The sequence below is a fragment of the Ambystoma mexicanum genome, chromosome 6q (assembly GCF_040938575.1).
Source record: "Ambystoma mexicanum isolate Mex_15411 chromosome 6q, UKY_AmexF1_1, whole genome shotgun sequence".
Classification (NCBI taxonomy): Eukaryota; Metazoa; Chordata; class Amphibia; order Caudata; family Ambystomatidae; genus Ambystoma; species Ambystoma mexicanum.
Window position 1 is genome coordinate 1,575,931,257 of NC_090937.1, and position 288,358 is coordinate 1,576,219,614.

General features: G+C 46.4%; 1 long non-coding RNA gene across 1 annotated transcript; it reads right to left on the bottom strand.

The window, feature by feature from the left end:
• Positions 1–2,124: 2,124 nt before the first annotated feature.
• On the bottom strand, positions 2,125–218,437 carry LOC138515652 (uncharacterized). The gene is made up of 3 exons (XR_011282137.1): positions 218,387–218,437; positions 170,483–170,593; positions 2,125–2,454 (listed from the first exon to the last, which is right to left on the bottom strand). It is a non-coding gene; the product is annotated as an uncharacterized lncRNA (long non-coding RNA).
• Positions 218,438–288,358: the final 69,921 nt, after the last annotated feature.

Genomic DNA, 288,358 nt, shown 5'->3' on the forward strand with positions numbered 1-288,358 from the left:
ATGATGTGACACAGTACCCGCCAATGGTGCCTCCCTCCACCATACTCTACCAAACACTGCCTGATAAACACTGTCCCACCCGACATTCCATCTAGGCAGGGCTCATGTCCTAAAGAAAGAGGGGTGGTGGGTCGGATAGCTATATGCACAAGTGTTGTCACCGGAAGTGAACTCCTAAAGTGAAACATTAAAATTTAATTTAGTTTGTTTTTACAATTTAAGAAAGTACAGGGGTAATTACATTTGCCAAGAGAAATGTTTTTCCCCAAAACATTGCTTAGTATTAACGGTGTGCTGCACCTGTTATGCCTAAGAGTCTGTAATAAAACACGTCTCATATTGACATTCTGTTATGTAGGACATTTTACAACTCCGTGACAAGACTTCAGGTGGTGTTGTGGATAGGTGTCTAGACTCACAGCCATGGTTTGATACACCACTGTACATTATTTATTATTTTAATTCCATGAAAACATGCAGTGGAGATTGTGAAAAAAGTGGGGCATGCTGTCAACCAGCGGATCTCTCGACTTGTGCCCTGTTCTAGTTCTCAGGGAAAACCGTAGCTTGCCTTCATGCATGACATACACTTATCGTGCTTCATTCGATGTGGCTATGCTGGGAGCAGGTCCTAACCGCACAGCCACATAACCTTGTATTGTACTTGTCATTGTATAGCTCCATTGTAATTGGTTATTTATAACGCGCTTAGTACCCAGGGATTTCTAAGGGCGGACCGGCGTTCGAACCTGTGTTGCTCCGCGTCATCTTGCTTTCAAAATGAGCGCCTTGCCCTTGAGCTATCCTCCCAGATCTATTTTGCCATTATTATAGTTTCAATGCGCTGTTAGTGGAAACGCCAGTGGAGGACCGAAGTCCAGAATGTTGGAGGCCATGCAGTATAATTAGGATGAGTGTCTGCATTTAGCGAAAAAAGGCTTAGCTGGGCTGACCAGGCTCCGGTAGAGTAGCAATCCATGTGGATGGGTGCTGAGAGGAGTAGGGTGGTGTCAGTGCTAGCGACTCACTATGTGTTCAGCGTGGCCAAATCTGTTGTAGGTCTTCGCTGCATTCTGCTTTCCGAGGTGTTGAGGCATAGTCTTGTGTAAGTAGGTGGAGAGTTATGTCAACAGCACAACCACATTTTGTAATAGTCCTTGCTGTATAATGATGTGTGTGGATAGCAATGCCTGTGGCCACTTGAGTAGTGTATTATACTTACCTTGCATTGATGGCGCTTTGTTGTCCCATTTCTTCCAGACCAGTGCTGAGCTGGTTCTTGATTTCCCCACTGTCCGGTTGCACCAGGGACCACCCGCCTGGCCTGCTGGTTAGGGTAGTGGACATGGGGCCTCATTACGAGTTTGGTGGCAGCCATGGAGCTGCTAGCTCCATGGCTGCCACAAAACCGGGCTCCTTTACCGGATTCCTGCAATGAGGAATAACCGGGTTATTCCAACATTGGAGGACCCGGTCATTCCTGCTTGCAGGAACCATTCCCCATTCCCATTTCAGCCCCCATAGGGCTCAATGGGAATGGGGATGGAGGTAACAACGGGCACATTATGAGTGCCCCGTTGTTAACTCCTTCTTCACCTCGTGGGACCCGGAAAGCACGCCTGGTTTTACCAGGCGTGCGATCCGGGTCCCGCGATGAGAAGCTTGAAATCAGCCCTGTCGGAATGAAGGGGTCCGGTCCCGTACCGGCCCCCTTCATTCCGTCATTGCACGGGTCGTAATGAGGCCCATGGTGGCACGACTTCCCATGAATTCCCTGCAGTGCATCCCAATCTGTATGATTACGGTGGTGGTGGCAGTGGTCCTATCGCGGTACACAAAAGACGGTTATGTGGGGAAACAAGTATCGAATGGGCGGGGTTGCCCTCAATAAATAATCAAGTTTCGAAAATCCAAAAGGACGCTAGATCAGAAAATGTTCTGCCAAATGGCAACCACCCATCAGGTCATAGATTGCTTAGAGATGGGAAAAAATTCTCTCTCATTTGTGATGACTCAAGCGCCTTATGGCTGGCATGAATGGTGTGGGGGCATTGGGATTTTCATATGCTTCCTTTATTAACCCAAATGTCTCGAAATCCTTTTCATGTGAGTGGTTGTCACGGTTTAAAATGTTCACTAAAAAAGGGTGATCAGAGTAATCACAAAAATAGTTTGTTAAAAAAAAACAAAGTCACTTTGTCCGCACTCGAGGTGCTAGGAACCCATTGGATACTGGGCTGTGGTCTTTAGTATCAGAATATCCCCTCCTTGTTTTGGAGACATCATGCGATGTTGTGGAGGGGCCACAACAGGTCAGGTCGACCGGTTTTGATGGTTATATACAATTGAGAACCATCTTCTTCAGGACGTTGAATTTCTTCATATTATGGTGCAGTCACTCGCTGTCCTCGTTAGTAGGGCAGCGTGCACAGCCTGAGCAGGCTACACAGAATCCTGTATTAGGAAAAATAATGAAACAATGCAAAACAGGGCATGAGAAACCTCTAATTGCAGAGCTGCATTGCAAACTATTGCAGAACAATTGCAATCATGTCTACATAGCTATTTTGCATGGTACATGTGCTCATTAAATTAGGGAGCATGGCCACTTAGTATTGGCTCGGGTAAAAAACCACTAAAACCCTGTGCCCAACAACACCGGGGTGGCGGACGTGGTGGAGGAAGGGGTGATTCAGTGGGGGAGCGAAGGAAGGCTCCTCAGGATGGGGGATGCCATGTTTAGGGATGGATAACCAGAGGGAAAAATGAATGGATGGAAGTGCCAAGTGCATGTGCACGTGATGGAATTGGGCGGGGGTGTGATTGGCCGGTGGTCCAAAGGGCTCCTACCTGGTGTAGGGCAAAACGCGCGCTGCAGAAGCCGTGGAAAGACTTCTGAAACACGGAGAGATGCCACGGTGCTCGTACTGCAAAGAAAGGAGAGACGCTCGTTATGGAAAACCGCCTAGCAGGCAGTGTAGACTGGCTCTGCTGGTGCTGAAAGGGAATGTGGCTCTTACCGGGTGTACTAGTCAGAACGGCGTAGGCTGTGGAGTGATGCGTCAGATGCCTGCCAAACGCAAAGGAAGCGAAAAGCTAAATATGCTGCTTCCGTGTGTGACGCGTCAGAAGGGGGCGTGGCTGAATGCCCGGCGCGGACAAATGAGATCTCCAGGCTTGAGGGTGTGTGTCTGCACGCGTCACCACTGGCTGCATCAAATGGCGATCGGTTTTGCCACGGATGTGTGCAAGCGGTGGGGCTTCGGAAGGCGTATCTGGGCTCTGCTGGTGCTGGAAGGGAAAGTGGCTCTTAACAGGTGTACTAGTCAGAAAGATGGAGGCTGTGGAGTGATGCGTCGGGGGCCAGACGCGAAGGAAGCAAAAAACAAAAAGTGTTGCTTCCATGTGTTGCGTGTCAGAAGGGGGCGTGACTGGACACCCGGCACAAACCAATGGGATCTCGGGCTTGGGGGTGTGTGTGCACGCGTTACCGCTGACAGTATCCAATGGCAATCGGTGTTGCCACGGGTGTATGCAAGCGGCGGGGCCTCAACGGGCGTATCTGGGCAATGGACTGAGTCAATTGCACCAGTGTCAGGAGGTCGAGTGTAAGACAGCTGGCCTGCATGGTTGGTGCTAGCATTCAGAGCAGGGTTGCAGGGCGGGGGGTGCGGGAATGGAGGGGGGGAGGGGAGACTGGGGGGGACGGGGAAAGGGGGAACGGGGAGGAAAAGGGAACGAGAACGCACTGGCACAAGGATGTGGGGGAGGGGGTGTGTATCACCACCCCTTCTTGTGAGTCCACAACTGGGGAGATCCAGAGTGGCGAAGCATTTATCTGTGTGGTCGAAGACACCCGGGCGGGCACAAAAGGCAACATATCTAGCAAAAACAGATGTCAATATCTCAGGCAGTGCACCAACTGTTATATACTCCAGTTGGTATGCGCCAAGGCCTGAAAGTTCAATAGGAAAAGGATGCTCATAGCGCAGAAGAATATGGAGACACATAACATGTGTTGAGTTCTCAATTGACTGCACATTAATTTAACATCAAAGAGTACCACAGTTGGTGAAGTGTATGCAGCGCCAGGTGGTTTGGTGCTGCAACACTTCTGCCACTGCGTCAATTGAATGCACATCAAGTGAACATCAAGGAGTTCCTTAATTGGTGTACAAAATATATATATATATATATATATATATATATATATATATATATATATATATATATATATATATATATATATGCAGCCACAGGTGGTTTAGTGCTGCAACACTGCAAGCTCTTGCCACTGCATAGCTTCATTGAGGCCTCGATTGCATGTGTTCAGGCGGAAAATCCACTTCTGTTCTTGTGTGAACAACATGGCATGATGGTTGCCTCCCCTCTTAGGCCGATTCATCTTTTCTAGAATGGTCCATTTGAAGGATTCGGCTGTGTGGCCTTCTGCCAAGAAATGGGGGACCATTGGTGCTGTTTTTTTCTTGGTTCTGATGCATGATCTGTGTTCTATCATGCGCTTTTTTACTTCACGGGCCGTCATTCCGATGTACCTTAGATTGCATGGACACAAGTTCAAAAAGCCCTGAACAAGTACATTAAGCCCGTAAAAACAGCTACCTTAAACAAGTTCATAGAGCACTTTACAAAAGGTACTTCAAACAAGTTAATTAAGCCCTTAAGAAAAGGTACTTTAAACAAGTTCATAAAGCCCTTAAGAAAAGGTACTTTAAACATGTTCATAAAGCTCCTAGTAAAAGGTACCTTAAACAAGTTCAAAAAGCCCTAAAGAAAAGGTACTTTAAACAAGTTCACATAGCCCTTAATAGAAGGCACCTTACACAAGTTCAAAAAGCCCTAAAGAAAAGGTACTTTAAACAAGTTCACATAGCCCTTAATAGAAGGCACCTTACACAAGTTCAAAAAGCCCTAAAGAAAAGGTACTTTGAACAAGTACATAAAGCCCCTAACAAAATCTACCTCAAACAAGTTCATAAAGCACTTTACAAAAGGTACTTCAAACAAGTTAATTAAGCCCTTAACAAAAGGTACTTTAAACACGTTCATAAAGCCCCTAATAAAAGGTACCTTAAACAAGTTCCTAAAGCCCTTAAAATAAAAAGTTCCTTAAACCAGTTCATATATCAATGATCAAAAGGTACCTTAAACAAGTTCATGAAGCTCTAAACAAAAGTTAGGTTAAACAAGTTCATCAAGTCCTTAATAAAAGGTACCTTAAACAAGTTCATACATCCCTTATCAAAAGGTACCTTAAACAAGTTCATACATCCCTTATCAAAAGGTACCTTGAACCAGTTCATATTTCCCTTATCAAAAGGTACCTTAAAAAAGTGAATAAAGTCTTTAATAAAAGGTACTTTAACCAAGTTCATAATTCTCTTTAAAAAAAAGTACCTTAACCAAGTTCATAAAGCTCTTTCACTGTCAGTAACACTTAAGGAGATGTCCCTAACAAAAGGCATATTACAAAAGTCCATAACGCCTGTAACACAAGCTACCTTAAACAAGGTCTTAAAGCCCTTAATAAAAGGTACCTTAAACAAGTTCATAAAGCCCTTAACAAAAGGTACTTTAAATAAGTTCACAAACCCCTTAATAAAATTACTTTAAACAAGTTCATAAAGTCCTTAATAAAAGGTACCTTAAACAAGTTCCTAAAGCCCTTAAAATAAAAAGGTCCTTAAACCAGTTCACACATCAATAATCAAAAGGTACCTTAAAAAGATCATAAAGCCCTTAATAAAAGGTACGTTAACCACATTCATAAATCCCCCAACAAAAGGAACTTTAAACAAGTTAATAAAGCCCATAAAAAAAATTCCTTAACCAAGTTCATCAAGATCCTAACAAAAAGTACCTAAACAGGTTCATAAATCCTTTATCAAAAGGTACATTAAACCAGTTCATAAAGCCATTCCTGATGGGCACATCTGGTAATGTACAGTGAGAGATCACAAATAGAGTAGGGGCACTGCTTGGAAACATCCAGATGCCATGTCGCAGGGGCAAGGTGTGGAGCCTGACTTTATAAAGTCTGTGACATAAAAGTGCATTCATCGGAGCTCTGCCTTACAGGTCTGTGCGTGCATTCGTCACCAATGTTCCCTCAGAGCTAATGGCATGCGGCTTATTCTTGTGCACCGTCAGTGCACGCAGACACACAGCGGCCATCTTAGGTTCACAGAAATCAGCATTCACCGGCTCACTAGGCACCCCGTTGCTACATCTGCTGGCTCTGTTTCCAATTCAGGGTTGGAACCTGGTAAAATACAAACGCCCTCCACGTTTTCGTGGAAGAAAGGTTACGTAGTACTCTCTCTGTTTAGGTTCGTTTTGCCAGTCGTCCGAAATGGCAGACCCAGGGTGGGGAAAGGCCGGTACCCCACCCCGCCTGGTTCCACCCTAGTGACCAAGTTGTGCCCCCAGCCTCCACCTGGTGCCTTATTACCCCCACCATCCCACCCATTCCGGGCACCAAAAACTGCCTCAGCTACTGTGCCTAATCTCTGGAAAGGCCACCACAATTACCATCCCAATCCATAAAGGGCCATAATGGCAGGGAGTGGACCATGTCTAATCCCAGCCTGTTTTTCCAGATTGCTGTTGCTGCTAGGCTAGGACAGACAAATCGTTAACCATACATTGGTCATTTCATGTAAAGTCTGCGCAGGTGCAAAAAAAACTGGGCATTTTCCATTGGATGTTTTTTCTGCTTACACAATAGGCACTGCAGCAACACACATGGTGGTTCATTCAATATAAAATTGCAATTGTTACACGTAAAAAAGTGGATTTGCACGTGTTTGCATCTTGCATAAAACAAAATGAAACAAGGTTTGCGTACAGCTATAACGTGTTGCGGATGTTTTCACATGATGCATAATAAATAACAGAGCACACAGATCTTCCGCATTTCCCTTGTATATGAAATGAAGGCCAGAACACATACGTATTTCTCCATGACTGGCGAGATAGCTCAGCAGGTTCAGCTTTCGTTTGACACGTGGGATCTGCAGGCTACAGGTTTGAAGAGCGGCAAAGGCCAACTCAGATGTTGATCCTCCCGATGAGTGTTAACTCCCATTGGGTTATAATAATCATGCATAAGCACTGTACATGCATAATGCTCTGATGATAGCATTATATCAGTGGCACATTAGTATCAAAGATAGGACAATCTTTCAACAAAAATGATTTCTCTCCATTGTTATCAAGTGCACTACCACCTCTAAATCAATGTGCCCTCCTTCAGCCCACCTGCGCAATGTGAATTGGTGAAGGGCCTGTTCACTCCATTCACTAGCACTCAAGCAGCGATGTTTGTACTAAATACATTTACTTTATGTCTTCTGCCATTGCTAATTTAGTGAATCATGAATCAGTCACTCCTCAGTCTCCCTGTGCTAGCGGACAATAACCACCAAACATAAAAGGCGAAATGTGCATGTCTAAGAGACGAGGGCCGAGATCCTGACATCTTTTACGAATTAAAAAAAGGGAAATAAAGATTATGATTATGTAATATCTCATAAGAAACAAGAATTATTGGTAGCTATTACAAACACACAAAAAATATTGACGATCAACGGTCACTGAAGAAAATTGAGGATGAGACATAAGAACTGGTTTAGGCTACACAAGGGATCCATTACTTCAGTGCAACGGCAAACCATGTGTACAGCGCTTAGGAATTCAGATTTGCGTACACTTGGGCATATTTACCACGGAAATAATGATCTTAAATTGGGCAACTGTGAAATCAGCCCTATTTCTAATGAAATATGGAAATATGGAAAATATACATTCTGACCATGTATTATATCCACAAAGTGCCTGATCTGGAAAGTAATTACCAGGAGATCCAGGACACAGGGTCCTTCACTTTTCTGTGGAGGACATTGAGGATACTATATTGAGGCTGACAGTCTGCCAAATGTAGTATATAAGAAAAATCCAAAGATCTGGTCACAAATTCTGTTTGTCATCTTTAAGGAAATTGTGGAATCCGGATTGGTCCCTATGAGCTGAAAGTGTTGGATGCTAGTCCCAATCTACAAGAAGGGCTCGCTCGAATCTCCATCAAATTACCGACTATTAGCTATGATCAACTCAAGCACCAATATAGTTGCACAGTTGCTTTTAAGGCTCATAAATTAATGGTTGGAGAAGGATAATATTCTTAAATGTCAACAAACTAGTTTAAGGAAGGGTTGTAGTAGTTTATCCAACCGATGGACTTTCATTTATTTTATTCGAATTACTTTGGCATGAAACAGTAAATCAGTATATACATGTTTTATTGATTTTACCAAAGCTTTTGATACAGTTATTCGTCAGGTGCTATGGGGAAAAAATGAATGATTGGGGCCTTCATCCACCAATTTTGTACTTTTTCAAAGCTCCTCACTCAGATTCTGCGGCTCAAATTAGAATAAATCAGGAGGTCAACGATAGTGAGTCTTATCAGGTGAATCACAGGCTGAAACAAGTCTGCACTCTAGCCCCTACAGTTTTTAATATCTATATAGCCGATTTAGACAGAAAGCAGCAGTTTGGTATAGAAACTACAGAATGTCTAAACTTGCAGAGAAGTTGACGTTTAAGCATTATGCACTCTAAGGCTTTCCTATTGATCCCCCGTGTGTCTACATTAAGAATTTGAACGACGGCAAGGTCAGAGGTTTTATACAGTGTCGGAACATTTATGTAGATTATGTAAGACATGTATCTTCTTGATTGATATTTATGTAAAAGTTTATGCCAGATTATTTTTTGATTTGTGATTTATACATACAGATACATTTTGGGCTCTGATATACACGGTAGAAAATGTAGTTATGAATTTTACAATTTTTTATATTTAGCATAACATATCTATGATGTTGTCGATGTGATGATAATTTCTTTAATCAATTGTTTATACTTTGTATAAACGTGCACATTTTAATGTTATCTTAATGTGATTTTATTAATGTATGAAATTACTTTGTATCTTCTGTATTGATATTTCTGTGTTATAAGGTTATATTTAATCAATAAAACACAAAAGTATTTTTGTTTTTAAAATTGGCTTCTGAGTGCTAAGGGATTCGTTCACTTCTGACACAGTTGTCTTCTGAATGCTAAGTGATTTGTTCACTTCCGACACAGGGGCGTGTGTGTTCGTCCTGAGTTCCAATAAGAAATCATTAAGTTAACACCAAGAGCAGGTAATTTCTTCAATGAAACCATTATCTTTGCTGTGTTCTATAAGCTGCTGATCAAAGATTAAACCTGTGCTGACCAACACAGCCTATCCTCCCACCCTTTGAGATTCAGTAAAATGAGTACAGTGCAGTTGGATAACAAGAGTGGTGTATACTGTGGGGCAACTCCCAATGATCAGGCCAAGAAAATACAACCCGCTTGGGAAAAAGTCGTGGTGCACCCGCTTTTGTGAAAGACTAGAGTTTTATTTTGCACACTAAAGAAAAAGGTGACAGGGTATTATAATTCCACTGCCACTGAGCTCTCTGACGTCTTTCGCACAAGATTTTGGTTTAAAACAGGCAAATTGTAACTCATGATGTAATCGATATACAGTGTTAAACCCCCACTCTCATTGCTGCTGCCTATTTACATGCTAATGATTAGATATTGCCCATTCTCCAATTGGTTCCGCTGTCTGATCACTCATCTTCACCACACGTGAGTAACATCTGTGTTCATCATGGAAGGCTGCAAAGCAATTGGTTAACATCAACTCGCACCACCCTACCTTTTATCTTAACCATTCTGGGGATGCTAATGTCTTAAATCTTGGTTCATGTTTTGGCATCCAGAAACCTCGTTCTCAGGAATACAACCTTGGTGCTGGGCCGCAGCCCTTCACTTCTTTGGCAACACACATTCCAACCTAATTAGTTGAAAGACCTTCACTGATGTGGGGGCCTGTGTGTGCCCTTTGCTGTGCCTGGGAATTGGTATGCAATGTTGAGACGAGAAAAGAGGCAGCATTGTTCTGTGTTGTCTATGAAAACAGGCCTGCAATGATTCAGGCCCACTCGTAAATGCAATGTTAGTTTGTGCTATGATTGTAATTTGTCTAAGGATACTATAGTCTACATAATTGAATCGTGACATTGCTTAATAAACATTTTCACTTTTATGGTTTTCCTATTCTCACTTATTGTCCCTCCCATAAAACAGACCCCGCCCCATACACCGTCCCATATTCATTTCCATAATCTAATGTATTTTTCGCAATCTAAATCGTCTAGGAGGAGCGGTGGTCTGAACATGCATCCCAACATTCCACCCTTTAGTTAATCCTTCAGTAATTAACTTATCTTTTCTCTTTGTCGATCTGCTTCATCCTTGGGAACCCATTCGCTACATACATGAATAAGCTACCTCCATCTTGCGCATACTTTTCTGGAGTACATGTGAGATATTACAATCCCCATTACCCGCTGGATCCACCCAGTGATCAGTGTAGTTCTCAGGCTCTGGTGGGGGTGATATTAGTGTTTGTGGGCAGTGGAGAGGCTGTTCAACCCTGACCTTGCATGGTTTATTAAAACCCTCCGTTTGGGTCTGCCCCATTTGTGGCTGGAGAGCCACTCTTGCCCCAATAGTGACCATCATTTTTGCACTGCTCAGGTTACACTTGGCACAGCATCGAAGCATCAGCTGGCATGTGCCAAGCACCACCAACAAGAACACCACGATCGAAACTAGCAACTTCACCAGTTCCCCAAGCCAGGACGGTGCCCATGAGAACATGTGTTGAACTAATCTTCAGGCTGCACTCCTGCTTCACTTTCCATTAGACTTGTTTAAATGCATTATGATATGCAGATAATCCTATACATTGGGAGTTAAAGTCACCCCCCACAATAGTATCATAGTTGGAATAAAAGCTTGATCAAAGCAACAGTGTAAATCATTGAGGATCTCCAATAGTTTGTATTTCAAGGGATTACAGTACAAATTGATGACTAGAAGTACTTTTGTATCGTGTTTATTCAAGCACAAGAATACCGCTAAAACATGAATTGATGAGTACACCAAAGTTATATTGCATGCAACAGAATTGTTAACTGCAATTGCTAGGCCACCATAGGGCCTACCTTCCACACGTTTAGTGGCAGGAGAACAATATGAGTGATAATCAGAGATAACTAATAGATCCATTTTCATTGTTTCTTGAAGCATAAAAATTGATGGTAGTTTATCAAGAGTGGAGAGCCAAATCGGATTATTACTGAAACTGCACGTATTCCATGACAGCACAGTAAGTACCGTCTTCACGTTGGCTTATGATGTAGATAAGTTAGGTTTTGCCGCAAATATTGTTTTTAATAGCGGCTCTATCCATGCCATTTCACTATTAGTGCGAGCAATCGTCAGTAGTTGAGATATACAAAATTTTTCATTTATTGCACTATTTACCATGCCACCATTCGTTTTTTGCTCGGAAAGTTCAGATCTCTGATTATCAAGTAAAAACTCTCCTGCCAGCTTTTCATCATTGAAAGTAAATAATGAGAATCCCATTTCAAATAGCTCCTTTCTATAAGACCATATAAATTTCAATACATGTTCGGAGAACAATGTCATGCGGTAATTATTAGTTGGAGCCAGATTAATATGATCAATATCACTAGACGCTATAATTCTCAGCGGTGGAATTGCATAAAAAAGATCCAGGAGATATTTGTATTTGTATATTTGTATTTATTTATTTGTATTGTGCACCTTGCCCGGAGGCTTGCGGGCGCATGTTTAGTAGGCAGTTACAAGTTGCAGAGGAGAAGTTACAGGTTCCAGGAGAAGAGGTTAACAGTTACATAGGTAGTGATACAGTATAACATGAACGGTGAAAATGACAATGATACAGTATAACATAACGGGTGAAAATGACATAGATAATAACAACAAAGTAGCAGTACCCAAGGTTACAGTAGAAGGGTACGCGCTGTGAGCAGTTACAAATTTACAGGATGTCTTGTTCCCGTAACCAAAGTTTAGCTTTGGTTTTGAATACGTGGCAAAGCGGAATGTTCCTTAGTGCATTGGGGAGTGAGTTCCAGAGCTTGGCAGCAAGGACCGGAAAACTTGACCCTCCTGCCGAGCGTAATTTGAAGCTGGGGATGTCCAAAGTGTGCGCCTGGGCAGCTCTCAAGGGTCTGGTGGCTGTGTGATGCGAGAAACGTGATATTAAGTAGGCTGGAGCTGCATTGTTCTGTGCCTTGTGTGTGAGCACAAGTGATTTGAGTGATATGCGGTGCAAGATAGGTGACCACTGGATGTTGCGTCTGATAGTGGCTATATGATTCCGTCTAGGTATGTTGAATGCTGCCCTAATGGCGTTGTTTTGTGTGACCTGTAGTTTGTCCAGATTTCTTTGGCTCGTCCCAAGGTATAGGGCATTGCAATAGTCTATTTTGGATAAGATGAGGGTTCTCGCGAGGGTCAGACAATTGTCTGGAGTCAGGAATGGCCTGCAGGCTGTAATCAATTTGCAGGTGTAGGACGATACAGAGACAACTGCATTGGTTTGTCGTGTGAGGGACAGGGTAGAATCAAGGTAGATTCCTAGAGTTTTGGTGACATTGGCCACTTTGATGTCAATCCCGTCGATAGTGAAGGAATTGTAGTTGGCGTCAAGTTTCGCGAGTTTAGTTTGGGAGCCCAGGATGATTAACTCTGTTTTTTCGTCGTTAAGGCAGAGCCCATGATTGGCCATCCAGGCCTGGATGACGGAGTAGACCGTATTAAGTGATTTTGAATCGGTTACAAAATCACCAGTGATAGGGATGAGTATCTGGGTGTCATCCGCATAATTAGTGTAGGAGACACCCAGATAATCAAGGATATCAAAGAGTGGTTTAGTAAACACATTGTAAAGGGTGGGAGATACACAGGATCCTTGTGGGACTCCACAGGGGACGTGGGAGGGGTCAGCCGCTGCTAGTGGAGAGAAGACCCTCATGGTTCTGTTGGCAAGGAATGAACTGATCCAAGAAGTGGCTGCTTCCGAGAAGTGGGCGGCGATTTTGAGATGATGACAGAGAATTTGGTGGTCAACCAGGTCGAAGGCAGCTGAGAGATCAAGGAGGAGCAGGAGTGCCAATTTGCCCTTGTCTTTCAGGTCCTCGATTTGGGTTTTCAGGTCCAGTAAAGCTGTCTCAGTGCCATGCCTGGGACGGAAACCAGATTGTCTCAGCCCTAGTAGATTGTTGCGTTCGAGATACTCCTGGATTTGGAGATAGGCTGCGCGGTCAAGGATTTTAAGCAGGAAAGGCACAGTGGTGATGGGCCTGTAGTTTGAAGGGTTGCTGGGGTCAAGATTGGCTTTTTTAATTAATGGTATGACCCAGGCATCCTTAAGGTTGTCAGGTACGGTGCTTGATTCAAAGGAGGCATTTATGAAGGAGGTAATAAATGGGGCGAGCTTGGGTGCGGCTTCCTTAATGATGACAGCGGGGCATGCATCACCTTGGCAATTGGAAGGTTTTAGTTTAGATATAATGATTTCTACTTCCTTGATGGAGAGGGGAGAGAAGCTGAATGGTTTGAAGTTGTGATTGAGTGCTTGTATTTTATAATTCAGGGTGGTGCTCGTTGAACTTGAGAGGTCGTTTTTTTTTGCTTTGATTTTAGTTTGGAGAGTGGTGATTTTGTCTAGTAAAGCATTTTGGATGTTTGTACACCAATCAGTGTCAGGGGTACACTTATTGAGAGGAGCGATAGGGGACTTCAGTTCCTTAAGTATCTTAAACAGTTCCTTAGTGTTAGAGCGGGCTTGGGTGATTCTTTTGTTATAAGCTTCCTTTTTGGCAGCAAGGATGGCTTCTTTATAGGCCAGGGTGGCTAGCGTAAGATTATTTTTGTTGGCCAGGGAGGGGATACTTTTCCATGAGGCCTCTGCTTTTCTTTTTTCTTTGCGTAGGTCACGTAGTTGCGGAGTGAACCAAGAGTTCAAGTGGGTCCGTGGTTTTTGTTTACGCAGTTTGATAGGGGCGATAGTATTAAGGGCTTTTAGCATAACACGATTATAAGTGTCTACTAATGCTGTGGGGTCAGTGCAGGACTCTGAAGCTGCGTGCAATAATGGGAGGATGAGTGGTAAGAGTTTCTCAACAGTGATGTCTTTTTTATTCCGTGTGCGCGTGGGCGGTGCGAGGTTTTGTGTGTCCTCAGGAGGGCTAGTGTTAATAGAGAACGAAATAAGATGGTGGTCAGACCAAGCGCAGGGGGAAACAGTAATATCATTAAGGGCACAGTTCATGTCGGCAATCCAGTCAAGAGTACGACCTTTGATGTGGGTGGGCTCTGTGACATGTTGTGTGAAGCCGAAATCAGTCAGGACATTTGCAAGATCTGAGGCTTTGGTGTCATTCTTGTCCAAGTAACCCAGGTTGAAGTCACCCAGGATGATGATTTGGGAACTAGGCTTCGCACTGGATGCTAGAATAGAGGAGATATCTTCAACGAAGGTAGATGTGGGTCCAGGAGGCCTGTAAATTAGGTGAACAGTGGCTGTGTGATTGGGCGAGATAGATAGTTTGAGAGAAAGCGATTCAGCTGAGTGTAACTGAAGGCTGTCCGCAATTCTGATGTTAAGCGTATTCTTGAATATGACGGCTAAGCCGCCGCCCTTAGTTTGGTTGGTATCTCTGTCGCACCTGATTATGGTGTAGTTGTCAGGGATAGCGAGTGTCAGAGAGGGTCCAGAGGCTGCGTGCAGCCAAGTTTCCGTGACTGCAAGTAGGTCCAGGTTGTCTGATATCATCTATTGATTCATGCCCCACCTAAAATGTCCTGCTTTCCTTCCAACCCTAACATGTTAATGCATTTTTTACTATTAACATTAGCAATGCCAGACCGAACATCATCAACTTTGCCGTACGCAGCCTGTGAACTGCCTGTAGAAACGTTGGCAGAGTCATTTGCCCCAAACATAGGATCATCTAGATTCAAAATACTTTTCAAATTGGTTAAAGTTTCATTAGGTGGTCTATCAGCAGATTCTGATGACTTAGGCTGGTTACCCAATGGAAGATTTGCAAGAGGTGAACAAGTTGAGTTATGCTGGGCTATAGTTGCGCACCCTAAAGCTTGTATATTTAAAAGCTGTTTCATTATCTCAAGTGGTGGAATCCTAGCTTTTAAAGCATTAAGCATAGAATCATACACATTGGATACATCAGTATTCGTACTCTGCAATGATTGATTAGATATTTCGTGTACGACACAGACAGGACCATTCAATTCACCTTGGTTCTGAAAAGGAACATTTCCATTGGATGAATCATTGGGTAAAATAGTGAGCTTACCTCTCCCATTTAAAGTAATGGGTGCATTGGTAGTATTCGTAACTGAAACTGTATCAGGTTTTTTCAATAAAGATTCAGAATACAGTAACAGAACCATTTTAGGTGGTACAACAGAGGGCGATTTAGTTCCTTTACTTGGGTCTGTAGTTAGTGTAGGAGATAATGTAGATCTATTAGAGGTATGTTTCCTTCCAGCACTCTGAAAATAGTTTGGAATTATTTTTTGAACTTTCAATACTTCGCCTTCGTCTTCAATCACCTTGTCGGAGCCGATTTTTACATTGTGCATGGCTGAACAATTTGCATGATCTGAGTGCACTTCAGCCGTAACCATTTTTATGTGACAGCAATGATTTAACGGTAAATTAACTTCTTTTAACCTCGCCTCCTTCCCATGGTTAGCTCCAAGATGTGATTGACACACCACAGAAAGCTGTGCTACATCAATTACATCTTCCCCGCAACTATCTGAGATCACATAAGTTTATTTTTTTTGATTTTTTGATTTTTTCGTTGGCAGATCTTCGTTTTTTTCAGCGCGTTTCACGGAGCATTTTTGATTTTTGTGAAATCTTCTAAAAGAATAGCCTATATAGTCACTTTCACAGTCAACAGATCCTGCGTCCTGTTTTTGTTCGTACATAAGTTTGATTAAGACTGATGGATTGTCAGCAGGTAACTCCCTTTTTTCTGGCATGATATTGGGGGTTGGTGTCCCAAGTTTGTTCCTAAGTTCGACTAAGGAGAAATTGATGGTACCTAGCTCACATCGCAGCAAATCAAATTCTTTAGAAGGTTGATTTACAGGGCTCTGTGTGTTAGCAAAATAAGATTCTGTAGATTGAGTACTCTGTTCGGGTGAGATCGTAACTTTGGCCTCATGGGGAATCTTAACACCTATATTGAGCCCCTCTAGTGCACAAATAAATCCTTCCATCCTTGTGACTTTGGATGCGATATCACTCATGGTATGTTTTATATCCCTCAATTCCAAATGAGTGACATCGTGACCTTTGTCTAACAAATCCAGTATTCTTATTATCACTGGAAAAGTAAAAGATTCTTGGTCTTTAGGAGTAAGAGGCAAACTGGGTTCACTACCATTATTCTCTGAATAGGGGACACCAAGATCGGGACTTAATGGAAGTTCTGATTCAGAAACATTACCTATCACTGTGTTATTTGCAATTAGAATAGGCAGATGAGGACTAGACGATATGTAAACATCATTGCTGTATACATTATCTTGCAAGTCTCGATTTCTAGGTATGAGTGGAGTCAACAGGCCGATAGATAACCTAATGCGGGAATCCAGGCCAGCGAATGCTTTGATATCAAAATCACTATTAAGCGAGTTCATTTCATTTGCAGAACATGGAGACACGACAGTTGAAGCATTAGGTTCTACATTTGGGTCAGCTACATGACTTGTCTTGGCAAAATCAACACTACTTGAGGAGGGTACTGCGCTATTAATGGTCTGATCATTAAGACTAGTAGGCATCACCATACCAGAGCACTTTCCACTTCTCAGACCACTCGCCATCTTGTATAATGTTTAGATATATGTCAAGACAATCAAACACAGGTTAGACCTCTCAGTGATTAATTTTCAGTGCATTCACAAAAAAGCATATAGCTTACAATGACAGGTCCTACCTTAGATTGAATCAATGTTTTCAGCATGCAGGGACGTGCAAACCAAAAATAAGATTTAAATTGTATCCAAGTTCGCCCACCCGCCCAGCCGAACAGACAAACAGCCTGCTACACTTCCAGGCACTTACGGTGCGCATGCGGTGCGCATGTACTGGTATTTTCAAAGAAAGAAGTGCCAATCCCAAAGAGAAGGGGGCGGGGCTACCAGCAGCGCTGAGGATTGTGGCTGAAAAAAGAGGTAGGTAATGAATGGAACAGGAAAGTGACTGGCAGCACAAACACAAACTCCCAGTCACTACCTCCCATGAAAAGTACAAAATTCGAGGATCAAACAAAGCAATTTACTTCATGCAGTTCAGAGAATGCACGTTGCAAGTAGCAGGCACTTCCTCTTGCCGACGGCTCTCGCTGTAAAGACGCAGTAAAGTCAACAAAACCAAAGTCGAAAAGGGACCAGCAGCGGATCCAGCCAAACAGCCTGCTACACTTCCAGGCACTTTCCATTCCTGTATTCAACTTGTGCAAGACCCTTATGATATGCATCAAGGACCCGTTCTCTGTGTCATTTGGGGATGTTTATGTGCAACATGACAACCCGATCTTCTTGCACACGCCCCCTTCCATGCCTGTCAGGAGATCTAGAACGTATCTATTTTGAAGCGGCATCACTCGGATCACCCTCAGTTAACTTTTGATAGCATTAAGGCCTTATTCGCTGTCATTCGGCAACTGGATCATTTGGCATTCGCTGCAGCCTGGATTTCTAGGGTCACAGGGGAGGCAACAAATTCCTTTGTTTAGTGAACCGCCAATACTTATCTGGGTTTGCCTTAAGCAGTTTTGGCGATTCTTCGGACCAATAGTTCGATCTCTTTCTTCTCAACTTCATGACCGCCTGTTCTTTTTCACCTGGGGGCTGGATAGGTGGTAAAATTGACTGTAACATCTCTCGTTCGGATGCCAGTGACAAGTGTACTTCTGGCACCACCAGGATAGCTGAGTGCAGGGTTGCCAATGCACAGGTGCCTCACCAAAAGGATAAATGTCATGACCCGTAACCCTGGCCTTCACTGGCAAGTCAGCCTTCCAGTTAGGGCCAGGTCAAAGGCCTTAAAACCTCATCAAAGACTCTCTTGGAGTCAGTGCTGGCGAAATTTGGAGCCAGGCTCATAACCATCATGAAGCCCAACATTATAATAGGACTATTTGACCTGGACTACTTTACCTGAGACTATTTAAACCACACCCAAACAGCAGAACTAGTTTTGTGTTATTCTGCTGTGGGCAGCGTAATGTTCACCGTGTCCAGTTCTTGATGCCAACTTACCTGAAACCAAGGACCTGCAGAGTGAGAAAGAACACTACGAAACTTACCTGGAATAGTATCCTGTCTTCAATCCATCGCCGACTTCAGTTCCACTCACCTGAAGTAACTTGGTCGCTGTTCGCCCCCCACATCTATGCGCCCCTGCCACGAGGAGCAGGATGGAGAATCCACCTTTTACAATATTAAGGTGAGGAGAAGGCCCAAGGGGGAGGAACGAGTTGAGGCCAAGGGAGGTGGGAAACCATAAAGACAATCTGGTATTGAATCCAGCTCTCCTATATTGCAGACCCATCTTTAACCAGAGGCCTTACCAAGGGACCGGGAGAGGATTCGAGAGTGCAAATCCTCCAACCAGGGCTGGGTGGCATCCCTGTGGATACCAGGTGAGCGTAAAAATAAAAGGTGCAGGTATGCTTGATGACCGCATACCCTCTACAGATCCATCAATGCTGCTGTTCCTTTTGCAATGTCTGGAATGGGCAGTGTCTTATTGCACTTAGTGTTAGTGCCTACTGAAACAGTTCCATGCCCTCGAAAGCAAAACTGGTATTCATCACGCGCTTGCACTTGTACTGATGTTTCACATGCTTCAATCCATGTCACTTCTTATTGATGTTCTCCCATTTGTTCGATATAAACAATACTCCATTAATTTCAAAATAGGACTGGCTTGCATTGGAGACATTGTTGTCCTTTGCACATTTCTCTTCATCTATGTCTATTAGTTCAACTTATACTTTATGGCCCTGGAACAGACTTCAAACCTGACACAGCACTGAGTGCTCCAAACACTGAGCCTCTAAGGACAATATCTTCTGAGGTACTAACATTTTGGGTGCTCCCGAGGCATGGGGGATGAAGGAGCAAACATAACAACTCCCTTTCTACCTGTTTCCCCACTGAGTTCTGCAATACCTTTACTTTCACACCAAGGGCAGTAGAATATACCATAGTGTACGGGCCATTATAACTGTGCTGACTCCACCTTCTCACAAAATTCTTGATATTCACATTGCCATTTGGAAACAATTGTAATGGTGGCGAGCTCACAGATTCCGGTGCAGCGCTGTTATCAGTGTCTTCTGACCTCCGTAGAGCAATCTGTTGAGAAAGGTATTTAATACACTTGGTTAACTAAGTCAAATACAAATGCAATTCATCCCTCAGAGTAGACACAGCCCTGTGAGCATCTGACGAACCCTGCACAGGAGTTAGAGACGTGTGCATATGTTTTCCCTTCACAATCTCATGAGGGGAGAGGTGATGATCCTTACAGGGCTGAGTCCTTAAACTGAACAAAGCCAAGGGGAGACAATGCACCCAATTCCTTTTCAGTGGCGCACGCAGTGTTGTTTTGAGCAGACAGTACATCCTCTTCATAACCCTGTTGGCTCAGGGTGCTAAATAGAACACAACTTGTGTTTTATTCCTAAAAGATCTGCAATCTCCTTAAGCAGCTCATTGAAGAACTGGGTGCTGTCATCGCTTCCTCCCCATTGGTGAAATACTTCTCTCACCAAAGATCTGGGGGCTGATTTGGCATAAGGATGTGTACAAAGACCAGCCTCAATCCAATGGGAGAAAGGACAACAACTATCAAGTACTGAAGAGAGTTACATCTCTCTCCCATATCAGCATAATCTACATGTAAATCACCAAATGGGCCAATAGGGCATGGCTGTCCCATGGGGACAATAGGGCTGGGACCCGTGACCCAAAACCCCACTGGCATGGTCACATGCCAGGTAGGGTTAGGACTCAGGGTTCACTTGGGGCCCCAGGGGCCTTGAATTATCATTGTGTACTCTCCTGGAGTCAGTCCTGGCGCCTTTGGCGCCAGGCTCTTATTCAGATTGGAACATTTCCTTGAAGGGACTACTTTTTCTGTGAAGGCCTGCAGCCAACATGGAGGCACCCACACAGTCTAGTTCCTAAGAACCAGACTGTGTGGTGCAGTGTTTTAGGGTTTGGTAGCCCGGACTACTTTACCTGGACTACTTTACAGAGGGCTATATAAACCACACCCAAGCTAAAGAATTTGCTTCGCGTTATTCTGCAGCCAGCAGCGTGACGCTCATCCTGTTCAGAGACCAGCACCAGGCGATCCTTGATCAGCGGACCTGCAGAAGAGACAAAAGAACATCATTAGCAGTCTCTGCTTACCTGCAACTCTCCATCCATCGACTCCTGCTGCTCGCGGTCTTCCATCCAGTTGGCAGCATCATCAGGACACCACGCACGCACCAGAACGAAGCACCTAGAGGGAGAGAGAAAGAAGGACAACGTTAAACAGGTTACTGACGGCATTCACGGCAGTAATCACGAAATCCTCACCTGGCTGGGCATTTCTCGGCCGGTTCCGCTCCGGAAATCTTCATATGCCCAGAAAGACCATCGCGACCTGAAATGGAATAAAGAATACAGGTTAGCAGAAAAGACATTACCGCGCCGCACTTCGCGCTTAACCTACCATCCATCATACGCTCCTGCGTCCATCATCCTGGCAGGAGCCTGGTCCAAGCAGTGCACCCATCGAACCTCCATGCACCTAAGGGGGAATAAATAAAGAAAAGACATTAATAGCAAGAAAAGAAAGCAAGGACATTTTAAGACTGCTGTAACCAGACTTCCCTCCTTAAAGACACTTGAAGGGGTTAGCACCAGTGAAGTTAACTCGGTCGCTCCAACCCACAGAAAACTACGCGCCCCTACACAGAAAGTAGGACGGAGAGCACGCCAGACATCACAACAAGGTGAGGAGTGGGCCTCAGGTCGAGTCCAGGGGGGCTAGTGGGAGGAAACGAAATCTGTTCCTAAGTCCAGTCCTCCTGTGTTTTCAGGCCCGACCACCATAGAAGGCATCGTCCGGAACCGGGAAGGGTCCAGGGTGAATCCGGTAACCAGGGCATATGGGCGTCCCTGTGGATACCAGGTGAGCGTAACAATGGCAAAGTGCCTTTTAAAGTTTTCAAAGTGTGGCTGGCACACCACACAACCGGATGTAAACAAAGATAACAATTCCTGAATATTAGGCACATAGCAATCTTCCTGAATATCTGTTGCAATATGTTGGTTAGATATGTGGGTGGGGCTGTGGAGCTGGTCAAAGGCCACCAACGCCTGAGCTTGAGGCATCACAACCGTCCCGATACTCATTTTACTCCACAACCAGTCAGTTGAGGATTGTGCACACCTTCTCTTTTGCCACACTAACTTTTCATTTTGTGGGGCCTGGCCTTGTATCTCAATAATTTATGTAACAGGGAGGGCCATGTATGGCACCTGCAACTGGAGCTGCATGTTCACAAATTCTGGATGCTCAGGTATCTCTGGGACTGGCAAATAAGCGCCCTGTTTTGCTGAGGTGTCTGCCACTTCATTCTCGAGGGAGACAAAGTCTATGCCGCTTCTAAGTGTGTTGCACCTTACTATTGTGGCAAGCATAGGTTGTGTAAGATAAACTTCTCCTTCATCAAGGGTGTAGTCACGGGCCTTGGGAATGCCATCCTCTGGGCGTTGATAGGGGTGACAGAGTCATAGACCTCATCAGCGTCAGTAATGGGTTCAATCAAAAATGTAGCTCGATACACTGTCTTGCAACTGACAATATGAATAGGCGGGCTTGATTGTATTACTTCATATGCAGAAGCCCTTTCCATGGTCAAAGTGGATATGGCTCTCTCTACTATTGCAAAAACGGCATGTTCCAAATACATTATGGAGAAACCCATGACAATAGTCCCAGACTTCTCACTAGTGAAGTCAGCAGCAGCCAACGCTTGTTCACACGACAACTGTCATTGCACAACAGAATCTTACATGCCACTGTAATAGGCCAGAGCTTTATGCCCCATTATGCTGTGTTGTGTCAGTACAGCAGTCCTCATTTGACCATCAGAATGTGAAAAGAGATAACATTCTTGTGTGTAATTAGGGGTAGCCAATACTGGGGTGATAGAAATAACATCTTTAAGCTCCTGAAAGTTAGTGAACATCTCATCAGTCCAAATAATTGTATTTTGTGTACGCTGTGCTTCCTTGAAGGCCTGAAGCAATGGTTTGGTGTATAATGTGTAATCAGAAATCCATGCTCTACAATAATTACAAAGGCCCAGCAATGTCTGCATGTCCTTCACTGTCACTAGCTGGGGTGTGGCACGCACTTCTGCTGCTTTCTCGGGGGTTACTCTTTTGCCATTCATTAAAATCAACTGTCCCAAATACAACACTTCCTGCTGACAATATTGCAACTTTGTTCGATCCACCTTGTACCCTTTGTCAGCCAACAATTGTAACACCTCTATAGAGTCTTTCCTGCATCGGTACTTAGTGTTGCTACACACCAATAAGTCATTCACATATTGGATTATGGTACTGGGAACAGAAATATTACCTAAATCTTCATGTAGAGCCCTAATAAAAATACTATGGGACTCACAGTGCCCTTGAGGAAGCCTAGTATGTTGGAATCGCTCCTGATAAACATAAACACAGTGAGATACTGCATTTATTCTCCAAATAGCGCCGTTCTGTTTCTTCACCGCATAGGTAGCCGTGTTACATGGTGAATTATTAGGTACTATAATACACTGATGTAAAAGGGCCATAATGGTGTCATAAATCCCCCCATTCCTCCATTTGCCTTCGACAGGGGCTACTGTTATGCTCATGGCAACACAGCACCAGGTTTCAAAGTGATGTGTATCAGTGTGGCGCTTTTTAAGATTCCCACATCATGTGGATTGTTTATCCCCAATTTGTCAGGAACCTTGGCCAAATCTGCAGAGGTAAATGAGGGGGAAGTCCATACTAACAACATAGGATACACTACATATCTGTAATGGATCATGATTTCAAATGCAACACACACTTCCAATATTATTTCTCCCTCCTTTTCTCGGTTCTCAAACAACTCCTCATCTGAGACATTTTTCATTGGTTTCAGGGGGGCAATTTGTAGAACTGTGTGCCACTCTCTGTGGTTCGAATCAACTGCTAGCAAAACAATCCAATCTTCTACCACTAGAATTCTCTCTATATCCATTTCGATGTTACCTTCAACTATCTCTTGAGGCTGGGACAGGAACTCAGAAGCTTCTTGCCAATACTTATTTGCCACTTGTGGTACATCACTTAGTAGTATGGTGATACCTTATAGAAACAAGTCAGGGGCCATTGGTATTCCCCTTATACAAACTCAACACCTAAGGCATCCAAGTACAACATTACCTGCATGGCACACATACCACTAGTGGAACAAACCATGCCTCTTTCTGTGAAAGAAATTGTCATGTTGAGCTTACTCAAAATATCCTTTCCCAACAAGTTGATTGGAGTTGCAGTGGAATATAACCAGGGAGCCCACACCTCTCTGCCCTCTAATTTGGTAGGTCATTTCTTACAGATTGAACTGCCCCAGAGGGGCCCTGCATTTCCTTGACCTCGCCTGATAGAGGGAATCCTCCCTCACTTATGCATGATTTAGTCGCACCTGTATCTACCACAAAAATAAATTGTGTATTTGCCATTTCCAAGCCTACCAAGGGTTCCACTTCTGGGTCGGCAGTGACTGATAGAACTGACACGCTAAGGCTCTCTGTGGACAGTCCTAAGTTGGGTATGTGTGTGTCCTCGGGAAGACAAATGGGTTTCCTCCAACCATAGTGGTTCCCTGATAGTGAGTTACCATACCATTTGGGACAGTGTTGTTACTCGGGACATGGGGGCCCTGTTGATGTGCCTGATGTGCAGTGAATGATGGCACATTACTTGCTTTCGGGACAGATAACTGCAGAAAGGTTGGTGGGGGAGCGAGTGGGTCTACGGGCATTGGTAAACCATAAGAGGCCATGGGAGGCATCTGTCCGTATGACTGAGGATAGCAAAACAAAAGAGGTGACGGCTGGAAGGTTTAGAATGAATCTTAACCTCTGGCATTGCTCTGGGCAACCCTCCAGACCAACGTTCTTCGCCTGCCAAGCCATTACAAAAAGTGAAAGACCACATGCAAATCAGGTTTAGTCCCACCCCAAAAGGGGCAGTCCAGCTCGAGCTGCTAGGTCACCTCCCTTCTGCACGAGACCAAAAGCATCCCCAAACATTTTTCGGCCTTGTTGGGCCTCATCAGTGAGGAGTAGCTTGGGCCTCTAGGCGCAGCAGGCACGGGACCCACGTCTGGGCATACCCGTCCCACTAAGGGTGACAAAGCAAAAACAAAGAGGTGATGGCTGGAAGGTTTAGAATGACTCTTAACTTCTGGCATTGCTCTGGCCAACCCTCCAGACCATCGTTCTTCACCTGCCAAGCCATTACAAAAAGTGAAAGACCATATGCAAATCAGGCTTGGTGCCACCCCAAAAGGGGCAGTCCAGCCCAAACTGCTAGGTCACCTCCCTTCTGCACGAGACCACAAGCATCCCCAAATATGTTTTGGCCTTGTTGGGCCTCATCAGTGAGGAGTAGCTTAGGTCACTAGGCCCAGCAGGCACGGGACCGACGTCTGGGCATACCCGTCCCACTAAGGGTGACAAAGTAAAAACAAAGAGGTGATGGCTGGAAGGTTTGACACCCAACAAGGCCGAAACATGTCTGGGGATGCTGGTGGTCTCGTGCAGAAGGGATGTGACCTAGCAGTTCCGGCTGGACTACCCCTTTGGGGGTGCGGCCAAGCCTAATTTGCATATGTTGAAAAAAGTTGAGGAACCTTTTTTGGGGGACACCTGGTGGTGGACCTCAGCACCCTTGTTTGTGGTCAATAATAGCTCCTTTTCAGGGTTGCATGGGAGGATAACAACAGAGTCTTTGGCTCCTCCACTCCGTTTAAGTAAAAACTGGAAATGCAGTTACACTGACAGATTACCCATGCACCCACGTTTTGTAAAAAAAGAAGACATGTAACCTCTTTCTCAGTGTTTCAATACGTCTTTTTGATATGTGTTGTCAGTGCCCTCTGTGATTACATGTGTTTCGACGGACTCCCGTCTTTTTCAAATCAGGGCTGGGCGTGTTAAACGTGATATTACCCATTTTTTGCAAAACAAAATCATTTTTGTGATATGGTAACATTTCAATTACATAATAAGTGAAACGTTAATTAAATAACAATTTTGGAAAAAAGCCATATTAAAAAAGTTTCATAATTGTGTCAATAATTACAAGAACCCCAACAAGTTCCGGCAAAGCATGATGTAAAGGGATTGGCCATTGAGGGAGGGGTAAATGGTAGGAGTGTTCAAGGATAGTGAAAAGACATCAAAAATAAATTGTAAAAGAAAATAAAGAAAAAATAGAAAGACACATTACATTAGTATGTTTCTTTAGATTCAAAATCTGGTTCTTGCAAAATGTGGTATGCATGGCATTCTGACATATTTTGATTCTGCTTACCGAAATGGTGGTTGTTTGCATATATGTTCTATAGTCTTTGTTGTCAAGTTTCGGGTTAAATCTCAGCCTAATTAGAATGAAAACAGACAAGTATTTGTGCTTGGAACTGATATAAACAATCCATACCTATGCGTTATGCGAGTGTGTAATGCAACCTCCATAGGGGTATTGCTATACTCCTAATCCATAAATCCTGTTCGTGACAGTATTTGAAAATGTCAAATGTCTGAAGATACATAATTTGACTTTTAGCCTTGCGGGTTGTCATACTATTAAATGACACATTGTCTAGTTCGTGTCTAATACGAGCTTCTAATTTGCCTCATGGGCATGCGTGATTAAATGACCCCTCTGTTGTCAGGCTCATACTTTCTCTAAAGTTAAAATAGACACGAGTTTGGTGGAAAAACTCTATTTTGAACCGATGGTTTCGTTTCCTAACGGCTATTGATCCCACATTTGTCAGTGGAAGTTAAATACGTGCCGAGCACCACGTGTAGACGCGTGTGCCTGTCCTCCGAGAGTATCCTCGGGGGGCTCGCTAATCACGCTTACCTCTGTTCCTTGGTTCCGTGCAAAACTGTCCTCATGCACCGCAGATCTCGGTGAGACTACATTATGTTTGTTGTTCACGTATTCTAGCAATGTGAGTGCTGCCGTGTAGTCCTACTACATTTTCTATTTCAGCGGCCATGTTTTGGGCTCATTCTAGTGTTAAATAATGGAATTTACATTATTTTGTGACAACAAATCGTATGCTGTTCAAATTCTAACGTGATGAAAGTGGTTTGTAATTGACGTTGTTCCCATAAATTGATTTTTAATGGAATGGTTGATTCCGGGCTTCCATAGAACACTCATCTCTACATTCCATGTGTGCTCTGGTATTAACGCCGAGTTCGCTGTACGAAAAACCCTTCTAATTAAATGGTGAAACCTTTGCTTATAGTGTTTACATTCTCTGGTTTTAGTTCTGGTTGATTCCTTATTGTTGTTAATGCCAAAGTGTACTGAGGACAGTAAACAATCTTGCCATATTGGGGTAAAATATCCCTGAATACCATACATTCCCACCTTTTCAAGAAGATCGGTTTATCACTTGGTAAGCATACCAATCAACAATGATTGATATCATGCACTTCTATATCACTTGTTACAGAAATGAGGCCATTTAATTGTTTGAATTCAGGCCCCTCTCCACAGAACAAAATTTACAGATCAGTTTGGCTTCTTCTTGTCTCAGTCATAGTTCCTGGTCTCCCCCTCTTGGTCCTAGTGTCACCTTTTTGAGACCCACAAATCTCAGCAATCTCTTGTCGCTCCACTGGTGCTTCTTCTGCCAGCGCTGGGCTAATGGTAAATTAATAACTTGGTTGCCTATAGCTGATATATGTTCTCGTATTCTTGTCCTTAACTCACGAATAGTACTTCCTATGTAAATCTCTTCAGAGTAACAGATGATGGCATAGATAACATATTTTGGCTTGCAATTAATAGGATCCTCAATCGTGTGTTTGATCCCGTATTTGTCCTTGAAGGTCGATGTGTTGTCTGATGTATGGTTGCACATCGAAAATGTGGCACATTTTCAAAACCCTTTTTGTAACGCTGGTAACCATATTGTAGGGTTGACAGTTTTAATTTCTGGAAGATAAGAGGGACTCAGAATGTTCTTAATCGTCTTTGCACATTTATAGGTCATAGATGGACTGTCTTCAATGTATCTCTTCACATGTGGATCTAATTGTAATAAGTGCCAATTCTTCTTCAAGATTCTTCTCAAAATTGCATTGTCATCACAATAAGTGGTAATAAAGCAGATGTTCTCCCTTTCATTGGTCCCCACTTTATTTGAGCTTAGGGTGCTGTCTCTGTTCAATTTCTCTGCCTTCTCCTCCGCTTTAGCTATGGTTTTCTAGCCATATCCTCTCGCCTTGAACCTGCTGGTAAGTAGTTTACATTCATTTTCAAAATCCCCCTGTTCTGCGCAATTTCTGCGAGCTCTAACAAATTCCCCATTGGGTATGTTCCTGATTACTGGATTATGATGACAACTAGTGGCAAATAGAGTTGAGTTCGCCTCAGTGTCTTTTCTAAAGGTTTTTGTCTTGAGGGAGTTATGTGAAACATAAATGTTCAGATCTAGAAAATTGATCTAATTTTCACTTGAAATTCCAGTAAATTCAATTCCCATTGCGCTTTGATTAGCCCTCTTCCTGAAGTTTTCGAGTCCCTCGTCATCTCCTTTCTAAATCAACAGAACGTCGCCTATATAACGTGTCCATAACACTACATTTTGGTCAAACATTTCATCTGGGTAGATATGTTTGTCCTCATACATAGCCATTGTTATATTTGCGAGTGCTGGGGCATACTTAACCACCATTGCCACTCCTCTAGTTTGTTTATAGAAATCTCCATTAAAGATGATAACATTGTTTTGTAGGGTTAAAAATAACATTACTTTGAGCATGCTCACTGATAGAAAATTGGATGCAGTTTCCTTTGAAAAAATGTAATCAATTGTTTCAATAGAAGTGTCGTGTCTAATGGATGTGTACAAGGATTTAACATCCCAGGTCGACACTATGTAGTCCTTGTGCCAATCTACTGTGGCCAGTTTGTTGATCACTGAGGTTGTATCTCTCAAATAGGATTTTCTTGTAGTGACCATAGTTCTTAATATATTATCAATGTAATCTGCCATATTCATAGTGGCCCAAACTATTCCACTCAGAATTGGTCTCCCATCAGGAATCCCTTCATTTTCCTTGTGGATTTTTGGGAAAAAATATATGGTGGGCAGGATTGGTTGTTTCATGTCTAAAAACCTTCCCTCTTCGTCCGTGATGAGTCCTTGTCTGTGCCAGGTTGTAATGGCCTCTTTTAATTCTGATAATATTTCCAATTTCGGGTTGGATTTCAATTTGACATAGCACGAAGATGTGTTCAAATGGTTCATTGCCATCGTTACATAATCTTCTCGCTCCATAACATCTACCTTTCCACCTTCATCCGCTCCCTTAATAAACAAATTGTGGTCTTGTTTATGTTAAAAAGGGCCTTTCTTTCCATGTTAGTCTGGTTGTCATATGTGTATTTGGATCTCTTACTGTTGTTTGATCTGAAATCCATAAGGTCATTAAGGTCTTTGGTAACTGATTTGTAAAAAGTGTCCACTAAGTTATCTGGCATGAGCTGTGGTATGAACTTGGATTTAGATTTAATTTCCTTGGTTACAAGCCTGGTTTGACATATCTGAAGTTCATGCAAGGTTTCATGAATCGGTCGTTCCCTTGTCTCCTGTAATGACCTGAGAAGATGTATGTTGGTCAAATCCTCAATAGTGATGCTGCTCTTTTCAACTTCTGGTTCCCTCGTACGAAATGCTGAGATTTGTGTGGCAAAATATTTTTTTTTATTTGAGTTTTCTCACAAATTTAAATGCTTCTATATGCACCCCTGTATTCTGAAAATGTGTATAAGGTGCAAGGGTAAATCCTTTGTTCAACAGTGAGATTTCCTCTGGTTTCAATTGCTGATTGGATAGGTTCAGTACTAAGTCATTCATTTGTTCCTTTTCGCTGCCTCTATTGCTCCTGCTCTTGTGAGGCATCTGAAGTCTTCTGAAGCATCTAGGTTTCCTGTGTCACCCACTGTCCCACTTGCCCCTCCTCCTGTGGGTGGTGGTTGCTGGTTTGTCTGTTGTGGTAACAAAAAATGAACCTGTTTTTTGGTATACAATTCTGTTGCCTTTTTTTGTACCTCCTAATTTGATTTAGAAATCCTAGTCCCTCAGTTGTTTTGTCTGTTTGCTCTGTGTCTTTGTCTTGATCTCCTGCCGAGTCTGCATCCAAGCTGCCCAGTGATGTGTTTGGAGTACTTTCTTGTGAGACTGGTTTGTTAAGTTGTCTGTATTTATCCTGAAAAGTGTAAACCTTATCATCCTCATAATCTCTGTTGTCTCTAAAGAATGTCCTCAAATTCCTTAGTTTGATCTCATTCTGGTAGTCTTTGAGAATTTTGAACATTTTTTGATAATTTTTCTCTTTTGTTACTTCTAATGCTTTTGCCTCCTTAATTTCCTTCTTAATTACTTCTATTTGTTCTGTTATCCTTTTGTGCTCTCAAGGGAATGACCGATTCATGAAACCTTGCATGAACTTCAGATATGTCAAACAGGGCTAGTAACCAAGGAAATGAAATCTAAATCTAAGTTCACATCACAGCTCATGCCAGATAACTTAGTGGACACTTTTTACAAATCAGTTACCAAAGACCTTAATGACCTTATGGATGTCAGATCAAACAACAGTAAGAGATCCAAATAGACATATGACAACCTGACTAACATGGAAAGAAAGGCCCTTTTTAACCTAAAATAAGACCACAATTTGGTAATTAAGGGAGCGGATAAAGGTGGAAAGATAGTTGTTATGGAGCGAGGAGATTATGTAATGATGGCAATGAACCATTTGAATACACCTTCGTGCTATGTCAAATTGAAATCCAACCCAAAATTGGAAATATTATCCGAATTAAAGGAGGCCATTACAACCTGGCACAGACAAGGACTCATCACGGATGAAGAGAGAAGGTTTTTAGACATGAAACAACCAATCATGCCCGCCATATATTTTTTGCCGAAAATCCACAAGGAAAATGAAGGAATTCCAGAGGGGAGACCAATTCTGAGTGGAATAGGTTGGGCCACTATGAATATGGCAGATTACATTGATAATATATAAGACCTATGGTTACTACAAGCAAATCCGATTTGAGAGCTACAACCTTGGTGATCAACAAACTGGCCACAGCAGATTGGCACAAGGACTACATACTGTCGACCTGGGATGTTAAATCCTTGTACACGTCCATTAGACACGACACGGCTATAGAAACAATTGATTACATTTATTCAAACTAAACTGCATCCAATTTTCAATCAGTGAGCATGCTCAAAGAAATGTTATTATTAACCCTACAAAACAATGTTTTCATCTTTAATGGATATTTCTATAAACAAACTAGAGGGGTGGCAATGGGGGTTAAGTATGCCCCAGCACTCGCAAATCTAACAATGGACATGTATGAGAACAAACATATCTACCCAGATGAAATGTTTGACCAAAATGTAGTGTTATGGACAAGCTACATAGACGACATTCTGTTGATTTGGAAAGGGGATGAAGAGAGACTCGAAAACTTCAGGAAGAGGGCTAATCAATACGCAATGGGAATTGAATTTAATGGAATTTCAGGTGTAAATGAGATCAATTTTCTAGATCTGAACATTTATGTTTCACAGAACTCCTTCAAGACAAAAACCTTTAGAAAAGACACCGAGGCAAACTCAACTCTATTTGCCACTAGTTGTCATCTTAATCCAGTAATCAGGAGCATACCCAATGGGGAATTTGTTAGAGCTCGTAGAAATTGCAGAGAACAGGGGGATTTTGAAAATGAATGTCAACTACTTGCCAACAGGTACAAGGCGAGAGGGTATGGTCAGAATACCATAGCTAAAGCAGGGGAGAAAGCAAAGAAATTGAACAGAGACAACACCCTAAGCTCAAATAAAGTGGGACCAATGAAAGGGAGAAAATCAGCTTTATTACCACTTATTGTGATGCCAATCCAATTTTGAGAAGAATCTTGAAGAAGAATTGGCACTTATTACAATTAGATCCACATGTGAAGAGATACATTGAAGACAGTCAATCTATGATCAATAAACGTGCAAAGACGATTAAGAACATTCTGAGTCCCTCTTATCTTCCAGAAATGAAAACTGTCAACCCTACAACATGGTTACCAGCGTTACAAAAAGGGTTTTGAAAATGTGGCACATGTTCGATGTGCAAACATGCATCAGACAACATGCAACATTTGTCCTTCAAGGACAAATACGGGATCAAACACACGACTGAGGATCATATTAATTGCAAGACAAAATATGTTATCTATGCCATCATCTGTTACTGTGAAGAGATTTACATAGGAAGTACAAGGACAAGAGTTAAGGACAAGAATACGAGAACTTCTATCAGCTATAGGCAGCCAAGTTATTAATTTACCATTAGCCCAGCGCTGGCAGAAGAACCAACAGTGGAGCGACAAGAGACTGCTGAGATTTGTGGGTTTCAAAAAGGTGACACTAGGACCAAGAGGGGGAGACCAGTAACTGAGACTGAGACAAGAAGAAGCCAAACTGATCTGTAAATTTCCTTCTGTGGAAAGGGGCCTGAATTCAGACAATGAAATGGCCTAATTTCTGTAACAAGTGATATAGAAGTGTATGATATAAATAATTGTTGATTGATATGCTTACCAAATGATAAACCGATCTTCTTGAAAAGGTGGGAATGTATGGTTTTCAGGGATATTTTACCCCAATATGGCAAGATTGTTTACTGTCCTCAGTACACTTTGGCATTAACAATGATAAGGAATCAACCAGAACTACAACCAGAGAATGTAAACACTGTAAGCAAAGGTTTCACCATTTAATTAGAAGGGTTTTTCGTACATGGAACTCAGGGTTAATACTAGAGCACACACGGGATGTAGAGATGTGTAATCTATGGAAGCCCGGAATCAACCATTCCATTAAAAATCTATTCATGGGAACGACGTCAATTACAAACCACATTCATTACGTTAGAATTTGAACAGCATACAATTTGTTGTCACAAAATAACGTAACTTCCATTATTTAACACTAGAATGAGCCCAAAACATGGCCGCCAAAATAGAAAATGTAGTAGGACTACACGGCAGCACTCACATTGCTAGGATACGTGAACAACAACCATAATGCAGTCTCACCGAGACCCGCGGTGCATGAGGACAGTTTTGCACAAAACCAAGGAACAGAGGTAAGCGAGATTAGCGAGCCCCCCGACGATACACTCGGAGGACAGGCACACGTGTCTACACGTGGCGCTCGGCCCATATTTAACTTTCACTGATGAATGCAGGATCAATAGCCTTTAGGAAACGAAACCATTGGTTCAAAATAGAGTTTTTCCACCGAACCCGTGTGTATTTTAACTTTAGAGAAAGTATGAACCTGACAACAGAGGGGTCATTTAATCACGCATGCCCATGAGTTAAATTAGAAGCTTGTATTAGACACGAACTAGACAATGTGTCATTTAATAGTATGGCAACCCGCGAGGCTAAAAGTCAAATGATGTATCTTCAGACATTTGACATTTTCAAATACTGTCACAAATAGGATTTATGGATTGGGAGTATAGCAATACCCCTATGGAGGTTGCATAACACACTCACATAACGCATAGGCATGGATTGTTTTTATCAGTTCCAAGCACAAATACTTGTCAGTTTTCCTTCTAATTAGGCTGAGATTTAACCCGAGACTTGACAACAAAGACTATAGAACATATATGCAAACAACCACCATTTCAGTAAGCAGAATAAAAATATGTCAGAATACCATGCATACCGCATTTTGCAAGAACCAGATTTTGAATCTAAAGAAACATACTAATGTAATTTGTCTTTTCTGTTCTTTTCTTTATTTTCTTTTACAATTTATTTTTGATGTCTTTTCACTATCCTTAAACACTTCTACCCTTTACCCCTCCCTCAATGGCCAATCCCTTTACATCATGCTCTGCCGGAACTGATTGGGGTTCTTGTAATGATTGACACAATGATGAAACTTTTTTAATATGGCTGTTTTCCAAAATTGTTATTTAATTAACTTTTCACTTATTATGTAATTGAAATGTTACCATATCACAAATATGGTTTTTCTTTTGCAAAAAATGGGTAATATCACGTTTAACACAACCAGCCCTGATTTGAAAAAGACGGGTTTCCATCGAAACACGTGTAATCACAGAGGGAACTGACAACACATATTAAAAAACGTGTCGAAACACAGAGAAATAGGTTACATGTCTTCTTTTTTTGCAAAATGTGAGCGCATGGGTAATCTGTCAGTGTAACTGCATTTCCAGTTTTTACTTAAACGGAGTGGCGGAGCCAAAGACTCTGTTGTTACCCACACATTCAACCCTGAAAAGGAGCTATTATTGAGCACAAACAAGGGCGCTGAGGTCCACCACCAAGTGTCCCCCCAAAAAAGGTTCCTCAACTTTTTTCAACATATGCAAATCAGGCTTGGCCGCACCCCCAAAGGGGTAGTCCAGCCTGAACTGCTAGGTCACATCCCTTCTGCACTAGACCACCAGCATCCCCAGACATGTTTCAGCCTTGTTGGGCATCAAACCCTCCAGCCATCACCTCTTTGTTTTTGCTTTGTCACCCTTAGTGGGACAGGTATGCCCAGACGTGGGTCCCGTGCCTGCTGGGCTTAGAGACCCAAGCTACTCCTCACTGATGAGGCCCAACATGGCTGAAACATGTTTGTGGATGCTTGTGGTCTCGTGCAGAAAGGGGGTGACCTAGCAGTTCGGGCTCGACTGCCCCTTTTCGGGTGGGACCATGCCTGATTTGCATATGGTCTTTCACTTTTTGTAATGGCTTGGCTGGCGAAGAACAATGGTCTGGAGGGTTGCCCAGAGCAATGCCAGTGGTTAACATTCTTTCTAAACCTTCCGGCCATCACCTCTTTGTTTTTGCTTTGTCACCCTTAGTGGGACGGGTATGCCCAGACGTGGGTCCCGTGCCTGCTGGGCCTAGAGACCCAAGCTACTCCTCACTGATGAGGCCCAACAAGGCCGAAACATGTTTGGGGATGCTTGTGGTCTCGTGCAGAAGGGAGGTGACCTAGACGTTCGAGCTGGACTGCCCCTTTTGGGGTGGGACCAAGCCTGATTTGCATATGGTCTTTCACTTATTGTAATGGCTTGGCAGGTGAAGAACGATGGTCTGGAGTGTTGCCCAGAGCAATGCCAGAGGTTAAGATTCATTCTAAACCTTCCAGCCATCACCTCTTTGTTTGTGCTATGAATGAGGGTATGGACATGGACCTCCCTGTGAATGAGGATACATCTATTGTTGAGGGTATGCATACACCTGTCTACTCCTACATTCCTTTGAAAAATGACCCATGTGCTTGCATGTCCACACTGACCTGCTTCTCCTCCTCCCTCTCCTCCCCACGGTCTCATTCCCCCAAAATCCCCCTGCCCTCACCGGGCACCCGAAAATCCCCCTCTGCCCATTTGAAACACCCCTAGGAAATCCCCTTGGTACTGAGGTGTGTACCCATTCTCTCCTTCCCACCAGGGTGCTGCATGTACATCTGCCTGAATCGCTCTAAGTTCTCCCGAACCTTCCTTCTACACTGCTGCCGTGGCCCCCTCCAATGCAACTTTTGCTAACTTCTCTTGAACCAGTTTCACTTTCTCGGTTTGCGCTCGCTGCGCAGTTTCCTTTCTTTCTTTACAATGGTGGACTATAATAGATTGAATTTCAGTCCACCCCTTTGCCTCGATCCTCACTATCTTGTCAACTGCCTTCTGTACCTCTTTCGGGAGCCCTCTTTTAACCACGAAATAGAAAAAAAGGAAACGCTCAATCCCATGAAACCCCTGTCTCTGTCTGCCACATTGCATGTATATGTAATATGTATCAAGCCGGATCCTCATAGTCGCGCATGGTTTGTTGCATAATCGACTGCGGATCGGTTGTTTCTGGATATGCACATCGTAATGCCGCCCATACTTGGGGCCTGATATTATTGAAAGGTGCATCAGTGAGGAATTTGACCATCCGCATGGGGGGGTGTGCACCAGCCTGGCCTTTTAAAAACATGTTTAATGAAATTGAATGATGGCAGATAAACCTCTGTAAAATGAGTGGATCTGATCTGCACACATTTTCCTATGCTCACCACACGACATACACATAGACCTGTGTACTCTGGGTGAACACAGCCAACAGGTGCTGTCCCCTTTGTCAAATTGTGTTGAAAAATGATAGCCAAGAGTACATCAAGGCATCTCAGTAGGGAGAGGGCAAATCCTTCCTCCTGACATGGCCAGCCTAATTAACTAACAAAGGTTCCATGGATCCACCCTGCCCTGTTGTTAGCTCTGCTGGTGGCAGCTTCACGGGGCCTGGTACAGGACTAGAAAAGACAGGAAAACCAAGCAATCTTTGATATGCATCTGTGTCAACCTGAAACCAGCTCCTGCCTCTCAGTATCAAGGGCAGTGACCCATCATGGCTGGGACAGCTGTTTACAGTAGCCATCCCGCTGAGGGACCCCATTCTTGAGGTACGAGTATGTGGTTTGGCAGCGATCGAAAGTCTGGTCTGGCCACAGCTTCAAGGGAGACCTGTCGCTTTAATCAGGAACCACAGAGAGCTCAATTAAGCAGAGAGAACCTTTGATCCACAACAGACAGGAAGATTGGTGGGACTTAGTATTACATGTTTTAATCCCTTTACCTACATGTTTTAATCCCTTTACCTAGTCTGTTGCAAAGTAAAATAATTTAAGATCCTCAGCACTTCAGGTAGGTTCCAGCACAGTTACTTTATTCAGCTTCAGTCAGTTATAATAAGATGTTGCAGAGATAACCACTGGCTCCCATCACCCAGGCAGGAGCTCTCAAATGACATAGGGCATCATCATGATTTGGGCGTTATCTCGACTGGGATACTGCCCAACTTTACTTGTGTTAGCTCTGACCCGTCCGGCGGTATTACTGCCTGATCATGGATTCGGTGCTAAATGTTACTCCCCATTGCCCATTGGGTCCTTTGAACACAATGGGGAATTTTCTGTGCAATTACTGCACAGTAATTTTGCTGGTAGTAATTTTGCAGAGAATGAGCATTATTCTGATGTGTTTACCCCACATCTCTGAGCTGGTGTAAACACGCCAGACTCGGGATTGGGTGGAACGGTAAATGGGTCAGTAACACTGTTACTGCTGCATTTAAGGGCTACTGCCCAACTCGTGATGAGGCCCATAGTATGGAACCTTCACCACAAGCATTCCCTCACTCACAGCATAACATTATCTCTGACACACCAACACTCTCTCTTACATCACCAAACACCTGCATTCATGCTAAACACTTCTTTCCAAATCATACAACATCACAACAAAGCACATCACAACACATCTTCTCTGCTCACAAAACATAATAATCCATAATACACATATCCACATGAGGAAAACCTACGGGAAACACTCACACAGTGCACTTTTTTAGTGGAAGGTGCATCTCAGAAATAATTGGTGGAGGGCGTCCCCTCTAACTACTCTGGCTGTGTCTCCACACATCAGCCACTCACACCTGGGGGAAGGCATCCCCCCATATCTACCCACGCTTTGTCAACATACACATCAGCCACTCTCACTAGTCGGAATGCATCCCTGACTTTCTGCTCAAACTGCATAACTTACATCTCTCACACCGTGTCTTCCACTCTCCTATGTCCATATGTACCAGTGACCAGACCTGACACCGGAGATGTCCACACCATAAGATACACACACAACGTGTGTTGGGCGCAGTGTCACCCAAAGACAGAAACCACCACTCACACGGAGTTGAAGTCCCACACTATAACATACACACACACACACACCATGTGATATTCACAGTGCCACCCAAAACCAGTAACCTCCCCTCACATCGGAGAAATCCCATACCATAATATACATACCTCACTCAGACACTACTCAATGGGTGAACACTGCCAACTCTTGAAATACTCACACAATGACATTTTAACATGTTGACATTGTCCTAAAAGTCCACAGCTGAAACCAGCCTTTAACCTGAAATTCCTCTAAACATGTTAAACTTACACACACTCTTACCTCTCAACAATTTGACGTAAAAGTCCCTTAGATTTTGATGGCAATAAGGTTCACAACCTAAAAATCCATAGCTGAACACGGCTCTAAACCTAAAATACCTCAAAGCAGGTACATTTTAGCTCACCCACATTCACTGATCCACTCTGACCACACGTCATTAAAATACCCAGAACATATCACGATGCGTTAATTTTAGCAATCAAATCCCTTGAAGTTCAAAACCTAAAAGTCCATAGGTGGTTTGCACCTCTAAACTGCAGACCCTGTTAAGATTAATGTTAGTAATGAACATCAACGTGCATGAACATTGTACTATTATTTCTTTTAAAGTAATTTTAATAATGCGTTGCACTACACTGTCGGTCTGTACTGTTCTCTGGCCTCCCCAACAATGCACAAGAGAAGAAGCATTAACACCAGTTAGAGCTAACAGCGAACGGTCGTAAATTGAGAAGCAATAAATCGCCATCTTGCCGCAAGAAGGTCAAATACATGGCAGCCTGTGAAACCAGCCCTACTGTGACAAGACCACACAGACCAAGAAGAATACTAACCCACGACTACATACTCAACCAGAGAAGATGGAGTAATGAGGCTCAAGGTTCGGTATCCAAAAATTACAGCTGATGGCTAAAGATCTATCAGTAAGAAGAAGAAGCGCCGGAGACATGGCAGCGCTTCCTAGAACACTCACGCCAACAAGAACTATCATCCATTAGCCCATGTTAATTCACACTGCCGTTTTCTTGCATCGCCATGTATATACAGTACCTCTATTTCTCTGTCAGTCCTCTTCAACATAACTTCCAGCATGGGTTTTCCGTTATTGCTAGCCCGGCACATCGCGGACGTTCCATATACATTCTGCTCTTATCAAAACCGTTTCACCATCATCAGTAACCATTTCGGCTGCGCGCACTTACACTTCATTGCCTTTCTTCTATTCGTCATATCACAGTTTGTAGATCTGACTTGTGTGAAGCTAAGACTTCCTTGTTGCGACATGCATGAACGGACGTCACAAACACAGGGAGCACTGATATATCTCCTCTTCTTATTCCGGGATCGCAACAACGCCAGCTGCAATCCAAAACCTGGTAGCAGAATGACCGACTCCCTCACCAACCAAATGATGTCACCACTCTGGTGGCTTCCGAAGGGTGCAGATCTCTGATACTCCAATTTTAAGCTGGCCCTGTAAGTTCTTGCTGCTCCCACCACCATAACAACTGGCCCTGAGAGTGCCCCTGAGACACCAAAACCAGGCACAATCCACTCTGTAGAGGAAGCTGGGGCCACACCATCAACACTCCGAGGCTAGGCCACTCGTTTTTCACTTCAGTATCAATCAGGGCTACGTCAAACAGATCCTCTTAAAATCAGCCAATAACCATGGACCATTTTGTCCACCTAGACCCTTCCTGAACATTGGGCATTGCGATGGGATGTCAGTACTCTCTTTTTTCGTCCTCGTCTTTACAGTGTCCTCAAGAACATAAGGAGCCTTTTCTTCTCCTGCCCTGGGCAATGGCACTGTGCACAGGTACTTGGGCCCTTTTTCTTCACCCTGGGTCTCCCCTAAACATCTCCCAGGGAACAGAGCGAGATACTGAATCCAGAGCACACTCCAGCATCTCCAGAACCAGTACCCAGCCAGCACACAGCATGCCCTGCTAGGATCTGCAAGCAAGCTTCCTAGGTGGGAAGTGCCAGAGAGTCTCTGAACCAAACCAAGGACAAGGCCGTTGCCTGCAACACTCTCCCTATCTTTGGGCTGTCAACCTTAAAGGACGACACGGGCCTAGTGAAGAAGCTAGGAGTGCATCGACAAGCATCAACCAGCGTCCCCCTTAAAGGACATTTTCAAGCCAGTGGTGCTCCTCGAGCTGCAACGGACTGCACCACTGACTGTTGTCAACCGCAGTTGCTAACATTATCCGAGACGCCTTGATCAGTGCTTCAGAACCGCCAGCCAGCACTGAGACAATGATTCCTGACCCTGGGCCACTGTGTAGGCCAACCTGCAGCTGTCCATCCATCCTCGTGCCCCAAACTGCTTGCCGCCTGATACCCGCAGCTTTCTCCCATCTTGAACTCTGTCACAGGAGCTGCAAACCATCATGAAACAGACTCGACCCTGTCGAACACCAAGGACTTATACACGCACAAGATACACTGTTGTTCTGTCCCCATGGTCCTTCTGACATTTTATGACCCATTGCTCCCTTTGTGCTGAAACCATGTCTCCTTAAACTATTGCCATTGATTACTTTACCAACTACCTTCCTGTCAGTATCCAGAGTGCATCCCTTTTCCTTCTTCAAACTGTCTGTCCTCTGCATTGCTTTACAGGGTGGGTTGCATTTTGTAGTGTGTTAGAACTTCCGTTGAATAATAAAAAAAGTAGCTATTTGAATACAACCTTGACTGTACAGTCCCTTCTATCATTGGGTAATCATTTTTTTAAGATTCTGATAGTGTGCCGACATAGGGGGCGGGGGTGTCATAGTAAGCAATGGGGCATACATAGTATTTGTATGTCCTGACGGGGCCCACGTGGGGTACCAGACCAATGGTGGACACCTATCTGTTTTCATGGGGGCCACAGGGGCGACCAGAACAGTGACCATGATGGTATTATTACTACCTGTGTTAGTCGCCTCATATTCTACCTTAGAATAATCAGTGGTTCAAAGCTCTAAATCTTCCACCATTTTCCAATACCTCCTCTCTGTTTTTTAATTTTCTTCCCTTGTATTTAGCTGTTAAAAACATTTAGATGCCACTTACAATCACCCTGTCATGATCTCTGCTTCCAAAAGATCAGGACTTGCCCGACTCCCTTGGAAGCAGACCCATAACCCCGGTTCCGAGTGCCAGCCAGTCCCAATTGGGACCTTTTGGACCCTGTCCTGGCGCCAGTGGCACCAGGCTCATAAAGATGCCCAGTCCTAGCGCTGGAAGCGCCGGGCTCATAATGCTTGGGTGGACTTACCTGCAGCAGACCATGCTGCTTACTTACCTGCCAGTTGAACCCCTGATCCTCTTCTGTTTGGGACTACTTTTCCTGTTGGGTGGGGCAGGAGCCACTCCCTAGGTTCAGAACACTGGAACTCTTCTGGAAAGCAGGAACTCTTTTCTTACCTAGGCGTGGTTGTGGAAGGAGACACCTAAGCACTACAGGAGGCTATTTAAACCACACCCGATGGATGAATCTTGCTTTGCGTTATTCTGCATTCTCTGCAGCAGAACGCTCATCGTGTCTTCTGCTTCTGATCCTGGGCCTAAGTGAACAAAGGCTTACCATACTGGAATCCAGTCTTCAGCAGCACCTGTAAAGACAAAGAAAGAACAGGTTAGCACTACGGTCTTCAGTGGAAGCGCGTCTCTTACCTGGTCCATCGGCTGTCACCAACGCCTCGCGCTGCATTCCGGCATCTGAAAGACAAAGGCTTACCTACTCTTCGCATGCTCCGGAGGTCTTCGCACTGCATTCCGGCATCTGAAAGACAAAAGCTTACCAGCTCTTCGCACGCTCCGGAGGCCTTCGGCGCTGCATCCCACATCTGAAAGACAAAAGAAGGTGCGTTTAAAGACATTGGGCAACTTTATTACTCACGTGCCATTACTCCTTCCCACGCCGAATCCAGTGGGTATTCCAGCACCCTTCAGCTTCTCTAAAGCTCCGAAATTGTACCTGCAAGATAAAAGGGACAGTTAGTGCGCATCGTGAAGCAGGCTACAAGCGCTTACTTACGTGCTTCCAGGCGCTTCTATTCCTCACGCGGGTTCGATCCTCAACTCTCATCAGCCCGCCATCCGCCATCGCCGGAACCCTGCAAAACAAGAGATATCATTACAAAAGACTTTTAAGACATTTGAAGTGCCCAGAATTTACCGTTCGTGCAGTTAACGACAGACAGCAGTCCTCTGAGGTCAAGAGGCCTGCACCGTTATCCAGTGAAGAAACTGGTTACGGCACCCTGCCCCGAGGCAGATGGAGAGCTCGGCGTTCACTTTCCTAAGACATCTTACTCTTCGAGTCAGACATACAGTGCACAGAGGTCCAGCCCAAAGAGCCAACCGTGTGTTACACATCACCTTTGAAGATTCGGCATTCACCCAGTCAAGACCGGCGCCTCTGCGGGAATCAGGTGAGCGTTACAGAACGCAAAGCCTATCGCAAAACTCCCACCCAGGCGCTATGGAATCCTCAGATACCGACCAGCTAGCCCAGTTACTTGGGGAACTAAGAGCAGAAGTGCATGCAGCCCGTCAGGAAACGAATGCTCTAAGAAGGGAACTGATTATTTCCAAGGAGCGAACAGACGATCTCGCTAGACAATTGCTACAGTCACAAGCCGGACAAACTCCGTTACCCGCATCAGGGGCAAATCTTCCTTCAACATCCTCTACGAACCCAGTGCAGATCAACCTACCTGGGAATGTACCTCTGGCTCCGCCCGAACGATTTTCTGGTGACCCAAAGAGGTTTGCAGTATTTATTAATCAGTGCCGGTTGCACTTCTTATGCCGGCCAGCAGCCTTTCCAACTGATCAAGCTAAGGTAGCTTTCGTGCTTTCGTACCTTAGTGGCAATGCGGCAGACTGGTCGATCCCTCTAGTTAATCAAGATGATCCGGTCCTCCATGATTTTCAAGCTTTTCAGCTCAGTATGGAAAAACTGTTTGCAAGACATTCACAGGGGCAGGCCTTGGACAATGAGCTCCTTTCATTGCGACAGGGTAATCAAGACCTATTGGCTTATATTGCGTCTTTCAACAGACTGATAGTGGAAACTCGATGGCCTGAGGACAAAAGGATTACGCTGTTTTATAGAGGTCTACGTGGAGAGCTCAAAGATGTGTTAGCCCAAGTAGTGAATCCCCCGCAAGACTGTTCGGACTATATTGACTTAGTCGTTCAAATTGACCACAGACTGCAGAACAGGAAGGGCGATCGTTCCAAGTTTGATGCTCGAGTATTTTCCAAACCACCAACTCCTACCAAAGGAGTAGACTCCGGGGAACCCATGCAAATAGGGGGCCTGAAAGGACCACTAACACAAAAGGAGCGGGAAAGGAGAAAACAGCTGCAATTATGCCTCTATTGCAGAAACTCGGGGCACTTTCTTCGAGACTGTCCGGTGAAACCAGCCAGGAAGGCAGTAGGAGCTGCAGTTACCAGGGTCACAAACTCTGAGCAGGGAAACGACCTCGCCCAACAAGAATAGAGGTCCTCTTGCCGAGCGTTAAAACCAGTTCCGTGACCTCGCATTTCGTGATACCTATGGTCCTCATTAGCCCTGAACATCTGGATCGATTACATGCGATTGAAGCTTACGTCGACAGCGGTGCCATCGGCAATTATGTGGATCATGAAATGGTTTTGAGGATGAATCTGACTCTTTGTCCAAAGGCTGTAAAGGACGTCATTACTACGGTGGATGGTACGGAGATAGCCTCCGGACCAGTAACGCATACCACCCAAGAAGTGACGCTAGTAAGTCAAGATGGACACCATGAGAAGATCGTGTTCGATGTGATCAAGGCCCCTCAGTTCCAGATTATTCTAGGAATTCCTTGGTTAGAAAAGCACAATCCTCAAATCGATTGGCGAGCACGAACAGTTCAGTTTCCAGAATGTGTCTCTACTTGTCACCCTCGACCTGGTGTTGCACTGGCAGCAATTTCCTCGGAGGCTCCCCAGTTACCTCCTGAATACCTAGAATTCCAAGATGTTTTCGGGAAGGATCAGGCTAACTCTCTACCTCCTCATAGGTCTTATGACTGCCAGATAGACCTGATACCTGGATCTACTCCTCCTTGTAGTAGAATTTATGCCCTCACCGAGCCTGAGAATCTTCACCTCCGACAATACCTGGATCAATACCTAGCGAATGGGTTTATTCGTCCTTCCAAGTCCCCTGCTTCCTCAGCTTTGTTCTTCGTTCCAAAAAAAGAAGGGGACCTTAGAACTTGTATAGATTATCGCGCCCTGAACCAGATCACCGTTAAGAATAGATATCCGTTACCTTTGATCCCTGAACTCCTGGACCAAGTCAGAAAAGCATGCATATATACAAAGCTGGATCTTAGAGGAGCCTACCACTTGGTACGAGTAAAAGAGGGCGATGAATGGAAGACGGCCTTCCGCACCAAGTATGGGCTATTTGAATATCAGGTCATGCCCTTCGGACTTTGCAATGCCCCGGCCGCCTTTCAATATTTTATGAACGATGTCCTCAGAGAGCTCATAGATGTGTGTGTTGTTGTTTACATTGACGACATCCTCGTTTATTCTTCATCGGAAACTGAACATCGGAAACACGTGAAAATGGTCCTCGAGAGATTGCGTCAACACAAACTTTTCGCTAAATTGGAAAAATGTGTTTTCAACGTGACTGAAGTTGAATTCTTGGGATTCATATTATCACCTAGCGGAGTGCGTATGGATTCAAAGAAGGTCGATGCAATTCTCAAATGGCCATCGCCATCCTCCGTAAAAGGTGTTCAAAGCATGTTAGGCTTCGCTAACTTTTACCGCAGGTTTATCCCCGAATTCTCTCGAATAGTCCAGCCCATCACCGCCTTGTTAAAGAAAAACAAACGTTTTGAATGGTCTACCGAGGCGGAACAAGCTTTCCAGAATTTGAAGACTAGATTTATCTCTGCACCGATCTTAAAACATCCTCGCCCAGAACTCCCCTACATCGTTGAAACTTATGCTTTGAGCCTTGCCATGGGGGCAGTTCTATCACAAAAGGATTCAGTAACCAATCAGTTGCATCCCGTGGCTTTTTGGTCCCGCAAATTCTCGCCGCCTGAAATCAATTACACTATTACTGATAAGGAACTTCTAGCTATCAAGTCCGCCTTTAAGGCTTGGCGGCATTATCTTCTGGGGGCCCGACACACCGTTACTGTGATTACAGATCACCGAAACCAGCAATATTTGAAAACCGCAAAAGCTCAATCCTCTAGGCAACTCCGTTGGGCACTATTCTTTGCCGAGATGTCTTCATAATTACCTATCGACCTGGTACAAAAAACGGTAAAGCTGATGCCCTTTCTCGGATGGGAGTGGAAGAACATTTGATCAATCCTAAACCTGTACCTATCATTCCCGAACAAAGAATTCTAGGTGTAATCGCCACACAATCCATAGAGGAAGTTAAGGATAAAGCCAGGCTACTGGTAACTCCAGCAGACATACAGAATTGGCATCTGCAGGGAAAGGACTTCACGGTGAAGGACAACCTATTATATTTCCAAGAACGGTTATACCTGCCCAGCACAGATTTACAGAAAAAGGTAATCTCTTGTTATCACGATTCTTTAATGGAAGGACATCCCGGTATGACCAAGACCTCGGAAAAGATCAAGCGCTACTTCTGTTGGCCGTCTTGGAAAAAAGATATCAGAGACTTTATAATGTCCTGTGGAGTATGCGCCCAAAACAAGAGTCAAAAGGAAAAACCAGCCGGCCTCTTACGCCCTATTGACATCCCGCCTCTCCCTTGGCATACGCTTTCTATGGACTTCATCACCGATCTACCTCCATGCTCCGGATACAATACGATCCTAGTAATCGTGGACCTATTCTCCAAGATGGTGCATTTCATTCCACTCAAAGGCTTACCAACAGCAGCAACTCTGGCCCGAGAATTTCTCGAAAACATCGTCCGACTGCACGGTTTTCCTTCAGTTTTAATTTCGGATCGAGGTAGTCAATTTATTTCTCATTTTTGGCGAAGTTGCTGTCGGTCGGCTCATATTGATGTGAGACTTTCGACCAGCCACCACCCTCAAACCAACGGACAAACCGAGAGGACCAATCAAACTCTGGAACAGTATTTGCGCTGCATGCTACAACAAACTGAAAAAACTTGGAAAGATATCCTTTGGATAGCCGAATATGCCTACAATAACTCTGTCCACTCGGGAACTGGGAAGACCCCGTTTTTTCTTTTATACGGTAGTCACCCTCGAACCTCGGAGTTGGATCCACTCCAAGATCTTGGAACACCAGCAGTAGACCACCTGCATTCTACAATCACCCAAGCCTTTAAGGAAGCCGTTTCTCACCTTCAAAGGGCTAAAGAACAATACAAGAAAGGAGCAGACCAACATCGGAAGGAAGCCCCCCAATATCAAGTAGGAGATCAAGTCTGGTTATCCACCAAATATCTACCTCTAAAAGGACCACGCACATTCAACCCAAGATACCTTGGTCCCTATTCCATCACTACCATAGTAAATCCAGTAGCGGTCAAGTTGGACTTGCCCCCTCACATGAAGATACATCCGGTCTTCCACGTCTCTCTATTAAAACCCGTGCAACCTCAAACCCGACTAACTACATCTCCAAAACCTATTCTAGTTGATGGAGAACTCGAGTTTGAAGTCAAAAGCATCCTGGATTCCAAGATCTCCAAATCTAAACTATTTTACCTGATTGACTGGAAAGGCTACGGTCCCCAAGAAAGATCCTCGGAACCTGCAGAATATGTCCACGCGCCTCGTCTAATCAAAAGATTTCATCGAACATTTCCTAACAAGCCCAAACCCCCGGAGAAGCCCGGTTTGGGAGGGGCCTTGAGGGGGGGTGCTGTCATGGTCTCTGCTTCCAAAAGATCCGGACTTGCCCGACTCCCTTGGAAGCAGATCCATAACCCCAGTTCCGAGTGCCAGCCAGTCCCAATTGGGACCTTTTGGACCATGTCCTGGCGCCAGTGGCACCAGGCTCATAAAGATGCCCAGTCCCAGCGCTGGGAGCGCCGGGCTCATAATGCTTGGGTGGACTTACCTGCAGCAGACCATGCTGCTTACTTACCTGCCAGTTGAACCCCTGATCCTCTTCTGTTTGGGACTACTTTTCCTGTTGGGTGGGGCAGGAGCCACTCCCTAGGTTCAGAACACTGGAACTCTTCTGGAAAGCAGGAACTCTTTTCTTACCTAGGCGTGGCTGTGGAAGGAGACACCTAAGCACTACAGGAGGCTATTTAAACCACACCCGATGGATGAATCTTGCTTTGCGTTATTCTGCATTCTCTGCAGCAGAACGCTCATCATGTCTTCTGCTTCTGATCCTGGGCCTAAGGGAACAAAGGCTTACCATCCTGGAATCCAGTCTTCAGCAGCACCTGTAAAGACAAAGAAAGAACAGGTTAGCGCTACGGTCTTCAGTGGCAGCGCATCTCTTACCTGGTCCATCGGCTGTCACCAACGCCTCGCGCTGCATTCCGGCATCTGAAAGACAAAGGCTTACCTACTCTTCGCATGCTCCGGAGGTCTTCGCACTGCATTCCGGCATCTGAAAGACAAAAGCTTACCAGCTCTTCGCACGCTCCGGAGGCCTTCGGCGCTGCATCCCGCATCTGAAAGACAAAAGAAGGTGCGTTTAAAGACATTGGGCAACTTTATTACTCACGTGCCATTACTCCTTCCCACGCCGAATCCAGTGGGTATTCCAGCACCCTTCAGCTTCTCTAAAGCTCCGAACTTGTACCTGCAAGATAAAAGGGACAGTTAGTGCGCATCGTGAAGCAGGCTACAAGCGCTTACTTACGTGCTTCCAGGCGCTTCTATTCCTCACGCGGGTTCGATCCTCAACTCTCATCAGCCCGCCATCCGCCATCGCCGGAACCCTGCAAAACAAGAGATATCATTACAAAAGACTTTTAAGACATTTGAAGTGCCCAGAACTTACCGTTCGTGCAGTTAACGACGGACAGCAGTCCTCTGAGGTCAAGAGGCCTGCACCCTTATCCAGTGAAGAAACTGGTTACGGCACCCTGCCCCGAGGCAGATGGAGAGCTCGGCGTTCACTTACCTAAGACATCTCACTCTTCGAGTCAGACATACAGTGCACAGAGGTCCAGCCCAAAGAGCCAACCGTGTGTTACACATCACCTTTGAAGATACGGCATTCACCTAGTGAAGACCGGCGCCTCTGCGGGAATCAGGTGTGCGTTACACACCCTTTATCCTTCCCTTTGTTTCCACGCACCATTCCTGATTATATTTAAGAATCTTATCTTGATACAACGGAACTGCACTACACATATAATCCAGTGGAGTTGTTGGCTCCATGATAACAGCTCTTTCTCATCAATTTTTTTACAATGTTTAACAATACACTTCTTCCACCCCACACTTGTTAAGATGGATTTCTGAACTCAGACCTGGAGGGGCAGAGGTTCAGAAGGCCAGCCTAGTTTCTTTGAACAGGGTAACCTCTGGACAAGCCAGACCAATCAGGGTAGCGATGGCGGCGGTCAAGACTAACGGCCTCATTACACGGTAGGCGGTAAGGGTTTACCGGTACCAGTATTTTACCGGTACCGGTAAACCCTTACCGCCTTACTACTAGGTCCCTTTGCGGGTTGGATAATTTAACGCCTGCTTTTTGCAGGCGTTAAAAACCAACCCGCAAAGGGACCAGGGAGCTAATTACGGTACCGCAATTTGCGGTGCCGTAATTAGCACCTTCCCCATTCCCATTATGCCCTAGGGGGCAAAAATGGGAATGGGGAAGGGCAATGGGGGAAGGGGGAATTACCGCCCCACCAACCTTGGAATAGGGCGGTAATTCCCCTTTCCACCAAGGCGGTGCAGGTATTTTACCGGCATGGACCAAGGTGCTAATAGCACCTTGGTCCACCGCCGTCCGTGTAATGAGGCCCTAAGTCTCAAGAGGGGTGAGGGTGACTGAAAGACCTCAATGAGCACACAAAGGAAGGACACTTACAAATTACTCCAGACAGGTGTTATATTAAAAATATAGACACATTTATTACAAGGCCTTTGTAACATCGACCATAGCAAAGAATCACAATAATACTCAAGTAAACCAACACATCACAATCAATACAATATATATACAAGACCGAGGGATCTAAGGAGTTATGAGAACGTAACATGTAGACCACCTTGATGGGGAGGAAAACAGGCAGTGCAAGTAATCATTAGACCCAGTTCGACATCAGAAATACACCTAACTAGGAGGAAGTCCGAGCCCTACGAAGAGAGGAGCCTTATACTCAAAAGTACCTGCACGCGCTGGTGCCAATGGATAAAGTAGGATCTCTTCAAGGGTCTCAGGCAGTTTAGGAAGGTGAATGAAGAGATGCAGAACAAGTCCCTCAAGCAAGGCCTTCACAGGGTGAGAGTGCGGGATAGAGACGCTATTTCGCAACAGCGGTAGAAAAGAAACAGGCTCCTGCGCGAGGGGCCACCGGTTGGTGTATGGACTATTCACCGGTCCCCGACGCAGGCAGACCGAGACTTCTCCAGTTCAGTTCACGTTGCCGGCAGGTTCAGCTGAGATGATCAGGACGTCTCGACACTGTGTAGATTCTGTGTAGCAGGATGCAGGGTCGAGGGTGTCCCAAATGCAGCGGACGTGCACAGGTTGTTACCGCAGCAGGGCAACACGGCAACCGCGTTTACTCTGGTCCGGACGCACTCGTCTCACTTCAGACCTGGGAATGCCAAGTGTATGAAATTCGGTGTGAGGGTGTTGTGGACACAAAGCAAGCAGTAGACCAAGTTTTGAGGGATTCCGCGAAACGGCGGCGGTGACAGAGCAAAACATCCTGCGTAAGCTGGTCAGCCCACTGGTTGGCCCAGGGACACTTCCAAAGAGGCTTATGCAGTGTTATGATGAAGGTGCCGGGAATAGTTGATCCCACTATTCCAATGGGTCAAAGCGCCTTCGCAGACCTTCTAGGACGATCAGATGCAGAGGGGTCTCGCAGGACGACAGCGGCTCAGTGTGCCAAACCTTCAGCGGGTCACCAGCGGTTCCTCGACTCAGCTTCTTGTTGCAGGATACTTGGCTCCTTATCCCTTGTTCCTTGTGAACTCAGGAGATGATGGTAGTGGTGTTTCCAGCCTCCTCTTATCCAAAGTTCCCTTCGCGCCAAAACGGAGAGGACCCAATGGGAGATCTGCTCACACCATTCGTGGACCTATCACGGACCACGGTGGTCCCAGGCATTCAGGACACTCCAGACTCTCTGGCACCCAGGATATGTATTGGGAAAAGACATCCCAGCCCACATCCTGTAGGCACACGCAAGGCATGCTGAAGCCTGCGAAAGCGTTGGGTTTCACGGGAAAGTGCATGACCAAATAAGGATAGACCCGGAGGCAGGACAAAGAACCTTGTGGCATGGCCATTTTGGAGCCAGGCCACTCATTTGTGCCAAACGTGGTAAGCTCGGATAACATGCTGGAAAAGGGTTAAAAAACACAAGAGAAACGATAGCTGCCACCAGTCCTGTCCGCGACACACTTGCACAGTTCATAATAAGTCCAGTAATAGTTTCTAGGGCCTTTGGAATGACTAGAGACCCAAGACCGCAGTAAAGTAAGTTACAGTGCACTCTTGTTTCATGTTGCACAAAAGCTGAAACATGAGGAAAGGACTAAGGGAAACGAAGTCTCCCAGTACTGACTGTCTTAAGGGCATGTCAGTTTCCCCATAAGAATTGAGCGAAAGCCCAGAGGAGTGCGGTGGAAGGCTGCGCTTCTCTGGCAAAGTCTAGATCAGGGTGTAAAACAGCAGCAAAAAGTTTAGGGGTTGACACATGGAGGGAAAATTACATACAATCATGAAATCTTTCCTAACACCACACTCATCCCTCTTTACCCACAGACACACAAATACAAACACGTCTTCACCCTTCACCCTTCTCAAGTCACACATCAATCAACAATTAACCAATGCTAACCACACCATAATAAAAAAACTTGCTAACAATATAATCACAACAAATTCGACTTTTTCGTTCCAGTACTCCCACTATATCGGGTGAGGAGATCCCAGGCAACTAGGTCCTCTACCACAACTACATTTTCGTTCCCATACCCTCCCTCATCAATCCACACTCTCTCCTCTCCACACATACATATCCACTGTCCAACACTCACACACTCTCCTCACTCTATCCCACTTATGTTTCTCCAAAAGGGGGTGCTCTAATAACACAGCTCCTGTTTACCTCTCAAAGGTTGTGCACAAGGGGGACTGGTCGTTGCAGGTGGGTGTGGCCCCTGGGATGTGTGGCCAGGAATCCTCCATCTTTGTGGGGGTCACTGGGATCCCGTCGGGGTCACCAAAAAATGTGGGCATCTCTCAATTATCAGACCAAGAAAATACAACCCACTATTTTGCACAATTTTCTAAAACAGGGAGTACAATGGGCGTCAACTGACAATTCACAGCAGTCTCAATGATTCACATGAAAAAACACAGTTTTATAGCAAAAACTCACCATACGTAACGTCATACTATGTAGCAAAAAGAGAAAACCTACTTGGGGTTGTGATAGGCTTAAGGGGAAAATCTATATATATTTTCTATAAGGTATGTGATCGTGATTGGGTCTCTAGGATCAGGTGAACAGCTATGCCCACCCCTAGTGCAAGTCATCCTCAGTGTCATGAAATACACAACGTTTCAACGAAATACACAACGTTTCATTGGGTCTCAAACTATAGGGCTCTTTGCTTTGTGGCCCTCTATGCTTGGTTGGCATGCTTGTACCCTTCTGGAATATTCCACTCGCAAGCAGCACGCAAGCTTGTACCCCAGGTGCTGGAGTTTTGGACTTGACCATGCTTCCCCACCCATTTAGCCCAACATCCATCATCACTCCTACTATCTGCCATTCAATTAGTGCTTTGAACTCGGCCTTGCAAGTATCACTGCGCCTGAGAATTGAAGGGAATGTGAGCATGGTCTTATCTTCAAGTCACAGTGTAGCTTTCCAAAAGTCTATTTTCATCTTGACCATGTGACATGAGATCACGTTTTGAGCTCCTTCTTCGCATTTAGTACTATTAAATGAATAAAACCTGGCACTTCTGTTGTTTTTCCATTACATCTCAACAGAAGCCCATCTTGCTTCTCACGTTCTTTGTATCTTCTTGAATAGATAACCAGTTTATTGGCTGCCCCAACCCTTGACACCGGGCCAGATAACCTTTCTCGAATTTTCCTTTGCCGGCAGCTGTTTTCTTGAACTGCGCTACACTTTCAGCCCTTCTAATCATGGGGTCCAATTTTGCCAAAATGCGCTGTGGAACGTCCAGATTCTGCACACACATTTATATATATTTTGGTGGCACAGCCTGCAGACTATTCGCTAAGTATAGCCAGCCTGATGATTACTTAGTTTACTTGCGTTACTGCATCTGTACAGTTATAAATGGTTTGGCATTTTCTTCAGTGTTCTCCACAGGTGCAATCTTTATTTTGCTAATGAAATGTTGCTCAATTCTTTACTTCTCCATCAGATTCTATAAGGTCTATATACTCTCTTCATTGTCATCTCTTCAGAGTGTGTCACTTCTGCTTCCTGTGACGTCGCCAGTCTTCTCTTTCACTCATCTTCACACTTTTTCCGGAACTTCCTTTAGAAGACTGTCATTTCTTTGTGGGTACATCATATAGGACTTTCTCAATGGATACCTTGTTTCAAAGACTCTTTGCGGTATAGGTACCATTATTGGCATATAGGCAAGATGAGAATATGACTTCCGGTAGAGGTACTTGGCTCGTCCTCTACACGTTGGTGCCCCCATTATGCCTTCCCCACAGTATGGGCATTTGCTAGCTCTCCCTGACATAACAGGTAGATCATGTAATTCTCTGTTCTCCTCTTTATCAATTCCCCTGCCCAGTAGTGAGCTTAGTGTCCCATTAATCAATCCAGTTCACAGAGGATTTAGGGACAATTTCCCTGCACATCTGGTAGTTCAAATGGAGTGACCATCGAGCTGGGGGGCGCCAACATCTTAAATCTTGGTTCATGTGTTTGCATCCCAAAACCTCTGCCTTTGTTCTCAGGAATACGACCTTGGTGTTAGGCCACAGCCCTTCACTTCTTCAGCTACCCACATTACTACCTAATTATTTCAAAGACCTTAATGGATGTGTGGGCCTGTGTGTGTTCTTTGTGTGTTCTGGGAATTGAGATGCAATGGTGAGATGAGAAAAGAGGCCTCATTGTTCTGTGTTTTCTATGAAAACACAGCCTGTGAGTATTCAGGCCTACTCGTAAATGCAATGTTAGTTTGTGCTATGATTGTCATGTGTATATGCATACTATAGCCTACCTATTTCAATCCTGACATTGCTTAATCAACTTTTCACTTTTATGGTTTTCCTATTCCCACTAATTACCCCTTCCCATAGCACACACCTCTTGCCCCTAAACCGTCCCATGTTCATTTTCATAATCTAATATATTTTTTGCAATCTAAATCATCTAGGAGGGGTGGTGGTCTGGACATGCATACCAACAATACTATAGAAATGTTCATTGATATTGATCCAAAGCTACACTCAACCACTTAAGAGGGAGTGTGGTTTAGAGTGAAATGGGACTGTGATGGACTTTGGAGAGGGTACAGTGTGGTAGAGTTCAGAGTGTTTCACTCATGTGGCTTCTTTGAATATACGCATAATCAGACAGGCAACAGGGATTTGCTTGCCACCACGGGCCTGGAGGTACACCCCTCATTCAATGGGCACCCGCAAATACGTCCGCCGCCTGGTTGGTGTTTCAGAACAGGCCTATTGTCCCATTCTTTAATGCTAAAGTTTTGCCAATACAGTAAAAAAGGAAAACGTTGCATTGGCCACGAAATAAGTAACCCGGACCCTGCTCTATCGATGGAACGATATTTACACTGGGCACCTGTACAGTGACCGAGGATTTGAATCTCAGGACTCTTGGATTCCTCATGCCCTCTGGGATCTGTTTTGTCTTCTTGGGTCTCTTATGCGGTCTGGAATCTGTTGTGTCTTCTTGGATCTATTGGGTCTCTTATGCCCTCTGGGGTCCATTATGCCCTCTGGGACCGTTTTGCCCTCTTGGTCCCTTGTTCCTTCTGGGATCTTTTGTGTCTTCTTGGTCTTGTACGCCCTCTGGGATTAGTTGTGTCCTCTTGGATGTCTTATGTCCTATGGGATCTGTGCTGTGCTCTTGGTGATTTATGGCCTCTGGGATTGGTTGTGTCCTCTTGGATCTATTATGCCCTCTAGGACCTAGTGTGCCCTCTTGGTCTCGTATGCCCTCTGGGATCTGTTGTGTCCTCTTGAATCTATTATGCCTCCCGGTATCTGTCGTGCCCTCTTGGTCTCTTATGCGCTCTGGGATCTGTTGTGTCCTCATGGTCTCTTATGCCCACTGGGATCTGTTGTGTCCCCTTGGTCTCTTATACCCTCTGGAATCTGTTGTGTCCTCTTGGTCCCTTATGCCCTCTGGGATCTGATGTGTCCTCTTGGTCTCTTATGTCCCCTGGGTTCTGTCATGCCCACTTGGTCTCTTATGCCCTCTGGGATTAGTTGTGTCCTTGTTGATCTATTATGCCCAATGGGATCTGGTGTGTCCGCTTGGATATAATATACCCTCTGGGATTTGTTCTGCCCTCTTGGTCTCTTTTGCCCCCTGGGATCTGTTGTGCCCTCTTGGTCTCTTATGCCCTCTGGGATCTGTTTCATCCTCTTGGATCTATTTAATCTGGAATGTCCGCTGAGATTGATTGTGTCTTCTTAGTCTCTTACTACCCGCTGGGATCTGTTGTGTCCTCGTTGTTCCCCTTTGCCCTCTGGGATCTGTTGTGTCCGCTTGGATCTATTATGCACCCTGGGATCTGTCCTGCCCTCTTCGTCTCTTATGTACTGTGGATTGGTTGTGTCCTTGTTATGTTGGTGCTTTGCCTCCTGTTTGATAGGTCTGTATGTATGAGCTCCTGACAGAATGTTGGTGTGGAATGTTATGGATGAACTGTGCCTGCGTGTTCCACAATGTCAGTTGGGGCCTGAAACTTAAAGGATGAGGGGGCTGGTGGATGTCTCTCCCTGTTTATATACTTAACTTATTTGCTCCATGTGAACTTACCTTCTGTGTTAACCTGGTAAATATTTGAACCCAAGTTGAATGGCTCGCTGCACTTATTTAACCCAAGCACTAAACCCAACATTGGCGACAAGGATCTTGGTGGGACTTTGTAAACGTGTACCAAAGAGACAAGTTAAAAGAAGGAAGAAGTAGCACTAAACGGAAATAAAAGGAAAACGGAACAAAAAGAGGGATACTAAGTTTAAGAAAGGAGATAAGAAAGGAGAAGAGTGCCACAGGAGACATCCACCGGCCACCCCCCGGCCCCAAAGTAAGCGTGCCCCGTGCCAGCGTTAATTTAAGAAAGCTCAGCTATTACAAGGGGCTGTGCTGTTGACCCGTTTATTTGCTGGAATTGCTGGCATCGATGTTGCAGTAGCGTGCTGGGGCTGGGAGTTTATGACATAGTTGTGATCGACACGTTGTGAAGGCGGCAGAATAATAGAGCGTAAAAACAGAAATTTGGAAAGAAATTACCGTTTTGGCATCACCCCAAGCAGCGCTGCATGACTGGCGATTTGTGTGGTCCGGTGATGTCGAGCAGTCGGGCTCTGGGTGGCGGTTGGAGTGGGGAGCTCCATCTGTGACTGTTCCCTCCGCCTCAATGATGACGTCAGTACAATGCAAAGAGTATCGGCGATCTGGCTGGTGTGGAGTTTTTTGCTGACATTCCAATAGCCGCCACTGTTTCGGATCGTGTCACTGAGAGCTGCTGGGAGCTTGAGAAAGGAACCTTCCAACGTGCTATTAGCATGCCCTAGTTCCGTGTTTCAAAGGTTCTACAATTGCGAATGTTGATCTATCAGGGAAAAGAAGGAACAGCGACGTGTCCGGTATTCAGATGTGCACTGTAGTACTGTGATGTTGTGAAAGAACGATCCGAGAGACAGAAAGTAATTACAACATCGTTCATTGTTTCTTCTTGCTATGTTTGCAATATCAAGACTACGGAATGGATCGAACGGTTACTAATGTGTGACTGCCATAGAGATTACAGTCAATTGGGTAGGCGGCCAAGGTTCTATGGTGTTTTAAGGGTGGAACGATGGTGAAGCAAGCGTTGTTTAAAAAATGTATTACATAAGCATGTTCATTGTCAAAGTGCTGCAATGCTTTTCTTTGGAGGAGCAATGGAATACATGCTGGTCAGCTGCCATACCAGTTGAAAGAAAGCTTTGTTTAAAAATGTATTTACTAAAGCAGGTTCATTGTCAAAGTGCCGCATTGTTTCCTTTTATTTGGAGGGAGCAATGAAATACATGCTGATTAGCACCCTTACCAGATGAGTTTTTACATTTCAACAAGTGCAAAGACGCTCTGCTGATTAGGGGTTTTTCTCTGTTTGAAAAAGGATATGTATTGCTGTGATGACATCATAAAGTGTTTTTATGATATTAAAGGTTAATTAAGTTGTCTTGTGAGGCCTGTTAGCTCTCTTAATTGCAGAGTGGTTGTTAGAGCTTGCAGTGTTGAATGGATTTAGTGTGAGTGATGTTGTGGTTCATTTGCCATGGCCTCTGTTGTGAGCACCTTATATGTGGCATATTTGGTTGTGCTATGTATCTATTTTTTGGTTAACGAAATTTTACTCCCACAGGTTCATCAAACATAAAGGACTTTGTATCGTAAAGAATATGAACTCGGTAGCAGTGTGTAACTTCCGCTTAAGATTCTTCTACGCTCAATTTACCTATGTTTGTGTAGGAGAGATCTGTGTGAGTGATGTGTTCGTGTTGCGGTGATTGTAAGTATTTGGCAGGATTTATTGTCCCTCGCACTAGGTGCATTTTGGTGATTTGGTGAACTCGCACTGGGTGCATTTTGGAGATTTGTGGTCCTCGCACTAGGTGCATTTTGGTGATTTGTGGTCCTCGCACTAGGTGCATTTCGGTGATTTGGTGTACTCGCACTAGGCGTATTTCGGTGATTTGTGGTCCTCACACTAGGTGCATTTCGGTGAGTTGGTGTGCTCGCATTATGGTGCATTTTGGTGATTTGTGGTTCTCACACTAGGTGCATTTTGGTGATTTGAGGTCCTTACACGTGTTGCTGAGTTGTGTTGGGATTAGTGTTCCGACATTTGAGCTAGAATTTATTGGGATTTGTGTCCCACTCACGCTTGTTTGGGAGCGTGAAATATGGCGATGTTGTCACTTGTGGGGATTGGCATCCCGGGTTGGTGGATACAGGTGGAGGTGTTTAACCTCTTATGGTGTCTTTGCACACCTTGTTAAGGGCTGATGGATGATGGTGGTACTGTGTCCGAGTTGTTGGTTTGGTTTTGTCTTGTGAGCAAGGGCTGGTTTTCTGTGTTTGACGTCCGTTGTGGGCCCGCTACGGAGTGGATGCATGTTTGTGTTGGAGTTTAGCTTATTTGTGAGCTAGTTTAAGGTTTGGTGGAGTTGAGCCTCTTCCAGATCTCCGCCTCAGTCTATGGCTATTGGAGGTGTCCAACTGGCAAAGGTGCCTTCTCGACATAGAAGTGGTGACATCATCTCTGAAGACATGACCTGTTTGATCAGCAGCTGCTTTCACCTGCAACAAATCTCCGGGGAGAGCGGTCAGTGTGACTTGTTGCAATATATTTGGTTATGAGATTTATTCACATTCTTATTCATTTGTTGGCCGTTCAATGTTTTTATTGGTCATTTACGTTTGATCAATTCATTTAAGCGAGCCAGCAAATGTTAAGACATTTCGATCCAGTCATGTCCCTGAACGGAACTCAGTGGATTAAAGTGTTAAAATGTTCCCAAATCACTCAAAAACGCCTGAAATCAAAATGTTTAGCCAGCAACAATTGAGTCGAAATTCGTAGGTGATGTTAACAAAACCACATACACATTTCTGCCAGCTTTAGTTTGGCTACCTGTAGTTTAAAGTGTGATTTTACATAGGTGTGCTTGTGAATTCACATTAGTACCCGGCAAGGGCGAAATCAGAATGCAAGAGCCATTCTGATTGGCCCTCGCCTAGTCACTACCAGGCCGGGAATCCCTCATTCGGGATTCCACGACCTTTGTCCCCGGCGAGGTGCGTGGCAGCCCCTTAGCCAATGAGGAGGCTCGAAGCAGGGCCATCCCCGCTCCGAGCCTCCCCACGGCTGAGAGGCTGCCTTCACCCCCGCCGGGGACTCGGGTAAGCTTTTTCTTTTTTTTTTCCTACCCTCCCTCCCTCCCCCCTGCCCTCCCTGCCCCACTTACCTTTTTGCTGCTGCGTCCTCGCTGGGAAACGATAGCAGGCTCCAGCCGTGTAGAGACACACGGCTGGAGGCTTCCATCGTCCCCTAGCAGGGACGCAGGTACGTATTTTGTTTTGTTTTTTTTTTCAACCTTCCCCTGCCTCTCGCCCTCCCAACCCCACTTACCTTCTGCTTCTTTTTTTTTTCGGGAGCGGACGCTCTGGGAACACTTGTGTTCCCAGCGCGTCCGCTCCAGATGGCCGCCATGGAAAGGGAAAACGGACTGCCGTTTTCCCTTTCCCGGCTGGCATTTTCTTGGTGTTTTTTTTTTTCTGTCCTGAAACGCCAGGGCATTTCTGGACAGAAAAAAATGCTTTTAGTGCCCTGGTCACGCACATAATGCAGGCCGGGGTACTAATAGCAATATGACCCTCTGTTGTATTCCTGATTTTATAAAGGGGGAAGATGTGTTATGTTGGTGCTTTGCCTCCGGTTTGATAGGTCTGTATGTATGAGCTCCTGACAGAATGTTGGTGTGGAATGTTATGGATGAACTGTGCCTGCGTGTTCCACAATGTCAGTTGGGGCCTGAAACTTAAAGGATGAGGGGGCCGGTGGATGTCTCTCCCTGTTTATATACTTAACTTATTTGCTCCATATATTGCAACAAGTCACACTGACCGCTCTCCCCGGAGATTTGTTGCAGGTGAAAGCAGCGGCTGATCAAACAGGTCATGTCTTCAGAGATGATGTCACCACTTCTATGTCGAGAAGGCACCTTTGCCAGCTGGACACCTCCAATAGCCATAGACTGAGGCGGAGATCTGCAACAGCCCTTCTACTAAGAAGGAACTAAGAAGGAACAAGGCTGTGCTATGGGATGCTACCCACCCAGGAGAGTCTAGAATCAATGTTCTTATCTATATGGTCCCACCCACAAGGACAGTGAAACATACAAATGCCAGGCAAGCAGTACCAATGGCAGCCCAGGACACTGCATAATCAGTGAGTAGCGGCACAGGGGCACCTTATCTGCAGACCCGGGGAAGGCAGGGACGTCATTTTTAAAAAATGCCAGGGTTAGCGGAAGTGACATCACATGAGCCTTGACCTCTGGTGACATCACAGGAAATTATGTCATTTGAACCCACCCCAAAGTGACATCACGGCAAGCGATGGTACACAACCTTTTACCCCTTGACAAAACAGGTAGTGGCATTTCATGATTTTATATAATATATGATATGATGTGGCATTTATACCGCACCTATACACAAGGCATTGTTTCTAAGTACACCACGAAAAATATGGTTATATCACTGTAAAGTGATATACATTTCATACAATAATGGATCCCCATATGTATCGTTAATATCAGCGCGTATAGGCCCATTTTTCCAAATTACTGTGAATGCAAGCAGCCGTCCAAGGCCGAACGATAACGATTTGTTATTATATAGCACTTACGCTTAAGTGCTTCATATAGAACAAATATACATCCAATATCACCCAACCTGTGTTGGTACTCATTTATCAAACTCAGCAGGATGAAAGGCTGAGTTGACCTTGCCGGAATTCAAACCTGCAGATCACACAGAGATTGCAGCAGTGAGTGCTCAACCCACTGAGCTATCTTACTGGCAATAGCTATCAGAAAATCAGCCAATCCAGAAGCAAAGAGCCACATGCTGCTGGCCACAGCCCAGGAGCCTCAAATTAAACATTTTTTTTGGGCATCGCAAGGGAGACCCCTAAATGACGTTCCTGGGGGAAGGCAACCTGTGGCTCTACAGATGGGTTGGTCCATCATTGCTCCCCAGTGTAGTCAATGGTGAGAAATTATGACAGTTGACGGCCGCAACATCTGACCATGCTCTAGGCACAGAGAGCAAGAGGACAATGTCTGGGGTACCCTTATTAACTAAGGCTGACACCCCAAACATTTCATCTTGTTCCAAAAGTGTGGGAGGCCCTCTACGTGTTCCAGATACAGATACAGTGCGATAAACACTCCATTAAAGTAATGGCAACTGGAGGGAAAATACAGCCAAACTTTTAAACCTCAGAAGAAATGATCCCCTCAGGTAGGAAATTACATCTGAGAAGTTCTTGAAAGAAAATATTTCAGTGGAACCCTGACATCTAGTTGCCAAGTGTTACAGCTATATTCATCCTCTGCTAACTTATAGTTCCAAACTTGCGAGCTTGGGCAGGAATACTTTGTTCCTTTTTTTAAGCAGTTCCATGACTAAACTAATAACCGAAGTGCTTCATCATTATGATTAATTAACCTTTCAGGGAATTAGTGCCATGTTGTCGTCCCTGGCAGCAACACTGCATGCATTGCGACAGCGCTGTTGCATAAATTCCTTGGTTCTATTCCACGGGTATTACCACGGCAGGGATTTACTGGAAAACAATAAAGTTACATTTACCCAAATAATAATAATGTATTTCCGGAGCGCAGAAATATGATGGGTTATTAATGGTTATTTATAGTGCACTTAATACCCAGAGGTTTCTAAGAGTGCACCCAGGGATCGAACCTGTGTTGCTCCATGTCATCTTGCTTCATTACGTAATGAGGCCGATATCTCTATTTCAAAATAGGTGTTTTTTTCCACGTGAAAATTAATTGTTAGTTCTACATTGACTGCGTTGCCATTGAGGACCGAACTGAGATACTTCGGGTGTCCCTTTCTAGAACACTAGTTTTCCAAAGTAATAGTTGATATATTTATATATATATATATATATATATATGCAAACAAAACTTGAGATGTTTCAGGGGCGCTACTCTGGATCCCAGCTGCAGTAAGCTCAAACAGTCCAAAGATGTTCTCCTCATGCTTTCATGCCTCAGCAATCTTCAGGGAGGCTGATTGGATTCAGGTGTTCAGGGTTGACTCCCTCTTGTATGTACCAAGTAGTGGCAACATGGAATTCTGGTAACTGTAGTGTAGAGCCAGCCAGGATCCAACTCTCATTGTTGAGGCATCAAAGCGCGCTAGGAAGAGAACATCTCTGGACTGTTTGAGCTCACTTCAGCTGGGACTCAGAGTGTGCCCCTGCCATCCCTCAAGTTTTGTTGCATAAATACATATATATTTATATATATCAAAAACAAAGAAAAAGTGAAAGCAGGATACAGCTTTCTGGACGGCACTCTCCTCAGTTGTAAAGAATCACCCAGATACGTTTAAAAAAGGATCTCCATCAAACGTCCTTTATTCAACAGATATGGTGGACAGGTTGCTCAGGAGAGATCAAAACAACTACGCGTTTCACCCTTACAGGCTTCGTCTGGTTGTAAACATAAATGACAGGCACTTCTTTTTACACACTTTTACAAACAGGAAAAAGTCCTTCTTTGCTTTTCATTAGCTCAAACCCTCATTCCCAATGCATGTTTCTATGAGTGACATCTTGGAATGGTTAAAGCATATATTCAGCAATATTGATGGAGCTAATTGTTTTTGTGTTTTACATAAAATATATGGTTTTAGTAATGTAGCAACATATATTCTTGTTTACGTTTCTATGTCAAACATTGCATTTCCCGGATTATTAACAGTAAACAGTGTTTTTTAAAAGAAGCTGTTTCTCACATCATGCCCGTATTGCACTTTCCATATTGCTAAAGTTCCAATACTATTATGCATTATTATAGCAGATATTTCCACATTTCAAAAGTATGTAATGCTTTGAATAAGGTGCATAGTGCACAGTGGAAATAATCATGCTAATATAGCAATAAATCTCTCTAATCTTGCTAATATAGCAATAATCATGCTGTGCATTTTCCAAGTTTCAAACTGTAACCAATATCTTGGGAATTATACAGGCTATATCATGACCATGTTGCATCTTTCAAATTATTGAAGTGCCAAGTGCTTTTAATAAGGTGCATTGTGCATTATAGCTGCCGATATTCCCACATTTCCAAAGTGTCTAGTGCTTTGAATGGAGTGCATAGTGCACAATGGCAATAATCATGCTAGTATAGCAGCAAACATACCTAATTATTTCAGGGATAGCAACAATCATTTCTAACCCTTTAAATAAAGTGCAATGTGCATTATGACAACAGGTATTCTGCAACATCCAAAATATCTAGTATCCTGGATAAAGTGCATTATGCATTATAGCAGCAGATGTTCTACATTTCCAAAGTGACTAGTTTTCCAAATAAAGTGCATGGTGCATCGCAATGGTCATTTAACAGTCTTCTGCAAAAACCTCTTTGCAGAAAAAAGTGCTTAATGCTCACAATATATAAAACCATTTGATTGACTCTAAAACCTCTCAATCTTCAAATATATGAGATGTTAAAAGAGGGAAAAGAGAAGGGAAAAAAGTATAGCATATTTTTCAAGTGTTTAAAAGGAGCCTGTAACAGATTGACAAAATGCACCCATGTTCAAAAATATATGTGTCTAAATATTAAAAAGCTTTCTACATGTTAAGAAATGTAAAAACTGTTATATAAGAAAGTGTATTAAAAGAACGTATATTTCAAAGATAAGCAACCATACAGTGACCTCATATTTTTTGGATAAAGTATCTATATTCTTTTTTCATTTTTTGTTTTTGTTTTTTGTATGTATGTGTTGCAAATATACCTAAAAACAGTTCTAAATTCCCATAAATGTATAGAGTTCCTCGTCCTTGTTATGACCACCTGGATTTTTTGTCTGGTAGTCGACGATGTATTTACATTCAGTTTGTCTCAACTTTAATTCTCGATTGCCTCCTCTCGGCTGTGGTAAGATTTTATCTATGCCGAAATATTTAAACGATGAAATATCTCCATTATGCTTTTCTTCCAAATGCTTGGCAAGGGGGTAAGTTGGATCTTTGTTTTTAATGGCCCTGAGATGTTGCAATATCCAAAGTTTTACTTCTAGTTTTGTGCTGCCTATATACCAGAGGATACAGCCACATGTGATCACATAGACTACATAAGTTGTTACACAGGTGATATGTTTTTTAATAATCACTTTCCGCTGGGTTCGTGGATGTACATAGTGTTTCAATGACACCCCATGTTTACAGGCCTTGCATTTTGTGCATTTGTAAAAACCCCCCTGGTTATTCATTAACCATTGATTTGTTGTCTTTGTCGGGGTCGAGAAGAGACTTGGTGACATCTCTGATTGTAGCGATTTCGCTTTTCTGAATGTTACACTGGCATTTTTCTGAATGTGTTCTGCAATATCTGGATCTCTTTGTAATAGCGCCCATCGTTTAGCCAGGATCTTCTGGATGTCTTTTGCCCCATTATTATAAGTTGTAATGAAGCGTATACTTTCAGGTTTCGTTTCCTGTATTCTCTGTTCATTCTTCTCCTTGTTTTTTCTGAAAATATCCGCTCGTGTTGGTTTGGCGCATTGATTAAAAGCACTATTGATAGTCGACTTCTTGTAGCCTCTTGCCATAAAACTGATCGCTGTTGTTTTGGCATTTTTTTCAAAAGTTTTGTTTTCGCTACAATTTCTTTTCATTCTTAAAAATTCACCATAAGGTATACTGTTTTTTAGACACTCCGGGTGTGCACTTTCCGCATGAAGCAATGAGTTTGTACTTGTTGGTTTTCTGTAAGTTTCCGTTGTCAGTACTTCATTTTTTATCATAATCTTAATGTCCAGAAAAACCACCTCTATTCGATCATGTTGTTCGGTGAATTTGAGATTGATATCATGTGCATTCAAGATGTTAAAAAAAGACATCCATTCCTGTTCACTGCCCTCCCACACTATAAACAAATCGTAAATATAACGACGCCAAAGGGCCACCTTGTTGGTATATTTAAAAAGAGCTTCTTCAGAAAACAGCTTGGCTTCCCAAGCCCCTATAAAGAGGTTCGCGTATGTGGGTGCTACTGTCGTGCCCATAGCTGTTCCACACGATTGTTTATAATGTTGACCGTCGAACATGAAGGCATTGTGTGTAAGACAGAAAAAGAGCATATCCAATAACATTTGTGAGTGGTCTCTAAAGCTTAATGATCTGGTAGATAAAAATCTTTTGATAGCTTCCATGCCTTCCTGATGTCTGATGCATGTATATAAAGAGACCACATCCAAAGTTACTAATAGGTGCCCTGGTTTCCATGGTATTTGATCGATTTTTTGGAGAAAGTCAGATGTATCCTTAACGTAGGATGGCAATGTCTGAACAAATGGAAACAAAAAATGATCCAGATATTTCGAAGTATTTTCTATCAGGGAGTCAATTGATGCAACTATTGGCCTCCCCGGCGGTGTTCTCTTGAATTTGTGGATTTTGGGTAAGAAATGTATTATTGGCAGAATTGGAAAGTCCTTTGTCAAAAAAGCCTTTTCTCGTGCAGTCAAAAGGCCCATTTCATGCTATGTCGTAAGCTTCTGATCATACTCTATTTTGTATGACTTGTATGGATTCGCAAGTAATTTTTCGTAATTGTCAGATTGTCTAAGCTGGCGTAAGGCTTCTCGCTTATAGTTCTGCGTCTTCAAAATCACAACGTTTCCTCCTTTATCCGATGAACGGATGACAATTGTTTCATCTTGTTTTAAATTGTTTACATCTCTCCATTCTTCTGAGATTACATTGTGATGCATTTTGCTGTTCATGGAGGCTAGTTTTTTTAGGTCATCTATAATTAGATCCTCAAAGAGGTCTATAAGTGCCATGTTGTTAGTTGGAGGAATAAATCTAGATTTTTTTCTTAAAAGCTTGGTGCTGGCATATTAGAAAGGAGATCTTCGGGTACATCAGAAAACCATTCCAGATCAGGTGCATTCGTATCTGTTATCTCTTCTTCAATAATGATAACGTGCATAATGTTGGTATATCTCTGATAGTTAAGGCCGACGGTAATTCTGATTTTGAGTGACAAGATGTGTCGTTAAAGTTTGCTCCTGCAAAGAATTTTGCCAGTCTGATTTTTCTGATAAACAGATGTAAATCCACTCTGCATTGCGCATAATCAAAATGAGATGTTAAGCAAAAAGATAAACCCTTGGACAATACTTGAATTTCTATGTCCGTTAATGCTCTCTCTGATAGGTTGACGACTTGTGCATTTTGAGTCATCATTATTGCTTCTGTTTCTTGATCTTCTCAGAGCGTGTCTGCGGGGCTCCTGACTGGCCTCTTTTTTTTGTTGGATTTGCCTTGGACCCTTCTCCCCTGTCTGTTCTTCCTCTTGTATGCCTCAGCTGATTTATGCCTTGCATATTTTTCCCGACTTGATGCAGGAGTTTCATCTCCTCTAAAAAATGCAATCTTGACAGGGGTTCATTCGTATTGCTCGAAGTCGAGATGTCTGTAGATGATCCTGCACTTGTTTCCATCTCTGATTCTTCGTCTGATATAACTGAGATCGAATTCTACTTTTGACTTTGTATTCCCTTTCTGTTGGAATCATATTTTTTCGAGAAGGTATAGATTCTTCCGCTGGTATAATCCTCTTTGTCACGAAGAAACTTCCTCTGTTTCCTCTCTTTTATTTCTTCTTCATACTTGCTAATGTTTTTATCCATCTGTACCTTGAGCTCATTTGCTGTTTTTGATTCAGCTCCCATGTACACACTGGATTCCAATACTTCTATTTCTTTCAGGGCCTTTGATCTGTCACTTTTGGCATATTTAACCAGGGTTGTTAGCATTTTAAAAGAACATTCGTTTGTGGCTTCTCCCCATTCTTGTTACATTTGTTGGTCCGAATCTTCATATGTTGGAATAGTCAAAATTCTTAGACCCCTTGGGATTCGTTTGTTGTCAATATAATTTTGCAAAGATTTAATTTCCCACCATTTATTTGTTTCCTTTTTGTGCAATTTTTCCAAAAGTGCCATTGACTGTTGTATTGATTTAATTTGGCCAGTCTGTACTTGTTGTGTGCTTTTCTTTGGCTTAATACTTTCGTTAAACAAAGCGGAAGCTTCCGCATCTCTGCTTTACTCCTTGTCCACCATACTCTGCTATGTCAGAAAAACATATCTGGTAAGAACCAGTGTAAAATATTACTTCCCCCAAGAAAGGAAAAGCCCTGTCTTTTCTGTGTCAAAGTATGTATTTAGCCTTGAAAGTTCAGGACACCGTGTTTAATAAATAGGCAGATGGCATGCTGGGTCATCGAAGATTCCAAAACCAGAGATCCGGGAAAGATGTATTGAGTATACGTTGTATGTGCAGATTATGGAGATACACAATTAATCGTGCTATTTATATATTATAGGGCGGTGCTTGCCGCTATATAGTTAAGGTGAGTTGCACTCACATAGGAAACACCCAAAAACAATTTGCTAAAAACTTTTGATTCGTGTGACAGATTTCATTCTGAAGATAACTAGGTATGTCTGGGCCCCCTCCCAGACTGCAAATGTTGGGAAAGATGTGTTTAAAAACAAAAATGTTATTAAGAAGAAATGTTCCCATCGACAATAAAGGTCACTTTTTTGCCTGACCGCACAGCCCATACCGCTGGGCAGATTTGGACCAGGTGTGAAATAACTTGCGGACAAAGCATTGACTCGCGGCCCTTTTGTGGTTCCAGTAGTTTTTATAATAATTCATGGTAAAGGGGGAACCCCCTTCTCCAAAATAACTATATCTTGGGTAAATTACCAAGTAACCAGGCATTTATAAATGAAACAGCCGCCATCTTTTTTTCTCAATGCGAGAGATAGCCGCGGCTATAGCCAAGGGTATCGGAAAATGAAACGCAGCAAAAAAGATTTGTTCAAAAAACATGCAAATGCCATCAGGCTAGAGGTGTAGGGGGGCAAGAGGACACCTAGTGATACTTGGGAGTTGGAGGGGTTCTAGGGACTGAGTTGACAACAAGCTTTTCTATAATCTCGGCTATTAGAAAGAGTAGCCGCGATTAGCCGACATTTCATAAAAAACGATATCACAGAAACAGCAAATGCTTTTGGGGCAATCAGTGACGGCAGAGGAGGTGAGGAGGCCATCATGGGTGTGGGGGAGCAGGCACGCACACAGGGGTGGGCTCTTGGTGAGGGACTAGGAGAGCAGGAAAGCATGTTTTCTTCCTTCCTTTTTCCGTATAACTGTAGGTATGATAACTACAGATAATGTAGGTCTGTACCCAAAGCTATGGAAAAAAATGTAAACAAAAGAAAATTGATATTTTTACAGCTACAGTGACGACAGGAGTGAAAAATGGCTATTCACACAATAGTGTTTTATAGTAAAGAGTTGGCATGGCCGAGTGGGCATTATATACAGTGGGCATGGCAGAAGGTCGTGGCTACTGGCCCACTGGTATGGCCGAAGGTCATGCCTAGTGGCCTGTTTGTGTTTTAAAATATGCAGTGGGCACGGTCATATGGCTAGTATGCTAAAAAACATATAGTGAGCATAGCCGAAGGTGGTCTATTAGTGATTACAAACTATACAGTAGGCATGTCCAAATGCTGTGACCACTGGCCATGGCACAAAACCCTTGAAATTCAATGAAAATACTTTAGTTAAAGATCAGTTAAGGTGAGAAACGTATTGCAACAAAATCCATGAACTTCATTGCATTGGGGAGCTCAGGACTGGTGCGATTGGTGGAACAGTGTGGGACGGCGTGGAATTGTATGAGGAACAAACAAACAAATATTTAAAGAAGTTTTTAAATATAACTTTCAATGAATGTTATCATTTTCTGCATAATAAATTAGTACACATTAGTCATGACTTCATTTTGGAACAGTGAGCTATGTTAAGCTTCTTGTGCATTGTTAGTGACTATGTACTTTTGTCTTATTGCAGCCTTGAAAATGAGCCTTGGAGGGCTTGAAACAAGTGTTGAATTATTCACTAAAGGTGCACCAGTAGCTGACTTATGTACCACATGATCGCTTGAGGTAATACATAAGGTAAAGGGGAAGAGGTTTTCATAATTATGGGCATCTCCAAGCTTTTGGGTGTGCACGTGAGGCAATCAATGAGTGTGAAGATATGAAAATTGCAGTTTGTGGAGGTTTTCAAGATCTTAGATAGTGAAGTGACGTCTAAGGAGGGATCTTTGGATGAGGAGAAGGAGCAAGAAAAGAGGCCCAAATCCCACGGGTAATAGAATATTGAACTTCAGCCTTTTAAGGTATACAAATGTTTACAGTGAAAAGTTCTTGCAGAGATGTGTGGCACTGTTTAAGGACATGGATATCATATGTAAAGATCAAGTGGATTTTGGGATTTAGTTTAGATTAGATGTTTGTTGTAGTAGGCCCCCACCAGGGGTGCATTGGCAACCTACATTTCACGCGGCCTTATCATCTCTTTTTTGTCACGCTAATGGGATGGGGGCAGGGTTGAAACCATGGTAGCTGAAGCTCTGCTGGGTCTTTCATAGGGCCTTGTGCTTTGAGCCATTTTGCCACATTAAGGACACAAGCAGTGGAAATGTGGAGGTAAGTTCCTGGTCCCAGAATGTGGTATGGCCTTTGGGAGAAGTTGTACATTCAATGACAGGGGGAGGAATGACCAAGGAGGGTGCAGGAGAGGGGTCCAGCTCGAGTTCAGATTCATTGATGAAAGCAGATTTTGCCATTTACCGGAAGAGCGAAGTGTCTGAAGGCTGAGGGAGTGTTCTGAGTATAGATTTAGCTTAATTTACGGTGTCTTCAAAATTAGGAGGTGGGCATTGGAAAGTGGTGAGGAGGAAGATTAGAAAAGAGTTAGAAGCAGTCAGGTTGACTGGCCACTTTTCAAATTGGCTCAGTGAATACTTGGTAATTTCAACTCTGGGAGTTTTGCTCAAGGAGGAGAGAGCCATCTGATTGATCGTTTGTCTTGACCAGAGGGTTTTTAGATAATGATAAGATGGATCAAGATTCTTGGAATGTTGTGTAATCCAATATTGATCAGGGCAATGTATTAACCAGGAGCTGTGGGACAGGAGCCTTAATAGCCACATGTGGCATAAAAGTAGCCTTCAGATGATTGCTGGTACATGTGCAGGATTGCTGGCTGTTGGAGTGTAATTGAAGGCCAGCATCATTGTGGATAGGCCTGTGTCCTTGGAGTGTTTTGTGTCTTGTGCATTGTTTGAGTGGTTCAGCACCTTTTCTGGAATGGTGATTTAATGTTAATAATGTTAATTTAATGTCAATACCTGGAATGGTCAGAAGCTGCAGTACCCTGATGATTTTTTTTTTTAATCTCTGAGCGTAATGGAGAGGAATGTTGTTTCATTTCAAAAACCTTTATTCAACAAAGAGTCATTAGGGAAATATACATTACACAATAAATACAAAGCATCTTACAATTTAAAATAACTGCTAAATGTTTTGGATAGAAAAACAAGAGAAATTGCTAAACAATTGTTAATGCTGAATATAGTTTTAACTATCATATACAAGATTTATTAAAACACACTGCCATATTTAACATTTAAAATAAAAAAACGTAGGAGGATAATCGCGGCCTGGGAGCCAAAGTAAATAGGCAGGCATCTTTCACCTCAACTGCCATGATCGATGGATAAAATACAAAATCGCTTACAGTTTAGGTTGGCCCAGATAAAATGACTTATTTCCAAAACAGGTGAAATCAGCTGGGAAGAAATTGTACGGCAGCTTGGATCCCTATTGTTCATATATCAATGGATATAGAGGCACTCCCGTGCAAAAATAATTTAGAGAACCAGGCGAGAATCACTTGCAGCCTGGAACACAATTAATAAGCAACCATCTTTCTTCTTAGCAACCATGCTATGAGTAGGTATGACTAGGACTACCAATATCAGCGACTGTAGGGTTTAGCACGGGAGGCAGAGGGGGATGGAGAACAATAGCGTCTTGATGACCCTGCAGAATTTGAGGAGATCCGGCTCAAGACGGAGAGGAGGGAGGAAGCTATTCCAGAAGAGGGAACCAGCCGAGGAAAGAGATTGGCCACCCTCTCACTGCTTACAGAACCAGAGAGTTGGAGCCGGAAGATTGGAGTGTTCTGGAGGTAGAGTATTTGGTAAGAGCAAATAATAGATAGAGTGGTCCCTGGCCCCAGGCAGCCTTATGGATGATGCAGAGGGATTTGAATTTGATCCTTGCATCAACCGGGAGCCAGTGAAGAGATTTTAGGGCTAAAGAGATATGGCCCCTGGGCTTGAGGCCAAGGATTAGTCAGTTAGCCCTATTCTGGATTAGCTGGAGGGGGCGTAGAGAGGAACAGGGTAGATTAAGGAAGAGGCTATTGCAGTAGTGCAGCCTAGAGTGTACCAGAGCTCTCGAGACATTGAGCTTCTGGGGGAAAATGAGGAAAGGGAGGGTCCCACTGAGGAGGTAGAGTTGGAAATGGGCCTTCTTGGCAAGGTCCAGGATGTGAAGAGGGAAAGAGAGAGATGAGTCGAAGATGACTCCAAGTTTTCTGGCTGCATATGAAGGAGAGAGGGCAGAGCCCATAGAGGGTGGCCAGAGTGAAGGGAGGAAATAGGCATCAAAAGTCCCAATAGGAAGGATCTCTGTCTTGCTGGCATTGAGACAGAGATAGAGGCTCACCAGGACTGGTTAGCAGATAGGCAGTCAGGAATGGTAGAGGAAGTAATAAGAGGTTCGGAGGTAAGTTTGAAGAAAAGTTCAGTGTCATCTATATAACACTCGAAGTGCGGGAAGAAAGTGGAGATAGGGTGTGCAAGCAGGGCGAGATAGATGTTGAAGAGCCTGGTTGAAAGGTTAGAGCCGTGGGGAACACCACAAGTGGAGAAGGAGGTGGCAGAGGAGAAGAACCCCAGGATAACCTGGGAGGGATGGTTTGCGAGGAAACAGGTCAACCAGTCCAGTGCCAGTCCAGTGCCCGCTCTGAGATACTGTATTAGCTGTATTATGAGGATAGAGCGGTTGGCCATATCGAAAGCAAAGGAGAGATCGAGTAGAATGAAAACAGTGGGTCAGTTAGAGTCAAGAGATGCAAGCAGTACTTCATGGGTGTTCAGGAGAGCAGTTTCCATGCCTCTGGATGCTTGAAATACAGATTGATGGTTGTGTAGGCAACCAACGAGCTCAGTGTGCTGTGTTAGTTGTGGCAAGACCAACTTCTCCAGAAGTATCCCAAGGAAGGGAGTGATAGAGATGGGGCAGTAGTTAGCCGGACACGAGGGGTCGGCAGAAGGCTTTTTCAGGAGGGGGTGCACAAGGGAGCGCTTGAGGGAAGAGGGAAGAGAGGAAAGACCCAGTAGAAAGAAAGTGATTGCAGAAATCAGCAAGTTCAGGGGCAAGGGAGCCTTAATAGTTCTGGAAGAACTGTGGGGACCTTTTTGGAGGAGACCTTCATAGAGCGGACTACTTTAGTGACCTCATCCAATGTGATAGGAGAGAAAGAGGAGAGAGTGTATGGGCAGGGTGAGAGGCCAGTGGTTGTAGGGGGAAGGAAGGGTGGGAAGGGCAAAGGGAGCAAGAAAGACTACTCAGGATGTCCTGAGCTTTTGCAGTGGGTGGCCAGTGCAGTGCAGAGAGCTGGGAGGGAAGAGGGGCCCCCTTCCTTGGGCAGTCTCTCCTGTGAGCCATCTTGTTTGCCTTCTCCAGCACTCTTTTCACATCAGAATCTCCCCGTCACATGTGGATTACGTTTCTGCTTCGTCACCAGTTGTTATGGCTGATACAGCCTCTCTTTAATAGAGCCTCACTCACTTGAGCTCCGTGCACCATTCACACATACACACGGAGACAAGGGGCCTCATTACAAGTATGGTGGTAAGGCAACAACAGCACTGTTGATACCGTACCACCATACTATGAGTTCTGCTCGCGGGTGCCCTTGTAGCCACCAGGTGTTACCGGGTGGCCGTACCGGCACCCGCAAGCCGAACTTGTTGGTAGCAACTGTACCGTTGCTACCACCCTCCCCATTGAGCCCGATGGGGCTCAAATGGGAATAGGGAATACATTTTACCGGCACCCCGAAAAGGCAAATTACAGGCTCTGGCAAGGCCGTAATGACCCGGAAATTACCCTTTTCTGGACGCCAGATAAAAATCAATACCGGCGGCAGCCATGCCTGTATTACCGCCAGCCTCATAATGAGGCCCAAGGAGTTCTTCAGCCATCCTTTATTCCCTTTCCAGGTGTCTGCTCCAAGGCTCTACTTGCCACTCCTCTTCCTCTCTCCTCTCCCCGATGTCCTTGGCTTCTTCTCCTTCCTCTCTCTCCCTCTGATGACTTTCTATCCTTCTTCTCGTCTAAAATCTTCAAATATGTAGCACGCTATCCAGCATCCTATCTCTTTCAACCTGTCCTTCCTACTCCGCTCATAGCATCCATGCTCTCATCTCTATCACAATTCTACCCAATCTCCCCCACAGACGCCCCACCCATCATTTAATCTTAACAACCCTTCCTGCTTTCCAATTGACCTCTATACACCAAAAATTGGGATTGGTGAGATTTAAAATGCTCGCCTCGATTGCCATTTAGAATCTTTGAAGAAAAGATTTGAATTGACTCAAGCCATTGGATGCTCCATAGAGATGTCTCACAAGTCGAGTACAGACGAGTGGGTAAATGTTCAATTCGGCTCCTATCGGTTTGAGCCAATTCGAACAATAGGTCACACATTGGGTTAAAAGACTTCAAATCCATGTTGAGTTTAGGAAAGGATAGGGTTCATTCTCAAAACTTATTTTAGTGCAAGTTATGAGATGTTCTTGCAAGTGAATGCTGATACTGGAAATCTCCCCTTAGTCTTTCTCTTGTCATGATTTGATTAGACACACACTATAAAAGAAATGCTTTATCTGGAAAAGAGGCAGGGTGCATGAAGTGATGGGTTGTATGGGGAACCTGTCAGAGACATCATTTGGGGGTCACCAGGGGTCGCAGCCGCGACCCATGTGGTCTCCCTTGCTACCCCTGCAGTCTCCCCTGCTGCCCCTGTTTTAAACAATATATATATATATATATATATATATATATATATATCCAGGAACAAGGAGGAAAAGATGAACCACACTCCCGCCGGGCCACAAGGATCTCCGAAATCAGAAAAAGGAAAAAAACCTAGCACAGTAGCGCCCGTGTAGTTATGGTTCAGGAAGACCACTTTTTGGGCGGCTTATAACTTTGCTCCCTGTGGATGAATTTGAATAAAACTTTGCTAAAAAAGTATATGGGGCCTGCTGAATTTTGAGGTTTCGTGGAGGGTGAGGGGGCAAAGTTATAGGGGGGGTCCAAAAATATTTTTTTTTCCATAGACTATATGGGCAAAAACTTTGCACACGCCTACAGGCTGAATGGCTGGACGGATTTCAATCAAATGTGCGGCAGGAGGCTTAGTTCCAAAAGCGTGCTTTTGTATGTTTGGTGGAAATCTGACCAGTACTTTTGTTGCAAAGAACTGAAATGTACATCTAAACAAATTTGTGATATCTGACTCTGATCCGCAGACCCGTTTCCCTGTTCGCTCTGCAGGCAAAAGGCTAATTGTCGGCGAACATTGTACACGGCCAGTGGTTGGCTGGAGGAAAGCGTGCTGTGCGTCAACATTTCTGGGATACGCCCCCATGGTGTATCAGAGGACAGTGCGGTGCTAGAAGGGCCTGGAAAACATCATTTACGCCATGTGGTGGTGGGAAGAAGGGATGGAAAGGGTGGGGGAGAGACAAGTGGTTCATCTGATACATCTCATTAGGTGGAAGAAGACGGTGGTGTGCCTGTAGTTTCCGTGCGTATTGTGACAATTCACGGGTACCTCCTCATTACTCTGTGTAGTGAGTAGGGCTGACATGGAGAAACGCATTGTGTTGATTTTGGGTGATGCCTTTGTGGTAGATCTGCACAAGTATGCCCAGGTAAGACTCTTTGATGGCGATTTCAGTTTGGAAGGAGTGGGTGCATTATGGTGCGCTGTCCATGTCCGCAGTTTCGGCATTATGCTTGACCTTTGCAGACAAGTGGCCAGTTTCGCTACAGTGTCGTTGTGCATTATGGCGGCATGAATTTGAGTTATATGGCTTGTTCACGTTTGTTCCATCAACTGAAGAGGTTGATGAATGCAGTGAAGAGGCTTTTTCCCACTGCCCAGGTTGTTTTCTCAGCCATACCACCAAGAAGAGTATGGGACTATCCTAATGTATGTTGTTCTCAGCCAGAGGCTGGAAGGGGTCTCATCAACAGAAACATGTGTGTTTTTTGTCCGCTCGTGGGATGTTCTTCTGCAACAATGACAGCATTAATTCTCGGAATTCTGAGTGTTTCCATGCATTGGTGATGCACTTTTGTTTGTCCATCTACAGGAGGTGTTGACAAGTTTACTGTAAGAATGTGAGGAGGAGAAGAAAACAGAAAACCCTATAAAAACCAAAAATAAAGGTGTTTCTCTATAAGCATCTAAAAAAAAAGGCTCTTTTCAGAACCACCACTGAATAGGAAATACCTACCCTGGTTGCAATTTATTCCCCCACGCCTGCATACAGCACGAAAGCCACATCCGGGGCTTTTGAGAATGGAGGGCATGGAAATGGGACTGTGGCGGCTAATCGACTGACCAACAACATTTCTGGGTGTGGTATCTGGTAGTGTTATATGGAGAGCTCTTTAATGTGATTGGTGAATGTGTGTGTGATTATTTACCAGTACCGAATGAGGGGGTGCTGGAAAGAAGATAGTGGAAAGGGAAGAAGGACTTTTACTGCTTTACTGAGGCGCAGCCCTCACGGTACTTGAGGAAGCATGCGTGCCACATACTACCGTTTTCAGCCTGCTGCCCATGGGAATGGGACAGTGGGGATTATTGGTACTGAGGGTGTGGTTCACAGGAAGAGGCGTTAATACTTTTCTCCATTACTGTGCGTAGTGAGCCGGGCTGACATGGTTGCCACTACTTGCAAAGGTAATGTAGCATAGCAGAAATTATTCCAAAATCAATTACAGCTCAAAGCTATGTGGGCCGCTACTCTGTTCTGAACAGCTACAAAAATAATGTGGAGCAGTTCTGGGGTGTGAGCTTTTGTAGGGCTGCTGCGGAGACCTTGCAACCAGCAAAGAGGCCTAAATCGTTGAACCAAATACATACATGTGCAATGGCAAATTATGGGGTGTTTGTAAGCATGTAATTTCCCAATAATACTCTGTAGATCGCAGAACATTGTACTTTTCCACTGTCCGAGGGTCCGGGTCGTGTCCGCAACATAAGGGCCCACGTGACGTGGGTGCAGTCCCATGGTGATGTTGCGCATGTTCTCGATTGGGATGGCTGTCCGCAGGATGCGTTTTGGGCAGAATACTTTGTGCGCATGTGCATAGGTGCCCTATGCACATCGTTGAGATCTCTGGACTGATTAATAGTGCGACACACATGCGCCAACCATTTTGGGACACGCTTGGTGTTTTCGGTAGGATGTTTATGTGTACAGCTACCTGTAGGACTTGGGTGGGTGCCTCGAACTACTTAAAGTTTGTCCAAGTTTCTTTGCATATGCTGGACAGGGGTGGTGTTACTAGGAGACAGAGGAAGAGATATGCATGCGCATACTTGTGCAACGGACAAACGTCCACTCCCACATCTATTTATAAGTGGTTCATAAGGTGCAGACATGCGGTTCATACTGGCGTGGTACGGATGCCTCCATTGTGATTGCGGATATGCTGGGCAGGTTCAGTGTCAATAGGACACATCCCTTTTGCTTAATTGTGGTCATTCCCACCAGTACTATGCGCCGCTGAGTCATAAGGGGATTTTAAAAACAAAAGAAAAGCCACATATACACTCAGGAAAAATTTACATATCAATCTTCATTTGCACACAAACATAAATACTATTAGGAAAGGGAAGGGATAGCAGAAGTGGATCAATATTGTGGGAAATTGGGGATTTGTACACGTTGGTCATGAGGGCAGGAAGGGATTGAGGTATCATCGTAACGTCTTTGATCACACAGATTTTGAGGGGTTGGTGGGCTATGAAATGGGGAAAGGGTACACGTGCAGGTCAGGCAGTGGTATTTTATTGTGTCCATAATATGTCCTTGTACAGAAGTTTTAAGGCAGCAAAATTGTTCACCAATTGTTTCATTTTAGCTTCCAGGCTACCCAGGTTGCTATTCACAGAGTTTCTTTCCTTTCATGTGTCTGTATGTTGTTGTTGAAGGGGTGTCGCTTCTGCTGCATTGCTTTCCTTTCCGATATGTTCTCTTAAAGAAAATAAAAATCTGTAAGGTGTACATGAAGCAATAGACATTAAGGGCCTCATTACGACCCTGGCGCTAAGGGATTACCGGTACCCTTAGCGCCTCATTACGAGGTCCCTTTACAGGTTGGAGACTGCTTTTTGCAGGCGTTAAAAACCAACCCGCAAAGGGACCTTGGTGCTAAGTACAGTGCCGCAATTTTCGGCACCGTACTTAACGCCTTCCCCATTCCCATTGAGCCCTATGGGGCAAAAATGGGATTGGGGAAGGGCCAAGGCAGCATGGGGAGTTACCGCCCCGCCAACCTCGGAATGGGGCGGTAATTCCCCATTCCGCCATGGCGGAGTCGGTAAGTTACCGGCATGGACCATGGTGCTATTAGCACCATGGTCCAACGCCAGGGTCGTAATGAGGCCCTAAATATTTCACATTTCAGACTGTGGTACATACAAATGGGTTTACTATCGTAAGTGATTTCGTCATGAGGGAAATTCTTTTCCAGCTACTCTAAGGTGCTTGCCATTGTTGCGTACAAAAATAAACGTTATGCTTATCTACCATTGTATACTGCACCACCTGTGCAATTAACAGACACACTTAAGAGTTCTTACTACGTTGTAGTGACGTTCTGGTCTTTGTTCTTTCCAGTCCTTACTGTGGCCGTTCGTTCTTTGATCCTATGTAAAGCAGCAGTGCGGTAAGATTGTCGAAAGCAGACGTCACTTCTCTCGTTGGTGCATTCCGTTATGCTGTACTCCCAATGCCTTTGTTCTGTTTCTTTCATAAGTTCACAGTTTCCAGACCTACTCTTTTTTCCCTTGCAATTCATGTACATGGTTCTTTTTGTATATGTTCCTTGAGTTTGCTGAATGGTAGCACTATATACGAGAACCTGTGCCTTTTTAAGCAGGTTGGATGCCACCCAATGTCTGCGACCAGATGCATACTCCGCGACTGCTATGCGCATTAACATAGAGCCAGTGGGTTCAGTAAGTTGTACGGTACATGTTTACAAACTATGGGTATCCTGGTAAAAACCTATGAAATTCAGTGAAAAAACATTGTTTAAGGGACGTTATGGTTTAGTTGCCCTACTAAAAAGCTATCAAATTCACTGAAAACACACTGCTAAAGGGACATTATGATTCAGTTGCCCTAAGAGAAACTTATCAAATTCTGTGCAAACAATTTTGTAAAGGGACATTGCAGTTACTCTGTAGTAATACCAACCTATCCATATTATGGTTACACGTAAAACCGAAAACCCCAAGAAATTCGCTAGTTATGGTAAGCTAAGCAACCATAACTCCCACCACCACTGTGCACTGCTAAGACTAACACCCATGGCATGACAGATGACATCACAAATGCCATTAATGACATCACTGATGACATCACATGTGTAGTTAGTTGTCATGAAACGCCTCCACAAGGGATTGTCATTATAATGTTGGCAGAAAACTATCAGAGTTCTTTGGGACAACTATCATGACATGCATAGTTCATTAAGCAATGCATTGCTATAAAGACCATTGCATTACTGAGTTATTTCTATTACATGAATCTACTCATGTAGAAACGTAGGCATTGTCTGCAGCATGCCCCATAGAGGTGCAATATTCAACATCTCACGAACTATTTTGGACAACCTTATACAACACAAACATTACGACCAAGACGGATGTGGGAGCGTCCAAACAATGTTGGGAGTACATCTGTGTGACGCTAGGTAAAGGCTCCATAGTTGCTCCGTTGACGTTACAGCAATTTACCTGGAATTACCTAGAGTCCTCTTCCGAAGTAACTAACATTCTGGCAAATCTCAAAAAATCGAACGCACCGGGCACTCTTGGTTAAATACCAGATATCTGAAGAAAAGGCGTACTAGTTCTAGTATACAAATGAGGAAGCAGGTAAAAACCTTCCAGCTATATAATACTAGCTATGCTTGACGCTTCCTCTAAAGTATTTGCTAGAATCCTATTAAAAGAGCTTAAATGCTGGATATCAGAAAATCACATACTTCCCCAACAAAAAAAACTAGATTTCGGTAGGGTTCTTGTTCCCTCGTCAATATCTTGACCGTAGTAACAACAATTGAACATGAGAGATCTAGATATAACAGCCCAATCTATGCCGCCTATGCTGACCTAAGCACTGCATATGATACCATTGATTGGAGTCTTTTATTGAGAAATTGTTACAAAGGGGGCATACAGATTTGTCTACTTAATATGATAATAGCCTAACATAATAATACAAAGGTGGCAGATAGGCTAAACAAGGAAGGATTATTAAGCAATTTTGTAAATACATAGACAGGTCTAAAACAAGGGTGAGTACTTACCCCAATGCTTTTTAACCTATATCTTGCTGTTTCGACCACTGCCCTTGCTACAGCCAAAATCAATCTTCCTAAAATAGGCCAGAATGTTACCCAGTGGCTAGGCTATGCCGACAATCTCATATTCCTGGATCGTATTCCTGCAGGCTTACAGAACTTAATGCATGTATTCTCTGACTATGCTTAAACACACACATTACTCATGAATAACACAAATGCTAAGGTGATGATCTTCAAGGGCATAAAGACCAAGAAAGCGATGGCCTGGGAAATTAACGTTAGTCTTGGATTTGTAACTAATTGCAAGAATCTTTGACTGATATGCAAATGGTTCTTTGGGAAAGGTACAGTGACCTAAAACATGTGGCTGCAGACTCCTTTTCTATGTTAGAGGAACTTGGGGTTGGTCACCCTAAGTTACCTAGGTTTATCCAGAGATGGACTCCCTGCTCACTGTGCTCGGAGAGGCAAAGCTTCACCTCACTGATGAGGCCCAACAAGGCTGAAACACGTGTATGGGGTTGCTGTTGGTACTCTTGTTCAGAGAGGAATTGCCATAGCATTTTGGTGCTGGACTGATCAAGTGGGCGGGACAAAGACTGATATGCAAATGAATCTTCCTCCTTTGTGAAAGGTACAGTGAGCAAAAACATGTGGCTGCGGACTCCGAGTGGGTACATTCCCACTGAGCAGGTTATCAGGCTGTGTTCCTTCTTGCAGATGGGTGCCATGACCTCCTTTTCTATAGATGAAAAGCTGCCTTGAATGATCACATGACACACGTTGACAGCATTCCAAACAGTGCTTTGCCGCATTCTGAAAATTCAGTTCACAACACTCCGGCTACCGACTTAAACCCATAATTGACTTTTATAAACTAAAACTGACCTGCCTATATGTTATATAGGGGGATTTACAAATAAAAAAATGTAAAACACTGGATAGCCATTGCCTTAAGAAACTTTACTAGGTTAATGGCTATGAGCCATGTCAATGGGCACTACAAATTAAATAAATAAATACTCACTTATGCAAAGCGTACCGGTTGAATACATCAGATCAGAACTTCAACATACATTGATAACCCTCCTGGTAACAGCCAAGAGACTGAGTTTAGCAAATAAACTACACATGTTCGAAGCAGACAACCTTTTAGACCAACTATGTACATGCATATCTTAAATGAAACCCTTAAGGCTCTAAATAAACTATGAAAAGATGCCATGACACTGTCTAAATATATGAAGTTGAAAATCTTCTACAACATGGATAGCTAAATCAAGAAGCAGTTAATATCTAGAATATACAAGATTGGATAGGAACAGAACAGGATTGGCGTAGCAATAAAAAAAAAGCTTGCATTCGAGTATATTCCATACATTACAACTTGGGATATTACTCCGCTATATGTACTGGAATACCCCAACAACAGAATAAGGAGTGGCTACATCAGATTTAAATGTAACTGCCTTATGACACTGAACGTTTCTGAAGCTTGGAGCAAAATGCCCTCGAATAGGAGACAATAGGGCTCATTACGAGTTGCACGGTGCAAAAAAAAGGTGAAGGTATTTCTGTTTACCTCCATTTTTCCTGCACCACCAAACTAGAAGTTTGACGGTATTACCTCTGGCAATATTATCAGATGGTAACACTGCTGATTTTTGGAGGTAAAAAAGAAGGAGTTAACTCCAGCTTTAAGCTGGAGGTAATTCTACCTCTTTTACTTCCAAAAATCGGTGGCATTACCATCTGGCAATACTGCTGGTTTCTGGAGGTAAAAGTGGAGTTTACAACGTTACAATTTAGGTAATTTCTCCACTTTTACATCCATAAATCAGGTAATACCACTGGAGGTAATACCAGCATAAATCCACAATGAAGTCCTATGGACTGCATAAAATGGGGATTTACGCTGCCAAACCACCACTTGTAAACTGCTGAAAGTAACACCTCCAGTGGTAATACCGCCTTACAAAGTGGTGGTATCAGTAATTCCATTTGCCGGTATTCTGGCAGAGTTACCACTGGAATACTGACACACTCATAATGAGCACCAATGTCGATTATGTTCAGCAGGGAACACAGAAAGCATAATTCACCTGATACTGTACTGTGCCACAACTTCTGATTTGCTCAGGAAATACTACGCACATATCGTATTCCTGATATCTGCAAAAGTGTCGAACTGAATATTTTATGATGGGAAACAATGTTCAATTAATTTATTTATTTATTGTTAAATCTTTTTATTGATTTCAAGAAATAAAACAAAGGGAAAGGAAAAAAGAGAATTGTTAAAACAAAAATAAACAAACAATAGCACAGTGAGTTGAGCACTGGTTCTGACATCGTGCATAGCCTGCTGATGCAGGTTCAATCCCGGCAGAGCCAACTCAGCCTTTCATCCTTCCGAGGTATATAAATTGAGTACCACGTAGTGGAATAATAAGAAGTGTTATTGCAACGCTCAGATACATGCGGGTTTGTACCGCTATATAAAAACTAGTTATTATTATTATTATTATTATTATCATTATTATTATTATTAGCAAAATAACCCAACAGCGGGGCAAACTGCAGGGTTGCATAGGCAAATCCTTACTTTGTTGGGCATCAAACACATAATAAACAATATTCCCAGGGTTACATGTTCACGGGGTACAACAATACAAATATTGCAAACCGTATGGGTTCAACCAAAAGGCAACTTGCAAAGGCGTCATTTACCAGTGCAGAGGCAGTTCCAACCGCTCAAGGCAGTTTATAATCAGACTGACAAAGCATTGCCTGCAAGATGGCCCGCCAAGCTTCTAAATTTGCATTGGACTCATTCATACCCCTCTTTAGAGCTCTGTTCCATTCTGCAGTTTCCACAGTGGAGCACTTTAACAAATCTCTCTGCCATATAATGTAACTAGGGCCTTGCATAACTTCCAGGACATGGCAATTCTAGGCTTAGCTAGTATACAGCAAGGTCCATAAGCTTGACTAAATGACGAGCTTTCTCCGGTCGTGGGTATATGCCTAGTAGGCAATCCGTATGGGTCCACTTGTATCTTCCCACACCCGCAGCCACCAGTCCCTGTTGGATTTGGAGCCAGAAAGAGCTCACTCTCGGACACTGCCATAACATATCTATGACATCCGGCGGTTCACCAGCACACCACGGGCAACTCGAGTGCACCAGCTCAATGAAGCGTGCAACCCTGTGTGGTGTCGTGTTCGTCCTATACAAAACATACAACTGTAATAAACAAAAGTGTGCATTCCTGGGGACCTTTTTAGCAAACAATTTTGCAGCATTGCATTAGGTCTGCCTCCCATGCATCCTTGACTTGTGCAACTCTGACACTCGCACTCATAGTTAGGCTCTGATACACTGTCACTGGTTGCCCCCAATCTTCCAGGCCATATAAGGCAGACAATATGTTATCACATTTAGTCTCCTCAGGTCACACATGCCACTGTACCTTAGCAAATTTGGTTATCCTCACACGTCCTAGGAAATGCCCCCTATTTTACCCATATACATCAGCCACCTCCGAAAAATCCTGCAACACTCTGTCTTAAAAGTCATCCCCCCAGATGGCAAGGCCCATTCCCTTCCATCTCCTGAAAAAAACAAATCGCCCTTGTCTCTACATATGTTTGCCGACAAAGGCATGTTGGCGGAGTATGCCTGTCCTAGGTTGAGGACCCTTCTTCTCCTATTCAGAGCTTCCTGCCTAGGTCCAACAAGGCCCGTTTAACCGGGAAGCTGCTATTCACAATCCACAAACCTCCTTAAGAACAATCGGCTTCAGGGTCCCATGCATCAATGTCGTGTCAAGTGTCGCTTCATCTGAAGGCCAATTAGCCAAGTACTGCACCGGAGCAGACTGGTAATACAATTTGAGCAACGGCAATTGAACGCTGCCATCTTCATATCTCAACCCGAGCAAGGACAAGGATATTCTGTGTCTCTTCCCACCCCAAAGGAAGCCATTCACGAGAGAGTCTAAAGACTTAAAGAATGAACATGGGATAAAGTATGAGACATTGGTAACCAAATACAGTAGACAAGGCAGTACCACCATTTTTACTAACGTAGCCCTCCCCATCAGTCAGAGCGGTAACCGTTCCAGAAGTGCATAGACGCAGAGATACCCTTCAGGGCACAGGCAATATTACTTTCATGCATTTGGTCTGGTTCATGTCATATATTGACCCCGACATATCGGAATGTTTGAGTCTCACATCTGATACCCAATGTTGGGAGGTCCTCTGGGTCACAGGTACATAATCCAGCCAACGGGAAGATACAAGACTTTTCCTTGCTAAATGAGATGCCAGTAAGTACTGCGAAATTATGCAATACCTCTAGTACCCACGGGAGGTAATGCTCAGGATCGTGTATGTTTAAGAAGCAATCAACAGCGTACAGGCACGGTTTAGGACGATTTTACCGAATCAAAAGGTTCGCATGAACCTTTTGTTCTAAAAATGCTACAACCAAAGGTTCGAACACCAAAAGTTTGAACCTTTGGTGGTAGCATTATAAAAAAAAAACGGGGGCCTCGGGGTGTCCCTCGCATCACCCTGCTCACTATACTTCATGGTATAGTAAGCGGGGGCTGCGGGGTTGTCCCCCTCAGCCTTCCGTTTAAAAAAAACAAAAAACAGGGGCTGCGGGGGTGTCCACCACATTGCCCCGCTCACTATACTTTATGGTATAGTGAGCGGGGGCTGTGTGGGACACCCCCGCAGCCTTCCGTTTCAAAAAAAAAAAAGAGAATAAAAGGACCCCCTGCAGTGCCGGTTCCCGATCACGGAAAGTGAAAGGGAACTGGCACTGCAGGGAACCAGAGTGAAGATAAAGGTAAGTGGGGTTTGTTTATGTTGGGGGTGTGGGTGGGCGTGTGCTGAGGGTGTGGGTGGGGGAGTGTTATGGGTGTGTTGTGTGTGTGGGTGTGAGTTTGAATGTGTGTTTGCATGAGAAAAGTGAACACTTTTGGTAGTTTGCACCTTTCTCATGCGAACGATTTGCCTGTGGTAATTTCAGCTACGGGCAAACCACTCGTATTCTACAGTGACATCAAATGACGCATCCCGTCAATCAATATCCCTGCATCTGCAAATTCAGACTGCAGCAATACCGCTAATGGCTCCAACACCAATATGTATAACATTGGTGGCAAAGGACAGCCCTTTGTTGCCCCTGTGTATTTTCCAGGAAGCAGATATATGTTAGTAACTACTTCAGACATCATTGATTATGGTCTGGGACCTCTACGTTTAGCCACATTAATCACTAATTTCAGTAATCGCCTGCCTTGGTCTCTCGTTCTTGCATAGCCATGCCAACAACCAGCCTACCTTGTCTCTGTCCCTGTGCATTTTAGATATATACGTGCCATAGTCCAACTTCCTAAGAAATTCCCAAGTTTTGGTACACACTACACAGAAGGGCAACAAGGCCACCTCATCCGGGCCTTCATCACCGCCCCCTCCTTCAGGCACTAATATGTTGTCCTCCAATCTGCCAAGTTCCGACATGAAAATTCAACTAAGTCCCCCCCTTCGCAATAGACTCATCCCGTATCACCACCTTAAGGGTCTTCGAGATCGTACCCCAGTTGCCTACACTGCCAATGTTGATATCCAAATACTCCTGTATTACCTCCTCGGGGTGACCCTGAAAGACATAATCTGAAAGGGCATTCACTGGCATGCGCCAGGTTGGGATTGGGGCAACGAGGCAGGTCACTATCAATGGGGAATGGTCAAAGATGGTCCTGCCAGCATAGACAGCATCTATGAATTCAATCATGCATTCCTTCCCAGTGAATTGGTAGTCAATCCTAGTGTGAACCTTATCTGGCGAGGAGTAATAAGAATAGCATTGCATGTCCCCGTTGAGAGCCTGCCAAATGTCCACCAGTGAGAGGTCCTGCAGCATAGTGCTTAAGGTCCTGGTCATGGAGGAGGGTTGCACATCTCTGTGATAAGATCTGTCTAGTGCGGGGTTCAATGTGCAATTAAAGTCACACCCCATATCCATAGTGGGCCTCTGAGTTGTGTCACCCTCTCATATAGAGAGCAGAAGAAAGGAGATGCGTTGTGGTTTGAGGCATGCGAGTTCACAATGCAGACCTCCCTCTGTTCAATGTTGCCTCATACAATTACCAGCTTGTCCTGGTCATCAGTTTCTACGTTGGGCAACTTGAATGGTACCGACTCAGCAATCCACACCAGGGCACCCCTAGCATATCCTGTGTATGGGGAGCCATGTACAACCCCCCCCCATTTAGGAACGATTTTGGTAGGTTTCTCTCCAAAGAGATGCATTTCGTCCAGCAAGGCTACAGATATCTGCCTCCTATGCAAATAGGAGGCATTCCTAAACTGCCTCATATAAGGCAGCATGCCCCTGATGTTCTATGGTGCAATCCTAAGCGTGATCAACCTTCCAGGTGGTAGACGTCCCCCACTCCCCTCACCACTCTGGTAACACTGGTTCACTCCCACAAACAGCTAGCGTACCGCAGTCAGTAGCAATTCCCATACCCATCAGCCCCCCCACATACAACCCCATAATAATGTAAGTGTCCGCAACCATCCGGCCCTGTCACATCAGTGCCCAAAACCAGCAACAGTAATCCAGAACCAACATGAACCAGAACAGTTGATCGAAACATCTGGCTCAAAAGTGAAACACCATTTAAGCCTGCCCGCCCCCCAAGAACAACCATGCTCCAGAGGTCTGTGGGTATGTGGTAACCTATCATAGCAGGGTCCTGCATTGGCACCTTCACCCCAGGGTCATGGGCTGCCTGTGCCATGGTAGTATGGACTAAGTTCTGGCCTTGAGGTCACGTGCTCCTCCCCTGAGACATTTCAATGTTCAATAATGCAGAACCAAACGCTCATCGATTCAGCTAAGGTTACGTCCCTAGGCGATCCATGCGCCTAACCATGGCGTAAATCAAGGGCCTGGTCAAGCGTCTCCATGGCTTGTTGTCTTCCTCTCCGATTCCGGTGCTAGACCACATTCGTCGATCCATCAGTTTGCCCGACTGGGATGTTTGAAGAACCGTGACCTTCTCATATAAAGCACATTAAGCTTAGCTGAGTATAGCAGCATGTACTTGAGACCCAGGCTGCGGAATCTCTCTTTAGTTGGGAATAACATCTTCCTCCTCTTTTGTATTAGTGATGCGTAGTCTGGGTAGTCGGCCAGCTATGACGATCTAGAGAAATTAAGCATTGTCTCTCGATCACGGAAATTGAGGATCCATGCAATAACAGTGCGAGGTAGTGCACCCGGACGTGAGTGACGATCCAATGATCTGTGAGCCCTTCCGACTGTGAAACTTTGGTACACATTTCCCCAGTCTGATTTCCTGCAACAGTAAATTTTCAATGTAGGTCAGGCCTCTCTTCGCCCTCGCCACGTCCCATTTTGCTAACATGATTACGATGGGATCTTCCTTCGGCACCCTTGGCGCGCTGCTCTAGTATGCTGATCATGTGTACCAGTTCTTCCACCGTCACTTTCAGGGTCTCAGTGGTGGTCTTTATGGTCAAGATCTGTGCCTCATTGTCCGCCACCCGAGTAGATAGTGACCGTATGTCCTGTCGAAGGAGGTTAACATCAATCTTGATTTTGTCAATCTTATACTCTATGTAGGGGCGCAGAGCTGCAATTGCCACTAATGCCTTGTCTTCCTGTTCAAGTGGGCATGGTTCACCATCCACCTGCTATGTGCCAGCAGGCTCCATAGGTGGGTCCCTTTGGGTTCCCCTGGAAGCAAAGGAGTCCATAATAGTCTTCTTCTGGGTGATTTTCATCTTAGATTTTGGCATACTATTGGGTAACCGCCACCGCAGGCCACTGGTTTTGTGAGGGCAGCAGGCCTTTGCTTCTCCAAGCCTTTGTATAGGTGCGCACAGCGCAACCTCCACACACCCACCATCAAACAAGAGCAGACCCCAGCCACCACATAGTCCCAATCAGCGGACACCACTCAGCGCCTCCTTTGACCTAAAATATCACAGCACAGGGTGGCAAGGGCAGCAAGGGTTAAGCAGACAACTATTGGACAACTCAGTCACACTAATAAGAGGGGGTGCACGCTGCCCTAAGAGGATATTGCTGACTACAGTGAATATGCTACTCCATGTTAGTCGCATGTACCTAAGGCAGGTTGTTGGTCACCACTATCTCAAGCGATCTATATGGCAATATGGCAAGCATTTGGGAGATGGTTCAGTATCTGCAAGAGAATGGTGTAACCAAGCACTGCTCCCTATGAGCGCCACTGGGCCTTCCAATGTAGACTGCCTTGTGCAATGGTTACATGCCACCGAGCTCCCTCTCCTCCCCAGTTACTCCAGGCCTACTGATTGCAGGATGGTAATCGTTTCCAGCGTAGCTGCAGCACATAAAGCGGTGGCTGGAAACTGCTGCAGGTACTGTCTCATCCAGCTCCGGCAGCACAATTGATCTGCAGGCCACCGCATGCATATAATCAGCTGTCAGGGCTTCCAACTGCTGTTGTATGTGGCTCACCTCCCTTGGGAGCCACAGAGATAAGCCGGCCTCTGCAATCATGTTATGGGCGCACTTCAGATCAGTCCTCCATGAGCCCGCTAGGTGACAGCCACCATCAAGGGTATCGGCTCCTCTCCGCAGTGCTATCCCACCGCTCCACGTGGCATGCACAATCAACACTGCCCGGTCCAAAGGATCTCTGCCGGCACACCACTATGCTGGATCAGGTAGCCAGGAGGCTGCGACAATAGGGTCCACGTGCCGTGGCATGCAGGAGCATAATCTCCCTCACATACCTAGTCTCTCACTGCTTCCGGTGTACCGCCAGCTCAGTGACAGCCACCATCTTGGCCTCAACATCGGTTGCAGACATTGTCAAATAACAGCTGACCTGAGCCACCAATATGCTCAGGAGTCAACCTGGGCGTGCTCGAGCCCCTGCAACACCTCCCCCGGCTAAAATCACTATCGAGCGCAGGCAAAAAGGATCAGATGGAGGATCCGCCTCAGGAGCTCGGATCAGGTACTCCCTACAGCATTGTGCGAGCTACGCCCCCCAATGTTCAATTAATATTTACAACTATAGAAATGTGGTATGAAATTGAACCTCTACACAACCCATTGAACACGCACTAAACCGGTCGATGAACGTATAGGATGAGCTGAGGCGGCCTGTACGTGACAGAGAGTGGCATTATAACTATTACCACCAACAGGAACACCAATCTGGTTATATAACCAGTAGACTACTGTAAATTTATTTGACAATTTATTCCTTTATACATAATGTGAATATTAATATACATGAGTATCAAAGGTCATGTTTTTATGGCTAATACACACTAATAAAACAATTTTAAACCAGGAATTATGATCAATGTAACACAAAGTGGGTCATCTTCGAAGTCCCCATAACAACGCCGTGAGTACCAGTTACTTTTCTGTAAACATGTTCCCACTGGGTAAAGTTCTTAATTTGCATATCGGAGTACAAAAGGGCCGTGTAAAATGGAGGCAAGCTCACCTGTACGCCACCCTTTTTCACTCCGACGTGCAAATGCAGTAAACGCTGCATGCCACGTATGCATGGGAACCCACAGCATCTGCTCCAGAGGGAAAATGCATGCTGTCACAAATGCTTGAGTATTTGTATGGCGAAGAGGAAGGGGTAGATGAAATCGTAACTTAAGATCCCCCCCACTCGCCCTATAAACGAATGAAAATGGGATGTAAAGTAAATGACATGCATAAAAGCATAACACACGGCTTTTCCCCCATTTCTCTGTAGCAAAATGAGATCCAAAAGGGTTACTATTATTTATATCTTTTAGTCACTGAAGATGATGTTTGTGCTTGAATTGATGACTTTTATTTAGAACACATTACAGAGGATGGAGCCTGTCTTGATGCAAAATTGGGAGTGATAGTGAATATTGTATGAGGCACACAACATTTGTTTTTTGTATTTATTGAGCAAGCATGATTTGATGATTTGATTTTTGAATTTATATCACGCATATCACATGGATCCAAGAAGAATCTGCATCTTGTCGTAGGTGGAAGACAAACGATGACAAAGATTGTTACAAAGCTTTTATGCAAAGAGATATGTTTTCAGTTTTTTCCTAACGATGGATAGGGAGTCAATACTATGCAGGTCAAGTGGTAGCCAATTCTAAGACCGCGGCACGAAGTTGGAGAAATGGCTGTCATCCCAGGTGGCTGTCCCAGATAGGGGGACCACCAACAGATATTTCCCAGTAGAACAAAGAGACCGATTAGGACAATAAGTCACAATCTTTGAGGATAGGCTGGCTAGGGCCAGGCCGTGGAAACACTTCAAAACCAGGCAGAGGGTCTTAGACAAGACCCTCTGCTGTACAGAGAGCCAATGGAGGGCCCTACGGAACTGTGAAACTGATGATTTCCTAGGCAGGGAAAATACAAACAACCTGGCAGCAGAGTTCTGAGCGACCTGAAGTCGCTGTAGTTGGTATTTTGGAATGCCCATAGGTAGGCCATTGCAATAAACTAGCCTTGACTTGGCAAGCGCTCCCACAACCATTTGGCAGTAAATTTCCGCAATAAAAGGTAATCAAGGCTTCAACAACTTGAGTTGACCGTACACTGATTTAACAATTTGATTATCCAGTAAGTTACAATTCAAATCTGATTGCCAAATGCATCCCAGATTCTTCACCATGGGGGAGAACGTGGAGGTACCCCAAAGAGAACAGGACATAAAATGTGAGAGAATTAGAAGAGAAATGATGCATATTAGGAGTCAAGACATGAACACTGGGAGACCGTCTAGATGGTGTCTTTATAAAGGGGGTAAGTGAACTGTTGTGGAGTTAGCCACAAGATATTGAATAGGATAGAGAGACATAGGCCTGCCACGAGAACAGACAAACCAAGAAAGAAACTAGATCCAGAGAGTGGAGATTCTAAGTAAATGTACAATCGCAACTGGTAAGTGCGTTTAGTCAGTGTGGAGGGCTGAGATTAGCAATTGGTCAACAGTGTTCTGTGCTGAGAAGTGGCAGCCTCCCTTGGCTATTCGTTGGCGTTATAGGCCCTCATTACGACACTGGCGCTAAACCATGGTGCTATTAGCGCCATGGTTGGTGCCGGTATCGTAACGAGTCCGCCAATGTTCAATGGGGAATAACCACCCCATTCCAAGGTTGGCGGGGCGGTAATTCCCCATTGAACATTGGCCCTTCCCCATTCCCATTTTTGCCCCATAGGGCTCAATGGGACTGTGGAAGGCGCTAAGTACGGTACCGCAAATTGCGGTACCGTACTTAGCACCAAGGTCCCTTTGCGGGTCCCTACTTTAACGGCTGGTCCAGACCAGCCGTTCAGGTCAGGTCCCACAAAGGGACCTCGAAGTAAGGCGCTAAGTGTTTAACGGGACCGCAGCCTTTTACAGCGCCATTAAACACTTCGCCAGGGTCCTAATGAGGGCCATAGTCTTGTTTTGAAGACCTCCTCTGATAGGCTGATCTTGATGTCAGTGGGGATGGCATTCGAGTGCAGAAGGGAAAGTAGTATGAATGACCAAAAGTGGAGGAAGGTGCAGCGGGAGCGTAGTACAGAAAGGTTGAGGATGGAAGAAGATCAAAGTGATCTAGAAAGAGAGTAGAGCGATATGTAGTTAATGAGTAGGAGAGGTGCAAGACCGTGGATGCACATGTAATAGAAATTTGAAAATAGAGCAGTTTTGCATAGTCACCCATGCCGCAAAATGACAGTGGGGCAAGGTGGGGGTGGATCCCGGTTGGATGTAGGTAAAGGGAGTTGCAGAGTTGAAAACCTTCTTTAGAGGAGAGTAGGGATGGAGGGTGGGACCAAGGAGCAGGCAGGAGCAGTAGTCAAGCTTGAGGATGAGGAAGGGGATTAGTGTTTTGACTGAGTGGTGGGTGAGGTGGGTCCAGCTTTTGCTTATTTTAAGTAGGTTTACCATGGTGGCTGGAGCAGTAGCCAAGATGAATATGTGGTGTATTAGATGGAAAGAGGACACCTAGGTTGTGGGCTTTAGGTGTTGGAGAGAGAAGGGTGGGTGGGGAGGGGATGGAGTGGAGAGAGTGTGGCTACCATTAGCAGCTGGCAGATAAATGGAGTCTGTCTTGGAGAGGTTGAGCACTAGGCAGTATGGCGATCCAAGTCAGATGCCCGTTAGGCAGGTGACAGCGAGATGGGTGGAGTGAAATGTGGAAAGGTGAAAAAGATTTGAGTATGATTCAAAGATGTGGCATTGATAGCCAAAGGATGAGATGAGTTTGCCAAGCAAGGAGGTGTAGAGACTGAAGAGGAGTGGGCTAAGGACTGAGCCTTGGTGGAATCCTACAGGGAGAGATGTAGAAGAGGTATTAAAGTTCCAGAAGATGGAGAACGATCTATCAGTGAGGTAGAAGTCCTCCCAGTTAAATGATATATCTTTAAATACAATTGAGGAGAAGGTTTGGAGGAAGGAAAGATGGGTCACAATGTGGAATGCAGCAGAGAGTTCAAATCATTTGAGGAAGGAAGTAATGTGAGAGTGGTGAACATTGGTTTGATACATGGATGGGGCGGTGTCCGGTCAAAGGATCGACTCAAAAGGGTCGAATGACGAAAGGGTTTAGTCAAAACGACCGAAAACAAAAGGGTCGAATTTTTTTAAAAATGTATATTCTTTTTTTTTGCTTTAGTATAGGTAAAAAAAGGTGTTTTCACACCAAAAACGGGGGTTTGGAGGGGGACCCTCTGCCCCCCCCCAAAAAAAAAATATTCAACCCTTTTTTTCGGTCCTTTGGACTCGACCCTTTTGTCATTCGACCCTTTTGATTCGCACCTTTGATCTATAACCGGATTGGGCACTTATGTTGGAGTATTTACTTTGATAGCCAAATTGGAAGGGACCACTGGATCCAGCATACTTTGCAAGCAACAGGATAGCAGGGTAGCAATTGGCCTCTGGCCAGAGCCCAGAAGACGTATCTTCTCGTCTGATTACAACGCCGAAATTTGCTCTGTTACAATGGATAGATTGATTGGGTTTGTTTGGTCACCTCGTGTTCACCTCTTGGGAGCTCAAAGCATGTGTACCTCCCCAACCCATATACATAAGCACAACAACCCTTATTACCTCATTATGTCCTTATTGGGACTGCAACATGTTTGCGATAGCACATATTTAGAAAAAGGATAGAGAAGATAGCAAAACAGAATGGCATAATTGGAACAGAGGCATAATACTTTTAAAACAACACACAGGGTAATTCATAGAATTTTGCAAAAAAGTGGCGCACGCGGCTGGCGCACAGTGTCCCCGTGCGATACACTGCGCCAGCCGTGTGCGATAAAATCCATTTCATCGCACAGCGTATTCATGGATTTTAGCCCCCAAAACCAGCCGTGGTGCAGAGTGGCGCAGCGACCCTGCAGCAGCGCCAGTTACGCCCCCAAGAACGCCCTCGCGCAAGGAAAATCCATCAAAATCACCAAATCATCGCAAATGTCTGCGCTAACCCTGGACCAGTTTACAAGGCTGCCAAACAGCAAACGCCAAGCGGGGTCAGTGTATTACTGGGCTGCGCGAGAAGTTTCACACCCAAATTCAGCAGGGTACGTGTATTTCAGGGGTGCGCGGGAAGTTTCACACGCAAATTCAGCAGGGTATGTGTATTTCAGGGGTGCGCAGGAAGTTTCACACGCAAATTCAGCAGGGTACGTGTATTTCAGGGGTGCGCGGGGAGTACTACACGTGATTTGGCCATGTGGGTCCTCCCAGGTGTTCCCTCTACACCCTCCACGGCCCCTGCAGGCAGCCCACACCACAGGGGACTACCCTGCACCCCTGCTCATGCCCCGCAGGCAGCCCATCCACCATGGGCATGCCCCCCAGCCAAGCCACATGTCACCCTGCACTACTGATCAACAAGGCATGTCTCCCAGCACCCCCACAACCCAGCACTGTGGGACACCTGCAAGCAGGCCCCCACTCATGTCCCCCTGCACCACCCCCACCCCCCAGCATCCAGGGGCACCCTCCACCATGCCCCCACTCATGTCTCCCAGCAGCCCCCACCCCCCAGCAGTGCAGGGCACCTGCCAGCAGGACCCCACACATGTCTCCCAGCACCCCCACCCTCAAGCACTGTGGGGCAGCCTCCACCAGGCCCCCATACATGTACCCCCAACACCTCATGACGATCCATAATCATGGCCCTCATGCCCACTCAATACACTGCCTACGCCACCCCAGTCCGAACACACCACCAGGTATGACATGCACCCGACAAAGAAATCACCAGCACATGAAGGATCCCAAATGGCTAGTCTGCACATCAACACATATCCGTCAAACCCACACAATGACAGCATGTGAATGATAGAACACACATTGTGACATGCATGAAACCAAAGAGAGAATACCACACATTGAAGTACAAAATTATAATGTATTAAACAGAAAAGCAAGGCTATGAAATGGAACAGAGGAAAATGGAAATAATAAATGAAATCAAGCATGTCCAATAAATGAAAAAGATGCATGAAATCCAAATGAAAGGCAATCCAAAAGCAAGTCTCCAAAGTGTCAGTGTGAGAAAATAAATCCAATGTTCCAAAATAAGAAAAAGCCATTGATCCATGTGAAAAAATAAAAAATAAAAATCCAAATCCATTGTCAAACTGCACAAGGTGAACATCCAGGGTCCATGTGCCCAATCCTTTAAATGAAACCTATAAAATAAAATACTACCTAATGAAGAACGATATACAAGAAGTTGGGGCATTGTCCAAGCGCCCCAAAACAAAACAAAACAGAAAGGAAAGTTAACACTAAAGAACTATTTACAAGGGCAGCGGGCTAGTCCGACGGCTCACTTCTGGATGTTCCGGGCCAGGGCATCATCGAACTCCTGCTCAATGTCCCGGAGGCGGTCCTCCTCCATGGCCCAGAGGTTCCGCAGGGCCGACGACATGTTCTCCTCCAACTCCCTGCGGATTGCCTCGAGGCACTCGGCCCGCCTCAGGGCCCTCCGCATGGAGTTCTCCGCCCTGACCATCATGAGCCGTGCCTCTTCCGCCTGCTGCCGCTCCGCATCTATGGCGTGACCCAACCGCTGTCAAATGGAAGACACTTCCCGTCCTGGGTCCTCCTGCCCTCTGGCCAATGCCTGCTCCTCTGATGTCGAAGGCCCCGAGCCATCATGGCTCCCACCTCGTTGCTGCTGCTGCTGCTGTGCCTGTGCCCGTGCCCTGGCTCCTGCTGCCTGCACATCCTCCACCGGCCGGGGTGCAGTCGTTGATGTGGCCACCCCTGCTGGACGTCCGACTCCCGACTGTGGCAGGGATGTGTCCTCCACCAGCCTGGCCGCACCGTCAGAGGCAGCTCCACAGGGCACACAGGTGACAAATGGGTGGAAAGATGGCGACTGGCGCATAGGGTGTTCAGTTGAGGAGGGGGTCAGAACAAGCTCCAGCAAACGGAGGAATCCGGCCTGGGTGACCTGTCCCAGTAGGCCGACGCGGTCAACGAGCCATTCGAGATGACGTGCAGGCTCCTCATGAAAAGACTGCAGGTCACCTCGCATGGCCCGTTGACGCAACGCCACACCAGTCAGGACAGGCTCAACCTGTACCTGGATAGCCACGTCCGCAGGCAGAGGAAGGCCAGTTGTTGTAAGCTCATCCCCTGCCTGAAAACGGGTCTGGACGTAGGCATCCCTGCTGGTGCAAGATGATGCAGTGACAGGATCAGGGACAGGATTGCACACATGTACCTCCGGGGCAGCCTGTGCTGCCTCCTGTCCCAGGTCCTGCACTGCACCACTAGCACCAGTGGAATCCCCACCTCCAAACCCCGTCTCTGTCGCTTGCACGGCCTCCTCCTCCACCAAACACCCCACCAACCTGGATGACTCCGTGCCATCTTCCCCGGTTGGGCCCTGTGGGGTCCCAGCTGCCTCTTCTGCTGCCGAGGAGTCCAACTCTAACCTCCGCCTCTTGGACCTCCCCCCGGCAGCTGCGGCCTGGGACGCGGCACCGGACTCCTCACTCCCCGACGAGATGACAACCTGGGAGGGGAGCCGGGCCTTGCGTCTCCGGCTGGCGGTGCAATCCCTGCCGCTGTGCTCCACAGCACCTTCCCCGCTTCCTTCTCTTCATCAGTTGATGCTGCAGACAGGGAGAAATAAAACACAGGCATCAGGGCACTGTACAATGGACACATACACACATGACAGTAGTACATGAGTGGCATTTGGAAACCTCAGACATGGCATCACATTCGCCAGCACACATGTCATTTCAACTCGCACACATGAGCCATACACAGCCATATTGCAACAGGCAGCACCATCCATACACATACAACAGCATGAGCAGGCAAAGGTGCCAGACATCACATGCAACTCAGGGAGTGCACTACACATGCACACACACCACCACACTTGCATGCATGTGTACGCCTCTGCCAACTGTTGCAGTGTTCAGATTGGCATCCATGTCACATCTGCCAATCAGGCTTCCACATCCCACTCTCACATGCATCCATGTTGTATCACTGTTGCCCCCTTGTCAAATACACACACATGCAGATGTACACAGTGCTGATACATGCAGCTGAAACCAACATCCAGATGTGACATCACGAACATGCCTACTTACATACACATTCATCCAAACATGTGTGCCCACACATCTGCATTTGGCATGCAAACCTACACACACAAGCACCATCCATGCCTCACACATGAGAGCCCTCGCATGTGTTAGCCTCACGGCCCTGTACACCCCCCCATACTTGGCCCCATAAATACACATGTGCAACCTGCACACTACTGGCACACCACCACACGCACAGCTTACAATCATGATGCATGTACACTTACCGCTCGACTCCAGACGGGTCTGCCTCTCAAGGACCTGGACGTGGAGCGCTGGGGATATGCGTTCCAGGACCCTCATCTGATCGTCCGACAAGTGGCCCCGGCGCCCCTTAGCATCCGCTGCCTTCAAGAGGCGCCGGGCCTTGTTGAGGGTCCTGGACCTGAAGTCCTCCCAGCGCTTTTTGACATGATGGAATAGTCGGACTGCCACCCCCTCCACGTAGATGGCAGTCACGATGTCCGTCCAGATCCGAATCCGTCCTTCCTTGTCGGCACGCAAACTTCCGAAGAGGGCATCATACTGCTCCAGGACTTGCTCCACCGGGACACCAACTTCGGTGGCAGTGAAGCTGGTGGCCCTCTGCCTGGGGGTTGCCAGTGGTGTCAGATGTTGCAGTGCCCGACATGACAACCCCAGAGGCAGGAGTGGGTGGGAATCTGGGTCCTGGGGCTGGTCTGTGGAGCGATGGAATCCCAGTCGGGAGTCTTCGGTTCCAGCAGGGGTGGTCACAGCAACAGCACCCCTGGCTGATGTGCAGGCAGCAAATGGCAGGGCACGTGGGCAGTAGGCAATCAGGCAGCAGCAGATGGCAGGTGGGAGCATGCTCAGGGCTCTGGGGGGCAATAATTTGGCCTTCTGGGCAGGAGCGTGGTCTTCAGTGTGCTTACGTGTGGCCAGCTTGATATGGAGTGATTTGGCACGTGAAAATCAAGCACGTCTGCGTGTAATTCGAGGAAAGGGCCTTAGCGCGTAAGCGCGTCAGCACACGAACGCGAATTAAATGGCCCAAAGGCCCCCAGTGTGTAGGCGCGTCTATGACGTTACGCGCACGTGCGTTTTCCATGGCGCGTAGAAAAAATAAGCATGTCAGAGTGTCATAGCGTGCAATTGGTGGAAAGGGCCTCAGCGCATATGCGCATCTGTGACGTGCGTGCGCAGGCGTTTCCCTATGACTGCATGTCAGAGTGTCAGCTCGTGTAATTGGAGGATAGGGCCTTAGCGTGTACACGCGGAAGTGACGCTGGACATGTGGACATGTTTAAAAGGTACGTGTAGAACGCCATTTCCTTGTACGTGCTTTTCGTGGAGAGCGAATGGGTGAAATCTGTACTTCTTGTCGGTTCACACGCGATTTACTTCACAGCGTTCCAAGTTCGTACTCCCTGTTACCTCTTTTTCTCTTTTTGTCTTTTTCCTGGGCCTGTTTCCTCAAACAGCGTTCACTTCTCCTCTTGTCCTGTGTCCTCAGACAGCGTACAATTCTTCTTTTGGCGGGGGTATTTTTCACGCGATTTTTCCTGCAGACGGTGAGTCGCGCAAGTATTTAACATCTGTGCTTGCCCCGTGTGTTGCTTACCCCTTCAGAGATCAGTCTAGGCTGCGTGTGACACGCATACGTTCATTTTTGTGTTTCTGGGTGCCACAGCGTAGTGCAGGTTTATTTTTCCACGTACGTGGTCTAGGAGGGGTTGCGTGCACATTATCTCCCTTTTTTGGGGTGCCTGTGCGTTGTGTGACCCGTCATCTTCCCCCAGGGGTCACATACAGCCTTGCTAGAGCACTAGGGTACGAATTCCATCTAGTACCCTACCCCTTTGACCTCCAATTGCCCAGGACAATAGTTTACTGCAACTCCCATACGCACAGCAACATCAGTGCCATGGTTGGGAGGCGAGCACGCGGTGAGGGTGGCAAAGGTGGCCGAGCTACAAGAGGTGGCCGTGTTGGATACGGTAGGGGACATGGCCAGGACTTGAAGGGTGCCCCTAGCCCCCCATGTGTGGGTGACCAGTCAGGGACACCCATGCCCCCCCCGGTTGAGGGTAACGTGGCTGACACCATCCCTGCTCAGCCCTTGTTGGACCAGCCCATTGTGGCACCAGACCTGGCACAGGGTGACTCCATGGCTGACTTCCAGGTCAGCAGGTCTAGGCCATGTGTGGCGGTGCACGTTGGTGTCACCAGGCCACGTGGATCAGGGGCAGCTATGTCATCTGCTGCCCCGAGTAGGCAGGGTGGGGAGGCTGCAGGGGCAGCTGCAGCTCCATCCACCCCAGCTCTGAGTCTCCCAGCCAGGACAGTGTCGGTCCCAGTCCATCCTGCTGACGTTCCCCCTGACTACATCACACTTCAGCTAATGCCTGCACCAAGTCCCATGGTGAGTGTTCATTCCCACACTCCTAGTCCACAGTCCACCGGGGCTCTTGCCCCTAGTGTCCAGAGCGGCATAGGACACTCAGGAACCCCACCACCTTCCAAGCGGAAGAGGAAGAGTGCTCGTCCAGTACAGGCTGATGCCCCAGACTCGGCTACACAGTCCGGCCCACCAAGGAAGCCTAGCTTCAATCAGGCCGAACTTGATGCACTTGTTGAGTATGTGTCCGCACATGACAGCAAAATGGTGATTACTGCAGGATGCAAGACCACACCTGCACAACGTCAGGCACACTGGCAGACCATTGCGGACCTCATAAGTGCCCTTGGATTTGTGAGACGCACAGCTAATGATTGCTACAAGCGCTGGAATGACCTGAAGCGCAGGGCAAAGAAAAAGCTGGCCTCAAGTCATGCCGCAACTCTAGTGACTGGAGGTGGGTCTCCAGCAGAGGACATAGAACTCACTCCACATGAGTATGTTGCTGGGACCTACGTCACGGAGGAACAGATCCAAGGCGTGGGAGACCTGCCAGATTACGAGGCATTGTCCGGTGAGTGCACATGCATGTGTGTGTGTCATCCATGTGCATGGTGTGTGTGTGAGGGCTTCTGATTGAGTGCCAGGTGAGGGTGTGTGTGCCTGAGTGGTTTGGGTCACCCATGTGCTTCATCCAATACATTCTGCGCACCAGGATTTGGGTATTGCAGTATCCCTTCTGGCAACAGTAGACATTCAGCCCAACCTCACGCCAGTTGCCCTTGAAGTGTCATCTTGCCACAACATAGTTGCGTATTATTCTGTGTTCATTCAGGCTGATTGTCTGCATTCCACCACTTTCACTAGGCATTTCTCAGGCTATGGTACATGCCATCTGTGTGATGGCATGTGGCATGTATGTGTATTGGACATGCCAATCACAGGCTGATGTGTGATGGCACTGCTAGCCAGCATGCAGCAAATGTGTTGGTCTTCCATCTTGGTGTCATCAATGTGTGCCATTTGCCTCCCCATGGGAGAGTTATAGTCATGTGGGACATGTGTCAATGAAGTACTGTTTCTGTTGCTTCTCAGCCCTAATTGTGTGCCAAGGTGCTAATGCCTGTTCCCATTTCTTTTCTTTCATGTCTTTGCAGGGGATGATACTGCTGGGGTTGTGGTGATGGTGCAGACCCAGGAGGGGTCTCAGGCCCGACCGGCACCAGTGAGGGGCGTGGTGGTGGGTGAGAACCCACACTTGCTGCAGACCATCATTTCAAGGGGTGTCTCTGGGTGCACCTCCCCCGAGCTCTATTCAGGTGTCGATTCGGATGATGAGACCTATGTGCGGTCGCAGGTAAGTGTTTCTGGGAGGGATTCTGTACTGTCCAACCCACCTGCACCAGGGTTAGAACCCTCAATGGGGATGTCAGTGTTGGTAGGTTCGCCTTTGGTGGTTACGGATGCAGGGTCACACTCCGCAACATCTGATCCTGTTCCTGGGCCAGAAGATCAGAGGGGGAATGAAGTCCTGCAGCCTCAGGCAGTGCCGGCCCAGCAAGGCGCAGTTCGCCTTGCCCCAGACAGGTGTGGTGCCCGCCGACGCGGTGGCCGTACGCCACCTGGCAATACCGCATGGGAGCAATCCATATACGGTATGGCAAACCAACAGGCAGCATCATCTGAGATGATGGCTCAGGCCATGGATAGGGTGGCCACTTCCATTGTCCCCCAAGAAAGGCTCATTGAACAACTACAGCAGGCAACAGACTCCATTTGCCAGTCACACAGGGTGGACATGTTGGCGTCCAACAGGGACAGGCGGGCGGCACTGGAGACTCTGCGGGAAGCCATTTCTATTGAGTCCCAGGGCCACAGAGAAGCCCTGAGGGTGGAACTCCGTCAGCTCAGGATAACTCTTGTTGAGCTTGAGGCTTCAACTAACACAAGGACAGAACAATAGCTGGAGCGGCTCACACATACGCTCTCAGCTGAGATGCAGGCAACTAGGGAGGAGGTCCTGGCATCCCGTGAGTTGTTGCATGGGGACCTCCGCACGATTATCCTCCAGAACCAGACCTTCCACACCCGCATGCTTGCTGCCATGGAGGACCAGACTAGGGCTTTGCGTGGGCTGCCTCCCATAGTGCCACCACCTCCAGATGCAGCTGCAGAGGGTGAGGAGAGCGACAGCAGCGAATCTCTCACAATCGGGTAGCCGTGCAGGCCATGAGCCCATGGAGGTGTTGTTTTTCTCGCAAGATCCACACAGGTGGGTTTTGGTGTGCACCCTGTCCTCGGACCACCTGGGTGGCCTACCCCGTCCCTCTGGCCCATTCATGGCCATTTTAGTTTTTTGTTTTTTGATTTTAGATTTTTGAATTTTGATTTTTGATTTTTGATTTTTTGGACAGTGTGTTGCCTTGTGTGGCTCCCGTGGGCATACGCTGTATTGTGGCTGGGCACATGCAGGCTTGTCCTGAATTTGGGTCAGATGCTTGGGTTTGTGTGACACACACCCCTCCTGCTTTCCGTTTCCATGGGCTTGCAAAGGGTGTGTCCAAGTGACATTGACTTACACGGTGACGTTGGACTCCCATTTGATGTGTGGGCAGTCTGTAGTCAATACTGTGTATACATTCCTAGTGCATATTTTTGTTGTATTGTACACTGCATCCATCTCATCCTCCTAATTTGTAGGTACATTTGTCATGTCTTCACAAGGCGGTCTACTTTGGAAATGGAGTCCATGTTGTAATTAGTGCACCTACACTTTTGCGTGGCGCTAACACTGTACAGTTGGAAGTGTTCGAAGTGCTGGCATTATCAGGTAGTGAGGCTACCAATTGTTTAAATCCGTACTGTCATGTTTATGGTAGGTTGGAGGTTGTGTAGGTGATTAGTATTATTGGTAAGTATTTGGTAATGTGTGTTGTTGGTCCTGCATTACTGTGAGCATTTCATGTGTGTCCAGTTTCCATTAGGGACACTGTAGTTTGTGACACTTGGGTCATGTTGTGGGGATTCATTTGTTTGCTCTCACATAGCATGACATGCCATGGTGTGTTGTGTGGCGGTGCCGGGGAGGGGTTGGGTGACATGGCACTGTTCTCATGTTGTATTTTGCAAGTGGGTATTCATTTTTGCTGCATGGAAGTGTTTCTTTTGATGACACTGCATTGGTTGTGTTTGTGTAGGTAGGAATGCACACATTGTGACACTTCCAGATGAACAATCTCAGGCTGCTATGGTTCTGACAGTTGACTGTCCCTTAATTCATCATAATTGTCAGATTGAGTCATCATTGATTGTCAGATGGTATGTGTCAGGGCTGTGTGCACTCCACAGGGGTGTGATTTCTATGTGAAGTAATTAGCCACCAGCTGCGTACGGGCTGCCTCACCCCGTGCCCTCTCCCCTCCTATGCGCAGCGGGCGTGCATGTGGTTGGGGATGTGGGGGCACGACCATGTCCACAGCCAGGCCCCGGCGTGTTGCAACATTGTGCAGGACGCATGCTGCCACTATGATCCTGCACACTACTGGGGGAGCGTATAACAGCTGCCCGCCAGAACGGTCGAGGGAGCGAAAGCGTGACTTGAGCACTCCGAATGTGCGCTCCACTTTGCCCCGTGTTGCAATATGGGCTATGTTGTATCTTACCTCGGGAGGCGTGATGGGGTTCCGAATTGGCGTCATCATGTGGGTGCTCAGAGGGTAGGCACTGTCCCCTGGGCAGGTGGTGATGGGGATCATTAGTGGGGTATTGACATTACTCTGTATCTGTCATGCATGCGTGTGCTGTGGCATTTATACTCACCAAGCAGCCATGCATCGCCATGCCGCCCAGCTTCCATGTCCCGGTTTAGGGTTGACATCCTGTAAATTAAGCTGTCGTGGGTGGACCCTGGATAGTTGGCATATACTGAGGTGATGATTCCCTTGGCATCACATTCTACCTGGACGTTGATGGAATGCCAGTGCTTGCGGTTTCTATAGATGTGCGCAGATGCCCTGAGGGGATGTAGAGCCACATGGGTGCAATCAATGGCACCTAGCACTTTGGGGAATTGTGCCACCCTGTAGAAATCCTGGCTGACAGCCTGCCTTTCTGCAGGTGTTCTGGGCAGGTATATGTGCCTGCGGACTGATGGGCGTGCAGTGATGATGGCCAACACCTGGTGTAGGCACCGTGACTGAGTGGCCTGTGACACCCCCCCCCACACTATGGCACTTGTCCGCTGAAATGATCCAGTAGCAAAGAAGTGCAGTACATTGAGGACCTTCTCCAGGGGGCTGAGTGCTTGGGAGCACAGGGTGGGTAATGTGAGGTCATCCTCCCACTCACTGACCAGGTCGAGTATTATGTGTGGTGGAAACCTGTACCTCCCATACACCGGGTCATCAGGCATACCGGGTCATCAGGCATACCAAATAGGCTGGTTCTGGGTGTGAAGATTCTGGCCCTGACTATCCTTCTCCTCCTCCTGCGGTATCCCACGGCCACTGCTGCTAGGAACGGTATATTCATCCTGGCGTCTGAGCTTGTTTGTTGTTTGCGCACTCTTTTATGCTGCGTGTTTCAGGATTGGACCTTTTTTTTGGCGCGTTGTAGGTGACCGTGTAAATCTTCCCGCCCACCCCAGGAATACACGTAACACGCTCTCCCAGACCCAGACGCGAGTAAATATTCCCCCCCACCCCTGGAATACACGTACCCAACTCTCACAGGCCCAGTCGCGTGTGGAACTTTACGCGCACACCGAAATACATGTAAACTGCAAATTCACGTGTGAAACTTCCCGCGCACCCCGAAATACACGTACCCAGGGCAATCGTGTGTGGAACTTCCCGCGAACCCCGTAATACACGTACCCAGGCAAATCGCACTGCTGGGGGGTGTGGGTGCTGGGAGACAGGAGTGGGGGCCTGGTGGAGGGTGCCCTACAGTGCTGGGGGTGGGGGTGCAGGGAGACATGATTGGGGGCCTGGTGGAGGGTGCCCCTGGATGCTGGGGGTTGTGGGTGCTGGGAGACAGGAGTGGGGGCCTGGTGGAGGGTGCCCTACAGTGTTGGGGGGTGGGGGTGCAGGGAGACAGGAGTGGGGGCCTGGTGGAGGGTGCCCCTGGATGCAGGGGGGTGGGGGTGCAGGGGGACATGAGTTGGACATGAGTGGGGACCTGGTGGAGGGTGCCCCTGACTGCTGGTGGGTGGGGGTGCAGGGGGACAGGAGTGGGGGCCTGGTGGAGGGTGCCCTGCACTGCTGGGGGGTGTGGGAGACAGGAGTGGGGGCCTGGTGGAGGGTGCCCTACAGTGCTGGGGGTGGGGGTGCAGGGAGACAGGAGCAGGGGCCTGGTGGAGGGTGCCCTACAGTGCTGGGGGGTGGGGGTGCAGGGGGACATGAGTTGGACATGAGTGGGGGCCTGTTGGAGGGTGCCCCTGACTGCTGGTGGGTGGGGGTACAGGGGGACATGAGTATGGGCCTGGTGGAGGGTGCCCCTGGATGCTGGGGGTGGGGTTGCTGGGAGACATGTTTGGGGGCCTGGCGGAGGGTGCCCTGCACTGCCGGGGGGGTGGGGGTGCTGGAGGACATGAGTGGGGGCCTGGTGGAGGGTGCCCCTGGATGCTGGGGGGTGTGGGTGCTGGGAGACAGGAGTGGGGACCAGGTGGAGGGTGCCCCTGACTGCTGGTGGGTGGGGGTGCAGGGGGACATGAGTGGGGGCCTGGTGGAGGGTGCCCCTGGATGCTGGGGGGTGGGGGTCCTGGAAGACATGTGTGGAGGCCAGGTGGAGGGTCCCCTGCACTTCTGGGGGTTGGGGGTGCTGGGGGACATGCGTTGGTGGGCAGTAGTGCAAGGTGACATGTGGGTTGGCTGGGGGCATGGGCATGGTGGATGGGCTGCCTGCGGGACATTTGCAGGGGTGCAGGGTAGTTCCCTGTGATGTGGGCCGTCTGCAGGGGCCGTGGAGGGTGTAGAGGGAACAGCTGGGAGGACCCACATGGCCAATTCACGTGTGGGACTCCCCGGCACCCCCGAAATACACGTAGGCTTCTGGATTCGCGTGTGGAATTTCCCGTGCACCCGGAGTACACGTACACTGCTGAAATTGCATGTGGAACTTCACGCGCACACCGAAATACACGTACCCTGCAAAATCGCGTGTGGAACTTCCCGCGAACCCCGTAATACACGTACCCTGCTGATATCGCGTGTGGAAGTTCATGCGGACCCATGATACACGTACCCTGATGAAATCGCGTGTAAGACTACCCGCGCACCCCTGAAATACACATACCCAGGCAAATCGCACTGCTGGGGGGTGTGGGTGCTGGGAGACATGAGTGGGGGCCTGGTGAAGGGTGCCCCACAGTGCTGGGGGTGGGGGTGCAGGGAGACAGGAGTGGAGGCCTGGTGGAGGGTGCCCTACAGTGCTGGGGGGTGGGGGTGCAGGGGGACATGAGTTGGACATGAGTGGGGGCCTGGTGGAGGGTGCCCCTGGATGCTGGGGGGGGGGGTGCTGGGAGACATGTGTGGGGGCCTGGTGGAGGGTGCCCTGCACTGCTGGGGGGTGGGGGTGCTAGGGGACATGAGTGGGGGCCTGGTGGAGGGTGCCCCTGGATGCTGGGGGGTGTGGGTGCTGGGAGACAGGAGTGGGGGCCTGGTGGAGGGTGCCCTACAGTGCTGGGGGGTGTGGGTGCTGGGAGACAGGAGTGGGGGCCTGGTGGAGGGTGCCCCTGACTGCTGGTGGGTGGGGGTGCAGGGGGACCTGAGTGGGGGCCTGGTGGAGGGTGCCCCTGGATGCTGGGGGGTCGGTGTGCTGGGAGACATGTGTGGGGGCCTGGTGGAGGGTGCCCTGCACTGCTGGGGGGTGGGGATGCTGGGCGACATGCGTTGGTGGGCAGTAGTGCAAGGTGACATGTGGGTTGGCTGGGGGGCATGGCCATGGTGGATGGGCTGCCTGCGGGACATGTGCAGGGGTGCAGGATATCCCCTGTGGTGTGGGCCACCTGCAGGGGCCGTGGAGGGTGTAGAGGGAACAGCTGGGAGGACCCACACGGCCAATTCACGTGTGGGACTCCCCGGCACCCCCAAAATATACGTAGGCTGCTGGATTAGCGAGTGGAATTTCCCGCGCACCCGGAGTAAACGTACCCTGCTGGAATTGCGTGTGGAACTTCACGCGCACACCGAAATACACGTACCCTGCAAATTTACGTGTGAAACTTCCCGCGCACCCCGAAATACACTTACCCAGGGCAATCGTGTGTGGAACTTCCCACAAACCCCGTAATACACGTAACCTGCTGATATCGCGTGTGGAAGTTCACACGGACCCATGATACACGTACCCTGATGAAATCACGTGGAAGACTACCCGCGCACCCCTGAAATACACGTACCCAGGCAAATCGCACTGCTGGGGGGGGTGGGTGCTGGGAGACATGAGTGGGGGCCTGGTGGAGGGTGCCCCACATTGCTGGGGGTGGGGATGCAGGGAGACAGGAGTGGGGGCCTGGTGGAGGGTGCCCTACAGTGCTGGGGGGTAGGGGTGCAGGGGGACATGAGTTGGACATGAGTGGGGGCCTGGTGGAGGGTGCCCCTGGATGCTGTGGGGTGGGGGTGCTGGGAGACATGTGTGGGGGCCTGGTGGAGGGTGCGCTGCACTGCTGGGGGGTGTGGTTGCTGGGGGACATGAGTGGGGGCCTGGTGGAGGGTGCCCTACAGTGTTGGGGGGTGGGGGTGCAGGGAGACAGGAGTGGGGGCCTGGTGGAGGGTGCCCCTGGATGCAGGGGGGTGGGGGTGCAGGGGGACATGAGTTGGACATGAGTGGGGACCTGGTGGAGGGTGCCCCTGACTGCTGGTGGGTGGGGGTGCAGGGGGACAGGAGTGGGGGCCTGGTGGAGGGTGCCCTGCACTGCTGGGGGGTGTGGGAGACAGGAGTGGGGGCCTGGTGGAGGGTGCCCTACAGTGCTGGGGGTGGGGGTGCAGGGAGACAGGAGCAGGGGCCTGGTGGAGGGTGCCCTACAGTGCTGGGGGGTGGGGGTGCAGGGGGACATGAGTTGGACATGAGTGGGGGCCTGTTGGAGGGTGCCCCTGACTGCTGGTGGGTGGGGGTACAGGGGGACATGAGTATGGGCCTGGTGGAGGGTGCCCCTGGATGCTGGGGGTGGGGTTGCTGGGAGACATGTTTGGGGGCCTGGCGGAGGGTGCCCTGCACTGCCGGGGGGGTGGGGGTGCTGGAGGACATGAGTGGGGGCCTGGTGGAGGGTGCCCCTGGATGCTGGGGGGTGTGGGTGCTGGGAGACAGGAGTGGGGACCAGGTGGAGGGTGCCCCTGACTGCTGGTGGGTGGGGGTGCAGGGGGACATGAGTGGGGGCCTGGTGGAGGGTGCCCCTGGATGCTGGGGGGTGGGGGTGCTGGGAGACATGTGTGGGGGCCTGGTGGAGGGTCCCCTGCACTTCTGGGGGTTGGGGGTGCTGGGGGACATGCGTTGGTGGGCAGTAGTGCAAGGTGACATGTGGGTTGGCTGGGGGCATGGGCATGGTGGATGGGCTGCCTGCGGGACATTTGCAGGGGTGCAGGATAGTTCCCTGTGATGTGGGCCGTCTGCAGGGGCCGTGGAGGGTGTAGAGGGAACAGCTGGGAGGACCCACATGGCCAATTCACGTGTGGGACTCCCCGGCACCCCCGAAATACACGTAGGCTTCTGGATTCGCGTGTGGAATTTCCCGTGCACCCGGAGTACACGTACACTGCTGAAATTGCATGTGGAACTTCACGCGCACACCGAAATACACGTACCCTGCAAAATCGCGTGTGGAACTTCCCGCGAACCCCGTAATACACGTACCCTGCTGATATCGCGTGTGGAAGTTCATGCGGACCCATGATACACGTACCCTGATGAAATCGCGTGTAAGACTACCCGCGCACCCCTGAAATACACATACCCAGGCAAATCGCACTGCTGGGGGGTGTGGGTGCTGGGAGACATGAGTGGGGGCCTGGTGAAGGGTGCCCCACAGTGCTGGGGGTGGGGGTGCAGGGAGACAGGAGTGGAGGCCTGGTGGAGGGTGCCCTACAGTGCTGGGGGGTGGGGGTGCAGGGGGACATGAGTTGGACATGAGTGGGGGCCTGGTGGAGGGTGCCCCTGGATGCTGGGGGGTGGGGGTGCTGGGAGACATGTGTGGGGGCCTGGTGGAGGGTGCCCTGCACTGCTGGGGGGTGGGGGTGCTAGGGGACATGAGTGGGGGCCTGGTGGAGGGTGCCCCTGGATGCTGGGGGGTGTGGGTGCTGGGAGACAGGAGTGGGGGCCTGGTGGAGGGTGCCCTACAGTGCTGGGGGGTGTGGGTGCTGGGACACAGGAGTGGGGGCCTGGTGGAGGGTGCCCCTGACTGCTGGTGGTTGGGGGTGCAGGGGGACCTGAGTGGGGGCCTGGTGGAGGGTGCCCCTGGATGCTGGGGGGTCGGTGTGCTGGGAGACATGTGTGGGGGCCTGGTGGAGGGTGCCCTGCACTGCTGGGGGGTGGGGATGCTGGGCGACATGCGTTGGTGGGCAGTAGTGCAAGGTGACATGTGGGTTGGCTGGGGGGCATGGCCATGGTGGATGGGCTGCCTGCGGGACATGTGCAGGGGTGCAGGATATCCCCTGTGGTGTGGGCCACCTGCAGGGGCCGTGGAGGGTGTAGAGGGAACAGCTGGGAGGACCCACACGGCCAATTCACGTGTGGGACTCCCCGGCACCCCCAAAATATACGTAGGCTGCTGGATTAGCGAGTGGAATTTCCCGCGCACCCGGAGTAAACGTACCCTGCTGGAATTGCGTGTGGAACTTCACGCGCACACCGAAATACACGTACCCTGCAAATTTACGTGTGAAACTTCCCGCGCACCCCGAAATACACTTACCCAGGGCAATCGTGTGTGGAACTTCCCACAAACCCCGTAATACACGTAACCTGCTGATATCGCGTGTGGAAGTTCACACGGACCCATGATACACGTACCCTGATGAAATCACGTGTAAGACTACCCGCGCACCCCTGAAATACACGTACCCAGGCAAATCGCACTGCTGGGGGGGGTGGGTGCTGGGAGACATGAGTGGGGGCCTGGTGGAGGGTGCCCCACATTGCTGGGGGTGGGGATGCAGGGAGACAGGAGTGGGGGCCTGGTGGAGGGTGCCCTACAGTGCTGGGGGGTAGGGGTGCACGGGGACATGAGTTGGACATGAGTGGGGGCCTGGTGGAGGGTGCCCCTGGATGCTGTGGGGTGGGGGTGCTGGGAGACATGTGTGGGGGCCTGGTGGAGGGTGCGCTGCACTGCTGGGGGGTGTGGTTGCTGGGGGACATGAGTGGGGGCCTGGTGGAGGGTGCCCCTGGCTGCTGGGGGGTGTGGGTGCTGGGAGACAGGAGTGGGGGCCTGCTGGAGGGTGCCCTACAGTGCTGGGGGGGTGGGGGTGCAGGGAGACAGGAGAGGGGGTCTGGTGGAGGGTGCCCCTGGATGCAGGGGGTTGGGGGTGCAGGGAGACAGGAGTGGGGTCCTGGTGGATGGTGCCCTACAGTGCTGGGGGGTGGGGGTGCAGGGAGACATGAGTTGGACATGAGTGGGGGCCTGGTGGAGGGTGCCCCTGACTGCTGGTGGGTGGGGGTGCAGGGGGACATGAGTGGGGGCCTGGTGGAGGGTGCCCCTGGGTGCTGGGGGGTGGGGGTGCTGGGAGACATGTGTGGGGGCCTGGTGGAGGGTGCCCTGCACTTCTGGGGGGTGGGGGTGCTGGGGGACATGAGTGCGGGCCTGGTGGAGGGTGCCCCTGGATGCAGGAGGGTGGGGGTGCAGGGGGACAGGAGTGGGGGCCTGGTGGAGGGTGCCCTGCACTGCTGGGGGGGTGGGGGTGCTGGGGGACATGAGTTGGACATGAGTGGGGGCCTGGTGGAGGGTGCCCCTGACTGCTGGTGGGTGGGGCGCAGGGGGACATGAGTGGGCGCCTGGTGGAGGGTGCCCCTGGATGCTGGGGGGTGAGGGTGCTGGGAGACATGTGTGGGGGCCTGGTGGAGGGTGCCCTGCACTGCTGGGGGGTGGGGGTGCTGGGGGACATGAGTGGGGGCCTGGTGGAGGGTGCCCCTGGATGCTGGGGGGTGTGGGTGCTGGGAGACAGGAGTGGGGGCCTGGTGGAGGGTGCCCCTGACTGCTGGTAGGTGGGGGTGCAGGGGGACATGAGTGGGGGCCTGGTGGAGGGGGGGCCTGGATGCTGGGGGGTGGGGGTGCTGGGAGACATGTGTGGGGGCCTGGTGAAGGGTGCCCTGCACTGCTGGGGGGTGGGGGTGCTGGGGGACATGCGTTGGTAGGCAGTAGTGCAAGGTGACATGTGGGTTGGCTGGGGGCATGGGCATGGTGGATGGGCTACCTGCGGGACATGTGCAGGGGTGCAGGGTAGTTCCCTGTGGTGTGGAGGGTGTAGAGGGAACAGCTGGGAGGACCCACACGGCCAATTCACATGTGGGACTCCACGGCACCCCCGAAATACACGTAGGCTGCTGGATTCGCGTGTGGAATTTCTTGCGCACCCGGAGTCCACGTACCCTGCTGAAATTGCGTGGGAAACTTCCCGCACACCCCGAAATACACGTACCTAGGGCAATCGCGTGTGGAACTTCCCACGAACCCCGTAATACACGTACCCTGCTGATATCGCGTGTGGAAGTTCACGCGGACCCATGATACACGTACCCTGATGAAATCGCGTGTAAGACTACCCGCGCACCCCTGAAATACACGTACCCAGGCAAATCGCACTGCTGGGGGGTGTGGGTGCTGGGAGAGATAAGTGGGGGCCTGGTGGAGGGTGCCCCACAGTGCTGGGGGTGGGGGTGCAGGGAGACAGGAGTGGGGGGCCTGGTGGAGGGTGCCCTACAGTGCTGGGGTGGTGGGGGTGCAGGGGGACTTGAGTTGGACATGAGTGGGGGCCTGGTGGAGGGTGCCCCTGACTGCTGGTGGGTGGGGGTACAGGGGGACAGGAGTGGGGGCCTGGTGGAGGGTGCCCTGCACTGCTGGTGGGTGGAGGTGCAGGGAGACATGCGTTGGTAGGCAGTAGTGCAAGGTGTCATGTGGCTTGGCTGGGGGGCATGGCCATGTTGGATGGGCTGCCTGCGGGACATGTGCAGGGGTGCAGGGTAGTCCCCTGTGGTGTGGGCTGCCTGCAGGGGCCGTGGAGGGTGTATAGGGAACAGCTGGGAGGACCCACACGGCCAATTCACGTGTGGGACTCCCCGGCCCCCCCCGAAATACACGTAGGCTGCTGGATTTGCGTGTGGAATTTCCCACGCACCCGGAGTACACGTACCCTGCTGGAATTGCGTGTGGAACTTCACGCGCACACCGAAATACACGTACCCTGCAAGTTTGCGTGTGAAACTTCCCGCGCACCCCGGAATACACGTGCCCAGGCCAATCGCTTGTGGAACTTCCCGCGAACCCCGTAATACACGCACACACTATTTTTCACACAGCGGGTGTCCGTGTTTGTCGGTACCCCTTTGCACCTCAATTGTCCTAGAGGGCAACAGTGTGGATCATTCATCATAGCTGTATATGGGTGCTTTTTGTTAGCGCACATTTTGGCGCACATTTATTTCAGGAACAGGGACGCTACCGCCTGCTTTCTTGTGGCGTACTTGTTTGGCCCTGTGCGCGTCTTTGACCGTGCGCTGGTTTGCCCTATTCGATTCCATGAATACGAGTTGTAGGCAAGCGTGTGGGCGTTCCGCGCACTTGACTCCTGTACTTCCCCCGTGACACCCATATTTTCACGCGTTGTTCCCCATTCCGAGTGTTACGCCCCGTGTTCCGCCTACTTTTGTAATGTGCGCCGCGCTATGTGCGATTTCGCAGAGGCCGTGGCACACGCCGTTGGATGACCTGTGCGCCGGCATGCGCCGTGCACTTTTTCAGCGCACATCCAATATTTTTCTCGCGCACGGGCTTCCATGAATCGATGTGCGCTGGTTTCCCTGAGATTTTCGCAGTTGCACTGCAATTTTCGCACTTTTACTGCGAATCGCACGTTTTGGCACCTCTGCGCCGGAATTTTCGGCGCACATTAATTCCATGAATCGGCCTGACAGTGTCTCCAAGTACCCGAGTCAAAAAGACTAACATTGTATATAAATAGAATTGGTTTCCCAATTATAAAAAGCCCTCAGTTTGTACTCACAAAAACTACCCTCTTACAGGGTACCAGTCATATTTTTTTATTCAATCCAAACTTCACTTATTATCATGGGCTGCAAACCATCTCTTCAAAATCTGAAGAGTCCAACATGGATCACAACTTACAATTATCTTTAAGAAAATCACAAGGTCCTGTTCAATGAAATCATTTCAAAGAAATGGTTCAGTTCCAACTCCAAGCTAAATAAAAGCCTGTATTAGGAATTTATCATTGAAAATTGACATGAAATAATGAAAACAATGCATCCATCATCTATCATAGAATAAAGAAAGACGAGCAGTAGCACAGATTTAAGTCAAGCTATTCTTCAATCAAAAAGTGTCTTATAAGATGCAAGCTTCCGACAGAAGCATAACATCCCCTGCCTGACAGCCAGCCATGTCAGCTTCTCACTTCTGATCTGCCAGCTACCCAGAGGGGCTTTGTATGGAGTTTATATAAGGCGCAATGTAAAACCCAATCATTATTAACTTGCGTGTCACTTCATGGTCAGTTTCTTTGCTTCTTTTGCAAACTAATCTTACGTAGGATTAAGCCCTGCCATCAGTGTTTAATGTATTGTTAGGGAGAATTCTCTTCTAAGGCTAATTTCCCTTACATATAGAGTCCCCTAGCAGCTTTGCTGGATTTGAAGGGTTTATTCTTTTCTCCTGCTAAGAGTGAGAGCCTTTTTTCCCACTGTTATACAGATTGCTAGTGTATGTTTTAGGCTATCTTGTGTGCTCATGGTCTATGGGGTTTTTCTCACCCTCATAGGAATCATCTTTTTAAAATGTGTGGTGCACAGCACCCTCCATGCCGTACCACAGGGGTGTCGTAGCGACCCCCAAACATAGACTCCATACCCTGGGACTGACTACTGTCTCCCAGGGCATGTAAAGTCCACATTTACTTTACTAGTCAATAATTATGAACTAAACCAGTAAAACCCATCTTACTATGAAGTACTGGAAAGGGTTATTAGTTTTTCCCTAGTATTCATTTTCGAGGGGGTACCGCAAAGTCCCTCTCTCAAAGGTTTCTGGCTGGTGGCAGTCTTTACTACCGTAAATATCTGATTGCAAATATTTCCCTATGGGATTTTCCCATTGTTCGAGGCTACCACTTTTACTGACAGTACTGACAGCCTCTAACATACCGCCGGTTTATTTTAATATTAACTTTAACCCGGTGTTTTTTTTTGCCAGAACTTTAATAATATTTCTTTCTTGTGTCTTTCTCTGAAATCCTAAACCAGGTCAGGGATCCTTTGTTCGTCCTTTTGGCAGGCTTCTGCACAGAAGCCCTCCTCTCGGTGCCACTGAGTCTGGGGTAGACAGTATGTGTGGGTTGGGGAATAGGCACCCTGGACAGGGTTGTCTACGCAACCCAAGTCGCACTCTGCCATGATAGGCTGGGGGTTTCTCCCTCCAGGAGAGCCACCCCACTGTGTGAGTGACAGCTAGTCAGTATGAATGGGGGTCTTGCTGTATAAAAGCAGGGTCCTGAGGACTGGAGGACAAGACATTGCCACTGGAACTAGAAACCTAAAGAGGAGAGAAGCTGAAGACATCTGCAGCGACTGAACCACCGAAGCCCTGCTGCAGATCCTCACCACTTTTCTCCAACGACTCGAGAAGATCTTCACCTGCAAGAGTCTTCTTCCCTTGAGCTGGTGGGGCCAACCAGTTTACCAATCGCCTTCCAAGACCTGCCTTGGTTGAATCACCAGTGCCCTGCACTCGGAGACTGGATAGCCAGGCACCCGTCCACAACGGCCGCGATTTAAAGGAGTGTACCTTTTATTCATTTTGGCAGCCCTGCGGCTGGCTTCATCCCTGGGCAGTGCAGTAACTCGAACCTTTGTCCACGACGAAAGCCTCTCTTCCTCTGCTGGATCTCCTGAACTGCAGGAACTGCCAGGAACTACCACCACTGCAGGAGCTTCTTCCACTTTTAAGGTACATTGTTCCGCCAGGCCTCCCTTTTTGTTGGGTGTCGCTAAAGGTGTTTTAAATCCTTTACTTACCTACTGGGTTGGCCGCCCCTATCATCTAACATTGTCTTTTACCTCCTGCAACTGCCTTTCAAATTCGTTAAACAAAGACTTGACTGCAGCGACTAGAACAGTTTGATCCTGGGCACATTGCCTTGTACCATTGACTCTGGCACAGGCCTATTGACTCTGGCTAAAACTGTTACAACTGCCTTCTCTAGATTGCTTTTCACCTAGAAATGTGTTGGTGCACCTAACTCTTATAACCACCTTTTTCCTTCCCCTTTTGAATATTGTGAAGTGCAATTTTGCTCGGTTTTCACCTCAGTATTACATATGCTAAAGTACTGCCTTGTCTAACTTGTTCATAATCTACTTGGGGAGTGTTGCTAGTGTGTTAAAGAGTCTAAACCTATATAACTTGTCCTTTCCCTCCCTTTTGAGAAATTGTTAGAGTGCCATTTCTGCTTGGTTTATACTATGCTGTTTTGCTCAGTTTCACCCTAGCTCAAACTTGTCTACAATTGAAATAGGGAGTTGTGTATACTTTCTTGACTGTTTTAACCTACTTTATTAACAATGATTTGTGTGTGAACATCAGCGTGTGTAAAATAAATATATATATTATTTTTGATATAAAGCTTTGGTCAGTGTTTCCTTGTTCCATAGTATTGTAGTCGTAATGTGTAAACCCTGAATACTGCTCATCTCCCTCTTGAGATAAGTCTGACTGCTTAGCCACAGCTACCAACTAAATCTTTGTGGTACAGACTGACACTAAAGGGGATTTTCTTGCATATACCTTTGTATTAATCTTCTGTAGTGCTCCCTAAGGGAACTGCACAAGATTCTGCCTAACACTGGTGTACAGCGGTGAGGATAAAAGTATTGGATTTACATTTTAGTGTGCTGCTAATACCTTGGTTCAATTAACCACAAGGCTTAACAATCACTAAAAAGTTAATTTTAAAAAGTCAAAAATGGAAAGCTATAGCCAGGAGACCCTCCTTACAAATACTGCTGATTATTTAAGGGATCTGTGTAGACAGAAAGGTCTTCCTGTCAAAGGCAAGAAATTAGAAATGATTGAAAGATTGTTAGAAAGATTATGGGGCTGTAGTGCCTACTCCTCCAGCAAATGTAGCAAACATTGAGGATAATGATGTTGATAATGTTATTATTATTTTTTTTTATTTTTTTTTTTATTGAATATAGTTGCATTACAGCAACTTTTTCAGTTTTATACATATTACAAAAATCCATTCTTTCATAAGTAAGAACAATAAATCAATAAAACAACCATTTACAATTACAATTACAACCATCTTCCAAGTCAAAATTTCACAATTTAAGAGTGTTGGCAATTTAACATGATGTATATCAGTCATTCCATGTTTAGAGATTTTAAAAAATTGATGGTAGCAATCCTTATGCCCATACATTCAGTTGCAGCCAAAGCGACCCATCTGTTACTTGGGTCTATTTGTGCAAAATACACAAAATATTTGGCAAAGTGAATGTTTCTTAAACTCGAAAGTTCAGGGGCTGTGCACTCCAATAATAAATGTTGCAAGGTTTCAACAATTGTTATGTTTTGACAAAACCTGCACCAATTGAGGTCTGATGTGATTTGTCTCCTTCTTAGTTTAACTTCCCTAGTAGGCCAGATATTAAACCGCAGCCTCAGGATATCAGATCTAATAGCAGAGGAGGGAGCCAAGCACAAGTACGAGGCAGTGTCTTTATAAGCTTTAGGTCCAAATATTGCAGGATCAAAATCTTTATAGGTTAAACACTTTACTCGGGTCTCAATCCAGTCCATCATGTGGACTTTCTTCTTTGCTCTCTCTGGATGATCTAATAAAAGGCTCAGTGAAATATCGGCCTTTACCATGATAGAGAGAACATTTGAGGACCACTGTTTCGGGAACATTTCTGCTGAGTTTAGTATGTAACGGGAGATAGATGACAAGGCAGAGTTGTCTTGTGTTGAAAGCAAACATTTACGAAATAATGCGCATAAGCGCCAATTATGTTGGGCAATTAATGAAATTAAGCCCAATTCATAACGCATCATCACCCCAGGAATACATTGTGCTAAGTGCAGAATGGCTCGCCAAAATTTGGCTTCTAATTGATTAAGAAATCCAGATGGTAAGATTTGCGTTTCCAGACCATAAAGAATAGTTGGGACAACATTTTGATTCCAAAACAGAAGGGCTGCTTTGAGTGAGAATTTGCCATACTTGGATACAATTATTCGAGTCTGACAAATTGCCATAGTTAGCTTCTGTTTAATTTTATTCAGCTGTGAATTTAATGTGGGACAACCGTCAAAAATAACACCCAAATAAACATAGTTTGGAACTATCTTTATGGGAATTGTCTCAATTTGCCACTCTAACAAATGCTTGCGTAAACCTTTAGGGATAAACGTGACAATCTGTGTTTTGGCAGTATTTACAATTAATTCATTTTCTTTGAAATAGCTGCAAAGTACTGACAGAAGATTACGTAGGCCACCAGATGTTTTTGACACAAGCACAATATTATCTGCATACCATAATGCACTAATTTTAACACCATTTAGCATTGGAGCATCAGCCGCTATTTTAGAAAAGATCCAACAAACATCATTAATAAAGAAGTTGAACAAGGCTGACGCTAAGCTACATCCTTGTTTTAACCCTCTATACGTATGAACAGGGGGCGATAAAAGACCTTCAGCGTTTAATCTTACAAAGATCTTAGTTTTTGAGTGCAATGCGAAAATGATGTCTATAAGAGTAGAGGGACACTCCGCCTTGATTAACTTGTTAATAAGTTTCGGTCTTGAAACCGAATCAAAGGCGGAATGTAAATCCACAAATGCAAAATATCTAGGCTGTCTCTTACACTGGGCTTGTTGTCGAATAGCGTTTAAAGTAAGTAAGTTAACACTAGTACCCAGACCAGCCACAAAACCAGTTTGTGCTGGGTCACGTTGGCAGGCTGCAGATGACCAGAGATTGAAATCTCTTAATACCAACTTGGTGAACAACTTCCCAGGAGCGTCCAATAACGCTATCGGGCGATAGCTTTTGGCGTCCATGCGATCACCCTTCTTATAAATCGGGATAATCACGGACGAGCGCCAAGAGTCTGGTAAACATTTGGTTTGCAAAATGTGATGAAATGCATTGTTAAGAATTAGAGCCCATTCATTTATGTTTTGTTTAAACATCCAGTTGGTAAGTCCGTCAAGGCCTGCTGCTCTTGACGAGGACGCTGTTTTAATGAGGGACTGGATGATATTTTCAGTGCATTGCAGCTCCCAACATCTTGCAGAACTGCCATTGTAAATGTAGCTACTCATCTTAGGATCGTCATATAAAGTGGAGAAATGTTTAATCCACACAGATTCAGGAACGCCATTAAGTTGGAAGTACGCTTGTGGAGCTGTGCTACATTTATTCAGCAGTTCCCAGATTAAACGAGAGTTTTTATTACAACATATTTGTAAAAACCTTTCACTATCTAGTTGGTATAGTGCGGCTTTCCTTGACCGTGCCCAATTTCGATATTTTGTATTGGCAGACCTGACCGCTTTAATTTGTTCAAATAATGGTAATTTTCGATGTTTTCTGATCTCTTTGCGATGGGCTTTCTTTCTCTCATAGAGAGCCATATCAAACCCATGAACATGACTTCTCGGCGGCCTGTTGTGAACAGGCTGGATATTTGCAAAGGTACTTAGAACATCTATATAGGACGTAGCCCCTTGTGCTCTTTAATTGTTTAGTAAAATTGCTTCATTCAAAGCCAACAATTTATTCGTAGACCACTTAAATCGATTTTTACCATTATTTACTGCCAAGGTTTGTTTATAATAACGTGCGTTTTTTAGGCAATCTGTCGCTGGGACTGACCAAGATAGAGCTAGGAGATGGTGGTCACTGGTTGTCTGTTTTACAACGACAAATTTAGAGGCATTCATTAAGATATTGTTAGATATAAAAACATAATCAATTGTGGATTTTGAGTTACCTCGCTCCCAGGTGTTCATTGAGGGGATATCTCCTATAATTGTGCCATTTGCAATTTTTAAGTCTAGATCTTTCATAAAAGACATCCACCTTACTCCATTACGATTTTTACTCCTTGGATTATGCTCGACACATGAAAAGTTTAGATCACCCATTACAAGGATTCCAGAAATATTGCCCTGAATAGAGATCAATTCAAAGAGAGACGACAGAGCTGTGTAAAACTTTTCATCAGTGATGCCTACAGGGTTTCTGTACACATTAATGAGGGCATATGTGTGCATCTGAAAGGAAATCTTGACCAATTGTATGTATTTATTTGGCGCTCGCCAGGGGAAGATTTTATAACCCTTGCTTGCTTTCACCGCAACTAATAGACCGGCAGTGGGTCTACCTTTGCCACTATGTTCAGCTGGAAGGAGACTGAGCTCATGGTCATCCCAGATGGGTGGCTTTAGTAACCATGTTTCTTGTAATGCTACAATGTCATATATATTCAATTGATTATTTAATGTCCATTGCAAGTGGGAGGAACCTCGGGTGTTCCAGCAGGCTAGTGAGATTTCAATAAGAGGCGAATTTATTAGTGGTTATGAGTTATGATTGACAGAAGCCGACACGCCTATACGTAAGTCATTGGTACAGAAGTTACAACCACATGCTAATTGTGGTTTGAATTTTGAAGAATCTTTGTTACTTAACTCATTAGAAGATTGGCGTGCTGGATCTTGAGCTAACAAGAATCCAAGATTGAATAATTCCATTCTTGCATTCCAGAGAGTATTGCGGACCAATCCAGATTTAATCCACAATCTTACTACGGAAAGATTCTTATCACACAAGAACTCTATTTGATTTATGTCAGAAGAAGCAATGGCATCCAAACCTTCAATATCTCCAAAGATATTGAGGACACTTGCCCGACATAAATCATATTTTGGGTAGGACCCATCTCGACACTTCAAAATTAAAGTATGAAACAAGCTGAACTTCTTTGACAATGCAGTACTAAAAGCATCCGTGTGATGTTTGTCAGTAGCTTTGCCAGTTTCTGAGTTCGTTCTAATGTTTTCGTTTGCGATATCTTGTTTGCAACAACTATTTCCTAGAAGTGGATTCTGATTTAGACTAGAACCAGATCTATTGTTACAGGAAGGTGCTTCAATAACACTCTCATTATGTAGCTTATGTGTCTGAGAAGAAAGGGCTCTACCGCTTGAAATTTCTGGCAGAGCCTCTGTGATTCTTTTTAATAAGTAAGAATCTACCGCAGCTCTTAATGAGGTTAAACGATCGGTACTGCCTGCTAATGGGTCAACTGTTTGAACATGCTTGACTTCCCTACTTAAAGTTGGTTGTAAATGTGCGGAAAAAGTCGTCTGCACAACGGGCGAAGGTTGTATCTTGTTGGGAGATGTTAACAATAAATTTACCAACTCATTCAGGGGATCGTATTCCACGGGCGGGATTGAAGCCTCCTTAGGGGCCACTTGTGGAATTGAAGAAATACATGACGTGGCATTAATTACCGAGGGTACACTCGGGGTAGTGTTTAATTCAGACTGTATAGTATCAGCACCACTATCTATAGATATGATCGGTATACAAGAATTAATTTTTTGGGCTTCAGCCAGGGGACACTTTTGAAGCTGTTTTTTAGAGCCAATCTTAGTGGCTGCAGCTTTTGGTTTTTTGTTGATCGCCGTTGTGCGACTATTCCTTTGAAGATTAGGCTTGGGACAGCCGTGTGAGTTATTGTTATCAGTATGTTGAACAGCATTCATAGCTGGAGAGTCTATGCTAATCCAAGACTCATTGTTGTTTGCAGTCCTGGTGTCTTCCGCACACTCGATTGGTCGAATGACATTAGAGAATGTTGGTAGTGCAGAGGTTAAGCTCACGGGTGCTACACTGGCGGCTTCCAAAGTGCGAATACGATGCATAATAGACGCACCAGGATTTTCAAGCAAAACTTGCTGAGATGAGACATATGTTTCAAGAAGAGAAACTCTTTGCTCCAAGTTTCCTAGAGAAGGATTTATATTGGATTTCACTGTACTAACTTTCATCCATTCACTAATGGTGTTTAGCTTATTTGTTTGAGCAATTATTTTCTGCTCCAAAGAATCAAAAAGCTTAAATAGGCTATATATAGTGGTATTAATTGCCCCCAGGTTGACCTCTAAGAGGGCCGGGTTTGCAGCTGCTGGACTGCCTTGTTTTTTCCTATCAGTAGCTAGACAGCGACGAGGTGTTGGTTGTAAAAAAGACTCCTCGTCCTTTCTAGTTGAGTCCATGGTGCAGGGTTGGGCATAATCGATCTTAATTGAAGCCCTTGAGCTTTCTAAATCCCTGCAGTCAATGGGATCAGAGTGAGAGGGTGAAGGAGATTTAACAGGACTAACATGTCCCACAGTTTCAATAATTACAGAAGCCACCGAGTCATTTAAGGTTGATGTTTCATGTACTGCAATAAGATTTGAGTTTAATGGGTCTTCACTCTCTTGCATTGATTCTTCTAAAACTGTGGCAAAGGTTGGAATAGGTTTAGAATTTCTTGTAGGGGAATGCGAAGCAGTTAATAGCGTCTGATCTGAGATGGTAGTACTTAAAGTGGAAGCAGGAATAGCACTATTTAAAAGATTTACAGATGAATTCACATCAGTTAAGACTGATTTAGGTGTACCCAATTTTGCGGTTTTGGCCACCGGAAGAGACAGGTTCATTGGATAATGTTATTATTGACGCAGATGAGGAAGAGGAGGCTGACCATATGACCCCCTCTGGCCCTCTGCCTGCTCAAAGGCCTCAAGCCTTGTCTACTGGACCTTTGTCAGGTCCCACATTGCGTCCTGAATTTATCTCTCCAGAAAGAATTAGGCTTGAACTTGAATTCAAAAGAATTAGTGCCCAAACTGAACAGAAACATCAACAACTAAGGCTCAAAGAAATGGAGCTCAATCATGAGCTAGAGATGAAGAGATTGTCTTTGGAAAATGCTTCTCTCCCCAGATCCTCTAAATCTTCCAGTCCAAAAAGACCCCGGATGCCTAAAGAGTTTGTGGGTATGTACAAACCTAAGTTGGATGTGTTAGATTGGTTAGCTATCTTTGAATACAATCATGGGCTCCAGGAAATCACAGGGAATCAGCTGATCTCCTGGTTATTCTCCAGGCTCCCCCTATTGCATCTGATGTAGTAATGGAGTTGGGGAAGGTGGATGGATTATGAATGTGTGAAGCTAGCTTTAATTGCTAGATTTGGGAAGACCCCTTCCCAGTACCTTAAGAGGTTTAGGAGCCTCAAAAAGCATGATAGTATCCCTTGGGCTACTTGGGTGAATGACTGTTTGAAAAACTTAGAGGGATGGATTAAGGGTTACAGAGTGAACACTTATGAAGGAATGAGAAATCTTGTCATGTTGGAGTCTATCTATCATGCCTGCTCTCCTGAGCTCAGAACGCACTTGGCTGATTCAAAAGAACTAGATTCCAAGAAGCTAGCTAAGCTGCTGACTTGTGGGTTGCCACCAGGGCTACTCACAAGGATTCAGGGGTCACTCAGAAAAAGGATGAGGGAAAGCAGCCTAAGAAAGACAACAAAGAGAATTCAAATAATTCCAATTCCAAAGAGGGCCACAAACAAAATTCTAAGGGTAAGCCACAAGGGAAACCGAATCAGGCTAGTGTACCTTCTGGTCCCAGACCAGAAGTGGGTAAGAACAAACCACCATTCATAAAGACATTTGGAAAATGTTATGTTTGTGGTTCAACTGACCATGTGAAAGGGGATCTCAGATGTAAGGGTAAACCTTCAGGGATCCACAAGGTCTCCTTAGCCTTCACTCCAGATGAGGAAGTACCAATGACCAGTGGAAACTTTCAACTACTAGCTGAAGACCCCATCCGAGTCTCAGCTAGTGTATCTTTAGTATCCTTGGGGTTGTGGGAAAAACAGAATTTAGATGTGTATAATTCTATCCCAAATAATACTAAGAGTATTATATGGACAGTGTCCTAGTGAATTGTCAGGAGACCCCTGCCATTAGAGACACTGGGTCCTGCATAACTGTGGTGGACGAAACTTTTTTCAAGGTAGAGGATGTTGCTAGGGCCCCCAAATGCCTCACAAAGTTAGCTGGAGGGCCTGTGCAGTGCTTCCCCAGTTACCAGCTCTCATCCAGTGCAATGACATGACTGTCAGAATACCTGTTAGGAAATGATCTTAAAGATCTTGGAGTAGTATCAGTTACTCCCAGACCTCCTAGTAAGAGATTACAGGAGCTCACCAGACCTGCAAGGGAGAGGACCTTGAGAGGCTCTCCTGAGGAGATGATAGAAAAAGAAATCACTCCTACTCCACTGGAGTTACTAACTGCAGTTTCTAAGCAACCAGAAGCAAAGCGGAAATCCAAGACTTGCAAAAAGAAATCAGCAGAAAGCACTCCAGTGCTCCCAACCAGGAGATCTCCCAGGTTGTCAAAAATTACACCTGTGATTCCCCCTCCAGCTGAGGCTGAGAGGGAGGTACCACCTGTGTGGTTGAACTAGAGCCTGAGGATTGAGATCTAGTAGAAGGCCAGGATCTTATTGGTGATCTGGACCCTTTGGACCATCCTGAGCTGCAGTCTTTACTGGCAGAAGGTGGACCCAACAGGGTAGACTTCAGTAGGTAACAAAGAGAATGTCCAACTCTGGAAGGTCTTCACCACCAGGCAGCTTCTCAGCTTGAAGTGCAAGAGCCTGGGAAGTATAGGTTACACTGGGAAGATGGCCTCTTCTGTAGTGAACTGACTGAGTCAACCCCTGGAGACCACAAAAGACTTGCAGTGCCCCAAGAGAACAGACTCCAGTTCTTGCAACTAGCCCATGAGATACCTTTGGCTGGTCACTTGAGTTTCAAGAAGACCAAGGAAAGGCTCTCTCTCTACTTTTATTGGCCTAAAATGGGGGCTGAGGTCGATAAGTATTGCAAGAGTTGCCACACCGGCCAAACTTCTGGTAATAGTGGCTCAAAGAATGTGGCACCTTTGGTGCCTCCCATGGTGAAAGCACCATTTCAGAGGGTTGGAATTGAGATTGTTGGTCCTCTTGACCCTCCAACCTCTTCAGGCAACAGGTTTATACTTGTTGTAGTAGACCATGCTACTAGGTACCCTTAAGCAATTCCTATGAGAACATTTACAGCTCAGTCTGTGGCTAAGGCCCTTCTTGGTATTTTTGCCAGGGTTGGGTTTCCTAAGGAGGTAATATCCGACAGGGGGTCAAATTTTATGTCCCACTACATGAAGGCCATGTGGAAAAACTGTGAAGTTACCTACAAGTTCTCAACAGCATACCACCCTCAAACAAATGGGTTGGTAGAAAGGTTTAACAGAACCATGAAGAGCATGATAGAAGCTTTAGAAGACCCCCTGAAGAAAAAGTGGGATCTCCTACTGCAATGCCTTCTCTTTGCATATAGATACGTCCCTCAGGAGGGAGTGGGTTAAAGTCCCTTTGAACTTCTCTATGGCCATTCGGTCAGAGGTCCATTGGCCCTGATCAAAGAGTGACTGACTATGTGATAGGCCTCCGGAGGAGAATGTCACACATAATGGCTGAGGCAAGTGATAACTTGAAAGCAGGTCAGGCTCTGGTTAAGCATTGGCATGACCAGAAGGCCAACATGTTTGAGTTTGTTCAAGACCAGCTAGTTCTTGTTATGGTGCCAACATGGCAGAGGGCCTTGCAGGACAAGTGGATAGGACCCTTCAGGATTGTGGGAAAACTTGGAGAGGTGAACTATCTGGTGGACTTAGGCAATCCTAAGGAGGCTCCCAGAGTCTTTCACACCAACCATCTAAAAGCTTATGTCTCGAGACCAAACTGGGAGCTTTGCTTCTAGCTTCAGCTCAAGAGGAAGAGGGGAGTGAACCTGTGCCTGACCTTCTCAGAGGCATGCCTTTAGATGAGCAAATAGAAGGAGTCAATCTCTCTTCTAACCTGACTTCTGAACAACAGGAGGAGTGCAAAGTTTTTTTTGTTTTTTTAACATCTTTTTTATTGGTGGTCTCAACAGCTACATTGGCATTTACTCAACATTACATTCTGTATATCTTACATTTATGTCATTGTGAACTTTCGAACAATATATCGTTTACGTGGATGTTTCACCGTCCGAGAGAAGATCACATAGATATGTCCTGAAGGAGCCCCAAATGTCCTTTGGTCGGCTCGTGCATGGTTGGGTTAGAACGTACTGTTCCTCGCATTCATTAATATACGTCAGTTCACGTAGGAAGGTGTTCATGTTCAGGGGGACCGGGCTTTTCCATTCCTGCAAAATGCACTTTTTGGCTACAGCACATGACATATTAAACAGCATTCTGGTTTTTTCAGAACATTTCCCAATATTTCCAAACAAATATTTTTGAGGAGCCAGTTGGGAGGGGATCTGCATGATCTCTGTAAGCATTTCGGCCACCATTCCCCAGAACCACGCCAAAGCAGGGCATTCCCAATACATATGATATGACCCCGCTTATGGAGTCCCACATTTGGGGCAGCTGCCTGAGTCATCCGGCGTGAACTTAGCAATTCTGGCAGGTGTATAGTGTAGCCTATTCAGTATTTTGAATTGTATTTGGCGCAGCCCTGCATTAAGTGATACCCTTTTCGTGAGTGCACAGTATCTTCCCCATTTGTCATCAGGTGTCGGCATTTGCATATCTGATTCCCATTTTTCTTTAACATGGTTTGTTGTGGGGGTGTGTGTCTGTACCGACGTGTACAACTTGGAAATCCCCAACCCTCCTTGTGTTGTAACCAGTTGTATGCATTTCTCGTCTGGGAAAGATGGCCATCGTGCCTGACACGCGGATCTCATTCAATAATATTGTAGTGTTCGGAGCGAGCCCCTTCCATAGCTCTTGTGAATTCTGCCAGGGTCGCGAACTTCCCGTCTATATACATGTCTCCTACCTTCATTTCTTTAGTGGGGTGCCAGGTTTCCTGAACGCTTGTGTCGAATGTGGGAGAGATATTTCGGTAATTCCACAGGGGAATCTCCGGATTATAGGGTATCTCTAGTTTCAGTCTCTTGTATATTGTCCCCCAAGCTCTCACAGTACAACTCACAGGGTCATATTTACATGAATCTCTATGTGGTGTATCAAAAATAACTGACCTAATATCCGTAGGCGAGGTGGTGTATGTCTCTATCCATGTGTGGGGTGAATTATCCATTGCATCACACCAAAATTTTGCGAACTGTGCCTGTGCCACCAAATACTATATCTCGAAATCTGGGGCTGCAATTCTGCCACTGTCATATGGTTCTGTCATCCTCTCCCAGCTCATCCTGGCAACCTTTCCATTCCAAAGAAAAGCCACTGCAAAGGATCAGAGTTTGGAGAAGAAATCCCTGCCTGGCCATATGGGGATATTTACAAATAGATATAATATTTTTGGGAGCACAATCATTTTGAGAATTGCAATCCTGCCATGGAGTGAAATGGGGAGGTGTCTCCAGACCTGCAGTTTTGTGTTGCGTGCCTGCAGAGTCTGGTCATGGTTATCGGCATATAGGGTTTGTCTATTCCCAGAGACCAGCACCCCTAGGTATCTGATATGTCACTCTGACCACTTAAGGCCGCACGTTAACGCTGGGCACTTTGTAGAGGGGGTGAGCAGGAACATTTCTGACTTTGTATTGTTCACTGTGTACCCAGAGTACTCAGCAAACTCTTGTATGTCTGCCATTATAGGGGCAATGTTCTTATCTGGCTCACAAACATAGAGCAGTGTATCGTCTGCATATAGTGATATTAATTGGGTGGGTCCCTTCAGTGTGATACCCTTGTTGTTGTGTCGCAATCGGATAGCCTCTGCCATGGGCTCTATCATTAGGGCAAATAGAATGGGAGAGAAAGGGCACCCCTGTCTAGTGCCTCTGACCAGCTCAAACAGCACAGAAATGGTTCTGTTTGTGCACACTCTCGCACCCGGTGCAGTATACAGTAATCTGACATATTTAATAAAGTTGGGGGCCACTCCAAATGCCTCCAGTACTGAAAAGAGGTATTCCCATGAAACAGAATCAAACACCTTCTCGGCGTCGAGGGACACTGCGACCGCCTGTTTAATTGGGTTTATCTGTGACATTATGCCGAATAGCATGCGTAGGTTCAGGGCAGTGGACCTTTGCGGGATGAATCCACTCTGGTCTGCATGTACCGGTGTGGGCGTTATGGGTAGCATACGGTTTGGCAGTACTTTCGCGAAGATCTTCGCGTCCACATTTATAAGTGATAGGGGCCTATAGGATGACATGTCTTGTGGCGGGCGCATATAGGGTCTTGTAGAATTTAACGAATTCATCATTTATACCTTGTTCACACGTAATTGTCTCATTCTGTGCCGTTTGGATAGTGGTGATCAGGGTTTTCTGCTTCTCATGTTTCACTAAGTTAGCCAGTATTTTCATCGCTTTATTTCCCTCTCTGTATCTACGTGCCCGGGTGGGAGCTGCAATATACTGTATATCCCTCATGGCTAGACCATCAAAGTCTCTGAGGAGTTTGTGTATCTTGGCTAAGGTGTCCCCACTGTGCGTGTGGCTATAGGCTTCTTCTAGCTTGTTCAATTCCTCCTCCACCCCATCCAGTTCTCGGCGTACACCCTTTAGGAGGCCCGTAGTTTTGGATATCAGAACTCCTCTAACCCAGACTTTGAAAGCTTCCCAGACAGTTGACACCTGATCTACTGTCCCAACGTTGTCTGTAAAAAAGTTGGTAATTTCAACATGTAAGTCTTCAACATTATTTGAATCCTTAAGTATATCCCTGGGCATTCTCCATCTCAACGTTGGCCTAGGGGTATCTTTCAAATTAATCTCCATTAACACCGGGGAGTGGTCAGATAACATACGTGGCAGGATTTCACAGTGTTGTAGTGTGTGTGAAATATATGTGGATATAAACCAGTAGTCTATGCGTGACTCACTGTCATGCACCGAGAAGTAGAATGTATATTGTCTATCCACAGGATGGAGAACCCGCCAAGCGTCCAGTAGGGACAGTTGCGGGAGAATTATACCCAGGGTTAATGCCGTCCTGGTGGGTGTCCTAGCCACACTGACAAATCTGTCCAGTGCGGGGTCAAGTGCCAAATTGAAGTCTCCACCCCATATTATAATAGTTAAATCATGTTTGTTAAGGATATCAAACATATTCAAGAAGAACTCTGGGTAGTCCAGGTTGGGGTCATAGGTATTGACCAGGGTTATTTGTTTCCCAGCTATTTCCCCCCAGACCAGTACATATCTCCCTATCGGGTCCACCTTGTGCACCTTGGTCAGGAAGCCCAGCGAATGATGTATGAGTGTGCAAACCCCTCTGGATTGCGAGGAATAATCTGTATAACAACGTGATTTTCCCCATTTAGCCAGTATGTTCTCATTAACTGAGCTCTGTGCGTGTGTTTCTTGCAACATTAAAATCTGTGGCCCGTGTCTGTTGACGTACTTTCCCACTTTTCTGGCTTTCATCTGGCTATTTAGGCCTCGGACATTCCAGGTTAGTAGTTTCATCTTTAACCCATCACCCATCTTTCAGGAATATGTATTTTGACATACCATAATGGTCACTCCATGGTAGTTTAATATTGTTTGAGTAGTACCAGTGCCCGCGAGACCACATTTCAATTAAACTAAAACTTTCGTTCATACATTCCGCCTCCCAAGACTCAAACTCATCCTGGTGGGGCCAACAGTCCAAAACATTCCCAAATTCCCGACCCCTCCCTCCACCCACATCATCTACCTCAACTTGACGATGAACCCCAATAACCATTAGGAACATTCCTGAGGGTACCTCGTTGCCTACACAAGGCTACCAGATCGGGCTCACAGCCCGCTTTAACGTTTCTTGAAGCCCCCCACGGGAGCCGAACATTTTTTCAACACAAAAGGATACACACATGACTCGAGTCACTTAGCAGGGTTTCAGACATTTGCTGCAGGCGAGTGCCTTCCATTCTGGTCTGGCCCCCGGCCTCTAGGGGTTGGCAGAATAGTGGCCTCTACATATGCCAGAGCAGCGGCCGGAGTCTCAAAGAAATGTGCCCTTCCTCCATATTGGATTTGCATCTTGGCTGGGAATATCAGTGCATATGGGACCTGTCGTGCTCTTAGACGTTTTTTGACTGGTTTGTATGATCTTCGGATTGCCTGCACTCCAGCAGCAAAGTCTGGGTAGATATGTATGCAGCTTTCTTCGTATTGCAGTGTCCCCAGCTCCCTCGCCATCCTGAGGATTGCATCCCTATCTCTATAGTTAAGAAGCCTTGCAATGATCGTGCGTGGTGGGGCCCCAGGTTTTGGCACAGGGGCCAGAGTGCGGTATGCACGCTCGACCAGGAAGTGCCCCGAAAAGGAGTCAGTCCCAAAGAGGGCCTTAAGAAGTGATTCAACCTGCAGTTCCATTTTGTCTTTACCAAATGTCTCAGGCATTCCCACAATGCGAACGTTGTTTCTTCTTGAACGTGATTCAAGGTCCTCATACTTATTCTGAAGTTTATTCATGTTCTCTTTGAGCTGGGCTATATCTTGATCGTGTCGTGCAATAGTGTCTTCAGGTGTTCCAATCCTATTTTCTGCCTCAGTTAATCTCAGGCTGTGTTTTTCCACTTTAGTTTTCAATGTGCCAATGGCTGTCACGATATCATCTAATTTTACATTTAGGGATAGGAAACCATTTTGGACTATGTTAGTTAGGTATTCAACCCTGTCATCACTCTCCGCAACGGGTTCAGAGCCGGATGGTGTCGGTGGCTCGTGTTCACCATTCCCCGATTGACTGCTGGTATATGAATCCATCGGCCCTTTTGGTGCCTATTTCTGCCATTTTGTCTTGTTTCCTCGTGTTTCCCATAGTTATGTGCTCCACTTCAACCTGCTCCACGAGAAATGGATGTCTGCCAATCAGTAGTTTTGTCAGGCTGGCGGAGAGTCTATGTTGCACACTCGGATGATTCCCGGCTGTTGCATTGCGCTTGGAGGCACTTTGTCTCCAGCCTTCCTTGCCTCTTAGCACAGGGACAGGGCTGTCCACCCAAGATTGCCAATGGACTGTGTTCTCCCACGTTTCTATGTGCTGGATATTCAGTCTTCCCAATGGTGTACAGTTTATTTAGCAGCAATTGTTTATACATAGGGTCCGGTTTCGGTGTTTCGGATTTTCAGATTGGTGATCCGTGTTATCACTGTCAGGCTTATTGTTCATTTATTTTTGGACATGAAGCCAGTGCAGCGGCAAGTGCTGCAGGTGTTATCCAGCTCGCGGCACCTTATTGCTGCATTAGAATTTGCCCAAGCACAGTATCATATATATATATTTGCAATTCGCCACGTTCATCGGCACGTTCAGCAGGGTACCCGCGTGCAATGTTTTGGTAAATCAATTTGCCCCTTTGTTTTCACTTTCACCAGCCTTGACCCCTTGGGGCCAGTATGACATAAACACTGGTGACTGTTTACCTGTCAAAAGCAGGAGTTACAGAATGTCAGAAAATGTAAGAACCCACATCAAAGGAGAGGTCAATAAGATGCTTGATCTCGGGGTAATAGAATCCTCTACTAGTCCATGGTCTAGCCCAGTTGTGTTAGTACCAAAGGCAGGATCTAAGGAGTTGAGATTCTGCGTGGACTATAGAGCTCTAAATGCAGTCAATAAGACTAATGCCCATCCTTTGCCAAGGACAGATGAGCTGGTGGATAGACTTGGTTCAGCCAAGTTACTCAGCACATTTGATCTCACGTCAGGTTATTGGAAAATAGCCCTGACAGACCATGCCAAGGAGAAAACTGCATTCTCCACCCCAGTTGGCTTATACCAGTTAAAGTTTATGCCTTTTGGTTCAAAGAATGCACCTGCTACATTCCAAAGGATGGTTAACCAGGTTCTGCATGGGATGGAGGACTTCTGCATGGCATACCTGGATGACATTGCAGTGTTCACACCTACTTGGAAAGAACATGTTGGCCACCTAGGATATGTTTGGCAGGCTCTTGAAAAGGCCCAACTGACCATAAAGGCAAGCAAATGTCAAATTGGTCAGAGTAAAGTGAAGTGGTCTACCTTGGTCATGAGGTAGGAGGTGGTGACATAAGGCCTTTCCTCAGCAAAATAGAAGCTGTGCAAAATTGGACAACACCTACTACTCAAACCCAGGTGAGAGCCTTCTTAGGTCTCACTGGGTATTATAGGAATTTCATTGAGAACTATGGGACCATAGCTTCTCCATTGAATGTAATCTCCTCTCCTAAGTTTACTAAAAAGGTCAAATGGAATGAGGAGTGCAATCAGGCCTTTGAAAGCCTAAAAAGAGCCCTTTGTCAAGCTCCAGTCTAAGAGCTCCTGACTACCACCAACCCTTCATTGTGCAAACAGATTCTTCCAATACAGGTATAGGTGCAGTCCTTAGTCGACTGGATGAGAAAGGTAGGGAACACCCCATTTGCTTCATCAGTAGGAAACTGAAGGAACCTGAGACAAAGTGGGCAACTATTGAGAGAGAATGTTTTGCCATTGTGTGGTCTCTGAAGAAGTTTAGGCCATACTTGTATGGTTCTACTTACACCATTCAGACTGACCACCAACCATTGAGATGGTTGATGCAAATGAAAGGGGAAAACCCAAAACTGTTAAGATGGTCAATCTGCCTCCAAGGGTTTGATTTTACCATTGAGCACAGGTCAGGATGTCACCACCAAAATGCTGATGCTCTCAATAGGATGTTTTTAACCGACTAGAGGTAAGAGACTCATCCAGGAGTGGATTAGATCCTCCTGTCCCTTAGTCTGGGGGCTTAGGGGACAAGTGTTAAGGGGAATTCTCTTCTAAGGCTAATTTCCCTTACCTATAGAGTCCCCCAGCAGCTTTGCTGGATTTGAAGGGTTTATTTTTTTCTCCTGCTAAGAGTGTGACCCTTTTTTCCAACACTTAGACAGATTGCTAGTGTATGTTTTAGGCTATCTTGTGTGCTTATGGTCTATGGGTTTTTCTCACCCTCATAGGAATCATCTTTTTGACATGTGTGGTACACAGCATCCGTGCCATACCACAAAGGTGTCGTAGCGACCCCCAAACATAGACTCCAAACCCTGGGACTGTCTACTGTCTCCCAGGGCATGTAAAGTCCCCATTGATTTTACTAGTCAATAATTGTGAACTAAACCAGTACAACCCATCTTACTATGGAAGTACTGGAAAGGGTTAATAGTTTTTCCCTAGTATTCATTTTTGAGGGGGTACCGTAAAGTCCATCCCTCAAAAGTTTCTGGCTGGTGGCAGTGGTTACTACCGTAAATATTCGACTGCAAATATTTCCCTATGGGATTTTCCCATTGTTCGAGGCTACCACTTTTACTGACATAGCCTCTAACATACTGCCGGTTTATTTTAATATTAACTTTAATCCGGTGCTTTTTTTTGGCCAGAACTTTAATAATATTTCGTTCTCGTGTCTTTCTCTGAAATCCTAACCCAGGTTGGGGATCCTTTGTACGTCCTTTTGGCAGGCTTCTGCACAGAAGCCCTCCTCTTGGCGTCACTGAGTCTGGGGTAGACAGGATGTGTGGGAGGAGGAATAGGCACCCTGGACAGGGTTGCCTACGCAACCCAAATCGCACTCTGCCCTGATAGGCTGGGGAGTTCTGCCACCAGGCGAGCCACCGCACTGTGTGAGTGACAGCTAGGCTGTATGAATGGGGGTCTTGCTGCATAAAAGCAGGGTCCTGAGGACTGGAGGACAAGACGTTGCCACTGGAACTAGAAACCTGAAGAGGAGAGAAGCTGAACCACCGGCGAAGCCCTGCTGCAGATCCTCACCACTTTTCTCCAACGACTTGAGAAGATCTTCAACTGCAAGAGTCTTCTTCCCTTGAGCTGGTGGGGCCAACCAGTTCACCAATCGCCTTCTAGGACCTGCCTTGGTCGAATTACCAGTGCTCTGCACTCGGAGACCGGATAGCCAGGCACCCGTCCACCACGACCGCGATTTAAAGGAGCGTACCTTTTATTAGTTTTGGCAGCACCGCGTCTGACTTCATCCCTAGGCAGTGCAGTAACTCGAACCTTCTTCCACAATGAGAACCTCTCTTCCTCTGCTGGATCTCCCAAACTGCAGGAACTGCCAGGAACTACCGCCACCGCAGTAGCCTCTTCTACTGTTAAGGTACATTGTTCCGCCAGGCCTCCCGTTTCGTTGGGTATCACTAAAGGTGTTTTAAATCCTTTACTTACCTACTGGGTTGGCTGCCCCTATCATCTAACATTGTGTTTTACCTCCTGCAACCGCCTTTTCAAATTCATTAAACAAAGACTTGACTGCAGCGACTAGAACAGCTTGATCCTGGGCACATTGCCTTGTACCATTGACTCTGGCACAGGCCTATTGACTCTGGCAAAATCTGTTACAACTGCATTCTCTAGATTGCTTTTCACCTAGAAATGTGTCGGTGCACCTAACTCTTATAACCACCTTTTTCCTTCCCCTTTCAACATTGTGAAGTGCAATTTTGCTCGGTTTTCACCTCAGTATTACATATGCTAAAGTACTGCCTTGCCTAACTTGTTCACAATCTACTTGGGAAGTGTTGCTAGTGTGTTAAAGAGTTTAAACCTATATAACTTGTCATTTCCCTCCCTTCTGAGAAATTGTTAGAGTGCCATTTCGGCTTGGTTTACACTGTGCTGCTTTGCTCAGTTTTCACTCTTGCTCAAACTTGTCTACAATTGAAATAGGGAGTTGTGTATACTTTTCTTGACTGTTTTAACTTACTTTATTAATAGTGATTTGTGTGTGAACATTAGAGTGTGTAAAATAAATATATATATTCTTTTTGATACAAAGCTTTGGTCAGTGTTTCCTTGTTCCATAGTACCTCTTAAGTGCCATTGAGGTTCCCCCCCAGTGCCAATGTTTTTTTTTTAAAATCGCGGTATTCACCGCCCAAACCCGCCAACATTTCCCCCCTCATTAACCCCTTAAGTGCCACCGACGAGCCGGCTCGTCGGTGGCAACCTGGAGCAGTTTTTACCGACGAGCCGGCTCGTCGCTGGCATTTAAAGGGTTAAGGTCCTAATGTGTAAACTCTGAATACTGCTCATCTCCCTCTTGAGATAAGTCTGACTACTTAGCCACAGCTACCAACTAAATCTTTGTGGTACAGACTGATACCAAAGGGGATTTTCTTGCATATACATGTATTCTTAATCTTCAGTAGTGCTCCCTAAGGGAACTGCACAGGATTCTGCCTAACACGTATATAAACCTCATCATCATCATAGAGCTACAATACCAATTCTTAGAGTCTTGTGTCATATCAGTTGTTCAGAAGGCGCTCAAAAGTGGCTCCTTGTTATCAATTACTCAGTAAGATGCACTGAGTGATAGCCTCACCGTATAATCAGTTCTAGGCCTGCAGTCAAGGACCACTTGTTGTCATGCCCAGCATGGTGCTAGGAGTGTCTAGCTACGTTGTCTTGTTATCATGGCAAAGCAGGACGCTTCAAACGGCATTGTATCACTAGGTATAATGTCAAGGCCCTTTGCACTGTGTCTCTGACTTCATCAGTAAACTGCTGTATTACTCTATTTATGGGGAATAAAATCGAAGTTGCTTGCCTGGCTTGCTGGTCCAGTATCTAAGCATACATTAACTCTACAATGTAAGCATTTATTAACTCTACAGAACTAGATATGTTTCTGTGCATGTATATTTGAATAATAAATCAAGCTTCTGAGTGCTTTCCTATAATCAGGGCTCGAGTCGAGGGTACACGCGGGTGGACGAAGTACTACCTCTTTTTTCAGAGGGTGGACTCAGTTCCCCCAGCTAAAATGAGAAACAATGAGGGTCCTCTTTGAGTTTATGAATTAAAGCCGACTGCAGAGATTGAACCTGCAGTCGCAGGTTTTCAGCCTGGACACTTCACCACTGCACTATTTAACTTGATGGAAAATAACAAACAACTAAAGGTGAAATGTCCCATTTCGGTACTGCATGTTCCAGGGAAAAAATGTGTATTTGTTCTTGGTGTTTAAAACATGCACACCTTGTAACGTTTTCAAAAACAGGATTAGAAGTAAATATCCTCTCTTGGTTTTGTGTGTGCGTTGATGCTGTGAAAGGCAAACGCCATTCGTCCTGTGCAATTTGGGTGTTTATGCAAAGCCAATTTAATGAAATGTGCATATTTCACCTTGATATGTTAATTTCTGGTGACATCACATCCCATTGCGTTTGTTGATGAATCCCACGACTTTCATTTTTAGCACTTGACCTCTGCCTATAGTGAATGGTTACATATATTCATAAATTAAAAGTAACATACAAACACTCACCTCACTAAGAAGCTGCTTTGCAAATTTAAAGCAAATACTGGTTAATCGAGGCTTCGGGCGCACTGAGCGTTTCCTATCGTTTGAAGCACCGCATTCTACTAGCAGGCTTTGTCCGGCCCAGGCTCGGTTAGATATCTGAGGGGAATGCTGACATGTCATGGTATCTCATATGTTGCCTTTCTACCCCATAGGGGTCAGAATGGGTGCCTACACATGACAGAAGGTTCTATGGAGGGCGTGGAAGATTTAAGGGAGGGGGATATGAAGATAAGGTTAAGAGAGTTGCCATGAGAGCGGGTGGTAAAGTTGTGAAGGTTGCCTAGGGAGAAGTCAGAGAGAGGGCAGTTACATTCTTATTGTTTGGCCTTGATGACGTGAGAGATATTGAGATCACCCATGATGGCCATGGGAACATTGACCGGAATGTGTTCGACTAGTTGGTCAAGTTTGCGGAAGAAGTGGGAGGGGATGCCAGGAGCAGTAGATGAGGAGAATGATGAGTGGCGAGCGAGCGATAATTTGGGTAGAGGTATGAGGTGATACAGTTAGAGGAGGGAGAGGGGTAGATGGTGTGTCCTTTCTTGTGGATCATGGGCAGTGGGATAAAATGGAATAGCCTGTGTAAAGGGCAACTAGGGTGGCCTTGTGGGGGGGAGGGGGAGGGTGATGACCATTAAGGTTTCTGTGGTAACCATGAAATGTTTTGAGTCAAAGTGTCAGTAATGAAGGATGTTTTCTTGCAAAGACCTTGGACATTCTAAAAGAGCTAGGGAAAGGGCAACAGTGTATAGGAAGTGATTGGGGGTTTGGTTGTGGTGACGTTGGAGGGGAGAGTTGTTTTAATGTTAACAACGTTTTCTTGGAGATGGTTGTATTTTTGTAGTACGATTAGTGCATCTCATCGTATTATTATGTCATTTCTCATTTAGCCTAATCTAAAAATATTGAGAATCTAAAAAACAAAGATGTATTCTTTAGGATAGTAAATTCCAAAATGTCATTTATTCTTTAGTCATGCATTTAAAAGTTTCTAGAATAAGTTGCAACATTTAAAGGCTCCTCCATTGGGTTTTATCCCCTCTCGGATTATCATTTCTGATCACTATTTGTGTGATAGTCAATCACCAAATGTGGCACCTGCTATGTCCTCTAAAGGAGTTTAGATCTGTGATAAAAGTGAACACCAAGATAACCACTCCAATCGTGGCCACCGCAGATCGCATTAGACTCATACTTCCACAATTTTGGCATCAATGGAAAACAGTTTCTTCAAAAGACCAGAACATCCACGGGCACAAAATCGGCACCTCAGCATGCCTACTTTTTCTTGGCATCCCTCAAACATGAGTTTGTACAAAGGAAATCCCAGAAACCACTAACATACCTCTTATGTATAGATGACATTTTCCTAATGTGGCCAGAAGGTGAAGATTCCCTTAAATAATTTCATGAATTGCTAAATAGGTTCCACAATTGCAGTAAACTCACCATGGAATATTGTAAGAAGATCATACACTTCCTGGATACAGCTGTATCTGTCACAAGGAACAGTCATGTCGAAACAGCTGTATACAAGAAACCCATGGACATGAACAAATACCCGCCCAAGTTTCCAGCCAAGCCACGGCCAATGATCTGTTGTCTACAGCCAGGTCATCTGCTACCAAAGCGTATGCTTGTGTACGGGTGTGATAGAAATAAAATATCAATATTAATATCAATTTGCTCCAACAAGAAGAAAAGAGGAAATTGACTTTCGTACAACCTTCGTACAAAAGGGTCACTCAGCCAAACAAATTGACAGAGAATTTGTTTGTGCATTGAAGACACCTCTTTTCATGTACTCGCAGACAGTTGACCTAAAAGATACAGGTTTAAACATAGATAACAGGTGTATGACACACTGTTGTCACTTTTGAGCCCAGCACTAGTAAGGCGATCACATCAAAATGGCCGGAAAACAACCCCCCCTACTATCATCTCTCACCAACACCTGTTAGCCACTACTGTTCAAAACCCCTGATAGGTGTGGGCACAGGCATTGACAACACAAATCTTGACTGCTTAAGCTCACATGATTGACAGCCATTACGAGCATTCAACACCCTAAAATAAGAGCTGGCATTTCATCTTTCAAAAATGGTAACATATTTTGTAATTGCCAAACTGTATGCAAACCAGGGGCCCATTGTGATGCTTGAGGCCCAGCGAGGTAACACTGGACACAGTGCCATTTAAAGTTGTACTTCGTAAGTTCTAGTGGTCACTTTTAGGCTAGGCAATTAAGCTAAGCAGCTGCATTGAAATCACTTTCCTGACACTACATAGAGGCTGCAAAACACTTTTTTATAGCATGGGCGGGAGGCAAATGCAGAACACATCATGCTGTCCACTGCGTGTATTTACATCCGTCACTATAGAACATGAATACTAATTTAAGCATACGTGGGCGCACTTACAGGCTGCCTGTGCCTGAGATGGAGAGCATCTTGATTGGACAGTCTGCTGTTGCTTCCTTAAGATGCATCTTTCACCAGGTCTAGAAGAGTGGGCCTGCTCACTGTCATATTTTCCCGCTGGATATGTTGTGGTCTTGCTGATAAGCAGTGATCCCAGGCCTGCAGTCCACATGTGCTATCCCTTCACCAAATTACGTTTACATTCAGACTATTTGCTTTTTGCTAAAGGAATGAACTCTGAAGTGTTGTTTGTTTGCTACTCATTTCCCTATCCACATTCCAGTGAAAAGGTCTATGGAATTTTGAACGCTTTTGCATAGTTCTGTGTCTGTATACTACCTATAGCGAGTCCAATGAAAGGAATCTCACCTTACATCGTGTGGTCACATGGACATATAATTCAGCAAACACCATTCGTTGTTCTGCAATCTGTGAATGTTTAAAGTGTCACTCTGCGTCAGGCAGTGTCTGATTGTGTTCCTGTTAACAAGCACTCTGCACATTCAATATATGGCCCCGAATGGCTGATTTGCTTGTTGTTGTGTTCTGTGCTTGGTAGATTAACATGCCATTTAGAGGTTTACCTTATTTTGATGCAATTATTAGGTTGTTTTGGGGGAAATTAAGTGGGGTTTTTCGAATCCCTTTTCTGAAAGGTGGTGACACGTACCATTTTTATGATTTTCTTTTGCTGTCTTTTTTGTGGTAGAATCTTTCATTGATCGATGGTGTGCTATTTTCAGTCCCTTTTGTACTGGCTTTTAACCCCATTTTAAAAATATAAATGCACCTCAGACTTTTTCTTACAGCTGCGTCCAAGTCTTAGAACCTAGTAGGATATCCTGTAGGTCACGTCAGAATTGGCTTGTATACGACAGACGGTGCCTGTATCTTACCCATGCAAGTTTGTGAACAGCTGTCCATCATTATTTTTTTAATTATTTTTATTTTTTTAATTTTATTGTTGTGTTCTTAGTTTACAAAAAGCCTTGCACAACATATCCGAAAATATACAAATTAGAAATTAGAAAGCAAAAGAAGGAAAAGCAAAATCATGACAGAAAACAAAAAAAGAAAAATTCTCTTATATGTAATTAAACTGCTTAAAATATTAAAATATAACAACCATAAAAAAGTTTTCAACATACTTCATAGTAAATACACAAGAAATTCAAATACAGAAAAAGAAATAATTTCATATTATTAACATGATCAATCAGTAAATCTAGTAGTAGCCCATCAAGTAACAAGTTTCATTTTATCCAGTTCTATAGTTACCAGCATCAAAAACTCATTCAGGGCCAAGATCAAAGAGATGTTCGTGCCCCTGCTGTCCATCATGATTATGGATAATATTATGGATGCACATAAAAGCCAGTGTACGTCAATAGTGAAGGTACATGTGAGATGTGCACTTTAGGACCTAAGCCATGCATGAAATGGGAGTCAATATGATTCTGAACAGATGCATCTATAATTAGCGTAGGTCTGTAGTAGACCTGTTTCTGAACCTGGCCTCAGAATAAATAGATCATCCATGAATCACTAACAAATTCATTTGAAGTGATTCACGCTTGTATATTTGTGTCTTTGAAATCGGACACATAAATGTTAGCCAAGTTTGTCCGGAACCAAGATGGGATCAAAGGCAGCTCTCAGAATATTTTTGACTAATGCCAGTTGTGGACTAACAATGATGAATCCAATTTGTACTTTTTGGGGTCTCTCTTTTTTCCAGGGCTCTTGGAATGGCTACATATCCACTTCTTGTGTTATGCAAACTAATTTAGGTAAACTCAAAACCGCAAGATTTTGCACAGATTAGGCTGAACCAAACTTGCCATAACTTCATTTGAGCATTGCTGTGTTTGTCTGTTTTGAGCAGGTTATATAAACAATGCATTCTCTGTTGGGGTTTATCAGCTGTGCAGGCAGCAACAAAGGAATGAAGGGCCAGAGTATTTGATGGACGAGACGAGTATCAAAATAGAACATTGACATTGGATAGGATGTCTTTTTTTGGCTACAAGGGAAGAAGGAATCCCAGTGACCACCTTTCAAGAAATATAAGCATGAGACATTTGTTTTTAGTATCTTAGAGGGGAAAAACAAGAATCGGTTGGGGGGAAGACAAGAGATTTTATTCAGAGAGTGTAACTGAGTGCGTGACTAATACTAGGGAGGAGACAATTTCAGTGACCACCTTGCATGACATAAATGCATGGGACACGTCTTCTCAGTGACAAGAGAGAAGAAATAACCTCCTTGAGTGCCACTATGGAACTCCTAAACATGCCAGTGGTGGGAGAGTCATGGAGCTTGTTGGGATGGATATGAGCCTCTCCCACCCCCCTAGGCACTTCCACATAAAGCAAAACCCATAAGAAGCATTCTAACATACAGGGGGGGAGCAGCCTATGCTCCCGGGCACCATAGAGGAACCTCGTAGCGCATACCAGTGAATGCTAACACTCCGTGATGCCATTTTTTAATAGGCCCTAAACGAGACAGGCCGCAGACCCATGCTGCTCGCGTTCCACGCTCACAGTGCTCAATTTCTACATTGCATGCTGACTCTGCTTGAGCCTTGTTCCCAAGGAAGTCCATTTCCCCCTTGTCTCTGCAGTGTTGTGAATAATCTGTATTGCCTTCAGGAATGTGCCTGACGCAGAGCGTGAGACTGTACCAGCCCCTGGGATGTGTCTATTCATCTCCACTAAACTGCCATCGAGCACCCGACCCCAACCCAACCAGCCCGGTGCTGGCCGCACATCACTAACCTGACCCCCACTGCTCTGGCTCTCTGAAAAGCACCCGACCCCCAGGTTCTAACTGCCATAAAGCACCCACCGAAGATCCAAAGCCCACAGGACTGTATTTCTCTCTAGCAACAACACACATCCAAGCAACATGAGATGCAGAGAAGGGTAAATCAAAGATCAATCCCCAGAGGGGAGACCTTAGGCACAGGGAATGTGGGATCAATGGAGCCCTGAATGTATTGGTCAGCATGACTGTATCTTATCTCTCCCTGGCACCTCTTTCCTGTGCCGCCAGGTGCCTGCCATAATGAATGAATAGCATGTCTTAGTTTAGTTTAAATAGGAAACAGTGTATTTCATGAGTGACCTGACCTTCACCACAAGGAGTAGCCCAACTGACCCACGTGGAGCCAGATCGAGGGAGGAGAACCAGCCAATTAGTGCTTGGCATCCCCTATGGAGCAAGCCCATGTGTAGGGTGCCTCCAATCGGGAGCACTAAAATGTCTCATATAGCTATGACGTGTTTTGTGCTTATAACCCCATGTTTTCTGTTGTAAAACCAGAGCGTTCTAGAGCTGCAGAGTTCTTTGCTAATATTTGTATTTTGTACATGTAAGACCTTTTTATCCTTGTAAAGCTATCACTCAGCTTATTTCTCTAGCGGGTTGTGTTTACTCTGGTGTGTGCGTATGGGACTTGCCTTCAAGCTATACATGGTTTTACATCAGCCACAGCCGCTGTCTGGGCACCCAGGATGCCAAAACTGTCTTTGTTAAAGTAGAAGCACCAATACCGTCAGTGCCAATAGATTGCATTCACCAGCGCCTTCTAACACACATTAATATGGTGTGCAACATTAAATAGTTCATGCTCGGGAGGTGTTTCAGACCACTGTCTATCGGGCATAAGGGCAGGCGGTAGTGCAGATTGGATATGCACTGATGAGCTGTGAGAAACAACACACAGTGCAGAGGAGACAGAGATTGCATGCTACTTGTCTCCACTCCCACCCACAGCAAAAGATGGTTATTAGCATTAAGCAAATGTGCACGATAAATCTTTTTCTCTATGGCCCACCCAAGTATAGACGGTATTGTACGATTTTACTGACTTTAAAAGTCCGACCCCACCAAAAGACCTAAAACAAACACCATGAAAAGTTCGGACTACCAAAAGTCGGACTTGGGGCTGGGGGTTAGTCACTAAGCTGGCAATCGTGAATGTCAGTTGCTTCAGAAGAATTCGATAAGGGACATGGGGACATCAAATTAGCAAACATTGCCTTGAGAAAGACGGGCCTCATTACACGGTAGGCGGTAACCATGGCGCTATTAGCGCCATGGTTGCCGCCGGTATTTTACCGTGTCCGCCTTGGTGGATGGCGGAATTACTGCCCTACTCCAAGGTGAGCGGGGGCGGTAATTCTCCATTCACCAAGGCCCTTCCCCATTCCCATTTTTGCCCCCATAGGGCATAATGGGAATGGGGAAGGCGCTAATTACGGTACCGCAAATTGCAGTACCGTAATTAGCACTGAGGTCCCTTTGCGGCACCCTATTTTAACGGCTGGTAAAACCAGCCGTTAAGGTCGGGTCCCACAAAGGTGACTCGTAGTAAGGCGATAAGGTTTTACCGGTACCGGTGCCCTTACCGGTACCGGTAAACCCTTACCGCCTACCGTGTAATGAGGCATGTTGAAACACGTGTTGGCTGTTTTTTCTTAAGAGAGAACTTCAATAAACCAAGAATATTGTATATAATTCATTTCATTTGAAACAATTTGTTGGGATGAGAGCAGTTAACTAGCAAAATGTGTTAATCATTGTATTTTATGAGGTTAAGAGTAGGACATACTGTACTAGCTACGCTTCACACCACACACTATAATTTAAGGACCAGAGTGCAAGGAGAGTCGGTCATACTCAACACTTTACCCATGTACAAAAGGCAACACACTTCAACTCAAACATTAACTAACACTGCATCAGTACTACACAATATGATATGATAAGTCATTTATAACACGCTTGTATGAAAGTATTTCTAGGGGGCGACAAGACAAGGAGCGAGGTACAGAGGGAGGATAAAACAACAATCTTACTAGGCCTTTTGTGTCAATCAGATCGCACAAGTACGGGGGGGAGAAGACGTGCCGGGGGAGGCGGGAGGGAAAAGTGCAGGTAACTCAATAAGTGATGCCGGAGGGTGGCTCATAAGTACAGAGAGACAGTGGACTGTAGGGTTGCCGATACAGACCCTTAAGTGCTGGGGAGCCCAGAGTCAGTGTGCGAGCAACTGGACATGCAGGAGCCTGGGCCTGAGTTTCAGAGGGTGGTCAGGGGAACGCGTGTGCGGAGCAGTAAGAGACATCGGCAAGGGAGAGGAAGAGAGAAAGCTGAAGCGAAAAGGAAGGTCTTGAGTTGCTTCCGGAACCGGAGGTGGTTCCGCTCAAGTTTGAGAGAGGCAGGGAGGCTGTTCCAGAGGGAAGCCCCTGCAGAGTAAAGAGATCTACCCCCCACTCTCTGCTTGGAGAAGCGGCCGACCCTCAAAGAGTTGTTGGTGGATGAGCAGAGGACCCGAGAAGGAAAATATTTAGGAAGAGAAAGTTGAAGGTAGTGCGATTCGAGGCCCCAGAAAGCCTTGTGGGTGATGCAGAGGTTCTTGAACTTGCTCCTTCGAGCCACAAGCAGTCAGTGGAGAGATTTCAGAGCTGGAGAGATACGATCCCTGGGCTTGAGGCCAGGGACAAGTCTTGCAGTCCTGTTCTGGTTAAGTTGTAAAGGTCAAAGAGTAGAGACAGGCAGATTACCTCTAAGGAGGGGCAGCTGATAGTGTGACTTCTTAGAGACGTCAGAGATGTGAGGAGAGAAGGAGAGGGTGGAGTCAAAGATGACACCAACATTCTTAGCCTCACAGGAAGGAGAAGGAAGAGGGCTCAGCGTGGGCAGCCAGAGAGAGAGAGGAAAGGAGGGAGCAGGTGTCCCAATGAGGAGGATGTCAGTCTTAATGGCATTAAGGCAGAAATCATTAGTGGACCACCATTCCTGAATTGCGGCCAGACAGTCTGGTATGAGAGAAGGAGCATAGGTGGCTGAGGGGACCCTGAAGGAGAGCTGGGTGTCATCTGCATAATACTGAAAGTTAGAGCAGAACGTAGCGATGCAGTGGGCAAGAGGTACCAGGTAGTGGTTGAAAAGCCAGGGAGAAAGGTTAGACCCCTGGGGAACACCAAAAGTAGAAAGAGAGATAAAAGAGAGGAAAGACCCAAGTTGGACCTGAGAGGATCAGTCAGTGAAAAAGGAGGTCAACCAGGCCAGGACCTGACCAGAGATACCCAGGTTATCACAGAGGCGATTGAGCAGGATGGTGTGGTTGACCGTGTTAAAATCAGAGATTGACTACAGAAGGAAGGTTAGAGTCAAAAGAGGGGCCAGCGGTGGTAGAGGAAGAGAGAGTGGATAGGATGTCCTGGGTTGTAGTGGTGAAATGAGAAGCCAGAGCCGTGCAGAGGGCCTGCGAGGGAAAAGGAGAGGTAGAGACTGCGACAGGGTTGGCCAGACCGTTGCAGATTTTGAAAAGTTTGTGCGAGTTGTCAGAGGCTGCAGAGAGGCAGGCTTGGATGTAGACTCTCTTCTTAGAGAGGACAGAGAGTCTGTTCTGCCTTTGGAGCAGGCGGCAGGCCAGTTTGTCAGGGGGTGCGCCAGATGGCCCCCACTTCCTCTCATGTGAACTACAGTACTGCTCTAAGCTACCTAATAAAGAATGTGTTGCCCAGCGTTGTAGTGTGAGAGCTGGTTTGAGTCACCAAAGACACAACATTCAGAAACATGCATACTGTGTCGGTGTATGCAAGTAAACACAAACACACATACATATGCGTGTGCTTTTTTTCTGCTGCCGATCATCCTTATATGTAGGGCAGATCTCCACGTCAGCGATGTTATGCCATTTTGTTTCCTACAGAGCGACTTCTGCCATTTGTATAGTCTCTTGGCGGTGAATCTAATGTTTGTTTTTGTCTCGGGAACAGCTGTGCCTAGTAACTTGCAGGATACGTCTTCTAGTATTCATCCGCCACACATACCTTATGAGTCTGCAGGCGCTTTGCCAACCTCACGTACGCTGCTCCTATTATTAGTTTAGATGAGACTGAGAGTGATAGAAAGGCCAAAAGGTAAAGGTTACATTCGCACGCAAGCCAGGGCGTGGCCTAGGGCGTGACACAAAAAAGCAGGCGTACAATTATGGGCTTACGAGGAGCGGCGAGGAAGGCATATAATCAGATGTTAGACATGCATGCAGCACCAAACCCCAAGGCACGAAACGAATTCAGAAGAACATCCAAGTCTGGCAGATGTGTGTGTCCACGAGGATAGCTAGCAAAGTACTCGCCTGAGAGGTGGGGACATTCAGCACTGATCCCAGCAAGGCCAACTCAGCCTTTCATCTATCTGAGGTCAATACATTGACTACCAATACACTGGGCAGCAGAAATACCTGCTAGTGCAGCACTTAGAAGCAGGTGGGCTCTGGCAATAGGCGCTTTATAAAAAAAAGTGGTACCATTCATATATTGCACGCAGAAGAGAACCTACGGTCTAGCTATCAAATCAGACTTATGCGTCAAAAATGGTATTCGACATCTTATTTACTTACAAGGGGGTGGGCGGCAGACCTCACCAAAGGCAGACGAGTTGGGGTGGCAGTCGTTTGGGGTTTCTCGGAGGGAAGTGAGGGCACTGTGTGTCTCTTTGCTGGCCCTGGATGGCAGGACCTGGGCGTCAGATAACAGTGCCTGGGAGATGATAGTTAGTATTAGTTGGGCAATTCGTGGCAAAACCTGGACTATGGTGTGGGTACCTGGGCATAGGGGGTATGTACCTGGCATATGACAGGTATTGCCACATTTGGCATATCTTGCCAAATGTGGCAATACCTGTCAAATGGAGAGAGAGGATGGCAATACCTGGTGAACGGTATGTGAACCGTTGCTATTTCTTTCCTGCCAATCACAAACCGACATATATGTGCTCGGAATTTCTGGGTGGAGCTCCAGCTAATCCTACTAAACGCGGGTCAGGTGTACAGTAACTGAAATAACGGTGATCCGCTCGTGCCTTCATTTGCTATACACGTGATTTACTTTACTGCATGTACACACAAGGGGGCATTTCTATAACAAAGGTGTCTGACAGTGCACCCAAAGGGGTGGGGATGAGGGTGGTGTTTAGTGTAGTCAGCGTAAGTTTCCCTATTCATATATTTTGATTCCGTAACTTTGATGGCATTGGGAATCTCTTGGCATCTCCATTCCTTTTTCTTCCCCTCTTCATATTGGAAAATGGCTCTTCTGAGATAAGCCTTGACTGCATTGATTGGACTCAAACACTGGTGTGAACTTTGTTGTGTAACTCAAAAAACTCCTTGGTAACTTTGGCAACTCATTGAATAAATTCACCCTCATACAATGGGTCACTGTTTAGTCTCCATCTTGTTGGGGCACTAGGCTGCTGTTCTACATTGAGTGAAGTGATGACTAGAGCGTAGGAGAAAATGTGGATGAAAGTTGTACTAGATCAACCTTTTGGATGGAAAAATATAGCCTATATCAGGGCTGTCTGACTTCTGATCGGTTTTCAGGATACCCCTCATTAATATTCATGAGAAGAAATATGCATGGATTTAAAATCATTGGGCCTCATCACGAGGTGTGCAGTAAGGGGTTAACGGCGCCGGTAAAGGTGCCTGAGCCATTAACCCCCTACCGCCATATTACGAGGTCTCCTCGCGGGGCCCGGCGGCCTTAGCGGGTCCTGCGAGCAGGCCAGCATGCTATCAACGGGCCAGTTTTTAACGGGCCCGTTGTTAGCATCATACCCATTCCCATTGCGCCCTATGGGGGCTCGAATGGGAACGGGGATGCACAGGGTCTGGGTTCCCTGAATGTGGAAATACCGGGCCCTCCAAAGTCAAAATGGCCCGGTAATTCCTCATTCAAGGAACCCGGACCCGGTACCCGGTAAGGGGGTAGCCATGCTGCTATTAGCGGCATGGTTACCTCCTACCTCGTAATGACCCCCATTGTATGCAAACTTATCTCATGAATATTAATGTGGGGTATCTGGAAAATTCAACTGGAGAGGGAAACCCCTTGCCTATATGGTACTGGGATCTGAAGGAGTGGAGAATAAAAGGTAATCTTATCCTCTGAAACTCCATGACACCTGAGTGCAAAAGACATCTGGAATTCTGCAACAATAATTCTTCAATCAGCGCTTTGAATACCTTGTGAGTTCTATCAGAGTATAAGATTACCTTGGGCTGTCTGTCCATAAACATATCAATGGGGTGATTGCGATTACTGCAAAAGTTAGATTTGTAGGGTTGTGCCCTAGCAGGAGCGTTTAAAGAGAATCCCAGGTTTTGGAATTGGTCTGTGTTGACATTTAAACATTCTTTTGGAGCCTAATGCAGGGGAGTGATGTCACGCTCACCTGATTCCCACGGAGGCGCAGGTCTGGCTTCGAGTGCTGATGCTTCTTCAATGGTGAAGCGCAAGACTCTGATGATGGACAGGAAGGGCCCCTCTACTCTGGCTTTTCTGGCTCGCAGGAATATTCCCCTGTGCGTGAAAAGGGAGTATTACCTACTGACGGAATAATGCTCCAGCCTCCCACTCCCTTCCAACCCTCCTCGATACCCTTCCACGATTCCCCGTGAAGTCTCACCTTAGGGTCTGGAAGGGTGAGTTCTCCATCCTGCTTCTGATGCAGGGGCGCGTTGAAACCCAGTTACTTCACTGGATTGAGGTTTGATGGGAGTTCAAAATAAGATTGACTATTCAGGTGAGGCGCTGTAAGAGTTCTGTTGCAAGTTCAAAAGTTCAAGCTTAATAACAATGTTCATTGTCTTGTTGCAGCAAGCACTAATGCTTAAGTCTTTTTCCCCTTAGGGGCCGGGGTTCGGAATGCCGGAGATATGGCGCCGACCCGAAGTGTAAGTTCTGGATGACCGTTCAGGTAATGTCTTTGCATTCGGTCATTCAAAGTCTTTGTCTTTTTTCCCCATTGGGGCCGGGATCCGGAATGCCAGGAAGCGGCAGGACCCGAAATGAAATGGGAATGACCCAACAGGTAAGTCTTAGAAGGAAACTGAGCTTTTCCTATTTCCCTTCCTTCTCTCACCTTGTTTTCTTGTCTTTTCTCTCTAGGCTCTGGGAAGTGGGTGCGGATCCGGATGATCGCTGCTGAAGGTGGAGGCGCCCAGGAAAGGTGAGTGAAATGCAGCGCTGCAGCGATCGAAGCGAAATGCTTTTAAAATGATGTCTTCCCTTTCAGGATCATCGGTGTGAAGTCTCCGTGATGCAGCTTTAGCAGGTAAGGTCTTCTTTCTCTCCAATTCTCTCTTAGCAGGTGACCCAGGATGCTGACAGGCGTGGCTGAAGTCCAGATGCAGGAGCTGACACGGTGAGCGTCCAGCTGCGAGGAGCAGAACAACGCGAAGCGTGAGTTGCTGATCGGGCGTGGTTTAAATAGCTTTGGAAGAAGTTCCAGGCATGTATCCTTCCACCGATCAGGTATGTATCCTTCCCCGACCACACCCAGGTGGAAAGTAGTCCCACAGGTAAAATCGTTCCATTCAGGCCTCAAGAGGGCCTCGATGTAGCAGCATGGTCTGCATCAGGTAAGTGCACATTAAAACACTTGAACACATGTCTAGCTTTATGAGCCTGGCGCCTAAGGCGCCAGGACAGGGGTCCAACATGAGCCTGGCGCCTAAGGCACCAGGACTGTGTCCAAAGGGCCCCAGCTTGGGCCCGCTGACACTTCCCTGGGGGGAATGATGCCTGCCTCTGGGGTTGCTGGGTCGGACCTGGCTCCTTGGAGGTAGGCATCATGACAAGTGATTCCCCTAACATTCCCAGAAAATAATGGACAGGAATGTATACATTTACACAGTACTTGGCTGCAGACTACATCCTTATATCATATCCATGAGATCTGAAAATTGTGGGTATGTGCGAGTCCCCATAAAGCTGAGGAGGTGGAACAGAGGAAGGAGGGGGTCTTACTCCCATCAACGAGACAAGGGGCCTCATTACGAGGTTGGAGGCAGCCATGGCGCTATTAGCGCCATGGCTGCCTCCAAACTCGTTCCGACTCCACCCTGGTGAATGGAGCAATTACCGGTCCATTCTAAGGTTGGCGGGACCGGTAATTCCCCATTCACCAGGGCCATTCTCCAGTCCCATTTGAGCCCCCATAGGGCTCAATGGGAATGGGGAAGGCACTAATAACAGGTAAAGTAGTTCCATTCAGGCCTCAAGAGGGCCTGGATGTAGCAGCATGGTCTGCATCAGGTAAGTGCACATTAAAACACTTGAACACATGTCTAGCTTTATGAGCCTGGCGCCTAAGGCGCCAGGACAGGGGTCCAACATGAGCCTGGCGCCTAAGGCGCCAGGACTGTGTCCAAAGGGCCCGAGCTTGGGCCTGCTGACACTTCCCTGGGGGGAATGATGCCTGCCTCTGGGGTTGCTGGGTCGGACCTGGCTCCTTGGAGGTAGGCATCATGACAGTACCCCCCCTCAAGGCCCCTCCCAAGGTTGTTCCCTCCGGGGGTTTTGGCTTATTCGGAAATCTCCGGTGGAACCTTTGTATTAATCGAGGTGCGTGAACATGGTTACTAGGCTCCCACGATCTCTCCTGAGGTCCATATCCCTTCCAGTCAACAAGATAGAAGAGTTTTGACTTTAACACCTTGGAGTCTAAAATGTCTTTAACTTCGAATTCTAATTCCCCTTCAATTTGAACTGGGTCTGGAGGCTTGGACAGTCGGGTCCCTGGTTGTACTGGCTTCAAAAGTGATGCATGAAAAACTGGATGAATACACATGTTAGACGGTAAATCCAGTTTAAAGGCCACGGGATTGATTATAGCCTTGATGGGATAAGGTCCTATCAATCTGGGATTGAAGGTTCGCGGGCCCTTGAGGGGTAAATGTTTCGTTGCTAGCCATACCTGGTCTCCTACTTGATAAGGAGGAGTTTTACTTCGGTGTAAATCAGCATTTTCTTTATACTTTTTCTTGGCTTGCTGTAAATGAGTTGCAGCTTCTTTGAAGGCTCGGGTTATTGTGGAATGCAGATGATTTACTGCGGGCATTTCCAGAGTCAGAGGTGGATCTAGGTCAGAGGTCCGAGGATGGTGACCATACAAAGTATAAAAAGGAGTTTGTCCGGTTCCAGAATGCACTGAATTGTTGTATGCATATTCTGCGATCCAAAGGATGTCTTTCCAATTTAACTCGGATTGGTGTAACATGCACCGGAGATATTGCTCGAGAGTCTGATTGGTTCTCTCGGTTTGTCCGTCGGTCTGGGGGTGGTGGCTGGTGGATAACCGCACATCTATTTGTGCTAGTTGGCAACATTTCTTCGAAAAATGGGAGATAAATTGACTTCCACGATCCGAGACTAATATGGAAGGAAAACCATGTATGCAAACTATATTCTCCAGAAATTCCTTGGCCAAGGTGGAAGCTGAAGGCAAACCTTTTAAAGGGATAAAGTGGGCCATTTTGGAGAATAGATCCACAATTACAAGGATAGTGTTGTAACCAGCACAAGGAGGCAGGTCAGTTATAAAGTCCATTGACAAGGTGTGCCATGGTGCCGGTGGAATATCCAAGGGTTGAAGTAGGCCGGCTGGCCTTTTCTTTTGACCCTTGTTTTGGGCGCAAATTCCGCAAGACAATACAAAAGACTTTATGTCTTTTCTCCAAGAAGGCCACCAGAAGTGGCGTTTGATTTTTTCCTCCGTTTTAGCGATACCAGGGTGTCCTTCCATTAATGATTCATGATGATGGGCAATAACAAGTTCTTGCAATTCTTTACTTGGCAGAAACAACCGCTCCTGGAAGTAGGGTAAATCATCCTTAACGGTGTAATGAGGACCCTTTTGACTCCATTCCAGTAAGGCTGAAGAGTCTAGAAGTTGTTTTACTTGCGTTTGGATGTCCTCAATAGTTTGCAATGAAGTTAGGCCTAAGATTCTTTGTTCAGGTATGATTGGCACAGGTTCTAAACTCGAATTGGGTTCTTCCATGCCAATCCGGGATAAGGCGTCCGCTTTACCATTCTTGCAGCCAGGGCGATAGGTAATTACGAAATCAAATTCCGCAAAGAATAGAGCCCATCGGAGTTGTCGTGAAGATTGAGCTTTGGCCGTCTTTAAATATTGTAAATTTCTGTGGTCCGTAATTACGGTGATGGTGTGTCTTGCCCCGAGAAGGTAGTGACGCCAAGCCTTGAAAGCAGATTTAATACCCAGTAACTCCTTGACGGTAATTGCGTAGTTGATTTCAGGAGGAGAAAATTTCCTGGACCAGAAGGCCACAGGGTGTAGTTGGTTAGTTTCTGGGTCTCTTTGCGACAGGACAGCTCCCATGGCCGAACTGGATGCGTTGGTTTCCACAATGTAAGGGAGATCTGGGTGCGGGTGCTTCAATACAGGTGCAGAGGTGAATTTGGTTTTCAGGTCCTGAAAGGCTTGTTCGGCCTCAAGAGTCCATTCAAAGCGTTTGTTTTTCTTTAGGAGAGCTGTGATGGGTTGGACTGTTTGGGAAAATTCCGGAATGAATCTTCGATTCATAATTGGCGAAGCCGAGCATGCTCTGAACTCCCTTCACCGAGCTAGGAGATGGCCATTTGAGGATGGCGTCCACCTTTCGCGAGTCCATTCGGACTCCTTGAGGTGTCAGGATGAATCCGAGAAACTCAACTTCTGTGGTATGAAAAACGCATTTTTCGAGCTTTGCAAATAGTCTGTGCTGGTGCAATTTCTCAAGAACTGCCCTAACATGTTTTTTGTGATCGTATTCTGAAGAAGAGTACACCAGGATGTCGTCAATATAAACAATGACACAGACATCGATAAGTTCCCGAAGAACATCATTCATAAAGTACTGAAAGGCGGCAGGTGCATTGCACAAACCGAAGGGCATCACCTGATATTCGAAGAGCCCAAATTTGGTGCGGAATGCAGTCTTCCATTCGTCGCCTTCTTTTATACGCACCAGGTGATAAGCTCCTCGGAGATCTAACTTGGTGTACACACAAGCGTCTTTCACCTGGTCGATAAGCTCAGGGATCAGGGGCAGAGGATAACGATTCTTAATCGTTATTTGATTTAGGGCGCGATAGTCTATACAAGTTCTAAGGTCGCCTTTTCGGCACGAAGAACAGAGCTGAGGAGACAGGAGACTTGGACGGGCGAATAAAACCATTGGCTAGGTACTGATCTAAATACTGAAGCAAATGCAGGTTCTCAGGTTCCGTAAGAGCATAAATCCTACTACAAGGTAGTTGAGCATTGGGTACCAGATCGATTTGGCAATCATAAGACCGATGGGGAGGTAACGTGTTAGCCTGTTCCTTCTGAAAAACGTCTTGGAATTCTTGGTATTCTGACGGTAGCTGTACAGGGGTGGAAGTTGCTGAGGCTAGACCCATAACTGGATTTCTTGGATAACAAGTTGGTTCACAATCAGGAAAACTTATCTTCTTTGCTCGCCAGTCGATTCTGGGATTATGTGTTTCTAACCAAGGAATTCCAAGAATTACTTGAAATTGTGGGGCCTTGATCACATCAAACACGATTGCTTCCCGATGTCCATCCTGACCCACCAGTGTCATTTCAACAGTGGAATGCGTTACAGTCCCTGAGGCTATTTCGGTTCCATCTACTGTAGTAATGACATCTTGGGTTACTTTCGGGCGGAGAGGGAGCTTAATCCTGGAAGCCAATTCACGGTCTATGTAGTTTCCAATAGCTCCACTGTCGATGTATGCTTTTATAGCATGCAACTGCTGAGGTTGTTTTGGGTCCACGAGCACCATTGGCATGACAAAATGCAAGGTCAAAGAGTTTGTTTTCAAGCTCGGCAAGCGGACCCCTACGCTTGTCGGGCTAGGTCGTTTCCCGAATCAGGTGTCAATAAATCGTTATCAGTGGCTCCAACCACCTTCTTAGGTGGTTTAACCGGACAATTTTGAAGAAAGTGACCGGAAGTCCCGCAATACAGACAAAGTTGCATTTGCCGCCTTCTCTCTCGTTCCTTCTGCGTTAATGGTCCTTTAACACCGCCGATTTGCATAGGTTCGGATACGTCGGTACTCTTGGAGTTAGCGTGGGTTTTGATCGGTACTCGGGTTTCGTATTTGAACCGATCTGCTTTTCTATTTTGTAGTCTGTGATCAAGTTGAACCACCAAGTCTATGTAGTCTGCGCAGACCTGGGGTGGATCTACTATCTGAGCTAGAACATCCTTAAGCTCTCCACGCAGGCCTCGATGAAACAATGTGATCCTTTTGTTTTCTGGCCATCCAGTTTCCACAACCAGTCTATTAAAGGTGGCAACGTAGGACAGGAGATCCTGATTACCTTGTCGTAAGGATAGCAGTTCGTTATCAAGGGCCTGTCCTTGAGAGTGTTGAGCAAACAATCTTTCCATGCTGGCCTGGAAGCCCTGAAAATCCTGTAGAATGGGATCATCCTGATTTACCAATGGAATAGACCAATCGGCAGCACTGCCACTGAGGTAAGATAGTATAAAGGCTACCTTGGTCTGGTCGTTAGGGAAGGCCCCGGGTCTGCATAGAAAGTGTAAACGACATTGGTTCATAAAGACGGCATATTTCTTGGGATCCCCGCAAAACGTTCAGGCGGGGCCAAAGGCATGTGTCCAGGTAGATTGATTTGTACCGGGTTATTCAAACCCATTGATGTGGAAGTACCTCCGGAATTAGGTAAAGGAGTGTGCCCTGCCTGGGCCTGCAATAACCTTTTCGCCAGGTCATCAGTTCTTTCCTTGGATAGGATCAGTTCTCTTTTGAGAGCGTTAGTCTCCTGGCGGGCTGAGTGCACTTCTGCCTGTAATTCCCCCAAAAGCTGGGCCAGCTGATCTGTCTCGGAAGTCTCCATAGCGCCCGGGTGGGAAATTGTGGGTAGTCTTCGCGTTCTGTCACGCTCACCTGATTCCCACGGAGGCGCAGGTCTGGCTTCGAGTGCTGATGCTTCTTCAATGGTGAAGCGCAAGACTCTGATGATGGACAGGAAGGGCCCCTCTACTCTGGCTTTTCTGGCTCGCAGGAACATTCCCCTGTGCGTGAAAAGGGAGTTTTACCTACTGACGGAATAATGCTCCAGCCTCCCACTCCCTTCCAACCCTCCTCGATACCCTTCCACGATTCCCCGTGAAGTCTCACCTTAGGGTCTGGAAGGGTGAGTTCTCCATCCTGCTTCTGATGCAGGGGCGCGTTGAAACCCAGTTACTTCACTGGATTGAGGTTTGATGGGAGTTCAAAATAAGCTTGACTATTCAGGTGAGGCGCTGTAAGAGTTCTGTTGCAAGTTCAAAAGTTCAAGCTTAATAACAATGTTCATTGTCTTATTGCAGCAAGCGCTAATGCTTAAGTCTTTTTCCCCTTAGGGGCCGGGGTTCGGAATGCCGGAGATATGGCGCCGACCCGAAGTGTAAGTTCTGGATGAGCATTCAGGTAATGTCTTTGCATTTGCTCATTCAAAGTCTTTGTCTTTTTTCCCCATTGGGGCCGGGGTCCGGAATGCCAGGAAGCGGCAGGACCCGAAATGAAATGGGAATGACCCAACAGGTAAGTCTTAGAAGGAAACTGAGCTTTTCCTATTCCCCTTCCTTCTCTCACCTTGTTTTCTTGTCTTTTCTCTCTAGGCTCTGGGAAGTGGGTGCGGATCCGGATGATCGCTGCTGAAGGTGGAGGCGCCCAGGAAAGGTGAGTGAAATGCAGCGCTGCAGCGATCAAAGCGAAATGCTTTTAAAATGATGTCTTCCCTTTCAGGATCGTCGGTGTGATGTCCCCGTGATGCAGCTTTAGCAGGTAAGGTCTTCTTTCTCTCCAATTCTCTCTTAGCTCCCTTTGCAGGCGACCCAGGATGCTGACAGGCGTGGCTGAAGTCCAGATGCAGGAGCTGACACGGTGAGCGTCCAGCTGCGAGGAGCAGAACAACGCGAAGCGTGAGTTGCTGATCGGGCGTGGTTTAAATAGCTTTGGAAGAAGTTCCAGGCATGTATCCTTCCACCGATCAGGTATGTATCCTTCCCCGACCACACCCAGGTGGAAAGTAGTCCCACAGGTAAAATAGTTCCATTCAGGCCTCAAGAGGGCCTGGATGTAGCAGCATGGTCTGCATCAGGTAAGTGCACATTAAAACACTTGAACACATGCCTAGCTTTATAAGCCTGGCGCCTAAGGCGCCAGGACAGGGGTCCAACATGAGCCTGGCACCTAAGGCGCCACGACTGTGTCCAAAGGGCCCCAGCTTGGGCCCGCTGACACTTCCCTGGGGGGAATGATGCCTGCCTCTGGGGTTGCTGGGTCGGACCTGGCTCCTTGGAGGTAGGCATCATGACAAGTGATTCCCCTAACATTCCCAGAAAATAATGGACAGGAATGTATACATTTACACAGTACTTGGCTGCAGACTACATCCTTATATCAAATCCATGAGATCTGAAAATTGTGGGTATGTGCGAGTCCCCATAAAGCTGAGGAGGTGGAACAGAGGAAGGAGGGGGTCTTACTCCCATCAACGAGACAAGGGGCCTCATTACGAGCTTGGAGGTAGCCATGGCGCTATTAGCGCCATGGCTGCCTCCAAACTCGTTCCGACTCCACCCTGGTGAATGGAGCAATTACCGGTCCATTCCAAGGTTGGCGGGACCGGTAATTCCCCATTCACCAGGGCCATTCCCCAGTCCCATTTGAGCCCCCATAGGGCTCAATGGGAATGGGGAAGGCACTAATAACGGTACCGGAACAAAAGGTATGATGTTAATCCCAAAACAGATGTAGTTTTGGGATTAACATCATCCCTTTTGTTCTGCGTTGATTCAAAGCCGCCCCATCTTTCATTGCCAGGAGTCTGTCATTAGTGGTTGGATGAAAGTTTGTAGACACTCAATTGTCTCTAGGAGTCATTCTAGGATAGGATTAGAAGGTGAATCAGTGGGGGATAATGGGCGATGTTATACCCCTATTTGAAGGATTCTGCCCCCTGGGCTTTGAAGATGTTCACAGCTGGATTAGCGATAGACGATGTTGCCCTATTCGTTTAGGCCCCACGTGCTGGGTTCACTTGGGTAGCCATAGTTAAAACTTGAGGAAGAGCAAGTACATCCTGCATGTGCAGAGATCTAGTTGGCTAGCTGATATAATCAGTCACTAAAAGGTTATCTCCTCTTATGCTGCATAGTTAGTGTTTGGATAATCCACAGACTACCCTCCAAATGTGTACTAGCTAGTATGGTGCAGGCTAACTACCGAGAGCACGTAACATAAATCATGCCACATGAATGCTGTAGTGTAGGTTAGCTGCTGGTTAACAACCACTCTAATATAGATGGGTCCATGGTAGAACACCAAAGTATTGGATGTGAGGTTGTGGCAGCACGCGCTCACTAAAATGGCATCATTCTTTTTAAGAGGCATGTCAGTTTTCGAAATGGAATAGATATTCCTGAATAGACGGTGGCACCCTTCGAAGAATGTTGGTTCCTCATAGAACGCTGTGACCAATACCTTCTCCTCTGTGCTCGAGGTGCTGGCTCGTCGCAACCTCCTTCCCTGCCCCTCTGTTGGCATGTTCCAACACAGGCTTCTCTTGAGAGGTGCACACTTCATCCACTGAGGGACTGACCGGTCTTGTTCGAAGACCACTCTTCAGCCACCACAATAAATTACTGATGGGTTTCAATGACCTATGTGCTTTCCCCATTCAATTTAGCTGGTGCATGAGAAGCAGTTCTGAGTCAAATTTAAAGTAAATTCTGATGATAGTGGAAAAGAGTTCAATAAAGAGGAGACATTCTTTGCTCCCCAGTTTACTTTTAATTAGCAGAGGATTTGCAAGTAGCTTTTTTCCCCACACTCCTTGCTTATTTTCCACTTCTGAAAATGTGTTACTATGGTCCCACAAATACAATCTCAATACCAATTCTACAACCTGGCCACTCTGGATGCAAAACCTCACATCCCACATTTGGCCATGTGGCCATGAGCCTTGGCATTAAAAAAACTCTCAGGTAGAATCTTTGTGGCAATGCCCACAGCGACTCTCTCCCTCCGCCGGTGCATCTTACTTCAATGTATGTCCGAACCAAGTCTAACACATCACTTTTCCACAAAGAGGCAGGTGGTAAGACAGAGTCAAACTACAGCAGAAGGGACTTTGGCCAGTCGTATTGCTCTACGTGCATACCTATCTTTATTGTTACTCTTGCAGGAGATATTTTGGTCATTTGCATTTGTGCCAAATCATTTCTTTAATCGGATCCTCAATTACCTTTTGTATTTGTAGTTTTTATTTGATTGGATATTTGTAAGGCGCTTATACAACAAATGGTGTTTTAGAGGCGCCACAAGAGAAAAAGAGCGGGGGTAGGGCGAGAACAAGGGAGACAGATAACAATAACAGTCCTACTAGGCCTTGTGACATTCGGACCGTGCAAGTGCAGTAGCAAGAAGTGCGAGGGAGAGGGGGGAGAGCCAGTTTGCACAAAATGCAAAGTGTCTACACCTAATAAAAAACAGTTTGCCAGGTTGCCAGGATATCCAGTCTACCCCAAAGGCCTCCAACCTTTTTATGTCCAGATATTTTAGAGTTCAACTCCCATCAGCTCTAGCCAGCATAGTCAATGGTGTGGTATAATGAGAGTCATAGTCCAAAACATCTGGAGAGCCACGGGTGGAAGATCCATGTAAATATACCTTTAAATCACAGAGTCCTGGTAATTGACAGAGGCCACTGGAACCAAACTGGATTCCCAATGGGACCTAATGGCCACCACAATTACTAATACACGCTAAACCTCAAACTCTTCTATTGAGTCTAGGGATTGCTTTATTTTCATTAGGAAGTAAAAGAGAGCTATGTGTCTTGTGAAATATACACAAAGTGGGCTTGTTTATTGGCAATGATTAAACATCCACCTGGTCAGAAGCTTTCACTAGAAAGGCGAAATAATGTATTTATTTTATTTGGTTTTTGGTCACCCTGAGAGCAAAGGAAGCGGGTTGAGCATCAGATCTTTTGCCGGCTCAAGGAATATTCAGGTTAGTAAATGTCTCTATATGCTCGATACAGCCAAAACTATGGAGCACTGTCAAAAGAAGAGGCAGAACATGTTGGAGGTTATGGGTTGGAGATGATGTGTGGGTTTCAGAAAAGCCACTACAATAGAAGGCTTCAGGGTTCGTTTGGTTTTAAGGGGTGTTGCTTGACAGGAGTCATATGACCCGAACCACAAATGGGCTCAGAGAGGAGTAAAAAAGAAATGCAGCCAAGCAAGGACATCATCGGCAGACATCGGCAGACAGACTGCAGTTGAAGTCAAGCCTCTCTGTCACCTAGAGTGGGTTCCAGAACATCCACCATGCTCTCCAGTTCCATATCTTACATCCAGCGATGTCTAGACAGGCCACCAACCTCCTAATGCCGATCCCATGGTAAGCATGATATGGGACACCCTTGCTTCAGAAGCAGGAACTCCAGGGTGTCGAATAGAGTCCCAAAACAGCAAAGGACGAGTCCAATGAGCTCCCTGTTAAGTTGGGGTCCTGGCCAAGGATGACACTAACACTGATGTAGGAAAAGGAAACATCTGTACTGAGTTCCGGATCCAGGCATAGGGTATAGGAATACATCTAGGTCACATCAGGTAAGTTACATGAGCAGACATCCACCGGCATCCTCTCTCAGTCAACCAATCTTCTCAACTGACATTGACAAAACAATTCAGAACATAACATTCTCACACACAGCATTCCATGACACTTACTCCTATCATTCCATGCATTTAGGGCATGGAAAGACAGAACACAACATATCGTCCCCCTTAAACACCACAAGACAACATCCACGCAGCAAGCGACATACATACACACGCAATCACAACCCATGTACATCCCTCAACTTCCAAAACAAATCCTTCCAACAATGTACCCAAACAAACCCTGTAACCGTCCTCACCTAGTCAGACAAATCTGCACCTTGGAATGCCTTCCCCTTCTCTCTACTAGTAAGGTATAGTCCATCAACCACTGAATGAAGGGTACTACATCCAAACTCTCAAAAATCTTCAGGCTTTCAGCTCCGAACCACGCGTCTAAGGCAAATCCATGCTGTACACCTAGTCTTATTCACACGTGAATGTCCTTACTCTTGTTAAAAAATGTCCAAACCATGAAGCAAAAATAATTAAACAGCACAACATTCAAATTGCATACAAAATTCTCTACACAGAGATCAAGCATGGCACTGATGTAGTAGGAACAGGAAACATTTTTACTGAGTTCCAGTTCCGTTCCAGGTATAAGGTATGGGAATACATCTAGGTCACATCAGGTAAGTTATATGAACAGACATCCACCGGCATCCTCTCTCAGTCAACCAATCTTCTCAACTGACATTGACAAAACAATTCAGCACATAACATTCTCACACACAGCATTCCATGTCAGTCACTCCTAGCATTGCATGCATACAGGGCAGAGTGCAGGGAATTACAAGACACAACATACTCTTGGCCAGCCATATAGGCCAACCGGGGACCGGCAGGCTTTGCCGGCCCCCCTTTTCTTCTAAGGCACATTGCATTATCCCTCACTGCCACCCATCTGCTCCCTGTGAAGCGTCTTCATCTGCAGCTGCTCCTTTCCACCGGAGCCTGGCTGCTTACTTCACTTTGCCGGAGCCTCACCGACTGAAGGTACTTTGGTGAAAATGCAAATTGATGTCTGCACAAAGCAATCACTTGCTTTCCAACCTGAATTGGTCAATTGAGAAAAGAATGTTAAAGAAAATGACAGTCGCTTTGTTGAATGTGTGGAACATTTGGTGACTTATTGCTTTGCTTGGATCATTGCACTTTGCTGACTTTTAATCCCTGTTAGTGCAATCCGCCTTTGTTTGCCGTTTTGCCCTACATTTTTCAAAATGACAGCTGCATTATTTTAGTAACAGGGGCTTCCTCTCTGGGCCTTTCCACCCCCATCTGTTCAGTGATTGGCCACTTGGCCTGTTGTTCTAAGGCCCACTTCTAAGGCCCATGTCAGCTTCCCTGTCCACTTACAGGCCGCTAGATGAGACTTCTGCCACAGCCCAAGCCTCTGTGAGGCTGCCACCACTGGACTATTGGACTACCATGACTCTCCTACCATATTTTGCATGTGTTAGTTACGTCCTTCTTGATTTCCCTGTACTTCCTTTCTCGGCGGGTACTCTCAGATCTCCCTGTTATGTACTTATTTTAAGCTGTTTCTGTACTCACCTTTACCATCTGACTCCCACTTTAAATTCCTTAACCACTGTGCCCTCATTTAACTTGAAAGTCAAACTTGGGTGTATTTTGCATTTAACTTTGGCCATTGATTGTAACCTGCTAGCCCAGTGACTGTTCTATACCGCTTTACTTGCTTACTCCTCCCTTGCCTCCTCTCTTTCCAATCACAGCGCTTTCTGTTTCTCCCATCTATTCCAACTGCTTCTTTATCAACTATTGTTCACTTCTCACTGGGTGTGGAAAGAAGAAGTTTAAAAAGGATATCTTGCCCTCCAACCCTGGTCTCCCTATCGCTGATACCTATACCAGCACCTCTTCGAGACAGACCCTCACCGACATCCTCTTTGTTGTTCCTTCACTGGATCTATGGACCCCCCCATATGATCTCTGTGCTCTGTCCTGTCTCCTCCTCTCCCATTAATGGTGGTACTCGCTGGGAAATCCTCATGGCTTCTTTCGACTCCTCCAGAGTCATCCTTAATGTCTACCTAAATGGCACTGTCATGGTCCAAGGTCCTCATGCCAATCTCCTCCTGTTCGATAGGCGGTTCCCTCGCCTCATCAACTTCCTTTCATCTCCGGCTTTCCCCTCCTCTTATTCCTTGGCTACCTTGCTCACTATTTGCTCCTCCTCTGCCCCTCTTCACGCTACCTCCACAACTCCGCAGGGCGTATCTCTGATTTGTAGCCCTCTCCGGGAGGTCTTTAAGGCCAGCAACCTTCTTCATCTTGCTACTCTAAACTCTTGCTATGCTGTTCAACATTCCTCTGACATCTGCCACCTCCTTGAAGAACTAGACCTTGATGTCCTTGGTGTTACGGAGACATGCTACATGGCCAGTTCTGTGACAAGCTTTGACACTCTCCTCCCTGATGGCTACAAGATCCTCTCCGCACCCAGAACCACTCAGCCTGGAGGAGGCCTAGCCCTGATCTTTCCTGAGTGGATCCCTGCCACTATCATTCCCACTCAGATTTACTCCTCTTTCGAATGCCTTGTCTGCAGGCTCTCTATCTCTCCTAGCCACTCTCTTACTGTTGCTACTCTCTACGGGCCCCCTGGGCAAATCACCTCTTTTCTCTCTGAGTGGGCTGACCTCTGATCCTCCCTCCTTGCCTCAACCACTCAACCACTCAACTCCTCCTCCTTGGGGACCTCAACATCAACCTCGATTCTCCCTGTCCCTCATCTGTGCTCTTCCGCAACCTCTGCAATTCCCTCTCCCTCTCTATCCACCCCTCTGGCCCGACACACTCTGCAGGACACACACTTGATGTCTTGATCTCCTCTGGCCTCCTCCTCTCTATCGCTCTGGCCACTCCTCTCTCCTGGAGTGACCAATGCCTTCTCTCCTCTCCCACTCTCTTCCCCCCAAGCGAAACCCACCCCAACACTTCCACCTACCTTCTCGGACATCCGACCTTATGAAGCATGTGTCAGTTGAGGCTATCGCTGCCACCTTCTCTACCCTCCTCCTCCTCTGGCTGACTCACACCCAGACACAACCCTGTCCCTTCTCTGTTTTTTATATTATGTTAAACGTTTTTGTAAAGCGCACGGTCACCCAAGGGTATCTTGGCACTAGGATAAATAACACAGACGGCTTCAGACAACGCTAAGTATCAGAAGAGGTAGGTTTTAACTGCCTTTCTAAAGGATAAAGGTTCAAAGTATTCTTTATGGCTAGCGGGAGTTCATTCAACAGATATGCCGCAGCAGTGGAGAAAGCTCACCCACCAGCACGAGCCCATTTATATCTTGGTATCACTACACAGCCTGCAGAGGCTGAGCGGAGAGTAGGACGATATCTACTCAACTTAGCTTGGAGGTACTCAGTGCCCTGGTCGTGGAGGGCGTGATGAACAATGCAAACAGCCTTGAACTTAATCCGTTGAGCCACTGGTAGCCAGTGAAGAGCTCGGAGCACCCGAGTAATATGTGCACCAAAAGGGGAGCCAGTGGCTACTCTTCTATTTCTGATACTCTTGATGCTCTTGCCCCTGTCATGAGGATCTGCTTGAAGTCCAAAGCCAAGTGCAATTCCTGGTATGACTCTGACCTAGCTACACTTAAACGTAGGTATAGGGCAGCTGAGAGGAAATGGAGGGCTTCTTGTTCATCCTGTGACAAACTGGCCTGCCTGCTCCAAAGACAATACCCACTCTCTGTCCGCACCAAGAAGAGAGCCCACATTCAAATCTGTGTCTCTGCAGCATCTAACAACTCGGCCGAACTCTTTAAAATCTGCAAGGAGCTTGCCAACCCTGCTGCAGTCTCTACCCCACCTCTTACCTCCCAGGCTTTCTGCAATGGTCTTGCCTCTCACTTTATCTCAAACACCCAGGACATCTTGTCCACCCTCTCCTCCCCTCCCCTTCCTATTCCCCCTCAGTCTGCGCTTGCTAACCCCCCTTTAACCACCCCAAACCTTCCTTCTCTTCCTTACCTCTTTTCTCCCCTGATGAGGTCACTAGACAAGTCCAATCTATGAAAGCCTCATCAAAACAGCTTCATCCCTGTTCCTCTAAAACAATCAAGGACCACATCGACACCCTCGCTCCGGCCCTTGCCGATTTTTGCAACCACTCCTTTGCCTCAGGAACCTTCCCCTCCCCTCTGAAGCATTCCGTGTGCATCCTCTTCTCAAGAAACCCACAGCTGATTCTTCCTGTCCAGCTAACTATCATCAAATTTCCATTGCTCCCTTTTTGGGCAAACACCTGGAAAAGCTGGCCACCTCTCAGCTTAATCTTCATTCCGATTCTGTGGGCTGTCTCCATGACCAACAGTCTGGCTTCTGAGCGGTCAGAAGCACAGAAACTGCTTTCCTGAACATCCGTGAAGATCTGCTCTCCAACCTTGACTCTAACACTCCCTATGCCCTCATCAACTCAATCTCTCTTCTGCCTTCGGCACAGTCAACCATACCATCCTGCCCAACTGTCTCTGTGATAATCTGGGTATCACTGATCAGGGTCTGGCTGACCTCTTTCCTCTCTGACCGAACCTCTCAGGTCAAACTTGGGTCCTTCCTATCATCTATCTTCCTCTCTACCTCTGGTGTTCCCCAAGGGTCTAACATCTCGCCCTGGCTTTTCAACCAATACCTGGCAACTCTCGCCCGCTGCATTGCCATTTTCTGTGCAAATTTCCAGTGCTATGCAACGGGGGCGTGGCTAGGTGGCCATGGCGTTATACGCGCTTCTGACCGTCTCCTGCCAATCCGAAATGATCCTTGAGTGCATGGACACCTTAATCCTGAACATTCGCTACCAGAGACAGACCAGAGTCGGTGGGAACGATAGCTGCATCGAATGACAGTACTCTGCTCAAAATTCATCAAGTATTAGAGCGGTTACTAGGGAAATTGTGCTGGCGGTGGAAGACATCACCCCAACACGCATCGACCGGCAGATCCTGGAAGCTTTTGCAGACCTTAAGGCAACATGGGAAAGCCAGCTGGAGGCAGCCACTGCCGAACTTAAGGCAGCGCTGCAGCTCAAAATCTGTGCAGTACAAGAGGAGGTCAACTTGCTTAGATTGGACGTGCGGAAAATGGCAGTAACGCTCAGATGAGCTGCAGAAAGAAGTGACCATAAACATGACTGCCCGGACCGCTCACGCTTCAGATATCCACATCCTGAAGCAGCAGGTGATCAACCTGGAGAACAGAGCAGAGGAGGCCGAAGGGCGCTCTCGAAGGAACAACGTGCGCATAGTGGGCCTCCCCGAGGGGGAAGAAGGCCCCAACCCGACAGACTACGTCGAAAACATGTTGTTGCAGGAGATAGGAGCTGGGATCTTCACACAAGGCTTCGCTGTGGAGCGAGCACACAGAGCGCTCACGAGGAAACTCCCCCTGTTTCCCCCCGAGGCCGATCATCGCCAAGATTTTCAACTATCGGGACAGGGAGAAGATACTGGAATATTTCAGGAAGGGGGGCACTAGACAAAGGGCTTCCACGACCATCTCAGCATATCCTGACCATACACTTCAAGTGCAGAGACGGAGGCTGAACTATAGGACAGTGAAGAGGAGATTGCGAACGGTAGGGATACGATACTTGTTGATGTACCCAGCTAAGCTGAAAGTGATCCACAAAGCCAAAACTTTGTTTTTTGAGAGTCCGGAGAATGTGATGGAATGGTTGGATGGCCAAAATTGCCCAGAGGGTGTGGACGGCCGGAAGAAGGATGATGCGGACAAGTGAGGCCCGTTTACGGGACCGAGGTGCTGCACATATTGCGACTCTGGGACTTGATTATAATACAGTGTAGAGATGTGTTGACTCTATTGGGGCGTCACATTTTATTGTAATATGGAGGATGCACAATGTACCAAAGTAACTAACAGGAGACAAGTAGGAAGCACTCTTAACCCCAACAGTTAGGACATTAGTTAGGTCACCAAATATTGGTGATACTCTGCCGTTTTCCCGACCTCAGCAATTCGAGGTGGGATAGAGCTGGGCATTAGTTTGGGTGTGGTTGAGGGGCGGGAGGGAAGGGGAAGTGTGCTGTGTGGAATAGTTGAGTGTGGGAGGGGGCGGGCTAGTTGAAGAGCCCAAGTGGGGGGAGGTAGGGGAACGAGCCCAATTTCATGCTGGCCGGGACTGGGACGGTGACCCGGGGGGGGGTGGGGCGGTACATACTTTGCACGGCTATGGATAGTCTCCGGATTGTAACTTGGAATGTAAGAGGTCTCAACAGCTACCTGAAAAGGAATAAAGTAATGATGTACCTGAGAAGGCTGAAAGTCGATATAGCATTATTACAGGAGACCCACCTTATTAGGGACAAATTAGTTCTAGTCAAGAGGAAGTGGCGGGGACCCACCACAGGAGCTACATACTCAGCATATGCAAGGGGGGTGGTCACGTGGGTAGCACCTCATGTACCATTCCAGCTACTTCTGTCCATGCCAGACCCAGATGGGAGAATGTTAGTGGTGCGAGGGATGTTGGAGAATAGGGAGATCAGCATCATGAGCACATATGCTCCCAATCAAGATACAGCGGCCTATTACAGGGCCCTATATGATCAGATTAGCCCCCTAATGGCCAGCGCTACCATCTGGGGAGGCGACTTCAACTGTACAATAGAGCCCAGGATGGGCAGGTCTGATAAGAAACTTGAGAGACCCACCCCTGCGGCAAAGGCACTAATGGCCCTCCTGCAGGATTTTGATCTGGATGACATATGGAGGCTGCTGCACCCGGGGAACAGGCAGTACTCGCACTATTCGGCCCCCCACAACTTATATACTAGACTGGACTACATGTTCGTGTCCTCGGGAATAGCCGGGGAGATGACGGGTTCGGAGTATAAGGCCAGAGTGCTTTCGGACCACTCCCCCTTGGTGGTGGAGTGGATACATCGGCAACCTAGGGCGAGAATCCCAGACGTGGAAACTCAGAGCTGAGGCTTTGCAGGACCCAAGGATTCTGAGAAGACCTAAGGGAGGCCATTACCGAATTCTTTGACATCAACACTGGCAGTGTGCAGTCGGAAGGTACCATATGGGAGGCGTTCAAAGTGATAGTACGGGGGCGTGGCCATATCCAGGTCTAGAGGACTCCAAGGGGGTATAGAACGGGAGCTACAGGAGACAGAGCGGGAGCTCGAAGAAATAATACAGTCGTGGGGTACCTCACAGGAAGATACGGCGAGGGTGGCAGATTAGCAGCGGGCTCTGGGACAGGCTCTGCAAGTTAAACTATAAAAAGTACATCGAGAGGCAACATGCAGGGGGAGATAAACCTGGGGGGCTGCTGGCATGGCTATATAAGAATGAAACGCTGCGCTCAGTGATCAGGGAGACAAAGGATGAAGATACCCAAGAAGGAGTCAATGAGGGATTTCTTCGATTCTACAGGTGCTTATATGAGGACACGGGGAGGAGACGGGGCAGACTCTGGAAACCCTGGAAGACATAAGACTGCCCCAGCTTAGTGACCAGGAGCGGGAGGATCTAGACGCCCCAATTACCCTTGAAGAACTTGAGATGGTGGTACAGCACCTACCCACGTGTAGACCTCCGGGGTCAGATGGGTTCCTGACTGAATTTTACAAGACATACAAGCAGGAGGTGCTTCCCCCGCTGCTCGCGATGTTAAACGAGGCGTATGAACAAGGGAGGCTGCCAGAGTCCCTCAGGGAGGCGGTAATAATCACACTCTTGAAACCAGGCAAACCAAGCTCGGACTGCGGATCCTACCGACCCTTGTCCATGCTCAACCAAGATAGCAAGATCCTTACTGCCGTGTTAGCAAACAGGCTTAAACGCGTCATAGGGAAACTGGTCCATTACGATCAAACAAGGTACGTGCGAGGCAGGAATATAACGGACAATCACAGGAAACCCTGCCACATAATTGAGCAAACAGAAAAGGACCCGGGAGAAATGGTGATAGTCTTGTTGGACGCCATAAAGACGTTCGACTCGGTGAGGTGGTCATGGCTGCTGGCAGCGCTGAGGAAATATGGCATGGGGCCAGGGTACCTGAGGTGGCTAAGAATTATTTACAGCTCCCCAATCGCCAGGGTTAAAACCGGCGCCATGATCTCAGACAAATGGCAGCTTAGCAGGGGCACGAGACAGGGCTGCCCCTGGTCGCCCATGTTGTACATCCTCGCTCTGGAACCGCTGGCAATCTGTCTCAGACAACAGTATGGGGAGATTGGCATCCCCACAAAGGGAGGGAAGCACCTCACTTCGCTGTATGCAGACGACATCCTGTTATACCTGCGCTTCCCAGAGGAAAACTTGCAATTTGTCCTGGAGGTGATGGAACATTATGCCACCCTTTCGGGCATAGCGGTGAACCCCAGGAAATCGAGCATGTTCCCGTTGGGGAGATACAGAGGGGTCCCAGGGGAACACTTGCCGGTCTTGCTAATACCCTGGCAGACCAGGACTTTTTGGTACCTGGGCATCGATATATACCACTCGGTTGAGGACGAACACAAATACAACATGGAGCAGGCAGTGGCAGGCATTAAGAACAACATGGGGTTTTGGTCTAGGCTCCGTTTGGCCATGATGGGAAGGGCGGCGCTGCTCAAGATGGTGGTCCTGCCGAGACTGTTGCACTTCTTTGTGAATATTCCACAAATGCTCCCTAGACGTTTTTTTGGGAAGCTCCACAGCCTATGTAGAGGCTTCATCTGGCACAATACCAGAAACAGGGTGGCTTTCTGGAAGTTACAAAACCCGGGTGACAAAGGGGGCATAAATCTACCGAACTTTGAGCTATACTATCTGGCAGGACAGCTGCAGTATGTGACCAGGTGGCTGTCCGAGGAAGAGTCTGCTGAGACTAGGCTTTTGTATAAGGACCCTGCCCCTTATTACCTGAGGGAGGTGGTGTGGCTGCCAGAAACTAAGGTGCAGGGAAGGGCAAGGCTCCTAACACTGGGCTGGGAAATCTGGAACAAAACGTGGCAGCTGGTGGGAATCCCAACCCCATGCTCCCCGCAGGTGCCGCTGGCACCGGTATGCAGGGAGGACCCACAATTGATAATAGCGATCCGTAAATATTAGGAATCAACGGGACTTGTGACCCTCAGGGATGTATGGCAAGAGGGCGAGGCACTAGACTTCAGTAGGCTGATGGAAGACACCGGGGTGCATGTAGGCCAACACATTACCCACACTAGAGTCATTAAACGGGTGTTGGACAGATGGTCTGTGGAAGTCCTATCAGACCAACCTGACAAGGTCATCGAGACAATGTATGATATCTCGGAGGGTGGGCATGAAGTGTCCCACATATATGAATTACTGATGTCCAAGGTGGGTAAGGAGGTGTTGCAATTGAGACGGGATTGGGAGGAGGAGGTGGGAGAACCCCTGTTAGATGGACAACGGGACAGAGTTCAGAGGTACCACAAGAAGGTGTCTCGCAACGGAAGACTTCAGCAGATCCAGCTGTATGTCACCCATAGGGCATATATGACCCCCGGTAGGATTTCCAAGTTTGGGAACCGAGCGGCGCCAAAGTGCCCACGGTGCAGGGAGGCGGAAGCAGGGCTGATACACATGTTCTGGGCTTGCCCGGAGGTGGACAGATTCTGGACAGAGATCAGGCTACGCCTGGCGGATAAAGGGATTGCATTGGAGGTAGAATCAGTATGGGCATGTTTACTGGGGGTGTTCACCAGGCCGCGTAACCTGAAGCACGTTAGCACATTAGCAAACTGATGGACTTGGCCTACATTCTGGCCAAGTGGAGAATCGCATTGTGCTGGAAGGCCACCCGGCGCCCCAGTATAGAGGTGTGGTGGGCGGACCTCCTAAAATGGGCGGACGCAGAATCGACAGTTTGATTTGAAGCAATCAGTAGGGGTGGGGAGGAAGAAGTTGAACCTTGATAGAATGGAGGCAACTGGTGACCACACTAGCAGGCACCCCCAAGGTGGGTCCCAATGAGGTCACTGCGCAGGAGACGTGAGTTCAAAACGAGATACTTTGGTGGGCGGCATGGGAATAGGGGCTTGAGTTAAAGGGGAGCAGGGGACCGCAATGTTTGATGTATGACTATATCGCAGTACACTTGAATGTACATGTCCTCTAAGTTGTAATGTTTGGTGTGCTGATATTAAAAAAATTGAAAATAATTGAAAAATAAAACAGTTTCCAGTACTACGTTAACGACACAACTCATTTTCAGACTGTCCTCTGCCACCTCCTCTCCCTCTCTCATATCTGATTGCCTAACTGCCATTCAAGATTGGTGTGCCGCCAATGATCTTTGTCTGAATGTCAGCAAGATGGAGATCCTCCTGATCGGCACACCTTCACCATCCTTTCCCCTCACTCACAGGCCAGCCTCCCTTAGCCCTCCTCCTAACCCCACCTGCGAGGCTAAGAACCTCAGGTCATCTTTGTCTCCACACTTTCCTTCTCCGTCCACATCTCTGACGTCTCTAAAAAGTCAAACATCCTACTGCACCTCCTCAGAGGTACCCTGCCTTTCCTCTCCTTCCCCCAGAAGCTCACTGTCTCCCAAGCCCACAGTAACAGTCTCTTTCTAAATCTACCTGCCTCCACTCTATGCCCTCTGCAACTAATCCAGAACAGGACTGCATGACTTGTCCTTGGCCTCAATCCCTGGCATTGTATCTCTCCAACTCTGAAATGTCTCCATTGGCTCCCAGTGGATGCAATGATTACATTCCAAGCCCTCTGCATTGTCCACAAGACTTTCTGGGGTCTGGGTCCAGAATACCTTCAGATATCCCTCCGCAAATACCTCCCCTCTCGAGCTCTTCGCTCCTCTACATCTAACTCCCTCAGGGTCAGTCGTTTTTCAAAGAAATGAGCTGGGGGTAGATCTGTGTCTTTGGCTGGTGCCTCCCTCTGCAATAGCCTCCCTGAACTGTAAAACTTGAGGAGAACCATCTCCGGTTCCGGAAGCACCTCAAGACCCTCCTCTTTGCTTCTGCATTCTCCCCCCCCCTCCGCCCTGCTGATCTACTCTCTCTTGGCACTGATTACATTGCCAGCCTCTGTCCTCTGGGCCCAGGTACCTGCTCACCCTGCACGCTCCTGCACTGCCTCCAGGCCACCCCTTGCACTGGAGACTTGTATATGTACCCATACAGTCCCCCCCCACCCATTTTTCTTCTTTTCTGCACTTATCAGTCTGCTGCCATAAACACAGCACTTGCCACTTGCTGGCTGCACTACCAGTGTTTATTGCCTCTAATATCTATTTATTTTTATTTATTATTATTTATCTGTTGTTCGCTGCTCCGCACTTTCCACTCTCCCCCTCCAATGCACTTTTACCCTTTCCCTTTACCATGCACTTACGTTTTCTGAATGTCACTGGGCCAAGTAAGATCGTTGTGTTCTCCCCTGCTCCCCTCCTTTGCCTTGTTGCGCTCTGAACCACTTGTGTACGAGTGTGATACAAATAAAATATCATACCATATCACATCATTCTGGGCCACCACGCATGTCATATTCTTCCAACCCATTACCAAAAGTACACAAACATCCTACTCAGAAACACAACCAGAAGCCCAGCAAAACCACATCCAAACAAACACGTTCACACTTATGCCTCCACCCCCCTCCCATCTCCTCCTCACTGGAGTTAAATCCTCTCACTCACTCAATGAGCATCACAATAGACCTGACCATATCAGCACACGCTCGTCATCCTGCCTCCCACCTACTCCCGTTGACTCTTCCAATCACTATGCAAGCAGATTCTACATCACACTTCCTTAAACACTCCACAAGCAGGAGCCTAAACCACCCAACATGACCGCCAGATCATTGAAAGAAATTCTGGTTCACTAACTAATAGAAAAAACTGTTAGATCACAGCAACATAGCAGACTGCTTACTCAATAAGCTAAGCACTGCACTTCACTCTCATAGAATCCACCCCACTCAAATCAATAGTGTCAGATCAAAACAGGCTTCCTCTTGGTAAAACCAGTATGCTTATTTCAACGAATGCCATGTATGGAAATGTAAGAAGATCTGTTGTGTAAATACATCCCACCAGTATAAAAAATGTCAATCTGCGAAACAAAAATCGACGATGCCACTAAATTAGCAAATGTAGCCATTAAACAATGCAAAGTCCAACTTCAAGTAGCTAAACCATGCACCAGCCATGCTCCTTGCCCACCATGCCACACCTCAATGAAACAAGCACACACATGATTCTTGATGGATAAAGATAACCTCATATGGCACATTATCAAAAACCACAAGTATAAAAAATGTAAAAAACAAAAACAGACCTACATCCTCTTGCCAACACGACCTTGTGATAAGCATGCCGGTCCCCAAATATCAACTCTCTCCACTTTGCTACTGCACCAGCTCCTGCAAGGATGCAGCCTATGAGGACATCCGAGCCACTTCCATCCCTCAGCTCCTCTCTTTGCTCTAGAACCTGAAAATTCCCGGCGATCCTCCAAAGCCATCATCGAGTATCGTCCAATTACTCATCTCCCGTTCGTTGGGAAAATCCTGAAAAAGATTGTGTCAAACCATCTGCAAAATCCTATTGGTTACAGCAGCCTCCCCCAATCCTCCCAATTGGGCTTACAGACTCGAAGCAGCATCTCCCATCTGGTTAGTCGGCTGTGCTATGAGATTAAGGACCATGGTGACGCTGTCAGCTGGTCCTCCTCTCACATCCTGTACTGTGATTAATCAAAATGCTCTGTTTTCCATACGAGCCCATGCTATTCTTCCACATGGGTATATCTAACAAGCTACTCACCTGTCTTGATTCCTCCTCCGAAAACACGCAACAGTATGTCGAAAGGGACATAACCAGACAACCCCCACATCCGGTTCAATGTGGCATCTTGCACGTCTCCATCCTATCCTTTACATGAAACCTGCCAGGGGACTGCTATCCAGGTCAGGAATTGTCCCACATCAGTATGCTGATTACACACAGATCTCAGTGATTGAAGTGAGTGGGAACAGTCGGGAGCGGCGTTCCACTACTTTTCTTTTTTCTGTTTATCATTCCTCTACTTTTTACGACCATATGCACCATTCTATATAGAGGATTTCCCCATGCATGTCCCTGTGCAAGTGTAAAGTTGTAATGGGAGCCTTAGTTACTAGTCAGTTACACTATTGCAATGCCCCAGCTGCAACACGTTGTCACATGTTGTACTATGCTTCCACCTACACGCTCCCCGGCCAAGACCACAGTTCCACTACTTTTTTCGGTACTCTTCTACCACTAACAGATCTAAGCCAAAGAGTTGACAGCCAGCGAGTTGAATACTCCATTCCTGCTTGGATGTCATCTGCACCCAGATGTCTGCAGTGTATATTACATTGAGCCCATCAGTGATTGGTTTCAAAGGACGCAAACCCAATCTCTAATAGGAGACTGACTTTTGAATATGCATCTAGATGATTCCATCCACACTCTCTCCCCGGCTATCAAGCCTCTAAGCTTCTACACAGATCTGGACCACTCCCTCAAAGAACACATTAAAAAGGAAACCCATGTCTTTTATCACATAAGTCATGTCAGAAGGCTCAAACTCTTCCCTGACAAAAAACATTTGATCCTCTGTTCCAGTCACAGTCATGTCCCCCATTGTTGGTGGTTCACCTTCCTAAATCGTCATCAAAAACATCAGGGTTGACCCCTGTTTGTGGACGGTCATCTTACAAGCCTCAAAACTACTTTCCTTGGCAGAAATGTGACCCTGTGGACTCCACGCTCATGGAGTTCTTGCTCCCCCTCCAGGTGGTTCACGTTGATTTCGAATCAGTATTCATCATCTTCCAATCTCTACACAGCAAAATGGGATGGAAGGGTGCGGCTGCGGGTAACAGACCACCTAAAGTGGACCGGGCCGACCTGTTAGTTAAACCCACAGATATGCTGCATAAGATCGCTAGGGACATCGCTTGAGTAGGTGGATGCTAACATGGTATAAAAGTACCTGGACCTGAGAAATTTGGGGCAAAGCCTAGGAGCAGTCTGTAATCAAACATGCAATATTAGCAGTGATCGATTTAAGTCAATAGGCAATACGTGAGAAAAATATTCACAAACTCAGTGGGCCTCATTACAAGTTTGCCAGTCCGTAAACAACGGTACCGATAAGCTTTCTGTACCAGCAAACTACGAGTTCTGCGAGCGGGTGCCTTTCAGCCCACCAGGTGGAACGGCACCCGCTCGCAGACCTCGACGGATGCCCCGGTCCAATTCATGAATGGTGCTGGTGCATCCGTCCTCCCCATTCCCATTGAGTCCAATGGGACTCAAACGAGAATGTGGGGTAATATTTTCTGGCACCCGGCAACGGGGAATTACTGGGACCGCCGGGCTGTAATGCCCCGGTAAGTCCCCATTGCCGGGTGCCAGAATAAAATGACTCCGGCGGCAGCCGTGCCGGTATATACCGGCACAGGTTCCGCCAGAGTCATAATGAGGCCCAGTTTGTAGGCTTAATTCCTTTCAGAGTATTTCCTATTATTACCTTCAGACTGTGTTTTCGTCCCCAGGTAAACACAATATTACCATGCACCTCTTCATGGCCCAGGTTCTTGTGCAGGTCAAACTATCAGAAACAGCAAAGAAAGCTATTCCACCTCTTGGAGGCAAATGGCAAACAAGAGTAGAACTACGTCAAAACACACATACTCACCCCTTATAGATTCCTCATTGGATAGACCTCTTTCCTTCATGATTGGCTGGGGAAGTCTACAGATTCCCAAAAGTCAATGAGAACTCTATTAACTCTTCTCTTTCAATTCTCCTATAAAAGAAAAGTTCCACTTTACTTGAGACGCTAAGGAAGACTCAAGAATTTAGTCCAACAAAAGGTTGGCCGCAGAGTGTCTGTCAATGCACGCCACACTCCGGGCAATGGTCAAAGGGCATTTTCTCAGATATGTCTATACTTTAAAAATAAATGTATTTATGGTTAAAAAGTAAACCTTTATACATTATATTAATACAAGCAAAATTAATACAATTCAACAGATTCATTCAGCAACACCATATAATAAACATTTAGTCACTTTTATTTCCTTCATCACAATAAAAAATTCTTACGTCTTATGATTTCCAGACTTCATTAAGACGACCTGCAAACAGATACAAGGAAGACACTGCACAAATTCGCTCTGAGACTATTTAGGCAATAAGGCCAGAGGTTGTGAGCCATTACTGCATACGGTAATGCCTCTGGGGCCCGTAGTTACAGGCCGAACGAAGGCACCGGGGGCATTACTGTATGCAGTAATGGCCTGCAGTCAAGGGGATTATTGCCATTAGTACCCCGGCCTGTTGGACCGGGGTACTAATGGTGGGTTTTTTTCCATCTGCGAGATGCATTGCATTTCGCAGCTGATCAAAAAAGTAAAAAAAGTTTTTTAAAAGGCCACAACGGACAGGAAAACGTCGTCTGTTTTCTCTTTCTGTGGCAGCCCTAGTAAAAAAAGAAAATGGCTGCCATGGAAAGGGAGAAGGGATTACATGTAGTCCCTTCTCCCCTTCCATGAAGTAAATTGGAAAAAAAAGTAAACAAAAAAGATGGCCGCCATGGAACTGGAGAAGGCCCCTTTTTCATGGCGGCCAGTCTTTAGAAGAACTCCAGATGCCACAAAGGGCTGGGAGCCTTCTAGGCCAGGTAAGGCCCGGACGAGGGCCAATGAGCTTGCGTTTTACAAGTTCATTGACCCCTGCCAGGTACTGATTTTGCATAACCTCTTATTCTCAGTGACTGATCCACTTTCTATGGCATTTGGGCCTGCACTTCCTTGAGACACAGTTTGAGCCTCAGGGATCTAGGAATCTTCAATTTCAAGATCATATGCTGTGGTGTGGTGACATTGTGCCTACCCTAATATGTGCACAAATGCTACGATACAGTGTTTTTGCACCACCCACATTTCTGCAATGTCTAGCTTGGTTGCGCAAAATCTAACACACCCTTCAACTTTTGACCGGTTACTGTTCATGCACTGCTTGGGCTGGGTCATACCGGAGGAGGGATTGCATGAAGAGGCTCCGGGACTGCTTCTCTGACAATTAGTCAATAGTGCAGTAGGTTTCTTTGTTCTACCTAGACATGCTTAATAGCTGCAATTAAAGGTTATTTCAGTCTCTCCTTGCTATGAGTGTCTCAAGATCCTGCAGCTGTTGCAGCATCAAGCCGTCTTTTCCAAAGTTTGTGATGCAACCCTCTCTTCGTGGATTTACACTGGACCTCATCAGCAGAGCATGATGAACTAATACATTGAAAGAGACAATACTACATCTCTTATCACTCAATTGGTATTTTTTTCATAGTTTATTGACTTTTCCTATATTACATCTCTTTTTACGACCGCATTCACCATTCTAAATAGAGGACTAGCAGTACCCACCCGGAGTTGCCCGGGTCTGTAGCTGACATGCACGTGGAGTCTGCTATAGCCGTCTCTTTGTTATATTGTGTCCTAACTTCCTATTTTTGAAAAATCGCTAAATTAGCAATCTCCCAGAATTGCCTATACTGATAGCACTGGGCTGGACCTGCTCCACCTCTGGGCAAGGGGCGAATGGGTGAGTATAATTTCACTATCACCAGTACACCCCAGACTAGTATGGCGACCTTGTGTCCTAACGTCTTGTTTTAGAATAAGCCACAAAATCAACAATCTCCCAAAATCGCTCATTCTGATAGCATAGGGGCTATACAGGGCGAATGGGTGGGGCTGGTCAGATTTCACTGTCGTCAATACACCCCAGACTGATATTCTGACCACAGGCCAAAACTTCAGCCCACCAACTGTTGTGGGGCTATAGCCAACAATCGCAAAATCAGCAATCTACCAAAATCGCCCATACTGATACCACAGGGCAGGACCCCGCTCTGTGCAGGGTGAATGGGCAGGGTTGGTCAAATTTCATTATGGCCAGTGCACCCCAGACTGGTATGCCGACCGTGGGCTAGAATTTAAACCCACCAACTGTTACGGGGCTGGAGTCAACTCGGAACAGACAAACAAACATTTCCAAATATATATATATAGATGTGTTCATTCATGTCCCTGTGCAAGTATAAAGTTGTATTGGGAGCCTTAGTTACTCTACGCTAAACTATTGCAATGCCCCGGCCGCAACACCTTGTCACATGTTGCACTATGCTTCTGCTTACCATCTCCCCTTCTGAGACCCCAGTTACACTACTTTTTTTTTGGTACACTTCTACCACTGTATACATATGATTATAGGTATGTCCGAAAACAGACCAAGTCAATGGATTGCTCCAGATCCTATAAAGGTTTTTGAAGAAGGGCAAGAACGTACAAACCAAACCAGCACACAGAATTTGGTTGCACAAATGACACTGTCCACAGGCTGTCATGTGTCAAAATGTTTTAAATGATAATGTTTAAAATAAAACATCACTGACTTGTGAGATGCAATGCTTCAGATCCATAGATCTCTACTTTCATTTGGAGGCTGGATAGAGGGTTTTCAGGTTTTGGCTCAGCGGTGTTGCTTTTGGGACATCATTGGAGCAGAATTAATATTGATATTTATAGTGGTAGCTAGACTTTAAGCTGTGCTGTTATTCCATCTTTTTGTATTTTTTGGTATTTAGTGTACCTTACTAAAACATTCAGAGTATCCCTTAGTTTCCATTGTTTCCATCTGCTGTCAATGAAATGGAAAGAAACCCAAATGTCCAAGGCTTGACAGAACAGTGTGTGGTTTCTTTTAACTTTTTTTGTTTGATGGTTTTCAGTTTAGTATTTGAAGTACTTTAAATAGTTGAATAGATACAAATAGAGTCAAAGGGCTATCACCTCCTGTCTATACCCAAATATCCATAGCACATAATTGATAGATGTTTTTAATTTCCGGGGAGTTATTCCTAAGTCTAAGTCCCTTTGCAATAGCTTATTTGCCCTGTGTCGACGTTCTACATATGTAGCTGTCACATGTCACATCACTTTCCAGGCCCTGTGGTGACCTATGTTTCATTATCAATACATCTGTCATCGATCCTTGCTTGCGGAAACGAATGCGACGTGAGCGAAATCGAAGGGTCACCAGACACGCAGTGAAGAAGACAATCCTGTAATGAGAAAAGATTTATAAGAATTCAGCCTCACAGTAAGATACTTACCTGAGTGAGATCCTGGAAGACACCTCATACCAGGATACAAAGTCCACATCTGATCAATGACAGATGTATTGATAATGAGACATAGGTCACCAGAGGGCCTGGAAAGTGATTCAACATCCCCGTCTGGAAACCCGAAGATTTCATCAAGACATCCTTGAAAAGGAGCTCTGTAAAGAAATTACAGATCTTGCGCAGAATACAGCAAGATTATACCTGTCCTGAAGAAAGCTGCAATTAATTAGCACAGCTGAAACCGGTTGACTTTCATCAAGCAGTCTTGGGCTGATGACCCTGACCAGAAGTGTAGCCAGAATTGTCTAGCAAATGGGGCCTGAAGCTAATGTAGTTGGGCCCACTGCATTGACAAAAATATCTCTAAATGCCAACACAGAGCTGCTGAGTGGGCATTCACAGATTTTGGGTGGGCCCGGTGGGCCCTGCCCCTCAGGCCCTACCCTGCCTACGTCTCTGACCCTGACTCCAAGACCCACTATACGTGTGATAATAGGGCTTGAATAAATAGATCAATGTAAAGAGTGCATTTAAGTGACCCACTTAACAACTACAAAAGGGACACCTATAGTTTTTAGTTGTGTTTCGACCACTTGGTCGAAATTATTTTTACTGATAAGACACGCACATTGGAGGCGGGAATATTAAAGCCAAAAACCGACCACCAATGGATGTGCACTTTACCTTTTTAGCATAGGAAAGTAGTGCGAGAGGAAAGGGAAAGGACCGCTACATTTCACTTGTAGTCGCCACAGCAGCGTTCTTTAAATAGTGTCATCACTTATGATGGTGTGAACCTTTTTTTATTTGTAGATTTGGTTAAATAATGAACTTTCACACATTACTAAAATATCATTATACCTTATATCATACACTTAAAATGATTCCCAAAATATAATTCTAGTTGGCAACCAGCCTGATCTATGTTATACCTTATGTAAATTAGTGTCCAAAACCAGGGCATCAAAAATATGTCTATTGTCATCCCCTTTTAAAATCCTGTGCCGCATGTTTTCTTTGTCGTTAATTCCTTTGACTCTTAATGTTAAATTATGTTGACATTCAGTCTCTATTGGAGGACAATATAACTTTGACAGCTTAACTGTCACACAAGAGTAATCATTGCCACTCTCTCTACAAATTCTTTCTGACTTTGTAATACCACCAAAAGCTCCTGTAACTTCTTAAATGAATAACCTATAACATCTTAATTAAGCAATAGAACCTGAGAGGGCATTACTGGTAGGGTAATGCCCCCGGGGCGATAGTTAGAAGCCTAAGCGAATCGTCCGTTCACAACTCGAGAACAAAAAAAGAAAAAAAATGGCCATCAGGGATAAGGGACTACACATAGTCTCTTCTCCCTTTCTATGACGCCCATTACAAAAATAGGGGAAAAAATAAACAAACAAAATGGCCACCATGGAACAGCGAGAACGGTCTACTTGTAGTCCCTTATCCCTTTCCATGGTGGCCTGCCGGAGAAAGGGACTGCACTCTGCAGGACTCAGAGCTCGGACCCAGAGCAGGTGAGTCTTTGTCGGCCAGGTAACAACCTGGCAAAGACCAATCAGAATTTTTGATACCATCTGATTGTTCCTCACTTGGTATTAATTTCATGTAACCTCTTCTCTTTCTTTTACTATGGAATTTCTCAATATATGATGGCCATTTATCACCTGCTCAACAGCGTTTAACCTATTGTCTAACATTTATTTCAGGTTTCAAATGCTCAAGATTTAGTAATTTTATCTTTTAGCACAAATTGTGGAGCTAAGATTTCTTTTATATCTGTATATTTCATATCAACGTCTACTTCAGCTGTCTACGTTGCCTCTCAATCATGTTCTGTGATAATTTAGCCTTTATATTTGAATTGAGAGTCAGGGGCTGGCCTTCAATATCTTGGCAGATCGTTCCAATGTTCGACCAATGGCCAATGGTTATGGTGAAATAACCCCATATCGGACTGTTCCTTAATCGTGGCTTGAAGTGAAATGTTTGCTAAGCTGAATGTCATCTGTGCCCAGCTTCCATTTGCAGCATTTAAAGCAGCATGGGGTGTGGTCTGCAAGCCTTGTAGATAATTGAGGACTGTGAGTAATGCCATAGTGTTTTTGCTGAACTGCAAATGGGCTCCTTATGGCAAATTGCATTCAGAGTGGGATAGGATCTGCTAATGTTATCAGTTAGCTGGGTGCAGAGTGTCATTGGTATTTGTTGTTGGAAGTATTCTATTGTTAAGCCTTTTATGAGTGCACAGAATGCACTCAATCAATAAAGGGCTTAATTGTGAGGTCCTCTTGCATATCTGTACTATAGCAAGCCTCTGATGGTGTGGTTGTGGCATTTGAAGGAGCACTTGAGTAATATTGACAGTCCTGGATTGGACATGCGAGGCTAATACCTTTCAGAAAGTGACTTTAGGGCAGATAAAAGCATTATTGGGGCTTTAGAGACTGCACTTAGCCAATCATGACAGCGCCTGCACATCCAAGGTTGCACCTTAGCATATGGTGACTATACTAGGCATACAATGACATCATTAAAGTCTTGAAGGCAGCACTTGCCATTTGATAGCTAAAGCCAATTGAACTAGGATTTCCTCCCTTTCTATTTCCAATCCCAAGGCTGCAAATCTCTGCTCTCCCAAGCTCAGCTCAACCCCACTGAGTACCCTTCACGCTATCCTGCAAGTTGAATAGTTTCTTCACCTTTCCAGAAGCACCAAAGCCGGCTCCTGCTCCACTGTCATCACTAGTCTCCACACACTCCTCCCTCTCTAGCTGCACAGCCATCCTGTCCCAAGTTCCTTCCCCTCTTTCAATAGTTTGCACTCTTTTATTTTGGCAGGACCAACAGCGGCAGATGGCTGTCCTGTCTGGTGATCGCCTGCCAGCCTGTTACTATGCCAAAGCAGAGCAAGGGCCTTTAATTGTTTATTGGAGTTTCATAAGGTGTCAACCACGAGAAGTTTCACTTTTTAGCACCTGATTCCGGTCTGTGGCATTGTTGCAAGCCATTACATCTCAACGCCTCGGGTGTCACCTTTGCTAGCACCAAGAACAAACGTCTGTACTGATGGCGATGAAGTGCTTCTTCTTTGAAGAAATCTTCATGCTCCTAACTGAGTGTTCAAACAGAACTTCAGAAATAAAAATTAGAAAATGGCTGCCAAAATAACAAAGAAACAAGCATTGGTAATGCCAACAGTTTGAGCTTTTTTGCAGGCATGGGAAAGGCACTTGCCAGGTACTGTTGTAGTGGTATTAACTGGCCATTGATGGTAGCAGGTGAAAACGCATTGAGTACCTCGCATCCAATAGCAGTGACTGCCAAATGTCTAATCCATGCCTGCACAAAAGCCCAAACTGTTGGCTTTGCCAATGCTTGTTTTGAGCAGGACTTCAGTGAAGGACACACATAGTGCTAATCAATCAAGTGGCTGAAGGCAGACCTGGTTAAGACATTTTTATTATACTATTATTATAGTAGCAATTTTTATTATACTATTATTATAGTGGCGGTTAACTGCTCCAATTAAGTCATTAATTCTCAGAAGACTGCCTTGAAAACACACTGGTAGGCACTTTGAGTGCCAAGGTTGATGGTAAGGCTTGAAGAAAGCAAGCTCTAAGAGTTCCCTTGAGGCAGTTCTTTGGGAAGAGAGGAACCAGAACTGGGTGGGAATGACCATAGGGATTAGCATGGTCATGGATAGGGCAAATATTCAAACAATACCTACAAGCTGTGTGTCCCTCATATGCTATATCTCCCTCTCTATATTTACTGAAAAAAACATAGTTAAGGTGCAGTTAAGTTGAGAAGATTTAACACAACAAAATCCTTCAAAGTCAGTGCATTTAGGAAGTCATGACCAGCTTAACCCGACACATTCCCGTTCATGTCCGCCATAATGTCATGCCCCCATAATGCCATTTTGTATCCCTTCCCTTATTATATGGATGTGCTCAGCAAGGGTTTCGGTGCGTTAAATCTGCGCAACATAACTGCACCTTAACTAAGGTTTTTTCAGTGAATTTCAAGGGTTTTGTTATACCATATTTTTTTACGGCCTACTAGCCATGGCCTTCGGCTATGTTTCCTTGGGACCCACTGGGTGGCCACAGCCTTCAGCCAGAGCAATGGCCAGTTAATACCACTACGGCAGTGCCTTCAGCCGTGGCCACTATGCATGTCTTTTGGGCCCACCCCTGCCAGTGAGCACATTTTAAAACACTACCAGCCCACTAGCCATGGCATGAGGCTGTGCCCACTGTAAATGTTCTCCCAATATATTTCTTTTGGACCCACTAGTTGTCCACGGCCAAACATGTCTTTTGGGCCCACTAGCCAGGGCCTTCGGCCGTGTTGACTGTATATTTTAAAAAAAACTACCAGGCCACTAGCCGTGGCTTTTCGGTCGTGTCCACTGTACGTCCTCTCCCAATGTGTTTCTTTTGGTCCCCGTAGGTAACCACTGCCTTTGCCATGGCCACTATTCATGTCTTTTGAACCCACTAGCCAGGGCCTTTGGGAAAATGAATAGATATAGGCTGAAAACAACATTTATTTGCTTTCTTATTAATTTTATCATTTTTAAACAAATATTTCCCAACATGTCCCAACATTGGGGGAGGGGGTGACAAACTTTTTGTTTGCAAAATATCAGCTAAATCCACCATGCAAGTCAAAAGATTGGCAATTTATTTTTCGGGTTTTCCATGGAATTTGATACTCAACTATAGTGCGGCGTCCTACAATAATGCTAAGTTTCGGCTTATAGGTAGTAGCCTAAACTAAAAGAGAACAAGCATCTTTCCTAGGCGTGCAGTGAGAGAGAAAGGGACGAGAAAAAAAATGGTGGCTGGTAAGTTGATTTTTGTGTGAATATAAAATATGAGCAAGTGGAAATTGAGAGCTGTGGAAATGGGCCCTCTGACATCTCTGAAAACAGATTTATATCAGTGGATGGTTCTGCCTGATTTCATTGACAGAATCACCAAGTGGGCCTTTACTTTCATTTATTTTGTGGCATTATTTTCTTTTAATAGCGGGCATACCACCAGTCTTCAAACCACCTCCACCACACTTACCCATTACCCCAGAACGTATACCTATTTTACCACCAATAAGTTACTACCGCAAAGTAATTTACTACTCATTGATTTTGGTTTATAAAATCGATGGCTATAGCCCAAACTCTGAGCAATCTGATATGCTGATACACTCGACCCGGGTTCCAAAAGCAACACTCGGCTTTTTCCCTCTCAACGCACTTCTTACAGAAAGCTACCAAAAGGGAAGGTCTTCTCCCTAGACAAGTGTGATCTCGCTGAAGCGATTCATGTGGTTTTGGCCAATTGGAATGCAGCCTTGTCATTTAGGTCTGTGGTTGGCCATGCCAAGGAAATCTGCAAACACTTCTAAGTCCTACTCTTGGCTGAAGGGACCTGGGTGACTTCTCAATCATATCCCTGAACTGCAAATTCATCCAGGCCAAGTTACGTTCAGGTATATCTATGATACACCAAGGTACCCTGAATACCTCATGGAGTGCAGGGAAACAAACTCATTGTGCCTTGAAACACATTGGGCCTCATTACGATCCCGGTGGTAGCCGTGCTGGAAAAACCGGCAGGCTGCTGCCGGATCCGTAATACCACTCCGCCACCGTGATTGCCGGAATCACTGGGGCATTACAACCCCAGTGACCCGGTAATTCCGGAGGCAGAATTTTGTAAATCCCCTTTCCCATGGAGTCCAATAGGACTCCATGGGGATGGGGACCATGGAAACACTGGTTCCGTCTATGACAGAGCCAGTGTTTCCATGTCCGCCTGAAGGCGGGTGGTGTTAATCCTGCCAGGTCAGACCTGGCAGGAGTGACACCTCCTGCCTGCATAACTCTGAATCAGCCGGTCCGGAAAGAGCGGTGGCAGTGGTTGTACCGCCACCGTTCTTTCCTGACCTGCAGGGTCGTAATGAGGCCAATTGTGTATAGGCGCATTATAAATACCCAATAAATATACAACACACATTCTCCATGATTCTCCACTGACTTACCATATTGCAGCATCCTAATAGGGAAGTGAAAGTCAACATATGTCTACAACCTTTGTGGGAGTAAATTCTGAATGAGGATTTCTAATGTTTCATGAATGTTTTCTCATGGAGAATATGTGCTGTATATACGTTACGCTCAGGATAGAAGGATAGCTCAGTGACAACGCACTCACCTGAGATCCGGAATCTGGCATAAAGTGCTGACCGGGAAATACAGTGATAGATAAAAGAATAAGTGAATACAATACACAAAATGATTGCAGGTGGACACTGGCCACGAACTGGATGAAGTTGGTCCCTGTAGGGTTGTACTTTTTAGCAGACTTCTTTAAATATTGCCCAATCCCATTTGGCTTTGCAAATGCTTGTTTGCCTATTAACTCATTTGGGAATGCGCTCTTTGAACTAAACTGGAAAGTGTTGACAAGTGGGTGCAAGGTACAATAGCCTGGACTGGAATGGACAATGGGACGGCTTATGAGCAACCGAAGGTCATCATGGGGTTCCCTACACCCACCCGCCCACCCTACCTTGCCCCCACACTCTCTACCATACCGCCAATCTCTCTACCCGTTCCCAACCACCCTACCTCCACTCTCTCTACCCTGACCCACCTGGCCACCACTCTCTGTACACCCACCAACCCTTTCCTCACTCTCTGTACCCCACCTACTCTTCCCCCACTCTATCTAACCTCACACTCACAACCCACTCTCATCCACAAGACCCCTACCATCATGATCGACACCCACCCACCCTACCCCCAATCTCTATACCATCATCCTCACACCCAACAACGACTCTCTCTACCCCCACCCACGAAACCTATCATGCCCCCACACGCTCCACCCCACTCTCTCTAGCGCTTCCCACCCACTCTTTCTCCCACACGCACCCTACGCCCACTCTTCCTATCTCGCCCACCCTGCTCCCACTGTCTACACTCACTCACCCACCCTACCCCCATTATTTCTACCCCCACCCATCCCACAACCACTCTCTACCTCTCTCATCCTTCCTCCCACTATTGCTTTATTTCTTACCCTCTCACTCGCAACCTTTCTCTCTCATATTCCCTCTTGGTCATCCTGATGGCACTTTCTCTCAATCGTTTCCTCCCTTGCTCTATTCTACTTGTCATGCTCTTGCACACCCAGACCCCTTTTTTTTTGCATCCACCTTCGGAAACTTTGCACTCTCCTCCTTAGATCCTGGTGCACATAAATGCAAAATGCAAAGAACAGCAGTAAACGCCCAAACTATTGCTTGTGCAATTACGTGGTCATTTAAAATGTCTGGGGGTTTGAATTTTCAGGCATTTAATCTGAAGGGATTCAACCATCCAATAACACAAATAAAATGACTGTTGCTATTATTAGCTATATAGCTGGCCTGATATTTTGACAGGAAACTTATTTATCGGAGACAAAAGCATGGAAGCTTGATTGGAGAAGAACTCAGGAACACTCAAAGAGGTTTGTAATGGGTGAATTGAAAACAGAAAGTTATAATGTGGGCCTATTAACCTATTAGGATTTATATCTGGACTGGTGCCGTCGCCCGACACACTATGATGGTAAAGCAAAGAAATATTTAGGAAAAGAAAAAAAAGTTTGATGCCTGGATGATGCGGTTACACGTCATCGAGAAGGACTATGCTTTCTTCTTTTATCGATCTCTCGTATTGAAGAATCTGTTATTTTTTGGTGCATCTGGTGATCTTGCCAAGAGTGCTGGAGGGGGACATTGGCTCCAGTGCACTATTGATTATGGACATGGCTCTTTAGAGACTTTCTGGACTACTGTTGCATCGTGCTTGGTGAGAATGCCGGTGCTAGGGAATGCATGAGAGAATGTTGGTGTGTCTGAGAGAATGTTTGGCTGTGAGTGCAGGAATGCCTGTCGTGAAGGTTCCGCAGGTTGTGCGTTGGAGAGACACAGCCTGGGTGATGTACCTGGAACAAAGCTTACTTGTGGATCCTACCCATGATGACTAAGGAGCTTTATTTAATACACAACTGAAGATTGGAACTGCCTTCCTGAGCATACATTGTAAATTGTGGTCACAAATATGCAATTATTTTTTGTAAGCATTAATGGCCTACACGTGTTATCACACAAGTGGTGTGCCTCTTCAGGGCCTAAAACACTATACTGAACAACACATTTGTTTTTTTCTCACGGATTTCTGGGAAAAATATTTACTATAATATCTTATAAAATTGTTGTTTGTGTCACTCAAATCAAAGGTCCCTTATGGAATTTCTGACCCACAATTAACAGCTTCTCAGTGTTGATGTTGTAATTAAAATGCAACTTGAGCACTGTATGGTGGAAGGCGCTTATCAGCTGAGGATAGCACTGTAAAAGGGGTGGGGTCTCTTTCTGATATATGGGAAATTAAAGGCTTAATCAAACTAATCCACAAATGCTGGGGCAAAGGTAAGTATAACCGTGCATAGTGGTAGAATGCAGTAAATAGGCTCTAAAACGTGTGAGCATTTTGTTTGCGGCAAAGGCCGCGGCAGCTGGTAAATTTAGTGCAGAGTGTGCGATCCCGGGCCAGCGTTAAGAGAAGCACACAACAGATTATAGCTCCCAGGTTTCGCCAGCGAAAAATGAATACACCACTATTTTCTAATTTCAAATCAGTTATGAAATGCAATTTACTAGTGGAGCCTGCAAACAGCACAGCAGTTTTAAATCGCCTCATATAAAAAGGGGGAAAAGGATTAGAGTGTCCCCAATATGCAACATTTTGTGCAGCAGTATGTCCGTGGTTCAAGGATCTGATGGTGACATGGTGGGTAGCCGTTCTCATGTGAATTAGGGTGAGGTGACCAGGGCACATTATTAAAGTTCCGCTGTTCGCCTCAAATGTTTCAATGACATCATTTTGTGTTGTGGGAATTGGGTGTTGATTATGATGTCAGAGGGGAAATTTGAGTGCGGTGGGGAAAGGTCCGCAAACCCAATAATTGATTGCAATGTATATTTTCATAAATGGGGTCAAAGTGCAAGACCCAATCAATCTCGTGTGGGGAGAATTTCTCATGTCTTACAATCGCAAATGCTAATTATTTTGTTTACTATGAAAGTTTCTAGTGTAGGGGCGTTTCTTTGACAGGGTGCCTTTTCATGCAGTTCTGTTTGAATTTGCTGTCCCAGCTGCGACTGGACCCAGAATACAATTGCATTACTTCTTGCACCGGCGTACACTCCTTTTGGACTACTTTTGTATTTTTTTGTTGAGTTCTAGAAGGCGACCCCCGAGTGAATGCTGTGGACGGATATTTTAAATGGTTTATACTAATGCCGCATTTTGTATTGTCATCTTAAAACGAGAGGAATGGGCCAGGGTTGTCCACCATCACAGTTTATTTTTGATATATACTTAGAACTCCTTTGAACTATTAGGTGAATCTATTGGACAAATTATTTGCTCATCTTAATCAATCTTTCAAGGAGTTGCCAAATTCAAGTTGCCCCATGTTGATTGAGACCCTTTGGCAGTAACATTTTGTAGACTCATTTTGCTCTATAGTATGGTGTTCTAATGATTTGTATCTATACATTGGATCTTTTTGAAGGAAAACGGGACATAATATTTTATTATTTAATTGTGTACACTAATTGTTTTTAGGTTTCAAATATACTCAGCAATTGCATATGTTGTGTTTCCTACTTGCCATAGGAAACCCAGTAATATTTTCTTTAGATCACGCTAGATGCTGAAATTATGCACATTTTCTGTAACAATGGTAACCATTTGTTATTCGTTTTCATTATTTATGAATGCATAGCACCCCACCTTTCTCTGGCAGCTGGTCCATAATCAGTTGTGGGGTCAGGTCACTGCCAGCTATGGACACGCCACAACAGCCTCCCAAATTACAGACCCCTCATAGTTAATCGTTTCATTGTATAAACTGTCCTGATACGGGGAAGGTAGGAAGTTCACCTCGCTCACTAGAGGACCATAATAAGATCCAGGTTCTCTTCCATGCACCAAAGAAGCCAAGCAACCTCATCGGCTTGATAGCATCGACAGTTGCTAGACGTCGGTTGAGCTTATAGGCGGCTGATGCAAGCGTTCGCACAAGCCTAGGTCCAATGACATCTTCCTGACAGGCTGGGAAAGGTGATCACCGAGCACCAGGCCTAGGGGACCACAATACAGGTTCACAGTGAAAAGGGAAACCGGGAGTGAGAAGACCACTTGGTGTCATCAAACAGGCACATCGCAGCCTCACTATCAGGAGTAGGAGAGGATGAAAGCAGGGAAAAGGAATCGTAGCTCTTTGTGGTACAGTTCTAAGGTAACACATCCCTTTCCAGTACTTCTTTATCTTTTCTCCAAATACACATTTCGGAAAATTTGTTTTCATTCTAGAGGCAAAATATTTGAGGAGCAATGGGCCCCAAAGAAAAAGGATCCTGGTAAAGACTGGTACATTCAGCCTGCCGTCATTGAAGATGGTCAGAGGCCTGTAGTTATAGACCACAATCTGATCTGCGAGGCCTAGAAGGTATTCTCCCTTCAGTATCAACTTGTCTTTCAGATAATGGGTCCTGAAGCGTCTTAGCTTTGGAGCTGGCCAAGCGATTTATATAACGCATGACAGACACAGTGTCCAAGTGAAAAAGGCTGGAGCTGTTCCTGTGACAACCTGCTATGCTCCTCACAGCAAAGGCACCATTTAGCAACCCCAAAAGACCTCTCAGTTGAAGACCAGAGGAACCCCGGACACTCAAGGCATGCCATCCAGAAGATCAAGGGTCTGGTTCTAAAAGTTGTTCTGGGTAATGCCAAAGATGACCCTGCTGCTCCAAACCGCTATGTTTTTTAACCATCACCTTATATTCACCTTTGAGTTTGAGTTGAAGTACAGTGAAAGAAGATGAGGAGCCAGAATATTTGAGAATGTCTTCTAAATGTCTGTCAAAATAATATCCGGACCAGTGGCTTTTGACCCTGGTTGCCCTTAATAACTCCCAAATTCTATGAAAGTGTTAATTCCCTGTTAAGTGCCTGCCGAGGATCTTGAGATTGCCAGTAAGGCCCAGTCCCCTTCAAGAATTGAGAAATATATGCTTCCGAATGTGACTTCTTCGGGCATATAAGGCTTTGTAGAAATCGCAGAACAGCAGCTATTTCCCAGGTCTCAGATTTATATTCACTGTGTCGTTTCTAAACAGGTCGATATGTGTGGTTTTTCTCTCTGAGGTCAGCATCCTTGCCAAAAAGGCTCCTGGTTTTTGGCCCTCCCCACATTGTCTTATACGATGAACTCGGTTCAGATATTTAACTTCTCATAATGCATTTTCATGGAAGCTATCAAGTTCTCATCTAACATCTGCCGGTTTATGTTTGTACCCTCTTAGTTGGAAGTCTCCTTCTATGTTCTTCATCCTAGCCTCATTGAAATCTAGCTCTGGTCTGATTAATTTTAGAATCACAGTGTTAAGCTCACCTGGTATCCACAGGGACGCCCCCCAGATGGGTTACTCGCTGGTATGCTTCTCAGCTTTGCCCTGATGTGTTCTACGGGGAAGGTTCTGCCTGAAAATACAGGAGGACTGTGTCCAAGACTGACCGACTGGGGTAAGTATCCTCCCTCCACCCCCGTATGATTTCACTCCCTCTGGCACCCTCTCCTCACTTTGTGGTAGAATTAGCCATGCTCTCCGTCCTGCCTTTTTTGAATGGGCACGTTGTCTTTCATGGGCGAGTGTGGTCCAGTTACTTCACTGACGCCGGCCCGTTTGATATTGTTCAGGTAGGTCTTATTGCTGTTCTTTAGTTTTGTTGCTATCCTGCATGCCTTTCTTTGTTTAAAATGTCTCTTTTACCTCCCTTAGGTATGCGGAGCTTCAGCGCGGCAAACTGGATTGGTTGAGCCCCGCTGGCAAATGATGCCGCATTAAGAGCGCTATGATGCGATAAGTAAGCGCTATGCACAGCTCTGCAAAGTCTTGCCTTTGCTAACTTGTGTTTTCCTTTCTTGTAGGTCGCGGTGGTTTTCAGCACGAGTGGAATGTCCGGAGTGGTGCCAGCCGAGAGGCGACCAGCCAGGTAAGCCTTTTGAGCAGTTCGTAATTTGTAAATGTCTCTACTGCTTTCTTTAATGTTGCCTCTATCTTCCTCTTTCAGGTTGTTCTGTCCGGGAGGCGTGCAGATTCAAGGAAGCTGTTCTCAGTAGCTGCGAGTGTTTAAAGATGAAGACTGCAGGTAAGATGCTGCTGCTAGTGATGTTCTTTTTGTCTCCTTGCAGGTTCTGCTTCTCCGAGGTTCGAGGGAATAGGTGGACACGGTGAGTGTCACATTGCAAGCTGCAAAGTAACGCGAAGCGTGTTGTCTTGCTCGGGTGTGGTTTCAATAGCCCCAACAAAATAGTCCAGGTAAAGTAGTCCCTAGGCTACCACACCCAAAATACTAGACCACATAGCTTGGTTCTTAGGAACCAAGCTATGTGGATGCCTCCATGTTGGCTGACAATACAATAAAGTAGTTCCCAAGCACATTGTTTTTCATGGTGTATGAGCCTGGCACCATAGGCGCCAGGACTGGCCCCATGAGGGCTTTTGAAGAGGATGCCAGGCTCTAGAGGCCCGAGTCCTAACTCCACCTGGCCAATGGGTTTGCCAGAGGGGGTTTTGTGCGAGGGTCGTGACACACGGCTTCTTTAGCTATACAAACCCCACAAAGGCAGCACTTGAATGTCTACCACAATGTTCCCTGGGACTCCACCGACCCTATATTGAGAACGAAAAATGCATTTATCTCCTCTGCAGTGAAAGCATCCAGCTTGATGTCAAGCTTTCTAATGTCGGCCTTAAGATGAAGAAGGATATCCTTAACACCCATTTTGTTATCATCCATTGCGTCCATTGCAGCTGAGGTTTCCTGAGAGGGCGTTGTGGGGCGGGCACCAGTGGCGACTTTTTGTTTTTTTACTATGCCCTCCCACCCCCTTTGAAAGATAGTTTGCACAGATTTTTATCTCCTTTGTCCATATTGAAAGCGTATCCTTGAAGTCAGCAGGAGGCTCGCTACACGTGCGAAGACCAAGATAAGTATGCAGCCACTCACTTTGGGTGAGATCAATCCCCCTTTTATGTGGTCTCAAGGGTTTTCCCTCTGTTCACAGTGCACTTTGCTCCAGCAGGACTCCTGGGTTCTCTCAGGGGGCCCGGCACTGCTCGTGCAGGATTTTTGTCAGGATGTTTTTGGAATGGGAATGAGTTTATCCCACCCGCCTAGGCGCTTTAAGGTGCGGTGACTCCCATATGAAGTTGTGTAGTGTATAAGGGGGGAAAGGAAAGTGCTATGAAACTCGGATTGTTGCAATTACTCAGCATCACTGGGAGGAAAGTACCCTCCAAGGCCGTGAGACAACACCAGGCTCCTCGCAGTGCCCATTCATCACTGCAAAACTATCAGCAGACTTCTAAACCCCCACCCAGCCTACCCAGAGGCCGGGCCCATAGCACTGACCTGACCCCCATACCTCTGCATTATATGATAGTGAAAGACCCCAGCCCAAATCAAAAACCAACTGACCATAAAAGATCTAAGCATGTGCGACTGCTTCACCTCTTCACATAAATACATCCTTTGTAACACGAGGTACAGGGAGGGATAAATTATAGACTTAAAGCGAGGATGAAGACCTTGGGGTGCGAGAGCTGTGGTATCAACAAAGCACAGAATGTGTAGGTCAGTGTGACTGTATTTCTTGGCGCCAGTCCCCGAGCCTCCCAGGTGCATGCCGTAGTGATGGAGTATTAGGCTTAGCGTAACGTAACAGTTCTTACAAAGTAACTATGAGCGACCTGACCTTCACTCCAGTGAGAGATGAGCACAGCTGACCCACGTGGGGACTGACAGACAGCGGAGAAAGCGAACAAATTGTAGCCTGCCATCCCCTATGGAGCAGGCCCATATATAGGGTCTTGCCAATAAGTGGTGCTAATTTTTTACTGTATATTGATGCGTTATCGACTTTGAAGTCTCTGTTTGTCCTAGCTGGAGCCAGCACGTTCTTGAGCAGTAGAGTCCTTTGCTGACATTTTTGTATTCTGTACAATTAAACCTTGTTATCCTTGCAAGCTACCTCTTGGCCTATTTCCTTAGAGGGTTACATTAATTCTGGCGTGAATGTAAACAGGGACTTCTCTTCATTGTACAGAACCAGTCAGCCCAAATCAGCCTGAGCTGTGTTTTTCTACTGAGTTATATTGCTAGCTACCACAGACCGAGTGGGCTCATGCCGAAAAGCCCCCAATCTTAGATTACAGTTGGACGTCGTCAGCACCTGTGCTATTGGCTGAGTTTCCTCCACTAACGCTCCTATTCCCTCCTGTCTGTAGATGTAAACTTATAACAGGCCTTGGAATGGAGCCTGCTATCTCCTTCTGTGCTCAGGACCGAGGGGCCCCATCGAGGCCACGGCAACCGAGACACGTCCAGGATCCCAAGCCAGACCCTGGTGCCCCAGCTGGAAAACAGGTTGTGGCTGACCCACAGCCGGTTCGGCACCATTATCACTGTCTTCGCAGCTAATGTAGGGTTGTCCAGGGCCTTAAAACTGAGCCATCTGTTGCAACGGCAACCTCAGAACTGAGTGGATCTCAAACTGCCGCACTAGGCTCTGCATGCCCTCACCTCTTTCTGGATGATCATATGTTCAAACCAGCCCACAGGGACCTAAACAAGCAACGTTTCATCCTCCGCTCTGCGAATTATCTGCCCAGACGGGGCCGCTGGGCCTCCCACCACAGACTCCCGGTGCTGTCGACCGTAGGATCACCTCGCTGGCCCTGCTGAATGTTTTTTTACACACTTGGAGGGTCTATAATGCTGCATCCCCACAGAACTTTAGCAGGATTATCGAGCTGGTGGCGAAGCTCACTCCCGAGCCACCATGCTACTTCGGGCTCTCGGGCTCCTCTCCCAGTTCATTCTTAAGTTCCCAAATGATCCTTAATTTTATGAAAACCAGCAAATAGTTTAGATTGGTTATATTTGTCATCAACCCTCTCATGGGTGATTTCATGGGTGGGAGCTCAGTGAAGGCCCATTTCAGAATGATGCCTGGGAAGCCCCAAAGCACAGCTTCATTAAGCAGCAGAGGGGTGCATATATTAAAATTGACATATTTTCCTAATTCAAATTCTGATGGTTTATTTCCTGGGGTTTAAAACAGGAGTGCATAACATGAACCCCTCATTGGACTTCACCATTCCCCAAGGATATTCCTTGTTCCACACCATAGAGCTGAAATCAGGATTAAACATCTCAGTGATACGTTAACATGATTTTAAGAGATCTTTCTTTGGCCACAAAAAGCATGTTTAATGTGAGACAGGGGAGCATGTACCCAGTTCTGTGGTGTCTGCCAAACATGGTATAGGAGACCGGTTTCTCTTGGAGAGCAGGAAGAGACATCTCAATAGTTCAAAGCTACTGAAGCCGTCAATAGGCAACAAAAGTGTCTGGTGGAGTGACCTCTTCCATCCATGTGCAGCAATCTCCCCACAGCGCCACCTGTGTTTGACATTGGAATAATCTCCAAGGGTCGACTGAATGGCTCAGTGAGAAGGGAATGTATCCGTGCGTGGCTCATACAACGCTCTGCCGGTCTGTGTAATTCTCCTGATTTCTGCACGCCACTGATTCAACCCAAAGAGCAGGGTTATAAACAGTTAATACTGTGTGCGTCAGTATCTTTTCTCATGGGATTATTTGGAGATATGAGGATGCAGCCATGGCATGTGTGTTTATATATCCACTCTCTGCTAAAATGTGAACACCTTTTCAGAACGTTACTGCCCATATAATTTCAATAGGTGAAAGTTTACAACATAAGAGCAGACTATCAAGTCCTCCCTACACTACTGTTCAATTTTAATTGAAGGGTTTTTGAGTGCATGGAGAAGGTGGCATACAAGACATGTTGCAACAAATAGTGGTTTCACCTTTTTTCTGATTTCCTCCATTGTAATCCATTGCACATCCCTTTTGTCGGATGGGAAAATCTCTGGGGGTGTAAGAGACCGGAATGGGCTGTAGGTTTCACTACACAGGGGACGTTATAACCCTTGGAACATTGGGACGGGTCTGCCATTGGACAAGGGGAGGGCTATAAGAGGGCTATTACAGCATCTACCTCTTGTACCTGCTCCTCTGAGTGCTGCCATTTCCTGAAGCTCACTGCTCGCCTCCACAGCCTCCCGTTCCACACAGCAATAGCAGCTCTTGGCCTTATCTGCCGGGCCAGGTGAAGGCCACCGGCGCCTCCCACTGCTAAGCTCACACACGTCACTTGGGGCACCTCTAACTCTCACGTCTCTCCCTGTTGGCTCCTCATCCATCTGGTTGACAAGCCCAGTTGCTCTGTCACTAACTGGCTCGGGTCTGGCCCAGTCCCTGCTCTTGTTCTAGCACTGCCCCATCAACGCCAGATTCCCAACAAGTCACCAACTCCCCTCATAATGGCTCATCTCCGGTGCTGCCTCTTCAGAACAGCTTATATCCGCAGCCAATCCCCACAAGCACCCAGGTGGTTTTACATAGTATTCTTCAATCCCCCATTATATGTCGGGCGATATGACCTGAGGCAGGGGCCATACCCTATCATTAACGGCCCACTGGCTAAGTTAAGGGCCCAAGAGAAGCGAGGGTCCCTTAACGAGGGCGGAGGCCACGTTACCGACAGGGTCTGCCCGCCGCCGAGGGCCATATTGCCATTAGCACCACCCGAGCAGTTTTCTACGCAGGCGCTAAAGGTTCAATATTTTTATTTAAAGAAACTTACTGGTGCTGTGCCGTTGTTTCCCCAAGTCTGTTTTCATTGTTGATGGTGGTGATATCATCAGCAATAGAACAGACTCAAGGAAGCATGGTGCGCCGCCGGGACGCGCAAGGAGGTAAGTTTCTTTTTCTTTTCTTTTTTTTATTCCATACTCTTACCACCGGCCTAGGAATCTACACAGGTGCTAAGGAGGGAGGAGGGGTGAGGGGGGTGGGTGCAAGGAGAAACAGGGTGCAAATCTTTATTACATAATTTATACCCCTCTCGGAAGAATTATAATTGATGCATAGATCCTGCCAAGTGCCAAAGTGGGAGTTAAGGAATAAGGACCCAGAGACCTTGTTAAAAAAAAAACTCGCTGTGCCTGGGCATTTAATGCAGTTTTCATTAGAACATTGGGATGTTGGTAATGCCATTGTTGACAATAGACTGACAGAGGGTTGGAGTGCCTGGTACATGTCTTTTGTGAAAACATTCAGAAGTCTCCCTTTTGCTTTGTTTAAAAAATATATATTGCATCCCAATTGGTTGGAATGTTCTAATAACAATAAGGCCCCCATATCCTGGCAATTACGAGAGGGGAAAGGTTCTTTGGCCATGTTTCCACCTGGTAATGTCCACTGAACGCAGAATTATTGTTTAGTTGTCCTGCTAGGAGGTCAATTTCAATATCATGACGAATATAGCTTTCAGTCTCCACGTACATCGGGCCTGTCAGGCAATATTTACTTTCTGTCATAGACTGAAGGGCCAATGATGTTTCAGTACTTTAATAGCCGGTATAGCCACAGCTAGCAGCTATAGCTTTATTGGCAGCCAAATTCGCACTGTAAACGCCATGCACTTGCAGTGCGAACATCTGTCCAACAGAGAAACAAACTCTAAAGACATGGGCGCCAGAAGAGCATCGCCTTCAAAGAGAAAGAGGCACCTTGTTGTTTATGTTGAGGGGATTACTGGCAGAGAGGAGCTCTGTGAAAAGCTACGTTGAAAAGCAGGCACTGCAGTGAGGTCCTCGGGTTCTGAGATCTGCGGCACAATAACAGTGGTTATTGCCCACGTTCCGGGCACACTGATTCGTCAAGACCAAAGTCCCAGAGTCGAATATCTTGCATGTCCTTCACATGAAGTCCACATTTAAAATATGTTTTATCTTCTAATATCTTGCAATACAATGTAACTCACTCCAATCAGACTTGAACACTGTTTCTTTCCCCTCTTTTCCTCCTGGTTGAGACCACTTGACTTGTTGTGTAAGCTCACTACCAAAGGCAACCAAGGACGCTACGGGTGACCATGTTTGCTATTGCCCGTCAAAAGGCCCAGACAACTGGGATGAAAGGCATTGTGCATAGTTCCAAAAAGAAAGCTACCTACCTCTCCCATGGAATCCCATCCTCGGAGAGGCACTGACAGCATGACCATACATGACCTCCCTACCTCTCCATGGAATCCCATCCTCGGCGAGGCACTGACAGCATGACCGTACATGGCCTACCTACCTCTCCCATAGAATCCCATCCTCGGTGAGGCACTGACAGCATGACCGTACATGGCCTACCTACCTCTCCCATGGAATTCCATCTTCGGCGAGGCACTGACAGCATGACCGTACATGGCCTACCTACCTCTCCCATGGAATTCCATCCTCGGCGAGGCACTGACAGCATGACAGTACATGACCTACCTACCTCTCCCATGGAATCACACCCTCGGCGAGGCACTGACAGCATGACCGTGCGTGACCTACCTACCTCTCCCATGGAATCCCATCCTCGGCGAGGCACTGACAGCATGACCGTACGTGACATACCTACCTCTCCCATGGAATCCCATCCTCGGCGAGGCACTGACAGCATGACCGTGCGTGACCTACCTACCTCTCCCATGGAATCCCATCCTCGGCGAGGCACTGACAGCATGACCGTGCATGACCTACCTACCTCTGCCATGGAATCCCATCTTCGGCGAGGCACTGACAGCATGACCGTGCATGACCTACCTACCTCTCCCATGGAATCCCATCTTCGGCGAGGTAGTGACAGCATGACCGTACATGACTAACCTACCTCTCCCATGGAATCCCATCCTCTCCTCGGCGAGGCAGTGACAGCATGACCGTACATGACCTACCTACCTCTCCAATGGAATCACATCCTCGGCGAGGCACTGACAGCATGACTGTACATGACCTACCTACCTCTCCCATGGAATCCCATCCTCGGCGAGGCACTGACAGCATGACCGTGCATGACCTACCTACCTCTCCCATGGAATCCCATCTTCTCCTCGGCGAGGCACTGACAGCATGACCGTACATGACCTACCTACCTCTCCCATGGAATCCCATCCTCGGCGAGGCACTGACCGCATGACCATACATGACCTACCTACCTCTCCCATGGAATCCCATCCTCGGCGAGGCACTGACCGCATGACCATGCATGACCTACCTACCTCTCCCATGGAATCACATCCTCGGCGAGGCACTGACAGCATGACCGTGCATGACCTACCTGACCTACCTACCTCTCCCATGGAATCACATCCTCGGCGAGGCACTGACAGCATGACCGTGCATGACCTACCTACCTCTCCCATGGAATCCCATCCTCTCCTCAGCAAGGCACTGACAGCATGAACGTGCATTACCTACCGAACTCTCCCATGGAATCCCATCTTCTCCTCGGCGTGGCACTGACAGCATGACTGTGCATGACCTCTCCCCGCTGTTACTGTGCCAGAAAGCACTCGGCTTGCTCTTCCTCTTCTGCCCGATGACAGCCTTTTCCCATCATATTGAGACAAAGCATTCCAAGCCTGTCCCTCAAGGATTAAAAACTGGAAGCTCCACAATTATGAATGTACATTTATAAGTCCTCCAGGAGTTGGCTGCTTTGAAGCAGTTAATGCAGTCCACACATTTCTGAGAACAAAGAATTCTAAAATAAAATCACAAGAAGCCTACTGCTGGCTTTTCCCAAAAAAACACACTTTGTGAAATTGCAGCTTTACAGAACAGTCATACAACTGGGCCATTTGATGTGCCCTTTATTATGTGTAAATATATGATTTAAAAATGTTATTCTCATAATCGTATGTTATGTATTTCACTTCTGGCACCCATCAGAGGGTGCTGTGGCTTTTTCTGTGAGACCTTATTTGTGTGGCCTTGCATTTCTAGGTAATGATATAGACACATCACAAGTTGTTATGGTGCAATTGATTTGTGTTTCCCAAATGCAGAAATGTAGAACAAAAGTGACACAAAAGAATCAGTCAAAGTTTAAAACCACATAATGTGGTGGATCGAGAGAGATTTAAGAGTGAGTGAGAAACAGAGAAAGGAAGGGCTGGTGACGCCATAGGGGTGAATGGCTGGAGACGCGCAGATTTATGTTTGAGGGATAGTGGGGAAGAGAGGGGAGATAGGGCTGGTAGATTGATGGATGGAGAAGATCAGCATTATATAGGAGGGGGAGAGACGAGGAGAGGGGGAGATAGGGCTGGTGGATTGATGGATGGAGATGAGCAGCATTATAAGGAGGGGGAGAGATCAAGAGAGGGTGAGATAGGGCTGGTGGATTGATGGATGGAGATTATCAGCATTAAATAGGAGGGGGAGAGACGAGGAGAGGGTGAGGTAGGGCTGGTGGATTGATGGATGGAGATGATCAGCATTATATAGGAGGGGGAGAGACGAGGAGAGGGGGAGATAGGGCTGGTGGATTGATGGATGGAGATGATCATCATTATATAGGAGGGGGAGAGCCGAAGAGAGGCTGAGATAGGGCTGGTGGATTGATGAATGGAGATGAGCAGCATTATATAGGAGGGGAGAGAGCCAGAGAGGGGGCGATAGGGCTGGTGGATTGATGGATGGAGATTATCAGCATTATATAGGAGGGGGAGAGACGAGGAGAGGGGGAGATAGGGCTGGTGGATTGATGGTTGGAGATGATCAGCATTATATAGGAGGGGGAGAGACGAGGAGAGGGGGAGATAGGGCTGGTGGATTGATGGATGGAGATGAGCAGCATTATAAGGAGGGGGAGAGATCAAGAGAGGGTGAGATAGGGCTGGTGGATTGATGGATGGAGATGATCAGCATTATATAGGAGGGGGAGAGACGAAGAGAGGGTGAGGTATGGCTGGTGGATTGATGGATGGAGATGATCAGCATTATATAGGAGGGGGAGAGACGAGGAGAGGGGGAGATAGGGCTGGTGGATTGATGGATGGAGATGATCAGCATTATATAGGAGGGGGAGAGACGAGGAGAGGGGGAGATAGGGCTGGTGGATTGATGGATGGAGATGAGCAGCATTATAAGGAGGGGGAGAGATCAAGAGAGGGTGAGATAGGGCTGGTGGATTGATGGATGGAGATGATCAGCATTATATAGGAGGGGGAAAGACGAGGAGAGGGGGAGATAGGGCTGGTGGATTGATGGATGGAGATGATCAGCATTATATAGGAGGGGGAGAGACGAAGAGAGGGTGAGATAGGGCTGGTGGATTGATGAATGGAGATGAGCAGCATTATATAGGAGGGGGAGAGAGCAAGAGAGGGGGCGATAGGGCTGGTGGATTGATGGATGGAGATGATCAGCATTATATAGGAGGGGGAGAGACGAGGAGAGGGGGAGATAGGGCTGGTGGATTGATGGATGGAGATGATCAGCATTATAATGGAGGGGGAGAGACGAGGAGAGGGGGAGATAGGGCTGGTGGATTGATGGATGGAGATGATCAGCATTATATAGGAGGGGGAGAGACGAGGAGAGGGGGAGATAGGGCTGCTGGATTGATGGATGGAGATGATCAGCATTATATAGGAGGGGGAGAGACGAGGAGAGGGGGAGATAGGGCTGGTGGATTGATGGATGGAGATGATCAGCATTATATAGGAGGGGGAGAGACGAGGAGAGGGGGAGATAGGGCTGGTGGATTGATGGATGGAGATGATCAGCATTATATAGGAGGGGGAGAGAGCAAGAGAGGGGGCCATAGGGCTGGTGGATTGATGGATGGAGATGATCAGCATTATATAGGAGGGGGAGAGACGAGGAGAGGGGGAGATAGGGCTGGTGGATTGATGGATGGAGATGATCAGCATTATATAGGAGGGGGAGAGACGAGGAGAGGGGGAGATAGGGCTGGTGGATTGATGGATGGAGATGAAATAGCTTTATATAGGAGGGGGAGAGACGAGGAGAGGGGGAGATAGGGCTGGTGGATTGATGGATGGAGATGATCAGCATTATATAGGAGGGGGAGAGACGAGGAGAGGGGGAGATAGGGCTGGTGGATTGATGGATGGAGATGATCAGCATTATATAGGAGGGGGAGAGACGAGGAGAGGGGGAGATAGGGCTGGTGGATTGATGGATGGAGATGAGCAGCATTATATAGGAGCGGAGGAGACGAGGAGAGGGGGAGATAGGGCTGGTGGATTGATGGATGGAGATGAGCAGCATTATATAGGATGGGGAGAGAGCAAGAGAGGGGGAGATAGAGCTGGTGGATTGATGGATGGAGATGATCAGCATTATATAGGAGGGGGAGAGACGAGGAGAGGGGGAGATAGGGCTGGTGGATTGATGGATGGAGATGATCAGCATTATATAGGAGGGGGAGAGACGAGGAGAGGGGGAGATAGGGCTGGTGGATTGATGGATGGAGATGATCAGCATTATATAGGATGGGGAGAGACGAGGAGAGGGGGAGATAGGGCTGGTGGATTGATGGATGGAGATGATCAGCATTATATAGGAGGGGGAGAGACGAGGAGAGGGGGAGATAGGGCTGGTGGATTGATGGATGGAGATGAGCAGCATTATATAGGAGGGGGAGAGACGAGGAGAGGGGGAGATAGGGCTGGTGGATTGATGGATGGAGATCAGCAGCATTATATAGGAGGGGGAGAGACGAAGAGAGGGGGAGATAGGGCTGGTGGATTGATGGATGGAGATGAGCAGCATTATATAGGAGGGGGAGAGAGCAAGAGAGGGGGCGATAGGGCTGGTGGATTGATGGATGGAGATGATCAGCATTATATAGGAGGGGGAGAGACGAGGAGAGGGGGAGATAGGGCTGGTGGATTGATGGATGGAGGTGAGCAGCATTATATAGGAGGGGGAGAGAGCAAGAGAGGGGGAGATAGGGCTGGTGGATTGATGGATGGAGATGATCAGCATTATATAGGAGGGGGAGAGACGAGGAGAGGGGGAGATAGGGCTGGTGGATTGATGGATGGAGATGATCAGCATTATATAGGAGGGGGAGAGACGAGGAGAGGGTGAGATAGGGCTGGTGGATTGATGGATGGAGATGAGCAGCATTATAAGGAGGGGGAGAGATCAAGAGAGGGGCAGATAGGGCTAGTGGATTGATGGATGGAGATGAGCAGCATTATATAGGAGGGGGAGAGAGGAAGAGAGGAGTGATGGGGCTGGTGGGTTGATGGATGGAGATGAGCAGCATTATATAGGAGGGGGAGAGAGGAAGAGAGGGGGAGATGGGGCTGGTGGGTCGATGGATGGAGATGAGCAGCATTATGTAGGAGGGGGAGAGAGGAGGAGAGGAGGAGATGGGGCTGGTGGATTGATGGATGGTGATGAGCAGCATTATATAGGAGGGGGAGAGAGGGGGAGATGGGGCTGGTGGGTTGATGGATGGAGATGAGAAGCATTATATAGGAGGGGGGCAGAGAAAGAGAGGGTGAGACAGGGCTGGTGGATTGATGGATGGAGATGTGCAGCTTTATGTTTGAGGGATAGAGAGGAAGAGAGGGTGAGATAGGGCTGGTGGATTGATGGATGGAGATGAGCAGCTTTATGTTTGAGGGATAGAGAGGAAGAGAGGGTGAGATAGGGCTGGTGGATTGATGGATGGAGATGAGCAGCTTTATGTTTGAGGGATAGCGAAGAAGAGAGGGTGAGATAGGGCTGGTGGATTGATGGATGGAGATGAGCAGCTTTATGTTTGAGGGATAGAGAAGAAGAGACAGGGAGATAGGGCTTGTGGATTGATGGCTGGAGATGTGTCCCTTTAGATCAGTGGAATTTCGAGGTCAGGCGGGTAAGATACGGGTTGGTGGATTGTTGGATGGAGATGTGTAGGTTTATATAGGAGGGCTAGAGAGGAAGAGAGGGTGAGATACCAGTTGGTGGATTGTTGGATGGAGATACGTAGTTTTATATCAGAGTGGTAGAGCGGAAGAGAGGGTGAGATACCGGTTGGTCGATTGATAGATGGAAATGTATAGCTTTGGGTAGCAGGGATTCGAGAAGTCGGGAAGGTGACATACGGGTTGGCGGATTTATATATGGAAATGTATAGCTTTAGGCAGCAGGGATTAGAAAGGTTGTGAGGGTGAGATACCGGTTGGTGTATTGATGGATGGTGATGTGTAGGTTTATATAGGAGGGCTGCAGAGGAAGAGAGGGTGAGATAGCGAATGGTGGATTGATGGATGATGATGTGTAGGTTTATATAGGAATGCTGCAGAGGAAGAGAGTGTGAAATACAGGTTGGTGGGTTTATAGATGGATATGTATAGCTACGGGTAGCAAGGATTAGAGAGGCCGGGAGGGTGAGATACAAGTTGGTAGATTGATGGATGGTGAAGTGAAGGTTTATATAGGAGGGCTAGAGAGGAAAAGAGGGTGAGATACTGGTTGGTGGATTGGTGGATAGAGATACGTAGTTTCACATAGATGGGGTGAAGAGGAAGAGACGGTGAGATACTGGTTGGTGGATTGATGGATGGAGATGTGCAGGTTTATATATGAGTTGTGGAGAGGGAAAGAGGGTGAGATACCGGTTGATAGATTGATAGATGGAAATGTATAGCTTTGGGTAACAGGAATTCGAGAGGTCGGGAGGGTGAGATACAGGTTGGTGGATTGATGGATGAAGATGAGTAGGTTTATATAGGAGGGCTAGAGAGGAAGAGAGGGTGAGATACCGGTTGGTGGATTGTTGAATGGAGATATGTAGTTTTATATCAGAGTGGTAGAGAGGAAGAGAGGGTGAGATACCGTTTGGTGGATTGATAGATGGAAATGTGTAGCTTTTGAGTAGCAGGTATTCGAGAAGTCAGGAGGGTGAGATACCGGTTGGTGGATTGATATTTGGAAATGTATAGCTTTAGGTAGCAGGGATTAGAAAGGCTGTGAGGGTGAGATACTGGTTGGTGGATTGATAGATGGAGATATGTAGTTTTATATAGTAAGGGTACTGAGGAAGAGAAGGTGAGATACTGGTTGGCTGATTGATAGATATAAATGTATATCTTTGGGTAGGAGGGGAAGAGAGGAAGCGAGGGTGATACACAGCTTTGTGGATTGGTGGTTGTGGATGCATAGCTGTATATAGATGGATAGCGAGGTAAAGACGGGGATGTACGATATTGATAGAGATGTGTAGCTTCATGTAGCTTCATGTAGGTGGGGTAGAGTTAACGCAAGCGTGAAGATGGGTTAATGGTTTGATGAATAGGGATGTGTAACTTCATATAGGAGGGATGGAGAGGAATATATAAAGGTGGTGTATGGTTTGGTAGATTGACAGAAAGATGGAAATGGTGGAAATCTATGTCTTTATGTGAGAGAGAAATAGAGAAATAAGGGGAAATAGAGACAAATGCTGATGGGCAGACAGCAGAGGTAGAACAACAGTCAGGTGTGTGTGCAAGATTGTGTCTGTGTATTTGGCTTGTATTTTTGTATTGTTTTTGTTATATACCACAGGCCTATCTAGGAAGAAATATGGCCCTCCCGGTACAAGGCGGCAGGATAAAATATATATTTGGATGGAGTAGGACATAATATTAATTTACTCATGTGCGCAGTGTGTCTGGATCAAGTTTTTCAGAGGTGGATTAAGTGTTTCTTGTGTAACTATTTTCTGAACAGTATGATTGATGGGAGGAGTGTGATATCAGTGGTTAGGTTCTTCCGTAAGTGTGTGTGTGTGTGTGTGGTTGTGTGTGCGGTTTGTGTGTGAAAATGCGCTCACCCACACGCGCACATATTTGATGAAAGGCTGGCCCTAATTGGACCTTGATTCCATCCTTCTGTCATCATTGATAGAAGGGCGACCCTTACCTAAGGCCGTCCTGAAAGCATTTATAAAAGAGGGTCAAAGAGTACATAAATAGACATGATCTCTAAGGGGAAAGGGAAAAACTATCAAGCCACAAGTAGCCCCCAAAGTTGGCGAGTAAGACACGCTTTAATGCAGAAGCAATAAGCAAGAAAGGCAGATGAACTTTAACAACATCAGGTGTAGGAGTAGGAGTGTAGCCTGGAGGCAGACAAGAAGAATAGATAAAAGCCAGGATAGAGGCCAGTAGTGCCACGTGATACAATGAATTTAATGACGAACACCTTGAAGCCCCACTAGGGCAGCCCATGAGCACAGCCACATAACAATTCACGTTTCTTCAACGCGCTTATGACTCTTCGCCACATGAATCATGTTGAGTCAAACAGGAAGTAGAAAGGATGTCTTTCTCGTTTGGGTGAAGGCCACCAAAGCATAACTTTAAATGCAGTTACCCAAACCATCATCAAATTGCTTGCATAAACCACTACATATCAGCGAGTGCCATCATGTCTGTCAATGCCCCCAACCCCTGGTTGCTTAGTGGACCGTGCAAACATTGGTCGCAGCCACAACATCAGAATGGTCATGAGACCGCTCCACAACAGCCGCAGCCGGGGAATCACCATATCTACAGGAACGTTTATAGATATGGGACACGCGTGCCCCAATACAGCAGGTGCTTTAAAACAAGTATACAGTCGAACATGGTTTTGGGTAGTTGTGAGGATATCGATGATACAACCATTTCGCTTTTCAATCCCCATGTATTCCTCTCTTCAGGCCTTTGGAGCACACTATCATCATCAGGAAACATCGATTGATTTGTCCCTATCCGCCAACTGAGCTCCCCGACACTACGTGTAAGGGTATCTAGTCAATTCATCTAAACCCATTCCATCTAATACCATTCCATTGAAATGTTTCCACCTAAAAAATGTCCATCTAATGCATGTTTTTGGGGAGTAAAGGGTTAATTTTTGTTCAGTTGCATTTTAAAGGGGAAAAAACAGAGGTTTGGGGGGATCCCCCCAAAAAAGAAAATAAATGCATTAGTTGGACATTTTTAGATGGCATTAGATTGAATGGTTTTAGATGAAATTACCATAAACCCTCAGTAAGCTATACAGTACTTATACCGCCTTCTTCTATACTAATACATTTTCCACCCCCCATTTCACTTTTCCCTCTTTTTACTGCAAATCCGGTTAAAACTTTGTGCACTGACCAATGTATTCTATGTCGTTGTATTTCATGTTATCGTGTGTTATGTTACAAGACTTTTTCACTGGGCCAAATCACCACCCCAGTGGTCTCAGAGCACCCGGTTGTGTCCATAAAATTGCATAGTGTGCCCCACTCAGGGTACTCACACCATAGTATGTGGGAGGAAAATATTAGGGACAAGATAAGTGCATGGGAAAAGAGGGTGGAAATGCCACAGGCACAGGGAACAGATGGGTCAGAAGAGGAAAGGAATGGACTGTGATAGCTTGGGAACGTGTCGGTCCATTGTGGTGGACCATAGATCAGGATGGCCGAAAGCAAGGTAGATTGTACTTGATTCAAGGAGTCAGATTCAAAGATAAAAGGTTAGTTAACAATATGTAGAATTTTGCTGTGTGATGGTCCAGTTAAATCATGGTGGGTAATTGAGCTATGATCAAGTTTACATTTTCCTCATGGGGCACCCTTCAGATTAGTAATTCCAGGACTGTCATGCTTAGAGGCCTGGTGTGGCCCAGGGAGCCCAGATCTGGATGGCATGATGGCATGGAGTGGGAGACAATGATGCTGATCCCAAAAGGACAGAAGGTGTCGTCAAAAGCAGGAGATGGTTCATAAGGAGTTAGTAGATCCTCTTAACCACTAAAGGCACGCTGATTGGGTTAGCATGAGAGACATGTCACATGGGCTGTGGTGGTGGCAGAGCTGGACAATGCAAAACAATGACGGGCACATCAGAAATTCAGGGACGAGAGGAGCCAGGTGTGGCAGACCATGGCAGACCATGGCTACCAATACACTGGTGATATCCAACCTCTTCTCTTTAAAGAAGGACATGTGCAGTGGTGGACTGGTCCATATGGCCCTCTGGAGATTTCCTGGTAGGCCTCTGCACCCTGGGTTTCTTTTGTGTGGTCTTTCCAAACTTTACCATTGGAAAAGGGTTGGGCTTGCTGAAAATGTGTGATCTGGGTCCACTTTGAAAATTGTTTTGAGGGCCTCCTGGACAGGCGGCCTGTGTTGCGAGATGTGAGGAACTTAATGTGTGCATAGCAGACACAACCCGGAGCCCTTATGCATCCGGTGAGGCAGATTTGCGTGTAGTGAGGAGGATAGCCCTCCACGTGTAACAGGGGTGCTGAGCACTCAAGATCCCACAGGCATTACAGCAACTGGTTTGAGGTCCACGCTGGCCATGTCTCAGATCACCACTCATCCCACAGGTATGCCTATACTTCAGTCCACGTCGGTCCCTTTAGGCACAGGACTTGATGTTCCAGTTCCTGCTCACTTTACAGGCCCGATGAGAAGGTTACACGTGGCATGACATGACAGTAGGAGGGCTACAGGTGCTGGTCAGGCCAGCCACCTGAGGGAAGTAGTGATGTAAGAACAGACACAGATGTTACGCAGGTTGCATCTGCATAGAGGAGCACATGGGTAGGTAAATGTAGGCCTGGAGGTGCCTCCACCAGTGCTGGCCAGGTTACAAGCCTTGGCTCCTACTATTGCCCCTGGGCACATCAGGGGGAAATAGATGCAGGTGGGCATTGTGGGCCTTGTGAATATTTGCAGTGAAGCAGATGGTGGCATGATGGCAAGCGACAGCAACTGGTCCATCTGTCTCAGCCAGTGACACAGCTGCATGTTCTTACATACTGCATGGTGGCTTTAGCTGTGTAGTTGTTGGATACGGTGGGGTATGGGTTTGATACGTGCTGTGGGCAAGATTGCTTTATGCATGAGGAAAATCGTTCTTGCAGGTGTTTCTTTGTGAAATCCTGAAGGTACAGAATTCCACAATGGCATAAAGATTCTGACCTGCACTGTCTTTGGAACTTAGGTGGTGGCTAATATAACTGATGTCTCTGATGTGTCTCAGTCTTTATCAATGTTCTTTGTTTGTTCTGTCATTTCCATCTGTTAATCATTGGTTTCTCACATGTCAGCATGTGCTAGAAGGGTGCTCAGCAAATCTTGTGGCTGGAACAGCAGGCGAGAATACACATTCTCTGCCTGCTGTTTCCAACTACCTGAGGCCCTTCCCCTGTTGTCGCCATTTTTTTTCTTTTTTTCGAATGTGGGGCTGCTGCAGTCAGCCTCTCCCTGTTGCCTCGAAAACAAAACAAGCCCGTTCACCACTGAAACACTCCCCATCGTTGTGCTCCGGGCCCGGCATGCATTCATGCCACCAAAGAAATGGAAAGGGGACTTGGTCCTTTTCCCAATGGTGGTGGCCATCTTGTGCTTTTTTTCTCGGGAGATTGGCGTTGTGTAATAAGCGCAGACAATCTTCAGAGAAAAAAGGAAAAATCATGTGCACTCCGGATGAACCCCAGGATGCAAATGGTTTTTCAACCTGATGCTCACTGGCTCCCTACTAAAGCAAGGATTGAATGAAAAACCCTGTCTATTACCCACCACTGTGTTTATAACAAGGCCCCACTGTACCTCAACAGCTGCATCTCCCAAACTATACACGCACGGGTACTACAATCCAGCTCCTGCATCTCTTTGCATACTCCCCGGAACAAAAAAAACCCAGCTCTTTGGAACTCCCTACCTTTAAACAATTAACTAAGACCTGGTTGTTTGACAAGTATGACTACCTTGATCTGTATTCTTCTCACTATGTGTCATCCAAGCATTTCTCATTTACTTCCCTATGTACTGTACCAACGCCGGTATACCTGGACGTGGCCGGTCACAACCCCCCTCCCCACCCCCGACCCCACCCTCACCGAGGGCCGGCTGGCGGCTGGGGGCCCGGCCATGTCCGCCCCCTGCTGCCAGGGTGAAAGCCATAATCAATTCAGAACCAGCAGGCGTAATGTGTAAATGGAGTTTGTCTATGTCATCTGTTCTATTCATCGCATGCCAGGGTCACATTTCATGACATAGTTTCTTAGAACCCCATAGTTCTCAGAAATGCTTAATAATTAAAAAAAAAAGGAAGGGCTCAGCTGGAAAGGACCTGGCAGAAGGACAAGGATCCCCAAGGGCCTGTACAAATGAAACATGGCAGAAGAACAAACCAATCGTCACAACAGAGAAGATCACTTCTGCGGTTGAATAAAAAATGCCTTCAACAACCCAAGGAAGCTGTACAAAGTGGTGCACTCATTCATCTCACTGCAGTGTAATACATGAGCCACATCCATAAAAAAATACATATATGTGTGCAGACATTTGACAAACACTGCCATATTGGTATTAACGGCCCATCGATAGCAGCAGCTGGAAAATGGTGTGAGTACATGGGCATATAAGAGAGTGCCTGGCAAATGCCTAATATACACATGCAAACATTGTTGGCTTTGTCAATGCTTGTTCTTAACAGAACTTCAATGTGAATGGTGCGTATAAATCGAATGGTTGAAAGTAGACCTGGTTAAACATTTTATGACACAAGTAACGTGTTTACATGTCCATTTAAGTCATTAACTCTTAGAAGACTGCTTTGATAACACACTGGCAGGCACTTCCCGGGAGGTTGTGCTTTGGGCAGAAAGTGGATGGGAATGACCATAGGGATTAGCATGGCCATGGGCAGTCAATGGGTGGGAAAATAACCAAACAACCCCTACAAGCTTTGTGTCTCTTTTCATATTCCATTTCTCCCTAGCTGTACACAGATGCATCAGTTTGGAGGACTTTTAGGGGGTGCTTTCGCGCCACTTCACAGCCAATACTAAAACGATCTCTGAAAGCCAAGGCTTCTACTTTGCAGAAAAGGTGAAGAAAAGTATGACATCAATTACCCATATTAACCAATGGTTTGACCCGCCCGACTAAAAACCCAACTCAGTGGGCAACAGAAGACTGCGTATCCCATTCTCAGACGTTCATGCTACTGATGCCCCATTGCTACTTAAAGGGCTCTGGCCAGGCAAGGACTCACGTGATCCTGTACCCAGCATCCATTGCAGCAGCTGATGGCAATCTCCTGAGCAAATGCATCACTGCACGAATCAACAGCTCACAACAGACAAGATCCCTGCCCAAAGCCCTCAAACATTTAATGATCACAAAACTGATAAAAACATCCCTGGATCCCAAAGACCCCAACAAGGGCTGTGCAAACGCATAGCTGAAATGGGCATACGATGCTGGTGGAAATACTCAATGCACTGCTTTAGTGACACATAAAATACAACACCTCACAGGACCCACACAAATCCAGAATCGACCACGCCATGGAACAGAAAACATTCTACATTGCATAAATCCATATGGGAACCCCGGTCCTAGAAAGTATTTATTTCAGGATGTAGCAGACCAAGGATTTCTCATATACCATCTATCACTGTGTCACCTCTTACGCGGGCGTGCTCCAAGGCCTTCTTGTCTAGCCACATCTAAAGTGGACAACTAGGAAAACAATCATCCAAATCCAATCCTGTGCTGTGTGGAGTACCCCAGGTCTCTCCCCTCTCTCCCTTACTTTTCAAATGTATGTGGAGCCACTCGCGCACCTACCTCCTGTCATTTTGATAGTAAACGTTGACCCGCTAGAGTCCCCTACATATCTCAGAGTACAGAATGTATCGAAGGCCAGTGTATCCTTGCTTACTAGTGCCAAGCTGCTCCACGGGTTAATTCTTACAGTCCTGTGCCAATGACACACAAGTCTGTTATGGTTTGATTTTCTTGCTAATTAGACCAATTAACAATTGTATCAAATGTACCCAACCCCATAGAGAAGTAGATGGATTTTGCCTGAAACAATGGTGCCACACAGCCAACTCAACTACAAAAAGGGGCTCTGTTTAATCCTCGCAACTTGTGATAAACGCAAATGAAATAAAAACATCCTACATGACTCTCTGGCTTTACCCACCAAAGTCTTTGTTGTGCTTACTCTTGTGCTAAAGTTCTTTCTCTTGTAATTACTCAAAACAGAATGAAAAAGGTTAAATTGTGCTCAATTCATGGTGTATTCGTACCAAAATCTGGCGGCATGTGTTTCGCACCACAAGGCACTTTCGCAAGGCTTTTATTAGATGTCATTCTTCATCTTACTTAGGGAGTACTTTTGGGTGCATAACTATTGGTTGCAGATGCTGATTTAAAAAAGAATATTCGTATATTCTTCAGGCATCTGTTATCCATGCCTTTCTTTCAAAATGGATGGTTGCATGTTCATGCCTGCGATTTGACTTCAGTTCCCCCTGACAGCAGGCACAGAAAGGCTGCAGAAGTCGAGAACACTACAGGTTGACGCATCCTTGACTTTTGGAAAGTCCAACAAGTCATCAGCCAACTCAAAGGCAAACACTGATTTGTGTTGCACAGCAGTATTTATTTATTTATTAATTTCATTTATTCATTTCATTTGTATAGAGCGCATACAACCCGGCGGCATTGAGGCGCTGTTGCAGGTGAGAGGCTAGTGTCATACAGAATATTTTTCATCACACAAGTTCAATGGTAACACAGGTAGGATTATCATTCATGGACAGCAGGCACAACAAGGTGAAACACTACTAGTCAGGCTAGAATCATACAGACATATGTTTCATCATACAAGTTCCATGGTAACCCAGGTACAGTTATCGTACACGAGCAGCTTGCAAAACCAGCAGTAGTAGGTGTGGCATGGGGGAAGGTCTTGTGAGTGGAGGGGAGGTGAGGTTTAATGGAAAAGCTGGGTTTTAAGCGTTTTTTTGAAGATCCAATAGGATTTCTCAGCCCTCATGGAGGGTGGGCGTTTATTCCAAAGTTTGCCAGCTCCTCAAGGCTCTTCTTGAAAATGCTTAGAAACCCCCCGCCAAACAATTTACAAGGCTCGCACGCGCTGCCTCTGCCAATCGCCTATGCATTCCAAGGTCCAAGCGAGTCAAAGCCGGTGGCTCCAGATTCCCTGTCACTGCTGCCACACTCTGGGTCTCCCTCCCCCCCTGCCTTGCGATCTGAGCCTTCCTACACCTTGTTCCGGGAAAGACTGAAAACCACCTATATCATTAGCACCACCAATCACGTGCTCTAGAAACAAATAAAGATAAGCATAAATATACTATGCAGGGATTACAAGTGTGACATTAGTGGCAAAGCCAACTTTTGTGTGGTGGAAAGTACATCCACACAAAAAGTTTACCACAATGCGCTGGGGTCTTCCTTTCATTTTTAAGGCTCCAGACACCCTCAAAGGATTTTTCAGTTGAGTGCCTTGGACAGAGCTGGTGGCAGCTGTTATTTTTCATATATTTTTAACCCTTTCGTGTGGTCCATATCGCGGTTACCGCGTTTGGCCCAGGACAGTGGCTTGGCCTCAAAATGCCCATTCCACGAGGTCCTTTGTTTTGGCCTTTGGCCAATATAGTACAATAGCACACCAGGGAAAATACACGCAAGGCATCTATTGGGATAATATCTACTTTAATAACCCATATATTGTTTTGCTGACCCTGGGGAGCTAGGGTTAAAAAGACAAAGGAGAACTTGTATTTTGCGTGTATTGTCCCTGGTGTGCTTTTTTACTATATTTTTCTCTTCCTAACACATACATATAGTGGAAGAGAGTGGTATAGGACCAAAAATGCTGAATGTATTACAATCAATAGAAATTGCTAGTTTATCTCTTATCCTATCCCTCTTAGATAGGCGTTACACTGTCGCAACATAGCTTAGATATGGGACTAGGTAGGGATAGTTAGAACTTCACTCTATCCTTCCTGTCCTCCTTCACAGCCTTGAATCTCTAAATTTCTAAAAACATTTTTTCTTTGTCCTTACCACTGGGGGTTCCAAATCTGGATCTATTTCTGGATTGAAATTGGCTGCAACTAAAAACTATACAGATGTGTCTTTGCATGTTCGTGTGTGTTAAAATATTAGAGTTAGGGCAATACCCTGTAAACTTTATTGGTCTCGCCCCCTTGTTGGGTCGTCACACAGAGTGTCCCATAAGGACAAGACTACTCCTGGTAAGCAGGAGGAGGGGGAAAAGAACAAAGATAAAGAGGGTGGGGTTCTGATAAAACTTCCTCCCAAAAGAACTACAAAAAGAAATTCTAGGGTAAGTGCAAAGAGAATGTTCAGGGTAGTCAGAGTTATCCTCCAAAGCAGAACTCTGGTTATGGTAAGCCTCCCCATATCCCAATACCCAGTGGATCTTGTGTGGCTTGTGGAGCAAATGACCATGTGAAGGGGGACTCCAGATGTAAGGTCAACACCTTGGGGGTCCACTCTGTGAGTCTGGCCTTCCCCTCCTATGAGGAGGAAGATATCACAGGGGCATCCTTCTCCTCAAATGCTTCCCCAGCGGGATAGAATCTGAGTTAGTCCTAGTTTCCCTGGGTTTGTGGGAGCCTAAAGTCTCAGAGGTGTATGCTAGCATTCCAGATAACACCAGCTCTACTTGAAGGACAGTGTGCTGATCAATGGAGTAGACACCCCTGCCCTTAGGGATAGTGGGGCCAGCAGAACTGTGGTGGATTCTACCTTGATAGATCCAGAGGAACTTGCCAGAGCTCCTTTGATACCCACCAAGTCATCTGATGATCCCCCTCTCAAGTTCCCGGTAATGCCTGTAAATCTTACTGTAAATGGTACAATGGTCAGGATTCCAGTGAGCATCCAGAGGCAAGTCCCGGGTAAGGTCCTGCTGGAGAATGATCTCAGAGACTTAGGTCTTGTGGGTGACACAGCAGAGAGACCATGCACAAGGTTACAAACCAGGGCTGCATTGGCCAAGACCAAAGCCATTCCCAAGCCAAAGGGCAAACACAAGGATAAAGGAGTAGAAAATTACAAGAGAGGGAAAGAGAACATTCTCCCTAACTCACCTACCACTGATGAGGAGGTAGTTGGCCAAACACCTGAACGTGACGAGCAAGAGGTGTTACCTGAAGTTCTTAATCCACATGACCATTCTGAACTCCAAAGTTTATTGGTTGAAGGTGGTCCGGACAGGGTTGAGTTCAGTAACGGCCAACGTGAGTGCCTATCTTTGGAAGGCCTAAGGAGATAGGCCTGCTCCCAGCTTGAGGGTGAACCTCCTGGGTAGTACAGGATTTATTGGGAAGGTGGGCTCCTCTACAGTGAGCTCACAGAGTCTACAGAAGGAGACCATTGGTTCACCTTCATGTAAGACCCTTCCTCTTGAAGCTGGTGCATGAGGTCCGCCTTGCTGGTCACCTTGACACCAACAGAATCAAGCAAAGGGTAGCCATGCACTTCTACTGGCCCAAGATGGCGGTGTAAATTGAACGCCACTGCAGGAGCTGTGCCACATGCCAGTTATCTGTGAAAAGTGGCACCACAATTCAAGCTCTTTTGGTACCACTCCCAGTTGTGGGGGTACCATTTTAAATGGTAGGGATTGACATTGTTGGTCCCATTGAACCACAAATATCCTCAGGCAATAGGTTTATCCTGGTGCTGGTCGACCATGCCACCAGGTATCCTGAGGCCATCACATTGAAAACTGTAACTGCCAAGTCAGTTGCAAAAGCTTTCCTTGGCATATTTACTAGGGTTGGCTTCCCTAAAGAAGTTGTGTCTGATAGGGGCAGGAACATTATGTCCAGGAACATGCAAGCCATGTGGAATGAGTGTGGGGTTACTTACACGTTTTCCTCAGTATACCAGCATACCACCCCCAAACCAATGGCTTGGTTTGTGGAATCAGAAAATATAATATTAAGGCTTTTACACCATGCAAAGAGAAATACACCAACACGGGCTTGTAAAGATTCCCAGAATCTTTATTGCAACACTGAACAGTTTACAAAACAAAGTACACAAATAGCTATTTGGCTATGCTAGATGGACATCAGCATATGTATACAGTTTTCTTCATAACGATGTCCAGCCTCCTACAAGTTAATCATGTACTGGGCTAGGGTCGCGCCAGGTTCATTCCTAATTTACATATCTCGTGCATGCGGTTTACTTCGTAATACATTTTACTAACAAGCACTATTATTCTCTGAGATTAACTTTACACTCTTTACACATTTGTTTCAATGCAGGTCAAACAGATATTTAGCATGTCATGTTTAGATAGCATTATTGTTCTTATATACTTGTAGGTTAACATCACCAATTCAAGTAATCCCCTGATCCCGAGGTCAACAAGGTCTACATGACCCTAACATGTAGTCTGCAGGCAGGTTGGACATTAACTCGCCTACAGAGGTCGAAGAGGTTAAGTAAGAACAAGAGAACACAGGTCGGCCATTTTAGACCACAGGGTGACTTTGCACAAATAACTAAAATGGCGGCTTTGACCTAAAATGGAGGCTCGATTAACTTAAGGTTACGACCTTGCAATGCGTATTTCCTCGCAGAGCGACTGGGCAAAGGCCAACATATACAATGAGGATAAAACAATATTATATCAGATATTATATCAGTTTTAACAGGTTGAGAGGTTTAATAGAACTCTGAAAGGCATGGTTGGGGCTCTGGAAGAGACCCAGAGGAGAAAATGGGATCTCCTGTTACCATGCTTGTTGTTTGCCTACAGAAAGGTACCTCAAGAGGGGGTTGGCTTCAGCCCTTTTGAGCTTCTTTTTGGTCATCCTGTAAGGGCACCCTCGGCTATAGTCAAGGACGGGTAGGAGATGCCTACTTCCCCTATCACTACCAATGTAGTAGACTACGTCTTAGGGCTAAGAAAAAGAATGGTCCTCCTGATGAGTCAGGCTAGTGAGAAGTGGAAGGCTGGGCAAGTTTTGGTGAAACATTGGTATGACCAGAAGACTTCCCTGATCAACTTCACACTGGGCCAGCAAGTCCTGATTATGAACCCTATAGGGCCTAGAGCTATACAGGATAAATGGTCAGGCACTTACACAGTTGTGGAGACACTGGGTGAGGTTAACTATTTAGTGGACCTTGAAAGCACTGGACAGGCTCCAAATGTGTTCCATGTAAATAGGCTGAAGGCTTTCATCCCAGGAGTTGAAATAGCTGCACTGCTATTGGCTTCAGATGTTAGAGGAGGAAGAGTCAGAACCACTTCCTGATCTGTACCAGGGCAGTCCTTCAGACAACTCCATTGAGGGTATTCATGTTGCCCCTCACCTGACATCTGTTCAACAATATGAGGGGAGAACTTTGCTGAGGCAATTCTCCCCCTTGTTTTCCCTAGATCCAGGTTTGACACCTTGGTGCAAACATGACATTGACACAGGAGATATTGTATCTACAAAAAGTATGATATACAGGATGTCAGATAACGTGAGATCTTACATCAAGACAGAGGTCAACAAGATGTTAGATGTTGGGGTGATTGAACCCTCCAGTAGTCCTTGGCCGAGCCCTGTGGTTCTGGTTACAAAAGCAGGTTCCTCTGGGTTGAGGTTCTGTGTGGATTACAGGGCTCTTAATACTGTCACCAAGACAGATGCATACCCCTTGCCTAGACCTTTTGAGCTGGTGGATACTTTGGGTGCCTCCAAGTACCTCAGCACATTTGACCTCACGGCAGGGTATTGGCAAATAGCCCTAGCAGAACATACCAAGAGGAAGACAGCATTCCCAACTCCAGAGGGTCTTTAGCAGTTCAGGGTAATGCCTTTTGGTTTGAAGAATGCACCTGACACTTTTCATAGGCTTGTAAATCATGTCCTTAATGGGTTGGATGAATTCTGTCTTGCATATCTGGATGTTATCGCAGTTTTCAGTGCCACCTGGGAGGATCATGTGAAACACCTCAGAATTGTGTTGCAGGCTCTTCAGAAGGCCCACTTGACTATTAAGGAAACCCAAGAAGGTCTCATGGTCTGAGGATTGTGAGAAGGCCTTCAATGGCTTAAATGACTCCTTGTGCCAGGCCACTGTTCTCAGGGCCCCTGATTACCAAAGAACTTTTATTGTGCAGACAGATGCCTCTGACACTGGGATGGGAGCCGTACTATCAACGATATATGAGAAAGGTAAGGAACACCCTTTTGGTTTCATGAGTTACCAGCTTATGGACAGAGAGCTCTGGTGGTCCACGGTAGAGAAGGAATGGTTCTCTCTTGAGTGGGCCCCAAGGAAACTAAGGCCCTACCTCTATGGGGCCCACTTCACTGTGCAAAATGACCATAAGCCCTTAAGGTGGCTCATGTACATGAATGGAGAGAATCCTAAGTTGCTCAGGTGGTCTGTAAGCCTGCAAGGGTTTGACTTCATCATTGAGCATAGGCCAGGTGTTCAACATAGCAGTGTTGATGGGTTGTTCATAATGTTTAACCAACAAAGAAGCTCATCCAGGGGTGTATGAGTACCCCCTGTCCTTGGTCTGGGAGGGTCGAGTTTTAGGAAAGATGTTGATTAATGGGTAATTGTCCCTCCAGTTGTGTACCCCCAGCGTGTTGCTTTTGCCTGACCATCCTACCTTGATCTTTGCCAGTGGATCCCAGCCTTCTGCTGCACTACGCTGGGTTTTCGCTCACTTTGTTATGGGGAAACTTTCATGCCCTTAAAGACAGTCAGTACTGGGAGACTTTGTTTCCCTTAGTCTTTCACTTTGTTGCTAGTTTTTAGAAACATGTTAACAGAGCACAAAGTACCTTACAGTACAATGCACTGTGGTCTTCCTTTCATTTTTAAGGCCCTAGTACAAATGTGCCTTCGACAGAGCTGGTGGCAGCTGTTATTTTTCATATGTGGTCCATATCGCGTTTACCGCTTTTGGCCCAGGACAGTGGTTTGGCCCCAAAATGACCATTCCACAAGGTCCTTTCTTTTGTCCTTTGTCCATTTTGACCCTTTGCCTTCCCCAGGTCGAGACCCGGGAAAACCCTTATTTGGTCATGAAGATCCCCGTGAATAACGAAGCTTTCGCTTGTTTCTGCATGCATTGTGTTTGTGCCTCCAGGATGTGGGCTGGACTGTCTAGTTCCAATAGACATCCTGGGCGCCATGATGTGTGGTGTGCTGGGAATGACCTGGACCACCATGATACATGATTGGTTCACCGTCTGGGATCGCTGTATGTGAGCAGATCTCTCATTGGGTTCTCTTCATTTTGGCGCAAAGGAGAATCTGGATAAGAGAAGGTCCCTTACCAGGTCGATCTCTTGAGTTCACACCGAACTTAGGAAAGGAGCCAAGTATCCTGTAACCAAGAATCAGAGCTGAGGAACCGCTGGTGACCTGCTGGAAGGTTTGACACCCTGAGCCCGCTGTCGTCTAGTTGGACCCCCTGTTTCTGATCGAACTTAGAAGGTCTGTAAAGGCGCTTCGACCCATTGGAATAGTGGGACTAACTATTTTCGACACCTCCACCTTAACCTGTAAGCAAGCCTTCTTAGAAGTGGTCCTGGGCCAACCAGTGAACTGACCAGCTTGCACAGGACCTTTGTCCTGGAACCGCCGCCGTCTCGAGTTGGCACTTAAGCATTTGGGGACTGTAAGTTCTTTTAATAAGGCACTCGCCCGCTGAGTTTCGTACACCTATCATTCCTACGTCTGGAAGTAGGAGAGGACGCCTGAACCCGAGCATACGCAGTCGTCGTGTCGCCCATCAGTGCTGACAAACTTTGTGGATGCCTTGCTGCTTTGTCCCTCCACCCCGTGCCTTCAGACCTGCTGCAGTGGAATTGGTCTGATCCCTTCATCAGGAGCGGAGAAATCACCACTGTCCCACCACAGAATCATCCCTGGAGCGCAGCCCCAGAAAGCCGCAGAACTGTACACCTGCAGGATTCGAACCGGCAACCGAAGTGGACTTGACTGCCGAAGTTTGGTCCGGAGTGCACAAAGGGTTGGTGAGTACTTGCAACCCTTACCGGTGGCCCCTGGTGCATCCATCCATTTTTACGCAGGAATATCCCCTGGTGGCCACTCTATTTCCAACTCTTGGATCCTGTTCTGCCCTCTTGGGGAGATCCTCCTCCAATAGTGGGAACTTATTCTTCACTGCCTCACCCGCCTTCCTAAGCTGCTACAGCCCCTGCAAGAGACCCCATTTTGGCCCAATCGCATGATCGCCTGCATCAGCACCGAAAGTACTTTTGAGCACAAGGCTCCACTCATCATAGGGACTGGACTGCCTCTTAGGGTTTGATAAGTGAAGGACTGCCTAAATAATATTTGCACTGTTTGCTCCCTTTCTTCACAGGTTGTGGACCTTTAATGTGCACTATTCCTTTAGGCCATTGGTAACTGTATATATGTATGATAGTAGTGTTGAGTTGTTTTAGTTATTACTGCTGATATTTGATGTGTGTTTGAGTTAAAAGGCCTTTTATAAATGCATATATATTTTTGATATATACCCCTGACTGAGAGTAATTTGTAGTGTTGTTTGCTGTGTGTGCTCATTGTGGGCTTTGGGTCACTCTCACCCCTCCTGAGACCTAGTCTTGACCGCGGCCAATGCTCCCTTGATTGGTCTGGCTTGTACAGATGGTTACCCTGTTCCAAGAAACTAGGCTGGCCAACTGAACCTCTGCCCACCAGGTCAGAGATCAGAAACATGTTCAATTCGAGGATAGCCTCCAACAATCTTCAGTGCATGTACAGGGTTCGGAATTAGCTCCCTTCTGAACGTGCTATTCTCTGGAATTCTCAAGACCTCTGTGAAAAAAAGGTGATTACAACCAAGAAATTGCTCAATAGTATCCGAAGTGATCTGACAGGTGATCATAGATCATCTTTGATCTGGATGACCTGGAACACTAGGGGCTATAGATCATTCCTCACAGATCCTACTGGATTTGCCACGCTACAGATTTGTTTATTCTGCAGGAAACATGGCTGACTAGCACATTTAATATTGACGGTAGTTTATATTACATAATCTAGCTATTTCCTGCTTGTGAGGACATGCTAATGGGGACTTTGGCGATTGGGATAAGAACTACCTATCAGTTAGAGCCCTTTTTAGGACACTCGTTATGTGCTACCAGCAAGGTTTTGCCCATCCCAAAACCCTATGACTAGAATAGTGATTTGTAATGCCTGTGATCCGCTAACTGGTTTGCATACCAAGCAAATTCCAAATGTAATAGGTACGACTATTTTACTTTGGTACAAAAACCATCATAAAAGGCACATACTGATTGCCAGAGATTTTAATTTGAAAGACCTCCACTTAGACAACAGGGAAATGTGTCATTCGATAGACAATGGAGACAGTTTTTAAATAAGTACGACTTGGAATGTTTGCCTTTTTATCCAATAGATGATAGGGGATTCTACAAATACATGGGGCCTCATCACGAGTTGGGTGGTAACGCTGGTGCTATTACCGCTGGCGCTATTAGCACTACCGCCAAACCCCCTGGCGCTGTTAGCGCCGGATCACGGGTTTGGCAGAACGGTTAGTGCCCATTCCCCATTGGGCCCATTCCGGAATTCCTCATTCCACATTAGGCCCAATGGGGAAAATTTGCGCTATTACCGCCGGCGGGAAATCCGCCAGCGGTAATAGCGCCGAAAATTGGCACTTTTGCTGTGGATTTCCCCCCAGCTGTCAGCTGGGGGGAAATCCGCCAAGGCCATGAACTGGCGGACCCTTAAATGCGGCGGTAATAGCGCTACCGCCGCATTTAAGGGTTACCACCAGACTCGTAATGAGGCCCATGGTCTAATGGTCGGACTTACTCGTACTTCGATTATGTCATTGCTGATTCGGTAATGATTGGACGCTGTGGTTTAGTCAAAATCCAACCTAGTGAGGTGAGTGATCATGCCTGATTGAGATGGAAAATTGATATTGCTCGTGTTGCTCGTTGCATCTCAAGAAATCTAAATGTGAGGGTTAATAAACAGGACGGGATCTAAGATTAAGGAGCTTAACAACATGTTGTCAGCTAATCACAGTCAGCTTGAGTCCAGGATGACGCAGGAAGGTTGGGACATGGAAGCCCTGGCAAAACATTTAATACATTCTACTTATTCAAATAACAAGGGAGCATTCATTTATCAGCATTTGATACATTAATACACCCAAAAAAGTTGGCATACCGTAAAGATAGGGGGAACATCAGAGGACATCTAAATATGTCTAGAAAAGATAAAAAGACTAGTTTTACTAACTTGGCTACACTTTTTAAGAATTGGTTGCGTCAGCACAAATATTCCACCAGAAATGTGAATTGACTACTATTGGCCGGCCTGCTTAAAATCAATGATAAACGCAAGTTCTGGTCCCATTTCAATGAATCTCAGGGAATCCCCTCTGCTATGGAATTGAATACCGTCCCTCGTACATTGGTGAACTTTACTAAGATTCCAAAAGCAAAAATACCGAGGCCCTACATTATATTGATCGAACAAATGTAACACCCTAAGGTTATGATTTGGATGATCTTGTGATTATTATAGTTAACCTGAAGGCCTCACAAGCTTCTTGACCGGACGGAATAACGAACGTCCTTTTTAAGGCAAACCCTCATTTTTGGGCCAAGGTCCTTTTTAAAATCTTTAATGAAATTGAGACTAATGACATTGTTCCCAACAGCTGGCAAAGATCTATTCTTATTCCTGGTCACAAAAAAGGTGATAGATCGATCCAGGACATTATCGATTGCTGGCAATGCTGGATTCGAGTCAGTAAATATTCTCTCCCATTTTATTAAAAAAGCTCACTAGATGGGCTGAAGACAGGGATTTGATTAAGCCTTTTCAGACAGGCTTTAGAAAAGCGCATAGTACGCTCAACCACATATGTGCCATTCAACATTTGATGCGGAAGCAACTTACGGCCCCAAACATAATTTGTACTGTTGTTATATTGACTCCAGCAAAGCATTTGATTTGGTTTCTCGTGCCTTGCTGTGGGAAAAGTTAGAGCTTTGGGGGATATATCAACAGCTTTTACTTTTTATTAAGTCCCTTTACACAAACACTTCTGTCACAGTTCGTCTGAGCTTAGCTGGTGAATTCACTGAGTGTGCAAAGAGCAACCGTGGCCTTAAACAGAGCCATACTGTATAATTTGTATGTAGCAGACACGGCAGATTCCATCAATGCTGTTCGAAATCTTCCCCATAAAATCAATGATAGGTCAGTCTCTTGGCTGTCAAACATTATGTATTGTACTCCTTTGTTGCGCCAGACACCCCATATATACCCGGAAATGTAGTTTGTTTTTAGTAAGTTTAATGCATTCCGTAGCCTCTCTGTGTTAACACATGTTCCGGCCCCATAGCCATTTTCAAAACTGGGCTATGCTGTTCCAAACATAATTTAAATCATAAATACCACAACATTATGCAATTATACCATCATTGTACAGTTGAGATAGAGATTAGGGATTGGTAGTCAGGAAGATTGGTTAGTATAGAGAGAGAATACAGTTCCACATTAATTCTCAGCTTATTAATCAATTCAAAAAAGGTCCGTAAAAAAAATATATGTGTCCAAGTGTGTGTGTATGTATATATATATATTATTAGTGCTCTTTTTCTCTGTTTAGCTGATTACACTTCATATATTGTTACCAATGTGTATGTGTTCATTTTTGCTCCTAGAATTATTCATCAATTTGGCTTCTATTGTAGCTGAAAACTATGGGGGTCATTACGAGTATGGTGGTAGGGGCTTAACGGCACCGTTAAGGATGGTGGTGCCATTAAGCCCCTTCCGCCATATTCCGAGGTCCCTTAGCGGGTCCCACAAAGAATGGCTGGTCTGACCAGCCGTTCTTTGCGGGACCTGTTAAGGGACCTTGGAGCTAATAACCGGCCCGCAATTTGCGGGCCCGTTATTAGCGCCTTCCCCATTCTCATTGAGCCCTATGGGGGCTCAAATGGGAATGGGGAATGGTTTACTGAATGGGGACTTACTGGGTCCGCATAGGTCGGAATGTCCTGGTAAGTCCCCATTCAGTGAGACCGGACCCGGACCCGGGTTTGGAGGCAGCCATGGCGCTATCCAAACTCGTATTGACTCCCAATACCCCAAACCCCTCATTATTAATACATTAGTTTTTGTCCCTCTCCCTCTCCCAGTGACACTGTGATTTCACTACTATTCATGTATTTTGTTTATTTGACTCATATGTTACTCTTGCATCGTCTCCTACTCACCCTTTCTATTTCTATTCACCCCATGTATTCCTTATTAGTAATCATCCTCCATTCTTCGTCTCTGGGGTATTCCCTGATACCTGTAAAACAGATTGTTGCTCGTGATCCTATTCACGTTAGCTTTTCACATTTCCGATTGCTAGTTGGGTCCATCAGGACTATTTCCTAATTAACTTCTTTGTCTTGTTCGAACTCGACATTTGATGGATTGGCGCTTACTTCACAGTCCAAAAATAATCTTCCGTCATCGTCCACGTCCAACTTCCCGACACGGGCACCATTTTGAATGTTTTATCTGTTACCATGGCGATTGTGTTGTCACACGCTGTACGCGTCGTGTCATCACGTTAGTGCGGCCATACTTTGGGATAATTCCTCGTATTATCCCTCACCTATTGAATGCAAAATGTATATTCCACATCCAACCATTTACCATGAACAACTTGTGGATACTTAAGGTGTTTATACACAGAAAGTAATGTCAAATGATATGCGCGTCACGGCATCACGTGACTATAACCATCCTTTAAATTACCAATTGGAAATTGCATACATATATCGCCATACTTTAAAATCATTGCTCACATTTGTGCCTTGCCTTCACATATGAAGAAAGCCTTGCATGTTCTGCTTTTACACAAAGACGGATGCCACACGCTTTTCGGAGGTAACAACAGAACAGAATGATGCTGCCCGTCTACAGTTGAGACTTGGCAGGAGGATCGCTAGCCTTGCAAACAATACATGACAGCTACACTCAAGAAATAGAGACCAAGAGACAGATTTAGAGCGGCTCTGGACAGAAGAGAAATGAATAGCGAAAGGGAGAAAGGGTGGAAGGCGAGAGAGAGAAAGGGATGCAGAGGAGAGGGGTACAGAAAGGAGAAAGAGAAAGAAAGAGAAAAAGAGGGACAACGAGAGAGGAGAGTGATGCACTACAAGAGATAGCACAGAGAAAAACAGAGAGGGGAGTTAAAGGGCAGAGAGGTGTGCAGAGAAAGATGGGGGTGGTGATTGTGTGCCAGGGAGGGATGGAGCGAGACACACAGAAAGGGATGCAGAGGGATAGAGTGAAAAGAATATGACGGGTTGAGAAGGATGGAGTGTTTGTGTGAGAGAGGGGTGCAGCAAGAGAAAGAAAGAGAGAGGGAAGTCAGAGAGAGAGTGGACAGAGGGCAAAATATGGAGAGAGTGGCAAAAGAGACTCCTATCCCATCCATTCCAACATGGCTTTGTCGGAGGTGGCCGTGTTAGATGGTGCGGCTTGACGTGGTTCTGCTCCCTTGTAGGGTCCTTTTCTCCAATTTCAGCGGTGACGAAGCAGTGAGTTCGGCTGCTAGGCATGTTGGATCGCTTGGGCTACAGCAACGATTGCAGCTTACATACCCCCGTAAGCCTCCAGTCTTAGCCCTTAGAACTTAGCCTCCTTGCTCCCCACCTCTCAGCCCTCTGCCGTGAACGCCCCTGATGACGGTCCACGGCTTGCGGTCTGTGGTCGGCATCAGAGGAAGCTTCCAAGCACTTGGGAGCTTTTTTCCTGCTGCACGCTCAGTGTCTCATCTGGTGTTGGGCTGTTTTTGCGGGTAAGCTGGCAAATTTGTCTCGACACTCGGTGGCATCTCGTAACCTGTTTTTAATTTCATGCCAATCACGAGGTTATAGACTATGACTAGTCGGAACAAGGGCACAGACCTCACTATGGAAGCTGAAATTGCTTCTACCCTAGGGTTGGGATTAGTTAGCAATCAACCTGTAGAATTTTCTCCATTCTCCTCAAATTCACCTCTCCCAGCTCCTCACAGGAGCGGCAACCGCTCATCGGAGGTTTTAGCACTTAGTGCTAAAAGGAGACAGAAGCTCCAGCAAGAACATCTCCTTTTTTCCAAACTCCTGCACATTAGTAAAGATCCCAAGAGTGACTTCAAGATCCATGATAAAGTGGCATGTCCCCTTCCACCCACCTCCATGCTTTCTCAGTTAAAGGCATCCAACCCCCTCGAAGATCCAGGATTGATAAATGGGGTGTTTTCAGGTAATAAGGATCTTGATCATTCAGGAGAACACATATCGAAGGGCGTCCAGTCTGTGGTAACTAACCAAACAACAAAAGAGGAGCAGCCAGGAGTAAAGTTTGCAGTCAGTACTGATATAGGGTTGGGTGACCCCATGGCATCAGAAAATTGGCTGCCTTTTAAGGAACAGATGCTGCGGGACCTTGCAGCATGCTCAAGTATTGAGTAAGTTCAGAGATGTGTGGTGTCCATGGGTCCAAATACGCTCATGGCATCTCTGCCAATCCCGCTGAAGTCTAAACAGATCTTAAAGGAATGGAAAAATCCTCCCAAACTTCCTTCCCTCAGAATGGCCGTCATCAGGCTTGCCAAACAGACATTACAGAGTTCCCTCTCAAAGGCTTGACTTTGCAGGAGAAGTTTGTTACTCCTGTTCCCTGCGTAGTGGCTGAAGTATCACGGGAGGTTACCTTGCCACCTACAAAGCTAGCCCCCCCCCCCCATCCGGCTCCCCCATTTCCGAAGGACACCGGACAAATAAAAAACAACATCGGCAAATATCATGGATCCTAGTTTAAGGAGTTTTGTTATGGATCCCAGAAATTTCATTGTCACTAACGTTGATAAGCCGAGCCAATTTGAATCAAGGGAGGCACTTAAGAATAACATGTTGGGCTGGCTCAATTTGAAAGTGGGACCTAATTGTGTCAGAACTCAGGATTTGAGGGTCCTCCGCAGAACATAGATTGACAACTGGTGCCTCACTGACAACACTGTATTATTGTGGAATGAAGCTCTAGCAGTTTAGCTTTGTACTTGAACAGAATTTCAAACTTGCAGTACTTGTCTTTGCCCACCAATTTAAGAATTGTTTTGAAGTCATTTTCTCACTTTTTTGTATGCTTTCATATTTTTACCCTTTTGCTCTGATGATGTTTAAGTTGTCCATGTCGCTTAGTTATTCGTTTCTTTCATTGCAGCTCTTTGTTGTCATTTGTCTCCTTTATGTTGTACAACTGTTTATACTTAGTAGCTTTTTGTGCTCAGTATCTGGGCGTGATTCTTTGTATTTTTTGTTTGGCGGCGTCCTTATGCATCAGGGTCCATGGCACGCGGTATAAATAAAATAAAATAAAATCAAGAGAGAGAGGGGGGATGCAGAGAGAGAGACATGGCTGGAGGAAAGAGGTGGAGAGAGAGAGGGATTCAGAGAGAGAGAGAGAGTGGTGGCTGAAGGAAGAGAGATGGAGAGAGAGGCAGATGCAGAGAGAGAAAATAAGTAGAGAGGGTGGACAGAGAGAGGGGGATGCAGAGGAGGGCGGTTGGAGAGAGAGATGTTGAGAGTTGAAGAGAGACAGAGAGGAGGATGCAGAGATACAGGGGTTGGGGGAACAGGGGGGCTGGAGCGAGAGAGAGAGGAAAGAGAGTGAGGCAGAGCTAGACAGGGATTGCAGAGAGGGGTTTGGGAGAGGGAGAAAGAGGGCAAGAGAGAGAGAGGTGGGGATGCGGTGTACTTTTCGCTCTGTTGCAGTCAGTCTCTGACTTCATGTGACATATGAACTAAGCTCTTTTTCTGGCATCATCCCGTGCTGTCAGTCTGGCACCATGCAACCGTCCAAAGTTCACTTGGAAAATCGCAATTCTCGGTCAGAGACTGTATTTATTGCTTCCATTTATTACCCGGCGATGCTAAATAGCAGTGATGCAGACAGGAGCAATGAAAGGATGAGTCACTCCCTCTGCTGAACTCATTAGTCAATGCTGTGGGCCGGCTGCAGCGGCGCGCGGATGCTGGCTGTGTTGACAGGCCACGGGGCAGGCGCGAACCCCAGCCTCTATACAAGGCGCCTCTGCGAGAAGCGCCTAGCCCTGAGCTCCTGACGTGGCCAGTCATAGGCCGAACTCATGGCCGTCCATCTGGGGCGCTTTATTTCGCATTGGCTTCCGTGTGATGGACTCAGCTGTGGGTGCCAGGTCTGCTCATCTGTATGTAATACGACCCACTATGTACGATCAAGAGCCCCCAACTGCCCTGTATTGCAAGACCCTCGTGAATCCTGAATGGGCATTCTCGCATCCCCAAGCACGGTGAGCACCAGGTGTCATGTTCTTTTCCCCAACTAGTGTCGTGTTCTGCTGTTTTCTTCCGCACTCTTTCCACTCCTTGTCTGCCCATTGCCCTCTTTGCATTTTGTCTTTCCTGTCATGTGTATATAAAACATTTTCGTTGCATTCCTTTTCACTATCTCTGCAGTGCTCTTTCTTCATTCAGTCTGTCGTTGCCATTCACTTTTCTTTGTTTCTTCTTAGTCCGTGTGCTTTTCTTTGCCTCCATCTCTTTTCTGCTCCATGTGTCTTTTTCTTCCACTAACCTTTCTTTTTTATTCATCTTCTTTTTGCTCGGTGTATGCCTTTTTTTATTTATTTAACTGTGCATTCTCAGTGTTCATTCAACATGTTCTCCCTCCTCTTTCCCTTGCTCCTTTTTATCATAGCCCATTATTCCAACATTTCCCTAATGAGATCTTCTTCCTGTGCAATCAAGCAGGCCTGGAACTCAGGGTCATCTGTACAATTGATGATCCAGTGAATGAAACAAACATTGGCAAAGTCAACAGTTTGACTTTTGTTTAAGCATTGGATCCACGTGGACAAAATGTGGGGGGCCCTCCTTCTCGTATCTGATAGCCAAACTGTAGAACTCGATCACAAAGGAAATCACGACGACAGGAAGTGGTTAAAGACCTGGATATGCAACTCGCCGAAATAAACCCACACCAAGCTACACAACAACCACCCCATGTAAATACCAGTGCAACAGCAAACAAGGTCCAAACCTCATCTACAAAATATAAGCCCGGGAATAAGGAAACTGCAAGAAAAATGCCTGTAAAAAGAAACAATAACACAACTACATAATACCCAGAGACCACACAAAACCCACTAACCATCTCCCCTTTTATCCTCCACACTCCACACCTCTCACTCACCAAAAACACCCAGAGGGCTAGGGAAACAACCTACCAAAACATGCAAACCGCAATCTCTAACCAAGTTACAAATAACCTCTGACACCAAACAACAGACAGTGCATACCACCCTCCAGATACAAAAAGACCCAGTGCCCTAAACAAACATACCACAGATGCCAGTTCCTCCTGGTTCTGCATGCACAGACATATGAGCACAACATCTATCCTATCCCACTCCCCTCACTAACCAACACAATCCATCTTACCTGACAGAGCCACGTGAGTGCCTGGAGTCCATGGAAATGGCAGCGGAGAGCCGTATAAATCATCATAATATAACATCATGATACTACCAGTATGTTATATTTTAAACTCTGTATTAAGTTATCAGCTGTTCTGCCAAGATTCATACAAGCACCGTTTATCATACACTCACTCATAACAAAAAAACAACCATACACACCTTCATGCATATATTTAAATAATATAGAAATTAACATACATTTACCTTCTGCACTGGTCCTGACGTTTTCTCCCGAGTGCTCCAGCTCCCTCGTAGGACGAACAGGAGCCATCATCCTGGCTCCTGCACATGACTGCAGGAGCCGGAGCGTTGGTTAGGAAGCACCCCTCAATGTCTCTATGTGCAGGGTGGTGCAGAGGCACCTGCTCGCACATACATACATGCATTTCCCCATCCAGCACTTGCAATGAGTTATGCACTCAGGGGAAGCCAAACGCCCCATCCTTAAATTGCTCATTAGCATGCGTGGCTGGGGAACCTACCTGTCAAAGGGAAACTAATCTGTGTTTCCTTTTGACAGTTGTCAGCCAGCCCAGGAGCGCTCCCTCAACTGAAAAAAGCAGATGGAGTGCTCTGTATTTCACTGGGCTGGCTCCTCGGCTCCTCCAAAAAGTGAGCGACGGGGCCGGTGGGACAACAACCCCCTCACCCATTATGGACAACCCACCCCTGTCGTCTGCACTGGAAGGTGGTGAGAAATGGGTTCTGGAAGGTGCTCAGTGTTCCGGAGGTGACAGAAGGTGATAGAGAGAGAGAGAGAAAGAGAAAGAGAGAGGGAGCGAGAGAGAGAGAGAGAGAGAGAGAAAGAGTGCTCTGTGGGGTCTTTCTACTGCCCTTGTGTTGAAGTGCCTACTTACCAAATAAATCTAGCTGGAGCAGCCTTGATGTTCTCGAGGCCATTGCATTATAATACTGAAGACGCAGTTCTTATTCTGGCCACTCTAGAGCTCAAGCGGAATCGGAGAAAAGTCAGGGCATGCATCCTGAGGGATCGGATCTGGCTAATTGGACCCTCCTGGACCCATGCAGATTGCCTTCCAAGGTACCACTCCAGAACGAGTTGCAACTTCCCATGGAGGACCATAGAGCATCAACGGCTCAGCGTGTGTAAGGTAGAAGCGTTGGGTACTCTGCAGAAGAACTTTTGTGGTTTAGTGGGGGCTGCTTGAAGCTGTAGTTGAGTGACATTGGGCCGCAGCAGACCATCAGTCCGCAAAGGAGGATTTGGTTCTCGTGAGAGGCTGCGAGAATACAGACGCTCACTGCCACCCGAAGAGTAAAGAGGAAGCATCAGGTCAAAGTGGAGGAGGGAGATCGGTCTTGCAAGGGCCGCAAGAATTCAGATGTCATCTTGAAGTCAGGCACACCTGCACAAGAGAGGCTGAAGGAAGTATTGGTCTTGGTGATAGCCTGCAAGAATGAGAACACCATTTCAAGGACAGGCGCACCATTAATGGACCAGCTGTTATATATCCTTCAAGCTGTGAACGCCATTTATTAATCAGGCACCCTCATAGACAACACAAGTAATACCAGGCATGATCGTAAAGTACAGATTGTTTCTTTACAACTATTGGAATCAGAAGGAAGGTGCTATATCTGAGGCAGAATGGTCTCCTTTGGTGAAATCAGGCACCTGTCATGAGCAACATGCCCCCACTATTTCTCCCCTAATCAGGGGAACATGTAATTAAATGGGATCTGTGGGAGGAAGACTTCCAGGACTATGTACTGACCATCCATGGTCAAAGCTACAGTGATGACTGCAAGAGACCTCTATTCATGCACAATCTGGGTTTTGAAGGGTGCAGAGTCCTAAAGAGTCTGCCTGAACTAGCAGGGGCTGGTGGTGCAGCTCAAGAAGTGCCACCTCAGGAGAATCACTGAATCAATATGCGACAATCCTATGCAAGCTAGAGTTGCTCTATGAGAAGAAGTCCACTTCGATATTTGAAAGTAATTCGTTTTGCATGCGTGAACAAGGAGAAGGGGAGTCTGTGGAGGATTTCATCATAGGGATGAAAGAAGTGGCCAAGCTATGGTCTATAAGAGGGAACTAAAGGATATGCTTCTGTCAAGGCACAGGGAAAGGGGGTGTAGAAACATCCACGGCCTGGACCCCAACATAACAGCGGACGAGAGAGGTGGAACATGAGAAGGCACTGGGATTGGCAATGGAAGTGGGTGGAGGAGACAATACAAAATATGTTTTAGGTGTGAGGCCCCTTCTATTTTGCTAATTTGAAGAAGTGCCCAGGTTTAAGTGCTGAGTGCAGGATGTGCAGGAGGAAGCAGTCATTACGCCAGATGTTGTGTTCATTTCTCCTCCAAGGAAGTCAGTTGAAGAAGAAGAATATGGGTAATAGAGTACCGACCTTGGAGTAAGTGTCCCCAATTGTTGTGGCTAGGAAGGGGAGTGGGGAGATAAGGCTCTGCGTATATCTGTTAGGACTCAACCAGAATGTAGTTGTGGACAGATTTCCCTTGCCCAACATAAGAGAAATGGTGAATCTGGGTGTGTGCTACATTTGGCTTCTGTGTACCACCAGATAAATGTGCACCCTGCATCCAGGGAGCGGAAGACTCTCATAATTTTCCGAGAGGACGTTCAGGTTTTGCAGGATGCCATTTGGCTTAATCCCAGTGGCAGCTTTCTTTCAAAGTGTGATGCGTACTCTTTTCAAGGAGGAGACAGGAGTGTTTTGCTTTCAGGATGACATTCTGGTGACGAGAGCCACGGAGGAGGAGCATATTGTGAGGCGAGGCAGGGTTCTCAAGATCATCGGAGAGGTAGGTTTGACTTTGCAGAAGCACCAGTTTAACCTCAGGAGTGCATCAATTGATTTTCTGGGGTAACCCTTAAGTGGGGCGGGGGTCGAGCTCTAAGGGGAGTTGGTTACAGAAATTCAAGGTGCAAGCAAGTTTATTCCACATGTTGAACTCAAGGTTAAGCTCACTGCTTTATGGACTACTGCAAAGGTAAGCTAAAAGGGGACTTCCAGTTTCAGAAGAACCCCTTTCTCTTTAGAATGATCTGTGAAGATGAATACCCTCTTACCTTGATAAAAGATCTCTTTAATTGCGAAAGGCGTTTGTAGACTCTGTAATATGCTTCATCTCTGGGACTCTGCTGCAGTTCAGAGTGCCCTTTAAGAGGCAGGAGGTTGCAATCAGATTCTGAACACTTTCTCCTGATATGCTTCAGCTTCTGCCTGATTAAAGGCAGGGAATCTGTCATATCTTCAGTCTACCCTTTTCTGACTTCCATCTTGCTCCCCTTTTCCCGTCTGATTTCCAATGACAGCAACCTCTACTCACCTGTTATGCCTGCCTTTTAGAATGTAGCACCAAGAAGCAATTAGTCTTGCAGTGTGAGCGTTATCAAGGGCACCTATCTGAGCTACAGTCCTCCAAACTGTTCCCCTTCCATCAGCAACCTCTAACACGCACATATCTGTGTACCAGGCATTTTCCACGTGGATAGCCTCTATCTGTTCCCCTTGGACACAGTCCAGCTTCTCTGACATTGTGTCTCCTAAATATCCACCATAAAGGTCATTAGCTGCAATTCATCCAGCATGGGTGGTATTCCAATGACGGTGATGTTAGCCATTGTAGAGTTTGCTTTCACCATTGTAGACAGGTCTAGTGGAACTTTTGTTTGAAATCTGGAGGAACCATCATCTGAGCCCACTTCACCTTCTCTTCTGGATTCTACAACTGATCACATCCATACGTCCACCTGGTGTGTTATGCATTCCATATTTTTAGCAATCTCCTTATTTGGGCCCTCATTAGCGCACTCTCATCGTTGGTAACTTCCGGCCTTCCCATCTCCAGGAGGGCACTCGCGTTTGCCATTTCTTCTTCAGTTTCCTTGTTAGGCTGGCGCATGCCGGTAAAATGGGTAGGCGATCCAAGCGCACACGGCTGACATTTCTGTGCAAATTGCTACGTTCAAATTTTTGAATTCTGGAGGGATCTTTATGGTGTACATTATGCAAATTGCAAATAAACATATCATTACTACTATTTCCTTGTTAGGTTGCTGTGGCCTGAAATGCCCAACGTTAACTAGCTTGGGTGGTCTTTGGGGAAGTCTAGGCACCCCCTACAGTCTTCCCGAGATAACCAGCACCAATGGACACCCTAATACAATTAAAATCTACAGTCTTTATCATCATTTGTTAGAAAAAACTTTTATTTGTGCACCATGGCTATAATTTTGGTAGATTAAGCATATTTCTAATGAATTTTGCTGAACCAACAGAATACAAACTGTGTCAGCAAAACAGCATTAGCTGCCAAATTTCATCTCTCCACGCTGACTACTAGCATATCATTAAAAATTTAGTTTTTTTTCTGGGCCACATAACTCTGAGGCATATGTGTTCACATGGCTACAATTTTGGCAAATGAAGCATATTTCTAATTTAATTTCCTAAATATCCAGAATACAGACTGTGTCCGTAAAACAGCATTAGCATAATTTCATCTCTCCACGCTGACTACTAGCATATCATTCTAAATTGAGTTTCTCTATAGGCTGCACCTCTAACTATGAAAATGCATTACTATTGGGTCTCATTACAGTTTTGCTGGTGCCGTAAAAGTGCTTGTAAAACGGCCAGTAATACCGCCACCATCACTTTTCCCGCACCGATCAAACACAAGTTTGCCAGTGGGGCACTGATTTACCTCTAGCCAAGAGGCAAACAAATGCTGGAATTACCGGCACCGATAATTCCGGTGCCAGTAAATCTGGAAATTCTATTCGACTCCATGGAACGGGGATTTACCAGCTTTCCGCCAAGTGGAATATGCCGGGAATTCCAGCATTTCAAGTGGCGGAAACCGAATTACCATTTTGGTGGCATCCCGCCAGTAAACCCTGCCAAATCTGTAATAAGAGCCTAGTCTTTCCCAAATCAGTATACTTCTTCCACCTCCGTTTAGAATCGCTTGCCATCCCATTGCCCATCAATATTCTTTGAGGCATTCATTTGCACACATCTGCAACTTTCCTCCACAATATCCCCTACACAAGTTGGTAGACTATCAAAATAGGCTGTCTAGATTGTATCTTATCCAGGGCAGGTATGACAACGGGTGTAGACCATATCACTCCTGCCATGAAACCCTCCACGGACCTACGGTTGACGTCTTGAGCTCCATCGAAGCCCTCTACCTCATTGACTGGGCCATTTAGGGCACTGGACATAGCTGCCTCCAGAGAAAAAGGACTAGGTACTGTTCACCATTTTACCGTCTGGGAACCAAAGAAAATGACACTCGGAGGCAGGTCTCTGATTCCGTCTGGTGGTTTGCTTTTGAAGGATCTTCCTCCCACGGTTAAAGCAGAAGAAAGCCACCTCCATTTCTGAAATGGTCTCAACACTTACTCCTTAAAGAAGCCTTTGGTCAGCAGGCTCTGTGGACCCACTGGGCCCTGAGGATGTGTCCACCTCTTGCCTGTTAATCCCCTCTCTGGTTGTCGCTACTCGTCACCTTCGCTCCCTCTGCTCTGACAGTCATTGTTTTCTCTTGCAGTAATTGCAGTTTTTCCAACCTGTCTTGCTATGTATCGTATGGCATGCACTTACTGTGCACCATACCCTATCTCCTAACTAGGCACTTTTCCTCCCTTGTTCCAGTGCAATGACTGGATGCTAATGTTGCAAGGCTTTGAAGATCTGTTCCCTGTCCCCTTCCTGGTCCTTTTGATCTTGGGGTGCTGTGAAGTGACCAGGCTCCCAGTCAGTGCCAAACAAAGCAACTAAAAATAAATATATTAATACATCCTAGGCAGATATTCTAATCAAAAACATGTCTCCCCGTATAGGGCTATCATTTGTGCAGTACAGCTCCTGTTTAAAAGTCCATACATCCATCTCTCAGTCTTCAACTGTGAGGAACTCTCTCCTTAGTCTCTAAAAAGGTTTTATTTTCGTCTGATCCAAACTCCTCTACTTTTCTATAATACCAATATGTGTTGAGGTATTTTAAGTCAGTGTTGGTGGTATCCCGCCAGTAAGGGAGGGATGCCTCCAAAACGGTAATACAGTTTCCACCACTTGGAATGCCAGACTTACCGGCCTATTCCAAGTGGCAGGAACGCCGCTAAATCCCCATTCCATAGGACTCCATGGTGGGGATGGCCGGAATTACCTTTGCTGGTTATTCGAAATTGTTTGGCTGGTGGGGGCAAGATTTAGCTCCAGTTCTTGGCTGGAGGCAAATCATGCCTACATCAGCACACTTGGGTTTTGCCGGTGCGGTAAAAGTGCTGGTGCCGTCAAAACCAGCATTTTTACTGGCACTTTTACTGCACTGCCAAAACTGTAATGAGGCGTTTTGTCTTAATAGTAGGGATAAGTGGATACTTTATGCTGTAAGTAGATCTCTTATGCCCTTCCTTACCACCACCTGCAATGCTGGTCCATGGGGAAAGGGCAGTCAGTGTGCTTGCCGGCTGTACACAACATCAAATGACAGATGGGTAGCTTTCACCTAAAGGGTTTATTCCATATGGGTCTACGAATGACATCAAAGAACGCTCTATTAGAGATGCCTCAGATCTCTTCAGTGAAATACACCCCCATAGTTGATAGCTACCCATCCATAATCCTGTGCATTATATCTCGTTGCCACTGCTATCGAAAAGGCAGAGCTGGTGCCCCACTGTACAACGACCGCCACCCTTTCCCCAGCCCTACATGTTGATGCAAATCATCTCATAGCTCCACAATGCAGGGCCTGCACACTGGCTAGAAGGGAGATCAGTTTGCAACTTTACATCAAGCAATAACTGATGCCAACTGGTCACTTCCAAGAATCCAATAATTCTAATAAGCACCAGCAGTTGAATGATGGATTCTGGGAAGCCAATCTGGTGGCCCTTCTAGGCAATGATATCCAGTACCTTCGTGCATCTAAGACTCCTGGAGTCTCATCTATGTTCAGAGTCTCTTGTCTCACCCCTCCTGCATCCAAAGGGCCTCCTTCACGCATCCTTTGCTTTGGTTTCGTGTTGACTGTCACACACTCCTCCACTGCAGTGTTCTCTTTCAATTGTAGAAATTGAAAGAGGGCAGAGTCCCCGACTTGCAAACCTGTTGGAACCTATGTTTTTTCCTTCGTATTTTGTTAGATGACTGTGATTCAAAATTGTCAAGTTAGTAGAAATGATTGTCACTGGAAAAACATGACACCCAGCCCTGCAGTCGGGTGGTAATAACGGTTAAGCTCACGGATGTGGGCAATACCATCTGTTATAGTCCATTAGCCATCCCAATCCGCATTTGCCTTTGGCTTTGCATGATAAGTCCAGCTTCCAGGCCATACCGGCGAGTATTGCCTGCTGCCATGGACTATACCAGTGAATCATGAATTATCCAAGTAGAGTATGGCCACCGTGTGTTCTCTAGCTCCTGCATAGCAACAGCAACAATGGCAGGAATTTCAATTATTGGCAAGAAATTAGTCAATTCTAAGGCATGGCACAAAGGCTCTTAGTAGGCACCCCTCTTTCACTTGATCAAACAGCACCAAGAAAAAAACTACTGCTACCAAATCCCCATAGTCCATGCGCCTCCCTCTCTCTATGTCCTCCAATCGTTATCCAGGGAATACTGGAAATTCCCTCTGCATGCATTAACCTTCCTGTTTTTTGCTGGACCTACGCTGATCCCATAGAAAAGTATACCTTTTGCTTGCGTTCTTTTTCCTGGTTTTGAACGAGTAGGATGGCTCGTGGTGTTAGTGGAGATCTTAATTGGGTTGTAATACTGACTATGCAAATTTGCTCTTCTATCATATTAGTTTACAAAGCATTGTAGCAGTGCCTTGCCAGTGTAGATGCAGACACATGGCACGCTACGGAAGCCGCTGTACCACCCCACTGTATTTTGTCTGAGGTCTGGCATGCCCAGGGCTTTCTGTTTATCTCAGTGCGTCATATCAGAATAAAGGACCTTGTAATGCTGGTGATGCTCCTGCTTGATAAAAAAAGAAATAGCGACGTCCTTTCCTCTGTGTTCCTGCTGTTTTGCTTGTTTGCTAGCCTGAGGATTCCCTTTTATCCCCATGTGTTCTCTGTCTCCGCATTGAGAATACACTTTTTAAATAATTTGAAGATGCCTGTGGGCAAAAATTCAAAAGGAGTGAAGCTACCTCAAGAAGTCCATGAAAAAACTTTATGGCCAGCAGAGTGGCAAACTAATCGGGCAACCTTTGGCCACAACACAATGTCTAATGCATGGCAGCACACGGTAGAATGATATTAAGGATACCATGGTTTCTATGGCAGTCAAGTTTGAGGGAAGGCTTATCAGACAAGGCAAGCGAGCAGGGGCGTTGCTAGGTGGGGGGGTAAGGGGGCTAAAGCCCCTGATCTTTTGGTTGTAGCCCCGGATAGAATCTCAGGAGCTACAGCCAAAAAACTAGCTAGCCCCCAGTCCCAACAGTTCCGACATCAGCGTAGCCCCGGGCCTTTTCCAGACCTAGCAACTCCCCTGCAAGCGAGGGAGAGTGGGCAGGACTGACAATGTGGGGGCCCCCTCAGTACAGCGAAAGTTCCCATTTTAAATCTAGTCTGGACTCTGACTATGCATTGTCTTTTCAGCCTGGTGACCCTAGGGCTTTGGCGATTTTTGCAGCGTCTTTCATAGGTGACTTTAGTTCACCATTTGGGCCTCTGTTGTGGGGGGACGGACAGTATCCGTACAAGAGAGCGTACGATGCAGGTCCCCCACCGTTGGTTCAGTGTCCCAATCCAGCTATATGCGGATGATGACCCTATGGTGGTGACCATATGGGAGAGACCATGTTCAATCCCTTTCAGCCCACACACCCTAAATCATCTTAGTGACAAGTGCTGCCCCATGTGGAAAGGCTTGCCCGGTATCGGAAAGTAGTTCCAGAAGAAAAATGAAGGTAGAATGCTCAAGACTTAATGTGGTAGACAACCAGCATTTGGTGCCAAAAATGGATCCCAGATCTGTGAAGTTCTTCTCTAGATGCAAAAAGAATATTTCCAAACGAGCATGTAAGTTCTGAGCAACATGGAAAGATTATCTTTTTAATTCTGTTGGGCCTATCTTAAAAATCATGCATTTAGCAGAGAAGTCTAGAGAAACAGAGGAGCCCCTTGATACAGAAACAATTCTGGACTATGCAGTTGGTGACTCGAATGGGTCCAAATCCATGAATGGAAAATGAGATATTGCTGGAGATCAATCTAAAACTGGTTGGGTTAGCAGATATTCAGGTCCGGGGGATTGCGAGGAAGTCCTTTTCAGAGGTGGATCAGTGAAAGACATTGGAAAGTTTGTGGCCATACAATGAGTCATTTAGATGGCTGTGGGCTGGCCTGGCCACCAGATGTGGTGGTGAAACAGATCTCCACCAACAAGGATTCCGAAATTCCAAGACCTTCCAATATCTTTCTAGATCCAGGTCCAGCTTCTTCCGCAGAGAGGACAAAGAGGCAGAGATACCAGGAAAGGACACAGAGATGCCACATAAGGGTGTCAGTATGATTTAGAGTCCATTGCCACATACCCCAGTAGGGGAGCGTGAGTCAAAACTATTTCAAGAATTAGTTTGTTGATTTCTGAGATTGTTGGATGCTGAGAACAGTCAGGGTTTATCATTTGGGATATCTCAAGTCAGGAGCTGATAATTCATCATAAGATTATGAAACTCTTCAGGAAAGGGGCAATAGAGTTAGGGGCCCCTAGGTCCTCCAACATTTTCAGCAATATACTTCTTGTACGAAACCATGATTGGTCTTTCATGCATGGTCTTCAATCTCTGTCTTCTCATTCGGTTTGGTCTCTATCATCATTTCAAGAAGGAGACAGATGCGTTGGCGAGAGTCCTGTTGAGGTCAGGTGCCAGGTTATTTCATCTAGGCCTCTAGGATGCTTATCTAAACATTTCAATTGCCCCCAGAACACAGACACTTTCTGTGCTTCCATACAATGAATAGGTTTTTCTGCTCTCTTCTCTGCTTTTCGATTGTTATTATCCTTTCCAAGTTATTTTCGAAGGTCAAACATGGGTTTTCAGGTTATTGATAAACGTGGATGACATTCTTATTATGGCTGAGCTCAATTCCTGGACCTTCAGCACCTTCAGACAGTGATCGGCTGCTGATGAGCCTGGGATTCATTATGAGTTGGAAGAAGTCAGAAGTTCATCCAACTTGGTGGCTTTAGTTTCTGGGGTTCATGGTTGGCTGAGTCGTTTACCCTTCATTTGCCAGGGCAAGGGTTCAGAAAAAAATGGAGTTAAGGGCAGGCTGTTCGAATTTGTATAGTAATTCTCTGTCCATTGACCAGGAATATAGGCCTGCTATCAGAATGCATTCAGGCCATATTTCTTGCCCTGCTACACTACAGAGCCCTTCAGACGTGAGATTCAAGAAACGTCAAGAAGGGTGATTCAAGTTGGGTGTAAATTTCTACTGAGTAGAGTGACATATCGATGTGTTGGCTATGACAAAGTAGACGCTTGAAATGGAAGTGAATATTGTGGCTCTCATCCCAGTGTTGTCTTGTAATCTGATGCCAGCCTCAGTGGGCCCATGGATGTAATTTAAGGGTAGGGCTAGGGTGTTTGTGTCCCCCTACCCAACATTTGTGACACACCATTTTTTGTCCAACTCATTTAGCAGGAGCACCATCAATTTACATGTCATGTCCCTGCCAACATTTTCAGCAAAGTTATTCCACTGAGTGGGTCTGGGCTCTCTGGGGTGGGGTTGTAACTGCAGGTCGTTGATATCTCTAAGTGTTTATGAAGCACATCAACTTTTTAGAGTTCCTTTCTGGCACTTTTTCTGTCAAGAGGTTCTCAAAAGGAGCATGGCGTTGTCCATCAGAATCTTTCAGCAGTTTGGTACATCAGCAAGTAAGGGGTTACACATTTGGAGAATTTATCAGGTCTACCAAGTAATCATGGGAGTTTTAGCTATCTTGAAAGCTGAAGGTCTGGACAGAATTCATTTCAGGGGTCTGCAAAGTGATCAGTGATTGGTTCTCGCTGTATTGACTAGAACCAGAGGAATAGCACCTGCAGCCCAGGAAATTTCAAGGACTGCAAGTTGAAAGGGGTCCTCAATGGCTAGATCTGTTTTCATCCCGCCTCAATCATTAGCTTCCATGACTATTCATTTGGAGTGTGGATCGAGAAGATTTTGCACTGGATGCCTTTACCCAGAACTGGGGGATAGAGAATGCGTTTTCACCTTTTTGAATGATTCCCAGGATCCTTCTTTAGGTTTAGGCCCAGGCTGCCACGCTTGCACTGCTCTCTCCATTGCAGTGATCCCAGGCATGATATCTCTGTCAGTTGTTCATCGGCAAACCTGTTCTTCTACCTACCAGCCTTTCCGGGTATTCTGCTAAACACAGCAGGAGAAAAGCACCCAGTGGCCCTGGACAGGATCGTACGCCTATTGGCTTGGCTAATATCAGGGAACGTTGGGCTGCACTTGATATTTCCTACATGGCCTTATATCCTTATGAACATAAGGTCCTTAATCAGTAACATGTTATGCATGGATGGGATGCAGAATAACTCCTGCACCAAATTATCAGACCGACTCAGGAAGTTGGAAAAGTCTCATCTGACTGTTTTATTATCAATTGTCTAAAACAATGGACATTCGCCGGAGGTCTCAACGCATTTCAATCTATTCACTACATATAGCCAGCTTCTATGATCACTTAGTCTACTTGCGTTGCTACGTCTGTACTTTCATTGAACGGCGTGCATTTTCTGCAGTGCATCACACACATGTAATCCTCTCTTTGCATAGGAACGTTCACTCGATTCCTTATTTCGTCATCAGCTTCTATAAGGTCCATACACCTTCTTCTTCTTATCTTCTTAGTGTGTTACCCTCTCTTCTCATGACTTCACCAGCTTCTCTGTCTCTTGTTTTCAAATTCTTTAAGGGACCTCTTCCAAGAGACTGTCATCCCTTCGGCCATACATATGATATGGTTTTATTAATGGATACCTTGTCTCGAATACTCGTCACGGTATGGTCACAACTACTGGTGGCAAAGAAGGTGCAGAGTCAGGATTCCGATATATACGCAGTAGGGGAGCAGGACTTCCTGCAGAGGCATTCGGCTGCTCCTCTACACTTATTTGAGGGGTGGCAGTTGATCGGCGCTTAACATTGAAACGACTGTTAGCAAAGTTAGTCACATTGATCTGTGGAATTTCAGTGGATCTCTTATTTTCAAGCATTAGTTCTTAAAGGTCGAGTATTTAGGCTTTTGGGTGTTTCATTTTATGTATACCACTGTACCCACACATCTTCTAAAACTATTGATTTTCCCGCCTTTCCACAGATTTTGGAGACAAGAAAGGGGAAGATTAATAGCTGCAGTGAGACATTCTGGTAGGCTCTAAATGAGGATATGAGGAGCATGGACTATTGGGTTAAGGGAGCTATATTGTTTCTTATAAACCATGTTTTATCTTGCTTCGGTTTACCAAAGGGAAAGAGAAATTCATAATACGTGCCTCCTGCCATCAATAGAATCTCAGCTGTTGGGTGTACTACTAGGACTAATCAGAAATCTGCATTCCACCACTTATACCAGATGCTGCAAAACGCAGTGCCACATTTGTTGACGTATATGCCGGGTGCAGCTCCACTACTTATTTGCCTATGTTTCTGTGGCTCAGGGAATGTGTTTACTTACTGGAATGTATTCTGGGTACTTGTTGAAGAACAAACGTTCCATTGGAATCAGGTGGGTGCTAAATGGAGGTCCATACGTATACAAAGGTACAGGTCTATGGGTTGTGTGCATGTTCTCAAAAAAGACATAGGCAGAAGGAAGCGGATGACTGAATATTTACAGACAGCAAGTAGTTTCGTAGCATAAGGTGCATATAAGTAGAGGATGCAGATATAATTCCAGGGAAATGTATCACACAGTAGTAGTTGTCCCAAAGACTTCATGCAATATTACACAGTCATTTTATGCATTATTCACCACAAATGAGGGTGAACCGGATATGGGTGTTCTTTGATTTTGGGGTGCACAGTAGGTGCTATGTGAATAGCATAGTTGTTAAAACCCTCTTGAATTCTACGAAGACAGGATCAATTCTAAAAATGATTTGGTGGTGTCTGAGTGCTTAGCTGAAGAATGTCAGCTTTCGTCACATCCTTCTCCATCGGGAAATAGATCACGAATACTGTTTGTGTCACAAGTGACACTGATTTGCTATATAACGACCTGCATGTGTTCAACTAAGCCATTGAGCTCTGTGGCAGTTGGGTTCTATGGCACCCTCTGTCACCTTTTCTCTTTTTGTGAACAAATCTTGGAAAGAGGTGCACTGAGCTTTTTTCCTTAGAGGATTGGTTTTCCTTGGTCTGGCTGTCTGGAAGTCTGCCTTACACATATTAGGTTGGTTGTCTGTTCGTCGCATCCTTCTACCTCAGGAAATAGATCATGGAGAGAATGCACACATGAAGAGGGATCCACTGCAGTTCGATCAGTCCAAGTTCATTTGGTCTGATCATGCAAGTTCAACAGCTGACATGCTAATGGAACGTGTCGGCAGGAAGTTAGTGTCAGGGAGCTTGATCTCATATAGCAGCTGTCTGAAACCATGCAGGTTCGACCTTTCTGGATATATGTAGATACTTCATTCTCTCTCAAAAGGAAGTTGATTTGTAACGATAGCAACAATAGATTTCTCGTCTATTGTTAGCCATGTACTAAATCCACAAAGACAGCAGAGAATGCATCATGCGTTGTGTGTTGTGTTGGATGGAGCTGGCAGGCCACCTGGGCCTGGCATTGCTTGTATATATCCTTAACATACTGCAGGTTTGGCATCATGGCCTCTCAGAAGAGTAAAGGACACTTAAATAGTATGAGTAGCTGATTTAAATGAAACACAAACACTGACAACTTCAAACCTACCTCTCCTGTAAATGGTACTGGGCCGTCTCTGGTGTCAGGGTTGGTACTTGGACAATCATACATTCACACACTGGTGCTGGTGCAGGTGTGGTTTAATGTGGTCCAACCACATAACTAGTAATGTTATGGACAAGGCCATAGCTATGTATGGGTATTGGGAAAAGACACATATGAAGACCTTCCAGGACTTTAGGATTAACAAAAATAATGGCTAGTGTCTAATGACAGCTGACTGTCCTAAATCTTCACCTGTTGTCTGAACACTGTCTGTTTCTGCCTTGTACAGTTGCCATGTTTCTGCTCATTTTTTTATGCCCATTTTTGTATTCTGCCAGATTATTTCTGTTGTTCTGTGAAACTTAAGTCTTGCACCTTCATGTAATGCGCCCAGATACCTTTGGGTCAGGAGCGCAATATAAATAAATAAACAAACAAAGCAAAGATTACTTGTTCTGTTCAGACTTGCAAACAAAGATTTCTACTCAATACAAGGACATGCTTAAAAGGTCAACTTAACTCACTCAAATGCTGTGCCCTAGCGAAGACAATAGCCTCCCGGCAGTTCATACCACCCTGTCTTTGTTCCAAAGATGTTTTACAGGGCCTGATGCTCATGTTGCTGTACAGTGAACCTGGCAGAAACCCTTTACAGTGTGACTTGGTCCTGTATCTCTGCTTTCTCTTCCTCACACCCCCTTCTTGGTCATCCTCCTCACCCATCTATTTTAATCTGCCTCAAATTAAATTAACTGTATTCCTGCATCTGTTTATAATATTTAGATTCATATTAATCAGATATTCTGACGTTGTTCAGATAACCATTTAAATGTTGTTCACAGTACTTTCAAGGACTGACATGTTTGTCATGCCTTACATCATGGAGTGAGTGGTGAGTATGATCATTAGGTTGTGAGGACAGCAACTGATGGCACGGGAGGAAGACTGAGTACTTAGCAGGAGGAATGATGACTGAGGAGAAGGGATAATGACTGAGGAGTAGGGATGATGACAGCGTAGGGATGATGACTATGCAGGCGGGATGAAGTCTGTGGAGGGGCAATGCGAACAGCGGAGTAGAAATTATGACTGGGGTGTAAAAGAATGATGACTGAGCAGGAGAAATAATGACTGCGGAGTAGGGATAATGACTGAGGAGTAGGGATGATGACTGAGGAGTAGGGATGATAACTGAGGAGGATGAATGAAGACTGTGGAGGAGGAATGATGACTGCAGAGTAGGAATCATGACTTGGGTGTAAAAGAATGATGACTGAGCAGGAAGATTGATGACATTGGGGTAGGAATGATGACTGGGGAGTAGCAATGATGGCTGAGGAAGAGAAAATATGACTGGGTAGTAGGAATGATGATTGGGTGTAGAAAAGATGACTGGTGAGTAGGAATAAATACTGAGCAAGAGGTATGACAACTGGGTAACAGGAAAGATGACTGAGGAGAAGGAACGATGACTGGGGAGGATGAATGAGGACTGGGGAGTAGGAATGATGATTTGGGAGTTGAAAAATGATGAATGAACAGAAGGAATGAAGACTGTGGATGAGGACTGATTAATGAGCTGGAGGAATGATGATTGCGGTGTAGGAATGATGACTGAGCAGAAATGTGGACTGGGTATTAGGAGTAGGAATGATGGCTGAGGAGGAGAATTGTGGCTGAGGAGGAGAATTGATGACTGAGGAGTAGGAATGTTGACTAAGGAGGAATGAAGACTGTAGAGGAGGATTGAGGACGGGCAGTAGGATTGATGGCTGGGGAATATCAGAATGATGACTGAGCATGAGGAATGATGAATGAGCACGGGGAATGATGACTGAGGCACATGACTGATTACTGAGCTAGAGTAATGATTACTTTGGAGTAGGAATGATGACTGAGGACGAGAAATGATCACTGGGGAGTTGGAGTGATGACTGGGAATAGGAATAATGACTGGTGAGTAGAAAGGAATACTAACCAGGAGGTATGATGACTGAGGAGAAGGAATCATAACGAATCATGACTGTGGAGGAAATAAAACTGTGGAGGATGATTGAGGACTGGGAAGTAGGACTGATGCCTGGGGAATTTCAAAATGATGACTGAGCATGAGAAATAACAACTGGGTGGTAGGAAAGATGACCGAGGAGAAGGAATGAAGACTGGGGAGGATGAATGAGGACTCAGGAGTAGGAATGATGACTGGGGTTCAAGAGAATGATGACTGATCAGATGAAATGATGACTGAGGAGCAGGACTGATTAATGAGCTGGAGGAATGATGACTGTGGTGTACGAATGATGACTGAGCAGATATGATGACTGGGGATTAGGTATGGTAACTGAGAGTAGGAATGATGAGAGGGGAGTAGGAATGATGGCTGAGGAGGAGAATTGTGGCTGAGGGGGAGAATTGATGACTGATGAGAAAGAATGTTGACTGAGGAGGAATGATATCATATGATATGATATGGCATTTATAACACGCCTATACACAACTGTTTTAAGGCGCAACGAGGCAAGGGAGGGGGAACCGAGGGAAGACAGAGACAACGATCATTCTAGGCCAGGTGTCATTGAGATCGGGCAAGTGCAGGGGAATGGGGAAGGGGAAGAGTGCAGGGGGATGGGGATGGGAGAGTGCAGAGATTTCAGTCCTGGAGAGATACGATCCCTGGGTTTGAGGCCAAGGACAATGGGTGGAGGAAAGAAGCAGGCAGATTTAGAAAGAGGCTGTTGCAGTAGTCCAGCCTAGAGAGAACCAGAGCTCTGGAGACAGTAAGCTTCTGGGGGAAGAAGAGCAAAGGAAGAATACCTCTGAGGAGGTGCAGCTGGTAGTGTGACTTCTTAGAGACGTCAGAGATGGGAGGAGAGAGGGAGAGTGTGGAGTCAAAGAAGACCCCAAGCTTTTTAGCCTCGCAGGTGGGAGCAGGAAGAGGGCCAAGAGAGGCCGGCCAGAGAGTGCAGGAAAGGAGGGAGCAGGTGTGCGAATGAGGAGAATCTCAGACTTACTAGCATTAAGGCAGAGATCATTGGCAGCACGCCACACCTGAATAGCAGACAGACAGTCAGAGATAAGAGAAGGAGAAGAGCTGGCTGAAGGTAGCCTTAAAATGAGTGGAGTGTCATCCACATAGCACTGTTGGGGCAGAGAGCGGCAATACGGTGGGCAAGAAGTGCTAGGTATTGGTCGAACAGCCAGGGAGAGAAGTTAGACCACTGGGGAACACCACAGGTAGAGATAGAGATAGATGAGAGGAAGGACCCAAGTTGGACCTGGAAGGGTCAATCGGAGAGGGAAGAAGTCAGCCAAGCCAGGGCTTTGGCCAATGATACCCAGGTTATCACAGAGACAGTTGAGCAGGATGGCATGTTTGACCGTATCAAAGGCAGAAGAGGGAGGGATCAAGTAAGATGAGGACACAGGGGGTGTTAGAATCAAGGTTAGAGAGCAGGTCTTCACGTATGTTCAGGAGAGCAGTTCCTGTGCTTCTGGCAGCTCTGAAGCCAGACTGATGGTCATGGAGACACCCAACGGATTCAGTGTGAAGATTAAGCTGGGAGATGGCCAGCTTTTCAAGAGTTTGCCCAGGAAAAGAGTGATAGAGATTTGGCGATAGTTAGCAGGGCAGGAAGGGTCGGCAGAGGGTTTCTTAAGAAGAGGATGCACAAGGGAGTGCTTCAGGGGGATGGGAAGACTCCAGTGCCGAAGGAGTAGTTGCAAAAATCAGCCAGGGCAGGAGTCAGGGAGTCAATGTGGTCCTTGATGGTTTTGGAGGAACAGGGAAGAACCTGTTTTGACAAGACTTTCATAGATCCGACTTGTCTAGAAACCTCATCTGGGGAGAACAGGGGAAAGGGGAGAAGAGGGAAGGAGAGGTGGCCGAAGAAGGGTCAGAGGAAGAGCGGGGATTAAAGAGAGAGGGGGGAGAGGAAGAGAGATAGAGGATGTCCTGAGTTTTAGAGATTAAATGAGAAGCCAGAGCTGTGCAGACGCCTGGGGAGTGTGGGGGAGAGGGGGCAGGAGAAGTAGAGACTGCAGCAGGATTGGCCAGTTCCTTGCAGATTTTAAAGAGTTTGGCCGAGTTGTTAGATGCCGAAGAGACGCAGACTTGGATGTGGGCTCTCTTCTTGGTGCGGACAGAGAGCCGGTATTGCCTTTGGAGCAGGCGGCAGGCCAGTTTGTCAGAGGATGTACCAGAAGCATGCCATTTCCTATCAGCCACCCTGCACTTGCGTTTGAAGGTGACAAGGTCTGAGTCATACCAGGAGTTGCACTTGGCTTTGAGCTTCAAGCAGATCCTCGTGACAGGGGCAAGAACACAGAGAGTTTCAGATATAGCAAAGTTTAACATGGAAAGGGCTGTGTCAGGGTGTGAGTCAGCCGAAGGTGGAGGGGGGGGGGTGAGAAAGTGGTGGCGAAAGCCTCAACTGACACACGCTTCATGGGTCGGATAACCGAGAAGGTGGGTGGCAGTGTTGGAGTTGACTTGGCTGAGGGATAGAGAGGTTGAGCTGGTAGGAAAGGAGAAAGTGATCACTCCAGGAGAGAGGAGTGGTGAGAGGGGTAGAAAGTGGATGGTCTGAAGAGATCAGAATATCAAGAGTATGCCCTGCAGAGTGAATCGGGCCAGAGGGGAGAAAAGAGAGTGAGAGAGAGTAGCAGAGGTCACGAAAGAGTCCAGAGGAAGGACAGGAAGCATCCAGGTGGATGTTAAAGTCTCTAAGAAGGAGGAGTTGAGTGTTAGAGACCAGGAGGGAAGAGGAGAGGTCCGCTTACTCAGAGCGGAAGGAGGAGATCTGACCAGGTGGCCGATAGATAGTAGCCACAATAAGGGAATGACTAGAAGAGAGAGAGAGCCTGCAGACGAAGCATTCGAAAGAGGAGTAGGCCTGCATAGGAATGACAGAGGCAGGGAGCCACTATGGGAAGATCAGGGCTACACCCCCTCCGGATGGGTTGGATCTGGGCGTGGCGAGGATCTGGTAGCCATCAGGGAGGAGAGTGTCAAAGCTTGTGACAGAGTTGGCCGTAAACCATGACATCAATGTCAATTTCTTCCAGGAGACGGCAGATGTCAGAGGAGTGTTTGAAAGCAGAGCAAGAGTTGAGAGTGGCAATATGGAGAAGTTTGCCATCCTTGAAAGTCTTCCGGGGAGGGGTACAAATCATAGGTACGCCCTTCAGAGGTGTAGAAGAAGCCCGAGGGGGGGCAGAAGAGGAAGGAGGAGAGGGCAAGGTAGCCAAGGAGGAGGAGGCAAGGAAGCTGTGGGAGGAAGTGAGGGGACAGTAGGAGAGGAAAGGAAAGTGATGAGGTTAAGGTAGTGTCTATCAAAGAGGAGAAGGTTGGCCTGAGGGCCTTGGACCAAGACGGTCCTGTTCAGATAAACATTAATGATGACCTTAGAGGAGTGGAAGGGGGCCAGGAGGGCCTCCCTCCGGGTGCCACCATTAATGGGAGAAGAAGAGAAAGGAGAAAGCACAGGGACCATATGAAGAGTCCATAGGTCTGGTGAGGGAACGACAAAATGGATGTCGGTGAGAGGGTGCCTGGAAGAGGCGCTGGTATAGGTGTCAGCGATAAGGAGGCCTGGGTTGGAGACCAGGATGTCCTTTTTAAACTTATTCCTACCAAATTTAGTGAGTAGAGCAGGATAGTCGATAAAGAAGCAATTTGAAAAGATTGGAACCTTAGAGTAGGTAGGGGAGAGGAGAAGAAGGGGGAGGGGCCGGGGCGAACACTAGGGAAGGACACAGGAAGGAGCGCAAGCAGACGAGTCAGAGAGAGACGAGACAATAGGACAAGACCACAGGAGCTCAGATAATGGTAGTAAAGATCGCTAGAAGAATGCTTTGCTAAGAAGGCAAAAACCAGAGAATGGTACTACTTTCACAATATAATTTTAAATACTGGAGAAAAACACACCTGAGCGTCCTGTATAGTACGGATAAAAAGGCCTAGCTTTCACAATGCAATTCTAAATACTTTCACTGTGCAATTTTAAATACGTGAGAAAACACACTAAAGTCTGAGAGTCCTATATAGTGGGAAAAAAGGTCTAGGTTTCACAATGCAATTTTAAATACTTTCACAGTGCAATTTTAAATATGGGGGAAACACACCAATAAAGACTGTAGAGGAGGATTGATGGCTGCGAAATAAAGAAATGATGACTGAGAATGAGGAATGATAAATGAGCACGAGGAATGATGACTGAGAAGCATGGCTGATTACTGAGCTAGAGTAATGATGACTTTGCAGTAGGAATGATGACTGAGGAGGATAACAGATGACTGGGGAGTCAGAATGATTACTGGGGAGGAGAAATGATGACTGAGGAGGAGAAATGACGACTGGGAATAGGAATGATGACTGGTGAGTAGAAATGAATGCTGATCAGGAGGTATAATGACTGAGGAGAAGGAATCAATACGAATCATGACTTTGGAGGAAATGAAACTGTGGAGGAGGATTGAGGATGGGAAGTAGGACTGATCGCTGAGGAATATCAGAATGATGACTGAGCATGATCAATGATGACTGGGGAGTAGGAAGGATGACTGGGGAGAAGGACTGTTTACTGAGCTGGAGTAATGATGGCTTTGGAGTAGGATTGATGGCTTGGAGGAGAAATGATGGCTGGGGAGGCAGAATGACTCGTCGTAGAAATTATTATTAGTATTTTTATTGTTATGGTATTTATTCAGCGCAGACCTAGATTTGAGAAGCAACGGAGGTATACAACAATTCAGATGCATAACAGAGTGCTTTACAGAGGTATACAACAGTAAAGAGGTAACAACAAAACAGATATACAGGGGAGGGTGGGAGGCACATAGGAGGGGCAGAGCTGTACCTAGTGTCAGGGAGGAGAGGCGCGTGAAGTGCGTCAGGTGGCTCGAGGGACGATGTGATGACCTAGTTATTGAGGCAGAGAGATTCCTTGAAGAGGTGGGTCTTCAGTTCTTTTCTGAATTATAGGAGCATGGGTGCAGGTCTGATGCTGACAGGGCAGAGTTCCATAGACTTGGGGTGTAAGCAGGGAAGGCTTGTTTTCTGGTCCTTTTCTTGTTACAGAAGTGGATTTCAAGTCTGGATATGTTTTAGCTTCTGGCGGGGCGCTGTCGGCCGGAGATGCTGAGTTTATCTGCAAGGAATGTGTGTGACTTGAGGCCAACTGAGATGTAGATGATACAGCAAGACTTGAAGGTGATTCGTGCTTGCAGTGGGAGCCAGTGAAGGTCGATAAGTGTGGTGTGATGTGGTCGTATCTGGGTAGTCCCTTGATGAGGCGTACGGCCTTGTGCAGGACACTTCTCATGGACACAAGGGAGGACCATGGGAGGCCTTAGGGGAGTGCATAGCCTCCATCCAGGTGAGATAGGACCAGTGCTTGAACGGTGGATGGAGGAAGTGCTTGACATGTCACAGGAGGGAGAGCTGATATCAAACTATCTGAGTTTTCTTAGCTATGTGTGTCTTGAAGGAGAGGTGTTTTTCGATGTGAAACCCAAGGGACTTGGCGCAGGAGGTGAGCTCAAGTGTGAAGCCCTCAGCGTTCATGGTTGATATCCAGGTCTGCATGTATGGGTGTTCGTGTTGTTAGTGAGAAGTAAGAATTCGGTCTTGGAGGGGTTGAGTTTCAAGTATGCACTGGCCATCCAAGACTGGATCAGCGAGAGGCAAGTTTTGAGCCTATGGATGTCCTTGATGGAGTCTATCCTGAGGTATAGCTGTGTGTTGTCTGCGTATTGGTGAGGATGTGGAAGTTGTGTGTAGCTAGGAGGCCTCACAGCGGCTCCATGTATAGACTGAAGATCACTGGGAAGAGGATGGAACGCTGCAGGACTCCACAGGTAACTGGTAGCATTGACGATCTAGACGAGTCCATCTGAATAAACTGCTGGCAGTTGGCAAGGTAGGACTTGAACCAGCGTCAGACAAGGTTGCTGATACCCAATGCGCCGATGTTGGATGTCCATAAGTGCCTGCTGGTCTACTGTGTCAGAAGCGGCCGAGAGGTTGAGTAGAATGAGGAGGCAGGAGTGGCCATCATCAAGAATGTTGAGGATGTCGATGACCACCTGGATGGTTGCTGTCTCCATGTTGCATCTGGGTCTGAACCCAGATTGGTAGGTTTGGAAGAGATTGTTGGTGTCAATGTGTTGCTGCAGTTGTGTGGCTGCCACTTTTTCAAAGATCTTAACTAGGAAGGGAAGATGGGTGTTGGGGCGATAGTTACCTAGGATGTCAGGATCCAAAGTGGGTTTCTTTATTAGAGGGAGGATTTGTCCTGTTTATAGGATTGATGGAAAGGTGCCTTGAGTTCGAGAGCTGTGAATGATCTCCAGGTAGGGAAGGAGAGCTACTGAAGGGAGGGTCTTGATGATGGATGCTGGGAGCTGGTGTCAATGTGCTGGCGAATCTTGTTTATTTTGTTGATGAAGAAGGTGTTGATGGCGGTGGATTTATTTGATGGAGTGTGGTATGGAAACGACGGGTATCGGGTTGACACAGTGCTTCGCCCGCTTTGAAGAGAACTCTGCATTTATTGTCGGCTTCCACTATGGTGTTTTGATAGTGATAGTAGGAGGCCTCGCTGTGTTGATGAGCTTTCTGCGGGTTGCTCAAAGTTCCTTGAGGAGGGCCAGTTTGGATGTGGTCATAGAGCGGCACCAGGTTTTCTCTTGTGCCCTGATGACTCTCTTGCTGAGGTTGAGTTCTTGCGTGTACAGGGTGCTGATGGTTTCGGTAGGCAGGCGCGTTGTTTCAGAGGCGGTGGTGATCAATGGAGGCTAAAAGGGTGGTGCTGAGTGCTTCCAGTAGAGAGTCGCAGTTCAGTTGGGAGTGTTTGGTACATGTAAGAAGGAGGTTGGCAAGGTCTTCCATGAATGCTTCCACCGGAAAGTTCTTGAAGGACCTGAAGGTTTGTCTGATCAGTTGCTGCTGGGAGTGTTGACTGGGGTGGTGTTCAGGATGTTGAAAGGCACAGCTAGCTGGTCAGACCAGTCAAAAGGGAGAGGAGAGCTAAAGTGGAGGAAAGACAGTCCCGTGATGATTAAGTCGATTGTTGGGTCTTTCGTGTGCTGTGTGACTGAGGTTGTTGAGAAGACCGAGGAGAGCTTCCTTCATCGGTGTTAGGGTGAATTCTCATTTCATGGCTAATTTCCCTTACCTAGTGAGTCCCTCAGCAGCTTTTCTGGATCCCTGGAGTTGTTTCTTTCCACTTGGTAAGAGTGCGAGCTTTTCCCCCACTCTTACTGGTATTTTGCTATGTGTTTTGACCTGTTTTTGTGATTGTGGGCTCTGGAGTACACCACTTCAGAAGCCCCCCACTTTTTGTGTGTCACACAGCACCTTCTGTGCAGGGGCACAGGGTTGTCGTTCAGACTCCCCCGACTCCATTTCTGAGGCGCCTACCTTCCCCCAGAAAATGGTAAAGTTACCATTAACTTTACTTAGTCAAATTTAACCACAGATCCAGTACACACCATCTTACATGCAGTGCTGGAAGGGTTAACTCCTAACTCTTTTAACTATACCTGTGAAGTGGGAGAATGGAAAACCAGACTCCCGTCCTTCACCTCTCGCGCTTGGCCTAGAGGGTCGCGGCCCAGACACCCGCCACGAGAAGAGTTTGCCCATTTACCAGATGACCAAATACCCTGGTACAGAAACATACGGATGTGTCCATCTGCCTGCCCAACAGCCCGCACTGGCCATGCCGACACCTGCGGCACGGACCAACTAGACTGAAATCTACACATCGTTAGAGATGCCATGACGACCTAGATAACGGGAAGCACCGCTGAACTATTATACACGCTGAACATTTCCACACCAATCTACACGAAGAACATACTCAGTGCTCTGACGTAGGCGACAGGCTTATTCACGGACGTGCATCTTTATTGTTTTTACATAGGCTTTCAGAATGCAGAAACGCAAGACGCACCATGAGCTCATTTATAACGCTTGCTCACGCTTCTCTTGAAACCCGTTACCATCATGAGAGATATAATGGAAACACGATACTGGCCATGAAACTGTATGCCACTATAACCTAAAGCATCCATGCACTAAATGGATTACTCGTGCACCAGGCCCAAGTAGGCCTCAAGCAAGAGTTCCCGTGGACATTAACAAAGCAAAAGTCAGGTTGCTGAGCCTGCAGAAAGAACCCAGTGGAGCAACCAGCCAAGGTCGTAATGTTGCAAACCCACAGTCAAGAAACAAATCTTCAAAGGCACGATGTTGCAACCTCGCACTCCACGTACCAATGTTAAAATCATATCTGCAAATTAAACCAGACATACAGTGGAAAAACAATATTAATTGTGCAGAATTATGCCTCAAACACGGTCCCTCCCCACGTGACCAAGCCGAACCTGACGAGATGCCAAAACCCAGGAGAGAAAAGGCGTCTGGGTACCTCGCTACGAGACGCAGGCCGACACACTTGAAAGGCTCAATGGACACCTGCTACAGTGGGAACGGTCAGTCTCCCACCTATGAATAAATCCTCACATTGCCTGCACGTACCCATATTGAAACACTGTTGCAACCACAGGTGCACCGTGTGCTGGGAACAACGGTGGTCCCAGGCTGGGGAGCTCACGGATGCACCAATCAGAACATGAGGTTCTTATCTCAGACGTCAGTAACGTTAGCCAATCCTCAGGGGTCTTCATGTAACAATTCTTATGTATCTAATTGTAGGGACAACCCAGATATACCACCTGACTACATCTTAACCACTAATATCATTCTCTATATGCGTACTATACTAACCCCACCACTCGAGCAACCAATCAAGAGTGGCGATAGGTTCTTTTGGTAACTTTTTGGAATGACGCAAGTAGCGCGTCATAATGTAGTAAAAAGGGCCTGCGAGCCCCACTATTGTGTGTGTGTCAGGACGAACGCGTACGCTCCTTGACCCATCCCTGCCGTTTGCATAATAAACGGCAGAAGTTGCCTTGCTCCTTGTGTGTGCCTCATACTCTGTCTCGATCCGAGATATACACGGGAGGAGTTGGGGCCTCCCTGCCCGGAGGTCTGCGGACGGCCCGGCCGACCCCGGCAGAATCCCCCCCCGACAAGTTGGAGGCACTGCTGAGATCTGTTTAAGATCGACTTTTATTTTTTATTTTTCCAGGCACTCCCGTTGCGGGGAGGCCCGGCGGCGCGGCCCCCTCTGCCGTTGCCCCCTTCTGAGGACTACAGGACCATCGCGGAGCTGCGAGAGGACCGGACAGCGCAATCCGGATATTGGCCCTCGGGAGCCGGTTGAGAAGTATCCCGCCCGCGGTCGGCGAGTGTCCAGACGTGGTCCAGACGAGGGGAGGTGGCGAGCCGCTTGGAGGGGTGCACGCAGTCGAGCGGCCCTGCATCGAGGGAACTTGGTGAGCATGACACGCACAACAAGCAATGCGAAATTGTGAGGGAGGGGGCGGAAGTAAATAAGGGAGGAGGGAGGTATTGTAAAAAGGTGGGGTGAAGGTTTAATTGAGTGATGATAATGGAATGAATGGTAGTGAATTGAGTGCGAGAGAAGGCGGCTAACGTTACGCGAAAGAGGGGGGCAGGGCACGAGAACAACACGTGCAGACGCTCGCAACAAAAAGCTAACGTTACGCGAAAGAGGGGGGCGGGGCACGAAAACATCACGTGCAGCCGCTCGAAAGACACTGATTGGCCTAAATCGCGACTACGTGTGAGGGTGGGTGTGTGTGGTTTCCTACGATTTGACATTTATCATTCAATGAGTAGATGAGGTTCCCTATTGTTCGAGCAAGAAACTCGATAGGTAGATGAGGTTCCCTATTGTTCGAGCAAGAAACTCGATAGGTAGATGACGTTTCCCTGTGGGCGGTGGCTAGTTACGTAGTTGCCCAAAACGGAAGATAATTGGCTGGTTAAGCCCTCCTGTTGAGGGGCGTATCACACGCGAGGCGACGCAGCGTGCGCAGTCCGGTTATAGTATTGATGAGATTACCTTGTTCCAGGAGAGACAGGAAGACAGCTGTAGGGTTAGCGGGGTAGATTGCAAGTGTATTTTGAATTTAAAGAACATAACACGAATATACCAGTAGTTCGAAGAAATAGGTGACGTCACCAGTAGGGATTTAGTAAGATATCGTGAACACAAGAAGCTTTGGGTTTGACATTGGTGGGGAAGAGAAACATGATAAAGGAGCGGACACGGAGATAAACGATAAACGAGTGGATCAAAGAGGAGAAGGGGAAGGGGGCGTGGCTGCGCACGGAGAACGCCGGCCACGGCAAGTGTAAAGGTGGGAGGAGAACGGGGAAAAAGGACGACTGTGTAAGATCGTCGTAAGGGGTACGCAGCTGCAGGGGGCTGCGTGCGCTTCGGCCGCAGGGGGCCGTAGGGGAAGGAATATAATATAACATCATAAATATATTTGTTTTATAATTTTTTTTTGTGATTATTATCATTGCATAATTTGTCAAAGGATTGTCGTAAGTCCCCACACTTGCGGGGCAAGGTAAGCAATAAAAGGTTGTATGTTGCAAACTGGTAGCAAGGGGAAGGGTAAGAAAGGGTGCGCTAGTATGTCATACGGGAGAGGGTTGGGAGGGTGGGGGAATACCCTCACTACCCCACTACAACATATATGCACCACACTGCCACCACATAGGGAGAAGTTAATTAAGTACAGCATAGAGTGGACCCAGGGGACGGACAACAAAATGTTGACACCATGGCCGCCTAATGGTAGCTTTGACCCATATGCCCAACATTCACTATTAAACCATCTGCACAATACATACAAGGGGAAGAAGTTGGCAAACCATGTGGAGGTGTTTAACTTATGGAGGATGTTCCAGGGGTCTAGACCAGGACCAAATGGAATGTTCACTATGGGGGAAACACCGGAAGAAAAGGAGATTAAGAAAGAAGGAACGGATGGGGAAAAGGAGAGTGAAGGAACAAAGAATATGGGGAATGAAAAACTGGGTGGAGGAAAGGTTGATAAATTAGCTGACATAAAACAGGAACCGAGCAATGAGATACCCTTAACACCGGGAGTGAAAACAGAGGGAGGAGGGTTGTACCCTTTAAGAGAATTAGGAGAAATAAAAGGACAGTTAAGGGCGGCTGAAGGATACTCAAACCCGGCATACAGCCCTCCACCATATGTGGCTCATGGAAAGATACCAATGGGGGACGGGAGGAGAGAAGAGCAGACTGTAGAGATAGGAAACGATGAGTGGGTAGCTGCACAGATATTGTTGAAATTACGAGGATCACTAACTGGAGAGGAAAGGGAGGCGGTAAAGAGAACAAACGAGGATAGTGAAAGAGAGAGTGAAATGAGGGGAGAGGAGCTGCTACGGCAGAAGGAAGAGATTTTGGAGGAAAGATTAGCTAAACTAAGGGATGAGCAGAATGAACTGATAAAACAACTTGAGGGGGAGGAAAGAGAGAGAGTGAGGAAAAGGAAAGAAGGTAAGGACGAATTGGAAAAATTAAGGGAGCAAAGTGAGGAGAGAAAGAGGGAAGCTGTAAGGGTAAAAGCAGCAGCAGAAAGGGTATCAAGAGTAGTGATGAGGGAGAAGAAGAAGGAAGAAGAAGAAAATGAAAAAGAAATGGAAATATGGAGGAGGAGGATAATATCAGAGACAGCTAAAAAATATGAAGAGGGGAAGGTAATAGAGAGTATAGTAGAAAGAGAAAGGGTGAAATGGGAAAGGAGGAGAGAGGATGAAAGGATATTGGAACAGATGAGCAACGAAGTAATGGAGGAATTAAAAAGGAAAAGAGAGGAAAATAGTAGGGAGATGGAGGAGAGGAGTGAAGGGGAGAGAGAAGAGAGTAAGAGGGAGAGTGAAAGATGGGGAGAAGTATATAAAAATAGAGAGGTAGCAACAACGTCAGCACTAAGGGGAACAGTTGGTAACAACGGAAAGGAAGAGGGAGACCTAATAGACTTAAAAACTGTAACAATAAAAGGAAAAAAGGCAGAGTGGGGGGCGCAATTTATGAATGATTTTTGTAGTGAGGATGGAAGGAAGAGTGAAAGGGAAAGCTTAGATAAGCTATACCTCACTAGAACAAACATAGATTCGCCATGGGTGAGTAGAAGATGGGAGGAGCTGGAGAGAAGTAAGGAGGAAGTGAAAAGAATGGGAGAAACACAAACTAACGAACACACGCCACCGACGCTCACCAACCAACACACGCCACCCACATCACCATCACGCTCTCTAACGCCACACCCCACATGTTCAACAACTGCACGCTCTCTGCACAGAATAAAGCTCGCACCCTTCATGGACGAAGTTACACCTTATGCATGTCGGCTTAGGGACCTCCCTAGTCGCAGGCAAGACAGGCAAACAGACGTGCCCATATTGAACACAGGAAAGGATGAAAAAAGGGGAAAGGAAGAAGAGGGAGGTAGGAGAAGAGGTAGTAAGGAAGGATTTGAAGTAGTAAAAGGAATGGGGGAAGAGGAGGGGTGTGAAGAGTTAACATCATGGAGCATAAAGGATGACACAAGACAGAATGTAATGCCACTGCTGGAGAGAGGAGGGGTTAGACCACAGTATGTACCTTGGAAACATACGGATAAGGAAAACATAAAATGTAGGCTCCCATCATTAAGTGGAGGTGCGGGTAAATGGATATATGAAATGGAAAAACACACCGCAGGACAGAAACTAGCAGTGGGAGATGTTAAGGGCCTGTTAATATCAATATTAGGGGATAGAGCGGATGACATTTGGAAAAGAGCGGGATTCCATGGGGTAACAATAACAAACACATCGCATGATGGGGCACCATTTGCAAACTGCAGACATGCGCTATGGCAGGCACTAAGAGTGCAGTACCCAGACACATCAGACATAGGAGCCATTACTTCCCGTAAGATGGGTGAGAACGAGGATCCTGTTGATTATATCCAGGATATTCAAGAGAAGTGGCGCATGGAAACTAGAGAACAATGGGACAAAACACCAGCCATATTTTATCATATACTAGTACAAGGGCTCCCAGAAGGAGTTCAGAGACAATTAAAGAAAGTAGTGGGGATGGAAGCAAAACCATGGCCGGAAATACAACTGACTATAGTACATCACTGTAGAACATGGCAAGGAAAAATGAAACAAAAGGAAGAGGACAGGAAAACAGAAGAGGCCAAATTAGTACAGAAAAAACTTACTAAATATACCATGGAAGGGGCACTAATAACTGCGCCAACACCAATGGCCCAAAGCCCAACGCAAGTAGTGGCTGCACAAAATCCAGCTCAAATAGCGCCTCCACAAGAGGTAATAGAGCAAGTGCTGCCTCTGCAATCACACGCACAGAACATGGGAGGAGGGTACCCAATGCAAGGAGCTGGGTATTATAATTATAATAGAGGGAGAGGAGGGTTTATGAGGGGAAGAGGATACGGATATAATACCCAACAACAGGCTGGGGGACTCAGAAATAACTACCAGACAGGGCAACCAGTATACCAGGACAACACAGGGAACTTCCCATGGCAAAACAGGGAACCACCCGTGTGTTGGAGCTGCGGACTATTAGGACACATGTCACGTACATGCAGGGTCAGGCCAGGAACACCAGCATGGAACGAACAAGCACAACATAGGACATCACAAGAACAGCAGGGCATACAACCACAGCAGATGTCACCACAAGGGAGTGACCAACACTATTCCCTACCACAACAACAAATAAAACAATACCTGCCACAAGTAACTGGTGCAGCGTTAATACAACCACCACCACAACCTGAACGAACGCAATTGGGTGGGGTGACGGTGTTGGGACACAACCCTTACACAGGGAATGGCCAGTCATTGTACCCCCAATAGGACAGCCCACAGACGGCCTTGGTGTGTCCCATCCTGTCAGTAACACCTAATAGTGCGGAGGAGCCACGCATAGAGGTAACGATAGGTGACAAAAAATTATCATTCCTTGTTGACACCGGGGCAACCCGGTCTTGCATAAGGGAAGGTAAGTTTAAGATGTCAGGCGAAGCCATGAACACACAAGGGTTTTCTGGGGCTAAAGGGTTGGTTCCATTTACTGATAACGTTCCGCTATCTATTGGAGATTACGATCTGTCAGTACCACTTTTGTATTATAGTGCCTCACCAGTAAACATACTGGGGAGGGACATAATGAACAGATTAAATATGACGATCTCCTTTACAGAGGATGGCATAATTTGCTCTACTCCAGGGATTAACATGCTTGCAGCACGACAGATTTTGCAAGCATACTGTGGACAGATAGCGATCAGGGCGGAGCCGGTAGACGGCGAGCTATTCCAGTACGGAACAGACATGGCATTTGCATGGATGCCAGGGATAGGAGGGAAAATATGGAGGAGACCAGCAGCCTATCTATTCCGACCAGAAACACCAGCTAATGAACTGGAAGGGAAGGTCCTTGCAGTGGACATTGAGAGCATTATTGCAACAGCTGATTATGTTGCTGTGCACGCCCAAGATAAAGAAGGGAGAGCATGGAGGGCGGTGATAGCACTAGCAGAAGGATGTAGGCTGACCCAGGTGTCAGATGAAGAGTTGTTTTCAGAAGAAAAGGAGGAAAATGAAATGGTGTTCATGATGAGTGTAGAAATGTGGCTAACAGTGGCTCACAAACAAGTGGCACAGAAAATTGCAATGGCACTTGAGGCACCCGCTGGCACACCAGTCCCATTTTTTAAAGAAGATATGTCAAAGGTGCCAAAATCATTATGGACTATTAGCCCTTATGATGTAGGATGCATTAAAAGCATAGGGGGTGTAAGGATAAAATTAAAAAAGGGTGCCATACTACCAAGAGTGAAACAATACCCATTGTCAAGAGAGGCAGATGAGGGCATATACGAAACCATAACAGCCCTTATAAACAATGGCATATTGGTCCCCTCAGAATCCCCATGCAACACAGCTGTGTACCCGGTGCGCAAGGCTAAAGGAGGGTCTTGGCGGTTCATACAGGACCTCAGACCGTTGAACAACATAGTAGAAGCAGAGTATCCAGTAACAGCAAACCCGGCCACAATTTTGTGTGGCATTCCAGCAGAAGCATCACGGTTTACAGTGATTGACCTTAAAAATGCTTTTTTCTCAATACCATTACACCCAGACTCACAAGACTTGACAAGCTTCACTTACCGAAATAGGAAGTGGAAACATACCAGATTACCACAGGGATATTGTGAATCACCTTCAATTTTCAATAGGGTAATACAGATGGATTTGGGTAACGTTGAGTTGGAAAGCACAGTGTTACAGTATGTGGATGACATAATAATTTGCAGTACAAATGAAGATAAATGTAGAGAGGACTCATTAAAAATGTTGACGATATTGGCTGAAAAGGGGTACAAGGTAGACATGGAAAAGATACAATACTGTCAGGAACAGGTACTTTACATTGGCCAACTGATATCACAACATGGAAGAAGGATTGCACCACAAAGAGCACAGGCAATATCAGGCACTCCCGTGCCACAGACTGTAAGAGAACTGCAGCAATTTCTGGGACTGTGCAACTACTGTAGAGCATGGGTATTTGATTACAGCTCTTACATAGGACCCCTGCTTGAGGGTTTGAAGGAAGCAAATAAAGGGGAGAAAAAGTTGGGATGGACTATGGAAATGAAGGAGGCATTTGATGAATTAAAAGAAGCAATATCAACTGCTCCAGTACTAGCATCCCCAGACTATGAGCGACGATTTTTTATATTTTCACATTGCGACTCAGCAGTAATGAAAGCAGTATTGGCCCAAAAGACTAGCATGGGCTATAAACCAGTAGCATTTTACAGCGGTCACTTAGATCCAATAATGTTAGGACAATTCTCTTGCGAACAAGGTCTTGCTGCAGCTGCATTTGCAGTAGAAAAAGCATCATCAATAACTATGGGGTGTCCAACTACACTATTTGTAGAACATGCACTATTTGCGATATTGAATAAACCTAAGTCCACACTGACGACACAGAGGGCAACAGGTTATGAGATTATTTTGTCCAAAGCTGAACTGGCAATTGTTAGATGTAGCACGGTTAACCCTGCAAGGTTCCTAGCAGAAGTAATTGAAGAGGGAGATTACGCCCACGACTGCACCCAAGTAACTGAGATGTACTCATGTACTAGGAAAGTTGAAGAAAACGCACTAGAGGGAGGTGAGCTTTTGTTTATTGATGGGTCATCAACTATTGATCAAGGAGACGGGATAAGGAGGACTGGGGCAGCAGTAGTACAAATGATGGAAGCGCCAGTGTGTGTGGCTATTAAGTGTGTACAATTACCACAGCATTACTCTGCTCAAGCGGCGGAACTGGTTGCACTCATATTGGCACTAAAGGAAAGTTTTGATAAAAAAGTTACTATATATTCCGACAGTGCATATGTTACATCCACTGTCCACTCAGGGCTATCAAAGTGGAGAAGAAGAGGGTTTAGGAGAGCTGACGGCACTCCAGTACAACATGCCCTCTTGTTGGCTGAACTAATTGAAGTAATAAACGATCCCCAAGAACTAGCCCTAGTAAAATGCACCGCACACACCAATGGAGAAGACTATATATCAAAAGGAAATGCAGCAGCAGACGCACATGCAAAATATGCTGCATATTTTGGTGAGATATGGAACCCCACAGACTCACAGAGAGGGAGAGGGAGGGGAATAGCGAGGGAGATGTTAATAAAAGAAGGGTACACCCATCTCCCAGCCACCCAGATTATGGAGTTACAAGCGGCTGCACCAATGGCCGAAAAAGAAGTATGGGTGAAAAGAGGATGCACAATGTCACCAACCGACGCACTATGGCGCCAGGGTGGCACTGGGAAAGTTGTAATACCATTGGCATTGTTAAATACCGCCTTGAACCAATTACATCACCCTGCCCATACAGGCAAAGAAATAATAGCAGCACGAATTAGAGAAGATTGGTTCTGTCCCGAGTTAACATCCCATGTGTCAAATTTTATCAGCAATTGCCTTACATGTCAACAGTTCACGGCCGGTCATACTTTAAAGGTGATAAGAGGTACCATACCCCGACCAGAAGGACCTTTTCGGCACCTCCACATTGACTATGTTGATATGATCAACATTTGTCAAGGCAATAGATACATGATAGTAGTAGTATGCCCATTTTCTAGGTGGATCGAAGCAGGGCCCTGTTCACACCCTGATGCGTTTAGAGCAGCCAAATTTATAGTAAGGGAGGTATTCCCCAGGTGGGGAGTGTGCGAGGTGTTAAGATCAGACAACGGACCCCATTTCGCAAATGAAATGTTCCAGCATATCACATCCCTACTGAACATTAAACACAAATTTGCATGTGCGTACCACCCACAGGCTAATGGTGTATGTGAACGCCTGAATGGCCTATTGAAGGAGGCAATTGCTAAAATACAGCAAACAACAAAGAAAAGTTGGTTGTATTGCCTTCCGTTAGCACTGTTCGAACTTAGAAACAGGCCAGGGTCCGACCACCACCTCACCCCACACGAGGTGGTTACTGGACGCCAAATGCGCCTTCCCCTAACACCAACGTCAAGGGCATTCACCGACCAAGAAAGTTCTGCGAATGTGTTAGGTGATGAAATGTATCAATATGTGTCTTCTTTGATTACTAGCGTTGTGTTTGTGTCTCAACAGCTCGAGCGCACACGGGGCGGGTCCACCAGCAACCAAGAAATAGACGAAAATACAGAATTGGGAAAGGAGAACTTGTGCCAACTTGCCAAAGGTGACCACGTACTACTTCGAAATTTTAATAGAAAGTGGAACCAGCAGAGGTTCACTGGCCCCCATTTAGTAGAGGACGTATCAACAAGAGCAGTAAAACTAAAGGATAAGCGTGCGTGGAACCACCTGCATGATGTAAAAATTTACAAACTGCAGACCCGCCCCAGCGCCAACGACAGGTCCATTGGAAAAACGCCAACAACATCCCCGGCAGCGGAAGAAAACACAACCACAGACAACGACCCAATTGTTCCCTCGGAGAGAATAACGGACGAAGAAGGGGGTGATCCCCACACTGCCCACCCCATGGTCACACGTTCAAAGAGTAAAACTGCTCCCGCCATCTGAGCAAACCCCCCCCCCCATTGACTACTAAATACAATTGTAATAAAAACTAAGGACTTCGCTTGCACCAATACACATGTAAACACGTGAATGTTCTCTTTTTCTCTCGCACATACAGGAGCTGCGTAATATTGTATTGTTAAGAAAAGTTATCTAACAAATTCAGTGTGCAGGCGTAGATGGTGCTGCCAGACGATAGTTACCCAGAAGAATTGTCACACCAATTTGTATACGAAATAAAAAGGCCAACATACTTAAAAAAGAAAAGGGTACGTGTATACTACACGGCCTTCCTCCTGGCCATAGAAAATTACATGCCCCACCTCCGCCCATACTTGCCGGTCTTGAGAGACCGATCACTTAGAGTAGCGTGGGAGCAACTCTTCACCTGGGCACTGAATGACTATTTGATAGGGAGAGCTTAATGAAACAAAACTAACATTTAATAACAAGCACTTTTTGAGAATTTTTAGGCGGGCAACTTTAACGTCGCAAGAATACGCTGCCAGGACTGCAGCAAGGTAAGAGCAAAAATGTCGGTGAGGTTAGCATATGTAATAAAAATAATAGGGATTTTTATGATCACCGGAGTTTTGGCTGCCTCTGTATGGCAGTACAGCTATGCTATGAGTTTTTTTGCTGCACCCAAACCTAATGTACCCCACCTCCCTGCTGCAACAGGTGTTACGTCAGGTGGTAACAGTAACAATGAACAAAAGCGAAATAAAGTTAAACGCAGCACATACTCAGACAATAAAGGTATTGATAATTATGTACAAGATTCAGCACACGTCACAAACAACATATGGTACCAGCACATGACCCGCATTGGTAAGCAGACAACTGAGGATAGCTGTTACGTTTGCTCATTAATACCATACGCCATGAGCGCTTCACGAACATTTGTTGCCACAGAAATAGATGAAAAAACAGCACAGTGCATAATATATTTGGCCCTGTTCCAAACGAAAGGAAGATTCCAAGGAACAGTAGTGCACATGACATGGAAAACACGAGACTCATACCCATATGAAAACAACTTCCTCAAGACCTATCTGAGTTATCACAAGACCAGTTTACATGCTGAAGCATTCAGATACATAACAAGTGGCCCTGAAAAAGGAGAAACAAAGAAGGTAACACTGCAGTATCTACCATGTGATTGGTACGCCACGGAAGTTCCGGGTAAACAAGGATGCTGGGAGAGGCCATTACTGACGATAACAGGAAAGGTGTTCCTGGGTACCAGCTGGGAGATAGGAGTGGTTGGCAGCAACATGGTAACAAAAGAAACTATCTCAACCATCGAGACACACAATCATCGATGTTGGACGACATGGATCAAGTATGTACCAATGCTCACGTGGGTAGAAGAAGATGAAGACCCGATAACTATATTACCATTGACTGCGCCCAAAGTATGTTACCAGCATAAAGGAGAGGTGGACGTGGGATATAACACCAATTGTGCAAGTGTGATGGAGTTACCTGAGGGGGGAGCGGGAACAGCAGTAATAATGGACCATTATTGGGCCTGTGGAGAAAAGGCATATCATACACTGCCTCCCCTGTGGAGTGGTGTGTGCACAATGGTACACGTCAATGTACCATCACTAGTGGTACCTAAGAAGCATGTCGATGTGGCGAAATTTCCGAAAATGGATGAAGGAGACAGGAGAAGAAAGAGATCTGCACCACTCCAGAAGGAGCAAGAAAACAGGACCAACAGCAATGATACTGTCCTAAACAGGAGAAAAAGACAAGGAGAGCCATTAACAGGAAATTATCTGTGGGGAAGGTCGGAAACGGAACTAACATCAATACCGCCAGAACACAGACTATTCAGCAGAGCAGCAATGTTCTTCTCCTCAATAATACATCCGGGACTGCAGGCATACGCAAACGCAAAATGGCTGCAAATAACCAGATGGGAACTAATGATGACCATAAATTCGACAGTAAATGGGTTTAACGCAATTAAAGAGGAGCTGCGAGCTGTAAGGATGGTAGCACTACAGAACAGATATGTATTGGACCTTCTCACAGCAATGGAAGGAGGAGTTTGTGCAAAGATAGGACAATCATGCTGCACGTTCATACCTGCCAACGATGCCGACAATGGTACACTAACAGAAGCAGTTTCACAATTGGCCCAGATGCACTCCAAAATGATGGACGAAAGTAACGGCGTAAACAAGGATAAAAGCTGGTTTTCACTATTATGGTCATGGATGCCATCTTGGCTGTCAGATGGACTGAAAATAATAGTGGGATGTGCTATTTTGGCTGGAGCTGCACTGATAATAATTAGATTTTGGAAAGCCCGGAAGGCGCGCTCAACTGATGAGTTGCTGGAAATGGTGGGAATGCACCCCTTGATGCCAGCGGATGACGGCCAGCACACAGGTGTGATAATACACGAAAGGGAGAAGTTGCGCACCCAAATCATCGCCAATCATCTAGACCCACCATCAGTGAAGATCGAGAACCCAAGGAACCCTAGGAGCTACATAGGAAGATGGGTGTACTGTACTCCTGGAGGAACATGCGAATACATGTATTGGTCATTTGAAGATCACGTAAACCATTATGGACATCTCGGAGGGATAACCAAGATATGGAGAGTAAGAGGAGATAACGAGAAGGATATGTTTGTGGTCGACAAGTCGACCAGAGGGGGGACTGAAGTGGGAGAATGGAAAACCAGACTCCCGTCCTTCACCTCTCGCGCTTGGCCTAGAGGGTCGCGGCCCAGACACCCGCCACGAGAAGAGTTTGCCCATTTACCAGATGACCAAATACCCTGGTACAGAAACATACGGATGTGTCCATCTGCCTGCCCAACAGCCCGCACTGGCCATGCCGACACCTGCGGCACGGACCAACTAGACTGAAATCTACACATCGTTAGAGATGCCATGACGACCTAGATAACGGGAAGCACCGCTGAACTATTATACACGCTGAACATTTCCACACCAATCTACACGAAGAACATACTCAGTGCTCTGACGTAGGCGACAGGCTTATTCACGGACGTGCATCTTTATTGTTTTTACATAGGCTTTCAGAATGCAGAAACGCAAGACGCACCATGAGCTCATTTATAACGCTTGCTCACGCTTCTCTTGAAACCCGTTACCATCATGAGAGATATAATGGAAACACGATACTGGCCATGAAACTGTATGCCACTATAACCTAAAGCATCCATGCACTAAATGGATTACTCGTGCACCAGGCCCAAGTAGGCCTCAAGCAAGAGTTCCCGTGGACATTAACAAAGCAAAAGTCAGGTTGCTGAGCCTGCAGAAAGAACCCAGTGGAGCAACCAGCCAAGGTCGTAATGTTGCAAACCCACAGTCAAGAAACAAATCTTCAAAGGCACGATGTTGCAACCTCGCACTCCACGTACCAATGTTAAAATCATATCTGCAAATTAAACCAGACATACAGTGGAAAAACAATATTAATTGTGCAGAATTATGCCTCAAACACGGTCCCTCCCCACGTGACCAAGCCGAACCTGACGAGATGCCAAAACCCAGGAGAGAAAAGGCGTCTGGGTACCTCGCTACGAGACGCAGGCCGACACACTTGAAAGGCTCAATGGACACCTGCTACAGTGGGAACGGTCAGTCTCCCACCTATGAATAAATCCTCACATTGCCTGCACGTACCCATATTGAAACACTGTTGCAACCACAGGTGCACCGTGTGCTGGGAACAACGGTGGTCCCAGGCTGGGGAGCTCACGGATGCACCAATCAGAACATGAGGTTCTTATCTCAGACGTCAGTAACGTTAGCCAATCCTCAGGGGTCTTCATGTAACAATTCTTATGTATCTAATTGTAGGGACAACCCAGATATACCACCTGACTACATCTTAACCACTAATATCATTCTCTATATGCGTACTATACTAACCCCACCACTCGAGCAACCAATCAAGAGTGGCGATAGGTTCTTTTGGTAACTTTTTGGAATGACGCAAGTAGCGCGTCATAATGTAGTAAAAAGGGCCTGCGAGCCCCACTATTGTGTGTGTGTCAGGACGAACGCGTACGCTCCTTGACCCATCCCTGCCGTTTGCATAATAAACGGCAGAAGTTGCCTTGCTCCTTGTGTGTGCCTCATACTCTGTCTCGATCCGAGATATACACGGGAGGAGTTGGGGCCTCCCTGCCCGGAGGTCTGCGGACGGCCCGGCCGACCCCGGCAGAATCCCCCCCCGACACCTGACAGAGCATTGTTTCGCTCTTTTTAACATTTAGACATGGCTGGTGGCAGTGGTATCTACCCTAATTTTCTACCGCGGTTATCCTATATAACCGTGGTAATATTGTAGGCTATTGTGTTAGCCTCGAACTTAAAACCGCTTGACCAAATACTTTTTCTTTTGGCTCCGGTGCGGTTTATTTGCCATTTCTTTTTTTTAAAACCCTTCTTGTGTTTTACTTTGCGCGGCAAACCAGGTTTGCCTTCTTTGTTCACTGTCTTTTGGCGGGCTTCTACCTAAAAGCCCTCCTCAAGGCGCCTGGGGTCTAGATGGGCTGAATGTGAGGGAGGGGTGCAGTCACCCCCTGCACAGGGTATCCTAGGAAACCCAAGTTGCACTTTTTCATGATTGGCTGAGGTGGTTGTCCGGGCTGGAAACCCCCCCCCGCTGTGTGATTGACAGCCAGGCTGTGTGAATGGGGGTTTTGCGCATAAAAGGCAGGTCTCTTGGGCTGGAAGTCAGAGAGTCGCCACTGGAACTACAAGGTACCGACAACAAGCGGAGGAGAGGTTGACTGCCGCAACTACCCCGTACCGGTGAAGCCCTGCTGCAGTCCTGAGCTATCTACCCTTCAACGACTAAGAGGATATCCAGTCCGGAGTCTTCTTCCCTTGAGCCTGGTGGGGATAACCAGCTCATATTCTTCAGCCAGATGTCGCCTTTGTGGTCGAAATCGCTGCACACTGCTGCAGCGGTCCGGATAGCCACCTGAAGAACCTCTCCTGCTTTTAAGGAGCGCACCTTTTATTCATTGTCGCTGCTGCCGGCCTCATCCCTGTGTGGTGCGGACCCCCTCATCGTACTTCTTTGTGCTGAAGCTGCAGGAAAGTGTGGGTCTGCGGGAAACCAACAGGAACAACTCTCGTGGCACCAGCTTCGTTCTTTGAGAAAGGTACTGTGTCCTGTTTGAGGAATTTTGGGTGAAATCCCTATTTCTCTAATTTAAGGCTTGTCCTTACTTTTCCCTCCTTCTTATAACTTTTGCTTCCGAACATTGACAACATCAAAGTATTCTTGGCAACGTTGAATCTCGAACTGTCCGACTGTGTGATCCTCGACAACAGGCACCCGGTGTCACTTGACTTTGGCTCCGGCCCCTTGACTCTTGAACTCCTGTCTATGTGTGTTCTTCGATTCTGTCTGCCTAACCAACATATTGCCTGTGATTTTTGCCCCCAACTCTCTCTGGGTATCTCGGGTGCTAAGTGTGTTTTTACCGTGGTAGCATTTCTTGCCGCGGATACGCATTTATCTAGTAGACCGAACTGTCAAACAGTGATCACAATTATATTCACGGAAACGTGTTTTGTTTCATAACACCGGTCCATTCAAACACAGGGTAGTTACCTCGAAAATACTGTACAAAGTGAATTGGTTGGTTGAAGTATATTTTACGTGTGGTTTTTGAATTAACAGAAGTGTTGTGTTAATAACAAATGGTTTAAAAATAAATGTACTTATATTTTTTTACCTGAAACCTTGAGTCAGTGTTTGCTTGAGTCACTGTAATTGTGTCCTTTTGTGTAATCTCTGCTACTGCTCATATACTCTTGAGATAAGCCTGGCTGCTCCGCTACTGCTACCACTATAACCTAGTAGTACGGGCTTGTACCAAAGGTAACACTTGTATTGCCACCTGTAGTCTTAATTGTGTGTAGTGGTCCCTAAGGGCACTGCACGGAATTCTACCTAACAATCCGTTTGTGGCCTAGTTGCCAGAGAGGTTGCAGTCGCTTAAGAAGATGTTATTGACATGTGTGAGGGACATGGTGGTAACCATGTCTGTGAAGTCTCCAATGAAGCGGTGCTGGGTTTGGGTGGTCTTTAAATGAGATGGAAGGTGACTGTGTCCGTCTGGGAGACTTCAAAGGAGCCAATGTTGACTACGTCAAGTCTGGTACGGGGCCAAAATGTCTTGAGAATAAATGCAAGGCCACTGCCTCTCTTGTTCGGTCGGTCTCTGTGTTGGATGCTGTAGCCGTCGGGGACAAAGACATTTAGGATGTAGGTGGAGGAGGGTGTCAGCCAGGTCTCAGTGATGAAGATGGCGTCATGGCCATGTGCTGGGTGACGAGGTTGGTGATTGGCGAGCATCAACTTCCGTGGTGTGGACGGTGAGGGGGTGCTGATGGACTTGGTGCTGATGTGGGTGAGGTTTTTGCATTGCTGAGTGCATGCCTTAGAGGAGGTGCGATGTCATTGATGTTGCCTGATGATGGTGGGGATGGCCTGTGGACACGGAGGCAAAAACACAGCGCATGCTTACCTGTTGTCTGAGCAGGGGTTCAGGACCTGGCTACTCCCTGTCTAAACTGGTGCAAAAAGGAATTGCCCTTTTCTTTGTCTGCCCTTCACTTTGGACTCCCGGCGAGTGCTACGCTTGATCTAAGAGTTAAGAGCAGAAAGAAAGAGGAAGGGCTACGAAGGTGTTTAGGTGTTTTACCTGCTCACCAACTGCAAAGGAAAAGTGGCTTGAGGGTTGCTAAAGTATGGAAAAAGAGCAGCAAACTTCGAAGGCACCAACAGTTTAAAGTGATTGACAGGTGGCGGTGTTCCCACAAATCATAAATGATGGCCAGGAAGTAGGAATGATGACTGAGTAGGAGGTATGATGACCGGGGAGTAGGAATGATGACTGAGTAAGAGGTATGATGACCAGGGAGTAGGAATGATGACTGAGTAGGAGTTATGATGACCGGGGAGTGGGAATGATGACTGAGCAGGAGTTATGATGACCGGGGAGTAGGAATGATGACTGAGCAGGCGTTATGATGACCAGGGAGTAGGAATGATGACTGAGCAGGAGTTATGATGACCAGGGAGTAGAAATGATGATTGAGCAGGAGTTATGATGACCGGGGAGTAGGAATAATGACTGAGTAGGAGGTATGATGACCGGGGAGTAGGAATGATGACTGAGCAGGAGTTATGATGACCGGGGAGTAGGAATGATGACTGAGTAGGAGGTATGATGACCAGGGAGTAGGAATGATGACTGAGCAGGAGTTATGGTGACCGGGGAGTAGGAATGATGACTCAGTAGGAGATATGATGACCAGGGAGTAGGAATGATGACTGAGTAGAAGGTATGATGACCGGGGAGTAGGAATGATGACTGAGCAGGAGTTATGATGGCTGGGCAGTAGGAATGATGACTGAGTAGAAGGTATGATGACTGGGAAGTAAGAATGCTGACTGAGGAAAAGGCATGAAGATTGGGAAGGAGGATTGAGGACTGGGGGTAGGAATGATGACTGGGAGTAAAGGAATGATGACTGGGGGTCAGGACTGATTAATGAGCCGGAGGAATGGTGACTTTGGATTAGGAATGATGACCACGGAGGAGAAATGATGACTTAGGTGTAGGGATGGTAATGGGATAGGATTGATAACTAAGCAGGAGCAATAATGTTTGAGGAGGTGGGAGATTACTAATGAGTAGTATTGTCAATTAATGTATGAGTTGTGAAGAGGTGTATTAAGGTATGAAGTTTGAGGGCAACAACTGGTGACTGAGGATGAGCATGACCTCCTTAAATTCCAGAAAAGCCTCAAGACCTTTTTCGTTACCTCTTCCTTCTCTTCCCTGCTAATCCTACAGCAAAGTGACTGATGTTCAGGGCCCTTATGTGTCCTGAGGGCCTTGACCCCCCACATCTCTCATCCCAGCCGCTGTCTTTCTGCTGCACTTACTTGGGGTCACCCTACCCACGGGTGGTTGCACTGACGTTCTTCTCCTCTTAGCACTTACCCTGAGCACTTCTCCATTAGCATCAGCCCTGTCCGACCCCCATCTCCACTACACTTGCATGTTCTGAACACACACAAGGCATAGTAGATTTGTCTCCCCTTCCCTTTACTCTCATTATTTGCTTGTACTATTAATTCAATAATTTATCATTGCTGTAATTCATTGTCTACTTTCCACTGCACCCACCCTGTTTGCCCTGTAGACGCTTTGAAACAGTTTCTTCTAATTGGATAAGCGCCTAACAAGTGACCAATCAAATAGAAAATAAATAAATAAAATGATACGTATCATAAAATGTGCAGTGTTTGATAAGTGAGGAGATGGCTGAGGAGGAAAAATGGAGTGTGTGGACGAGGCGGGAAGAGTGGGGACTGATGAGTGAGGAGGACAATGAGGAGCCAGAAGTAGGGGTGGAGGAGGCAGAAGGCTCTCCTAAAATGATTTATGGACCTGAGCCAAAGGTGTTCTGAAGTGTACACTAGTCCCCACCATAACATTGCAACAACACATTCATCTGAGCTCTGCCAGGCATCTTTGGTAGTACTTTGCAAGCAGCCTGCGCCATGGCCGTCATGTTTCCAAAACAGCATCAACATTCTCATGAACTGTTTATTCGGCCACAGAAAATGAGGCAACGGTCATAGCCCGAATTATTTTAAATCATTGCAAATGCTTATTCCTGGTGAAGGAAACGCTTGCAAAAGCCTTTCAAATGATGCCATACCGCAGGAGTCCGAATGCAGCAGCAGTTCCTGCAGTGTGGGAATCCAGTGCAGCGATCCCACACTCTGCAGGAAACCACCTTCCAGCTGCCGTCACCTGAATGGGCGGCTAGTGAAGAAAAGCAATGAAGCCATTTAGCAGTTTTCTGCATTCCACCCGCGTGCCTAGATAATGATGTGTTATTTATATAGCGTTTTTATCCAAAGCGCTTTACAGAGCACATATTTATATACAATACCACCCAACCAAAATTGGTCCTCATTTATCGACCTTGGAAAGATGAAATGCTGAGTTGGCCTTGCCAGGATTCGAACCTGCGACCTGCAGATCACGCTCAGATCAAAGCAGTGATCGCTCAACCCGCTGAGCAATCTTACCAGCTATGTCGGTGCATGTAATAAAAGGACTGCAAGCCGTAACCATAAAATAAGAATGGTGCACTCCCTGAAAAATTTTCACAAAAGACAGGAGGCAAGACAAGGAGAAAGGGAAGACAAGGAGGGGGTGCCAAAAAAGGAGAGAAAGGCAAGACAAGGAGAGAGCCAAGACAAGGGGAGAGGCAAAACAAGGAGAGGGCGGTAAGACAAGGATCGAGGCCAGACAAGGATAGAGGCCAGACAAGGAGAAAGGCAAGACAATGAGAAAGGGAAGACAAGGAGGGGTTGGCAAGACAATGAGAAAGGGAAGACAAGGAGAGGGTAGCAAGTTAAGGAGAGAAAGGCAAGACAAGGGGAGAGGCAAAATAAGGAGAGAGAGGCAAGAAAAGGAGAGAGCCAAGGAAACGGGAGATGCAAGACAAGTAGAGGGAGGTAAGACTAGGAGAGATGCAAGACAAGTATAGAGGCAAGACAAGGAGAGAGGCAAGATAAGGAGAGAGAGACAGGAAAAGGAGAGAGCCAAGAAAACGGGAGAGGCAAGACAAGTAGAGGGAGGTAAAACAAGGAGAGATGCAAGACAAGTATAGAGGCAAGACAAGGAGAGAGGCAAGCCAAGAGAGAGGCAAGATAAGGAGAGAGAGACAGGAAAAGGAGAGAGCCAAGAAAACTGGAGAGGCAAGACAAGGAGAGGGGAGGGGTAAGACAATGGGAGGGGCAAGACAATGAGAACGGCCAGAAAAGGAGAGGGAGGCTTGACAAGGAGAGAAGTAAGACAAGGATAAAGGCAAGACAAGGAGAAGGAAGGCAAGACAAGGGGACAGGTAAGACAAGTAGAGGAAGGTAAGATAAGGAGAGAGAGGCAAGACAAGGAGAGAGCCAAGTCAAGGGGAGAGGCAAGACAAGGAGAGAAAGGTAAGACAAGGAGAGAGGCAAGCCAAAGAGAGAGGCAAGACAATGGGAGAGGCAAGACAATGAGAAAGGGAAGACAAGGAGAGGGTGGCAAGATAAGGAGAGGAAGGGAAGACAAGGAGAGAGCCAAGAAAACGGGATAGGCAAGAGCAGGAGAGGGAGTTAAGACAAGGAGAGAGGCAAGACAAGGAGAGAGGCAAGACAATGGGAGAGGGAGGCAAGACAAGGAGAGAGCAAAGACAAGGATAGAGGCAAGACAAGGAGAGAGTCAAGACAATGGGAGAGGCAAGACAATGGGATAGGCAAGACAAGGAGAAGGAAGGCAAGACAATGAGAAAGGGAAGACAAGGAGAGGGTGGCAATAAAAGGAGAGAGGCAAGACAAGAAGAGAGCCTAGACAAGAGGAGAGGCAAGACAAGGAAAGGGAGAAAAGACAATGGGAGAGGTAAGAGGAGGCAAAACAATGAGAAAGGAAGACAAGGAGAGGGTGGCAAGATAAGAAGAAAGAGGCAAGACAAGGAGAGAGCCAAGACAAGGAGAGAGGCAAGACAAGGAGAGGGAGGTGAGACATTGAGAGAGGCAAGACAAAGAGAGAGGCAAGACAATGAGAAAGGGAAGACAAGTGGAAGGTGGCAAGATAAGGAGAAGGAGGCAAGACAATGAGAAAGGGAAGACAAGGAGTGGGTGCCAAGAAAAGGAGAGAGAGGCAAGACAAGGAGAGAGCCAAGACAAGTGGAGAGGCAAAACAAGGAGAGGGAGGTAAAACAAGGATCGAGGCCAGACAAGGATAGAGGCCAGACAAGGAGAAAGGCAAGACAATGAGAAAGGGAAGACAAGGAGGGGTTGGCAAGACAATGAGAAAGGGAAGACAAGGAGAGGGTAGCAAGATAAGGAGAGAAAGGCAAGACAAGGGGAGAGGCAAGATAAGGAGAGAGAGGCAAGAAAAGTAGAGAGCCAAGGAAACGGGAGATGCAAGACAAGTAGAGGGAGGTAAGACTAGGAGAGATGCAAGACAAGTATAGAGGCAAGACAAGGAGAGTGGCAAGATAAGGAGAGAGAGAGACAGGAAAAGGAAAGAGCCAAGAAAACGGGAGAGGCAAGACAAGTAGAGGGAGGCAAGACAAGGAGAGATGCAAGACAAGTATAGAGGCAAGACAAGGAGAGAGGCAAGCCAAGAGAGAGGCAAGACAAGGAGAGAGAGACAAGAAAAGGAGAGAGCCAAGAAAACGGGAGAGGCAAGACAAGGAGGGGGGGGGGGGTAAGACAATGGGAGGAGCAAGACAGTGAGAACGGCCAGACAAGGAGAGGGAGGCTTGACAAGGAGAGAAGTAAGACAAGGATAAAGGCAAGACAAGGAGAAGGAAGGCAAGACAAGGGGACAGGAAAGACAAGTCGAGGGAGGTAAGATAAGGAGAGAGAGGCAAGACAAGGAGAGAGCCAAGACAAGGGGAGAAGCAAGACAAGGAGAGGGAGGTAAGACATTGAGAGAGGCAAGACAAAGAGAGAGGGAAGACAATGAGAAAGGGAAGACAAGTGGAAGGTGGCAAGATAAGGAGAAGGAGGCAAGACAATGAGAAAGGGAAGACAAGGAGTGGGTGCCAAGAAAAGGAGAGAGAGGCAAGACAAGGAGAGAGCCAAGACAAGGGGAGAGGCAAAACAAGGAGAGGGAGGTAACACAAGGATCGAGGCTAGACAAGGATAGAGGCCAGACAAAGAGAAAGGCAAGACAATGAGAAAGGGAAGACAAGGAGGGGTTGGCAAGACAATGAGAAAGGGAAGACATGGAGAGGGTAGCAAGATAAGGAGAGAACGGCAAGACAAGGGGAGAGGCAAGATAAGAAGAGAGAGACAAGAAAAGGAGAGAGCCAAGAAAACGGGAGAGGCAAGACAAGGATGGGGGGCTAAGACAATGGGAGGGGCAAGACAATGAGAACGGCCAGACAAGGAGAGGGAGGCTTGACAAGGAGAGAAGCAAGACAAGGATAGAGGCAAGACAAGGCGAAGGAAGGCAAGACAAGGAGACAGGCATGACAAGTAGAGGGAGGTAAGATAAGGAGAGAGAGGCAAGACAAGGAGAGAGCCAAGTCAAGGGGGGAGGCAAGACAAGGAGAGAAAGGTAAGACAAAGAGAGAGGCAAGCCAAAGAGAGAGGCAAGACAATGGGAGAGGCAAGACAATGAGAAAGGGAAGACAAGGAGAGGGTGGCAAGATAAGGAGAGGAAGGGAAGACAAGGAGAGAGCCAAGAAAACGGGATAGGCAAGAGCAGGAGAGGGAGTTAAGACAAGGAGAGAGGCAAGACAAGGAGAGAGGCAAGACAATGGGAGAGGGAGGCAAGACAAGGAGAGAGCCAAGACAAGGATAGAGGCAAGACAAGGAGAGAGTCAAGACAATGGGAGAGGCAAGACAATGGGACAGGCAAGACAAGGAGAAGGAAGGCAAGACAAAGAGAGAGGCAAGACAATGAGAAAGGGAAGACAAGTAGAAGGTGGCAAGATAAGGAGAGGAAGGCAAGACAAGGAGAGAGCCAAGAAAACGGGAGAGGCAACACAAGGAGAGGGAGTTAAGACAAGACGAGAGGCAAAACAAGGGGAGAGGCAAGACAAAGAGAGGGAGGTAAGACAAGGAGAGAGGCTAGACAATGATAGAGGCAAAACAAGGAGAGAGGCAAGATGATTGGAGACACAAGACAATGGGATAGGCAAGACAATGGGGGAGGCAAGACAATGCGAAAGGCAAGATAAGGAGAGCGAGGCAAGACAATGAGAAAAGCAAAACAAGGAGAGGGAGGCAAGAGAAGGCGAAAGAGGCAAGACAAGGTGAGAGGCAAGACAAGGGGAGAGGCATGACAAGGACTGGAGGTAAGACAAGGGGAGAGGCAGGACTATGAGAGGAAGGTAAGACAAGGAGAGAGGCAAGACAACGGGAGAGGAAAGACAATGGGAGTGGCAATACAAGGGGAGAGGCAAGCCAAGGAGAGGGACGTAAGACAAAGAGACAGAAAAGACAAGGAGAGAGGCAAGACGAGGAGAGAGCCAAGTCAAGGGGGGAGGCAAGACAAGGAGAGAAAGGTAAGACAAAGAGAGAGGCAAGCCAAAGAGCGAGGCAAGACAATGGGAGAGGCAAGACAATGAGAAAGGGAAGACAATGAGAGGGTGGCAAGATAAGGAGAGGAAGGGAAGACAAGGAGAGAGCCAAGAAAACGGGATAGGCAAGAGCAGGAGAGGGAGTTAAGACAAGGAGAGAGGCAAGACAATGGGAGAGGGAGGCAAGACAAGGAGAGAGCCGAGACAAGGATAGAGGCAAGACAAGGAGAGAGTCAAGACAATGGGAGAGGCAAGACAATGGGACAGGCAAGACAAGGAGAAGGAAGGCAAGACAATGAGAAAGGGAAGACAAGGGGAGGGTGGCAATAAAAGGAGAGAGGCAAGACAACAAGAGAGCCTAGACAAGAGGAGAGGCAAGACAAGGAAAGGGAGAAAAGACAATGGGAGAGGTAAGAGGAGGCAAGACAATGAGAAAGGAAGACAAGGAGAGAGTGGCAAGATAAGAAGAAAGAGGCAAGACAAGGAGAGAGCCAAGACAAGGGGAGATGCAAGACAAGGAGAGGGAGGTAAGACATTGAGAGAGGCAAGACAAAGAGAGAGGCAAGACAATGAGAAAGGGAAGACAAGTAGAAGGTGGCAAGATAAGGAGAGGAAGGCAAGACAAGGAGAGAGCCAAGAAAACGGGAGAGGCAACACAAGGAGAGGGAGTTAAGACAAGACGAGAGGCAAAACAAGGGGAGAGGCAAGACAAAGAGAGGGAGGTAAGACAAGGAGAGAGGCTAGACAATGATAGAGGCAAAACAAGGAGAGAGGCAAGATGATTGGAGACACAAGACAATGGGATAGGCAAGACAATGGGGGAGGCAAGACAATGCGAAAGGCAAATTAAGGAGAGCGAGGCAAGACAATGAAAAAGGCAAAACAAGGAGAGGGAGGTAACAGAAGGCGAAAGAGGCAAGACAAGGTGAGAGGCAAGACAAGGGGAGAGGCATGACAAGGACTGGAGGTAAGACAAGGGGAGAGGCAGGACTATGAGAGGAAGGTAAGACAAGGAGAGAGGCAAGACAACGGGAGAGGAAAGACAATGGGAGTGGCAATACAAGGGGAGAGGCAAGCCAAGGAGAGGGAGGTAAGACAAAGAGACAGACAAGACAAGGAGAGAGGCAAGACCAGGAGAGGGAGGTAAGACAAGGAGAGAGGTATGACAAGGAGAGAGGCACGACAAGAAGAGAGGCAAGACAAGGAGAGAGGCAAGACAATGGGGGAGGCAAGCCAAGGAGAGGGAGGTAAGACAAAGAGACAGACAAGACAAGTAGAGAGGCAAGACGAGGAGAGGGAGGTAAGACAAGGAGAGAGGTATGACAAGGAGAGAGGCACGACAAGAAGAGAGGCAAGACAAGAGGAGAGGCAAGACAAGGGTAGAGGCAAGACAAGCAGAGGGAGGTAAGACAAGGAGAGAGCTATGACAGGGAGAGATATGATATTATATGATATGGCATTTGTAACGCGCCTATACACAAGTGTTTCAAGGCGCGACGAGGCAGGGAGGGGAGGAACAAGGGGAGACAGACAAACGATCCTACTAGGCCAGGTGTCATTCAGATCGCGCAAGTGCATGGGTAGGGGGGATGGGAAAAGTGCAAGGGGGAAAGGGAGAGGGGAAATGCAGTACAAAGTGATTAGTAAAATACGAGATAAATAATAAGGGCCAGCTGGTGGCAAGTGCAGGATAAGTGCAGACAAGTGCTGGGAAGGGGGACTGTAAGGATACAGAGACAATCCCGCAGTGCAGGGGTTGCCAGGGAGGCAGTGAAGGGGAGAGTGGCTGGGCCAAGGGCCGAGATTGGTGAGTGGCCCAGTTGCTGATTCAGTACAGTTTCAGTGATTTAGTAGGGGAGAGGGGGAGAGAAAGCAGAAGCAAAGAGGAAGGTTTTGAGGTGCTTCCGGAACCGGAGATGGTTCTCCTCAAGTTTCAGGGAGGCAGGAAGGCTGTTCCAGAGGGAGGCCCCTGCTGCGGAGAGAGATCTCCCCAACTCGTTGCTTGGAGAAGCGGCTGACCCTGAGGGAGTTGGAGGCGGATGAGCGAAGAGCCCGAGAAGGAAGACATTTAGGAAGAGAGAGTTGAAGGTATTTTGGCCCAAAGCCCCAGAAGGCCTTGTGGACAATGCAGAGGGTTTTGAACTTAATCCTCGCAGCCACAGGGAGCCAGTGTAGCGATTTCAGTCCTGGAGAGATACGGTCCCTGGGCTTGAGGCCAAGGACAAGTCTCGCAGTCCCTTTCTGGATGAGTTGCAGCGGGCTGAGAGTAGAGGCAGGCAGATTTAGATAGAGGCTGTTACAGTAGTCCAGCTTCGAGAGAACCAGGGCTCTGGAGACAGTGAGCTTCTGGGGGAAGGAGAGGAAAGGAAGGATACCTCTGAGGAGGTGCAGCTGGTAGTGTGACTTCTTAGAAACGTCAGAAATGTGAGGAGAGAAGGAGAGTGTGGAGTCGAAGATGACCCCGATGCAAGACAAGGAGAGAGACAAGACAAGGAGAGATGCAGGACAAGGAGAGAGGCCAGACAAGGGGAGAGAAAAGTCAAGGGGAGAGTCAAGACAAGGAGGGGTTGGCAAGACAATGAGAAAGGGAAGACAAGGAGAGGGTAGCAAGATAAGGAGAGAAAGGCAAGACAAGGGGAGAGGCAAGATAAGGAGAGAGAGGCAAGAAAAGGAGAGAGCCAAGGAAACGGGAGATGCAAGACAAGTAGAGGGAGGTAAGACAAGGAGAGATGCAAGACAAGTATAGAGGCAAGACAAGGATAGAGGCAAGATAAGGAGAGAGAGACAAGAAAAGGAGAGAGCCAAGAAAATGAAAGAGGCAAGACAAGTAGAGGGAGGTAAGACAAGGAGAGATGCAAGACAAGTATAGAGGCAAGAGAAGGAGAGAGGCAAGCCAAGAGAGAGGCAAGACAAGGAGAGAGAGACAAGAAAAGGAGAGAGTCAAGAAAACGGGAGAGGCAAGACAAGGAGGGGGTGGGGGTTAAGACAATGGGAGGGGCAAGACAATGAGAACGGCCAGACAAGGAGAAGGAGGCTTGACAAGAAGAGAAGCAAGACAAGGATAGAGGCAAGACAAGGAGAAGGAAGGCAAGACAAGGAGACAGGCAAGACAAGTAGAGGGAGGTAAGATAAGGAGAGAGCCAAGTCAAGGGGAGAGGCAAGATAAGGAGAGAAAGGTAAGACAAAGAGAGAGGCAAGCCAAAGAGAGAGGCAAGACAATGGGAGAGGAAAGACAATGAGAAAGGGAAGACAAGGAGAGGGTGGCAAGATAAGGAGAGGAAGGGAAAACAAGGAGAGAGCCAATAAAACGGGATAGGCAAGAGCAGGAGAGGGAGTTAAGACAAGGAGAGAGGCAAGACAAGGAGAGAGGCAAGACAATGGGAAAGGGAGGCAAGACAAGGAGAGAGCCAAGACAAGGATAGAGGCAAGACAAGGAGAGAGTCAAGACAATGGGAGAGGCAAGACAATGGGATAGGCAAGACAAGGAGAAGGAAGGCAAGACAATGAGAAAGGGAAGGAGAGTGTGGCAATAAAAGGAGAGAGGCAAGACAAGAAGAGAGCCTAGACAAGAGGAGAGGCAAGACAAGGAAAGGGAGAAAAGACAATGGGGGAGGCAAGAGGAGGCAAGACAATGAGAAAGGAAGACAAGGAGAGAGTGGAAAGATAAGAAGAAAGAGGCAAGACAAGGAGAGAGCCAAGACAAGGGGAGAGGCAAGACAAGGAGAGGGAGGTAAGACATTGAGAGAGGCAAGACAAAGAGAGAGGCAAGACAATGAGAAAGGGAAGACAAGTAGAAGGTGGCAAGATAAGGAGAGGAAGGCAAGACAAGGAGAGAGCCAAGAAAACGGGAGAGGCAACACAAGGAGAGGTAGTTAAGACAAGGAGATAGGCAAGATAAGGATAGAGGCAAGACACTGGGGCGGACAATGAGAATGGCTAGACAGGGAGAGGGAGGCAAGACAAGGGGAGAGGCAAGACAAGACGAGAGGCAAAACAAGGGGAGAGGCAAGAGAAAGAGAGGGAGGTAAGACAAGGAGAGAGGCTAGACAATGATAGAGGCAAAACACGGAGAGAGACGAGATGATTGGAGACACAAGACAATGGGATAGGCAAGACAATGGGGGAGGCAAGACAATGCGAAAGGCAAGATAAGGAGAGCGAGGCAAGACAATGAGAAAGGCAAAACAAGGAGAGGGAGGCAAGAGAAGGCGAAAGACAAGGTGAGAGGCAAGACAAGGGGTGAGGCATGACAAGGACTGGAGGTAAGACAAGGGGAGAGGCAGGACTATGAGAGGAAGGTAAGACAAGGAGAGAGGCAAGACAACGGGAGAGGAAAGACAATGGGAGTGGCAAGACAAGGGGAGAGGCAAGCCAAGGAGAGGGAGGTAAGACAAAGAGACAGACAAGACAAGGAGAGAGGCAAGACGAGGAGAGGGAGGTAAGACAAGGAGAGAGGTATGACAAGGAGAGAGGCACGACAAGGAGAGAGGCACGACAAGAAGAGAGGCAAGACAATGGGAGAGGCAAGCCAAGGAGATGGAGGTAAGACAAAGAGACAGACAAGACAAGGAGAGAGGCAAGACGAAGAGAGGGAGGTAAGACAAGGAGAGAGGTATTACAAGGAGAGAGGCACGACAAGAAGAGAGGCAAGACAAGAGGAGAGGCAAGACAAGGGTAGAGGCAAGACAAGCAGAGGGAGGTAAGACAAGGAGAGAGCTATGACAGGGAGAGATGCAAGACAAGAAGAGAGGCACGACAAGGAGAGATGCAGGACAAGGAGAGAGGCCAGACAAGGGGAGAGAAAAGTCAAGGGAAGAGTCAAGACAAGGAAAGGGAGGTAAGATAAGTGGAGAGCCAAGAAAACGGGAGAGGCAACACAAGGAGAGGGAGTTAAGACAAGGAGAGAGGCAAGACAAGGATAGAGGCAAGACACTGGTGGGGGGAACAATGAGAACAGCTAGACTGGGAGAGGGAGGCAAGTCAAGGAGAGAGGCAAGGCAAGGCGAGAGGCAAAACAAGGGGAGAGGCAAGACAAAGAGAGGGAGGTAAGACAAGGAGAGAGGCTAGACAATGATAGAGACAATACAAGGAGAGAGGCAAGACGATTGGAGACGCAGGACAATCGGATAGGCAAGACAATGGGGGAGGTAAGACAATGCAAAAGGCAAGACAAGGAGAGCGAAGCAAGACAATGAGAAAGGCTAGACAAGGAGAGGGAGGCAAGACAAGGAGAGAGGCAAGACAAGGATAGAGGCAAGACACTGGCGGGGGGAACAATGAGAACAGCTAGACTGGGAGAGGGAGGCAAGACAAGGAGAGAGGCAAGGCAAGGCGAGAGGCAAAACAAGGGGAGAGGCAAGACAAAGAGAGCGAGGTAAGACAAGGAGAGAGGCTAGATAATGATAGAGACAATGCAAGGAGAGAGGCAAGACGATTGGAGACGCAAGACAATCGGATAGGCAAGACAATGGGGGAGGTAAGACAATGCAAAAAGCAAGATAAGGAGAGCGAAGCAAGACAATGAGAAAGGCAAGACAAGGAGAGGGAGGCAAGAGAAGGCGAGAGAGGCAAGACAAGGTGAGAGGCAAGACAAGGGGAGAGGCATGACAAGGACTGGAGGTGAGACAAGGGGAGAGGCAGGACTATGATAGGAAGGTAAGACAAGGAGAGAGGCAAGACAATGGGAGAGGAAAGACAATGAGAGAGGCAAGACAAGGGGAGAGGCAAGCCAAGGAGAGGGAAGTAAGACAAGGAGAGAGTTATGACAAGGAGAGAGGAAAGAAAAGAAGAGAGGCAAGACAAGGAGAGATGCGAGACAAGGGGAGAGGCAAGCCAAGGAGAGAGAGGTAAGACAAGGGGAGAGGCAAGACAAGGGTAGAGGCAAGACAAGGAGAGGGAGGTAAGACAAGGAGAGAGGTATGACAAGGAGAGATGCAAGACAAGGAGAGTGGCAAGACAAGGAGAGATGCAAGACAAGGAGAGAGGTAAGGCAGGGAGAGAGGCAAGCCAAGGGGAGAGAAAAGGCAAGGGGAGTGAGGTAAGACAAGGAGAGAGGTATGCCAAGGAGAGATGCAAGACCAGGAGAGAGGCAAGACACGTAGAGAAGCACGAAAGGGGGAGAGGCAATACAAGGAGAGAGACAAGACCAGGAGAGAGGCAAGCCAAGCAGAGAGGCAAGACAAGAAGAGAGTCAAGACTAGGGGTGAGGGAAGACAAGGGGAGATGCAATAAAAGGAGAGAGGCAAGACAAGGAACTGTAGCCAAGACAAGGCGAGAGGCAAAACAATGAGTGAGGCAAGACAAGGAGATAGGCAAGACAAGAAGAGAGCCAAGATGCAGACGGAGCAAAGGCAATGAGAAAGAGGCAAAATGAGAAGGAGGCAAGGCAAAGAGCGTGGAAAGACAAGGAGGATTTTAAGTCAAGGAGAGAGGCAGTGCAAGGCGAGGGGGGCAAGGAGAGGGGGCAAGACAAGGGAATGGCAAGACAAGGAGAGAGGCAAAGCAAGGGGAGAGGCAAGAGGCAAGACAAGGAGCGAGCAAAGACAAGGAGAGAGGCAAGACAGCGAGAGGGAGGCAAGACAGGGAGAGAGAAAAGACAAGGAGATGGAGGCAAGACAAGGAGTGGGGAAAAAAAAGGAGCAGAGGTAAGACAAGGAAAGAGGCACGGCAAGGAGAGAGGCAAGACAAGAAGAAAGGCAAGCCAAGGAGAGAGGCAAGACAAGGAGAGAAGTAAGGTAAGCAGAGAGGCAAGACAAGGAGAAAGGCATGACAAGGAGAAAAGGCATGACAAGGAGAAAGGTTAGAGGGAAAGGGTAGTCACTGTTTTTGTGTTACCGGATGGAGTCATGCCGCCGGGGATAGATGTATAGGGATATTCGTGGGTGTGGGGGGAAGGCATACACCAGCATGAACCTTTGATAAAATCAGTTTCCGCTCGCATCACGTGGTGATGACATGTCACAAGATAAGCATCTCGCAACGTCACCAATGTGGCTTCTTGATGGGCAAAACAAGCTGATACTCTGAATCAAAGTAAAATGACCTGATAGTGAACTTTCAAAAATATGTTGCACTGCAGCTTTCCCAGCAAGTGACACAAATTTGTTCCCTATTAGAAGAGGAAATAAAGGCCCATTTTACTTCAAAGGGGAAGCTGGAGCAGGGGGAGATGCACTGCTGGGTTTGCGGTACAGTGTTTCCAGGGCCCTGTACTACCCCCTGCCCAGGACTCTAGTGGGAAGCAGCATTGTGTGAGAACCACTGGCGGGTCAGTGGGAAATGGACAATTCTCGGACTTTCCCATGTGTTTACCCTAATAAAGGAAGCAGAAATAGCGAACTATGCGAACCAGTGTGCAATCTTGTGTCCTGCCTGTCCCCAGGCTACTGTGTCCAATAGATGAGAATGTTCAGCCTGAAAATCCTTATGTTATGATCTTCCTATGTCTATACAGATGTGCATGCATAGCAGATGTTATCGCAGTAGACCACATATTATTTTACCCCATATGAGCTTGAAGGCCTCCACCCACCTCATTGATGATAACGAAAAAACAGTTATTAGGCCAGCCATCCACCACAATGTTGTGCTATATTATACTCTGCATGTAAATGTGCAGCAAATGAAATAGGATTTCTTCTTTAGGTGGTAACATTCAGGGGCGTTCAAGGGGGGGGGGGGCTAAGGGGGTTATAGACCCTGATCTTTTGGTTGTAGCCCCAGATAGAATCTCAGGAGCTACAGCCAAAAGACTAGCTAGCCCCCAGTCCCAACAGTTCCGACATCAGCTTAGCTCCGGGTCTTTTCCAGACCTAGCAACTCCCCTGGTAACATTATATTTTAAGCGAAAAAGACAGGAGCAATTCTGTAATGATCAACATTCTCCTGCATAGCGGTGAGACTTTGGAACCCGCTCCCAAAGGAAATACGAATAACAGAAGATCACCTAGAATTCAGGAAACAGGTCAAAACATGTCTCTTTAACGCACCAAGCTAAGGAAAGAGCACCGGGGAGAGAAAGACCACCAACGCAACACAATAAGAATCTACGAATCGGGATCACCTAATGAAATCTCGAGCGCAAACTAGAATAAGACTAGTAAGTGATTCCAAAATGGTTACTTTGACTTATTACCCATGCGCCCATATTCCTTTGAGAAAAAAAACAAGTAGCCGTTTCCTCAATTTTTCAATGTAAATAGATTTCATTTTTCTTTTCTTCAAATAAGAGTGCCCTCTGTGAGGACGGATTAGCACGAGATTTGATTCAGGAAGGCTGGGATTTAACCCATGACTGGACATACATGACAGAAAGTATAATTGTGGAAAACTACAATTAGCCCTGATTTGAGAAAGACGGTGGATCCGTCGAAACACGTGTAATCACAGAGGGCACTCTTATTATAAGAAAAGAAACGGCTACTTGTTTTTTTTCTCAAAGGAATATGGGCGCATGGGTAATAAGTCAAAGTAACCATTTTGGAATCACTTACTAATCAACGGAGTTGAGGAACCAGACACTCCGAGGTTACCCCTCCGTGCAACCGGACATCAGGAAATAACCAAACACCAATTTAATAAGGGCGCAGAGATCCAACTTAATGAATACCCACCCTAAAAGGTTCCTCACCCTTTGCTAGAATAAGACTAGCCCAATGGATCAACCAAGCGCACATAAAAAGACCCAGACAAGCACGACTAATCCTACAAAAAAAGATCTAATACTCTGCATACCGAACACACATAACCCAAAGAGACAAGATGTACACCTTCCACACAAACACAAAAGCACCCAAAACTCTCTGCAACGCCCAAGACCCACATAAAACAGATGCCGATCAACTAACAACATGCTAGCGCACAGTGACCAGGTTTTCCAAACTGAAGCCACTAACAGCATACTAAAGGTCTCTTCTGCATTTTCCCTCTCAATTCCACTAACTCATCCCAATCCCCTTCATTTTCAGATCCGCCTAGGTGCCTGTAGACCATGAAAATGGCAGTGCTGCGTGGTATAAATCACAATAACATAACATGTGAAAGCGGCTTTCAGTTGCAGGAGTTGGGGGTTGCAATTTCTATTTAGATGGAAGGATTTGGGGATGCAATTGCTATTTAGGTGGAAGTAGGGGCCAGGTGGAATCGCTATTTAAATGGAAGGATTTGGGGATGCAATTGCTATTTAGGGGGAAGTAGGGGCCGGGTGGAATTGCTAAATAGATGGAAGGAGTTTGGGATGCAATTGTTATTTAGGTGGAATTAGGGGCCGGGTGGAATCGCTATTTAGATGGAGAGGGTCGGGGTGCAATTTTTATTTAGGTGGAAGTAGGGGCCGGGTGGAATCGCTATTTAGATGGAGGATTTGGGGATGCAATTGCTATTTAGGTGGAAGTAGGGGCCAGGTGGAATTGAGTTGAGTTGAGGGGCGGGGTTGCTATTTAGATGGACGTAGTTGAGGGGTCGAACTGCTATTTAGATGCAAGTAGTTGAGGGGTGGAGTTGCTATTTAGATGGATGAAGTTGAGGGGTGGAACTGCTATTTAGATGCAAGTAGTGGCAGGGAGGAATCGCTATTTAGATGGAGCGAGTTAGAAGTGCAACTGCTATTTAGATGGAAGAAGTTGAGAAGTGGAACTGCTATTTAGATGCAAGTAGTTGATGGGTGGAGTTGCTATTTAGATGCACGTAGTTGAGGAGTGGAACTGCTATTTAGATGGAAGAAGTCGAGGAGTGGAACTGCTATTTAGATAGAAGTATTTGAGAGGTGGAACTGCTATTTAGATGCAAGTAGTTGAGGGATGGAGTTTCTATTTAGATGCACGTAGTTGAGGAGTGGAACTGCTATTTAGATGCAAGTAGTGGCGGGGGGAATCGCTATTTAGATGGAGGGGGTTGGAAGTGCAACTGCTATTTAGATGGAAGTGGTTGAGGGGTGGAACTGCTATTTAGATGCAAGTAATTGAGGGGTGGAACTGCTATTTAGATGCAAGTAGTTGACGGGCGAAACCGCTATTTAGATGGAAGGAATTAGGGTTGTCCTAATTAGATAGAAGGAGGTAGTTGGTGCGTTCTTAGAAATATTCACGGATGGTGAGCCTGTGCGCTGTGGTGCTGATTTCAACTGTGGAGATACTATTCAGAACACGTCTATATTGGATATTACCGGAAACAACATGAAGTTCGGTGTGGTGTGTATTGCAAAGAAGTTGCCACCATATTTAAGTATCATAAAAAGAAAAATACACTTTAGAAATAATGGATGGACATGGAAAACAATCTAAAAAATAGAAATGTGAAGTAATATGACTGACTTGGAAATGACTAATGCAAATACACTGATGTGGCATTGAAGCAACTACACACCAGGTGATGTGTACGGCCTCCCAGAAGCAGGGCACAACAGGATGTTTTGGTTTGGGAGCATCAGAAGGTACTTACCAGAGTGCCTCAGTAGGTATGTTGCCAGTTATGCCAGCAGGCAGAGTGAAAGAGAAGGTATTTAGTGGGGTACATGAGAAGGTTTTTTTCTGTGTGCAGGAGAAGGTTTGCACTCAAATGTAAGGCACAGCGCAGAAGGTGGTCTGCTGGCTAAATCACAAGGTACACGCCTACTAGCAGCAGAATAGGTTTGCCGGTGGCCACTAGAAGTTGTGCAGGAGATGCCCTTGAAAAGCTGAAGGATTTTCTTTAGTTGCAGAGTTAAGCAGGATCATGTGTTTGCTTAGGCACAGCAACAGGTATTCAGGTGCACCATAGAAGGCTCTGGACCTGGAATCGGGGTGCACCACAGTAGTATGTCTCCTTAACATCACGCCACCACTCAAACCTTGAAGTAAGGCACAGACACGCTTGGTGGAGATGTATGTATTCTGTATTTTACAAGTCACTAGTAACCAAGACTTGAATATGGCACTGGGGCCCTTCTTTAGCTAAGTGAAGCAAAGAACATGTCTCCTCTGACCAATAATTATGGAAACTAGGACACTGATGCATACATCAGACATGAAGTCCAATTCCACCTTCGCCCAGAAGTTAACCAACCTGTTCTCTCCTGTTAAAAAAGCGCATGCCAGTGACCTGTTGATGAGCATTGATGACCATGCTGCACTCCTCGATTAGTCTAGGGTTCAAGTTGTCCTGTATGTAGAAGACATGTTTCTTCCTCCTGCGAGCAGCAAAAAGCATCCTACCGTTCCTGTCATTCGCCAACAAAACACTTTCCATCATCGCTATGATCATGTCCAGAGTGGACTATGCCAATAGCCTATACCTGGGCATTCCCAAAGGACTTCTAAAAAAACTGCAACGCATACAAAATGCAGCAGCCAGACTCCTCCTCAAGCTACCCAGAAGAGAACACATTACACCCACGCTAAAAATACTACACTGGCTACCACTGAAACAGCGAATAAAGTTCAAGGCCATGTGCATCACGCACAGAGCAATACACAAACAAGGCGCAGAATTCCTAAGCAACAAACTACACCTACACCAACCGACAAGAACACTAAGATCAAGCACCGACATATGCCTGGAACCAAAACCCTACAACAGAAAAAAACTCGGAGGATCGTCTTTCTCTCACCAGGCACCCAAAACCTGGAATGACCTACCTAAGAATATACGGAATACAACAAACCACCTAGCATTCAGGAAACTCCTCAAATCATGGCTCTTCAAAGCGTAACCGCAACGGAGACGCACTAGAATGCCCAGACATTAAAACAATGATGAAAATAACTCCAACCTCGACCACTCTCAAATTGGACAAACACTCAAACCAAAGAACCAACCACTCGACAGAGCGTAAGACATCATGGAAAATAGCCACAAAGGAAGGCTGCAGAGACTGACCACATACCTAGACCCACATGAAAGCCCAATTGACTCTCCCACTGGTACGGACCGGACGAACATATCCAGACCGGCAGACGCATCTAGACAGACGTTGGCCTGCGTCACATCTGCATAGGATCGACTGAAGGATAATATGCCCGCACCTAGAAAAACGTGAATTCTAACATGTGCCACACCTAGAGTTGTGAACACCGGCATGCGTGGCACTCGGATGGAGTCGTGAATGTTAGCATGCCCACACCTGGACGGGTCTCTAGACACTAGCCTGCGCCGCATCTGGGTGGGAGCGTGAATGTTGGCATGACCTGGATGGAGTCCTCGGTGTTGGCCTGCCCCGCATCTAGATGGGAATGTGAGGGCCAACAAATGCCGCACTCGGACAGAACTGTAAATGTTAGCATGGTAAAGGTCAGGTAACCCACTAACCAATATAAGCTCAAACTCTGCATACTTATCTCACTCAAAAAACTCACACAACCATCTCGCGCACAACAAGCCGCACGCACTTCACAACACTGCAACAACACATAAGCCGGAACAACAGCACACGCGGACTGACTCCGATCCGATACCCGCGCCAAAGCTCAGCACCCGGTGTATACTGAGTTGAAGCTGCCAACAGAACACCACTCCTCTCACTATCCTACTCCCTCTTCACCTTACTAACCCATCCCACCTTTATCGTTCACAGATCCGCCTGAGCGCCTGGGGACCAATTCCATTGGTGACGGTGCGCGGTACAAATACCTTTAACATTTAACATTTAACATTCAAGAAGAATGAAATTGACTAAACACACAGTTACAGCAATGTAGTGTGTGCTTTGGTTATACACATTTTCATGCTGTAGTGATCCTTTCTGCAATCACACCAGTCAATGTTCTGCCCAACTGCGAGCAATGCCCATCTGCCCAGCTGGAATTGGGGCATATTTGCAGGTGTGATCTGCTATACCCTGCACCTGTCACACATAATTGCAGCAATTATTCCAAAGAGCACATTGTTGTCTGGTTGGAATTGAGCAGACGTGTGACCTATGATGCGTTTGTCCACAATCACATACTTCCACGTTGAGCAACCACATTGCAGGGTACCACTGATATAGTGATGAGCCTCCGCCATGTTTGTACTGCGGAAGAAAGTTACAGTCCTTGGTAATTGCTGTTGTTGGTAGACTGAGTACAGGATAGGGGAGGGCTACTGTTGATGTGCTGCGACTTCTTTCCAAATGTGTCAAGAATGTTTTTGTACAACCCACTGTTAACAGCTCTACAGCCATCAACCCTATGTGGGGGGTTCATTCGCTCAGCCAAAAAGGGAAATCAAACCATAAAGGTAAGTAGCATGGCAGAGAAGCAATGCTTTACTTTTAGGAAGGGGTAGTAGGTGCAATTAGTCCACACACTTATGTAAAGAAACATACAACACACCGATACACTGAAAAATATATACGTTTGTTTTGTTACACATAACGATCTCCATTAGTTCAAGTACTTGTGCACATAGTACACAGTATCAAACTACACCCTATTGTATAAAACAGTAAAGTCTTTGAAGAATTCTCCTCACCGCTATATTTGAATGTGGGTAAAATATCGCAGACAGGCATACATGAAATAGTGACATGGAGGAGAAAAAGGGAACCATACATTTTATATGGTGCTACAATCACTAGTGCCTGCATAACAACATTACAATGTCCAAAAAATAACCCACTTTTTTATCATCAATTTTATTTGTTTTGTATAAACAAGAAAAACATTCCACAGACTGAAACAGGTTAACAAATGAAATAGCGCAGTTGGATAACAGTGCCCCAACCATAACAAGGCAGATTCCCACCGCATACCCTTCCCCATCTCCTCCACCCAGTACCCATCCTCTCGTTCTCACCCCCAGATACCATCGCAAGGTCTGGATTGCCCCTCCCTTCCTTATCTTTTCCCCATGTGCCATGTCAGGTTCTCCCAGTACCCGTCTGCCTCCCATTTACCCCAAATCTTCTGAAATTCCCTATGCTACCGGCCCCTATGCCCGTATCTGATTCCTTCGAGGGCACTACATTGCTCCATGCCTTCTTTCCGCTTTGTCAATGAAGACACCACAGTGACCCCTCAACCCCCATTTCATTGCCCGGTCCTTCTTCGCCACTACCAGCGCCAGGTGAGTAAGATTTCTTCCACCCTAGTGCTCACCAACAACCCGCTCTTACTATACTTTGTAGGTCCTATTTATGTCTGTAAGTACACACCTTTTACAACACATGCAACGTTTTTCTCAAGGCCAACAATCCACATGCATTCTGGCCCTTAGGGCATAACATGTGTATGATACAAATGCACTCTTCACAATCAGAAATAGTAAACCAAAAATCAAGACACATGTTAGAAATAATTACCAGTCAAATTATTCCCAGGAAAGATAGTCACACAGTTACTACAATTAGATACAGAGTGAGCAAGTATTCATGTTCACAGGACATAAGAGCAGAACTTTAAAAACACATGGAAAATTCGTAGTAAGTACTAAAAATCTAGTTCTTGGCCAGGAACTCCTTGAACCAATTGTGAACAAATAAGACTTTACAAATGTTTCCTTTAAGGTGTTCGTTTGTAGAGAGAGTGAACATTGAAAGCACAGGGGTTGAAAAGGAATTCGACTCAGCATGGAAATAAACTGACTGTCCTGATGAAGGCTGTCATCTTCATTATTGAAGGAGGATGCATGGGATTAGCGTAAGCCTGGCCGAAACACGATGTGTCTACATTCTTTGCGGTAATACCTCCTCGAGATTGGACAACTGAAATCCAATGAGGTTAAAAGCAATGACACAGGGACAGGAGTAGCGCTCTGGTTTGACATGCCACACAGGAAAACAAGCCTCTTTTCTATATTAAGGACTGCCTGATACATTAAGGACAGTTGGTGGTGGTGGCAACAGGTTTTCCTCTCATAATTTCAAATAGATGGAAAACATTTTATTTATAAATGTGCACAGTACCAACGCTTATGTACTTATTTAAAATCATGTTGATGAACATTTTGTGGTGGATATGTACTAAATAGCCATGTGAAGATGGAGGAATATACATGTTTTTGTATACAAGCTGTTACGAATCAACTTCCGGGTTACCAGTGGTCCAGGGGTGAATATCAGTTTCTAAACGAACTATCAGCCCCACACCTCTAATACACCAGAAGGGATCCAAACGGATAGAATAAAAAGCAAATTATAAACCTCCTTGTCCAGTTTTGGTAACGTGGACAGAACGGCAGACTTATCTCCTAAAGGTCGTGGATCATTGGTTAGTTGCAACACAGCGAAAATACAATTATTACCCAGTGATTAAAGTAGTGTCCAGTCAAGGTTGTATGAAAAATATCTACCTTATTAATCACAATAGACAGTCTAACAATACTACAAAATACATAGAACCCTGTAAAGGAATGAAGAAGACAGACAGTTTCAAAGAAGGAAATCCGATGCACTCGGGATACTGACAGGAGGGCAGTCGGTATGGTTAATGCCAACAACAGTTTGTCAAGGTTTCTTGGCTTAACCACAAAGGGGAAAAATGCAAAATAACAAGGGGGGGTCCTGGGAGTCCCTCTGCCAGACATTAGTCTTGGTTACAAGAGCCTTACCCAGATTCTTTAGCTCACTATCTTTCACAGAGAAGCAATAGCCCAAACATATCAGTCTTTGTCCTGCCCTGGGGCAGTCTAGCACCGAAATACTAGGCAATTCTTCTCTGAACAAGAGTACCAACAGCAACCCCAGCCACGAGTTTTGGTCTGGTTGGACCTCATCAGTAGGGTGGACCTGTGCCTCTCTAAAAATAGTGAGCAAGGGGTCCATGTCTGGATTCCGCTAGTAATTTAGGGCGCTAACCAAAGTTACTTAAACATGCAAATTAACAAGGGGGGTCCACAAAGGGGAACAAGGGTCTTACAATGGTTCTAGGGGCACCTTGGGGGGCCAGAACCACAATATACATTTGGCTGTAAATGTTCTTGGTGCTCGAAAGGGTCAAGTTGGCTTTGGGTGCTTTGCAGGCTTCTGTGGCAGAGCTCCGACGGCAAGTCGAACAGCTGCAGGCTAGCCTACACGGCGGCTCAAGGTCAGGAATTATTGTCTCAGTGCTGATCTGGAGTTCTGAAGCACGGGCCCTGATGTCTCGGATGTTGTTAAGTGACTGTGGCTTGACAACGGTCAATGTTGCAGTTGTTTGCAGATTGAGGAACTCGACTGGCTCGAAAAAATGTCCTTTAAGGCGGATGCCGGCAGATGCTAGTCGAGGCGCTTCTCCCAGCTTCTTCAATGGGCTCCTATCATCCTTTAAGGTGGATGGGCCAAAGCTCAGGAGTGTGTTTCAGGCAGTTGCCTTGTCCTTGGTTGTAGGTTCACAGACCTTCTGCCACTCCCTATCAAGTAAGTTTGCTGCAGAGCCTAGCAGGGCACATTGTGTGCTGGCTGGGTACCGGTTCTGGAGCTGCTGGAGGGTTATATGAAGTCTTTATCTCCCTATATTCCCTGGAAAAGTTTAGGGGAGGAATCCTGCTTCCCTCTTTGGATATCCTGGCCTTCCTTCACTGGCAGAAGATGTAAGGCAGAGTGTACCCTGAGTCAGGGTCCAAGGTTGAGTTCTTCTTTGTTACTTCTTGGGAAGGCTTTAGGTCATCTGCCAAAGGAGGGGCTTGGCCCCCTTTTAAAAACAAGTGGATAGCAGTGATTGGTGTAGGCTAAGCCTATCTTAATGAACCAATCCTAGGGTCCCTGCCAACAATCTCCTGAGGTCATAACCAGAGTGATTTGCAACAGGATAAGTAAAGGGGTGAAAACAGAAACAAGGTGTGCCCCAGAACTAAATGGCTGAACCCTTCTCTCAACAGAAAGAGCTCTGGGCCCACTCCCTTGTGCTACTAAGTCCCACACATCTTCCTGTCTCTTGTGTTCAAAGGGTGTCTCCGGTTAATGGTCCTCTTTGTGTGGTCCCTGTTAAAGTGGCAAATACTCCCTTGAAGCTGCAGTGAGACCGAGACTCTCTGTCTCCTTATGAATGGAGTCCCGCTAGTGGGCCTGGCTGAAGTATCCTCTATTTGTATGTTAATTGTTGCCACCAGCGTCAGGGCCTGACAAAGAGCAGGGAGGTTCCATGGAGCCTTTGTCAGTTAATTAGGCTGACCATGGCAGGGGGAAGGTTGGTCCCCCCACCTTCAATCGTACACTTCTTGCTTTCACATTCCAACTAAATATGAAAGGGGCAGACTGCACCTGTACACTGTGTCCACACCAGAGTACCCGGGTCTATGGTTTTGTTGTGGTGGGAGCATAGGAAAATGTGCATGGGTTAGCCCCACACATTTTCCTGAGGTTGATATACTATCATATGATTTAATTAAAAATGTCATAAAAGCCCAGGCGAGCACAACCCACCATCTGTATGGTCGAATTCCTCACACAAGCGGAAATAAATGATTGTTAACTGATGTAAAACAATATGATTGTTCTGAGAATAATGATTGTGATATGTGTGGCCTAGAGCACAATTTCATAGTCTACCTGGCTGTTGGACTAAAGCATAACAAGGGTGGAGTTGCCTACTTCCTTTGTGAGTTTATATCATCTTGTTCCCCTGGTTGTAAGTAGACCCCATGTCAGAAACAGGTGTGACCGATTGGAGAGCTAGCTCCTAAGACATAGGGGGTCATTACGAGTGTGGCGGTAAGCGGTTAACGGCACCGGTAAGGATGCCGGTGCCGTTAACCCCTTACCGCCGCATTACGAGGATCCCTCGCGGGACCCACTCAGAATGTTTGGCCAGGCCAGACGTCCTTAGCGGGTCCCGCAA